Source organism: Oryctolagus cuniculus, chromosome 1 (assembly GCF_964237555.1).
Source record: "Oryctolagus cuniculus chromosome 1, mOryCun1.1, whole genome shotgun sequence".
NCBI lineage: Eukaryota > Metazoa > Chordata > Mammalia > Lagomorpha > Leporidae > Oryctolagus > Oryctolagus cuniculus.
Window position 1 is genome coordinate 30,959,332 of NC_091432.1, and position 288,358 is coordinate 31,247,689.

General features: G+C 42.4%; 2 protein-coding genes, 1 non-coding gene and 2 pseudogenes across 5 annotated transcripts; 2 read left to right on the forward strand and 3 right to left on the reverse strand.

Annotated features, from left to right (window-relative positions):
* Positions 1 to 38,449: 38,449 nt before the first annotated feature.
* PDHX (pyruvate dehydrogenase complex component X) lies at positions 38,450 to 136,470 on the reverse strand. 2 transcript variants are annotated; one of them, XM_051825977.2, is made up of 11 exons: positions 136,342 to 136,470; positions 115,903 to 115,983; positions 103,525 to 103,625; positions 94,988 to 95,187; positions 80,661 to 80,759; positions 70,645 to 70,819; positions 68,331 to 68,478; positions 53,638 to 53,696; positions 50,530 to 50,688; positions 42,297 to 42,361; positions 38,450 to 39,593 (listed from the first exon to the last, which is right to left on the reverse strand). In XM_051825977.2, the coding sequence occupies exons 1-11, from the start codon at positions 136,346 to 136,348 to the stop codon at positions 39,335 to 39,337; spliced, it is 1,353 nt and encodes a 450-aa protein (XP_051681937.2). In that variant the 5' UTR covers positions 136,349 to 136,470; the 3' UTR covers positions 38,450 to 39,334. The 2 variants fall into 2 exon arrangements, with proteins under 2 accessions (XP_051681937.2, XP_008267900.2); XM_008269678.4 differs by having other exon boundaries at positions 136,109 to 136,352.
* Positions 55,590 to 56,349, reverse strand: LOC138849176 (cofilin-1 pseudogene; annotated as a pseudogene).
* MIR1343 (microRNA mir-1343) lies at positions 109,050 to 109,108 on the reverse strand. The gene has a single exon (NR_162718.1). It is a non-coding gene; the product is annotated as a microRNA mir-1343 (primary transcript).
* APIP (APAF1 interacting protein) lies at positions 136,441 to 157,524 on the forward strand. Of its 2 annotated transcripts, none has more exons than XM_008269664.4 (7): positions 136,441 to 136,687; positions 146,953 to 147,053; positions 152,053 to 152,101; positions 153,286 to 153,403; positions 153,736 to 153,871; positions 156,502 to 156,669; positions 157,204 to 157,524. In XM_008269664.4, exons 1-7 carry the CDS (start codon positions 136,631 to 136,633, stop codon positions 157,301 to 157,303), a joined length of 729 nt encoding a protein of 242 aa, XP_008267886.1. In that variant the 5' UTR covers positions 136,441 to 136,630; the 3' UTR covers positions 157,304 to 157,524. The 2 variants fall into 2 exon arrangements, with proteins under 2 accessions (XP_008267886.1, XP_069927645.1); XM_070071544.1 differs by having other exon boundaries at positions 136,555 to 136,687; positions 153,799 to 153,871.
* A 4,633-nt stretch (positions 157,525 to 162,157) lies between these two features.
* On the forward strand, positions 162,158 to 179,428 carry LOC127492425 (Golgi resident protein GCP60 pseudogene; annotated as a pseudogene).
* The last annotated feature ends 108,930 nt before the right edge of the window (positions 179,429 to 288,358 follow it).

Consider the following 288,358-nt stretch of genomic DNA (forward strand, 5'->3'; position numbering starts at 1 on the left):
ATACTGTTAAGTTTTGCTTTAAATACTCTGGTATTTAGGTGTTATCTAAAAACAGAGAAGTCATCCAATTAACCCCAAGTTTGCTCTGGTCCTTTAAATCTGACCGTCATCCTTACATAGTGAGGACACTCCAAAGCAGTTCATGGCTGGTGCCCAAGGTGAGAGAGTATTGTCACGGAAGCTACCATTTACTGAGTGCCAACAATGTCCCAGGCATTGTTCTAGACACTGCTCCCACCTGATTGCATCTGATGTTCACAAAAACTGTATGGGCCTTCATCCCATTTCAGAAATTGAGAAAGGGGGATTTTGGAGACCTAAGTGACATTGCCATGGTCACCAGCAAGAAGATGAGACCATCTATAGAGTGTGCACTTTAAATAACCATTGAGCCATACTGCCATATGAGAAAAATACCCAATAGGTGCACACTGACTCTCCCTGACCCAGGGCAGACACAGCAGGTGGATCAGAACAGGTGGCATTAGTTATCTGTTGTTCACCATTGATTGGAGGGCTGAAAGGTGGTGAGTTCTAAACAGCTGTATATGCTGGGAAATCACGGAGCAGCAGGCCAATGACTGGTTGAGCTTTGGCTGGTGCACCTGTGTTTTAGAAGCTCTGGTTCTCCCCTGCTTGACATGTAGCAGTCACCACAGGTGCTCCACTTACCCTGTAAGAATTCTACCAGTTCCGGCAGCTTATTTACAGCTTGTCTTTTCATCCCTTCTCTGGCTTTACCCCTTCTTTTGCTCGCTGCTATTGCCTGTGGGGTCCCCCAGGTAGCTGGTTCTGTGGAGTTTAAATCACCCAGAGCCACCACCACAGGCATGGGGCGCTGATGTCCTCATGGTGCCAGCATTCTTACAGGAATTGTATGCTCCAGCGGTGAAGCCTGAAGCAGAACTGCCACGCTCTGCCAACGTGATCCGGACCTAAGACCACTCGCTAAGAGGCTTCAGTTGCTGTGAAAACTTTCAGAGGCACCACTCAATTTCTTGAGAGCAAGTCGGTCTTTGTTTCCACAAGGAACAACACAGGCTGGCTCACTACCCAAGACCCACTAAGTATAGGACGGATCTAATCCCTCATTGGAGCCATTGAGACGAGCTCATGATGGGAGCAGCAAGGACAAGTTATAATTGGAAGCCCATTGAGTCACAGCTCATGAGAGTCAGTGCAGAATGACATCCACCACCACCACCCCCCGCCACCCATAAAAATGGCTTGATATCTGCGGAGGCCCAGGCCCAGGTGTCAGAGGACATCCTTGAACCAGGGTGGAGGGGATCTCTCAGGGGAGAAGGAAGAGTCCCAGAGCACAGGGAAATCACGATGGGCCAAGCCTCATTCACAGTGAAGACACAGCATCGGACAGGAAGTCCAAACCAAATGATAAAAATTTTTACCCAGAAAAAAAATTCCCTTCACCACAAATAATTTCTCTCTAATTTTTCTTAGGATAGCATTGTTTCTAATTTAAGCCCTTCACATACTTTCCCAGCTGCGACTTGAATCAATTATTTCATTGCACATCCTCCCCAGGCCTGGCAGATTCAAAAAGTGTTAGTCCCAGATCCACCTTCTGCTGACTCCATAACCGTGAACAAGCCTGTCAAACTGTGTAAACCTTAGCCCCTCTATTGTAAAATGGAGTTTTTGTGAAGATGAAAAAAATTAATGATGTGCAGATGTCTTAACACAGTGGTGAAGATTCAGCTTAAGATGCCTGCAAACCTGCACCGGGTGTCAGGATTCAAGCTCCAGCTCCACTCCCAATTCCAGCTTCCCTCTAATGTGCACTTTATGTACCACTAGTGCACACTGATGTACCACAAGCAGGTGGTAGCTCAAGTACTTAAGGTCTCTGCCACCCATGGGGGAGACCTGGCCTGGGATCCAGGGTCCTAACTCTGGCATGACCCAGCCCCAGCTGTTGCAGGCATTTGGAAAGGGAACTAGCAGATAGGAGATCTCTCCAAACTGACCCCCTACCATTTTTAAATCAATAACAACTTTAAAAAGTAATAAGGTATGCAAAGGGCCTGGCACAGGACCCCACACATGACTGGTGACCTTGCTTCCTACTAGAAGTCATCAAGGGGCTGATGCTATGGCGCAGTAGGTTAATCCTCTGCCTGTGGTGATAGCATCCCATATGGGCGCCGGTTCTAGTTCCAGCTGCTCTTCTTCCAATCCAGCTCTCTGCTATGGCCTGGGAAAGCAGTGGAGGATGGCCCAAGTCCTTGGGCCCCTGCACCTATGTGGGAGACCAGGAAGAAGCTCCTGGCTCCTGGTTCCTGGCTTCGGATTGGCTCAGTTCCAGTCATGGCAGCCATTTGAAGGAGTGAACCAGCTGATGGAAGACCTTCCTCTCTGTCTATCCCTTTCACTGTCTGTAACTCTACCTCTCAAATAAATAAATAAATAAATAAAATCTTTAAAAAAGAAGTCATCAGATGCTGCTAACTCCAGGTTTTCTATCAGACCCAGCACACATCCTTGAAAGCGCCAGTGCTGGTTCAGCTCTGCAGACACCTTGTCTCAGAAAAGCCATTAGAAACCCCCAAAGTACTATATTTTCCTCCTGGTAAGTACAGTAGCGCACTTCCCACAACTTCCCACCACTTTGCATTAAGTGAGCAGGCCAAATGAGTCATTGTACTTACTGAAGCAGATTCGGGTGCCACACCCCAAGCAGAGGCTTCTTGACTTCGCAAGAAATTGTCGGTACCACCAGCAAGAGGGCTCAAGGACCACAGCTGGCAAACCCCACACTCTCAAGCCTCCTCAGAATTCATACGCAAACTCGAACGTCTCTGCGTGGCGTTCAACAACAGCTGAGTCACTATTTGACCGCTGGGAAGGTGATTATTTATTTTTTGGAAATGTCTACCGTGACATTTAAATTGTGATCATGATTTTCATGAAAAGAGTCAAGAATGTATCCATGCTATAAATATAGCTGCAGCTTTATTTAGCTCAGTCCTTTCCGGCCTGCAGGCAGCACAGTAAAGCAGAGAGGGCATGGGTAGTCCGGAGACCAGGAGTTAAGTGCTGGTTTCACCACTTACTGTATGATTTGGGCAGGTTTCTGAGCCTCACAGGTTTATTTATAAAGTGGGAAGAATACTTTCCCTACATATCTCCCAGAGTTCCAAAATCATGAAGTATATGAAAGCACATGGAAAAATGCAATGCTGTATAAAAATGGTCAATTGCTTTTTTAAAAGAAGTCCTATTCCTTTAAATTCTCCCAGTAGTCCTGGGACTAATTTCTTGAATAAATTTTCTTAGTCTATCTTCACCTCTCTCTCTCTCTCTTTCTCTTTAAATTTAAAGTGATACCTTTTCAAAATGAATAGAAAACCCTAGATTCATGATTGGCTGGAAGAAAGACTGCTACATGGAATCTGTTGATCATATAAAATTTAGTTTTGTTAGGTGAGGTCCACCGTTGGCAATAATGGCCACATTGTCCCCCTCCCTGGTACCTCACTCTTTGCAGCACTATTGTGTAACTCCTCCCTTCAGAAGGTGACATCTATTTCCCACTAGAATGGTGCAAAAGTGAGTGTGTCTGCATGAGGTCTTGGTTTCAAGAACTGTGCAGCTTCCCATCTCCTTCCTCTGCCTTAGACTCCTTAGACTCCTTCCTCTGCCATGTGGACTGGTCTGCTGGTTGATGACAAACACGAGCCCAGCACACCTGACCTCCAAACCAGTCAGGGCAGTGCAGATCAGGCAGCACCAGTCGACCTATCAGTTGAACACAGATACGCGATTGAGACCAGCCAAGGACAACAGGGCCAAACCCAGAGGAAGTTGAACCACTCCCTCATTTCTTGAGTTATGAGAAATGATAAATAATTATTGTTTTATACTACTAATTTGGGGTGTGGTTTGTTATACAGAAAAAGAAAACTGATACGTGAAATTTTTATAGCATTTTTAAAGACGGCTCCTCATCACATGACAGTCTAAGGTAATAAAGCTGGGGTCCCTCCCTGTATAAATCTACAGAAATGCTGTTTGAAATATATGCCCAAGTTCAAGAGGAATTAAGGGAATCTCCAAGGGCAAGATGAGAACTCAAAGACATAGCAGCAAGCAAGAGCTGATATTGTAACAACTTTAGACAGAGTTATAGGCATTAGTGATTGGGGCCAGGAGATTTACTTAACCCACAAGAAGTGGAGACTAGAACTGAAAACCCTGTTATATTAAACCGGGAGCCTTGAAGAGCCACCCTTTCCACAAAAAGCCTAGAAAACATTTGTCTGCTAACTCAGAATAAAAGACGGGAAGCCTGCCAAGGTCATAGGTGAAGAACAATACTTGCTGTTGAGGTTGCCTATACTCCAAGACTGTAGAAACAAAAAGTGGTGACCGAATTCATTCCAGTATTATGTGAAAATCTCACCCAAAGAACTAACTAATGCTGATCTAGGACCGTTGGAAGCCCCAGAAACAGAAAAGAAAACAATACATTTCAGTACAGACACTTGGAAAATCTGGGTACAATGGCATTTTATCAATAGCAGCAAAATTTGAGAAAATGAGCACCCTAAGAGAGAACCATCAGGGACAATAAACAAGAGGGTTAGATCCCAGGAGCTGGAATTGGTAGGACAAACTAATTGAGATATCAATTGATTAAAGGAATTTTAAGGGGGGGGGGTACATAAAGTCCATAGTGAGTATGAGGATAGTATCAAGAAATAAAAAACCAATTCTCAAAAGAAGAACACAGGAGCTGGTGCTGTGGTGCAATGGGTGAAGCCACCACTTGGGATGCCTAAATCCTACATGGGCATCAATTTGGGTCCCAACTGTTCCACTTCTGATCTAGCTTCCTGCAAATGCGCCTGGGAGAGCAGTAGATGCTGGCTCAAGTACTTGGGCCCCTGCCACCCACATGGGAGTCCTGGACAGAGTTCCAGACTCCTGATGTCATTCTCTCTCTCTCTCTCCCTCCCTCTCTCCTTCTGTCACTCTATCTTTTGAGTAAATAATTTTTTAAAATAGATGAATATAGTCAATAAAGAACTAAGAAGATACAAGACACAGTTGCTGAGAAAATTACTGAACTGGAAGATAATAACTTTGGAAATTATTTAAAATATTTCACAGAAAACAGATAGCAAAAAAAAAAAAAGGGTTAGAAAATATGGAAGTTAGACTGTGAAAATCCAACAGGTTTGAATATAGGACTGCCGTGCTGCAGAATTCTAAAGGCTACCTTCACAAGGAATCCAATGTAGGTGGTGTTTCATGGATTTTTGTAACCTATCAGTCTTTATTTCATAAGAATTCCAGAGATGAGGTTAGAGGAAATGAGCTAAAATGATACTAAGAAAGAAAATAGCTAAGAAATTTCCAGAATTGAAGAAAAACACACATTCTCACCCTGAAAAACTGTACCACACACTTGTCAAGATAAAAATAAATTCAGACTAATCAATTTGGGAAAGAAAAGCAAAAGATCAAATACTGAAAAAATATGAAAAGAAACGAAAAATAAAAAATAGATATCTAGAGGCTAATGCTGTGGCATAGTAGGTTAAGCCTCCACCTTCAGCGCCAGCATACCATAGGGGCACCAGTTTGAGTTCTGGCTATACCATTTCCAATCCAGCTCCCTGCTAATGGCCTGGGAAAACAGTGGAAGATGGTATAAGTGCTTGGGCTACTGCACTCACATGGGAGGCTCGCAAGAAGCTCCTGGCTCCTGGCTTCAGATCAGCTCAACTCTGGCCATTGTGGCCATTTGGAGAGTGAACCAGTGGATGGAAGACCTTTCTTTCTCTCTCTCTCTCTCTCTCTGTAACTCTGCCTCTCAAATAAATAATCTTTTTTAAAAAAACTAGATATCTAAAAAGTAATGAGAAATCAAAATAACTGAAAAATTTTAATCAGCACTAATGGACACCAGAAAGTAATGAAATAATATCTTGGCCGGCGCCGCGGCTCACTAGGCTAATCCTCCGCCTAGTGGCGCCGGCACACCGGGTTCTAGTCCCGGTCAGGGCGCCGGATTCTGTCCTGGTTGCCCCTCTTCCAGGCCAGTTCTCTGCTGTGGCCAGGGAGTGCAGTGGAGGATGGTCCAAGTGCTTGGGCCCTGCACTCCATGGGAGACCAGGAGGAAGCACCTGGTGCCTGGCTTCGGATCGGTGCGGTGCGCCGGCCACAGCGCGCCGGCCGCGGCGGCCATTGGAGGGTGAACCAACGGCAAAGGAAGACCTTTCTCTCTGTCTCTCTCTCTCACTGTCCACTCTGCCTGTCAAAAAAAAAAAAATATATATATATATATATATATAATATCTTAAAACTGCTGAGGCAATAGTTCTGCCACCTGAAAAGTGTGAACCCAGATAAATTGTCATTCAGTCATACAGTATAGTGTATTGCCCATCCACACAATGAACAGACTATTATGGTTCATTGTTAAGTGAAAAGACAAGGTACTTTTGTTTTTGAGAATGAGGGAAAGTAAATGTGTGTGTGCACGTGTGTGTGTGTGTGAATGCGTCACTGAACAACAGAAACCCTTCCTGAGAAATGCGTTGCCAAGTGATTTTGTCATTGTGCAAACATCATCTAGTGTGCTTAAATAAACTAAGGCCACCATGACATCACTAGGCAATATAATTCTATGGGACCAACTACGTGAGTATGGTCTGGTGTTGACCAAAAGTCATTATGCAGCATGTGACTGTTCGTGAATTAGGGCACTTCAAAAAGATCATGGAAAATGGAATTAAAGGATACATCTATTTCAGTGCCAAAAAAGAAAAATTAAATACATGCATTTGCCATGAATTTTTGAATACCTTTCATATGCATGAATTTCAATTTTTGCACCCAAATAAGCTTTTCTTATAATTCTAGTTCCCATGAACTTTTGGAAATACCCTTCATATTATATACTTCTGGGTATATAAAAGAATTTAAAATAGAGATTCAAAGAGATACCTATACACCCATATTCCTAACTGCAACATTCACAACAGTCAAAAGGTGGACATATCCATTGGCAGAGGAATGTTTTAAAAAATGTGGAAATACATACAGTGGAATACTATCCAACCTTGAAAAGGAAGGAAATTCTGACACATTCTACAACACAGAGGAGCCTTGAGTACGTTATGCTAAGAGAAATAAGCCAGTCACAAAAGGGCAAATATTGTGATTGCACTTACATGTGCCATGTAGGGCAGTCATATTCTCAGCAACAAAAGTTAAAGTTGTGGTTTCCAGAGGATGGAGGGAGGGGAGAAAGGGACTTTCCTTTCAATGGGTACCAAGTTTCAGTTTTGCAGGATGGAAGAGTTCTGGGGATGCATGGAGGTGATGTCAGTGCAAGGGGATAAATCAATGCCTCTGTTCTGTACCTTTAAAAGTGGTTAAGATGGTCAACTTTACCTTATGTGTATTTTATTATTAGTTTAAAAAGTTACCCAAGTAATGCTTCACAGAGAAATGATTCAAGAGGTGACCAAAAGGTCAAAATAAGGCATTTCTATCTAAATGGGCAAAAATTAATTTTAATTAAAAAGAATTTAACAAGGAACAGCTTTTGAAAAATTAAAAATGAATAGTATAATAAATATTTATTGTAAAAATTAAAATATACTCCCAAATACAAGTAATAAAATTTTTAAAAAAATTACTGATGTTATTTCCCTTTAGCGATAATAATAGCTAACTTTTGGTGTATATCCTTTAAATGAATTTTATGTTTGAATTTATATATAGTCCATAACTGCATTGCAGATACACCTGTGTGAGTATGTGTGCATATGATATACACACATATAAATATTTACACACATATGGAAACGATTTGATTTATAAAAGAAATCCGTTTACAAAATGAAAGGCATTACAGATTCCTATCTGCCCGGCCAGGTCTGTCGTCACAGTAAAGGGATCTCACATTTACACTGATGCTGTACACAAATTCAAGGATCATATTACCAAGCAGGGTTATTTGCAGGAACAGAAAGACTGAAAGACAAAGGTGCTGCTTTCTATCCTGAACATCTGAAAGTGGTTTTAGCTCCTCAGTATTTTATTGTAATTATTTTCAAACAGCAAATGCGTCTACACTGCATTTACCACCACCCAGTTTCTACCTTTAAAGTCTTACTGTGCTTGTTTTAGCACACATGAATCTAGTCTTCTCTCCATCCTGGAACCCACCTGACCTTTTGAATGCATTTCTAAGTAGAATGCCGATATTACCATCTTTGACTCCAAGTACTTTCAGCAGGCATATTGTTAACTTCTGTTAATGTTCAAGTTTTTTTCCTTTGAGATAAAATTCAGGAACAATGAGATGCACAAATGCACAAATGTGCATTTACTGATATGCGAGACATGCATACGGCTGTTTTTCTCAAGCCCTATCAAGCTATAGTACATGACCATCCCCCCAAAATCCCTCGCATGCCTCTTCCCAAGCATTCTTGCCCTCAGATAGCAAATGTTCTGAAAATGTCATCCATAGGTTAGTTTTGCCTTCTGTAGCATTTCGTGTAAACTGAATCATGCTTCCACTCTGTGTAATACTAACAGGACCCCAGGAGTCCCTGGAAAGGAAACAAAAAAAATATGGTGTAACCCTTCAGGGGACCCCAGGGAGGGTGAGACTGGACAAGGGAGAAACATATACAATGTATCTTCAGATGTAATGAAGTCTGCAGAATGGACCCCATTGAGTACTCTGCACACATCCGTGCAAAACAGGCTACTCAATGTCAGTTCCTTGATTGGTTCACATAGCATATCTCATTAGCATGTACTTTTAATTCCCTGATGGGTTGTAATTCTGACCTCCTGATTGGTTGTTATCCCTACCTTCTGACTGGTTGCTATTCTGCCCTTCCTCTTGATTGGTTAAATCAGTACTCACTTTTCAGAAAGGGGCCAATCAGAGAGAGCCACCTTTTGTATAAAAGAGCTAGCACTGGCAAGCTCCTTTGGCAATTCCTCCCTCAGAGTCAACCTCCTGACTGCTGCAGCAGGAGGTTTCTCACTTTCAATAACTCGCTTTGCTCAATGTCCCTATCCATGTGGAAATTCTTCTTTGATGTGAGACAAGAACTGAGACCACCCTTATCATCCTGCAAATATACTTTACTCATGAGCTTAGATAGAATAGTTCAGGGACAATGCAGTCCCTTCTGGTCTCCAGTGACAGTGGGACATCCATCTGATACTATTATATCCCCTGTTAGCCACTTGATGCATCAACTGGTTGCATGTGGTCCTTTGATGAAAATACAAGGCCACCATGCCCTGGACTCAGAGGGGAGAGGAAATTACACATTAAGTGTTTTTGAAACATATGCAGAAATTAGAGGCTGACCAATCCTACACCTGCTCATACCATGGTACGTGAGCATACAGGGAATTGTGGGACCAGTTCTACACATTAATTGTATGATATAAATCTATAACTACTGTATATTTTATTACTTGATAACACTTTATATTTTCCATAAATCCTTTAGGCAACAACGAACCAAAATTTTTAGCTAAACTAAACGTGCATGTTTAGTGAAAAGTTAAACATGAAACATTTGTGTCTCAAGACAGTGGGTGGTGAAAGTATGTCAAAGTGAAAGTGTGTCATTGAACCATCATCAGCCATTTGAAAACGCAAAGGTGCAATCTGCTATTGAAGAAGGCTCTGCCTCTCCTTAAAAGTTAGAGAATACTTAAAGAAGAATGTGTTGGGGCAGACATTTGACCTAACAGGCAAGCTGCCTGCATCCTATGTTGGAGTGCCTGGGTTCAAATCCCAACTCCACTCCTGATTCCAGCTTTCTGCTAACGTGCACTCTGAGAAGCAGCAGATGATGGATGACTCAAGTACTTGGGTTCTTGCCACCCAGATAAGAGACCTGGATTGAGTTTCTGGTTCCTGGCTTTGGCCTGGCCCAGTTCTGGCCATTGTGAGCATTTGGGGAGTGATGGAATGGACTCCAGAGGTTGGGAGCTCTGTCTGTCTTTTTCTGTCTCTGCCTCACAAATGAATAAATGCTCAGAGTGCCTGGAATGGAGTCCTGCTTCCACTGCTGACCCAGCTTGCTGCTAATGTAACTGGAAGGCATCAGATGAGATTCAAGTACCTGAGTCTCAGCCACCCATGTGGGAGACCTGAATGGAGCTCTTGACCCTGGCTTTGGCCTGGCCTGGCCCTGCCTGTTGCAGTTATTTGGGGAGGGAACCAGCGGATGGAAGGTATCTCTCACTTTCCCTCTGTCTCTCTCTGTAACTCCACCTTTCAAATAAATAAATAAATGTTTGGGGGAAAAAATGAAGAAGGATGTGTCCACAGACAATGGATGTGAATTTATACATCACTTCATGAAGCAGAATTTTTACTTCATATTCTCCTAAGTCAATTTCCATTGCTTTTGATTCCAAGTTTGTCATACATATTCAAAAAGGGATATGTGCTCACCCTGCGTGTGTCAGCCCCAGCCAGTGTTTCCCGTGTACCAGCCTCCAGCAAGACATGCTGTGTATCAACAGAGTTGACAAGAGCAGAGAGGCAGTGGCCAGGCTTGGGCTGGAACTGCCATGTCTGGCACTGCAGTCCTCATGCTCTAACATCTGCTCAACATTTCAAGTAACACTTCCCAGAGTCCCTGGGCAGCCAGCAAAGCCACCATAGCAGGTGGCAGTGCCCTGTAGTCAACAGCTAGTTTCTGCACTTCCTTCTTTTTGTTCTTCCTTTTGCATTTCTACTGTTAAAAGACCAGGGCCACAAAACTTTGATGCTTTCCCAATATTCCAAACTCAACCCAAGTGGCATCTAGAAGTCCATGGTGCATGGAAAAATCAGATCTCTATCAAGTCAAGTCTACTAATTCCATGCCTTGTTTACGGATACAGAAAATGCTGAGAATTCTTCATGTGTGTGATTTAAAGAACATGGGGAGGGTTTGACCAGATGATGATAAATGGTAACATTAACTCTGCTGGAGTTTCATGTACAGGGTGAAGAGATAACATCCAACATCATATAAGCGATAGATTCCTTAAATGTGACTTTCAGATGAACATTTAGAACTCTTCTGTGAAACTAACAATAGCTTTTTATATTTTCTAGTGATAATGGATGGGCTGTGGAATGCAGATTCAGTCTTGTTTCATTAAAACTCTAGAATGGTTTGTGACTCCATTCGCAAGCATCAGAAGGAACTTCCACGTGTGGCTGGGCGTCCTCACTGCACTGTTTCACCTGTGCTAATTCAATGCTGATACGGACTAGATAAAGTTCCACATTGTTAAGTCATCACTGTTCTCTTGGGAGCTGGATGCTTTTTCTCTGAAATTTGGATTCGATACATGCTAGACTTCTTTGATAACTGACTTGTGCTAGGGCAATGATGGATTGGAATGTCCCCCAAGTCCATCAGGAGAAACTCTTGCACATGCAGTTGTGTGGGCAGATTCTAAACATTTCCCATCACCTCTACCCATTCAACTACAGCACTGCTTTCATTCAACTAAACTGATTTCAAAAAGTAGAATCACCCTGAGGTCAACTCTTTTCAAAATGCTACTTTTTAATTCTGCCTACATTGAATAGTTTTTACAATTTAAAAACTGATCTGCTTGAAGCTAACATTGATAAATCCTAAAATCAAAAATGCTAATAATATGTGAAGGATCCCAAACTATAAATCAAGTATTTGAGAAGGAAAGACTGAGAGCTAACTTGCATTAAATTTACAAAAGCTTTTGCATTCTTTCTATGACCAGTCTTTCATAAAAGCCAAGTGAATCAGAATAGTCATATTTGGAATCCCTTCTGTTAACAGCCAATATTTTTAGATAGAACCTGGTCCGAAGCCTAACATTGGCTTGAGTCCAGAAAATAATTCTTTTGCAACTGCCACTATACATGGAAAAATCTCTTGCAACTGCCTTTATGCATGGAAACCTTTTCAAAGATCAACATTCCCTGAGTTTTTTGTTCCCATGATCACACTGATGCTTAGATGTTCCAGAACCTCGTCTGGCCTGGATAGTCCTGATAATCAAAGTATTTTTTTTCCCACTTTAAAAGCCTGCATTGTAACCACTAGATTCAGCTCACCTGAAGCTCTGGATGTGTGAGTAAACACCCCGTTTTTGCTTCATTCATGAATGTTCTGTGTCTATTTTGCACGATTTATTCTGTTTGGCTATTTATGCTTTGATACATAGTAACTTTTCATGTTACCAAATTGATTACAATGAATATAAACTATAAATAAAAAGAAGTGACTGATAGAGCAAAAAAGAAGGAGGTTTATTAATAGAAGAACTTTGTAAATAGCTAAATTATGACAATTTTACATATCACAGTCACTCCATACTTAAAAAAGAAAATAAGTTTATTTATTTTCTGATATTGCACTGTTTCATCTCAAGTCATGGATCCAAGGAGATCTTTGGAAATTCATCATGTCTAAAATAAAACGACCTCATTTTAAATGTTTAACAATGATGATGAACTTACTTGTTCTTCCATTCTTAAGACAAATATGAATTTTGGATTAGCAGAGTGAAAATTTTGTTCTTTCTGGACAAAAACATTATGTGTAGCAAAATTGTACTTAGAATTGGTTTGTACACATAAAACTACCATTTTGTACAAACAAGTCAAGATATTCTACCAGTAGAAATAAACATTCCAGTTGTCAAAATGTACAGACCTGGGAGCAGGCACTTAGTATAGCAGTTAAAGATGCAGGTTAGGATGCCTGAGTGCCTTGAGGTCCATCCCCAACTCTGGCTCCTGACTCCAGCTCCCCTGGCAGGAAGTGGTGGTGGGTTCCTGCCACCCGTGTAGGGGACCTGGATTGAATTTCTGGCTCCTGGCTTCAGCCTGGCTCAATCCTGGCCATTGTGGGCATGTGAGGAGTGGAAACTAGTGCTCTCTCTTGCTATCTCTCTCTCTCTCAAAATAAGTAAATTTTAAGAAGATTTATTTATTTATTTGAAAGTCAAAGAGAGAGAGAGAGAGAAAGAGAGAAGAGACAGAAAGATCTTCATAGTCTGGTTCACTCCTGAGACAGTAGCAATAGCCAGGGCTGGGCCGGGCTAAAGCCAGGAGCCAGGAGCCAGGCACTTCATCCAGCAGGGATCCAAACACTTGGACCAGTGTCTGTTGCTTTTCCCAGGCCATTAGCGGGGAGCTGGATTGGAAGTGGAGCAGCCAGGACATGGACAAGCACCCATATGAGATGCCAGTGGTGGCTTTAGCTATTACACCAATGCTGACCCACAAAGCTATTTTGAATTAAAATGAAATGTGGGCCAGCGCTGTGGTGTAGTGGGTGAAGTCAACACCTGTGGTGCCAGAATTCCATACGGGTGCTGGTTCGAGTCCCAGCTGCTCCACTTCTGATCCAGCTCTTTGCTATGGCCTTGGAAAACAGTAGAAGATGGCCCAAGTGTTTCGGCCCCTGCACCCATGTGGGAGACACGGAAGAAGCTCCTGGCTCCTGGCTTCGGATCGGCTCAGCTCCGGCTGTTGCGGCCATTTGGGGAGTGAACCAGCGGATGGAAGATCTCTCTTCCTCTCTCTCTGCATCTCTGTAACTCTGACTTTCAAATAAGAAATAAATCTTTAAAAAAAAATAATAAAATCAAATGAAATGTTTGCCATGGTCATATGAGATCTAGCTCTGTTGCCTACCAATCAGATTTCAGACATTAAAATTCTTTTGAGAGAGAGAGAGGGAGCTCTTCTATCCACAGATTCATTCTTCAAATGCCCCAAGGGCCAAGCTGGGGCCTAAGGCAGGAGCCCTGGGAACACAACCCAGGACTCCCTTGCGGGCGGCAGGAACCCAATCAGCTGAGCCTCCTGCCGCTCACACTGTGTGATAAGAGATGTTTCTCTAGACTTCCTGTAGCTGCCTCCCTGTTCCTACTGAACTTTCCACTCATCCAGATCTTCCTTGGGGAGGAAAACCTGTCCAGGCTGGTCCCACCGTAGGAGAGGGAGAACCGGACAGTCTTCCCTTAGAGCCTGCTCTCGGGCAGTGCTGTGGGGAACGAAGCGAGGCAGTTCCATCCGTACAAGCGCCCTGTGTGTAGCATGTGGGTCTACATTCCTTTCTTTTTCCCCTCTAACTATACATTTATTGTATTTTGTCTTGTTAAACAGTCCCACACTGGCATGATGCAGAGACAATTAAAAACACAAGAATAAATTTTAAAAATGTAAATTAAAATTATCTAAAATATTGCCTTTGAGGGAAATTTAACAATTATGAGCCTTTTGGTTTGTATATTCTTGTAGTCTTACTTAATTGCACTTAGATACTTAACTAAAAGAAACAAAAGTGTCACTGTATACTCATAAATGGGTTTGATGTCTTAAAAATTAATACTGTGACTATTACAAGGAGGGTTTCTTAAACTGCTCCTTCGATTGTCATTTTAGAGCAGATTAAAGTCTTGTAGCTTTTAACGTAGCAGAAAGGGGTTGAGAAAGCTCATTAAAACTTGGCTTAGCTCCTTCTGTCAAAGCGTATTTATATAAGCAGCTTTCCTAAAATCAACAGCTCACAGAAGTCATGGACAGTAATGCTCCACAGCCAAACAGCAACTCCTTCCTTCTGTAATGCGCACACAGCAAATGTTGGCTGTAATATGTCAGTTCTTCGGAAGTGCAAGATGAGAACATCAAATTGCACTTATTCGTGACCATAAACCAAAAGTCAAAATCACAAGACAGCCTTTTGTGTCACCTTGAACTTTGGATAAATGTGTAAATACAATATATCCTGCTTTGAACCAAAGCCACTGAGAGCTGGAAAAATCTTCTAGCCATGTACTGCCTTTAAGTGCACCCCAGAAATGCAGCTACCACTGGGGACTTCTGAGTGTCTAAGATGCAGCAACTGGGGTGAGCATTTGGTGCTGTGATTAAGAGTCCACTGGGGACAGCAGCACTCCATATTGGAGTGCCTGTGTTCAAGTACCACCTGCTTTTCAGCTTCTAGTTTCCCGCTGATGCAGAATCTGGGAAACAGCAGGTGATGGCTCAAGTGCTTGTGTCCTGGCTATCATGTGTGAGACCCAGACTGGGGTCCCGGCATTGCCTGGCTTCAGCCTGGCCCAGCCCTGGCTGTTTCAGTCATTTGGGAGTGAACCCAGTGGACAGAAGATCTCTGTCTATCTGTCTGTGTCTCTGTCTCTCAGCTTTTCAAATAAAATGGAAACAAATACATTTTTAAAATAAACTTTAAAATACAGCAGCTCCAGCTCACTTGTAGTCATCCAATTTTTGAGTAAGATAACCTCTATCACCACATCACACACAAAACTCACACAATCTTTTTGACAGGAGTGTGTTCTTGGCTAATGGCTCTCATTCATTAAACCGGAGGAGACACCCTGGGGGGAATGCTCTGGAGCAGTGCCTAGCAGAGAGCATAGAAACCCAGGTGATTCATTGACTTTGCACCCTTCTCTTTCCATTGTAGTTAACTTAGCAAACGTTCCTTCCTCCACCTTCTGCCTTTATTGAGGTCATATCAGCAATTACCTGCCCTCCATCTGCATAATTCATACTGCGGAAGACCTTATCAACTTGCCCGTTGCCCAAGAATGGTTAGTCATGAAATATTTCAAACACACAGAAAACTAGAGAAGTGAACAAAACCACCCAGATCTCACAGAGGTTAGCCCCTGACCATACAGGCTTCATATGAGAGCCTCTTCAACATGAAGCTCTTCATCATCGCTTCCAAATTTACAAGAACACTTGGGCTTTTACTGCAACCTGTCCTCCGAACACACAGTTAGATGTAAATCTTGACACACTTCTCGGGATTGGCTGCCTATCTGCCAGCTCCATGATTGTTGTTTCTCGCGCGTGGCCCACTGGAGGGCAGGGTGGGAGACAGTGTGTACACGCTGTACCACAGCTTTGAAGCCACATGGATCTGAGTCCTGTTCCCCACCTACTGAGCAAGTGTGGACAAGTGTCAATCTCGTTTCTCACTTATAAAACAGGATCGTAACCATGCTCGCTGTCTCATTGTGATGTTGTAAGGAGGAGGGAGCAAAGCGTTAGACGGTACCTAGGAAGCTTTCATCATCAGCTGGGTGTCTGCTCTGTGTGCCGAACAAAAAGCATGGGCCCATCTCCAGCTGAGGCCGCACTCACCCAGGGCCCCTCAGCCTCCCTCCAGATAACCAGCAACTCCTTAACTTCTGGCCCACGAAGAGATACCACTCTCACAGAGAGGCTGGATTTAGCCACTGAAATGGCAGTGTTGTTTTCTCTGAACACCTGGCAGTGACTTCTTCCCGTGCCTCTGACTTCAAAAACATGATGCTGGGTGCATTTGGAGTAGCGGCTAAGACGCTTAGGATGCTCACATCCCACACTGCTTGCCTAGGTTCCAGTCCCCGCCCTGCTCTGGCTTCCAGCTGCCTGCTGAGGTGTGTCAGGGAAGGAAGCAGATGATGGTTCAAGGGCTTGGACCCCTGCCACCTACTGGGAGACCCAGACTGAGTTCCCAGCTCCTGGCTTTGGCCTGGCCCTGCTCCAGTTGTTGTATGCATTTAGGGAGTAAACCAGCAGATGGAAGATCTCTCTCTCTCTCTCTCATTCAAATTTTTTTTTTTTTTTTTTTTTTTTTGACAGGCAGAGTGGACAGTGAGAGAGAGAGACAGAGAGAAAGGTCTTCCTTTTGCCGTTGGTTCACCCTCCAATGGCCGCCACTGCAGCCGGCGCACCGCGCTGATCCTGGCAGGAGCCAGGAGCCAGGTGCTTTTCCTGGTCTCCCATGGGGTGCAGGGCCCAAGCACCTGGGCCATCCTCCACTGCACTCCCTGGCCATAGCAGAGAGCTGGCCTGGAAGAGGGGCAACCGGGACAGAATCCGGCGCCCCAACCGGGACTAGAACCCGGTGTGCCGGCGCCGCAAGGTGGAGGATTAGCCTATTGAGCCACGGCGCCGGCTCTCATTCAAATTTTTTAAATGGCATTTTGTCGCCTTTTATAGCACTTACCTTTATGTAAAGTCAGATGGCCCAGGAGATAAGGGAGCAGTTAGTTCTAACCTCAAAACTTGTCTCTTTGTGAACATGGGTTTTGCTTGGCCCTTTATTTCTGTCAGTTCTGCTTCTCTTCCTGTCTTTAGGAAAGACATTGTTTGTCATTAAAGCAAATTGCTTCTAGAAGATCACATTGTCTAACTCAGTGGCTCCCAACATTAGCTGAGCTGAGCATCCAACTCACTTGTGTGTATATGGTTGTACATACACACACACATATACGCACACATTTTTATATTTATGTTTAAACATATATATGTATACCTATGCATACTTAAGACATACGTTCATGCGTGTGTGTAAAGATACAAATACACACACACACACGCACAAACACACACAGCCCCACTCAAGGCCTAGTGAGAGTCTCTGGCAGTGATGGGAGAAGATAGGATGGGGCAGATGGGACTATTATTCCACGTGAGTGTGGCTATTATGGATCCAGGGCGAGGCTGAGATGGAGTTAATTTCTGGAATGGTACCTAACTGAAGCAGAGGTTAAGATTCTGGAATGTACCAGAACGTCTTTTTTGTTTGTTTGTTTTGGAAATAGTTTGTAGGCAAGATGCTGTTCTTCCAAGTCTTCTGTTGCAAATTATATCTTCCATAGGCATGGAGCATTCACACAGTCTAGCCACACATGACGTAAATCAAAACACATGTTCTCAGCTGGAACAAAAGCATTAGGACCATCTAACTGGATTCCGCTGGGATGAGTGTGTGCAACACCACACCAAACTAATTGTTAAACAACCATGCTGAAGAAACCTACAGGAAGAACAACCAAAACCACTAGATTTAACTCAATGTTCTGAGAAACAAATAGCATAACGGATACACCACTCACCACCAATGTCAGAAACAGGCATGACCCCCTGACATAAAGCTCAGCCTTTTTATTGAACAGCGCTTCCCACGGGCTCCTTCCCTCACCCTCCTCGTGATTCCCAGTCCCTGCAGGCTCTCAGGTAAAGCTCTGGAGAGTGCAACAACGTATCTCAAGTTGGAGAGCTTTCAAAACCCATGCTTTCCTTTGTTTACAGCAGTCTCCATGGCAAGAGGGAAATAAACGGTCACCGCATTTAAAAGTAATAGCAATAAAAGAAGCAACATCTCTTTCAAGTAGGCAAACCTTAGAGAGTAAAAGTGAGACTGCCAGAGGGTTGTCTAAGCTAACGTACTTTGGCCCCAAGCAAAGGGGTTGAGTTCCATGGCTCTGGCTGTGTGCGGACACAGACTCAAGGCCAAGCAGCCACTCTGGGAAGGTGCTCCCTTGTACATTTCCTTTTAGGTTTCTGCTGCTAAGTTTCTCTTTCAATCGACTTCAAAAAAATTGAATGGTGAAATCTTTGGGGCTTTCCAAGCCACCTACTTTGAAGTAATGGGGAACAGAGCAGGGTCAGGATCCTGGGTGGCTTCTTCCAGCTAATAGGATCTGGAATCTGGGCACCTGAGAGAGTGAGCCAGCGCTAGCCTCCGGGACAGAGCCCACAGATACAACTGCCGGAGACAGCTGGGTCTTCTAGTGGTAGCAGGTAACTTCAAACCCAGATTCCTCTTGCACGGAAAAATCAGGGTCACCACCTTGAATTCCTGGCATGGTAGGGTTCTTCCCCCACTACAGCCTCAGTCCTTATTTTGCCTTCTCTGCCTTGCATTCAAGTACTTTGTCCCATGTCAACTGCTTTCCTTCTCTGCGAGGGCTCCGAGTACTAAGCCTCTAGCCTCTGCCCCCGATGACAGAGCTCTCCTGGACAATTCTCCAATGACGCAGCTTCTCAGAAGAACAGAGAATTGGGCATAGGAAGAAAGAGAAAATCAGTACTGTCTAATCATTTGTTCTCATTTTTTTTTTTTTTAAGGAGGGAATCCCCTCAGTGGATTTACTTAGACCAAAAATAATATGTTGGCCTTGGACTTGCCCTTGCATTGATTCATGTGGGTAGCTTTTAGTTAATTTTTTATAGTAAGGTCTCTACCTAAAAATCAAAGGGAAAAAGTCCAATTCTTGAATTTGCTCACATCCTGTCATGCTTTCTCTTCTGTTCATTTTCTTTTTTATAAAGACTTATGTACTTATTTGAAAGGCATAGTTACAGATAGAGAGAAGGAAAGACAGAGAGAGAGAGAGAGAGAGAGAGCGAGCTCTTCCATCTGTTGATTCACTGTTTCAGTGCCTCAATGGCCAGGGCAGAGATAGAATGAAGCCAGGAGTCAGGAGTTTCATCTGGGTCTCCCACATGGGTGCAGGGGTCCAAGGACTTGGACCATCCTCTGTTGCTTTCCCAGGCTCATTAGTAGGGAGCTGGATCAGAAGGGGAAAAGTCGGGACTTGAACCAGTACTATGTGCTGGGATGCCAGCATCACAGGCAGTGGCTTAAAACCCACTGCAACACAACACTGGCCCCTGTTCATTTTCATACCAAGCCACATCTTCAGTTGCAACATCCTGATTTAGAAACAAGGAGTAAGGTCAACTGAGAGTTGTCCTGACCTCAAAGGGAGAGACCTCCTAGCCACCTCTTTCCTGTAGCTTCAGACTATTTCAAAATGTCAGCAGGTCCAAGCCTAGAAGAAAATACCATTTATTTCTCAACCCTCCCGAGCTCAGTAGGGGTATAAAGAGTTATTGGGTTGAGAAAATCTGATATCTGCCAATTTCTAGAACCCAAGAGATACACAGGGGGATGAAGAGACTGTCTGAATGCAACAAGAATAAAGAGGTGGCACACTCTGCAGATCTGGAGAGGAACTCTCCTGCTGTCTTGGAGGTGCCCCTCTTTCCCAGACTCTGCAAGACCACCTAAGCGCTAAGGCAGACAGTTCCCTCCAGAAGAGTATAACCCTTGCTCCATGCACAATGTGGGCCTGTGGATTGCCTTTACTCCAACGGTGATTTTTCCACTTCTATTCCTCCACACTGTGCTCTGTTCCCAGTCTATGTTGAGGTTAACCACACTTAGAAGAACTTTGAGGGTCGTCAAGATGAAGCCACAGATGGAGAAGGAAGGCGGAGAAGGAGAGAAGGGCCACCAGGCCTACTTGATAAGGACAGTCATGACCTTCTGGGAAGGACGGTGGGCATTGTGTGCAGGTGTGTGAGACATTGCTGTAAAATCAAGGCATCCATCTCACTGCCGGGCTGGCAAAGCCAGTTGCATTCCTGTGCCGCCATACTCAGTCCGGGAACCACGGTCTTCTATCTTTTCAGCCTTGGTTGGTGAATCCACTTTTGCTCCTTCTAGGAAGCCTCCCTAAGTCACTCTTCGGCCACCAGTTACTGACATAGCAAAGTTCCATGGTCCTCAAATATTGGACCTCTGGCACTGGTTTTCATTTTGCCCCCCAGAAATCCTGGTATTTCCTTTTCAATTCACATACTTAGATTTTGGCATTAGATTCCTAAACTACAAAGTCCATTAGCGAGCACCCATTCAGAAGACTGGTTAATCCAGGACACGGCCAGTTTGCTCGATGGGAATCTGGTCCTCTCCTTGGCCCCTGAAAAGATGCATCAGATCACTGGGCAGGAAGCCCAGTGGCTACTTCTTACTCCATTCCTGTTGGTTATTTGACTTTGTGAAGACACTTCTGTCTGGACTATAGTTTTCTCCATTTTAAAAATGAGAAGCTGGCTAGATGCTCAGCCATGTCTCTTTCAGCTATCAGTTCTATGCTTTGCAAAGTTGAAGGGCTAATGAATTGTGCATACCAAAGGAGCTTACAAATGAAAGAACCTAACATTTAGGCACTTTATGTGTACTACTAGCACATCTAACACTCTCCATAACCGAGTTATGCATTATAATTATGAGTCCTGTATTTCAGTTGTGGTCAAAGCATGGAGAGGCTGAGTAACTTCACCTAGGGACAGCAGTTCTAGAGCTGGGATATGTGCTCCTAACCCCAACATGGACAGGATGAAAGGCAGCTCTGAGGATGGAGCTTCCTGGATATTTATATGCTTAGGTGAGACAGGGAGTGACGAGTCAGTGAATGTGACTCACAGAGAGCCAAGACTAGAGCTACACAGCACCTGCTCTACTGCATGCTGGGTTCTCTTGCATTATTTAGTGCACGATATTACCACAGAAAAATATATGCACATCTAGAATCACTCAAAGATAAAACAATTAGCTTGGGATCCACCATCCACTGACCTGGGGGAAAATACTTCAGTGATACTCAGTGAGGGAATCCGAGAGGTGAGATGGACAGAGTCTCAAACCAGAGAAGTAAGTTGTCTCTAGGGCTCCTCAAAGCATGGCCACATGAGGTCCTGTTGGCCCTGCTGTGTTCTCCAGCAGAAGCCTCCTTGGAAGCCAGTGACTTTGAGCATGGCCAGAGCCGAGTGGGATCTTTACAGAGGAAAGGACAACAGGCTCACTCATCTCAAGAAACAGGTTCATTAACAGCCCCCCAAAGCAAACAAGACTGTCGACCAGGAAAGTGCTTGCCAGTCCACTACCGAAGGGCGACGGTGTGAACCTGTACGGCTATCTTGATTCTAAGCACATGGCACTAGGTCCCACGGTCCTGAATGCAGCCTCTTTTCAATGCTAATTTACCAAAGAAAAATGTCATAGAAACGTTACTGAGTGTCATTTAGTTCTGTGCCCTTTGGGGTTTTTCCATCATTAATCCTCTTGGAGCAGGGTGGGGCTGAGCTGGAACAACACCATAAAACTCTGCTTGCAGGTGTCCTTACGCAACCCAGCATAACCACAGGTTAACGCCACCTTTTGGGGGAAATCAACACAACAGTACCATTTGAGACCGTGTCTGGCAGTGGTCACCACTACGTCCTATTGGCTACCTGGAAAGAATTCTATACATTGATACTTTCGTTGATCAACCAAATGGGTACGTGGCTCACACTATTATACTGATTGAACCCTCACTTTTCCCTGAGCTAAAAGCACACCATAGGAAGGAGCTCTAGATGCTGTTTGCTACTATGTCACTGATTTATCTACTGTACTGTGTAACCCAGGAGGGATATGAGTCATCTTACCTACCTTTTCAGCTTAGCAAAACAGGTTGCTTTTGACACAATCTCCTCTTTATCTAGATTTATTTGTTCTAAAACCTGATGCATTCTTAGGGCATTATTTCTTACTGAAGATAACACTGCTTCAATGTTTGTTTAATGATAATTTTTCTTTCAAGCTCTTCTTGTGTGTTTCCTCCCTTTCAAGGCCTTATATTCCTTTTTTTTTTTTTTAATTTATTTGACAGGTAGAGTTATAGACAGTGAGAGAGAGACAGAAAGGAAGGTCTTCCTTTCCTTTGGTTCACCCCACAAATGGCTGCCACGGCCAGCGCTGCGCTGATCCGAAGCCAGGAGCCAGGGCTTCTTCCTGGTCTCCCATGCGGGTGAAGGTTCCCAAGCACCTGGACCATCCTTCACTGCTCTCCTGGGCCACAGCAGAGAGCTGGACTGGAAGAGGGGCAACCGGGACTAGAACCCGGTACCCATATGGGATGCCGGCACCACAGGTGGAGGATTAGCCAAGTGAGTCACGGTGCCGGCCTCATCAAGGTATTCCTAGGAATACCTGAGTCACAGGCAGGCAGATTCCCAGCATTCAACAATCATAGACAGGGAGCATTTTATCTTACCTTTTGTCTCTTTCATGGACCGCGGTTTTAACCTGCCTGTTAAAGACCATTTCTTTAGGAGTGAAGCTGACACTCTCTTACCACCTCCCCTTCTCATTCGTTAATTTCCAGTGAGTACTGCAGATGCCCTTCAAACCTAACTCGGGAACTCCCATGTGTCAGGTACTTCAATGCGCTGGGAATACTGAGATAAAGCATCATCATCTGTTCTCAGGAGCCCAGACTCGGTGAATGAGATAAGAAAGGTCAAGATCAAACAAAGCTGGGAACGCTCTGAGGAAAGGCAAACAAGACACTTATAGGCGTGCAGAGGAGTGCCTGACTCAACCAGGGAGACCCCGGAAAAACCCAAGAGCTGAGGAGAGCTTAGGCTTGGCCTGACCCTACTTGATAAGTAGCAGTCACTAGGGTGCGTCCAAACAAGCAGTCACTAAGGTGCGTCCTTCCTGGATGCAGGAAGTGCGCATGACTAGAGAGGCTAGACGGAGTCCTGGCCAGATCATGAAAGCAGTGAGCGATCACTGATATCTACTATTGGCTACTTCTTGGGTGAAGAAATTTGACTTTTCGCTACAACAGAGAGTAGCCACTGAAGGGGACAGACTCCAGAATTATAACACAGCATGGTGTCAGGTCTGAAAGCAGGAAACTCCTGCTGAGCTCAGTAAAGCGAGGATTCTGTGTCCCCACGTGCTTCATCTGACACTGTTTCTTGGCCCCAGGGGCAGCCTACCAGCACAGCGAGCACATGGGAGACCAGTTTAGGTGTAGGGTCAGTTCATGGAGCCATCTGCCTCTCCTGGGGACATCCTGCAATGCCTGTCCTGTATTCTGCTCTGCAGAGGTCAAAGGATAGTGATCCTGGAATAGGATCTCTTGCCTCAAGGTCATGAAATGAATGGTGTGGATAATGGGGAGCAGTATTAATGGCACTTGTAGATGGGAAGACATTGTGGGGCAGGGAGGCAAGTCAGCAAGCCCCACTTGTGAACGTCAGATACAGAGTGGCAGAAGAGGGGCGGGAGACTTGGTGGCAGGGATCATGCACTTGTGAGGCTGGTGTCGTGGCACAGCGGGTTAAGGTGCTACCTTCAACACCAACATCCCACATCGGCGTGCAGATTCCAGCCCTGGCTGCTCTGCTTTCCATCCAGCTAGTGTGTGTTCCAGAAAGCAGTAGCAGATGACCTAAGTGTTTGGGCCTCCACCACCCACCTGAAAGATCCAGGTGAGGTTCCAGGCCCCTAGCTTCCCCCTGGTCCAGCCCTGGCCGTTGTGGCCATTTGGGGAGTGAATCGGTGGATGGACAATCTCTCTTTCTCTCTATCTAACCCCTTCTGCTTTTCTAATAAAAGAACAAAAATCAAATCTTTTAAAAAAAGAGAAGATGCACTGGTTCTGTTGCCGCACAGAACATTTCACATTTCTAAGCCGGAGACCTTAAACTACAAAGAGCAAAGAGCCAGGATAAATTGTCTAAGCTTGAATGGGAGGCAGTGGCAAGTGAATGAAACCAACCATGTGCTTTTGTTTTCAATCTCCACTCCAGGCCCAGAAGCAGCCTGTCACCTCAGCTCCAACAAGGGACAAGGAAGTTTTCAAATGGAAATGTCATGACTTGAACAATGAACTCCCAAGTAATGCCCTAATTATCTCCTGTTGTTGCTCCTATCTGTAGTGTAGCCCAAATGCACCAAAGCACTGAGGCTCCTCCTGACATCCGTGAAACACTCATTTTATTTTTGCCTTGGGTCATTGGCCTCCTTATTTTCCCTTGAGAAACTTTAGGGTCAAATTAGTAAGTCATAACTGAATTTTGCATGCATATTTTTGGTTGATTGGATTTCATGGGACACTGGCCTCCCAAGTTTACAACCCATAATCTTTCCTGTCATATATATATTTCATGATGAAATTTTTTTAGGCATTTAAAAGCAGTTTAAAACTTTCACTGAAGCTAAGGTGTTCAATCTTCTTTAGTGACTTCTCTGCCTGGCATGTGTGACAGGGGCTACACAAGTAGTCTCAAAACTACCGGCTCTGTCTTGTTGTCCAAGTGATTCAGTTGGGCAGAGAAAAATGGTTTTTGTATGGTACTGAATGATCACGCTATGCCCCCTAAATATGTAGTTTTTATATGTCAGCAATTTGGATACTGCAGGAAGTCTTTCTGTTGTTACTGTTCTCAACACATCCTTATGGTAGTATGTAAGCTCCAGGGGTTCCCAATTTGCGTCACATTTCTTGTTTTACAGTTAGGAGAAAGGCTCTTAATACTGTACAATGAATGTAAGTTGAATGTAATGGGAACATTTCTGGTAATATAGGAGGGTATTTCAGTAAACTCACGGGAGAGTTAAGAGATAAAGTGCATTTTCCATGAATTTTTGAAGACCTCCTCATATATCTTAATGAGAATTTTTATAAGCACCATTTAAAACTATTTGCAGGGTATTTTCTAAGTAGCTTTTTCTGTGAATGAATGAATTTATTAATCTTTTCATAAAGTAAAAGGCTTTTGAAAAAAATAACATTGTTTCCTAACTCATGTGTTCTAATTTTAGGTTTTCATGTGTGGATTTCAAACAACTCTGGGAGCCACCATTCTCTCCCACTGGTTGGGCAAGCTCCACATCAACACAAGGGCCAACCACGTTTTGCCTTTTCACTTTATTAAACAATGACTTTGACAATGTGGGCTACTGGGACAGACAACTTCTTCTATGAGTCAGTAGCCAACCCCAGCAAAAGACCTCATGGTTCTTGCTAACAAGTCTGCAGCATTTCATATTCACTTCTGCTTTCCAAGTGCTCTCAGTCTAATGTCTGGCTAGCAACCCAGAACTTGGGTTATGTCCACATCTGGGCAACAGCAGTAATGTCAGCCAAGGCATCTCATGTCAAATTAACAGTGGTAGAAAGTGGCCAAGGTCTAGGATCTGGAACAGAGGAACTCCTCATCTCGGCTCCCACCCGCCACCCAGTGAGGTCCCAAAGGGATGTTACATACGGGCAGCAAACAAGATCAGACCACGGGGCCGGTGCTGCGGCTCAATAGGCTAATCGCCTTGCGGCGCCGGCACACCAGGTTCTAGTCCCGGTTGGGGCGCCGGATTCTGTCCCGGTTGCCCCTCTTCCAGGCCAGCTCTCTGCTGTGGCCAGGGAGTGCAGTGGAGGATGGCCCAAGTGCTTGGGCCCTGCACCCCATGGGAGACCAGGAGAAGCACCTGGCTCCTGCCATCGGATCAGTGCAGTGCGCCGGCTTGGCGGCCATTGGAGGGTGAACCAACGGCAAAGGAAGACCTTTCTCTCTGTCTCTCTCTCTCTCTCTCTCTCACTGTCCACTCTGCCTGTCAAAAAAAAAAAAAAACAAAAACAAAAAACAAAAAAAAAAAAACAAAAAAAACAACCAGACCACGAAGAGCAACCCTAACAGGGCTCCTCTCTGAAATCCTGGTGAGGTGGGCCCTGGTAAGCCGGCCCGGACGACCAGCCCTCCATTTGCCAGAGGAGTGGTGCCTGAAGCTGGCTGCAATGCCCCAGGAAGACTGGTGTTTTATTTTGAGCCGTAGTCCAGGACTCACCCGAGACTTATCTCCAGGGATGGGTTCCTGGATTCCATGTTAAAAAGCACGGCCTATTGACATGTGTCTCCTCCCACCCCTCCGCCCCGCTAATAGGCAGTGAGGAAGCACGGATCCAGGTTGGAAGGGATAGGGCTAGTGGTGTGCTACAGCTGGTCTGGTACCTGCTTGTGAGAGCTGGTTACTAAATTTTCAGAAGTTTTGCAAGGCAGTTGTCAAACACAGTCATTTCTAAAAGTTAAACGATTCAAGCTTATGGTTAAATAAATGAAATCAAAGCAGACACCATAAATCTGTTCTTCACTTCCTAATCATGTGCTAGTTATCTACATTCTTGAGGCTTTTTTACATTTATTGCCTATTTTTTAACTTAATCTTTTATTTAGTTTTTGAGATAACATATTTTTAACTTACATTATAGTCAAAGGCTCAATAGCTCTACTAAATAAATAGAGTCCAACATATAAAAAGTAGAAAGATCATATTCCAGAGGGTAATAGGCAAGGACATCTATCTTTAGTGGCAATGGTATAGTCGGTGCACCTTCCCCAACTCTCTACTCTGTGGCAGCACACTTGTAGCTTGAAATCAGTGTTTCCATTTCACGTCAGCAAACACTACAATTCAGGCTTGTTGACTGTCTCTAGGCTAAGGAAAGGGATGGAGAAGATGTAGGCAATGCAGATTAAAGGGAAAATAAGTCTTGTCTGTTGCTAGCACATTGTGAGTAACAGCGAAGTTGAGGAAATACACTCCTTGGATTCAAAAGTGGACTGATACAGTAAAGAAAGTACTTTCTTTTCTTTTTTTTTTTTTTTTTTTTTTTTTTTTTTACTTTTATCTAATGAATATAAATTTCCAAAGTACAGCTTATGGATTACAATAGCTTCCCCCCATAACTTCCCTCCCACTCGCAACCCTCCCCTTTCTCGCTCCTTCTCCCCTTCCATTAACATCGAGATTCATTTTCAATTCTCTTATATACAGAAGATCAGTTTAGTATATATTTAGTAAAGAATTCAACAGTTTGCACCCACATAGAAACACAAAGTGAAAAATACTGTTTGGGTACTAGTTACAGCATTAAATCACAATGTACGGCATATTAAGGACTGAGATCCTACATGAGGAGTAAGTGCACAGTGACTCCTGTTGTTGACTTAACAACTTGACACTCTTGTTTATGGCATCAGTAATCACCCTAGGCTCTTGTCATGAGCTGCCAAGGCTATGGAAGCCCCCTGAGTTCGCTGACTCTGATCATATTTAGACAAGGTCATAGTCAAAGTGGAAGTTCTCTCCTCCCTTCAGAGAAAGGTACCTCCTTCTTTGATGACCTGTTCAAGAAAGTACTTTCTTCATTGCTAAATGAGTGACTTTTCAATCCAAGTGTCTCTCTTAACTCTCATCTTACTCTTATCTATCAAGCAGCGTTCATGTCGAGAGCCACACTTATTCATCCACTGCAACCACAGTTTGGCTGGAGACAAAAGTTGTGTGCAATCAGGGAAGGCCTTCTGTAAGAGTCAGTTAGCTAAATACAGAGTACTGTCTGTCCTATGAGCACCTGTAAATTGTGCACTTTATCGTTTGTGACTTTCACAGTAGCCTTGTCTTTGGTTACATGTGCACACACATTTCTTCCCTGCAGAGCTGACTTTTAAGCATTTAGCAACACGCCGCTGCTGCCACTAAAGCCAAGACCAAAAACAGGTTGGACAACGTCCTTGGCTTCTATCCAATAGGTCCAACACCCTGCCTCAGCCCTTAGTCTACCATCCCTTGTCAAGAAAAGCAGAGGATTGCAGAATGAAATCCAAAGGAAGAGAACTTTTCCTTAAGCCCCAGCGCAGAGAACTGAATTGGCCTAATCTAGCCCTTCCTGGGAGGGCCCATGCTCAAGCAGGGACAGCTCCTGACTGCCATGTGGGAACAGTGAGTGAGGCCTCCCAGATGGCAGTCGTGGCGCGGTAGCCTCATCTACAAGGCCACATCAGATGGCTCCCGGGGGCAGCAGGGGGCTGGAGGGGAGGAAGGGAGAAACTACAGGAGTTGGCGGCCAGTCAGCTCGGTATCCCACCTAAGACCAGCGAGCATTTCCACCTTCCCCAACTCAACGATACGTGAACATCACGGCGCTTATACCACTGCTTCCGGTCTGAGAAGGGCTTGGCAAAGGTGAAATAAAACCCAGTTACCAGAAAAAGAAGCACAGAAATTAAACAATTCTGCTCCTTGATGGTCTTGTTGTTTGGCAATTTAAGGCCACTGCCAACAACCAATACCAAGAAGTTTCCTTCAGTGCAGGGGTCAAAAATGCAGTGAAAATGTCCAGCTCTTGCTTTGATTAAAGGCCAGTCTGGCCTCTAAGCAAATCAGATTCTGGCTGTTATTTTCCAGTCCTTGTCCGTGCACCTATTCAGTATCTCACGTACTTATTCTAAGACCAAATCATATGTTCCATGTTTTTCACTATACATAAAATGAATATTTTTCCATTTTGTTAATCTTACTTCCCTTTCATTTTCTTTTTTTTCCTTAAAAGAAAAATAAAACCAAAGTCCACAAAATATCTACTGTTATTATCCAAGCACCATGAGGTTGAAACATTTGCTAAGGAGTCATTCTCTAAAGGGAGTGCAATTTTTTTTTTTTTTTTTGACAGGCAGAGTGGACAGTGAGAGAGAGAGAGAGAAAGGTCTTCCTTTGCCGTTGGTTCACCCTCCAATGGCCGCCGCGCCTGGTGCACCGCAGCCGGCGCACTGTGCTGATCCGATGGCAAGAGCCAGGTACTTATCCTGGTCTCCCATGGGGTTCAGGGCCCAAGCACTTGGGCCATCCTCCACTGCACTCCTGGACCACAGCAGAGAATTTTTAAAAAAAGATTTATTTATTTATTGGAAAGGTAGAGCTACAGAGAGGTAGAGGCAGAGAGACAGAGAGAGGTCTTCCATTCACTGGTTCACTCCCAAGATGGCCACAACGGATAGAGCTAGGCTGATCTGAAGCCAGGACCCAGGAGCTTCTTCCGGGTCTCCCACACAGGTGTGGGGGTCCAAAGATTTGGGCTGTTTTCCACTGCTTTCCCAGGCTATAGCAGAGAGCTGGATCAGAAGTGGAGCAGCCAGGATTCTAAACTGGCCTCCATATGGGATGCGGGCACTGCAGGTAGCAGCTTTATCTGCTATGCTACAGCACTAGCCCTGCAATTTTTTTTATTTATGAAAAAATAAAAACATAGCTGGTGCAGATAAGGAAGAACTGTACACATATGAAAAGAGCTCCCTTGCCTCCAAAAAAAGAGGAGTCAATGTTATCACCATAAAATGTTCACATCGTCCACCCAGCATAAAAGCAAAGTGGTCTCAGGACATCTTACAGAAAGCATGATGTTATGGGCTGGTCTTGACAAACGATAGTGCTTTTACTTATCAGTATGCTCTTGAAAGCCAGGCACAGCACTGCTCCATGACTCTCCAGTCCATTAGCAAAGCATGAAGACCAGACTGACTTCAGCCCTGGGAGGGATTTGGGAGAAGAGAGGCAGAGACAGATCAGCCTGGGCTCCTGCAAGGTATGGGCCTGTGTCACTATTTTATGAATAACTGTGTTCATGATAATAAGGATGAGGGGGTGAGAGGTGACACTTTAAACAAAAATAAATCCATGAAACTTGCAGAACAATTTGGGCAAAATCAAGGAGATATTTCTAACCACCAATCTGCACAGAAAGAACACGTTCCTTCAACCACTTAACTATGTGTGTGTGTGTGTGTGTGTTTTAAAATAAAAATTTATGAGACTTTTCCAGTAATTTGTTATCCTAGAGGGAAACTTAAAAATTTTACATAACTTCAAAGCAGTATTTTCCTATTTGACCCTTAATTATTAATCTACCAGCTATTGCCCTTTCATGAATCAGGAAGTTAAAAGAATACATCATTAATAGTAAACTCGACAGGGAACCGAATGCCAGCTGACTGTAGCTTTAGCCAGACTTCAATACATGTGATTCCTGCAGGAAAAGCTGTTTCCACTAGGTCAACAGAGTGGTGCCTCCCCCCCCCCGCCCGCCCAACTCATAAAAACCTTTTTAACGTGCTCAATTCCAGAGTGTCCTAATAAATGGGGAGGCTTTGGGGTCAAACTGCCTGCCTTGAATTCTGCCACTGCTACTTATGAGCTATAAAGTTACTTAGAGTCTGTGAAATACGGGCAGTACTAACACCTCTCTTACTGGTTGTGGCGAGGACTTCATGAGTTCGTGATATGTACAAAGCACTCGGAAGAAATGCCTGGAACGCAGTTAAGTTAGCTACTAGTAGCATGCTTTTATATTGCTGTGGTCAGCATATGCAGTTTGAAGAACTAAAGGAGAAACAAGTAATCAGATAGCTGGGAAAATTACACTGAAACATCTACCTAGAAAAGTTCTATCTCTCAAATAAAATGAATTTTTGTTTCTTATTAATGTATATTTGTTTTGCTAGTTTTTCTACTTTTAAGACTTCTTCAACACTCTGGTCTCAGAATCAGCCCTTAAGGTATTTGGATCTGGCTAAAAAGCCCATGCGAGCATTTCAGGCATGGAAAGCCAAGACACTGTGGCAAAAAATGACCTAAATGAAAGATCTCTGTGAGATCCTGGTGGAAATAACAGGCCATCAAAGAAGGAGGTACCTTTCTCTGAAGGGAGGAGAGAACTTCGACTTTGATTACAGCCCTGTCTAAATACTGGTGGAGTTTATGGACTCAAGAGACTTCCACAGTCTTGGCAGCTCATGACAAGAGCCTTGGGTGATCACTGATGCCATAAACAAGAGTGTCAATTGTTAAATCAACAACAGGAGTCACTGTGTACTTACTCCTCTGTCCTTAATGTGTTGTACTATGCAAATTAACGGTAAAACTAGTATTCAAACAGTACTTTACACTTTGTGTGTTTGTGTGGGTACAAACTGTTTAACTCTTTACTCAGAATAGAGTTGATCTTCTGTACATAAAAATAATTAAAAATGAATCTTAATGAAGAATAGGATGGGAGGAAGAACCACTATAATCCAAAAGCCGTACACCTATGAAACTTATATTTATTAAATAAAAGCTTTCTAAAAAAGACTTCTTATGAAGTTATTCCCCTCATTATTTTTCAAAGTCAAATCATTTGTGAAACAAGAAAGCAACATTTGAATACTGAGTTTTCATTTTGCCTAATTCATGTTTGTTACACCCTCAGCTTACAGGAATAATGCCTTCAAGTATTCTCTGAAAAACAAATGTTTAAAACTGAAAAGTTTAAAAGGAAGGCTGAAGTTTGCTGTCAGAAATAGGTGTATCTATATAACTCAGCATCTATTCTCATTTCTGAAGATGTATTAGACCATTAAAAGAATAGAGAATATCTAGAGTTCATTATATTTTGATTAGTATTTAATTAACAGGTTCAGACAGAATACATTATTACTTTATCAGTAATTAACAGATGATTCTGTGTGAAAATGAAATGTCCATAAATAGCATAATGTACTTTAGTAAGTAATGAAGTGTCAACTGGAGGTGCTTGAGAACACACGGAGAGCTACGTGGGACCAGCAGGTGCATCAAAGGGGGCCTCCACGTCTCAAATGTTCCTTCTGAACCAACACATTTAATAAACAAACTTGACCTGTAGCATGATCTTTTGTATGTAAAGATAATTAAAAATGAATCTTGATGAAGAATGGGATGGGAGAAGGAGAGGCAGATGGGCTGGTTTGCAGGTGGGAGGGTGGTTATGGGGGGGAAAACTGCTATAATCCAAAAGTTGTACTTTCGACATTTATATTCATTAAATAAAAGTTTTTTTAAAAATATATTAGATGTGAAAACTAAAACTTGACTTTTCACTCGTTCCTATAATTTTGTTCAGTTAGTTGGAGAGCCCAGCTAACAGGTGATTCTCTGAGGATTGTGATTATGATTCTTTGGAAATAAACTTAACAGATGGTTCCTTGAGAACAAAACAATGGGACCTACACATCCTTTGCACACACAAAACATCTTAAAAAAAAATAGGAGTTGGAGAAGAGGTTGGAGGGTGGAGGAATTAAAACACAGTCAATAAAGAACAAGTGTTTCTTCCTAAATTAATGTTTTTTAGGCTTAGTGACGTGGCAAAGAACATTTTCATTCCAAGTAGCAAGTCCGAAGCTCTCTCTCGGCTCCAGTCATTTTCTTTTTTAACTAAAATTTCCTAAGCTTTTTTAGAAATAAAGTTAATTTTAGTGGGCAGGCATGCAGGGGCAGCTTGGCATATCTGTACCCCATATTGGGGAGTCCCTGTCACCCCATCTCCAATCCACCTTCCTGCTAACACAGCCCTCGGAGGCAGCAGGTGATGGCCCAAGTATGTGGGTTTCTGTTAACTCACGTGGGAGACCCAGATGTAGTAGAGCAAGATGCCTCCTAGCTTTGGCCTGGCCCAGCCCTGGCTGTTGTGCGCATTCAGGGAGTAAACAAGTGGACGAGCCCAGCTGTTTGTCTTTTAAATATAATGAAAATTGAGAAAAAAATTGAAAAAAATCAGAAAGTTATTTTAGTGATATGTACAAGTACTGAATCAAGGTTGTGGAAAATGACCTGGGAGCTTATCTATTTGGGTTTTCCATATATGGCTAATGAAATCAGGTAAAACAGAAAAGAGATTTGGTTACTGTAACAGGTCATATAAAAAGTTGGTTCAAACACCACCTCCCCTTGGAAGTCTCCCTCTCCACTCACAACTTATGCACATTTTGGATTATAAAACTTGCTGAGCTGTATTTGGGCCCTTAAATACCACTTCTCTACGATTTATGCTGACAGAGGGTATGGGAAGCTAGCTAAGAATTCTCAGGGCAAATGCACAGATGGTCACTCTGGTTGTAGGAGTCATCTATTTCAAGATTTCACTTCTGTTCCACACTTTACTAAATCTGTCACCCAGCAAATTGGACATTTATTTGAAATAAGGTATCAGTATTTCCTAAACAGTATGTCTAGCCCAGGTAGGTTTCTACCCTCAAAGCAGGTTTCATATACACTGTTCTTTCTTCAAAGCTGTCTTATTAGCATTTGGCCTTACTCCAAGTCACAAGTAGATTACACTTTAGTTCCTGGCCACTCTGGTTGGGCTCTTGTCCCAGTTCTTAATTTACTGTCACTCATCTTCTAATTTATCTCAATGATGAATGCGATCCTTTTAAGCATTGCAGCTCTACAGCAATCCTGATATTAGGTTAGGCTTTCTCAGGAGAAGGTGCCTGAGAGAGGTTCCTGGCTCCAGCCCTTGTGTGGCTGGTCAGTGGATGTAGGATCTCCCCCTGGTGCTCTGGCCATGCTGTGTGCCCCGAGTGGCCTGAAGGCCACCTTCCTGGGGTGTTGACAACACGGACACTTTGTACTTGGGGCCTGCTGTCCCTAGCACCCCAGATATCCTCAGCACGCCAGCCCACTGGCCGAGGCTCATCTGTGCCCTGGAGTTGCTTCCTACTTGAGATCTGTGGACAAATCTGGCCTGGGCAACCCAGTGAATGCTACCCTGATACACTTATCAGTGCAGAAGCCTGGACATGAACCCTAAGGTAGCTACTTTTGGATCAGACTCAAAGCTATTTATTAAAGGTAAGATGTCTTTATCCCCCCAGAGGACTAAGCCTCTAGTTTTAAGCTTCTGTTTTTCTAAGTCTTCCATTCAGAGGTGCAAGTGGTAACATTTAACATTTTGAGTTATAGTATAGCCCATAATGAAAACAAAACAAAAATCTCTCAGTACCTTCTGCATTCGTTACCACAAAGGCACAAGGAGAACCACTATAAAGAAAGTACAAATTCATCTAAGAGTGGTTAGGTAGGAAATGTGTCCGTGTCAGAACGGATGCTCAGTCATTGCAGGTGGAAAATACCCCCTTCACACTACCTTGTCGCAGCTCTAGTGTCCCAACTGAGGAGGCCACACCGCAACGCTGTGACCTTGAGCCTGGCACACCGCTTCAGACTCCAGCTGTGCCCTCCTGAGCCCAGGCTCATTTAAGTACGCTTGGAGTTTCTATGCAGGAGGTATGTCCTCCTTTGCAAACAGCCTCCCACAGAGAATTGAGGAAATTAAATAAGCAACCAGAACAATGGTTCATTTTCCACCATTTCCTTATATTCCATATAAGAATATTCAGGCAGGAACCAGCACTATGGCGTAGCGGGTAAAGCTGCCACCTGTGGTGCTGGCAGCCCATATGGGAACTAGTTCGAGTCCCGGCTGCTCCACTTAAAATCCAGCTCTCTGCCTGGGAAAGCAGTGGAAGATGGCCCAATTTCTTGGACCTCTGCACTCGCGTGGGAGACCCGGAAGAAACTTTGGTCTGGCCCAGCTGTAGCTGTTGTGGCCATTTGGGGAGTGAACTAGAGGATGGAAGACCTCTTTTTCTCTCTCTCTCTGCCTCTTCTCTCTGTAACTCTGCCTTGCAGATAAATAATTTTTTAAAAAGAATATTCCGGCACAGAAATGAGGTTTTAGCCAGGAGTATAGTAATTTTATAGACAAAGCTGAAATCAGATTTAAAACACTATTGATTTTAATAACTTGGGAAATAAGTATGTACCAACAACCAGTAGTTCTGTTGGAAGAACAGTTATTAAGTATCATCCTACAGCTTCTTGATAAATACCCTTCCTTATCAGACAGACTCATGATGAGTCATTGGTAAGTGTTCAGTGTCTTATGCAATTAAAACCGTATCTCTTCCACTTACATAACGCCTTCTGCTCTCTAAAGTGCTGTGATTGCTGTTAATTTATTTGATCACAGCAGTCTTATCGTTTAAAAACCCATCTCTTAATGACAGGAGTAAGAAAAATTTCATATAACTAAGAAATTTTAAAAAACATCATTTTAAGTAGAAAAAAGAGAAATCATAATCAAGTAATAATTCTCAACTTTTGACAAAAGCCCAAATTTCCCTGAATGGTACAGTATCATATACAGCAGAGGCAGAATTTACTTTCCCAGGCAACACTGCCTGAACTGCATAAAATAGAGAAGTGGTGAAAATGTAAAGATGAACTTTATATGCTCAAAGATACAAAAAATTGCTACAAAGGCAGGTTAATAATTTTTCAAAGTCCATCCATATAGTATTTTATGATTTTAATGAAATGGTGTCTTCAATATGACAAGTCCAGATAAATAAAATCAATTTAGAACTAGAAAAAAATTTCATAAAACTATTTAAAATGATTTTACTGGAAGAATACTGCTCTTTCCATTTAGAAAACCTTTAAAATGCTTTCTGCAATATACCATCTGCTATTTACGATGGGTCCGAATCACTCCTTGTGACACTGGTGAGTGTGAGTCAGGTGGGACGGTGCTGGATGGGAAATGGTAACACCGTCTGAGGGAACAGCCCAGAACCCCCTGTGCTCCCAACACAGCACAGATGCCACACTTGATGAATATTCCTCATTGTCTCCCTTCTTTTTAAAGACACTGACCTAGTGCATATCCTAATCAACTCAATCTACAGCACAGCTTCCCAGCTGTTTCCTACTCACTGGCTTCCTCTCTCTGTTGGGCCTCTCTTGCACATTACAGTCAGACTAACTGTAAAAGCATTCTGCACTCTTATGTCATTTAAAAAAAAAAAAAACAGCAAGGGCTCCCCGTTAACAACAACATCCTATCTAAATTAATGGTTAATTCTTCCCAGCAAGACATCAGGTTCTTTTAAATGTTTACTTCATCTAGACAAAGTCCATCAAGACACACGTGAGGACAAAACCGAGATTTAAAGGATATCTTAAATTTCCTCCCACAGGCTCTCTATACTTTATTAACTCATAGCACCACCTATCTTTCAATGAAAGATTACAAAATGAGATAAACTTCTGGCATGAGGCCCATGTGCCTGGCTTAAACAATTCATTACGAAATTAAGCCCAAAGTGGAAAAAAGAAAATGCCCTAAAAATAGACATGCCATTTAGTGCTACATACAATACCTGTAAGACCATCTAGATTTTTTTTTTTAAGATTTATATATTTATTTGAAGAGTTAGAGAGAGAGAGAGGGAGGGAGGGAGATCTTCCTTCTACTGGTCCGCTCCCCAGATGGCTGCAACAGCTGGGGCTGGGCCAATCCAGAGCCAGGACCAGGAGCTGAGTCCAGGTCTCCCAACTGGGTACAGGGACCCAAGCACTAGGCAATCCTCTGCCTCATACCCAGGTGCACCAGCAGGGAGCTGGATGGGAAGTGGAGCAGCTGGGAGTCCAATTGGCGCTCACATGGGATCCTGGCACTGCAGGGAACAGCTTTATCTGCTATGCCATGGTGCTGGCCCCAGGCATATAGGTTTCTTAGTAATGTTTCAAACAAAGGAGTCTGGCCAGCAGTGTGCTGATGGTTTTTATCTGCTGGCTCTGTAAATGTGAATTAGAAAGTACCATTAGGGAAAGGCGGAGCCATTTGACTTACAAATTCCAATAGTCATTGATATTTTCATGCTCAAGGGCTCACTGGAAAGTGTGCTGCCTTTTCCTTCTAAGTCTTCCCACTATTTTAGTTATGTCCTCTATTTAAATGAGAAAAGAGGTGAGGAGGTACAAACTTTCATTTTCTACCATCTCAGTATGATACTTGCTACTACAAAAAGGTTAGTAATATGGAAGGAGCTGGCAGACTACGCAGCATCCAGCTCAAACCAAGGATGCCCTACGTGCTTCTCAAATCAGTGTTAACCTTTGATCTCATGATCTCATGCTGCAAGAGATGGACAGAATTCTTTATTTATTTTAAAAGCAGACTGACAGAGAGGGAGAAACATACACACACACACACACACACACACACACGGACAGTGAGATCTTCCATCTACTGGTTCACTTTCCAAATGGCTGCAAGAGCCAGGATTGGGCCAGGCTAAAGCCAGCAGGAGCCAGAACTTCTCCCATGTGGGTTTCTGTGTCCAAGGACTTGGGTCATCCTCTGCTGTTTTTCCAGGTACATTAGGAGGAAGCTGGATCAGAAGTGCAGCTGCCAGGACTTGAACTCTGATATGGCACTCTGATATGGGAGTAGGAATTCCAAGCGGCGGCTTAACCCACTGCATTACAGGGCCGACTCCAATTGGGCTCTTTTTAGAAATGACAAATTTTCTTATATAATTCTCATTAGTATTGAAATATTAGAGAAGATATTTTTTGCCTAAATGAATAAGCACTGTACCAAAATCTAAGAAGGCAAACCACAAGAAGCAACTAATTGTATGAGACTGGTTATGTCTATAAAGAATCAAAATGTCATAAATTTATATCGCATTTTGGCTGCACAGTTCACAGTTTTGTAAGGCAGGCAGGGATGGGTCTTAGTGCCCATTTCATTTCCAGGGAAAGTGAGGCACTACTACTGCACAACCAAGTCCACACAACACAAAACTCCAAATCAAGGCCTGTTTATGGCTTTCTCTTGCTCTTCTTCAGATACAAAATTAGAAAAACAGTCAAATAACTCCAGTTAAAACTGATCTTGAAAACAGTATAACTTAGAAAAGTTATTTTGAAAACCGCATTTAGTTACAATTTCCAGCATAATTGCTAATATGACAAAAGTGTTGAAGACTATTTCTAAAAAGTGGCTTATTAAAACTGAGTATCTGGATTCAGCATTTCTTAACAGCATCATTTTAGAAGGTTCTCTGGTTAGGGCCTATAGTTCAGCGAGTCACACCTAACTAACTTGCATCACAGTCTTTCTTCTGGTGATTCACATGAACCAACATGTACGTGAACCTTTCTAGACTGGTTAATTAAATTATCATTCATTATCATCCAATTTAAATAAAGTTATCTTGCCAGTTAGAGCAGAGTTGTAAACGAGAAAGAAGCTCTTTCAACCTGCTTAACAATTAGAAAAAATTCAATATTACCAATGGAATCAAAGGGTATTCCTTATATGTTTTGCTGATTTCTAAGTCTTCTCTCTGCTCTTCCCAAAATTTGTACCTTTCTTATTAGTTTTGTAATGTCATATTAATTTTAAACTCCTTTTTCTTCTGTAGAGTCTCTTTTAAGCCACTTCTGAGAAATCAATAATCTTCTTTAAGGTTTCACTAAACATCTGAGTCCTAATATTGAACATACAATAGAAATTTTTTGATTTTCTCACACTTTATTGCACAGTACAAATTTGATTAAAATGCACTGAGTACAACATTTTGTGCTGAAACCAACACTAACGTCAAGCGTTTGGTAGGAGATACCACCGTTTACTTAAATATAGTTCAACTCGGCATAAAGGTGAGTTTTCTTCTGAAGGCTTAGATATGTCAGCTGTAGCTTTTTATTGACCCAACCAACTTTGTTGGTGTCTTTCCTTCTTCATTTTGCTTCTTTTGTTCTTCTTCTTCAGAAGTTCACAGTGTAACAGAGTGGAAATTATGACTAATAGAAACTACTTTAAAACATATGGCTTTACATACACAAAAAATTCAGTAATGTTGCCACAACCCCTCATATAATTTGATCCTTATTTACTATTATCCAGAATAAATTTCTGTACATACTAAATTGTTCAAGTATATCTATAGCAGTGTTTGTAAGAGAGAGGTCCCACTGCTCGATGAACGGGCCTCTCTTTGAAGATCACTTCAAACTTTAATACAATTAAGGTACAGTTTTAACAATGTTTTGATTTTACAATGTATCATACATTCTCAAATATCCTAAAATGCTCAAAGGAGCTAAACATAATTTGATTTACAGCTAGTTTAATATCCCTTTTGTACAGCACCAGAAGTTAAAAATGGATCTAACCAAATGGTCTCCTTTATTACAGTTTCTCACCACTTATTTCTATAACAATAAATCCAAATTGAGAATGAAGACAACTCGGGTCAAATGCCTTCACCTTAAATAAATAAACATCTCATCCACTTCACACTTCAGATACGTAACTGCTTTCCTACAGAGTTTGGTTCTTAGTAACAACTGTTCCATTAGCTAAGCCAAAGCCCCAGTGCGCCTATCTGTGAGGACTAAGCAAGTCGGATAGGATTCTCTAGGTTTGCTTTAAAGCTTTCAAGAAACCTGGTAGCCAGCTCGTCGTCGACCACTCGACTGTCGCTGGACATGGTGACCGTGATGAGCTGGTGCTGCTGCAGTCTGGCGTTCCCCTCTTCATCCTCTGCGAGCTTCAGCACAGGCCGGAATCGCCCAACAGCCAAGATGCAGGCCTGGGGCGGGTTGATCACTGCGGAGAACTCATCGATGCCAAACATCCCCAAGTTGGAAATACTGGAGAGAGAAGGGAAAAAAACCCTGAAGATGCCATGTCCTTGATCAAGGTAACCTGTTCCCAGCCTATTTCAAAGATCAAGAATACAAATCAGCACACACACAAACACTGTATCTACAATCAGACATGTATTCGGCATTGAACTGGCGGTCCCAGGCAATGGTACATGGCAAGAAAAAGAAAAATGTGATTCCATAAGTACTAGAAAAAAGAAATAGGATTGTTATCCACTGATGAACTGATCGAGCATATAGAGAATCCAGAGCACCACAAATAAGTCAGTGAGGATTCATAAGCTACCAGATACATGGTCAATATAAAAATTCATTTTGTGTCTATTTACAAATTGCTGTAACTAGAAAAATGGAATTTAAAAATAATAATGGTGATTTGATTCTAAGATTTATCTGGAAATACAAACAGCTATGAAAAACAATCTTCGGCTGGCGCCACGGCTCACACTAGGCTAATCCTCCACCTAGCGGTGCTGGCACACCGGGTTCTAGTCCCGGTCGGGGCGCTGGATTCTGTCCTGGCTGCCCCTCTTCCAGGCCAGCTCTCTGCTGTGGCCCGGGAAGGCAGTGGAGGATGGCCCAAGTGTTGGGCCCTGCACCCCATGGGAGACCAGAAGTACCTGGCTCCTGCCTTCGGATCAGCGCGGTGCACCGGCCGCAGCATGCCAGCCGTGGCAGCCATTGGAGGGTGAACCAACGGCAAAGGAAGACCTTTCTCTCTGTCTCTCTCTCTCACTGTCCACTCTGCCTGTCAAAAAATAAAAAAAATTACCAATAAAATTTATTAAAACTCACAATTTTTTTTTGACAGGCAGAGTTAGACAGTGAGAGAGAGAGAGAAGGTCTTCCTTCCGTTGGTTCACCCCCCAAATGGCCACTATGGCTGGTGTGCTGCACTGATCCTATGGCAGGAGCCAGGTGCTTCCTCCTGGTCTCCCACGTGGGTGCAGGGCCCAAGCACTTGGGCCATCCTCCACTGCCTTCCTGGGCCACAGCAGAGAGCTGGCCTGGAAGAGGAGCAACCGGGACAGAACCGGTGCCCCAACCGGGACTAGAACCTGGAGTGCTGGTGCCGCAGGCGGAGGATTAGCCTAGTGAGCTGCGGCGCTGGCCGAAAACTCACAACTTCTGTTCATTTAAAAACAGCACTAAAAAAGTCTAAAGACAAGACACAGAGTGGGAAAAGCTATCTGAAATACTACATGTCTTACAAGGTCTATGTTACCTGGAAATAATAAACCCTACAAGTCATTTAAAAATGGACACATGTTGGGGCCGGCACTGTGGCGCAGCGGGTTAACACCCTGGCCTGAAGCGCCGGCATCCCATATGGGTGCCAGTTCTAGTCCCGGCTGCTCCTCTTCTGAACAAGCTCTCTGCTATGGCCTGGGATAGCAGTAGTAGACCAAGTGCTTGGGTACCTGCACCCGTGTGGGAGGCCTGGAAGAAGCTCCTGGCTCTGGATTGGCGCAGCTCCGGCCGTTGTGGCCAACTGGAGGGTGAACCAGCAGATGGAAGACCTCTCTCTCTGTCTCTATCTCTCTTTGTAACTCTGTCTTTCAAATAAATAAAATAAATCTTAAAAAAAAAAATGGACACACGCCTTTATCAGACACCCAAATGGTAGATAAATAAAGTTTTCAAATATAATTAATTTGTACTTCTCAGACCAGAGAGTAACATACCTCAAAAGTGGTGAAAACTTACAACCAAACACTACTAGTGTTGGCAAGAATATGAGGCAGTGGGAATTCTCATGCACTGTTACTGGAAGTATAAATCTAAGTAAACATTTTTGAAAATTACTTGGTAGTGTTAAGGGTTTTAACTCCAGAAATTCTAGTTTTAGATTCACACAACAAAAACCTGTACACATGTTCACCATAAGACATTGATAAGGATGTTCACAGCAGCATTATTATTTGCAATATCACCAATCTGGAAACAAGACAAGTTTCCATTCAGAGTAAATGCAGGTGTGCACATTTACACAACAGTGTATTACAGAGTGTGACGATGAACCCACAGCTGCTTCACCCAGCAACACGGTGACTCTCACAGACACAGACGCGGAGTGGAAGAAGCCACTATAGGAAGCAGTGAATATAAAGATCAAAACAAATTTACAATGCTCCTTTCCAGAATGGTGGCTACCTGTGGGGAGGGGCCCAGGAAGGCGCTGGGATGCAGGACAAGTTTTGCATCTCACTCTGAGTGATCAGTTTCTTTGCTCTATAAAAACTAAGCCACACTCAGTGCACTCTGCTGTCTGAGCAGTCTCCAAAACGTTCATGGAAAATGCATACCATGAAAAAACCATGCATGAATTTCATTTTTTTTGCACCCAGATAAACTTATCTTTTAATTCTATTTTTCACAAACTTTCCGAAGTACTCTCATATCTAAGATACACTAAAAATGAACTGGTAATAAGTAACTTGAACAGAGATCACACGGAGGACATTACTGAAGAGGTAAAACCTTAGTAACCTGCGTGTCATTCCAAGAAGAATGTGTGCTTCAGCACTAATGACTTCCCTCTGGTTCTGTGTGAAACCACGGCTAGTCTGAAGCACACTTTCACACATTCTATTGTTTAAATTAAGGGTGAGACATTTAACTTAAATTTTAAAAATGTTTCCGATAAATAAATTAAACAGGCTGAAATAATTAAAAATTTAAATTTACCTAAAAGATCCTCCTTGGTATTCTTCAGGCAACAATTTTCCATCTCTCGCCTTCTTCGAGAGAGCCTGAGAAAAAGACAGAGAAACCAACAACATGTTACACAGTCGATCTTATCACCGGAGTTACATGTACAGCATACACTCTCATCTCTGATATGCCTTGATTGGACTATATAATTAAGCTGCTACACATAATTTTCTCTAATACAACTAATGAAAAAAAACTCAAGAAGCTAAAGATGCTAATCAAAACTCTACAAAAAATTTTTCTGTAAAACATTTTCAAATACTGGAATTACATTGTGCACCACTACTCTGTAGAATGTTTCAGTGTTTCCTATATACAAAATATAATTTTCATTTTGCCTGTAAAATTTCTTCTTGTAAGAGAAAATATTAGAAGTCATTCATGTCAATCTTGCAGATTTTAAAGAAATTATACAATGGCAGGGCCATTGGCGTAACGGGTAAAGCCACCGCCTGCAATGCCAGCATCCTATGTGGGTGAGGATTTGAGTCCCCGTTGCTCCACTTCCAATCCAGCTCATGGCTAATGTGCCTGGAAGGGCAGTGGAGGAAGGCCCAGGTGCTTGGGTCTCTGCACCTATGTGGGAGACCTGGATGTAGCTCCTGGCTCCTGGTTTTGGCGTAGCTCGGCACTAGCCATTGTGGCCACTTGGGGAGTGAACCAGCAGACGGAAGATTGCTCAATGGCAACCTAAGTAGCATACACACAAGCCCACCACCAACAGATCAGTTTTCATTTTTCCATGTTTATCTAATCTTTATTCACAAAATAACCTCAGAAAATGATCAAAAAATAGAATTTTATATTTCATTCAATATTCAGTGTATCTTTTGTGTTGTTATTCTTCATAAAATGATTTTTTATGTCTGCTTAACATTCTAAAGAATGCATCTGCCATAATATGCAGTCATTATTCCAGTGTCACAAATTGGTTTACTGGTTTCTTCTGAATTACAGAATTCATTGGAATTATAGTGCCCTAGAGATTGGGTTTTTTTTGGTTCTGGATCTTACGGCTGAAACATTACCTGTCTGAGTTAGTCTGATTTATACTCCACAAGGAATACAAAAATGCACTTTCCCATCACTCTTGAGAGCACCAGTGATGAAAAGCGAAATGAAGTTGACAGTGGCATTGAGTAACAGAGTTAAATTTTCTTCCCACCTCTTGCACTTGGAATTAACCATACTTCAGTTAATCTTTATTTTTCAGTATGTCAAGAACAAACAAACAGAAGTTGAGCCATTAAATACAAACAATAATGAATTAGTTTATGAGGACAGAAGAAAAGGATGTTGTTGTCATTTGGATGGATGAAATACATGTAGACCATACTTAATATTTTGTATCACATAGCCAACGTAAGTACAATTACAGTCAAAGTTGGTTATTTAATTATGAGCCATAGCTCATTTAAATTTTCTTAAGATTCTATTTATTTATTTGAGAAGTAGAGTTTACAGACAGTGAGAGGGAAAGACAGAGAGAAAGGTCTTCCATCCACTGGTTTACTCCTCAAATGGCTGCAACGGCCAGAGCTGGCCCAATCTGAAGCCAGAAGCCAGGAGCTTCCTCTGGGTCTCCCATGTAGGTACAGGAGCCCAAGCACTTGGGCCATCTTCTACTGCTTTCCCAGGCCATAGCAGAGAGCTGGATTGGAAGAGGAAAAGCCAGGACTAGAACCAGCGCCCATATGGATGCCAGTGCTTCAGGTGGAGGATTAACCTATTACGCCACAGCACCAGTTTCTGGTTTAATTTTGAAAAACTAAATTATTCTTTTTTTTTCTTTAAAAATCTCCAAAATTTACAAATGACCATAACAGATTACTATGACTACTAGCAACTGAAACAATTATAGATTTATACTATTTGAATATAGATACTTAGGAAAGTATTTGGATTTAAATTGAAAAATGAAGAGATAAACTTTGTATGCAGGATTTTCAGAAAGTTCATGGACAATGGGTATTATAAAAATACTATGCATGGATATCAAAGTTTTTTGCACCAAAGTAAGTTTATTTTTTCTCCCACTTTCCATGAACTTTTTGAAGTCCTTGGAATATCACAGAGGGAACAGGAGTCAGTTTTAGTCTAGTAGATAAAATGGCTACACCTTCTTCAAAGAAGTATCTGGGTTTGATATTCTGCTTTAGCTCCAGTTCCTAAATCCAGGTTCCTGCTAATACAAAGCCTGGAAGGCAGCAGAGGTGGCCCCAGTAATTGGGTTCCTGCCATCTACATGAGAGACCTGTATTACCGGCTCCTGGCCCTGCCCTGGCCACTGTGAGCATTTCAAAAATGAACGAGCAGATGGGAACTCTCAAAAAAAAAAAAAAAAGAGTAAACAGTCTACAAATGTATTTGTATTTTCCTGCCTTAATCAATATAATTTTCACATGATTTAAACAGACACGTGAATGTGGAAAAACATTTTTTAAGGCAGATGACCACAAAATATGCTGATTACTAGACTGGAACAAATAAAAAACAAAACTCATTTTATGAAATGGATTGCAAGTACACATCTGTAACTTTTAAAAAACAACCCTCTCTAGATAGACCCTAAATACATTAGCAGGATATTTTTGTCAATGAACTCCAATAAAAAGAGTGGAATCAGCAAGAATTTGAGTAGGATGTTGATTCTGAAAATCTGTAATTCTCATTGGACTCTCCTGGAAATGTGAACTTAAAGTGCATGGTACCTGAGTGCTCTAGCTAGAGATATAAGAAAAGCAGCAAATACTTCTGTAATAGATATCTCTTCCCTTTCTCATTCATTCTAAAAAATTTATTTGGTATTTATGAGGCACACTTCACCTCTGCCTTTTAAAGCTATTATAATTAATGAAAAGTTAAGAATAGCATAGGATCAAAGATTTGAATCCCCAAGGAATACAAAACTTGAACTTGGCTGGGGCATGCCTTTAACCCAAACACTGACAGCTCTGGGGTTACTGAGTGTCAAGAAATACATGTGTACTGCAGGTCTTTTAAACCTGGGCTCCACAGATAGATTATCAGGGAGTCAAAAACCCTGAAAAATTACCTGAATGAAATATTTTTATTAAATTTTTTTTGACAGGCAGAGTTAGAGAGACAGAGAGAAAGGTCTTCCTTTACCGTTAGTTCACCCCCCAAATGGCTGCTACGGCACGCTGTGCCAATCCGAAGCCAGGAGCCAGGTGCTTCTCCTGGTCTCCCATGGGGTGCAGGGCCCAAGCACTTGGGCCATCCTCCACTGCACTCCCGGGCCACAGCAGAGAGCTGGCCTGGAAGAGGAGCAAGAGGGACAGAACCGGTGCCCTGACCGGGACTAGAACTTGGAGTGCCGGCACCGCAGGTGGAGGATTAGCCTAGTGAGCCGCGGCACCAGCCTTAAAAAATTTTAAAACAATAAATTGAGCAACTACTATCTTCTAAGCACTCTCCTAGAAGTAGATATATGGCAATGAACAAGACAGTCACCATCAGACAGTCAACACAGAAGGGTCAACAAATAAAGAATGCAATTTCAAGAACTGAGAAGCCATATGAAGACAGCACGACAGGGTAACAGTACAGACTGCTAGGAGCTACTGAAGCCATGGCCGCTACAGAAGGCCTGAGGAAGTGGCAGTCGAAGGGAGGAATGAAGAGTGAAGAGGAGCCAGCCAGGTGAAGATGAGAGAGAAGTATGGACTGGATGGGGTGCTTTGCGAGCCAGAGTTCAGAGCTCAACCTGATCACGACCCCCACGGTTCCCTCCAAAGGGGAACAAGCTCTCTCACCAGGTGGACAGCTTCAGTTTCTGGGGCAGGTTCTCGCGCCCTCTGCCTGTCTGCTAAGGTACTACCTTCACACTCTGTCTCTCTAACTCTGCCTGTGTGCTCGAATCTTCACAGCTTCTTTGGCAGACTATGCTGACACAAGGCTCTTCTTGACTCTGTCTGCCCGAGTCAACTATCTCAAATTCTGAACCCAAAGACTGGTCTTGCAGATACAGCATATCATTGTATTCCTGTCCTGTGTAGTCAACCCATCACAGTGCATGTGGTATCACTCTTGGGTCTTCGGCAATTCTCAACTTTGTTTCTTCAAGTCCAGGAACTGCTTCTCAAATAATTTTAGGGGGAGCCCACTACTGTTTGTAGAACAGTATCTGCTCACCACAGTCACAGGACAGTTTCATTACTAAGAAGCTGCGAAGCTTAATGGTTCGGAGCACAGGCTCTGGTCTGGTCTATAGTTCTGACAGGATGATTCTGAAGAGGCTTAAAAATTAAAGTGCACAAAAGGCTCTTTTTTTAAGAAGTATTTTATGAAAGGCAACAACCAAGGTACACAATATGCCAGTTGCTATATTGTTATAGCTATCATTTAAATTGTACACATACTTCCATAATTCTTTTAAACAAGATTACAGGCATTACACATGAATTATCACCATTATTCTATCTGAAGCAGATCTTGCTCTCAGAATTGAAATCATTCCGAATTTTATGTGTTCAAATACATAAACATTACACTTTTTAATAAGCTATTATAGTACAATGCTTGATGTAGACATATAGACAAGATTCAAATTGTATAAAAATCGCACTCTTCCACAAACAGAACATTTCTGTCTCACTTTTTGCAGGAGTAGGGGTTTAAAATATAGCAACATGACAGCATAGAAGGCCAAAAGGGAAGGCCCCTAACGGTGTAAGAAACTCAGGGCAGCTGCTGGGGGTTGCTCACTGTAGAGAAGACTGCAATACAATCTTGCACCCAGTGTTTCAAATTGGTGCATGAGTCGTTTCTTAATGTCTGCTAGCTTACAAGGTTAAATGAACATTATTTTATCTTCTGTGAAGAATTATCTAAAATACATAGTTTCTAAGCTATCATTAGTAACATCTGTGATTTCGGTTTCTTAAAAAAAAATCATGCTTCCATTTCTAAATCATTTCAGCAAGAGACAAATTTTTTAAGAGGGCAGAGGTATCCCTGTCTCTCACACACACATATACTCTTGTACTCTAGAGAGCTACTGTGCTGAATAGGCCACACTCGGCACCTGACTCTCTGAGAAGCCTCCCCATCCTCTGTTTCCTTCTGAACAGAAGCACAGGTGGTCACACCCATCAATGCTGTTAGGTTCTGTGCCCTTCGAGCCTGAGGCCTAGTATGAGACCTGTCCAGCTAAGACTTCCTACAAGAATCTCCATGGTGGGGGAGGGGTATGCAAACCAAATCTTCCTTCTGGGGCCAGCGCTGTGGTATAGTGGGATAAGCCTTCACCTGTGGTGCCAGCATCCCATATGAGCACCAATTCAAGTCCCAGCTGCTCCACTTCCAATCCAGCTCTCTGCTATGGCCTGGGAAAACAGTGGAAGATGGCCCAAGTCCTTGGGCCCCTGCACCTGGATGGGAGACTTGGAAGAAGCTCCTGGCTCCTGGCTTCGGATCTGACCAGTCTGGCCGTTGCGGCCATTTGGAGAGTGAACCAGTGGATGGAAGACTTTTCTGTCTCTCCCTCTCTCTGTAACTCTATCTCTTTCAAATAAATAAATTAATTAATAAATCTTATAAAAAAAAATCTTCATAGGAGGCCAAATCAAATCCTCTTGCCTGGTAACCAAAGACAGTACAAAGACAAAGGGCTGGCAAAGAAGCAGATGACCAGGGCGGGGTGGGGTGGGGGTTAGGAGGGTGGGGATGGAAATGGTAAAAGGAAGGAGAGAGGTGCAAGTGTGCAGAGGTGATTTAAGTACAGGCTTTAGAACCAAACTGCTGGTTTAAGGAAATCCTCACTTCCACAGCTTTTTGGTTCTACTATGCTGGGCAAATTTCTTGAAGTTACTAAAACTCAGAGTCCTCAATTTATAAATGGGGTAGCAAAGGTTCCAACTACAGTAGAGGGATAATAGGATGCAATGAAGTACTTAGCCCAGTGCCTGGCATATCCTCAGTCTAAGAATAGAGGGTGGATCATAAACAGCAGGGTGGGTGGGAGGAGCAGGCAGACAAGCAGCCAGAGCTCAGCACACCCTGGGGGCCAGAATACAATCTGCTCAGGGGCTGACAGAGACCAGCATTCCAGGGGGTCTGCATGCCCTCCCTACCTGAGGCTGTGAGACCTGCGAAGGAGCTTTCCTATAATGGTTAATTTGTAAAAATTAATAACATACAGTACTTCATACTTACAGGTTATTTCCACACTTAGACTCATTGGACCTCCACAAAAACACTCATATACACATATTCCCATTCGTGCTGAAAATTCCGGATGAACAAAAAGCACGTACCATATCCCAGTAAATCAATCTCTATTACTCTATTACTTTCACTTCGGAATGGCACAAATTAATGCCACTTTTCAATTAAGAATAACCATTGCATTTTTATCTATACATACTGTGCAAATCATTTCAAAAAGGAGATAAGACCACAAAATGTCAATTCTACAATTAAGGCTCACCCTTAATTACAGCTAACTCTAAAAGTCCAAGTACACTCAACATGTATGGGAACGCTTTTCAAAGCGGACTCACTTGCACTCATGATTTCATTCTGGGCAGGGAAGTCTAGACACTCATACACTAGAAGCTCCCCTAAAGAAGTCTTGTTTTCTACTCTTTATTCCCCTCAGCACTTGCTCTACACCCTACATATGAGAGGATCTCGGTAAAGGGGAAAAAGCAAAGACTCTTCTATCCAAATGAACCTAAATTTTCAACGCAAGTCCTTCAAGACCTGTGATACTGCGGCCAAAAAACACTCCTGAAGATTATCAGACCTGCCCGACTGACCTACTGCCTGTGTTTCTCAGTGAGATATTTTTGGCAAAATTGGACTTGCTCACATTACCTTGGTAATACCAAGTACTTTGTGTGCTTTCAATTTTAGAGAGGAAATTAGTAAAATAAACTTTCTTTTAAGAACCTAATCTTCAGCCGGCGCTGCGGCTCACTAGGCTAATCCTTCGCCTTGCGGCGCCGCACACCGGGTTCTAGTCCCGGTCGGGGCGCCAGATTCTGTCCTGGTTGCCCCTCTTCCAGGCCAGCTCTCTGCTGTGGCCAGGGAGTGCAGTGGAGGACGGCCCAAGTGCTTGGGCCCTGCACCCCATGGGAGACCAGGATAAGTACCTGGCTCCTGCCATCGGATCAGCGCAGTGCGCCGGCCGCAGCGCGCCAGCCATGGCGGCCATTGGAGGGTGAACCAACGGCAAAGGAAGACCTTTCTCTCTGTCTCTCTCTCTCACTGTCCACTCTGCCTGTCAAAACAAAAAACAAAAAACCTAATCTTAACACAAGCCTATCCACTAGCGTCTTCACAGCACCAGCTTCAGTTTTCCTTCAACCTTAGCATCTATCTGAAACAGCACCTTTGGGTTGAATTCTAGACATCGGGAAATTATGTTTTTGTCTGTGAATAAAGTTGGTCCCTAATTTAGCTATACGTTATTTTTGAATTTTTAAAAATTAAATTTTCTTAAAACAGTCCATGCTTGGAAAATAACTTAATTAGGTTCAATTCCTGGCTCCTATCTTGATTCCAGCTTACTGTTAATACAGAGCCTAGGATGGCCGGTGCTGTGGCATAACATGTAAAGCCACTGCCTGCAGTGCCGGCATCCCATATGGGTGCCGTTTCTGATCCAGCTCTCTGCTATGGCCTGAGAAAGCAGTAGAAGATGGCCCAAGTCCTTGGGCCCCTGTACCCACGTGGGAGACCCGGAAGAAGCTCCTGGCTCTTGGCTTTGGATTGGCATAGCTCCAGCCATTGCAGCCGTTTGGGGAGTGAACCAGCAGAGGAACCAGAGGGAAGACCTCTCTCTCTGTCTTTGCCTCTCTGTAACTCTGCCTTTCAAATAAATAAATAAATCTTTAAAAAAAAATACAGACCTTAGAATGCAGGAGGTGATAGCTCAAGTAATTGGGTTTCTGTCACTCACACGGGGGGCCTGGTCCTAGCTCCTGGCTCCCAGCTTCAGCCTTAGCCCAGCCCTGGACACTGCAGACATTTGGGGATAGAAGTTCATTTGCATACATGCTCTCTTTCTCTGTCTGCCCCTCTGTCAATGAAATAATTTTTTACTCTCATATACACAGGTGATAATCTTGACATAAACTACTCCCCCACAAATCAATGTGATTATATCAAGATTGATCAGAAAGTAATTATCTGAAAGTATATTCTAACATTCTGAAACACAGTATTTCTTAAGACACACCTTTACAGAACTGGCAATTTCCTGTATGCCCTTAGCAGCAGCGTCTTTTATGATTGGCGTAATTAAACCTTTATCTGTTGCCACAGCCACGGAAATGTCAATAGATGGCAGTTGCTTTGGGCCTTCTCCATCCCAGCTTACGTTAACACCTGGCATTTGCTAGAAAGAGGGAAAAACGTGTTACCAAAGAATCAGCTTCACACCAACGGGATTACAGAAAAATAATAACCCTATCATTCATTTTCCAAAGTGAATGTAGCCAGACAGAAGGAAATGGATAAAAATACGGCTTTAAAAAAATGGTTTGCATCTCTGTGTTAATTACTGTTTATGTTTTGGATGGAGAGTTAAACATATCATCTTTTTCGAAGCAAGTCTGAGGAAATCCTGAGGATCACAGCTGAGAAGCCGCTGTTAAATGTAATTGCTATACTTTCAGCCTCAGATGATGCCAAACGTGACCTCTGACTGAAGAGGGACCTGCCTCACTAGTGCAGATCTGGCGTGTCTATTGGCAGGCCCTTGATAAATGACTTCCCTATTTAAAAGTGATTTCCTAAGCTTCATAAACAAACGACATAGATTATATAGAGATATGAGTATTTACCCATTAAACACACAAACAAGTATAATGAGGAAAACAGGGTGAACTGACAATGCTGCCAAATATCACAGGAGAAAATGATGCTGCAAAACAGACATCAAAAACAAAAGTTCTCTTCTCAAAAAGTTGGCTTTGCACAGAGCAAGATGCTGGCATGCCCCCAGCGTGCTGTTGAAGCGTGGCAGTCCACACTTTGACTCCACTTTGCTTGAGCTGCCCACCAGCATGCTACACTCATTTCCACTGCACAATGACCTTCACCACACGCTTCAATGGCTCCTTCCATTTTTCCATCCTTCAAGGCTGGCTTCAAACATTCATTAAACAGGCCAAGAAGAAAGCCTGAAGTCCCAGTCCCTCAGAAGACTTGAAATTTTTCATAGACAACATTAAGTAAACGAGAAAAAAAGGAAGACTCACAAATGAAGCCTATCTGGAAATTAGATTTCATTAGAAAATTAAGTAACAAAGATCTACAGGACATCATCTAAGTTGTAGTTAAAGGCAATTAAATGACTCTAGGCTAATAATTTCAGGAATCTAGAAGAAATGAATGATTTTCTGAGAAAACTGCTCCCAAAATTGATTCAAGAGAAAGTTGAAAATTAAACAGATTAGTAATTATAGGAGAAAGAAATGGGAAAGCTGCCAAGATCTCCTCCTCAAAATTGATATATACCAATATGTCTACTGGGGAATTCTATAAAACTTCAAGAAATACTATCTTCATAATTAATTGAAATGAGCACAGAGAAAGGAAAAGAATCCAAATTTGTTTTATAAAGTCAATGATTTTAAAAGAAAAAACAATCTGATTGAGTTAGCATGAAATTTTATTTACAATTACTTATGGCACCTAATACAAAATTATATAATCAAACATTAACAAATAGCTAATAATCACTAGTGATTTATTTAAACAGTGTAAGAGTAATTCACAACTAGATCTATAAAATACTTCAAAACAGTTGGTTAAGAGAAAAACCATATAAACAATTGAAGTTAAAGTTCTCTGTTTTTGTAGTTCTTGAGAAAAATAATTTCATGATTAAGAATACCTTGACTACAGTACTTAACAAGCTGTGAGACTAGAAAATCTCATCAGAGAAAGAAGGCAGGAATCCTGGGTTCTAAATTCCCATCTCCTGCCACGCTCTTATGTTCCGTTGTCTTCCTGCTACCTCTCTGGGACACTGCTGGACTCCACAAACAACACCAAGTTCTGGATACCCTACTCACACCTGCTCCTATCTCAGTCTCCCCAATCTTAGTACACAGAAAACACTCATTCCATTGCTTGGGCCTAAAACCTTGTTCTTTCTTTCACAGCCTACATCCAACCCATCAGCAATCCTGTTGGCTCTTTTTTTAGCTTAACCAGCCACTGTCCTATCCTCTAGCCTTCTAAGAAAGCATAATGTTTTTACCCTGACCTCGCCACTGGTGCCACACAGAGACCAGAGCAGTGCTTTCTTCTTTTGAAAGCATAAGTGAGAGCAAAACCCTCCACAGGCTGGTGTTGTGACACAACAGGGTTGGGCTGCAGCTCGGATGCCCGCATTCCGTACAGGAGGGCCTGGTTCAAGTCCTGGCTACTCTGCACTTCTTACACTAATGTGCCTGGGAGGCAGGGCATGATGACCCAAGGACTTGGGCCCTTGTCAAACACCATGGAAGACATGGTTCCTGGCTTCAGCCTGGCCCACCCCAGCTGTTGTGGGCCATCTGTGGAGTGAACCAGTGGATGGAAGATCTCTGTCACTCTGCCTTACAAATAAATAAATAAATCTTAAAAACAAACAAACAAAAAACCTTCAAAAGCCTTTCTTCTCATTCATAAGAAAATCCCTAGTATGCATCATGGTCAACAAGGCCTAAGAAACTTCGGTCCCTGCTTCCACCCCTCCTTCTTTTTAAAAACGTTAACCTCACCTCCATCATCCCCGCCTTCACTGCCCCCGTCTAGGCACACTGTGTCTATGGATGACACAGTCCACTCACACAAAGCCTTGTGTGGAAGGCTCTTCTTTCACTTCCTGTGTTTTTTTTTTTTTTGTCTGTGTCTCATATGCTGGGTTGCCAGAGAGGCTGTCCTTGGTGTTTGAAAGCAGCAGCCCCATTATGACGCCCCCTCCACCTGCTGTCTGTCTCCTCGGCACTTTCATCACCTGACAATGGCTGTTGCCTGCCCTACCTAGAACAGAAGTCCCATGAATATAGGCTTTTGTCACTGCTGTGTCGCTAATGCTTACAATGTATACAGCACAAGACAGCAGATCAAGTATCTGCCAGACAAATGGTCTTCATTCTGCTATAATTAGTTTGTGAGTCTGTTTGATTCTCAGTTCCTCCTTTTGTAAAATGAGTGAGATTAAATCATAGGATATTTTTTACCAAAAAACAATTTTGAAATTTTTGTGGCTCCAAAGTAGAGAGTCCTATTTATTACTCTAACAATCCCAAAACATGAGACTATTTTAAAAGCTACGGGTTTCACTACTTACTTTAAGAGTAACAGCTGCTGCCTTGATGATAAAATCATTTACTGACACTTTAATGTCATCTGGAAGGAAAAGAAGCATGTTAAAATTAGTATCCATAAAACTTTAACATTGACTATTCAATTCAAATGAGTAAATTATGAATTGCACTGGCAAATGATAAAAAAATTACAATTTTTTGTCTGCTTACTCACTAATATTCCTTTGATTAGAAAAATTTGTATTAAATAAGGTTCTCAATAAATAACATTAGCCAGGAATGTAAAAGCCTGCTTCTGGCCTTGATCCAATATTTTTAATAGTGCAGACATCATACACAAGAACTTGAAGGAAGTATCACAACCATAACCAGAGAAAAAAGGACCAACTCCTACATCTCCACAAAGACAAAGGCTCTCTGTGGTATGTGTATCCAGGAAGCTTTACAAGGTGAATCATTTGTCTTTCTCTATCTTCCTTTTAAAATGTCCTTATCTGTGTATGTTTTATAGTACATGAATTACATTAGAAGAGTAATACATATAAGCACTTTAAATAAACACTTGTGTGTGTGAGTGGGGTGCTCAAATTGCTTTTACTGATAGACTGCACAACAAAAAAAAAAACCTTAAACAATTGCATTAAACACGAGCTGCTTTTTAACTTAACACAACAGGATGCAGCAAATGCCAAAGATGAAGCAATTCTGGCAGGTGGCCGAATGCCGTGCATAAAATGAGGTTCTCTGTCTAGATGGATGAAGAATTCATCAGAACCAATTTCTTTCCAGTATACATAATGATTTTTTGTTTAAAGATTTATTTATTACTTTGAAAGGCAGAGTTACAGAGAGGCAGAGAGGCAGAGAGAGAGAGAGGGAGAGAGAGAGAGAAACTTCCATCCATTGTTCACTCCCCCGTTGGCCGCAACAGCCAGAGCTGCGCCGATCCAAAGCCAGGAGCCAGATTGTTCCAGGTCTCCCACGTGAGTTCAGAGACCCAAGAACTTGGGCCATCTTCCATTGCTTTCCCAGGCCATAGCGGGATGGGAAGTGAAGTCGGTTGCCAGCATTGCAGGTGGTGGCTTTACCCGCTACGCCACAGCACTGGCCCCCATGATGATTTTTTATTTATTTATTTATTTATTTTTGAAGTCATGTATTTTTATTGTGGTAAAAAAAACTTACCTAACCAATCTTTAATAATGGGATATTTTTGGTTGCTCATGACCTTATTTGTAAAGTGAAATATAAATATAAATAATTTAGTGATCACTTCATTTACCTTCAATTCAACATATAGGATGTTCTCTAAGCTATTTAAAATTCAACAGAAAAAAATCATAACAATATCTGTGGTAGACACTGAAAACTAGTGTGTAACAAATTTGTACAGCAAGGCAATCATCATGTTAATTTAAATTTTTTATAGCCAGAAAGATTAGTTGGGCTTTTATCAACACTGAGAACCTGTATTGATCCACTGTATAATGTCTGTTTCTCTACACATCACTGACGTGCCGGTCATGCCAGCTGTTCCTTCACAGGGGCCATGAGGATTTTTAAGATAAAGCTGTCGTCCCCTCCCTTCCCACAGAGCTGACCATAACTAATGCATTTGTATTACATCTTTACTTTGGCCAATGGGTATGAAAGTGTTGGAAAAGGTAAATCTCATTTGATTCTCTGAAGAGCTTCTAGAAAAAGACTGAATGGTTGAGTTGGGGGAGGGGGAGGGGTCATCTGTACAACATTCCATTTATACACTGAACTAAACAGAGGAGCACAGAGTCACTAATGTGGTTAGAAGTTGGCAGCACGGAAAGGGAACGGAATAGGTGGGGGTAGGGCTGTCGTTAAAGAAAATACAGGATTCCCCTCAAACTGGGGTGCGGGGGGGGGGGGGCTTGGTCTGTTTCAACCCAAGAGGAATCAGAAGATCAAAAGCAGTTTGGGGTGGCCAGAACCTTCAGGAATGGAAGGATGAGGAGGGTCCAGGGGGAGGGGGGCTGTTTGGCAACTGGGGCGAAGGAATTGCTCTGCCCCCTCCGGCCTGGCAGGGAGGGGGCAGCCTGCAACCCCCAAAGGCAGGTCTGGGGCTGTCAGTCCGGGCAGAGGGCTGGAGGGGGCTCACAAGGGCTTGCCCTCCAGGGAGATGACGGCGCTGCCCCCAGCTTCTCTGCCAGAGTGCAGCGGTCCTTGACCTCCTCGTAGCAGTTGCCTTGCAATTCATGCTTGATTCTTCTCAGCTTCTTCTTGATGGCGTCCTTGGAACTGGCATAGATCATTTTGCTCTCGAGGGGTGCAGACTTGGGGGCCCAGAAATGAACACCAGGTCTTCCTTCTTGCTCTCCTTGTCTTGTAGGTGGCGTCGTAGAGGGCGTAGCAGCAGTCCTTGTAGGGTCCTCCACGGTCTGGCCCACATCGCCCACCAGGATCTCCTTGCCCTCCTCCAGCACAAGGTTCTTCCTGTTCTCGCTCAGGCAGAACAGCACGGCCTTCTTATGCTTCTTCACCTCCTCTGGTGTTGATGACTTGCGCACCTTCATGTCGTTGAACACCTTGATGACACAGTCAGAGCCAGCCATGCTGGAGGCCATGTTTCCAGAAGTGAGAGGAAGATGGCAAGGGGGCAGAAGGTGGAGGAGATGAGAGCCACTGCAGCTGCTGCCTGGACCCGACTCTTTTTTTTCCCCTTAAAAGATGTACTTTTTTCCATAAAAGCATAATTGTAAAGTAGAAAGTCAAACCAAATTAAGTTTAAACAGAATGACAACATGGCTCCATACACATTCTTTTTTTTTTTGATGTACTTTTTTTCCATAAAAGCATAATTTTAAAGTAGAAAGTCAAACCAAATTAAGTTTAAACAGAATAACAGAATGACAACATGGCTCCATACACTTTCCTTTTTTTTTTTTTTTTTTTTTTTTTTTTGACAGGCAGAGTTACAGAGAGAGATACAGAGAGAGAGGTCTTCCTTTTTCTGTTGGTTTACCCCCCAAGTGACCGCTATGGCCAGCGCGCTGCGCCGATCCAAAGCCAGGAGCCAGGTGCTTCTCCTGGTCTCCCAGGTGGGTGCAGGGCCCAAGCACTTGGGCCATCTTCCACTGCACTCCCTGGCCACAGCAGAGCTGGAATGGAAGAGGAGTAACCGGGACAGAATCCGGCGCCCCGACCGGGACTAGAACCTGGGGTGCCGGCGCCTCAGGCAGAGGATTAGCCAAGTGAGCCGCGGCACCCGCCCTCCATACACTTTCAAAAGGCACCAGAAAACAAAACTTCTTGAGTTGGGTAAATTAGGTCATCTTTTTTCCCAAAATAATGTCTTCATTCTCTTGCCATACTAACTGCCCATTTAACAGCTCCCTAGAAAAAGTGGTTAAAAGCTTTTGTTTAACATTTTAGAGTTTTCATGTTTTTCCTCTTTGAAGATGGTACTTTGGGAGTCTAGCATCCAACAGGTACTAAAAAATGGAAGCTGACACAGTACTGATGGTGAGAGAACCATCTATAATCTGTTATGTGAATATTCTAAAAATCAGCTATGCCAACACTCGCTGCTAATTCATGTGAGCCCCCAATCAGGAGCCTCATTTTTGAGGCCCACGTTGAAGGGTTCCCATGGCTAGAGTGCATAGGTTCCCACGTGAGGTGACAGAAGAGCAATGGCGTTAAGGGTGTGATTTTCCAGCTTAATAACACCCATTAAATCATAGAGAATTAAAAAGGCACCTGAAGTTGGAGCTACAGAATAACAGTTTTATAAACTACGTTGAAAATAAAAAAAAATTAAAAAAAAGAAAAAGCCTAACTTCCTACAACTGTAGTCTAAAAGTTGCAGTGTTTATTAATACAAAAGGGGTAACCACAGAAGTAAGGCTAAGTATCTAAGTCCAAGTCACTTGAGTGTGTTTTACCAAAGGTTACACTAAGAACTGCCACCCATCAAAGTGCAAAGCAAGATTAACGCATGTAAAAAATCAGAGTTCTTGCAACATTGGCCAAAAGCAGCAAACACAGCTGAACGAGGCCATGCATGTACTGTCACTGGCTATAAAGCAGTACTTACGACAGATTATGCCGGATTATTTCTTCACTGTGAGACCCTTTCCCTCACTGGCTCCTCTGTCCCCACACTCCCTTGGTTTTTTGCCACCCTATGCTGACTCGCTCATTTTCAGTCCCTTTTCTCAACGATGGCATCTCCCCAGGCAGAACTTCCAGTGCCATGGTTCTCACGCCACTGACAGAATGACACCGCCTCCAGATTCCAATTCTAGTGCATTTGGAGCTTCACACTTGCACATCCAACTTCTCATATATGATGTCTCTACCTATATGGCTAACAGGCATCTCAGATCTAACATGTCCAAGTTTTTTTTAGGCTGGCATTGTGGCCATTGTGTAGAAAATAAAGCCACCCGCGCTACCTGCAATGCCGGAATCTCATATGGGTGCCAGTTCAAGTCCGGACTGCTCTACTTTGGATCCAGCTCCCTGTTAATGGGTCTGGGTAAAGCAGTGGAAGATGGCTCAAGTCTTTGGGCTCCTGCCACCCATATGGAAGACTGAGATGAAGCTTATGGCTTCTGGCTTTGGCCTGGCTCAGCCCTGGCCATTGTGGCTATCTGGGGAGTGAACCACTGGATGGAAGATTTCTCCTTCTCTCTGTCTCTCCTGCTCTCTCCGTAGCTTCTTTTTTTCTCTGTAGCTTCTTCTTTTTTTTTTTTTTTTTTTTTAAAGAATTATTTATTTGAAAATCAGAGTTACAGAGAAGGAGAGGCAAAGGCAGAGAAAGAGAGATCAATCTTCAATCCACTGGTTCACTCCCCAAATGGCCACAATGGTCAGGACTAGATCAGGCTGAAGCCAGGAGCCAGGAGCTTCTTCTGGGTCTCCCACATAGGAGCAGGGCCTAAGGATTTAGGGCATTTTCCACTACTCTTCCAGGCATATTAGCAGGGAGCTGGATCAGAAGTGAAGAAGCCAGGTCTTGAACAAGCGCACATATCACTGCAGGCAGCAGCTTTACCCACTATACCACAATGCCAGCCCCATGTAATTCTGACTGTCAAATAAATAAATAAATTTTTAAAACAAAGATTTCTTTTCAAGTTTTTTTAACTCCTTATTATAGAAATTTCAAACATACTGAAAGGAGGCATTGGTGACATCTGAGAGGAAATGGTTTGTTAAAGGAATATCAAACATTTCCATCTGCATATTGTTTCAAAACTGAGTGTGGAACATGCTTATGGACTGTCAGATATTATAACGCTGCAAAAGAAAGAGGCGTGGAGGAGCAGGCACGAGACACAGGCAGTTAGGATGACTCTTAGGACTCCTATATTCCACAGAAGAGTATCAGTTTGAGTCCTGGCTGCTACACTTTTGATCCAGCTTTGTGTTAATGCATCCTGGGAAACAACAGATGATGGCTTGGGTGTTCAGGACCCTGCCACCCACATGGAAGACCAGGATGGAGTTCTGAGCCTATGGCTTTGGACTGGCCCAGCCCTCCTAGCTGTTGCAGGTATTTGGAGAGTGAATGGATAGAAGTAAGTAAGATACCTTTCTCTTTCTCTCTCTCAGTTGTTCTCCCTTTCAAGGAGATGAAAACAAATAAGCAAAAATGAAAAAAAAAAAAAAAAAGAGAAAGAAATAAAGAAAAGAAAAGGAAAGAAAAGAGAGGGAAGGATGGAGACAGATAAAATGTGCTCTCTCTGAACATTCAGAAGAAAGTTGCTAATTGTGAGGACAGACCAAACCTGGACCATGCCAGACGCTAAGCTAATCTACATCCCTACTAAAGACTTACTCCTGCCTCATGAGAAGAAGGCATGAGGAACTTACCCTCTTCTAACTTCTATCACCATGACTAAGAAAGTATGATTTGGGGCCGGCGCTGTGGTGTAGCAGGTGAAGCCGTCGTCTGCAGTGCCAGCATCCCACATAGGCACCGGTTTGAGACCTGGCTGCTCTACTTCTGATTCAGCTCTCTGCTATGGCCTGGGAAAGCAATGGAAGATGGCCAAGTCTTGGGCCTCTGCACCCACATGGGAGACCTGGAAGAAGCTCCTGGCTTTGGAATGCCACGGCTCTGGCTGTTGCGGCCATTTGGGGAGTGCAGCAGATGGAAGACCTCTCTCTCTGTAACTCCACCTTTCGAATAAATACATAAATCTTAAAAAAAAAAAGTATGATTGAAGACCTATAACGAGTGTTTTCATTGTTAATTTTTTTCTTCATAAATTACTACTCTTCTGTAGAATAGCTTTCCATTTGGTTCCTTGAACTTTTAAAAGCTGCTGAGTATTTTCACGTGGAATGTTGGATGTCTGTATATAGATGGATTTATCAGCTCTGCTTTCTCTTAGGATGTAGAAAGCTGTTCCCACCTTAACAGAGTGGGAGAAAAAGCAGGATAAATGATCAAACTATAACTTTTCTTGACCCAGTTACAGCGCTGAGATTACAAGGCAAGCAGGTGAACTGAATGCCAAAAAGGAGATGACCTGCTCTGAGGAGAGACAAACCAGTGACTACTGATGTCAGAGTGTGGGAGCTGCAGAGAACAGAGTGCGGAACAAGGTGCACACACAGATGGGAATATACACAGAGGGGTGGGAGCTATAAAAATCATTCAAGCGGAAATGCAGGAGGGAAAAACCTGTTATCAAAGAAAAAGAATATTTCTGTCAAGCTTCGCAGACTAAACACAGCAGAGAAAAGAGTCTGAACTTGAAGCTAGGTCAACTAAATCATCCAAACTGAAACACAGAGAAAAAAAGAGGTAAAAGGGAAAGAACAGAGCATCTAACAGCTTGGGACAATTCAAACAGCCTAACATTATCACTGAAATCCCAAGAAGAAAACACATGAAGCCGAAGATACACTTCATAATGCTGGAAATTTTCCAAAACAAATGAAAGACAATAAACTACAAATTTAAGAAGCCAAGAGAAACTCAAACAGGATAAACACAATAGGAAAAAAAAATAAAAGTCAACCTTTGACCTTGGGCATGCAACAGTTAAACTGTTAATAGAGCTTTTCTCATCTTGAAGGTGGGGAGGGGAAGACATCATACACAGAGAACCAAAGACAAAGTGCTAATGCGTTGGGAAGGAAGAAATGGCCTAAATGCTTGGGTCCTTCCATTCACGTGGGAGACCAGGATAGAGCACCTGGCTTCAATCTGGTCTAGCCCTGGATGCTGTGGGCATTTGGGTAGTGAACCAGCTGATGGAAGAGCGCGCTCTGTTTCCTTCTCTCTATTAATGTTATCTTCCAAGTAGATAAAAAATAAACATTAAGGAAAATAAAAAAGAAAAAAAAAAACACTGTGGAAGCCAGAAGATAATAGCACGGTGTCTCTTTATTTCAAGTACTGGAACAAAACAACTGTTAATTTAAAATTCTACAATCAGCAGAAATATCTTTCAAAAATGAAGAAGATATGCTACGAATAGTTATCAAAAAAGGAGAACAACTTGGTGAGAAAGCAGAAAAATCAGAAGCTATATGCACTGATTTTATGTCTAATGTAGCAGTCATTGTTGGGGGGGGGAATCCTCAAAAATTATACAGTTAACAGATTCTCCAGCAATTCTATTTCTGGGAATGTACCCAAAAGATCTGAAAACAGGAATACAAAGAGATATTTGCACATCCACGTTCAGAGCACCATGATGCTCAATGGCAAAAAGATGTAAGCAACCCTAACGTCCGCCAACAGATGAGTACGTGAACACAATGTTGTACAAATACGTACATCAGGTTAATGCTCAGCCTTAAAGAGGGAATTGGGAAATGCTATGACATGATTGAAACCCGAAGATGTGCTAACTGAAATAAGTGACAGTTCCATGCACATGAGCTACTCATTGTAGTCTAATTCAAATGCAGGGTGCAGGGTGGTGGTTTCAGGGGTTGGAATGGAGGGAGAAGTTAAAGAGCTAGCATTTAAGGTGCCAGAGTTAAGTTTTTGTAACATGAAAAAAAGGCTGTCTGGATGCATGGAGATGATGGTTGCAAAAGAATGAGAGATGTTTTTAAAGTCACTGAACTAATTACACTTAAATGTAGTTAAAATGGTAAATTCTATGTTATATGCACTTTATCACAATTACATTTAAGATTTTCAATTATCTGAAAGAAAAGTTATACAAAGAGAAGGAGAAAAAGCGAAAGAGAGATCTTCCATTTGCTGATTCATTCCCTAGATGGGTGCAATGGCCAGGGCTAGGCCAGGCCAGAATCAGGAGCCAGGAGATTTATCTGGGTCTCCCACATGGGTGCATGGTCCCAAGCGCGTGGGCCATCTTCTGCTGCTTTTCCCAGGCCATCAGCAGGGAGCTGAGTCAGAAGGGGAGCAGCCGGGACACAAACCGGCGCCCAAATGGGATGCTGGCATCACAGGTGGTGGCTTAACCTGCTAGCCACAACGCTGGCCCACAATTAAAAAGGACAGAAAATGAAGCAGAATTTTGTAGATGAAATCATAATTCATTGCCAACCCACCTACAAGAAACATTAAGGTTGCCCTGCAGCTCTGGGGGTGCAGCCTTCTGACCACAGCCTCTGTGTTTTCCTGCTAGGCTACCTGTGGCAGTTCCTAACCACATGCTTTGTTCCACGTGGCCGTGGTCAGACCTCTGCCTGGTATGGACCGAGCTTACACTTCTAGACTTCTATCTCCCCTGGATAAAGCCCTCACTTTCCTGTGTATCTCTTTCACTGAATAAATGCAAAAACTTACCATGTTGTCTGGTTTATTAGAGCTGATATTCAGAATTCTTATCTGAATAGACACCAAGGACACTCAGGATATTAATATTAAAATTAAAATTAATACAGCTAGCAGATAACAGATTGGCGACCACAAAGGGACTATTGATGAAGGGACCATTTATTAACTGCTAATTTATGAATCGTTTAATTGGTTTAAAAAACAAACAAACCGGCAATGTGGTGAGAACTGGCTCCCCATGGCTGACCGTTATGCACCACAGCCCCCGCCTCTCAGCATCCGCAGCTTCCCTCAGAATTAGGGAACAGGTGGTCAGGCTGCTAGGCGCTACCATGGCTGGGAGGGCGAGGCTGCAGCTGGCGGGAGGTGGTTTTTGACGTGTGAGGCGGCCCAGGCTGGGGTGCTGCTGCCCCTGTGCCCGCTGCTGCCTGGGGCACGTGCTCCATACTCCCTACTCCAGCGGCACTGGTTTGCGCTTGGCCGCTCTGGCAGCTACTGGTGACAACCTGTACTCGCTGCCACCATTGCCACTGTCACGGCAGCAGGGCAGCAGCCCGTCAGCCACACTGCCTTCAGGAACGCTTAGCCCCTCCTGCTGTGGGTGCACACATAGGGGAGGGGCGGGGGTTGACGCAGATGAGAGGATCGGGAATTACCGTTGCCGGTGTCCCTCTTGTGTCCCGAGTTGCTGTGGCAGCTCCAGCTGCACTGCAGCTGTGCCAACAGCACTGGCGCACTGGTGCTGGCTGCACACCCCAGCACAGTGACGAGGCCTGCAGCAGAGGCACGGTTCTCGTCTAGTTTTGCCATCTACCACTTAACGGCTGCCTGAGTGGCGCCATCACCCACGGCTCCTGCCCACCCGTCCTGCCCCACCTGCCTAAGCAGTGGCAGCAGCTCATGCTGTAGCCACCACAGCTCTGCAGCTGCTCTTATTTAAAATGACACAAAATTTAGCCCTTTCACAAATGCGTGGAATCTTTACTTCAGGTGGCTTCAGTTTTACCAATGACCCAGCTCAGGCGAATTCCTGGTTTTGCCTGGTGCTTGTGTTTTTTGGGAAATGCAAAGATTAATTTTTTCTTTCACTGTTTCTCACTTTGATAACTTAGGAAGAATGTGATGTAGGCACTAGTTGAATTTGTGCAGAGAGATGAAAGATTTTCACAGCGGGCCAGTTTGTGAGAGCTTGCAACAGTTTATCAATATATAAATGTTTCCAGTCTGAGATATCGCTAAGGTTAAAACTTAAACCTTTTTTTTTTTCTTTTTTGACAGGCAGAGTTAGACTGTGAGAGAGAGAGAGAGAGAGAGAGAGAGAGAGAGAGAGAGAGAGAGAGAGAGAAAGGTCTTCCTTCCTTTGGTTCACCTCCCCAATGGCTGCTGTGGCCAGCGCCGTGCCGATCCGAAGCCAGGAGCCAGGAGCTTCCTCCTGGTCTCCCATGGGGTGCAGGGCCCAAGCACTTGGGGCATCCTCCACTGCCTTCCCGGGTCACAGCAGAGAGCTGGACTGAAGAGGAGCAACCGGGATAGAACCGGCACCCCAACTGGGACTAGAATCCGCAGTGCCGGTGCTGCAGGCAGAGGATTAGCCTAGTGAGCCACAGCGCCGGCCTTAAACTTTTTTTTGTTACATGTATGTGTTTAAGCTGTACCTAAAATTCTGGTTTGCCTCAGGGTCTTTGGTTTTCAAATCAGGAATGCTTTCAATGGGCAATTTCTAGCTGGGGAACTGGTCTGGTTGTCTGGTAACCTGATAACATCAGGTAGCTGGAGCATTAAACATGGCAGAGGCGCACTTCCCAATGCAGAGGGTAGAGCTTTCCATGCCAAGATGACACCTCCATCAAAAACATGTGGTTGCCAAGATGCCTCGGCCCCCATGAAGGACATGAGGTCTCCAAGAAGGTGGCCCCCATGGGAACTTCCGCCCTTATTGGAACATGGGCAAGAGACTCTACCCCAAGATGGTGCCCTCTCCATGGCATGCATGTCACATGTCTGATTAAGAATGACTTTTTATTATGGTTTTTAAAGTTGTAGTTTGTTATTTTGGCTTTAATCCTGGTTATTCCTGTTTTAGCTTTATGATGAAGGCTTTAACACTGTTTTTTATTGTTTTAGCTGTATGTGGATCACAGCTCTAATGTTGTTTTTATTACTTTGTTATTTTGTTTTACGCTGACTCTCTGAGCCTCCTGTGGTTTGGTATCTCAGGAACGGCTGGCTTACCGAGATTTCATCTCAGACCTGCCAGCATTCTCTTGGCCTCCTGAGAGGAGTGACATGGCAGTCTGGAATAATGTTTTGCAGACTAAGTGGTGTTTTAAAAACAATTATAAAAAAAGGAGAAAAATAATTTAAAACCAACTCGCTGGGCTTGGTAAAATAATGGACCCCATCTGGTATATAAATGGCAACTCTAAGGTGTCAGAATTGTAGTTAAGGCAATGTATCCAACTCACACACTTAAGGAATTACAACTAATGCAATGTATCCATGTCATATGCTTAAAGATAATTAAAGCTTCTGAAGAGCTGTGTTTGTTTTTATCTTCTCAGGTCCTACAAAGAGACTGTAAAGCTGTATAGTTCTGCATACATTCCTATGGACTTATTTCTAAGGATACAGTTTAAAAACTTGCCATGAGATCCCAAATCCCCTCGAGTTGAATGGCAAAACAGCATTTTTTCAGTGTTAAAGTGATCACATGGATAGGATTAAGTGTTAATGTGATCATATAGATAGGGTAAAGTATTAAAGTGATCATATAAATAGGATTAGGTGTTTAGTAATAATAGCAAATACTCCAACATGGGAAGCAGCCCATACAGTTGACTCATAGAATGGCAATAGCTTTAAGTAGCACTCTGACTTCAGAGTCAGCCCTAAAGGCATTATGGTCTAGCTGAAAAGCCCAAAAAAGCATTTCAGGCATGGAAACCCAGGGCATCAGAATAAAAACTGCCCCTACATAAAGGATCTCTGTGGGTGAGGCACCAGTGGAAAGAAGTGGTCATCAAGGAAATATGTTCTTTTCTATGAAGGGAGGAGAGAACATCCACTTTGCTTATGGCCTTGTCTAAATACTGATGGAGCGTGTAGATTCAAAAGGCTTCTATAGCCTTTGCAGCTCATGTCAAGAGCCTCAGGTAATCACTGACATCATACATAAGAGTGTTAATTATTAAATTAACAACAGGAGTTACTGTGCACTAACTCCCCATGCAGGACCTCTGTCCTCAAGGAGTTATAGTATTAAAATTAATGGTAAGGGGCCAGCACTGTGGCTTAGTAGGTTAAGCCGCTGCCTGCAGTGCTGGCATCCAATATGGGCACTGGTTCAAGTCCTGGCTGCTCCACTTCCAATCCATCTTGCTGCTATGGCATGGGAAAACAGTAGAGGATGGCCCAAGTCCTTGGGCTCCTGCACCTGTGTGGGAGACCTGGAAAACATTCTTGGCTCCTGGCTTCAGATTGGTGCACCTCTGGCTGCTGTGGCTATACGGGGAGTAAACCAGCAGATAGAAGACCTCTCTCTCTCTGCCTTTCAAATAAAATAAATAAATCTTTAAAAAAAATTAATGGTAAAACATATTCTCAAAGATTTATTTTGTTTTAATTCATTAAGTAGAAGATACTCTTAGGTCTATTAAATTTTAATTATGTCTAAGTGTCCAACTCATTGCTTGTGAGAGTTGTTATTATTCTTAGGTGCTTCTTTAATGTTAATTAAATTTCTCAAACATAGATTCTTGGATCCATGTCTACGTATGATACTCCTATCTTGTCTGTTTTAAAGTCAAATGGACAGTACAGAATGGTTAAAGGTCTCAGGGCCATTAAGGCAGCTGTTCTAATACATATTATTGCATGCTACACCTTTGCCTAAGGGATAATTTCTTCTGCATTCTATTAAACCCAGAATCTGGGAACATGAGGATAAAGAATTTCCCCAACAAAAGCTCAGGTTTTTAAACAAGAGGTAGATTACCTGGGTTATGTTCTAACCCCAGGAGAACATGCTCTTTAAGTCAAGAGAAAGGAAGCTATTCAATGTATAGGGTTACCACAGACTAAAAAGCAGCTAAGGACATTCCTGGGAATGGCAGGATTCTGTGGAATATGGATTCCAAGCCTTTGTATGAAGCTTTAAAAGGCCCTGACACAGACATACTGTGCTGGCAAGGGAGCTAAAATAGGTGTTCCAAATAATTAAAGAGCTTTGAACAGAAACTCCAACATCAGGAATCCCTGAGTAAGCCATTCACCTTATTTATATAGACAGCCCCTTCAAATCATTTGCAGCTTAAATGGAAGGGACCTTACCAAGTGCTACTGAGTATGAATACCTCACTGAAATTAGGATTAAGTTTCTAACTCTTGAGTCTTCACAAGTGAACTCAAAAGACTTGTATTATTCCTGTAAGCCAATCAAAGCTCTTAAATATCTATCCCAAAACCAAAAAGGTAAGTAAAGCTTTTGCTTTCGTGACATCAAGACTGCTGCACCTTAAGGCAGACACACTATATTTCTTTTTGATTTTCTCTGGAAACTGTTATCGGCAGAAAATTCCTTAATGAGTTCTTCAATTATAATTCTCCATGCTCAGACTAAATGGCTTTATAATCTGCATAATGGTAGCCTACCACCACTTACTATCTGGGAGTCTGTTAGATATGTTCTTTCCAAGCTAAGGGGCACTTCACTTGCAACTGGTTTTGTTCCAGTACTGTTTATATTGACTGATAAACTTACATGTTTCAGAACTCAACAACTTCTGAGAATAACTGTCCATGCAAGGGACACAGCCATTGGCAGTGACTGAGAGTACTCTGACTCATGAAACAAACTCCTTAGAAGAGATAGCAAAAGACTGGCAGACCTAGGACAGTTGGGGCCTATGACCCTGATAAGCAGGAAGGAGCTATAGAAGATATGGTGATACTACACCCTTCAGCATCCCTAAAGATTGAGGTCTGGAATCTCTGAAGGGGGAATGATATAAGCAGGCAGATAGGATTAAATTGATTAGATTTATAAGCTATGGAGACCACACCTTGGCCCTGCCCCCTTTTGTGAACTCACACCCCTACCTGACCTCACCTGTTCGCCCACTTGCCAATCAGACTATGTAACCACTCCCCTTTGGAAGTGAAGAAAAGGTCTGGAGCATGGTGGGCCCTTCCTTCCCTTGTCCTGCGCCTCTGGTTTCCTGCTGGTGCTACGCTACCTGTGGCTGCTCCTAGCTGCATGCTTTGCTCCGCGTGACTCCTGGTTTGTTCTCTGCCTGGTATGGACCCAGCTTATGCTTCTCGACTTCTTTCTTCACTAAATAAAGAAATCCCTTACTTTCCTGTGTATTTCTTTCTCTGAATAAATGCTAAAAACTTTAAAAAAAAAAAAGAAACATCAAAGGACATTTTGGGGAAGAATAAATACAGTAGCACACAGCACTTTAGGTTTATACAAAAACATGCATAATGAAGAGAATGGCAAAAATATGGAAACAAAATCTATTCTTTTTCCCTGATTTTGAAACTCTTTAAAAAAAGGCAGTTAATTTGCTAAAACAGAAAATATTAAACAAGTATTCTGGGGATTATATCACATAATAATACTTGTAAAACATGACAGGAATAGTACAATATATGGGTGTGATGGTGCTTGAGTCCTGCACCCACGTGGGAGAGCTGAATGAAGCTCCTGGCTTTGGGCTGGCTCAGCCCTGGCTGTTACAACCATCTGGGGAGCGAATCAGTGGATGGAAGATACTGCTCTCTCTTTCTCTCTGATAAACAAATCTTAAAAAAAAATAAGTAAACTAAAATACAACCAGAGTAAAGTGCAAGCTCATTATGAAACAAAATTAAAAGCTACACAACACGCATTTCATACATAGGGGATATTTTGATAGCTAAGTTTGTGTAAGCACTACATTAAGTAAATTCAATTTTACCAACCTTTGACAAGAGCTTGTCGAACTTTTAAAACAGCTCCAAGGTCACAGTCGGCAGTAGCATATGCATGAGGCACAGTACTTTTAGATTCAGTTAACCTCTTGGCAATAACTCTTCGAATATTGCTTGCAGGGATTTCAGTGAATGTGCCCTGCAAATAAACAGCAATTGGTTTGTAGCGGGAATCTCAGAGACCTGGGACATGGAGGTTCTTACAGGAAAACAGCTTTTAATCTTGCTGGTAGATGCAGAGGAGAGTTTTGTCTCCAAAATTCTGGGCCCTGAACAAAGTTGGATGTTGTCTTACATACCCTAGCACATACAACTTGAATGTATTTGGTTATACATATTTGATTGGCTAGTTAACAGCTGTAGCACTGCTTATACAACCATCACACGAAGTTACACTTGCAAGCATTCGATTTGCTTTAGTTGACCTAGTTCCAATTGCAGTATTTCTCAGAAAGCTGCCCCCAACGGCTGGTCTCAGAAAGCCCCTGCTTAAAAGCATTTACTGTTTTTTTGTTTAGTTTTTTACTTCCTTAATAGCAGGGGTCCCTGCCACAGGTTCATTAAACCAAAAGCAGAATGGGGAATAAAAAATCCTCCCTAAATAAAATCTGGTCACATTGATTTAACTTATGATGGCAATCAAAAATGAAAATAGGAAAAATACTACTAAATATTCTTAGTATAAAGGAAAATATAAGAAATCTGAAGTTTTTGGCTTTATGGTATACAACTGTAGAAAAAAATAGTAAAATTCGCGTTTTAGTTGTGAATGTGTTAATATATTCAATATGACTAAACACAATTCTATCAATTCTCCCATGGGTATATATGACTACCTGTGTGTACATATATTTATACATAGTCTGTACACACACAATCACACACATTCACATAGAGAAAGCAAAAGAGAAACAAAGAATTGCTGCCTAACAGCAGCTTTCATTACAAACATCATTTAATAAAATTCAAAACAGTCACTAAGTCAACAAACGAACTACAGGTAATTCTGATGAAAATTACATCAGCAAAAAAGATAACCCAACATAATAGATGGAATGCCAAATTATTCCTATTTTGGTTTTCAATTTATAAAAAAATCGCATGAATATCCTATCTCCTAAGAATACAAAATATAAAGCATGAATGAGATAATAAAATCTTCCTGTAACTCTAGTGTAGCTTTTCATTCTGGTCCTTTATTCATAAAAGCAGGAACTTCCTGTTACATCTAATTATATCATTCTATTCCAGGACAAGATTACAATTATTTTAACATAATATAAAGCAGCCAAAAGCACAACAGATTTCTTCTGTACCAATGCTCTCCTAAGCAATTCAACATTTTATGTCAACAAGGGACTGGAATCAAATAGAATAAATGCTTTCTATATACCATAAGAATTTGAAAGCAAAGCTTACAGGCTAGAATGGAATAACCTACTTTTTAAAAAAATGAGATTTGACCACCCATAAAGATTTGGTGTATGCAGTCATGAATCACTATATATTTAAAAATCCATTTCCAGGGGCCAGCGCCGTGGCTCACTTGGCTAAGCCTCTGCCAGCGGTGGCGGCATCCCATATGGGCACCGGGTTCTAGTCCCAGCTGCTCCTCTTCCAGTCCAGCTCTCTGCTGTGGCCCAGGAAGGCAGTGGAGGATGGCCCAAGTGCTTGGGCACCTGCACGCACGTGGGAGACCAGGAGGAAGCACTTGGCTCCTGGCTTCAGATCGGCGCAGTGCGCGGGCCATAGCGGCCATTTGGGGAGTGAACCAACGGAAGGAAGACCTTTCTCTCTGTCTCTCTCTCTCACTGTCTAACTCTACCTGTCAAATAAGTAAAAAAAAAAAAAAATTAAAAAAATTTAAAAAATTAAAAAAGAAATCTGTTTCCCATGAAATTAGTACCATTTTCATATCATCTTGGTCAATGGAATACAGCAGTACAGATTTATTTGCTTTTCTTTTCTTCCTAACTGCCTGTTCAATTTTAAATAAACATTCCCTCTGATGGGAAGAATATCACAATGGAAGTACCAGTAACGGGAGATAGGAAAAAATTGGGAGTAATCTGAAAACAGAAAATGCTGCTATTCTGCATGTATCAGAGGGGAAGGATAATCTGCTTTATGGTATAGTCTACATAGCTCTCCATAGTGAGACTATCAGTTCCCTAATGAAAACAATAAAACACAGCCACACAAAGGGGCTGACATCAGCAGCCAACCACTAGTATCAGACCCAGGAAAAGTATCACGATTATACAGCACATACATGGTACTGAAGTTATGAAATGTCTGACATTACCGCTGCATTGGGCTGTCCAGGAGTCGACACTGCTGGGATCATTGGCCGAGGACACGAGGGTGCTGCTGCGGGCTGCGGGGGCAAAGGTGCTGTTGGAGTGACTGCAGGAGCTGCGGCTGGTCTCGAGTCAGGGATCTTGCCCGTCTGTTTCAACTGCACCAGTCTCAGAGCATCTCTGGAGAGGTCAGAATCAGAAAATTCAACACAGAATATCAGGAATCTTTTAGGAAACTCAGGTGAGAGGTACAGGGAAGATATGAAAACTGATCTGAAACCTATGATGGAAAATCAATTACTTAAACTAGAAAAGTAAATTCCTTCACATAATCCACTGACTCTAATACTTTTGTTCAATGGCTATATATCTGGACACTCCCAAAAATCCAACAGTTATTAATTTTATCACGGTAGCAGGCATAAATAGTAATTTTTAAAAAGGAAACTGGTTGTTTTACTGGAAGACAGGAGTATCATTTGGTAGATGAGCAAATCATCAATTAAAACATACCTTCATTCTGGGCATTTGTAAAAGAATTCTCACATGACATTCAGACCTTTCACTATGGTATTCACTACATGATGGTTCACTCAGTACAAGCGAGCTTGTTTATGTCCAGGAAATCACACCATTTTTAGTTTGTTCACTATGCTAGCAGCACTACATATTACAAATCTAACCCACAGCTCCTGTGAGAGTGAATAACAATAGTTACACTCCTGCCTTTGTACTGCTCTGTAAAACATAGGGATCTTTATTTTTACAAGACTAGTACACATGCCAAGCCCTCAGTTCACTAGGGTAGGTTACAGTGGGTAAAAAGTAATATGTTTTCTTAAATAAGTAGCTTGTCAAGAATACTTAATATCTGGTAATTAGGAAATACTTTTCCCAATTTAAATAAAAAGTATTTTACATAATATAAAAACTTACAGATAACGAAAACAAATTATATCTTAAATATTTCTCAGGGTGGGTGTTTGGCATAGCTGTTAAAATGCTGCTTAGGATGTGGGCATCCCATATTATAGTGCCTGGGTTTCAATCCTGACTTTGCTCCCAATTCCAACTTCTGGTTAGTATATACCCTGAGGTAGCAGGTGATGGCTCAAGAGTCTCTGCCACCCAACACGGGAGACTTGGATTAAGTTTGTAGCTCATGGCTTTGGCCTGACCCAGCCCTAGTTCTGTGGGCGTTTGGGCAGAGCCAGCATATGGCAGATCTCTGTCTGTCTGCTTCTCTGTCTGCTTCTATGTCGTTCAAATACAATAAAATAAAGATTTCAAATAAAAGTCTCCGTTAATATGTTGGTATTACTTGATTTTGATTTCACTTGAATTGACAGAGAAAAACCTGCTGAGCATACTAAGCTGACAATCATTCTCTCTGAAAAGAAATCTTGCATTAATATCCATAGCAGCACAGTAAGCAGAATTTGAGATGTCCCCAGTACTCCTGTTGCTGGAGTACACACCCAATAATAATCCCTCTAGAGTATGGGTGGGTCTGTGAATGTGATGGATGACATTCATATGATTAACTTACAATATGGGACAGAGTCGATGGGGCTTGGTAGATATACTTAAGATTCCAAAATCAATCATCTTTGAATTAAAAGGAAAATTATCCTAGAAAGGTGGGATGTATCAGGCTAAGTTGTTAGAGGCACTGGGGCCTTTCAGTAAGAACAGCTTTGAATTGAGAGATTCAATGCTGGCCTTGAAGAAAGCAGGCACGTTGTGTCCTGTCTATGGAGACAACCACGTGGCGAGGAGCTGACAGTGGTTGTCTAGGAACCGGCAGTGACTCCTAGCTGACAGCCAGCAAGGAAACAGGAGCTGAAGTCCTACAACCTCAAGAAACTAAATTCTGTCAACAATCATGTGTGCTCAGAAGAGGACCCCAAGCTTCACATGAGACCCCAGTCTTAGCCAACACCTGATTTCCACATTTTGGGACTATGAGCTGAGAAGCTGGCTGAGTCCAGATTGCTGACCTTGAGAACTGTTAAGATTATAAACAGGTACTGTTGAAGCTGCTAAGGTTTGCTTTATCTTGGTATGCAGCAGTAGACAACTGGTGCAGGCAGGAATGCTCTAACCTAGGGTGCACCTCTGAAGGGACACCCCAATGTGTACCAGTACATTCATGCTTTTTATCAGATCCAGCAAGAGGTACATGAACTTGATATGCAATTCACTTGCTATTTCCAAAAGTGAAGAACTGACATTTGTAGGAGGTCACAGTGACAAGGCAATCTACAATGCTGTGTCATCTTGGATCCCTAGGTACTGAGAGGGGTAAATGTAGGAAAAGGAGCCTATCACATGTCCACTAAGTGCCTACACCAGCCATGTGGGAGGGTCTCATCCCTCCTAATTTATAGTTAAGTGGGCCTGAAGGGGTTAACTTCTACTTCTATTTCCCAGGCATTTCTTAAGAATCTACTGCATTCTAGATATTGGCAGACACAATAGATACTTCCCACTAAGGAGCCCTGTTCCACATGAGGGGCAATACAGTAATCAAGTAAATAAACCAGAGGGGTGATGTGCTCCGAAGAACACAGAGTAATACAAGTGCATGCGAACTTCTGCGTGCACTTGTGTGTGCGTGCATGCGTGCGTCTGTTTTAGAGAACGAGAGGAAGAGAGAGAGAATAAAGGAGGGTTTTTTATTTTATTTGATAGATAGAGTTAGACAATGAGAGAGAGATGGAGAGAAAGGTCTTCCTTCCATTGGTTCACCCCACAATGGCTGCTACGGCTGGAGCTACGCCGATCCGAAGCCAGGAGTCAGGTGCTTCCTCCCGGTCTCCCATGTGGGTGCAGGGGCCCAAGCACTTGGGACATCAGGAGGGGTTATTTTAAAACAGGACAATCAGGGATGACAGTATGCCATAAAAGTGCAGGCCTCAAGAAGAGCTGGGCAAGGCTAGTTTCCAGGTTTCTAGGTGGAGGGAACATCAGGAGTAAAGGCAGGGAAAACAGAAAGCAGAGGCCAGTGAGGAGAGTGCTGTGAACAAAGTTGTGGGGAGCAACTCGGACTAGACTAAGTTACTGGAATTAAGACTTATTCTATGCATCTGCTCTCCCACAATATGGCGCTGAGAAGGGAGAAGCAGCTTCTACACAGCTGCCTCCAGTTCAACCAATAAACTGTAGGACCTGCTCCTGATTGGAGGAGAGCAGCGTACTCGGCGTGTGGGCAGCCGAGTTGGGATTGGCGGAGGAGGACCATAAAGGAGGAGAGAGACAACATGCACCAGGAACATCTAAGAGGAACATCTGAGGGAACACCTGTGCAGCCCCCGAGAGAGCCGGCCGGCGGTGTGCCGCTCCCCCGCGGAAGTGGGGAATGTGGCAGGGGGAACCGCCCTTCCATGGAGGTGGAAGGGTCGGTAGCCAACCTGGGAAGAACCAGCAGCAAACCTGGGGATGGCCGAGCAGACGAAAGAACAGCGCAGGGTCCTGTGTCGTTCCTCCATGAAGACGGGGAGCGACAAAAGTGGAGAGGATTAAAAGCTGAAGTCACAAAGGCAAGCGGAATGGCTCAGCAGGTTAGGCCACAGCGTGCAGTGCCACCATTCCATATAGGCACTGGATCAAGTCCTAGGTGTACTTCTGATCCAGCCCTCTGCTAACATGCCTGAGAAAGCAGTGGAAGACGGCCCAAGTGCTTGGGCCCTTGCCACCCACATGGGAGACCCTGACGAGCTCCTGGCGTCGGACTGACCCAGCCCTGGCCAATGTGGCCTTTTGGAAGACTGCTCCGTCCTTCTCTCTCTCTGTAACTCTGTCTTTCAAGTAAAAACAAATAAATCTTTAAAAGTAAAAATAGCTAAAACCACAGAGGTGTTAACCAGCAGCTGCCAAGGCTGGGAATCAAACTGAATCCATGGCCAAATCCAAAGCTGGGCATTTTCTATTGCTTTTCTAATACCTGGGGATATACTATGAAAATTAAACAAAGATGAAGGTTTCTCATAAAGATAGACTAGCACAGAATTCATCAAGTATATCTAAGATTAACAGAAATTCTGGTATTGAACAAAGGAGTACAATCTCTCTAATATAAACCTAAAAGTACAAAAGGCTTTTACCCATCAAATACAAAGGAACACAAGTGTAACTGGAGGCAGTGCTGGTTCTCAGAGGTTGAGTCACAGGATGGTGATGGGGACTGCAACCCAGGGGGTGCAGGAAGCATGTACCCTAGCAATGAGCTCAGGTACTGCACATGCTCTCGACAAGCTTCTGTTAGGAAATTCATTTTTAATTTAATTATGATATCTATAAACCAAAGTACCATTTTCCAATTATTTGTGATTACATATGTGTATAAATAAAGTGATTGCCAATACAATCCCTGGGGCCTTTATCATCAGCCAAAATCCTGATCAGATTGAAAAGTCTCAGCACTGATGCGAAAACAAGGCCATATGTTGATTGAGAAAAATACCTTCAACAAAAGAAATTCAGCTTCTAAGAGCTCCTAAAAATCACAGCATATCATTATTACTCTTTCAATTTTATGTAGGGTAATTAAATACCTCTCTAATAAAATTCATTATCTGGGTTTTGAAGCAATTCCAAACACATTGATTTCCTTTTATATGGGACCCTTAGTCATTAATTAAAAACAAACAAACAAAAATGAACATGGGGAGAACTCCAAAACTCTACATTGCCAATACCTGAATATTTTTATTCTCAAAAAGGTTGATGAAGCTAGATATACTTTTATCTCACTATCAGGCCATTACTATTTTACCAAGAAAAAGGCAGTTTAGTTTTATCCTTGTGGTAATTAAGAAGTTACTAGAGGAAAACATACAGGAAACATTCTATGACACTGATATAGGCAATGACATTTTGGATAAGACCTCAAAAGGCAATAAAAGCAAAAGTACACCAATTGGATTCTATAAAACTAAGAAGCTTCTGCATAGCAAAGGCAACAATCAACAGAGTGAACTGACAACTAACAAAATGAGAGAAAATATTTGAAAACCATGCATCTGGTAAAGGATATCTAAAATATATAGAATATATTTAATAAGCACAAGAGATTCAGCCACAAAATAATCCAGTTAAGAAATGAGCAAAGATCTAAATAAGTACTTTTTAAATGAAGAAATAAAAATGGCCAAGAAATACATGAAAGAAAATAAAAGATCAGTATCACCAACCATCCAGAAACTGCAAATAAAAATGACAATGAGGTGGGGGCCTGCATTGTGGTTCAAAGGGTTAAAGCCCCAGCATGCAGCACCAGCATCCCATATGGGTGCCAGTTTGAGTCCAAGTTGCTCCACTTCCAATACAGCTCTCTGCTATGGCCTGGGAAAGCAGTGGAAGATGGCCCAAATCCTTGGGCCCCGGCACCCATGTGAGAGACCTGGAAGAAGTTCCTGGCTTCCTATCAGCCCAGCTCTGGCCATTGCATTCATCTGGGGAGTGAACCAGCAGATGGAAGACCTCTCTCTCTCTCTCTCTCTGGCTCTACCTCTCTCTGTAACTCTTTCAAATAAATAAAATAAATCTTAAAAAAAAAAAAGTATCTAATGAGGTATCATTTCACTCCAGTTAGAATGGCTATTATCCAAAAGTCAAAAAACAACAAATACTGGTGAGGATGTGGAGAATAGGAGACCTAATACACTGCTGATGGGAATACAAATTAGTCCAACCATTATGGAAAGCAGTACAGAGATCCCTCTAAAAACTAAAAATAGGTCTACCGTATGACCCAGCTATCCTACTTCTGGGAATATAGCCAAAGAAAATAAAGTTGGGATATGAAAAAGAAATCTGTGTTCCATGTTTACTGCAGCCCTATTCACAATATTTGCAATAGTAAAGATACAGAACCAATGCAGATGTCTAACAGTGGATGAATGAAGTAGAAAATGTGGTGTGTATATTATATTATCTATATTATATAACATACACACACACTAGAATATTACTCAGCCATAAAGAAGAATGAAATACTGATATCTGCACCAAAATGGGTGGAACTGTAAAATAAATGAAATGAAATAACCCAGACACAAAGAGAAATCCCACATTTTCTCTCAGAAGTGGAAATTAATATATAGACAGGATATTTTAAAAAATGTAGATGCCATATTATCATCATACCAAATTATAATATTTGTGATTATATTTACTGAATTATATGCTTTACATAGTAATATGTCCTTCTTTCCTTACTTTTTGATTGAATCCCACTTTATGTAATGTTAATGTAACTATCCCTGCTTTCAAGAAAAGTAGTGTATAAATATATAATATTTACATATAAAGTATACACAGCAACATGTTTGAAACTGTTAAATTTATGTGTGCTCATTGAACTCTTCTTTATACTTTTCTATATTATTTGAGATATTTTAAAGTAGTAATTAAAAAGGCAAAAAAGAAGATTTTTGGATAAAACACTTCATGAAGAATAAAAGAAAACTGGAGTCATTGATTATAAACAATCAAGGAAAAACCAACTGGTTCACTTTTATACAAAATTACTTTTATAACTGATTTTATACTCACATACCTCATGAAATATATATATATATAAATCATACACAACAACTTAATGTTTCTGTAATGCAGGGCATAATTTTAACATTTCTGTACATGAAATAACTAATTAGACTGAACTTGAAGAGTGAGGAGGACAGTAAAAGCTGTTAGAACAAAACAGGAGACAAACACATGACACACATCTGCAGAAAGGCAGTGCATACGCTCTGGAAATTCACTCAGGGTAAACTTTCTCTTCCATAATCTCTCAAAGAGCGATTTGTTTAGGCCATGACGCAAACTGGAAAGGAGTATCATAAAAACAAAGTAGACACTTGTCTGTCATGCTTACCAGACTTTGGATACTATGATATAAATATAAACATTAGCTACTATTTACAATTTTTGACTTAGATATCCCAAGGACATTGAGCCTGCAGGCAAAAACCTTAATGTGTCCTGCTCTAACTGTGGCTCTGGCCCTTTCCTGAAACAGTCGCATATTAGAACATGTATCCTGAGCAGTATGTTGTAATGCTAAATTTACAAAGCAATCCCGACAGTAGTGATTTTCTTCACAAATACAATGAACTGGAGGAACTTCCTTAGCACTGGAACTTACCATTCTACTGCACTTCAACTTTCAATTGGCAAGGGAGAAGGACATCTCTCACCATTTTTTTAAGGATTTATTTATTTATTTGAAAGGCAGAGATACAATGGGGGAGGGGGGGAGGAGAGAGGGAGAGAGAGGGAGAGGGAGAGAGGGAGAGAGGGAGAGAGGGAGAGAGGGGGAGAGGGAGAGAGGGGGAGAGGGAGAGAGGGGGAGAGGGGGGAGAGAGAGAGAGAGAGAGAGAGGGAGAGGGAGAGAGGGAGAGAGGGAGAGAGGGAGAGAGGGGGAGAGGGAGAGAGGGAGAGAGGGAGAGAGGGAGAGAGGGGGAGAGGGAGAGAGGGGGGAGAGAGAGAGAGAGAGAGAGAGAGAGAGAGAGAGAGAGAGAGAGAATCTTCCATCTGCTTTATTCCCCAAAGGCCATAACAGCCAGGGTTGGGCCAGGCCAAAGCGAGAAGATAGGCGTTTCTTCTGGGTCTCCCACGTGGGTGCAGGGGCCAAAGCAGTTTAACATCTTCCACTGCTTTCCAAGGCACATTACCAGGAAGTTGGATCAGAAGTGCAGCAGCTGGGACCTAGGTGGGAGATCCCACAGAAGCTCCCAGCTCCTGCTTTGGACACGCCCAGCTCTGGCAGTTGCAGCGAGTTGGTGAAGGAAATAGCGGATGAAAGATCTCTCTCTTTCTCTCTCTCTATAACCCTGCCTATCAAATAAATAAATACATCTTTTTTTTTTAAAAAAAGTCCACAGTCTGGGGTGTTGGCTTCAATCAGCCTTCAGGACAGCTGATTTCCTACTCATGTAGTATGGCATGAGCTCCACGGTATGTGTGTAAAAGAACCACACACAAAAATCTGGTCAACAAATCAATAAAGATATTTAAGAAGTTGCTATGCTGCTTTCAATACAAGAAACACCCAACAGTAAATCAGTGTTTTCATGAAGGGTACAATACCACAGCAGGGGAAAAAGTCACCTGGTTTAGAATTGTCACTTAATAATTTCATCTATCTCAATTTATAAAATTATGGCCAGTGACATTTCTTATAAATGTTAACTAAAAATAGAATAGTACATTGTTTTAAAACATTTACTCAATTTGAAAGATTTACTACTTACTGCCAATGGAAATATAGAACAAAATACTGTGATTCTACGTTAGTTTACAAGCCTATCACTTAATCTTTGTCTTCTCAACACAATATGGCACATCTGTTTTAGTATACTCTAGAAAGATCCAATAATTTAAACAAATGGAAAGACATACCAGTGTTTCCTGAATACAAATGCTCATCATAAAGATGTCAATTCTCATTGGGTTTGTTAAAATGTGACAAAATCCCATAAAAATACCACGGTTTATATCTGCAACTCATTCATAGAGCTAGAATAGCTTAAAATCCACTTGGAAGAATAATTTTAAAAGAATAAACCAAAAAAAAGCTGGTTTATTAAAAACAAAGAGCAAGGAAAAGAAATTTGCAGTACTAAAAAAATATAATGCTAACTCATAGACAGATGGACATGTGAAATAGGAAAGGAAATCCAAAGAACACCCAACTGACTATAGAAAATGCTTGGTAACATTACCACTGAATAAAATCCAAATGGGTAAGGATAAAATTATTTTAAAAATATATTTCTGGGGGCTGGCACTGTGGCATAGTGGATAAGGCTGCCACCTGCAATGCTGGCATCCCATATGGGGGCTGGTTACAGTCCCAGCAGCTCCTCTTCCTATCCAGCTCTCTGCTATAGATGGGAAAGCAGTGAAGATGGCTCAAGTCCTTCAGCCCCTGCACCTGCATGGGAGACCTGGAGGAAGCTTCAGGCAGCTCTTACCTTTACAGCCATCTGGGTAGTAAACCAGCGGATATATCTGCCTTTGCCTCTCAAATACATAAATCTTAAAACAAAAACAACAAAAATTCTGGGGCGAGCAGTGTGGCACAGCAGGTTAAACAGTGGCCTATAGTGCTGGCATCCCGCATGGGCACCAATTTGAGTCCTGGCTGCTCCACTTCTGATCTAGCTCCCTGCTAAAATGTCTGGGAAAGCAACCATGCACCCATGTGGCAGACCAGGAAGAACCTCTTGGCTCCTGGTCTCAGCCTAGGTCATTGTGGCCATTTGGAGAGTTCACCAGCAGATGGAAGATCTCTCTAATATATCTTTCCTTCTCTCTTTGTAACTCTGCTTTTCAGACAAATAAGTAAATCTTTAAAACATTTATATTTACATATATATATTTCAATATCTAAAAAATTCTTTTTAAAGGTTCATTTATTATCATCTAATTGAAAGGTATAGTGTGATACGAATGGGAGAAACAGATGATAGATATATAGATACATAGATAAGATGGATGGATATTTCATCTGTCCATGAGTTAGTAGTATACATTTTTAGAGGCCTAACCACTTGAGCCATCACCTGTTGCCTTCCTAGGCACATAAGTAGGAAGCCTGATTGGACGTGGAGCAGCCAGACCTTGAATCAGAACTCAGATAGGGGATGCTGGTGTCTCAAGTGGTGCTATGACGCTTGCTCCTATGGTTTAGAAATTTAAATGCAATTCTGTGATTTCACACAACCTTAAAACAATATAAAATTTCACTGTTCTGCACTTTAGTTTTCTGCATTTATTACTATTTCTAAGGATCTGGCCTTGTTAGCAAATTAGAACTGTTCTTCAATAATGGGGCAATTACTCAGAAAAAAAATACATATAATTTACAGAGACAAAGGCAATTAAAATTACAAAAGAACAGCAAACCTTTTTAAATGTTAACACTGAATAAGCTCTTTTGAAATTCTTCCAGAAAAAAGATGATCATGACAAATAATGGAATTGGCTATTACAAAAAGCATATACCTACTCTTTAGTGAATATTCCCCGAGGCCCAGTGGCTGTGCCCTGGCCAGCATCCAGTGCATGTTTTTCCAGAATATTGCGGGCAGCTGGACTTAAACGTAACCTAGGAAGAAAATATAAAGTTTAATGGAATCAACACTTATATTTAATTCAGAGATGTAAATGTCAACAGTTCTGTTGATAATTAGAAAAAAGAATCATATAAAAAAGATAAAATGACTCCCATTGATATGTCACAGTCCAAATAATCTCCACTAATCTCGTTTCTTTTATTCTCAAAACATTTTCTTAAAAATCTATTTAGCATTTCAAAACATCTTTTCAGTAAGAATAAATATTAAAAGAACTTTTATTTTGATTAGTTACTTTTTACAAGGCTCCTCATCCCACACATAGAACTAACTAGTACCGCTCTTTTATGCATTTTTATTGTGGTAACTATACCCATGGGTTACCATTTGGTGCATTTTAGGTACACAGTTGAGTGGCATTAATTACAACCATACTGCTTTGCAACCATCACCATAACTTTTTCATCTTCCCAAAATGAAACTCTGAATCTACCAAGGAATAAAAATTTCCATTCCTTCCTTCCCCAGCCTCTGGCAACTTCTGTTCTCTACCAATTTGACTGCTCTAGGTACTTCACATAAGTATTTGTCTTTTTTCTGACTGGCTTATTTTATCCAGCATTAAGTTTTTCAAGGCTCATCCCTGATGTAGCATATATAAGAAGTCCTTACTTGTATGGCTGATTAACATCCCACTGGTTGTGTATAGCATTTTGCTGATGAGAATAATGCTGCTGTGAACACAGATGTATAAATGTTTCTTCAGGTCTCTGCTTTCAACACTTTTGAGTACAGAACCAGAAACTGAATTCTTGGATGGTATGATAAACTGATTTTTTATTTTCTGAGTGTCGCTCCCCCTCTTCGTGGAGGAACGACACAGGACCCTGCGCTGTTCTTTCGTCTGCTCAGCCCTCCCCGGGTTTGCTGCTGGTTCTTCCCGGGTTGGCTACCGTCCCTTCCACCTCCGTGGAAGGGCGGTTCCCCCTGCCACTTTCCCCACTTCTGCGGGGGAGCGGCACACCGCCGGCCGGCTCTCTCGGGGGCTGCACAGGTGTTCCTTCAGATAGATGTTCCCCTTAGATGTTCCTGGTGCATGTTGTCTCTCTCCTCCTTTATAGTCCTTTTCCACCAATCCCAACTCTGCTACCCACAACGCCGAGTACGCTGCTCTCCTCCAATCAGGAGCAGGTCCTGCAGCTGTGTAGAAGCTGTTTTCTCCTCTCCCAGCGCCATATTGTGGGGGAGCAGATGCATAGAATAAGTCTTAATTCCAGTAACTTAGTCTAGTCCGAGTTGCTCCCCACACTGAGGAAGTGGTACACTCTTTGCCATAGTGGCTGCATCATTTTCCACCAGCAATGTACAATGATTCCAATTTCTCCACGTCCTCACCAAGGCTGGTTATTCTGGGGTTTTTTTTGGATGAGAAGTATAACAGCAGGTGTGGAGGGGTGTCTCACTGTGGTTCTGATTTGCATTTTTCTAGTGACTGGTGATACTGGGCAGCTTTTCTAGTGTGGGGCAGCCATTGGTTTATCATCCTGTGAGAAATGTCTATTGAACTTCTTTTGCTCAGCTTTAAAGTGTGTTGTTTGTTTCTTGTTGTTAAACTGTATTCCTTACATTCTTTACAGACCCTAGTATTTACATGAAAGTACATTTACTTAACATGTACACCAGAAGAAAGAATGGCAATAACAATAATACTACCTTTAAAGACAAGGACACTGGGGCATGCCCAAAGATGCATGACTAGTAAGTATCTATTCTTCCATTAAGTCCTGTAAGCAAAGCAGCAAACACCAAGGACTACAAAGTCAGGTAGAGAAAATAAACACAAATTAGGTCCAGAGGTTTAAAATGAAGAAACTAAGAGGAACAACTGTGGCACTTGCTGGGAATCAGGAATGTAGCTCTAGCTGAGATGGACCCAAAGTTACTAAATTTTCAGGTTTTTCAAGAGAACTGAAATTTTAGACTGTGAAATTAACTTGTAATAGTTAGTGAAACCGGCGCCATCTTATCTGAGGCCATCTTAAGCCTCAGGCACCATTGTAGGCTCTGGTCCAGTCACCATTTTGTACAATAAGTTTCAGTTTCCAAAATCCAGCCTGGTTTACCAGAAATCAAGTGACCACAAGGCCCAATCATATGCATTGCTTTTGCCCAGCCAGTGGAATCTGCTATTCTTACTCCCTTACCTCTGCTAAACTATGTAAGACTTGCTCTTCTAGTGCAGGCTGCTGCCGTCTCTTGTGTACAGAGAGACAGCCTTGCTGGCTGACAATAAATCCTTACTCTGGGATTTGGTATGTTTTGTGGCTTTTCGTTGGTGTCATGAATTGGATCCTTGCTCTCCCCTCAGGAATCTGAGGTACTTCAGGATTCTGGATTCCTGCCAAACACAAAACCACCCCCTGGACCTCCTTCTTCAACACTGAACTCTCTGATTTCCATCCACTAGCCCTTCAAAAGTTCTGAGGTAAGACGGGGTGGGCGGAGGATTCTCTCATTCTGACATTCTGTGGGTTGTGGTTCTACGTGACTTTGCCTCGAAGTCCTGGTACCAGGTACCGCAACTCCTACAGCCTCCTGCCTCTCTACAGAATTTGCATCCCAGGCAACAGTGGGTGTGGATGACAGCTCAACCCTCTGCCTCCCTTCTATGGGTTTTACGCCTGGGCTCCAGAACATGCAGGTGACAACCCCAATCCTTTGCTCCCTTACTCTCCTTGTACAACTGCCTTGATCTCAGGGACGCTCACTATCTGCCAATCCGACCACTCAGTTTGCTACGAGAGCTTCCACATCTCATGTTCTGTCTGACTCTCCCTTCAGCTGTCTCCTAAATAATCTTGTTCCTCTCAAACTGGCACTGGATTTCAAAAGCCATCAACTCATCTTTCTTTGTAATCAGGCACAGCCCAGGTATGACCTTTCAACAACTAGTCCAAATGGCCGCTTAACAGCATGTTTGACCCAACATTCTTAGGGCTCTCTACCACTTCTGTGAGTGTTCAGGGAAGTGGAAGGGGATTCTCTACATTCAAGCTTTCTTCTATCTCACGTCTAAACCTTCTCTCTGAACTTCATGTTCCCTGACTCAGGTACTCTTGGTCACTAAGGCTACTACTAAAGACCCAGGGCCAGATCCAAAACACCTTTTGTTCTTTTTTTTTTTTTTTTTTTTTTTTTTAATAGATTTATTTGAAAGGCAGAGTTACAGAGAGAAAGAGAGAGAGAGAGAGTCTTCCATCTGCTGGTTCACTCCCCAGGTGGCCACAACAACCAGAGCTGCACCATTCTGAAGCCAGGAGAGCCAGGAGCTTCTTTTAGGTCTCCCATGCGGGTGCAGGGGCCCAAGGACTTGGGCCATCTTCTACTGCTTTCCCAGGCCATAGCAGAGAGCTGGATTGGAAGCGGAGCAGCTGGGACTCAAACCAGCACCCTTATGGGATGCCGGCACTGCAGGCGGCAGCTTTACCCACTAAGCCACAGCACTGGCCAAAACCCCTTTGTTCTACATTCGATCCTGTGGATGAACCCCCACCTTGCATCCCTGACCGCAGACACCAGCTCAGCCCTTTTTCGCTCAGGCCCGAAACAATTAGCTCCCACTCAACAATCTCAAAGCCCACTGTCTGCTCTGGTTCTCACTGTCTCGTTGGCACCTCCCCCTCTTGCCCAGGAATTTCAGGAGGTGACATCTGTATCTGCTCTGGTTCTCACTATAGCTCTCTGTCCCACCCAGAAATTCCAGGAGGCAGCATGTTTCTACTCCCTGTCTTCTGCTTGCCCTTATCTCAAAAACAGTCCTTGTTCATTTCTATTCCCCCTGCTCCTCCTCCTCCTTCCTTATCTCAAACCCAGTCCTTGCTCCAACTTTCCCTCCCCCATTCTGCTAATTCAACATGGTATACCCGCTCTGCCACCACCGCTTCAAGCCCTTGACCCTCCCTTTCCTGTGCCCAGTCCCCAAGTCATTCACTCCTGCACAGCAGCTAGGGAACCTGCCTCCATGTTGCCCTTTCCAGAGGTGGTGGGAATGGAGCGCACAGTCAGGGTTCATGTTCCTTCCTCACTTGCTGATCTCTCTCACAAATCAAACAACAACTGAGTTCCTTCAACTCTAACCCAGTGTCATATATTAAAGAGTTTCAATATCTAACCAGTCCTATGATGTAACTTTTCACAATGTCTTTATGATTCTCTCGAATCCCCTCCTTCCAGAGAAGCGAAGGTGAGTTTGGGATCAGGCCCATCTCCGTGCTGATGAAACCCATCAAACTGACCCTGCTCATCCCGTAAGTGCAGATGCAGTTCAAGAACAGGACCCCAACTGGAACTACAACTCTCCAAATGGCATAACGGCCAGAAATTGTTTCATTACACTCAATTAACCTGCACTGTTCTCCTCCAGGGATTCAGAGACAATCCCCATTTGTTTGTTCAAGCCCTAGCCAATGATCTAGGCACTCTTGATTTAAACCCCTCCTTCCTTCTCCAGTATGCTGATGACCTCCTCCTTTGCAGTCCTTCAAACATGGAACAACAGAAGTCTACTCTTTTTTTTTTTTTTTTTTTTTTTTGACAGGCAGAGTGGATAGTGAGAGAGAGAGACAGAGAGAGAAAGGTCTTCCTTTTGCCGTTGGTTCACCCTCCAATGGCTGCCACGGCTGGCGTGCTGATCCAAAGGTAGGAGCCAGGTGCTTCTCCTAGTTTCCCATGGGGTGCAGGGCCCAAGCACTTGGGCCATCCTCCACTGCAGAAGGCTACTTTTAATGTCCCAGAAGCCAAGGGTTACCAAGTATCCTTCACCAAGGCAAAGCTTTTCTTGTTTGAGGTAACACATCTTGGTGTACACCTCACTCCCACTTACAAGGCTATCACCATAGACAGAAGGCACCTAATAACTAACCTCCCACCTCCTTTTTTTTTTTTTTTAATTTTGTATTTGACAGGTAGAGTTATAGATAGTGAGAGAGAGAGACAGAGAGAAAGGTCTTCCTTCTGTTGGTTCACCCCCAAATGGCCACTACGGCAAGCGAAGCGCCAATCTAAAGCTAGGAGCCAGGTGTTTCTTCCTAGTCTCCCATGTAGGTACAGGGGCCCAAGCACTTGGGCCATCCTCCACTGCCCTCCCAGGCCACAGCAGAGAGCTGGACTGGAAGAGGAGCAACTGGGACTAGAACCTGGCACCCATATGGGATGCTGGCACCACAGGCGGAGGATTAACCAAGTGAGCCATAGCGCCGGCCCCCCCTACCTCCTTCTACCAAAGAAGAAATTCTTTTTAGGTCTGACAGGAGTCCTATGCTCATGGATTTTAAATTTCTCCCTTCTAGCCTGACCATTCTACAAAGCCACAAAGGGATCCCTCCAAGAGCCTCTCATTACCCCAGTCACCTCCCAATAACACAAGCGCCAACAGGCTATTCTACAGGCCCCCTGCCTTATACTTACCCGATCTCACATGGCCCTTCCTCATTTATGTCACTGAAAACCAAGGAGCAGCCTTGGGGCTTTTCAGCCATCAACTTGGTCCCTCTTTTGCTCCAGTAGCCTATCTCTCAAAAACACTAGATCCCACAGTCAAAGGCTTTACGGGTGCTAGCCTCAGCAGAAGTTCTCATATAGGAGCCAAAGAAATTGACTCTTGGGTCACCACTTACTTACTATCCTCTCCTCTTATCACCTGTAGAGCTTTTACTCTATAAAGGCCTCCAGTCCTCCAGTCTCTTCCACTATCCCACCTTCTGGCCCTCCAGATGGCACTAATTGAAGACCCTACCCTCACCTTTAAACCCTGTCCTCCCCTCAATCCAGCTATTCTTCTTCCCCCTTCCTCAATGTCACTAGATCACAAAGCTCTGTCTTATTCCTGCATTGAGACCAATGAACAACTATCACCCCATTCCCCAAATATTCAGGAAAGTCCTCTCATTAACCTCACCCTGGTAAGGTTTCAAAGGAAGCTCTGTCTACCATCAAGGAATCAAAAGAGCAGGATATGCAGTAGTGTCAACCATGACATAATCGAAGCTGGACCATTCCCTCCCAACACTGCTAATCAACAGGCTGAACTTTATGCTCTAACCCATGCCTTCATACTGGCAAAAATAAATCTGTCACAGTTTATACTGACTCCAAATATGCCTTTCACATTCTCCTGTCCCGCTTGGCAATTTGGAAAGAAAGGGACCTTTTCACCACAAAGTGAACAGCCATCTCTAATGCAACTTAAATAACTTTTCTCTTAGAGGTGGCTCATCTTCGAAAACTAATTGTCCACTGCAAAGCTCATCAAACTGGTAACTCTGTTGTGATGACTGTAACAAAAAAGCCAATCAGGAGGTCCGTCAGGCGGCCCGTCAGGCGGCACTGTCTCCCTTCCCTTCCCTCTCATCTGTTGCCACAACCACTATACAGGCAAATCACTCTCAAGACCAACAACCCCAGCAGACTTCCACCCAGGCCATTCTATTTTATCTGCATCATTTGTTTCTTCCCAACCTTCCCTCCTTACCACTGTTTGTCAAACGATCCCTTCCTCTCCTGCCACAAGATAACAAGTATCTTCAGCAACTCACCTCTTCATGTTCTATATGTCAACAAGCCCTAATTCTAATCTCTGTCCTCCACCCTTCCCTTCCCATCAAGCAGGGGACATCTACCAGCCTCTGACTGGCAAACTGACTTCACCCATATGCCCCGAGTATGACACGTTCAGCATCTCCTGGTACTGGTGGACACCTTCTCTGGATGGGTAGAAACCTTCCCAACCACTAACAAATGAACACTTATGGTATCCAATATCTTACTTCAGGAGATCATCCCTTGACTGAGGGTCCCCGCCTCCCTCCAATCAGATAATGGTTCTGAACTTACATCACAAGAAAGTCAACTACTGAGTAAAGCACTCAACATCCCCTGGCATTTCCATATCCGCTATCAGCCCCAGTCCTCAAGAAGGGTACACTAAAAAATACCCTAACCAAACTCGCCCTTGAGCTTCACCTAGACGGGGCTAAACTACTTCTACTAGCTCTGCTCCATATAAGGGCCCTTCCAAAAAGGGCTCTCAACCTTTAACCTTTTGAACTAATGTATATGGACATCCCCTAGTTCCTCCAGCCATACACCTGCAATCCCCACTCTTGCTGCCCCATCTACACTCACCACAACTCAGATATATCCAAGCAGAGTTACAAATACCAACTGCCATGCTCCAAGTTCAACTACTTCAGACAGGTTCCCTCCTATTACAGTGAGAGACAATGTCTTACTGTCTTCTTCACACCCTTCTTTGCCCCCTACTCCCACCAAGCTACAGGCCAAATGGACTGGCTCTTACTGGGTTATTCTCACTACTCCTACTGCAGCAAAGCTACAAGGGAGGCCTTATTGGGTCCACTTTTCTTAACTTAAGCACCCTCCCTCCCCGTTGCCATTATACAGTTACTCCCACAGGGCCACTCACAGCCAAGCTTACTTCTGCCCTTGATGAACCCACCTCCGAGAAACGGTGACCAAGCAGCCATTTGCCATTTCTAACACCAGATAAGTACTGATCCTCTCTCTTTTTTTTTTTTTTTTTTTTTTATCTTTTATTTAATGAATATAAATTTCCAAAGTACGTCTCATGGGTTACAATGGCTTTCCCCCCCATACCGTCCCTCCCACCCACCACCCTCCCCTTTCCCACTCCCTCTCCCCTTCCATTCACATCAAGATTCATTTTCGATTATCTTAGTATACAGAAGATCAGCTTAGTATACCTTAAGTAAGGATTTCAACAGTTTGTTCCCACACAGAAACATAAAGTGAAAAATAATAGATGATTTTTTTTTAAATGATGATGAAATCAGATCAGACCTATTGTCATGTTTAATCCCAGTGAGAGTCAAGTTGGGAATTGATAGTTTCTTTTCTTTTTTTTTTTTTTTTAACAGAAGATCAGTTTAGTGTACATTAAGTAAAGATTTCAATCGTTTGCACCCCCATAGAAACACAAAGTGAAATATACTGTTTGAGTACTCGTTATAGCATTAAGCCTCAGTGTACAGCACATTAAGGACAGAGATCCTACATGAGGAGTAAGTGCACAGTGACTCCTGTTGTTGACTTTACAAATTGACACTCCTGTTTATGGCATCAGTAATCTCCCTATGCACCAGTCATGAGTTTCCAAGGCTATGGAAGCCCCTTGAGTTCTCCGACTCTTATCTTGTTTAGACAAGGTCATAGTCAAAGTGGAGGTTCTCTCCTCCCTTCAGAGAAAGGCACCTCCCTCTTTGAAGACCTGTTCTTTCCACTGGGATCTCACTCACAGAGATCTTTTTGCCAGAGTGTCTTGGCTTTCCATGCCTGAAATACTCTCATGGGCTTTTCAGCCAGATCCGAGTGCCTTTAGGGCTGATTCTGAGGCCAGAGTGCTATTTAGGACATCCGCCATTCTATGAGTCTGCTGAGTATCTCACTTCCCATGTTGGATCACTCTCCCCTTTATTTATTCTATCGGTTAGTGTTAGCAGATACTAGACTTGTTTATGTGCTCCCTTTGACTCTTAGTCCTTTCATTATGATCAATTGTGAACTGAAATTGATCACTTGGAATAGTGAGATGGCATTGGCACATGCCACCTTGATGAGATTGAATTGGAATCCCCTAGTATGTTTCCAACTCTACCAATTGGGGCAAGTCAGCCCGAGCATGCCCCAAATTATACATCTCTTCCCTCTCTTATTCCCACTTTTATGTTTAACAGGGATCACATTTCAGTTAATTTTCAACACTTAAGAATAACTGTGTGATAATTACAGAATTAAACCAGTCATATTAAGTAGAACAGACAAAAAAAAATACTATGAGGGATAATGTATTAAGTTGTCCATTAGCAGTCAGGGCTATGCTGATCAAGTCACCATTTCTCATAGTGTCCATTTCACTTCAGGAGGTTTCCTTTTTGGTGTTCAGTCAGTTGTCACCGATCAGGGAGAACATATGGTATTTGTCCCTTTGGGACTGGCTTACTTCACTCAGCATGATGTGTTCCAGATTCCTCCATTTTGTTGCAAATGACTGGATTTCGTTGTTTCTTACTGCGGTATAGTATTCTAAAGAATACATATCCCATAATTTCTTTATCCAGTCTACCATTGATGGGCATTTAGGTTGGTTCCAGGTCTTGGCTATTGTGAATTGTGCTGCAATAAACATTAGGGTGCAGACCGCTTTTTTCTTTATCAATTTAAACTCCTTTGGGTAAATTCCAAGGAGTGGGATGGCTGGGTCGGACGGTAGGGTTATATTCAGGTTTCTGAGGAATCTCCAGACTGATTTCCATAGTGGCTTGACCAGTTTGCATTCCCACCAACAGTGGGTTAGTGTCCCTTTTTCCCCACATCCTCGCCAGCATCTGTTGTTGGTAGATTTCTGTATGTGAGCCATTCTAACCGGGGTGAGGTGAAACCTCATTGTGCTTTTGATTTGCATTTCCCTGATTGCTAGTGACCTTGAACATTTTTTCATGTGCCTGTTGGCCATTTGGATTTCCTCTTTTGAAAAATGTCTATTGAAGTCCTTGGCCCATCTCTTAAGTGGGTTGTTGGTTTTGTTTTTGTGGAGTTTCTTGATCTCTTTGTAGATTCTGGTTATTAACCCTTTATCTGTTGCATAGTTTGCAAATATTTTTTCCCATTCTGTTGGTTGTCTCTTCACTCTCCTGACTGTTTCTTTTGCAGTACAGAAACTTCTCAATTTGATGCAATCCCAATAGTTGATTTTGGCTTTGACTGTCTGTGCCTCCCGGGTCTTTTCCAGAAATTCTTTGCCTGTGCCAATATCTTGAAGGGTTTCTCCAATGTTCTCTAATAACTTAATGGTGTCAGGACGTAGATTTAGGTCTTTAATCCACGTTGAGTGGATTTTTGTGTAAGGTGTAAGGTAGGGGTCTTGCTTCATGCTTCTGCACGTGGAAATCCAGTTTTCCCAGCACCATTTATTGAATAGACTGTCCTTGATCCTCTCTTATAGCACTACAACTTCTGTGGGAAGAATATCAAACACACTCCTTGCCCATCTACCCCTCTTGGCTCCATTTGGATACTGAAGATTTACACCTCCAAAGAACCTTCTCAGACTTCATTCTCACTGAGATCCACACTTTTCCATATCTGCTCCTACTGCCTCACTCCCTCTTAAATAACCACATTGAATTCCTTGATAATCTCCTCTCTTCTGCTCTTTGTGTCTGTTCTGCATCCACACTGGCACCAGGAACACATTATGTATGGCAATTTTAGATTTACACCGCTTCCACTCCTGCTAAATTACTTAACACTACCTTCTGCCTCATCATGGGCTGTGCAGGCCCTATCACTCTGTATTATGATTTCGCTCAGACCTGCTCACATAATTGTTTTGACTGAACTAGATATACTTTATCTCAACTGGAAACACAACCATACTATCTCTGCCTAACCAAAGATAACACAGGATCATGTAATGATGCTTACTGGAAAGGTTGCTCATCATGGTTCTGTAAGTACTATCATACCAACCACAGTATGGCCTCCTGGGAAAACAACTCTCTAAGGTCTTGACCCCAGCTGAGGCACAAAGATCACAGGAACCAACTCTTTTTGACTTTCACTACAACTAACCCCTACATTCAGGTTTGGAAAAATGGAGTTGAGGGATCTATTACTTTATATATGGACTCCAACACACAAGATCCCCATGAACCATAAAAATTATCAGGGCTTACACTCAGCTCCCAACGGCTCTTATGAACATGGTGGTTGATATAGTAAGGGAGTCCTCTAAATACCTGTCCCAACTAATTAACCTGGTCAACCTCCCTTAACATGGTTATAACTCATCAATCTCTCACCCTACTTTATCAACTACCCAATTCTACTTTACCGTCTGCCCTTTACCAACAACTATGCTTTATATACCTCCTATTGCGGCCGGCTCAGGTTGGTGCTCAGACTCAAGCTGGCATAAACACGTGGACTGGGCGGCCCTTCTCATCTTCCTGCTGTGGCCTGGGGAGGGGAGGGCCTGCTATTTTCTGCAGGGCACAGATCTCGGGGTGGAGAGGACAGACGGAGGGAAAACCAGCCTTAAGGTGTTAGTGTAGCCTGGTGAAATACTGCTGGCGTCTCTGAGGGACTGCCCCGTGCGTCTGGGCACAGACACTGGAATTCCTTGGAGCATGGGGAAAGCTCTGGGGCTCCATGACTGCAGCCAGATCCAGGCCTGAGGCCGCTGACACTTGACACTGGGGCCATTGGTTAGTGAGGAGCAGACTTTGTATCTTGAGCCAAGAAGCAAGACCTGGGGTGGGGGGAGGGGGCAGGGGTGGGAGCCAATACTGAGTGCCTGCAGCATCTACGACTATCTTCACAGCTCAGAACTTGTAACTAAAACATTTAAAGAATCGGATTTTGAATGAAAATTAAAGGGCAAATGTTCTCAAACAAACAAAAAAATATCTCTACAAACTGCTGTATTCACAATCCTCAGAAAGTCGTCCGTCATCTTTCTCTACATTCTGGAGGACAACATGCAACATGCTGGATTACCAACGTAGCAGAGCAACCCAACAAGATTATGCCACATAACATTCCCTATATTATCAATATGACTGCCACTTCTACTGCTTCCTTCTCTAACCCACCTGGAGCCTCATTTCTTTGTAATTACACCATACATACCTGTATTAACAGTTCTATGCCTGGTCCATATGTGTTGGTGATCCTTTCCTCGCACTTAACATTATATGACTACTCAGAGTTCCTTTTACAGACTAATCCCACAACCTGCAAGAGACGAGCAATCTTTCTCCCAGTCTTGGTTGGAATCAGCTTTGCAGCTTCCCTCTTTTCAGTGGTGATCTCGGGAACTGCTCTAGGCCACAGTGTTATCTCTATTAACTGGCTCCCAGAACAATTCCAACAACTACAAGAGAAGGTCACCAGACCCACTGAGACTCCAGCAGATGCCATTTGGGGCCTTCAAAATCAGGATCACCTCACTAGCAAGGGTAGTGCTACAAAACAGGCTAGCTCTGGACCTCATAACAGCTGAAAAACGGGGAACTTGTATCTTTCTGGGAGAACAATGTTGCTATTACATTAATGTTAAAATGCTCCAACAAATTGCCACATCTATTAAGCAATCTGCCTAAGGTCCATTCAAAGAATCCCACCTCTCTCCCTCCCTATGAAGCTCTCTCATCACTTGGTTAATGCTACTACTAGGACCACTGGCTGCTATTCTCACCTTGGCTTTAAACTACCTTGTCTGTTGAAGTGTATATAGGAGTTGATCATGGAACAAACCAAAGCCTTCACCAATCAGGTGGTCAACCAAATGTTACTGCAAGGATAAACTCAACTCCCTACCCCAGAGATCACGGCTTGAGATGCCACCCCATGCCAGCAAGTAGCTTCAGAAGATAGATCATGGTCCCTCCATCCCTCGCAGGCTTTGGGGGCTGGTGTAATCCTATATCATGTTTGCTTTATAGAAAATAAAAGGGGGGACTATTAGTAAAACAAGCGCCATCTTATCTGAGGCACCATCTTAAGTCTTGGGTACCATCTTAGGCTCTGGCCCAGTTGCCATTTCGTACAATAAGTTTTGGTTTCCTAAGTCCAGCCTGATTTACCAGAAATCAGGTGACCTAATGGCCCAACCATATGTGGTGCTTTCGCCCCACCCAATGGGATTTGCTGTTCTTACTTCCTTATCTCTGCTAAACTATATAAGACTTGCCCTCCTAGTGTAGGCTGCTGTTTTCTCCTGTGCACAGAGGCAGCCTTGTCAGCGACAATAAACCATTCCTTTACTCCAGGATTTGGTGTGTTTTGTTGTGGCTTTTCAGTAATCAACCAATTAAAAAATTTGATATCATGCTGGGGGCCAATACTGTGCAGATTCACTGGTCAGTCAGTTTCTTACCTACACAGAAGGGCCTGATTCATGTGAATCTCTAGAAGATGGAGCTCCAGAGAGCTGGAACATATACTATTATCTCTGCCTGGGGAGATGGTGGATCATTAAGTACAAAACATCAGTGAGACTGACTTTGATTTTCATGATCAATGAAACAGGAGAAAAGAGTGACCAGGCATCAGCGTCATAAATACTCTGTGTGGTTAAGGGAATTTAAAAACCAGTATTTCAAAGACTACTCTTAATTTTTTTTTTTTCTGACAATAACAGTGGTAAAGGGAAAAACACTGAAAAATGAAAGAATCTGAATTTTTAAGTTCAAAAGCAGTTCTTCATAGAACCTTTTCTCTGTGAAGGATTTTTTCTTTACAATTTTATATAATTACAAGGAATATTAAAATAAATAAATGAAACATGAAATCTGGCAGAATTTATAGAACCTATCATTTGAAACTATGAAAAGCTCAAGTAAACAAAGTTTACTGTCAGTGTTGTTACAGAACAATGAGACAAAACTGAGCTCTAATGTGTCAGAACTCAAATATACAGGAGCTTGAAAAGAAACCCATGTTGAGGCTGGCATTGTGGCACAGCAACTAAAGGTACACCTTACAGTGCTGGCATCCCACATCATAGTGCCAGTTCAGGACCCTGTTGCCTTGCTTCTGATTCAGCTTCCCGATGATACACCTGAGAAGGCAATGGACAAAGGCCCAAGTGCTTGGGGTCTTGCCACTCACAATGAAGACCACGATGGAGTTCTAGGCTCCTGACTTTTACTTGGCCTAGCCCTAGCTACTGCAGGCATTTGGGAGGTTAATTAGTAGATGAAAAATCTCTAACTTTGTCTCTCAAATAAATAAATAAAACTTTAAAAAAGAGATGCATGTTAAAAGGCTAGTTCCATTTTATATCAGTCATACATTTGAAACCAGAATTCACATTACACTAATTAGAATCCCATGAATGGAACATGATGTGAAGTGCGGTATACTGCCTTCTGTTCAGGAATTCTAAAATCTCATTCAAGCACACTGTAGCACTGACTATGCTGTTCCTTGCTGGGCAAGCTACCTGGAACATAGCGGGTCTTCAGTAATTTACTTGTTTACTGAATGCACAGGGATAGTAAGATAATCATTTCTAATCTCACTGTCTTAAGATAAAAAAGGAAGACCAGTAATTTCCTACTTAATGTAAAAAGACGTTTTGAGTATAATAATGATTAAAATACACTAATAACTACTATAATAATTTTTAAAACATTATCATTCAAATAAACACACTCACTGCAGGGTTCCTGGGGTGTGTTCTCTCTTGACAGGCGTGGAAATTTGTGGTTCTGGTGAGGGAGGAGGCACTGATGGTTTTGCAGCTGGTGGTGGAGGACCTACATCTTTGGGAATTTCAACATTTTTCCAATCTGCTCCTTCTTCAACAATCAAACCAATTAGTGAACCCAGCTTTATGTTTTTAGTTCCTTCTTCAACCTGTATTTCAGAAAGAAAATAGAGGTGGAAAGGCCCCTGACCACATGAAGTAGTTTCTTTCTTTGTTGGGTAATTCTGCACCACTTAGAAAGACCTCTTAATGTGAGCTAAAAGCTGCTTCCAACAAGACTTGCCTTTGCCTTCAACTCACCACCTCCTCCCATTTAAACCTTCCTTCACCAGTCTCCCTCTTCCAGTTACTAGCGTTATCCCTAAGAAAGGAACAAAGCCAATACCTCTCCTCTTTCTGACAACCTTCAAATATTTTAGCTATCAGTACCACCTTCTTTTGGATGTCAATTATTATGTATCCAAAACAGGAGGCTATGGATACATGTCTCAGCCATTTGTCTTCCCTGGACAGTTCCCAAACAATGGCTTCAAAACTCCAGAGCTCAAAGGATGTATCTGCTCCAAATCAGTCTGATCTACTAAAATTAATGTAAAGCAAAATCTTCTCAGTAAATTTAGCTTTTGGAAACAACATTCCATCATACAGATAGAATCAGTAAATTATTCCGGTTAATGTTCAGTATAGTTTCCCACTTTCTCTGCATGTAATTCTTTCCCCAACGATCTAATCGTAAAATCTGAAATATGGTGGTGGCTCAGCTACTCAAACATTTTTTCACAGACAATGCCAATTAAAAATCTAAATAGAATAAAATGACTTTTTAAGTTAAATGTATTGAAGCATTTCAGCAGCATTAATTCATAAAGAAAGAGCTTAATTTACTTATTAAAATCAGTCCCTACAAAATCTTTATATAAAGATATTTTTAAGTTCAAGACTGGAACAAAATGTTATTCTATAAAATCACTATTATTGTATTTCAATTACTTTAGTCAGGCTCATTACAGATGCATTTAATGAATAATAGACTAATAGGCAATTGGATATTCACTAATATGGTAATTATAAGGAAAAAGCGTAACTAGAATGAGTCTGACATTTCAAAGTAACATTAATTTTGACCTTATTAGTGGGTACACTATTCTTATAATAATTAGGCATAAGTTCTTGGGGTTAGGAACCTTTACTAATTACTGATAGAGGACAGGAACAATGCTGTGATGAAGTAAAATATATTCAAGAATTGGGCTCATACAATTAAATAAGGATGTTTAATGTTAATTACAAACTGTGGAAAAATACTACACAATCCAAGAAAATTTTAGCTGCTTAGTTATTTGTCAGATTCTGAAAAGTTCTACTTCTACTGACCTTTTTTCTTTAACCATTTCAAGAAAATGAATTATATTACTGGGCTAACAGATTTTCTTCTTCTAAAAGTGTTTTATTACCCACTTAAGATTTGCTAATTTGGGGCCAGCGCTGTAGTGCAGTAGGTTAATCCTCCACCTGCAGTGCTGGCATCCCATATGGGCACCAGTTCTAGTCCTGGCTGCTCTACTTCCCATCCAGCTCTCTGCTATGGCCTGGGAAAGCAGTAGATGGCCCAGGTCCTTGGCCCCTGCACCCACATGGGAGACCTGGAGGAGGCTCCTGGCTTCAGATCGGTGTAGCTCCAGCTGTTGCGGCCATTTGGGGAGTGAAACAGCAGACAGAGACATTTATTTCTGTCTCTCCCTCTCACTGTCTGTAACTCTACCTCTCAAATAAATAATACATAAAATCTTAAAAAAAGAAATGCTAATTCAAAATTAAACTAAAATGATTAATCTTCTTTAAAAGAAATAGAAAAATGAAACATTAAGTGATATAACGTCTCTGATATTAAACTTCTTTAAAATTGAAGCAGAAATAGGATTAATGTCCAAGTACAAATGACCATCATTCAAATTAAAAATATTCTTTTTAAAAAAGCAAAGTTTTAGTTTTTGAAATATCAATATATTTCTGAAATCTGAGTCAGATACCACAATGAATCTGAAACAGATTCTTCAGCTCATCTCTCTCCTTTTTTTTTTTTTTTTTTTTTACAGGCAGAGTTAGAGAGAGAGAGAGAGAGAGAGAGAGACAGACAAGACAGACAGACAGAGAGAAAGGTCTTCCTTTTTCCGTTGGTTCACCCCTCAAGTGGCCGCTATGGACAGTGCGCTGCACTGATCCGAAGCCAGGAGCCAGGTGCTTCCTCCTGGTCGCCCATGTGGGTGTAGGGCCCAAGGAACTGGGCCATCCACCACTGCACTCCCGGGCCACAGCAGAGAGCTAGACTGGAAGGGGAGCAACCGGGAAAGAATCCAGTGCCCCAACTGGGACTAGAACCCGGGGTGCCGGCGCCGCAGGCGGAGGATTAGCCTAGTGAGCCACGGTGCCGACCTCAGCTCATCTCTTTTATTATAAACATTAAAAATACTTCCGCACGTATTCTGCCAACATGACACTGACCTTTTAAAAAAAAGATTTATTTTATTTTATTTTATTTGAAAGGCAGTGTTACGGGGTAGGGGCGGAAAGGGAGAGAGAGAAGAGATCTTCCATCTGCTGCTTTGTTCCCCTAAAGGTCGAACAGCAAGGGCTGGGCCAGGCCAAAGCCAGGAGCCTGGAGCTTCTTCTGGGTTTCCCAGATGGGTATCATGGGCCAAGCACTTGGGCCATCTTCTGCTGCTTTCCCAGGCACATTAGCAGAGAGCTGGACTGGAAGTGCAGCAGCCGGCATAAGAACCAGTGCCCATATGGAATGCCAGCATCACAAGTGGCAGATTTACCTGCAACACTACAACACCACAACACCAGCCCTGACACTGACACTTTCCGAAAAGTAGGTGACAATAAATATTTACTATTTTAATTTTTACCATATCCAAATATCAAATGAAAGTTATTTTTAATTACTCCCATTTTTTCCATTTAAAAGTGACACTATGAAGTATGAAATCCAAATACAATGGATAATTTCTAGTAATAAATTGCTATACAACTTTTATAACAGAAGTTAAAGAAAATAGTGTTGATTACAATTACATTTAAAATCATCAAAATCTATATGAACTTCAAATAATTTAACATTTTCTATAGAACTGAGAGTATTATCTAGTCAGAATTTGCTCTGGGCTTTAAGATAACATTTTCTCAATTAAAGATATCAAGATCTCCAAAGAAGAATCAATTGAAAGTTATACAACTTCAAATTTCAACAATAAGCATTCAAGCCATAAAATGCGACTCTGAAGATGAATGTGGTGATTTAATGAAAAATAAGGGTAGGGGCAAGGAAATCTAACAAATAAAACTAATGAGAAAAAATACATACTTTAGAAAAATACCAGTAACACAGAGATACAGCTAAAACACTTAAAAATATGATTAGTACCAAGAAGGGATATTCTTGTTGTTTTTGATTCAGATGATCAATAAAAGGAGTTTTTTTTTTTTTTTTGAAACCGCTTTAATACCCATGGATGTTATCTTATGGAAATATTTGTTTTTTGAAAACTGCTTTAAATAAAGATCTATCAATATAGGGGCCGGCGCTGTGGCGCAGTGGGTTAATGCCCTTGGCCTGAAGCGCCAGCATCCCATAAGGGTGCCGGTTCTAGTCCTGGCTGCGCCACTTCCAATGCAGCTCTCTGTTGTTGCCTGGGAAAGCAGTAGAAGATGGCTCAAGTCCTTGGGCCCCTACACCCGCGTGGGTGATCCGGAGGAGGCTCCTGGCTCCTGGCTTCAGATGGGTGCCTCTCTGGCTGTTGCAGCCAATTGGGGAGTGAACCATCAGATGGAATACCTCTATCTCTATCTCTATCTGCCTCTCCTCTATTTGCGTAACTCTTTCAAATAAATAAAATCTTTAAAAAATATATCAATATAAGAAAAAAAACCAATCAATACATTACATTTCAAAAAATTGTATGTTTGGCCGGCACCATGGCTCACTAAGCTAATCCTCCGTCTGCGGCGCCGGCACCCTGGGTTCTAGTTCTGGTTGGGGTGCCAGATTCTGTCCCAGTTGCTCCTCTTCCAGTCCAGCTCTCTGCTGTGGCCCGGGAGTGCAGTGGAGGATGGCCCAAGTGCTTGGACCCTGCACCCACATGGGAGACCAGGAGGAAGCACCTGGCTCCTGGCTTTTTTTTTTTTTTTTTTTTTTTTGACAGGCAGAGTAGACAGTAAGAGAGACAGAGAGAAAGGTCTTCCCTTTGCCATTGGTTCACCCTCCAATGGCCACCGCGGCCGGCGCACCACGCTGATCCGATGGCAGGAGCCGGGTGCTTCTCCTGGTCTCCCATGGGGTGCAGGGCCCAAGCACTTGGGCCATCCTCCACTGTACTCCCGGGCCACAGCAGAGAGCTGGCCTGGAAGAGGGGCAACCGGGACAGAATCTGGTGCCCCGACCGGGACTAGAACCTGGTGTGCCGGCGCCGCAAGGCGGAGGATTAGCCTAGTGAGCTTCGGCGCCGGCCCTGGCTCCTGGCTTTGAATTGGCACTGCACGACGGCCGCAATGCACCAGCTGTGGCAGCCACGTGGGGGGTGAACCAACGGAAAAGGAAGATCTTTCTTTCTCTCTCTCTCTCACTGTCTAACTCTGTCAGTGCAAAAAAAATTGTATGTTTAAATAATATTAACATTCTACACCTTTTTCAACCCCAATGGTATCCTACTTTGTTTGACAAATTAGATAGCAACTCTAGAAAGGATGGAAGCCAGATCAGAGAAGCTCTATTACAACTCTGCATTTCATCTTAAGATTCTACTTCTTAATTTATCAACTTAAACACCTGCTGTTCAATTTAAGTACTAAATTTAAGTCCAAGTTAATGAATTGATCTCTATTTGTGTAATAATTGAAGGTTTTCTGCATGGTAATTTGCAAGGGATTAAAAGGGAGTTTGAAAACTCCCACTAACTGAAATACATTAGAAATAAATCATAAAATTATTTAGATTGACAGCAATTATTCCTTATTAATAGTGTTAGCAGCATCAAAGCTTTTTATGGTTCTAATAAAATGTAATAAGTATTTTATTTTTAGAATCAAATACAAGATGTAAAAAATATGAAACAGCAAACAAAGAAAATAATGAGATTATGTGGAAAAAATACAAAAATCTTTCAAAGGCTATGGAATTAAATTCCAAAGAGTAAAATAGTCTGTAATTTCGAATACTTTAAAAGATGTGGGCTAAAGCTAAACACTCGAGTTTTTTTTATAGAAAACATTTATTTAATAAATATGAATTTTGAAAGAACACTAGAGTTTTGTGGTGATAGTTTTAGCGTTTACTTTTGGTGTTTAGGTTTATACCATCCCTTGCCTTTTAGTAAGCTCAATTATACATCTCTGTAATTTTTTTAAAGATTTATTTTACTTATTTGTAAGGCAGGGTTAGAGAGAGGGAGAGAAAGAGAGACCAATCTTCCATTCATTGGTTCACTCCCAAAATGACTACAACAGCCATGCCTGGGGCAGGCTGAAGCCAGGAGCCAGAAGCTTCATCCGGGTCTCCCACATGGATGCAGGGGCTACAGGACTTGGGCCATCTTCTTCTGCCTTCCCAGGTGCATTAGCTGGGAGCTGGGTTGGAAGCAGAGAAGTTGGGACTTTATCTGGCGCCCATTTATGAGACACCGACATTGCAGGCAGCAGCGGCAGTGGCTTAATCCATTATGTCACAACGCTGGCCCCCATGATTTTTAAAGTAAAAATACCTTCCAAGCACTCCAATAAAAGTCATTGTATTATGTCTGCTAATACAAGAATTATTTCACAATGAAAGATAAAGGGAAAGGAATAACTCTTGTTAGCTGGGTGGAGGGAGGGTTGAAATGAGGTAGAAAGCCAAATTAAAAAGGCACTTGGGACAGACATTTGGCCTGGTGGTTAAGACGTGGATTGGAACATCCACAGCCCACATCAGAGTACCTGTGTTTCAGTCCTGGCTCCACTCCAAATTCCAGTTTCTTGCTAATGCAAACCCTGTGAGACAGCAGATGATGGCTCACGTACGAGTCCCTGCCATGAACATGGGCGACCTGAATTGAGTTCCTGGCTCACCCCTAGCTGTTGCAGGAACTTGGGGAGGGAACCAATGGATGGGAGATATCTCTTTCACTGTCTTTCAAATAAATAAAATTTTTCTAAATAAGAAAAAAGCTCCTAAAAACAGGCATTAATAATACAATTTTAATATTTCTACTTTCTCCTTGAAAAATTGCAGATGTGGCATTAATATGTTAATATATAATTAATATATTAATATATTATTCCTATTTTCCAAAAAGCATGTGAAATACTAATATAGTCATAAACTCATAAAATATACATAGGCTGGTGCCATGGCTCACTTGGCTAATCCTCCGCCTGTGGCGCCGGCACCCTGTTCTAGTTCTGGTTGGGGCGCCAGAGTCTGTCTCGGTTGCTTCTCTTCCAGTCCAGCTCTCTGCTGTGGCCCAGGAAGGCAGTGGAGGATGGCCCAAGTGCTTGGGCCCTGCACCCGCATGGGAGACCAGGAGGAAGCACCTGGCTCCTGGCTTCAGATCAGCACAGCACGCTGGCCGTAGCAGCCATTTGGGGGGTGAACCAACCAAAAAGGAAGACCTTTCTCTCTCTCTCTCTCTCACTGTCTAACTTTGCCTATATATATATATATATATATATGAAACTCTGCCTATATATATACATATAATTTTGACCAGGAAATAGCTGTGCCACCATAGCTGTTATCTACTATGTCCACCCTTTTTCTGAGCATTGGGAACCAGCTGAATGGGCACTGCAAACCCACTGACATGGCTAGCCATTTAAAATGCATTACGAAGCAACCAAGTGGAAAATGCCATCAATTCTGGAAGATTTTCACAGCTAAACAATCCAGAACAAGGACCAGGAACACAGTCAGCCAATAACAAATGTTGCTCAGTTTTCTATATGTTGTAATTGAAGCAATTTAATTTTGTTTAGAAATGTTGCATAAATTAGTCAGATAGAATATTCTTGGCATGAATATCTACATTTTCCAAGTTATAAAGGTACAGAAATATGATTCCCATTTTCTCCAAGAAAGTATATTTATGACAGTGTGTTTGAACCTGGATACTGATATCACAGATAACAAGTAAAGGAAGTCAGAATGTCAAAAATAAAACATAAGTGGCATTAGAAAGGTAAGAGAAAGATTTTCTATGGGCCAGCATCATGATGTAGTGGGTTAAGCCGCTGCCTGCCATGCCAGTTTGTGACCCGGCTGCTTTACTTTAGATCCTGCTGCCTGCTAAAGAGCCTGGGAAAACAGTGGAAAATGCCCCAAGTGCTTGGGCCCCTGCATCCATATGGGAGATCCGGAAGAAGTTTCTGGCTACTGGCTTTGGCCTGGCCAAACCTCAGCCATTATGGCCATTTGGGGAATGAACTAGTAGATGGAAGATCGAAATTTCCATCTCTCTCTCTCTCTCCCTCCCTCCCTCCTTCCCTCCTTCTCTTTCTGTAACTCTGCCTTTCAAAAAAATAAAGAAATCTCAAAAAAAAATTTCTAGTAAGAAATACAAAATAAAAAAGTGTTATCAGATCTACATCTAAACAGAGTATAACATTCCAAGTGGTCTTTGGATAAAATATAAAAAGGAAGGCATTCTATATACAGGCACAGGAGAGCTGAGATTGTGACTCAGAATTAAATGCACTCCAGCAAGGGACTATTAACACATGTAGAGCTCACCTGTCCAAATTAAACTATACAAGCACACATGAATACTTAACATCCAGAACAACAAACTAACATCAATTATCAGACTACAGACTGACATGGGGGCTAATGGTGACAAAGTAGCTCAGTAACAAGCTAGTAATGGGAATATCAACCTTTACTGGGCCTTGCTGGGTAACAGGTCTTGGGATACACATACATATATTCTCTCACTTACTGTTTCCTACTACCTCATGGCATAGGTATTGTTATCATCATCTTCAATTAATTATGCAAAATGGTCACAGAGGTTAAAGAATTTGCTACTCATAGCACAGCAAAAGTGGTCACATTTTAGCTGCATGAGTCAGACAGCACTGTGAGTCCAGATGCACAGTCTTAGCTGCTACTCTACAGTATCTAACAAATGTTCTACAAGCTAAGAAACAGACATGCTGATTGACTCCTTCAGAAATATACCACATGACTCTACATAGTCCTGCTGTTATCATAAGCAGTTTTAACCTTTTTATTTTATTTTATTTACTTTCCACATAAGCTCTAATATTCCATTACTAATGAGAAACACATTATAGAAAATTTAGAAAATATAGAATAAGAAGCCATTTATTGGACTTCAACAAATTTTTAGTTGAATTTAAAATGTATTATGTAGTAGATAAACAGTAACTTTATTTCATGGATCATTAAGAAACTCATCATCCTGTCAAAGGTAATTAAAACAAAAACTTACCACTATTTTGGCTAAGATGCCATCATCACTTGCATCTAAGGTAACCACAGCTTTGTCAGTTTCAATTTCACATAATGCATCTCCGGCACTCACAGCTTCACCTACAAAACAAGACTGCATTGGTTTCTGGCTTTCTTTAAAATATCAATATTAAAACATGTGAATGTGTAAAACATGACTAAATATCAAAATATTCTATAGTTGCACAAGTAATTCTCATTACATGTGTGTGTTTATATTTGTGCATATACACAGGCTTTGTTGTATTTTCCCAAAGCTCTACAATAGACATAAATCATATTTGTTACAATTAAAAAGCTATTACAAAGATTATTGAGCAAATATTAAAGTGAAATCAAACTTTACAGACAATAGCAACAAATGCACATCCTCCTGAAACAAATCAGTTGCAGATCCCACATTGCCCGCCTTCATTAATACTCTTTGATTATTCTCCCATGAAAAGTAGTATAACAATTCATAGCACTTCTGGGCTAACACCTTAGGGCAAGTTCAGAAATCCTCACACAGCATTAATGAATAAAGCATGTGAAGCATAAAAAGAAAAAAAAATCAAAGACACAGTAAAATCAAATAAGGACTAGTTCTATGCAACAGAAAAAACATGGAAATTCAAAAATAATGAGCAAAACCTGAAGCTACAGACCTACTGCTTTCTGGATCTAGAAACACATTTGTAAAGAGGGTGAGAAAACATACAGTGGTTTCCCTTAGGCAGCGAGGAAAAACAACTGAAAGCAACCTGCTGGAGGCAAGGTTGACACAAATCAAATTCACTACTAGAAGGTAGGGCAAAGTCAGAATTCTTCCACTCACACTATAGCCTGCTAAAATGGGTACCCAAAAGCTGCTGACTAGGGCTGGCACTGTGGCGTCACGGGTAAAGCTGCCTGCCACCTGCAATGCCGGCATCCCATGTGGGCGTCAGTGCAAGTCCCAGCTGCTCCACTTCCGTCAGGCTATCTGCTATGGCCTGGGAAAGCAGTAGAAGATGACCCAAGTCCTTGGGCCCCTAAACCCATCAGGGAGACCCAGAGGAAGCTTCTGGCTCCTGGCTTTCGAATTGTGCAGCTCTGGTTGTTGTGGCCACATGGGGAGTGAACCAGCAGATGGAAGACTCTTTCTCTCTCTGTAACTCTTTCAAATAAATAAATAAATCTTAAAAAAAAAAAAAAAAAAAAAAAAAAAGAACCTGCTGACTGAGACTGGGGTTTTAATCAGAAACTGTAGGTATGGGAAAGTGGAGACAAAAATACTTTTTCAATACCAGGAACAGAGCCAAGCCACCCTTTGGCTCTAAGAATGTACCTGTATTAATAGCAAAATCTTGGGTAGGTTGGGACGGGTAGGAGGGAAGACAGTGAAACAAAAAACAAAACCTTCCATTCAAAAGTAAATTGCAAAACAAAATCCTGAAATCGAATGCTAAGAAATCAAACCACAAAATCCATAATTGGGACAGAAATTGATTTTAAAAGCAATTCATTTGGTGTAATCTGCTAAGGATTGTAAAATGCCTTGAGGATGTTCAAAAATATAAATTAAGGTAAAAGAGTCATTATAAGAACAAGAAAATTTTAAAAATGGAAAGAAACGAAATAAAATAGTATTAGGTAGAAAGAAAAACACTAATTGGAAAACTTGAAAATGATAAATTAAGTCTCTGAAATAAAATGCAACAACCAATGGGATATACCCTAGATTGGACACAGCGAAAGAGGGAATTAGTAAGTGAAAGGTAGCACCAAGAACTACCCAAAGCTTACCACAGACAGACAAAAAGATAAAAAATGGGAAAAAGCAGTAGTAAGTGACACAGATTGAGACTACAGTGTTTGTTTCATGGATTTCCAGGAGAAGAGACTGGAGGGATTAGTGGAGAAACAATACCTGAAGAGATAATTGCTGAGCACTTCCCAGAATTGGACATAAATACTTTTCTAGTGAAAGAGTTCTGAATGAGTCCACAACAGGAGAACTAACTAGGAGAAGGCAGAAGGGAGCCTGTGGCTTGCTAAATCTTCATCTAAGTGGTGGCAGCACACCCATATACGTATGTACATAAAAACTGAGCTTACACTTTGTGCAAGTCATACTTTGACAAAAAATTAAGCAGGGAAAAAAAAGAGTATTAGATTGCAGAAACATGAATCCACGTTAGAGACAGTATAGAGGAACTGTATACTATCAACCATAAAAACACAATTTTAAAAGCTATCATAGGAAAAAAACAGATTACCTCAATGGAATGAGACTGAGAGCACACTTCTCAGCAGCTGCAATAGAGGTCAGAAGATAATGAAGCAACATCTTCAAACAGCTGAGGAAAAATAACTGCTACAATTTTAAATGCAGCCAAACCATCACTTAGGAATCAAAGTATTTTTTAGACACATAAAGGTTATGAAATTTACCTACTGACAGACACATAAAAGAGCTCTTATAGGAGACAAGTTCATCAAGAAAACTGGACACAGAGCGGGATACAAGAAACCAGTTTTACATAAATTGCTAAACTGCCATCCATTAACCATTTAAAAGGCATTGTTTGAGGGTTTAAAAAAGTATAAATTTCAAAGTCTAAAAAGTAGTAAGCTAGATAAAGGAAATGTTTAGGTGATAAGTAAAGCAAGCTAGCAACTTTGATATAATTTGAAGAAAATTTCTGAATAGACTTTATTTGCAAAATTTGATTTAAAATTTTAAAAACAGAAATATTCATATAACCTACAGCAGTTGAAAAAAAAAAAGCAGAGGAAAAATAAAATGAGCATCTAACTGAAAGCAGACCCAAAAAGAAAAAATGCAGAAAGTAGAAAGAGAAATGCACAAAAGCCCCAGCAGAAATAAGTCCAAATGTATCAATCACAGTAAATATAAATATAAACTCATCCAATTAAAGCAGAGGTATCAGCACGAATACAAAAAGAGAATCTGGGCAGATATAGTTTAAATGATATAGACCTAAAACAAAAGCAGAATAAAAATAAAGGAGTAGAAAAATGGGTAACATTATAGATACACCTCCTTATACACACTCCTAAAATGGCTTATATTAACAAGTGAACACAGTAAGAGAATATGAAGGAAAATCTGAAACACTAAGACAGTTAACAGGCGCTCCAAGTTCACTGTACAGAAATGTCATCGGACACCACCATTACATACTATATGCTGTTAAAATAGTTCAGAGCCACCAATGTAAGTGAGAATAGAATTTCTCTGATATTTATTGCTTATCTAACAGGTACCACGTGTAACCCCACAGATATGTCCCTAATCAATAAACAGTTATTGAAACTGTCTTGGAGGCACTGAAGATACAGAAGTGGAAAACAACAAATGCAACAATCAAAGATTTCTGACCTCAAGAAACTTTTACATCCAGTGACAAATAACCTGGAAATTATAACAGAATGAGGTGAAGGCAGGATGCTGTGGTAGCATTCTTAAGGGTCCCTCTGATTCAGATTTGTGGAGGTGAGGGAAGGCTTTCCAGAATGAAATGGCATCTAATCTGAGCCCGGAAAGATGAGGATGAGACAATCAAATAAAAGGGCAGAGATCCAGGGAGAAGGTAACACTCATAGCCCTGGTGGCAACGAGGACATAAAGCTGGCAGTTGTCCAAGAGAGATGTGAGAGAGATTAGGCTGGTGAGATAAGCAGGAACGTGTTGTACAGAGAAAGCCACATTACATAATCTTACATACTTCTTTGTATGACAGATGTTTCAGTAATTAAAACAGACTGCATTCAAAAGGAAGAAAAGTCCACCTTTTTTTTTAATCCTGTTTTAACCCTGGGAGAAACACTTGCGGTAGAGAATCTACCGGTTAAATACTTCTTAGTTACCTAGAAAATAAATTTTGGCCACAAACAGAATAAAAAAAATTTTTTTTTGTCATTTGTGCTAACCCACATTCAAATTCCAACCAGTTTAAGAACCACCTACAAATTCTATTTCAGCCACATCAACTTCTGCTGAGCAACTCAGCCTGCACGATTACCCCCAAATTCCTACAGTACTCATAATTATTCTGGAAAGAACTATAAAACATTACTCTGATATTGTTAATTATTTCTTCAAGGCTGGGTTTTCCGCTGTTTAGTGGACTGGCTTCTTCACAAAGGGCACACCTGAAACATCTCATAACCCACTCCCACTAGCTGCAGCTCAGGTCAGTGCCCCACACTTCATGATTTTTAGGTCAAAATGCCTTGGGAACAAATTGCAGTAGTTTCACAGCCCCTTATTTCCTCATAGGATATATATCAAACTGACCTGTATATTTCTTTTGGTCCAACATTTAATTTGTAGCATACTTCTAATATTTAAAAAGATAGGCAGCCATTTTCCCTTAATTTTAAAAACTACAGCTTTATCTCTTCACATTATAGACATATACATTAGCTAAAAAAGAATGCAGAGAGTGAAGCAACACAGAGAAACATCTTGTCATGTGGTAATCTTTACCCATGAACTACAATCAAATTTAAAACATAGTATTATTATATATGGAAGCATAATACCTAATTTATCACAAAGCTAAGGTTCCATCAATAAACAGGCAGTGGGTAGCTGGCCTAGCGGTTACAACACTCATGTCCTAGGCTGGAGTGCCAAGGTCAACTGCTGGCCTCTCTCTCTGGCTTCCTGTTAATGCAAGACCCCAAGAGGTAGCAGCGATGGTTCAATTAGCTGGGTCCCTGTCGTCTACCTGGGAGACTCGGACTGAGTCCCTGGTTCCTGCCTTTGGGCACACCCCAGCCCAGGCTGCTGTGAGCAGGAGAGTGGATAGGTGCTCTCTGTTTCTACCTCTCTACCTCTCAAATAAATAAAAATAAAATCAAAGACAATGAAGATGGAAACAAGAAACTTAATACTAAATAATCTACTTGGTTTCAGCTGGGATCAACAATTTAGCATTGTAAATTAGAAGGGCTGCCTGACACAAAGATTACAAGGAATCATTCCCAACTCAGACATGAGTTTGATTCCAAACTCTGACACTTACTAGTGATCGTGAACAACTAATTACTTAGTCTCTCAGGAAGAACTTAAATGTGTATATAAAAGAATATCACGGAACTGGGAGTGTTAGGTTTAACACTTCACGTACATCCTCAGATGGCACTTTACAATCTCTTCAGGCAAAAATAAAAATAAAACATTGGGTATGGAATTAACAACCATGAAGAATCAAAACTCATTCTGCATTCTATCATTTCAAGTGGCTCATTCAACAAACACTCATGTGTAAGGCACTGTTCGAATTCTGGGTATAAAATCAACAGCAAGACATGTTCTGTCTTTGAAGAGTTTATAGTGGAGTAGAATAGATTGAGCAGTTAGGACAGAGGCTCACGGATGGTGTGAGGAGATGGGTGGCTTCTCGGCTGTCATGTTGATGGTTGGCTGGCTGCAGGAGATGGCAGCCCTGGAGTGTTCCGGTGCCATCTCCTCGTGGTCTGTGTCAGAGATGGAGGTGGAGCGGGCCCGGAACGAGAGTGCGGGCCCCAGGAGGGGCCAGAGCAGAGGCCCGCCCGGGGGCCGCTCCCCAGCACCGATGCCAGCATCATCGTCCTGTTCCTTTGTCCGGATGGGCAGCTGCCAGGGCTGAGGACTGGAGCACACAGAGGCTTCCCTTTCTCTTTATAAATTCTCAGTATGAAGTATAGTCTTTATCAAACACAGTCAATGGTGACAGTTTTATTAACTAAACACATCCTGCAGCCTTCTAAAAATAGTTCTGTTCTGCCAAAAATTAAGAACAAAAGTTTTAAAAAGGTGTGTGTGGTGGTAGTGGTGGTGGAGAACTAATTTTTACCTGTAAGTTCAAGTAAATGAGAACTATATGCACATTTCAGAAAAACAACTCTTAGTGCTACAGAGAACTACATGACAGTCTTGATTAGACACACAAAGCATTCAATTTCTTATTCAACAAATACTTATTAGCTGTCCCTACGTGAAGGGCACTGTGGGAGACACCATGGTAAAGATAATGACAAAATCACACAAGACAGATCTGCTTCAGGAAGTGCCTACCTACTGTGGCTGCAGCCAGTGCCAATCCTATCCACTCAGGGCCTAGAGCAGAATGGGAATGCAGAGGAGGGATGTCATGTCTGTCATCCCCTTTCACTTCATCGCCGAACAGGGCAGCACCTGTATGGCCCAACACCTAAGGCAGCCTGGCTGCTGGACCATGGAGGTCCTACCCTAAAGGTGTTAGACATGAGTAGCCGTTTGAGAGGAGTCAGATTAACCTCCTCACCATTCCTCTAGCTCTTGCATTACCTACCTAGTGGTTTCAATGCCAGAGAATCCAACATGGAACATTTCTATAACTACAGAAAGTTCTGAATACTATAATCTTCAGCTGCACTCACCAACTTTAAGGTACTGATAAAATAGAAATATTAACAATACAAGTGAAAAGGATAATGACAGGATACAATGCAGTATACAAGGAATGAGTGAACTGTTGACAGCTGCTACGGCACAGGTGAACATCAATGAGGCTAAATGAGAGAAGCCAGGCACCAAAGACCAAAGATCTGATTCATTTTGTAAGACAATACCCAGAAAAGACAAACTTCTTGAGCAAAAGAAGCAATAGGGGTTGCCTAGGGTGGGATGAGAGAAGGCAGCAGAGATCTTTTCAGGGTGACAGGAATGTCCTAAAATTGGAGTGTGGCAATCTATGATCACACAACTTTACACGTGTACAGTCATTGAACTGTGCACCTACAATAGGAGAAAGTTATGGCACATAAATAAAACTGTTTAAATAAACTGCTGGTAAAATAGTAGTGTAGTGAGCAAATGTTAAGGCCATGTGGAAATGTCCTTTTCAAGTCTTCTACCATAGCACCACACACACAACAATTCCCACCAACAATGCAAACCAATCTTGGCGAAAGCTTTCATTTAGAGTTGCCCTTGTGAATTTTATACAATAACATAGCACCAATTAGGTATAATCTAACACTTACACAAAAACTATTTGAAATATTCGAATGCCCTGCCACATGAAATAAGAAATGCCCACGACAAGTGACAGGAGCTGAGGGTTAACCCCAAGGCAAGCAGCACAGGCCGGGTATGTTCCCAATGAGCCGAGGTGAAGGACCTACCTCAGCCTGCTCCTCACCACAGTGCTTCGTGGCCCAGGAGGAAAGGGCAGCTATTGCAAGAAAAAAATGTTCCTCAGATGCTCAAACATTCTCTCACAAAAGGGGAACAAGAAAATTTCTTTCTTTTTGCTGTTTTAACAGATTTGATCTTCCGAAAGTTCATGAAAAAATAAACTATCCACTTTAATAAAACTGAAAACATCCAAAGCCATCCAATAAAGATGTAGAAAAGCTCAACTCACCTTTCCAGAATTAATGGAATTATGGGTGTTAACCAGCCCTTCCAAAGTGTTTTCTTTACTAATTTTATGATGTACATTTTAAAAATAATCCTCAGACTGAAATTATAAACTCATTGTAAAGTTACATGTTAAAGATGTATTACTTCAACAAAGCTGGAAATAATTTTAAATTCAAAACTTACTGTAACCAGACATTAACATAGATCAAACAAAAGACATAGTTAATAAAGACATAGTTAATAAAAGAAGACATATTAAAAAGTACTGCTTGTTAGAATATAAATTTGTTTTCAATCCAAAATGACTGAAGCAAGGTATCATAAATATGCCAACTACCAGCATCGTTACAGTCACAGCCACGTGTACAGTACAAAGACGCTAATGGAAAGAGCAAACCACACCGAATACAATTAAGTAAAACAGGTGATGTGCTTAAAAACTACGTTTGCAATTTACTAGGAACCAAGGGCCGCTCTCAATTATTTCATGTATTGGCAAACAAAAGCTCTTCCTCCGCTGACAGAACACAGACCCTATGTGTAACCTTCAGGGAAACATGTTCCAGGGGCTTAGAACACATCCTGACTGGTCCCACACGAAAACAGGACATCAGAGGTAAAAGAAGAGAATGATGAGATCGCATGCTTCCGGGCTCTTGATCATACTGTCCACATTCTAATGGGTGTGAATGACTCATCAGACTGCCAGGGAGCTGCAAGTCTGAAAGATAAATGTGGTTCAAGGAACACTCCTATCTGCTTACCTACCAATGTGCAAAGTGTGAAGATATCTATAAAATAATCCCTAAAAGGCTGTTCTGTTCCTGACTCATCATTCAATGACACTAACACCCTGTCAAATTGAATACGGAAACAGCCAAAGCTCTGTAATTCATCAGGGAAAGGAAATCTAAAAATGATCCCAATCAATTACAATATTTATGAAAGTGAAACTTCTTTTAGGTACTGATAATTATTTTAAAGGACAGCAGAAGTCATCCAAAGCCCATCACTCAAAGTGCTTCCTAATAAAGTACTAGCTCTTTCATTTATATGGCTCTTTAAATTCTAGAAAATTCCCTGACATTTTTTCTTTGAATATTACCTCTTCCTCATTCCCTGTTTTCTCCTTCGGGAATTATCCCTATTCGATTAGCAGATAATTCTTATTTTGTTCTTCATGTCTTAACTTCTCTTTCCTGTTTTCCACGGTTTTCTCTCTGCTACACAAGCTAATTTCTTTTTTTTCTAAATTTATTTATTTACTCGAAAGTCAGAATTATAAAGAAGAGAGGAAGAGACAGAGTGAGAGAGATCTTCCATCTACTGGCTCACTCCCCAGATAACTGCAAAGCCTGGTGCTGGGTTGGGCTGAAGGCAAGAGCTAGGAGCTTCTTCTGGGTCTCCCACATGCTTGGGCCATCTTTGGCTGCTCTTCCCAGGCCATTAGCAGGAAGCTGAATGGGAAGTGGAGCAGCCAGGATATGAACCGGCACCTATATGAGATACCAGAATTGCAGGTGGTGAATTTACCAGCTAAGCTACAACACCGGCCCTCAAGCTAATTTCTTCAGCTCTTTGTCCAATTGTGTTCAATTGTGTCTAATAATATCTTAATCCAACCTTGGGTTCTTTGTTTTTTTAAATTTAGATTTGTTTTTCATTAATAGATTTTTTTTGGCTTTCTCAAGTCTGTCTGGACTTTTTGAATAGTGTATATCTTTTCTCAGATTTTCAATTCCTTCTCTCACACGTTTAATCATGTCAAACAATTTTATGTATCTAGTAATTCCAATTAACTCAGGTTCCCAGAAGTCTTGTCCTGCTGTTTAATATGCCTACTGACTTTTGCACTAAAAAGACTGCTTCCATGTGTGTTACTTGGTACTGTGATCTCTCAGTAAGCAGGACTATACATGGGAATCCTGTATGGCTTAGATTAGCAGCTGTGTCCTTCCAGAATAATGGCTTCTGTCAGTAACACAGAGAAATTATTAGGCCAGGACCACTTTACATCCATCTGTGGGGTTCCCACAAAATGCAAATATGTACTATAAGTCTGAACCTCAAAGCCTTATGAAGACAAGATGTATGAGAGCAAATTTCCAAGGGAGAAGGCACTCTTGTTCCACACAGACCTAAAGTCAAACTAAATTCATTCCACATGCTGATGACTCCCAAATTCCTATCTCTAAGCTGGACTTCACTCTTGAACTTCAACTCCTATAACCAACTGCCTACTGAGTATCTTCCTTTGAATGTCTAATAAGTATCTTAAATTTTACCACATTCAAACCTGAACCTAACTTCTGACTTCTTTTCCTCTTTCTCTACTACCTCCTCTCCCACCCCAAACTATAATAAACTGTAGTAATTATCTTTACTGATCCTCAAACTGCCCCACCTTTGGCCCCAGGGTCCTTTAATAAGCCTTCAGGAGGTTTCTTGTTTTCTTTTTGCTTTAAGATTGATTTATTTATCTGAAAGGCAGAGTTACAGAAAGAGAGAGGAAAAGACAAAGAGAGAGCTCTTCTAACCACTGGTTCACTTCCCAAATGGTTGCGATGGTAGGGGCTGGGCCAAAGTCAAGGGCCTAGAACACCATCTGGATCTCCTAATGCTTGGCAGTAGCCAAGCAATTGGGCCAACCCCCACTGCTTTCCCAGGTGCATTAGCAAGGAGCTGGATCGGAAGTAGAGTAGCTGGAACTCAAACTGGCACTCTGATATGGGATGCAGGCATCGCAGGCATGGGTTAAATGCCTGTATCATAACGCCAGCGCATCTCATGAATTTTTAATAGTGTCCCTGTTTTTGGAACTGACAAGAAATTCTAGGCTTATGTGTACATTTTCTGCCCCCGACCTGGAAATAGCTATTATCCAGGAGGCCCTCATTTACTTTAGTAGGAATTAGTACTTAGAGACGCAGTCTGGATTCTAGGGGTGCTCACTGCTTCTAGGTTGTGCCTTATTTCCAGGCATTACCAGAAGAAAGAGTTACAAAATTTACCCTCACAGTGTCTTTCCTTAACCTTAGCCATCTTGTATCTGTTTCTCCTTTAAACCATACCAAATGTCTGAATTTTCAATGATCTCCTAACTATTAATTTGCTTTATCTTAAAAATATACAAAAAACCCTCAGAACGACAATATCAACATAAACATGATACTGTGATTACTCCGACAGCTTAAGATTTCTTTTTGGAGAAGCTTTGTCCTTCAGTTATAACCTGTTAGGGACATGGTCAAATCTACTAACACTTGAGATAGTCCCTCTCTGTATGGTTTTGCCAGCAACTCAATATACAGTGAGGGTTACCTGTCTCAATTTTTAAAGCTCTTCCATAGTATAATTGTTTTTAAATTATGAAAAATACATAGTCAAAGAGGCAAAACAAGATGTTATCAGAAAACTCTAGCATCCACTCTCCTCTCCATCTCATGGCTCCATTACTCTATAGATAACCATTTGTATGTATGTAAGTTTTTGTTTATCTTTCAAAATTTTTAAATATTAGCACTTACTCTGATGACTACTACATATTGTACTCACTTTTCCCTACCCTGCTTTTTTCACTGAAGATCACTACATAGCAATATATACACACTTTATTCTTTAACACTGTTGTGAATGTAGTAAAAGTACTCAACAAATCATGTACTGGCCAATGTTTGGGTTGTATTACAAACACAGCCAGCACTAACAGCCTTGTGTGTACATTCTTTCTTATTTTCTCCAGTGTAACACTGACATAGATCCCCAGAAATAGACTTGCTGGGCCAAAGGGCAAATAGAAATGTAACTTCTCTAGATATTGCCAAATTCTCTTCTCTAAGGCTTATATTATTTTGCATTTCCTCTAGCAATGTCTGAGAGCGCCTGCTTCCCCCCGTAGCCTCATCAACACAATAGTTTGTCAAGTTTTCATTATGCCAATATGATCAGTAAGAAATATATTATCCTAGTGTGTATCTGTGTATTTCTTTCCAATAGAAAGGTTAAGAATTTTTTTCTGTTTAAGAACTACGAGCAAGTCTTTCTCTATAAACTATCTGTTCATATTTTTTGATAGTCTTGTTCTCTGTATTTTTTAGGTATTAATTCTTTGTGAGATAAACTGCAAATCACATAAATTTGCCATCCTTGACATCATGTTTTTAGCTATACAAAAGTCACTACTTTTATCATCAAACTTAACCATATTTCTGTCACTATATCTGGATTTTGAGTTATAGTTAGGGTGTTTAGTCCACTTTCAGGTTCAGAAGAATTCACATTTTCCCCTTAGTACTGACATGATTTCATTTTTGTACATTAAGTGTCTGATTCATTTGTAATTTATCCTTGGCATAACATAAAGAATAAGTCTAATATTGTCTTCTTTCATTATACACTAAATACCCACATGCAACTGCATCTACGTTCTCGTTTTCTGTTCCGTTCAATTAGTCTGTCTTTTTAGACATGCACCCCACAGCTTTAATTACAGAGGCTTAATAATATGTTTCAGTAACTAATATGGCTACCCATCTTCTTTTGCAGGTTTTCCTTATTCTTCTTATGCAAGTTTTCCTTATTCGTCTTACTTGTATCTTCTTTCCAATGAAATTTACAATCAATTTGTTTTGTTCCAGGAAAACACACAAATGCAAAAAATCTTGATAAAGTTATAAATTAAGGGGGCTGACAAATCTATGTGTGTTAAAACTAAAAGCCAGGCATAAGGACTAAAATCTGGGAGAAAAGCCTTAAAAATTTTGCCATTCTGTGCTTATGAAGATTCTAGACTAAACCCACAAACCCTCCACTGCATTACTGTGGGAAACTGATTTTCTAAACAAGCTTACATTAACTAACAAAGGAATAGCACTTCTTTCTTTTATATCATTTATCACACAATACAACCAAGGAAAGCAATCAAATGGTCAAGTAAAATGCATCATTCCCAACACCGGTGGTGTACTTGCTCACCTTCCTTTTTCAGCCATTTCACGATGTTCCCTTCTTCCATTGTAGGAGACAGTGATGGCATTAGTATCTTAATAGGATCAACTGAAATAAAAAATGGGAAAGGTTAACCAAACCCAAAAATGCACCTTGCAAGGCATCAATACATGTCCAAGTAAAATAAAATAAAATTCTATTACAGAAAGAAGATACTCCAAAGTCTAAAAGATTCCCAACTAGCAAACTCAGTGTCTAGTAAACAGGATGGAAACATAAAATCTTAAACTTTGTTTCTAATACAATTCTTTTTTGGAATATATTCAACTCTTCTTTCATAGTTCCCCTGTTCTCTAGGCAATTATCAAGCAAGGTGCTTACAAAAGACAGAAAGACAGACAAGACAAGACAAGACAAGACAAGAAAGAGAAAGAAAGAAAGAAAGAAAGAAAGAAAGAAAGAAAGAAAGAAAGAAAGAAAGAAAGAAATTATATTTTAAAAGAAAAATGTGGTTTAAGGGGACACCTATGATGCTGGCACCCCATATGGGTACAAGTTCAAGTCCTGATTGCTCCAGTTCCAATCCATCTCCCTGCTAATGCACTTGAGAAGAACCCGCACTTTGCTCTCAGCTCTTGTGTGTAAGGCAGGAATGGACCTGCATTTCAAAAGCAGATCCATGGGGCCACCTCTCTCTGCTCCCACTGCCAAGGCTCACTGTGTGTATTTGCTTTGCATAAGAACTCTCCATGTCTGCTTAAAAAGCCAAAAGCTGAACCATGGGGCTGCTCTGGAAAACTCAACTGTGGAAGGTCAAGGGTCTCCGCTACATTCTCCAGGCCGAGGTTACCATCGGCATTAAGATTGTTAGTCATCTCCATCTATCTCTTGCTATTTCAATTGGCCCCAAATTCTGCGAAGGCTAGAAAAATAGAACTACGCCCCAACTCCTGTAGCTCTGATGATGATAGATCCTAAACCACATCCCAAATCAGGAAGCCTGTTTCATCTACAGGAAGATTCTAGTTTTATTGATGAGGTCTGCCTGTCACGGTAGTACTCTACTTCCCTGTTGCTTTGCTTCTCCATGTTCCTTACAAATATGCACTATCAATTAATCACCAGTTATTTACAGCTTGTTCTCTCAGAAATTCAAACACAGCAAAGCATATCAACTTACACAGCTAACCAAAAGCCCTAAAAGAACTTTCCCTACCTTGTGCATACAGAACCCTTGTATTAATAAACCACTTCTACCACTGACAATAAAGATTCCACAAATGTGGACGAGAATAGGTAATCTTTATATGTATTTGATTAAGAAATATTATTTTGCATAATGCCAGGCTTGAACTTGTTTGACAGAATAACAGATAAACATTATACATATATAACAATATACATGATATATTGGAAATACAGAAGGAGAGACAGACACCATATATTGCCTAAAACTGGAGAACACAGATCATGCAAATCATATCCACTACAACTCTAGCACAACAGTTTAATTTAATTCCCAAGCTACCTCCAGGTGAAAGGCAAATTTAACTAGGACATAGCTTCGAAAAGCCTTTGTATTTTTTTTTTTTTAGTATGTAAGTCCTCATGGATAAAAATAGCCGCATTAAGAAATTAGAACAGTAGGAAATAATGTAAACTACTATGCACTACTTCAACTGTTGTTTCTAAAACACTAGAACACCAAATTCTTCAGTGAACTAGGAATTAAGGAAGTAGAGCAAACACACACACACAAAACATATCACAAGATCAGTGATGTGCCTCCAAATACAAGCCACAGCAATACTACACATAATTGCAGAAATTCTTAAAATATGCTGAAAGCTACATAGATAATTTCATCATAAATTGGAAATTATAAAATGAGCATTCTAATCCCCTACATTATGTTGTGCTTCTTTTCAATTTTTACATGACTTGATAAAGAAAATAAAATTACCTAAAGAGTGTACAGTTCAAGTCTCAGTATTTATTGTTCTACGTTCGTGGTGGCAAATCGGATTTTTATTATAAAAACAAAGCTATCTTCCAAGTAGTACCATTTTAAGAGGCCAGTCCCTTGAAAAGCATTGCTTAATAAAAACTTCCAATCTGTTATTCTATCAAAAAGTTCAAGCCTGGCATTATGCAAAATAATATTTCTTATATGCCAAACTACATTCCAGGTACATGTAGCAAAATAAAAGGACCTCAACGAGTCTACATCCAGATTCTAATTTACAACAAACACTACCATTTTTTCAACACAGTCTCTCTTTTTCCATATTTTTATACTTTCGTTCTGGTTGCCATGATACAATTTATATTTATGATTCTATCGCCTATTATAACCTTTCACCTAAGAGATCTTCACATTTCCATTATTCCTCACATTAAGTGCTACATAATGAAACGTCTGCATTATTTCCCAAAAATACCACATCAAGAAGCTCAAATTTTTTCCTATTTTAAATATAAAAAGAATATAACCATTCTTCATAAAGTCACCCTTCTGGATGAACTGAAATTGCTTCTCTGAATAATGATAGTGAAATATAAAAATTCTGTAATAGATCACTGTCCTCACTCAGAAACAAAAGTGACAAAAACCAAAAATATTTTGGACATGCCATCATTTGGGACTATTTCTTGATTGATTATACTGGCTTATAATGAAGAATAAAATGTGCAATATATTTTCTGATTGCTCTAACCAATATATCCTCAGACTTACATGTCAGAGAAACCATTTCAAAACATGAGAATTTAGTTATACTGTTATTAATGTAATGACAGTAGAAACATTTCACTCTAGTATATCCTCCCTGGATTGGAACAGTATTTACATCTTATCCAAATGTGTTTTTCCAATGGAGAAGTAATTACAGAATCATTCTATCAGCTCTGAGTGACAGGGCTGTACATAGTTAATGCCTGCCTTTTATGGCTGTGTCAAATCCTAAGATAGTGTGGACCTTTCTAGACTCCCAGGAATGACATTCTGACCTAGACCTAACACAATTTAATTGTCATCAGACATTAATCACAGCCTCCCTCTTCTCTGTGGTAAGCAGTACATTCTACCATTCTCCTGTCAAATCGAGAAGGCTTAAAAATGTGCAGCAACTCTATCTCCTACTTACTGGGCACAACGATGGATAAGAAATAAAGGAAGTGTGGTTTTTGCTTAACTGCTTATTCTACGGTATTTTAATTAGGACTCAAAAATACTCAAATTTAGTTAGAACTGAACCCTTTTGTAGTCATTTTAGTGTTCTCCTTTTTTTATAGCTAGCAAATTAGACCTAACTGGCTTGTAGAAATGTTTCAAACTATAAGGGTAGTATAGATTTCAAGTAGTTTTTATTTAAACATACTAATTTTTAAAGTAAGGTCTAACAAATCACTTAGGACTGTATTCATCTTTTTTTGCCTAAAAAGAGACTGACACAATCAACTGCTTTGCCAAGCACACTGCCGTTTTGCCTGCTCTATCGGCCACACGGGCACACCTTCGTCACTGCATCCGTGGCAGCTTCAAATCTGCTCTGCAATTCTTCCGTGGCACACTTCTGACTTTAATTTCAAACACAGTACACGAGCCGAATTCTAACCTCTTGTTTTCTAAAGTATTTCCTTTATCTTAAGAACAAAACTCTCTGAAAGCTTTAAACTGATGATCTTCACATGAATTCTAAAAAGCCTCTGGATTAAAAATAAAATTAACACAAGCAAATCTTAAAATGCAAATGCAGAACAAACTGCTTTGTGGTTAATATGAAGCAGATCTAAGCTCCATTACTCTGACTAAAGTAATTAAGGAAATTCAGCAATTTCCATATGGTACAGCTTGAGTGTCATGCTCTAGCCCGTTTATAAGCCCATAATGCTAGCACACAGAATCAAGAAATGAAGACAGACCAAATGAAGTACTAAATTTCCCATTACTTTCTTAGTGTGGCTCCCTAAACCTACATTAATTTGTTTCTTCTCTAATAGGGAGAGAGATTGCTCATTTGATCACTTCTCATTCCAACGCAGAACTCATCAAATAAATTGGACCTTTCCAACTGCTGTTCAGATAAAACAATTCTGCCACCTGCAGGCTGAATGCAACAAATGAAACACAGGTCTTCTGAAACCAGCACCAGGGCACAGAACATTAACACAGGAGCTTCCAATAAAGGTAGCTACAGCAGTTTTATTTTTTTAAGGAGTGGTTATTACATGCCTTCTTTGTTCAAATAATTGTTTTGGTGTGGTATTGTATAAAAATAGATTGAAAATGCCAATAGACCACAATAGGAAATGAATGCACAACATTCATTAGAGAATTCATTTGTGAAATAGCATTTTGCTAACAAAGCACTATCTATGGCATAATCCAATTTCTAGCTGCCCAGTTTGTACACAAAGATTGAAAGGACATATGCCAAAATGATATCGGTAGTTAGCTCCAGTGATATTATTATACATGCTCCTAATTTCTTTTGTTTCATATAAGCTACATTTTAATAATTTTCTATGAGTTCACTCATTCTCACTTCCTCTCCCCAAAACCTACCTAATACTAAGTTGAAAAAGAGTATTTTTTACTTTTGTTATTTTTAAACATAAATCAACAAGGACACAGAGAAAAGAAAGACCAAAGGCATAGAATGTGGAAGAAGAAAAGAAAATGAATGACTAACAATTGACAAAAGAGATCCTGGAAAGCCAAATATTTCTAAGCCAGGGAGGATCTGGCTGAATACCCTGTGAGAAGCAGGTGGATACTTGGATGCTCTCCCTGAGTCGCGGGGCTAGATAGCCATCCCATCCTCACTCAACAGAAAGACTGTACTCTGGTGAGGGCACAAAGAGGACCCCTACAATGGGGGTTCAACCAACACAGCTGGGAATACACAAAAATGGCAAAAATAAAGTTAACAGAAATCATCTGATGTAACTGACATTACAGAAAACGGGGTGGCGAAGCTATTAGATGGTGTGGTGAATTACTAATAGCAGAGAAAATTACACAAAAAGTTTAACAGGAAATAATAAAAAGGAAAGTCTTAACAATCAAAATATGTAATACATGATACTCCTCAGTTATATATGAAATTTGTTAAGTGAATATGGATTTAATTAAGAATTATGAAATAATTACACTGGGGAGAGAAAATACAGAAGATGGCACTGACCAGAAGTCATCCACACTGAATGTCCGCAATAGAAACAGGGACTTGGGTAAATGGCAGAAGAAAGTTGAGAAACAAATCTTACTGCTTCTAAGGAAGAAGACTGGAAAGTGGGGAGAAATGAGGTAGATTTGGTCGGTTCTAAGCCTTTGTTAGTGCTACTTGACTACTTAGATTATATGGATTTATTACTGTGCTAAATAAAGTAATTTTTATTCACAATATTTAATATTAAACAAAATATTCTATTAGTTACAAAAAGAAAAAAAAGAAACTTAAGGAGAAGCAGGATACCACAGTTATTTAGAGAGCAGGCGCTGGAGCCAAACTGCCTACATTCAAATTACACTTACAAGTTACATCATCACTCTTGCCTCACTTTGTTCTTCAGTAATATGGTGATAGATTTCTGTAAAGAAATTAGGTAACACATTCCAAGTCATCACAGTAAGGCCTGGCAAAGAGTAAGTCTCAAAAATGCTAGTAGCTATTTATTATTATAGGCAGCACCGAAATGATTCAGAGGCTAGGCTGTAGAGGCATTCAAACAGCTGGCTAAATGTACACAGACCATGGGATCATTTAATAGAGTAGGAATCCAACTCCTTGAGTAATGAGAGTCACACTCCAAAGTTTCTTTCACTTCCCCAGTCTACACTGAAGTTTCCTTTTTATTCTCTCTTGCATCTAATTAAGCCTTGTGTACAGTTTAAGTGTCTCGATCTCTATTGGTTCTTTACATTTTATTTATTCAAATTTTAACTTTTAATGTTTTTAATAGATTCAACATAGTTTGTACACATAATTCTAAGAACATAATGATATTCCTGCCTCCCTCTTGCCCTCCTTCCTTCTCTTTTTCCTGACCTCTATTATAACTGTAAATCACATGGAGAATCAAATTCTCATTAAAATCACTGGCAAATGTCTTAACCTGAAGTGCTATCACATTATTCACTACCAAAGCTAAAAGCCAAATCAGGCATTCAACAAATGCCTCCTCAGTGCCTATTATCCTAGCCCCAGGCCAGAATCTTGATCTCAAAAGGATTATAATTGAGATGGGCAAGATAAATACTTATGTACTAGAGAGCAGCAGACATAGTGCCAGGAGACCATCAAAGAATTAGAAAAGCCGAAATTTTCGCTTATCAAGATAGAAACAGGGGTCGGCACTGTGGCATAGCAGGTAAAGGTAAAGCTAAAGCCACCGCCTACAGTGCCGGCATCCCATAATAGGCACTGGTTCGAATCCAGGCTGCTCCACTTCCGATCCAGCTCCCTGTTGATGTGCCTGGGAAAGCAGCTGAAGATAGCCCATCGATCCAGCTCCCTGCTGTTGTGCCTGGGACAGCAGCTGAAGACAGCCCAAGTCCTTGGTCCCCTATACCCACATGGGAGACCAGGAAGAAGCTCCCTACTCCTGGCGTCAGATAGGCCCAGCTCTGGCCATTGCAGCCATTTGGGGAGTAAACCAATGGATCAAAGACCTTTCTTTCTGCCTCTGCCTCTCTGTAACTTTTTCAAATAAATAAATCTTAAAAAAAAGAAAATATTAAGAAACAGAAATCTGTGCTGGTACTACTTGTTCGATAGCTATTACCCAAAGGGCAGCAAACAAGTGTTGGTGCATCATTGCTGGGAATATAAAAGGGTGTCACCACTGGTGGAAAATAATATGGAAGTTCCTCAAAACATAACACAAAGAACACCACAGGATACAGCGATTCCACTTTTGAATATACGCCCAAAGGGACTCAAACACATACTTCTCATGTACCAGTGATATTCACAACAGCCAAAAGTGAAAACAACCCAAAAGATCTATCAACAAGATAGACACACACATATATGTATACATTCAATGAAATCAGACTCAGCATTAAAAAGGAATGAAATTCAAACAGCTGTAACAGCATAGATGAAACTTGATTAAGCTAAGTGAAATCAGCCAGACACAAAATAATAAGTACTGTATGATTCCACTTTATTAAGGCATCCAGAATATGCAGATTCCTAGAGACAAGTAGAATGCTGGTTATTTAGGACTGGAAGGAAAGGGGAACAGAGCTAATTAGTGGGCAGAACTTCAGCACGGGATAATGAAAGAGTTCTGGAGATTAATGGTGGTGATGGTAGTACAATGTCACATAACAATATACTTAAAAGTGGCTAAAATGATAAATTTATGCTACATGTTTTACAATATTTTTGAACTGAAAAACACTTGGCTGCATAGATAGAACAAGAAGAGGGAAAAAACAGAGACAATCCACATAAGGGAAATATTACAAAGAAACAGTTAGGAATTATAGAATAGAATACAACACAAAGTGGGCCATGCATTTTATAAAAAGTACACTGGGAGTATCTTACTTCACAGTACTGTAACCTAACAACGCTTTCTGTGATACACAGTACTACTGTGCTGAGGCAAGGATGGTGGTAGGTGTATCTCCCGGGACGCTCCCACGGCAGTGGTGAGACTATGCTGAAAAAGTCAAGCCAACAGGAGTCTGTACAAATGTAGAATATGAAAGTGCAGACTAAAGGAAGACTAAGTAGAAGTATAAGTGAAAGGGGAAAAAAAGCAAAATTTGAAACCATAGCTCCAAAAAAATTATCCAAGGAGTCACAGAAGCTGCAGACTTAGTTCCTATTCAGCTATTCAACTGTAAAACAGAAAAATCCCATTAGGAACTGGGTCAGTTAAAAAGACCCCATGCTTACTCTTGTGCAAGTCCCTGGCCTGCAGATATGTCAGTGGAGAAATCCTATTGGATGTATTCTCTCTCAGTATGAGAACTACCACATACATATATAATGCAACGTTTGCCAGTCTCAGTGCTACAACTGAGGTCGAAACAAAGTGCAATGACTGATGGGGCTGAGTTGGGTGGGCTTGAGGTTCTCTGCCATCTGCCCTTCCTCACACAACTGGCACTCTTCTGCTTTGACCTCCAACTGGGTCCAATCAATGGCAGCACAGACAGAAGACAGAAGGGAGAGAGAGGCAGGGGCAGGGTCTTCGTTTCCCCAGCTCCTCCCCAGAGGATTCACTGGGGGTTGGCTGTGACCTTTACTGAAGGGCTCCGGTTCCATCTCGGCATGTCCCTCTTCCTAATCCGGTAACTGCTCCCTTGCACAAGCCTCCGGGTGGTGGTGACAGCACGCAGTTTTAAACAGCCCCGTGCAGCAGCACCATCTCTACATCTGAATTTATAAAAACAGTCCTTTATTACGCTCTCCTCAAACCACTCCTTTAGAAGAGTGGCCTCTTCCTGCCTGGGCTCTAAATATGAGGGTACTTTAGAAGGTTTGCAGAAAATGGAATTCAAAGTTTTGCAGCAAACAAAAATCTGAAATCCATGAATAGCTTTTTCATAACACACATTTTCCATAACCTTTTTGAAGACCCCTCACATACTGAAAGATTTGGAAGGGTAGCTCTTACATAATGAGAGAAATTTCAAACTGTAAGTAAAGTCACTCCATTTGAAGGTTCAGTAAGAGCCAACGAGAGAGATGTACAGATGTTCAAGGAAAGGTGAATGGTCTGATGAGCCTAAATGTACAAATAAATTTAACCCACATCCATAGCTGAGTCAAGATCTCCAAACCACTGGCTTTGTTGTGGTTTCTTTTGTAAATGTATCCACTAGTCATTTACTTCGAGATGAAATCCCTTCATTAAGACACATCTTTCTCATTTTCAGAATTCTCAAATATCCTTGCAAAGCAGTTCCACTGTTTTCTGTATCACAATCTGCAGACTGGGTGGTATTCATGAGTAAACCAGATTATCTGAGTCCCTTGGAATCAACCCACAAAATCTTGATATACGCACTTTTCTGTGGAAGTGGTATAGCTTTTTTATCTCTTAATAGACTTCTGCCCTTCTAAAAAACAGAACTAGCAGATTTCCGAGCAAACACTCAGAATGATACTGTTGCCAACCCCAGTTCTTCCCTAGGTATGTTCTATGTAAGAGCAGAAAGTTCTTCATTTAAACAATTGCAGAGGTGTAACAAGTAAATACTAGCTACAGTCAATGTATTATCTACAAAAAACAAGATACACAAACCCTAAAACATATACTCCATTTTGTTTAGGGAACCTGCTGATTGCGTCATACACTTACATTTAATATAACATAGCACATTTTTAAAAAAGATTTATTTAGGAGAGACACCAACATGGCAGAATAGGGAGGGAGCTCACTGCTCTAGTCTAGGGGAAGGTAGTTAAAAAAAAATTACATGGAGAGGGTCCAATCTCAGGGAAGAGTTAAGGAGAAAATGGCAGAGGAAATGCCATGCAAATCAGATGGACACTGTGGACTTATGTGAAGGGTGTAGACCCACACAACTCAGGACCCCAGCACCTGAGAACCTCTGTATCAGCTTTGAAGAGTGAGGTGAGACCAGACTGCAGCAGCCCAAGCCACTGGCGATAAAGCTGAGGGAACAGTCTGGCTTGGAGCCCTGCTGGGCGACAGCATACTGGCCAACCTAGAAGAAAAAAGGGAGGGGGGTGCATGTTTCTCTCTCCCCGACTACCTGGCACTAGCATCCTGTAACTAGCCAAGAGAGAGTGAGTGCCATTTTGGACATATATAACAGCTGTGCCAGCTAGTATCTGTGCGCCAAGTAACCAGCCGAAAGGAGATGCCCGAGTCTGGCTGGGAGAATTAACAAGGGCCTGGGTGCTCGTGACTGTGGGAGCCTTGTGTTTTGGGACTGTGAAAACACTGTGGCTGCAAGGGAGGGTATGGCTGGGTCTTTGGGTAGTCACTGTAGGCGGCTCCACACACTCAGGGCTCCCTGATTCCCTGGTGAGGGTCATTGCTGCAGGATCTGTGCTCACACCAAGGACTGCATGGATCCTTTGTATGGTTCTTGTGGCAGTGAGGATGAATATTGTATCCACTGGGATACAATGCTCAGGCATTAGTCTCTTTGAAGGAGAGGAGGTAAGCATGAGATTACATCAATAGAACTGATTAAACCTCTTGGGTATCACCTTGGACACGCACCTCACACTGCAGCACTGAACAAAGTTGCCTGGTCATACCCAGCACATGCCTCTGGGTATTCACTGAAAGAGCAGACACTCCCCTAAGCCAAAGAGGCAAAATCCGAAGATAGAAGCCATACAGGGGGAAAAAAACTAACAAATATTTCCACAAATGCCTAAAAATAAACACAGCAATTCAAGAAACAAGAATAAGAAAAACAACATGATGCCCCCAAAGCAACATAACTACACTTCTATTCTAGAATGTGAAGATGAAGAGATTGAAGAAATGCTGAAACAGAATTCAAAAGGTTGATTTTAGGATTACTTAGAAGTAATCAGAAGCAAATCCACAAACCAAAGAAATCCATACATGACATGAATGAAAATTTTTCCAGTGAAATCGAGATTTTAAAGAGAAATCAAAATGACACACTGGAATCGAAGAATTCAATAGAGCAAATAAAAAATGCGGTGGAAAGCCTTAACAACAGACTTGGTGAGGCAGAAGAAAGAATATCCAAGTTAGAAGACAAATCTCTGAAAATTTTACAGTCAGACCAAAACAAAGAAGAAGAAATTAGAAACTAAAAAACAGTATTGGAGAATTATGGGATACTATCAAATGACCTAACATATGGGTCTTTAAGGAGTTCCTGAGGTGTGCAAAGAGAATGGAGAAGGCCTGTTTAGTAAAATAATTGGAGAAAACGTCCCTAATTTGGAGAAATAGATATCCAAGTACAGGAAGCACATACAATTTCTAATAAACATGACCAAAAAAGATCTCCACCGTGACACACTGTTGTCAAATTCTCCTCAGTAAAACACAAAGAAAAGATTCTAAAACATGCATGAGAAAAACGTCAGATCACTTTCAGAGGATCTCCAATTAGACTCACAGCTGCCTTCTCATCAGAAACCTTACAAGCTGCGAGAGAAAGGCAATAAATAGTCCAAGTCTTAAGAGAAAAAAAAAACTGTCAACCCAGAATACTGTACCCTGTGAAGCTCTCATTTTTTGACTGAAGATGAAATAAAGACCTTCCACAACAAACAGAAATTGAGTTTGTCACCACTTGTCCAGTGTTCAAAAGATGCTTAAGGATGTGCTACACACAGAAACATGCCATCACCATGAAAGATGAAGGCAGAAAATCTCCCAGTGAAAGTACAAAGGAAATCCAAAGTAAACAACAGGAACATTTATGGAGCAATGGCAGGGAAATCAAACTTACTCTGCTTTTTCTTCTGTAGCTCCTTAGATTTCAGAATATCCTGTTACTGGGAATCTAGGCACACATTAAGGCATCTGTTTTTAAATCTTTTGAAAAAGAAGACGTTGATTATATTGGACCATTTTTCCCCCCTTTTCTTATTACATATAACTTGAGTGGTTACGGTGTTAAGTCTTAATTCTTATGTTTTTGGGCAGAGAATGTATCAGTTATTTTAAATGAACTTTTCCATCTTTAAAGCTCAGTCCGTAAGTGTGTTTTTGTCATGAAAGAAAATACTTGAAAACTGAAATTAATAAGAAACATTATGTAATGAATTAGGTTCTCATTTTTGGATAAAATTAGAAATGAAATAAAGATTTGAACTATTTAAAGGGAGAAAATATTGTTAGTGCTTATAAGCACTGTGAACACTTTTGTAAGATTTTTCTCCTGAAATCCCGCTCCTCTTTTCTGTGCTTCATGCATTTACTCTTATTATCGATGTTGTGAAACAGCAGGGTTAAAGTGTCATTATGTCTGCTGTCATTACGAATCCCGCAGCTTTTCTAGTTAGGAAAAACATGGTCTCAAAAATACTCTCAGTGTCATTTTTTTCTTTTGGTTAATATTTTACCCATTAATGGTATTTTAGATACATTTAATTATTTTAATAAGGTGTCTATAAAAAACTAGCTTATTGAAGCTATAGATGATCCATTAGTTAAATTTCAAAATTTTTAATAAAGGAACTTTCAGAGATAGGTTGAGACCCAATGGTATCCATTAAACCAACTATTGTGAGGTGGAAAGGAACCAAGAAGCAGTGGAGGACATGTGAGGGCATTTGCTTGCCATGGTTGTGGTTGTGGTCTGCTCGTACTTAAATACAGAGAGTGATACCTTGACATTTTTGTTGCCCAATAATCTGGAGTAGTGTCCTGCATTTATCTGTACTAAAATAACTATAAATTAATGGAATCTACAAAGAAGAAACTTTATGACTGTACTGTATTTGGGAGCTTTTGTAAAGCCAGGTAAAATTTCCTTGATACAAAGTATCTGGATATTAAAATTTATTATTAAAAGGAATAAGATGTGGCATTACTCCATGAACTTAAATGATAACTTGCTTATGGAATTTCTGAAGAAAAAATATGAAATGAGTAACTATTACTGCATTAGTTATAATGTTAAGTTGGCAAGTTGTAGCATAAAGCTTAAATCTGAGTTTCTCAAATGTGAACCACAGTCCTCTAATGTTACTTTGCATATACTCTAAGTGCTACAAATAGTCTCAGCACTGAACAGGTATTGACACCTCTCAAATGAATGCAACCTTTCATCTAGGTGTTCTGATATGCCTCAGAAAGTATCTGAGTGTCTGTGGATTTGTTATTCTGTCTGGTAATGAAAATACTTCCTGCTCTTTTTTTGTTTTTGTTCCACATTTTCATGTCTAAATTTGAATTTTTACTACTGTTAATGTAAGTACAATTTGTTCAATGGTTAAAATGGAGTTGTCAGTGAAGAAACTTAAAATCAGCCTCATTCATGAAACTGCTTAGGTAAAAACTACAGTTTGTGTCCTATGTTAAAAAAACATATTTCACTTACTCAAAAGGCAGAGTGTCAGAGACAGAAGACAGATCTTCCACTGATTAGTTCATTCCCCAATGGCCACAACATCTGGGGCTGGGCCAGACCAAAGCCAGGAGGCCAGGAAATCCATCTAGGTTTTCCACGTGGCCCATGTTACTTAGGACATCTTCCACAGCTTTCTCCACTGCATTAACAGGGAGCTGGACCAGAAGCAGAGCAGGTGGGACTTGAACAGGGGCTCTGATAGGGGATGCTAGCATCACAAGCAGCGGCTTAACCAGCTCCACCACAATGCTAGACCCAGGGGCAAATTTGAAAGGATGATGCCTGGAACTTTTACATGGAGGATGGCTGTAAAATGCGTCTCCCCGAGTGGAATCAAACACTTGGGAGGGTTCAGCTTGCTAGACTGCCCTTGTGGAATGGTATTAAACCGTAGATATTAAATGGTATTTAGAAATTAAATGGTATTAAACCGAGATTCTACATGAATCTCAATTTCTTTTGTAATCTTGAACAAAGACATACAGAAATTAACTACTCCATTCACAGCCTAGCAAAAGAATAAATACATACATGGTCCAACTTCCTTCTTGCTGACTCAGGCCCACTTGTGTGCAGCTGAAGATTTTTCTTCTGGGCATGTAGTTAAGGTTAGTGACACCATCACCGAGCCCCTGGATCAGTTAAAGTCAATCTATTTGTCATAATAGTAAAGTCAAGCCAGTCACAGGCTTAGGAAAAGGTGCATGAACTGAGTGAATCTGGGTCAACAAAATGTAAGAGCATTCTGTTATGGTAACCCAAGATGTTTCTTCACCTGGGCAAAAGAGACATCTGAGAGGACATCCACTGGACATCATCATGTGCCTAGTTCCAAAGTAATCATTCACTAACCTACTGAGCTTGTGCAAATTGCTAACCCTCTCTTAGTCTTTATTTCCTATCTTGTATAACATGACTAGCCTCTGCAGGGTTCTAGTGATGACAAAGGCAATGCACTTTTGTGCTCACAAAAACTAACAATGAAACCTGGCAGAGTGAGTACTCAAGATCTGATGACTACTACTAATGTCCCACTTTCACACTGAGAATGAAATGCTTTAAAGCAAAGCAAACATTTAGTAATTACTTAATCTGGAAATAATTAAAGAATTTCCATAGGGCCAGTGTGTGGCACAGTAGGTTAAGTGGCCAGCTGCAATGTCAGTAACCCATATCAGAACATCTGTTCAAGTCCGGGCTGCTCCACTTCTGATCCAGCTTCCTGCTAATGCACATAAAAAAGCAGTGAAAATTGACCAAATACATGGGTGCCTGCCACTCACAGGGGAGATCTCGATAGTTTTGGGCTTCTGGCTGTAGCCTGGCCCATCCCTGGCAGTTTCGGCCATTTGGAAAGTGAATCAGCAAATACAAGATCTCTTTCTCTCTCTGTGTCTCCCCCATCTCTGTCACTATGCCTTTCAAAAAATAAGTCTTTTTAAAAAAGGATTACTAGGGCTAGTGCTATGGTGTAACAAGTAAATCCACTGCCTGCAGTGCCGGCATCCCATATGGGTGGTGGTTCAAGCCCTGCCTGCTCCACTTCCAATCCAGCTCTCTGTTATGGCGTGGGAAGGCAGTGGAAGATGGTCCAGTCTTTGGACCCCGGCATCCACATAGGAGTCCCGGAAGAAGCTCCTGGTTCTTGGCTTTGGATTGGCCCAGCTCCAGCCATTGCGGCCATTTGGGGAGTCAACCAGCAGATGGCAGACCTCTCTCTCTCTCTCTCTGTCTCTCCCTCTGTAACTCTGCCTTTCAAATAAAATAAATAATAATTAAAAAAAAGATTACTACACTACTGTCCTAATTTGATCAGTCATAGCAACAGACATGTCAATCATGGGTTCCCAACTCATAGTTTTTTTTTAAGATTTTTATTTATTTATTTGAGAGACAAAGTTACAGAGAGAAGGAGAGACAGAGAGAAACGTCTTCTATCCACTAGAACACTCCCAAGATGGCCACAATGGCCGGAGCTGCACTGATCCGAAGCCAGGAGCTCCTTTCGGGTCTCCCACATGGGTGCAGGGGCCCAAGGACTTGAGCCATCTTCTACTGCTTTCCCAGGCCATGGCAGAGAGCTGGATTGGAAGTGGAGCAGCCAGCACTTGAACCAGCACCAATAAGGGATTCTGGTGCTGCAGGCAGAGGCTTAGCCTACCATGCCACAGCACCAGCCCCATACTTCTTTCTTAAAAATGTCCAGATCACAGGTAGTGAAAGAATCAGGCCTGTGTGAGCTATACCACAAAACACCTATGTTAGCTCAGTCAGTCTATACATGGAATTTGGAAGTACATTACAGAAATGATAATGGGTACTCAAACTAAAGTGGAAAAGTATGGAACAGGGGCCAGCGTTGTGCATGATGGGTTAAACCACAACTTGGAATGCCAGCATCCCATGTGGGCACCAGTTCAAGCCCAGGCTGCTCCACTTCCAATCCAGCTCCCTGTTTATGCACTTGGAAAGCAGTAGAAGACAGCCCAAGTACTTAGGCCCCTGCACCTACACAGGAAACCCAATGAAGTTTCTGGCTTTTGGCTTCAGCCTGGCCCAACTCTGACCATTGCAGCCTTTTGAGGAGTAAACCAGTGGATGGAAGATCTCTCCCTCTGTCTTTCAGATAGATAAAATAAATCTTACAAAAACAAACAAAAAACCATGGAACAAAAAGGCCTGAATCAGCATTAAGACATGCTGGTGTTATAGAGAAAGAGAAATTATGAATAAGCAGATTGGCAAGCCCGAAGAGAAAAAGAAAGAGAGAAGACAGGTGCAGGTGTTTATGCTGCAGCCAGTAAGCCACTTCTGAGGGCGCCTGCATCCCATATCAGTGTGCAGATTCAACTCCTGGCTACTCCGGTTCCAATCCAGCTTTCCTACTAACGCACCTGGAGGCAGAAGAAAATGGCTCAAATACGTGTATTCCTGTCATCCACATGGAGATCTGGATGGAGTTCAAGGCTTCTGGCTTCAGCCTAGCCTCTCCAGCTGTTGTGGCCATTTGGGGAGTGAACCAAGGGATGGAAGATCTCTCTGTCTCTGTGCCTTTCTGTCGCTCCCCCTCTTCGCGGAGGAACGACACAGGATCCTGCACTGTTCTTTTGTCTGCTCGGCCCTCCCCGGGTTTGCTGCTGGTTCTTCCCGGGTTGGCTACCGTCCCTTCCACCTCCGTGGAAGGGCGGTTCCCCCTGCCACTTTCCCCACTTCCGCGGGGGAGCGGCACACCACCGGCCGGCTCTCTCGGGGGCTGCACAGGTGTTCCTTCAGATAGATGTTCCCGGTGCATGTTGTCTCTCTCCTCCTTTATAGTCCTCTTCCACCAATCCCAACTCTGCTACCCACACGCCGAGTACGCTGCTCTCCTCCAATCAGGAGCAGGTCCTACAGTTTATTGGTTGAACTGGAGGCAGCTGTATAGAAGCTGTTTCTTCCTCTCCCAGTGCCATATTGTGGGAGAGCAGATGCATAGAGTAAGTCTTAATTCGAGTAACAGTCTAGTCCGAGTTGCTCCCCACACCTTTCAAATAAATAAATGAGTGAATCTTAAGAAAGAGAAAGACCAACCTCAGATGCCTGCATAAAACAGGCAGGTAAGAGAAGGAAGCAGGCATCGTAAGGTATCTTTCTTCAGAGTCAGACATGCCTCACGTTCACATGAAATAGGAATTTTCCTTTCACGTGCACATTCTGTTTCCCTTTCTTGGTATATATTTTGTTTTCTGTTGTGCACAGAGGTCAGAGTAGCAGAATGACAACTTGAGGGGATGGCAAATACCAAGGGACACTGCACCTTTCTGAGCACTGGGGACAGAAATAAAGCAGGAAGTTACCTCCTAACTTAAAGAGCAATCATTACTTAGTTTCAGGCAGTGGTCACCACAGTCTAAACTTTCAGAAGAGAAACTCTAGATTTTTACGTGAAGTGTCCTTGCTTGTAAACGCTGCCAGTAACTTTAATTTTCTTCTTAAAAGACATGTGTCAGTTAACTGGCTCCCAACTTGGCAACCCTACTACAGACCTTAGAGTGCTTTTTTTAAAAAGTTTTTCTTATTATTTATTTTATTTGACAGGTAGAATTACAGACAGTGAGAGAGACAGAAAGAAAGGTCTTCCTTCCGTTGGTTCACTCCCCAAATGGCCGCAACGGCCAGAGCTGCGCTGATCCGAAGCCAGGAGCCAGGAGCTTCCTCCTGGTCTCCCATGTGGGTGCAGGGCCCAAGCATCTGGGCCATCCTCCACTGCACTCCCAGGCCACAGCAGAGAGCTGGACTGGAAGAGGAGCAACCGGGACTAGAACCGGCACCCATATGGGATGCTGGCGCCACAGGTGGAGGATTAACCCAGTGCGCCATGGCGCCGGCCCCCATACAACTTCCTAGATATATTCATTTAACATCAGTAACAAACAGCATGACTGCATTCTATGAACCTCATTTACTTTTCTATGCATGTTATTTTCAATTCAACATATTATTACTCAGAGAGAATTTAAAATTAGTAATAACTAATATCTTAATATTTAATAATATCTTAATAACATTCCATATCATACCACCTACTCTGAAATGACAGCAATATAAACTCTTCAAAGTTAACTGCTTAGGATAGGTTGAAAAACTGTTACAACAGCACATCTGGCCAAGGACAGCCCCTCTTCCCCCACAAAGCCTTCACATACACTGCCTTCTTTGTCAACCGAAACTCACCCTTCAGAGTTCCCTGCACACTGCTGGAATCACGTCTTTACTATTATCTCCTCCAGCAGACTCTCAACACCTTAAGGATAGGGCCTACAAAGGATCTAGGGTTGTATGCCCTGAAGCCAAATATGACTAAACCGGCCCTGTGGCAGAATCCTGAAAACCAGTCCTGTTCTGTACGTCAACCACTTTCCAAGTAGGCTATCATATGCCTGCCGCTTAGTGGATGCTAAATAACACCAGCCAAGTGGTGAATACAGTCTCTGCCTTCTCAATTAACATTTTAGTTCAACAAATGTACCAGATTAGGGATTTGTCAGGCATAAACACAAATACATATACTCTCAGCTCACTGATATCACAGCTATGTGGCTTTGGGAGACTGAGCCTTAGTATTTCTGTCCAATTAAACGCGGATGATGCCAACTTTACTAGGTTGTTATGAGAAGTGAATAAAAAATTCTGGGAAGTGGTAAGCACATGGCGCATGTCACAGCTCACAGAAATGCTGCCAACAAGCACCTTTTAATGAAGCCAATATTCCAAGAATACTTCTGACAGATTCCTGGAGAGGAAACAGGTCAATAAATATACTTAATTCTCACCATCTACAGTAATGCAAATGATTTCTTAGCTTTAGTACCCTCTACCGGAGGTCCACATCCTAATACCCAGGACCTGTGACTATGTTGTTCCATGGCAAGAGGGAATTAGGACGGAGAATGAAATTAAGGTGTTAATGAACTGCCCTCGAGATGGGGAGAAATCTGGATCCTTCAGGTGGTCCACTGGAATCACACAGGCCTCTGTAAGTGGAAGAAAGAAGGTAGGAGGGGGTGTCATGAGATGTGATGTGCAAAGACTGGACCAGCCATGGCTGACTCTAAGATGGAGAAGAGCCAGGGAATGTGAGATACCTTTAGAAGCTGGAAAAGGCAAACAGATTCTCCCCTCAGAACCAGGAAAGAATGAAGCCCCTGCCAGCGCTGTGATTTTAGCCAAGGAAATCCACTTTGGACTTCTGAACTCCAGAACTGTAAGACAACGAATGTGTGTTGATTTGAGCCACTGACTTCTGATAGCAGCACTAAGAAACTAGCTCAGCTTATCTTGGGATGTGGTCCAGTCTCCTTTCCAGGTGATGTTCAAACAGACAAGTTGTTCACAGTGTTTGTCCAGGGGGAGGGGATGAGGACCGGAGAAAATGTCACAGCCCCTCAAATAAAGGCTGAGCGAGTGAGTTTCTCAGGGCAGAAGGAAGTCATCAGAGTAGGTCTAAGAAAAACCTCTGAAACCCCATGACATTTTTGTGTGGAACCTCATAGGCCCTTTCTGTGTATTGAGGATCTAGAGCATTCAAAAATTCTCCGAAGCATCTTTAATAGGTAAAATTATGAACATTCTTCCCGGACTATTTCCATTATGACTATTTGCTAAGGTAGTGAGCCTCAAGGTATACTCTATCAAAAGTCACCTAAGGTTGGTTGTAAAATGCAGATCCCTGTGCTCCATCTGAGACAATCTCTGGAAGCTATAGAAAAATTCTATACACACACACTGCCGAAGAACCACTGCTCCAGGGGGTATTTTATGAAAATCAGCCTGAAGAAACTGAAATAAAATATTCCCATCCCCCAATCTTTAGCAACTGCAAAGCACTCATCTTACCCGTGGGGCTTTGCAAAGCTCTTTTTCCCAGCCACAAGCAGCTCACAATGTGCACCCAATGTCCATTCTAATTTTTTAAGTAAAAATTCATTCTGTGGAGTGCCAGGAATGATGACTGGTGGGTAAAAATGTTAATCCCATTCTTCGCCCCACTCTTACCCTCTACCCCGGCCCCGTGCATGGAAGAATTATGCCGGGCAAGCCTTTTCACACAGTGCACGGTTAAATACTAGAACTGTATGTCAATTGCTGTCAATCAACATCACTACCAAACGGCGATTTTCTATAGCACATTTAGCCCCTGCCAAGTTCCACCCTTTCGAGCTAATGTTCTGCTTGAAATATTTTCTGGAACTTATGTCTGTAATGCCTCATGTACAAATTATGATTTTTACGGGTCATCGCGTGGGGAGACCCGAGTGGCCTCGAAGAGCTTACATCTCCCAAACGAGACGAGCCTAGCGAATGAATAACGGCCAGCCATGGCTGTGAATCTCAACCTTGGGCAGCTTCTCGCGTGCCGAGATGCCTGACCACACAGATAGGCCTTACAAATAACCCAAATTCCAAGGCAAGGTCGAATCAGGGGACAGAGTCAAAATCTCCCAGCTCCCAAGAAAGCCCTTTGCGGCATACATCAGGCCAAGTCAGCGGACCCACCCACGAGAAAAGAGGAAAGCAAGAAGGGAGCCGGGCACCTCCACACCCAGACACAAGACCTCTGTCCATCACGTCCCTGACCCCGGGCCCACTGCTCTGCTACAGAGAAACTGAGGGCACCCCTGCACTCACCCCGCAGCCACTGCGTGCTGTGCAGCCATCTCCAACTAGCCCCGCGGCCGACAGAGCACCTAGCAGCCCCCTTAACCAGACCCAAGCTTCGCTGGCCACCGAAGCCCAGAAGGTATCGCAGCAGCGCCGGGTCACAGCCCAGCCTCCAGGAGGCCGCCATCTTTCCCGGCCTTCTCCCGGGCTGCCCACAGCACAGCCTGATCGCCCAGTCCCAAGGCCCTCCCTGGCCCCACCTTCCATCTGGCAGGCCACGCCCCTAAGACGCCAGCCGGACCTATAGGGCTCGGACACTGCAGAGACTTCCGGGAACCGCCTCCAACCTCGTTGGCCACGCCTCCCTGTCGGGCAGCGGCTTCGCAGGATTCCCCCAGCCAGCGAGGCCCTTCCAGGCCCCGCCCCACCGGGTTGCCCTCAGCGCCGCCTGATTGCACTTGCAGCCTCGCCGCACTAGCCCAAGCGGGGCGCCGAGAGAACGCAAAGTCCTGCGAAGACGAGAGGCCGAGGATCATCCTAGTCCAAGTCATGTCTGGTCGCCTTGCTCCGGAGGGAGACTGTTGCTCCCGGCGCTGTGGCGCGCAGGTAGGGGCGGGGCCGCGGCTGTCCGGCTCTTGGGAGGAGGCGAGGCGCTGCGGGGCGCGGGCCCGGCGCGGGGGCGCGGGCGGGCGCGGGCGGGCGCGGGCGGGGCTTCTGTCATTGCCAGTCGCGCGGCCGGCGGCGGGAGCTGGGGGCTGAACCCTGAAGAAGGGCGGGTAACGGAGTGAGGAGAGTGTTTGGGCGACTGGAAGATAGTCACACACGGGTGTAGGCAGGCCCCCAAAGTAAACCTCGTTGAAATACCAGCATCGAAGTGACCCTTCATGAAGGGACCCACGGATAAAGTAGGAGTCTCAACCCAGTCGTAAGCCTGACAGTTTGACAGACGTGTTTTGGTTCCACGCGTGTTCATGAAAGATTTGAACCAACAGTTGGAAATCGGGACCAATTTCAGCCTCGCTTAGAACTTGGCCAGTCATGGCGGTGCTGGGCCTTGGCCATTGTGGGATCTGGATGGAGCTGAGTGGCGAGCACCACCTTTCCTGGCCGCTGCTTCCACTACTCAGAGACTTGCATGTGCGCTGAGGTGCACTGGGCCCCCGACCTCTGTGTCCGCTTGGTTTACACAAGTACATTTAATCGAATCGGAGCAGCAATTAGAGAAGTGTTAACACCCTGTCAGTGTAGTGTTAGGGTATCTGGAGACGATTGAGAGAGACGGTCTCATTGGCCTTAAGGGAAGTCTTCAATTGTAAGTACTGAACTTAGTACGCACGTTCAGTGTTTCCTATGAACCTAGCATTGTAGGTTTTACACAGTGCAAGCCACATCTGGTTCCTTCCCTCACAGGGCATTCTGTGTAGTGGGGGATAGAAAATAGGAACAGAGATAAGGACAGTATGACTGGGACATACTGTGATGAGAAAGTTTAGGATACTGTATGGGGCACAGACTTGAGATGAAAGAACGCCTCTGGAGAAAATGAGGCCTCAACTAAGGCCTAAAGGAAGACATAGTCCCATGAAATGCAAAGGAAGGGTTCCAAGTAGAGAAATGGCATGTATAATTCTTAGTGACAGGGATAGACTAAGTCTTCATTGTCAAGAGAACTTTTTTTTTTTTGACAGGCAGAGTGGACAGTGAGAGAGAGAGACAGAAAGGTCTTCCTTTGCCGTTGGTTCACCCTCCAATGGCCGCTGCGGCCAGCGCGCTGCGGCCGGCGCACCACGCTGATCCGATGGCAGGAGCCAGGAGCCAGGCGCTTTTCCTGGTCTCCCATGGGGTGCAGGGCCCAAGCACCTGGGCCATCCTCCACTGCACTCCTTGGCCACAGCAGAGGGCTGGCCTGGAAGAGGGGCAACTGGGACAGAATCCGGCGCCCCAACCGGGACTAGAACCCGGTGTGCCGGCGCCGCTAGGCGGAGGATTAGCCTAGTGAGCCGCGGCGCCGGCTGTCAAGAGAACTTTGATGTTCCTCTCAAGAGAATGTAAAGTAGGGAGAAAGGACTTGGGAAGAGATAGGCCGAAGAGGAACACCAGAACCAGACGTGTGTGGCCTGATAAGCCAATCTGAGAACACAGGCTTGTATGCTAAGGGCAGTGGGATGCTCCAGAAGATGGCTAAAGAAAGCACAAAATGCTGACTCGAGGTGAAGCTGAAGGGATGGGAGACAAGATGGGAGACAAAAGAGAAAGCTTGGCAAGGGATGGCAGTTTCGGGAGTGTGGGAGGTAGGCAGTGAAATCAAGACAGTGTAGTTTGTTGATTAGATGTATTATATTTGAGGAAAGCAGGAACCAAGAGTGATTTCTAGGTTTCTAGTGGAGTAACTGGGGCTTGGTGATCCCCAAGAAAGAACACAGGAGGGAGAAGTGGTTTGTGATGAGCCTTGCCTTTTGAGGTCCATGGCTCGGTGTGTGGTCTTATAAACTGGGCAGTTGCATTTATGATTCTCAAGCTCAGAAGAGAGAGCGTCATTAAAGAGTTGCAAGGTGGAGCAGGCAGTTGACACAACGGGTAAGATGCTGCTTGGGATGTCTGGGTTGGACACCCAGCTCCACTCCCAATCCCAGCTTCCTGCTAAGGTGTACTGTGAGAAGCAAGCAGGTGATGGCTCAAGGGGTTGGGTCCCTGCTACCCATGTAGACAACCTGGCTTGGTGTCTGGCCAGGTCTCAGCTGTTGTGGGCATTTGGGAAGTGGACCAACAGGTAGTATACACCTATGTGTGTGTGTCCGTGGGTGTGCACATGCACCTGCCATTCAAATAAATTTAAAAAAGGAAAACATACTTGGAAGCCTTCACCAAAACCTTCCTTCTAAAAACTTGTGTGTTTATTGTTTTTCCTTTGATAAACATTCTCCTCTTAAACCGTATTTAATTACTTTCCTTCTTCTGTAGTCCTTTCAGTAATGTTATTTTATCATCCTGTGCTCTAATTTCCCCGAGTGATTTGTGTTTCAGCAACTTTCTTCTGGTACTCTACAAAGATTCTTCAGGCACTGGTGTATTATTTTCAGGTCAAACTGAACTCATAACAGTAATCTGTACACAGATTTCATGGTTCTGAAATTAAATCCCCAGTGATTTACTTCAGGCTCTTGAACTGAACTTTCTAACATCAACAAAAATCAAGAAGTGCTTCCCTATAAGCGAACATATTTACCCAGAAGCTGTATATAACAAAATTTAGAGGCTGACAGCTGCAGGCCGGAGGAAGTCAGTGTTCCTGCCCTGAAGAAACATGGCGGCTGTTATGGCAAATGAGTAGCTGAAATCCAGTAGGCCAGCAATGGGCAGAACGGGCTGTGGGGATGTGGGCAGGAGAAGATTAATTTTCTTAAGAGGACAAAGTACTGGCTACTTCAAAGAGTTTGTGGGAAAATGGAATGAAAAGTTTATCTTGGTGTAAAAGAATTTTGAAATTGTACTTGTAAGTAGTTTACAAGTAGAAGGGGAGAAGGCAGTTTCAGACAGGGATTTGTAGGTGGTTTTATGGAGAACTTGGCATTTTAGATGAGCCCCATTTTTGACATGGAGACCAAAATGAAGATACTAGGCCCTGTCTTGAGAAGTTGCACTATGCAACTCTGGACTCTTTTTGCTAGATGGGAATATGGGCTCATTGTCTAGTTCTGCTTAATTATTTCTTTAAAGATTTATTTAGTTTGAAGGAGAGAGAGAGAGAGAGAGAGAGAGAGATCTTCCATATGCTGATTCACTCCCCAGATGGCCGCAAAGGCCAGTACTGGGCCAGGCCAGAGCCAGGAGCTTCATCTGTGTCTTCCATGTGGGTGGCAGGGGCCCAAACACTTGGGCCATCTTCTGCTGCTTTCCTAGGCCATTAGCAAGGAGCTGGATTGGATGCAAAGCAGACAGGAATTGAACCCGTGCCCCTATGGGATGCTGGCATTGCAGGTAGCGGCTTTACCTGCTGCCCCACAACACCAGCCACTGTTCTGCTTTTTTAAGGGAAACTGAAAATTAGGGTTCTCTATGAAATCTCATGGTCTTAGAATCTCAGATTCTTTCTAAGCATTGTGACTTCCTGTGAGTCTGATTCAGTGCCTAAGATAGCAGTTTGGAACCTCTAATGTAGGACCTGTTTTCTGTAAAAGATCTGCTCATGTTTATGAGCAAAGCATTGTGACAGGTGTATCTATATTAAGAACCTATTTCCCAACCTTTAAGGAAGAAAAACTAGATAGGCTCTGTTTCTTTTTCTAACCTGACCTTTCACAGTATCCTGTTTTTTTAAATTTTTTTATTTTTAAAGCAGAGTTACAGAGAGAGAGGGAGAGTGGAGGGTGAGAAAGAAATCTTTAATCTGCTGGCTCACTCCCCAAATGGCTGCAATGGCCAGAGCTGAATGAGGCTAAAGCTAGGTGCTTCTTCAGGTCTCCCACATGAGTGGCAAGGGCCCAAGCACTTGGGCCATCTCCCCCCATTTTCCCAGGCACATTAGCAGGGAACTGGATCAGAAATGGAGCAGCCAGGAATCGAACCCGTGCCCTTATGGAATAGCGACACTGCAGGCAGCAGATTAACCCACTACACCACCAGCCCCAGTGTCCTATATGTTTTGACCCTGAATAAATGTGTTCTTTGCTATTCTGACAACAGCGACCATCCAGTACATTGTCCTCTGTTTCCCTAGACTTCATCAGTTCCAATCATCTTGACCCCTGGCCCCCTCACTCTTGGAATTCATTCCCATGGTCATTTCCCTCCCAGTGCAACCCCTGCCATTCACCACACACTTTCTAGAGCACGGGACTTTTCTTTTTAGCTCCTGTGTTCCCTCGGTGTGCCTTCCACCAGAGGATCCTCCACACTGTGTTGTGAATAATTGCCTTTCCTTGAATGCCTCTCACTGAGGCTGCTGAGAATTGTCCCACTGAACACAAGGACCACTCAACTATATTAGTTAGTGTCTTCACTAATAATGTTACTGCCACGCTAGTCCCTAAGTGACTATTCCAAAACATCACCAACTCACCTCACCTACTTCACCAGGTCTGTTTCACCAGGATGGCAAAGAACGTGAAAGGTATTAGGGGTGAACTGGAATACTTTTCCCACCAACAGTATATTGAAAGGTTAAGGACTAAGGGTCTAGAATCAGACTGGATTCAAACCCTGACTCTGCCATTTAATACCTGCATAGCCTTGGATAGGTTACTTAATCTTTCTTGGTATAATAGAGTTGCTTTAAGGATGAAATCTGTATAAACCCCTTAGAATAGTGACTGGCACAAAGTAGGCATGCGATAAATGCTAGCAGTTCTTACTGTCTTGTTATTACATATTTGATTCATCTTTACTCTTCCTGCTGTCTAAGTAAACACTTCTCTGATATAATGCCAACTTCTGTGCCTCCAATAAACTGTGAGGCCTTTTCAATGTTGGCTCACATTCTCCTATAACCTTAATCTCTCCCTGTCCCCAATTTTTCCCTCCTAGCATATAACAGGAAACTCCTGTTGTCAAGTAGATTTCTCTTTCCCAGTCCAGTCCTTCCAGCAACACTATTGAAAGGGTTGCTAGAGTTCTCGGCCTCCCAAGTTTCATTCACTTCTAAATGAGAGTGCCTGAAGCCCGTGGCAATTCAGCCTTTACACCCCATCTTTTGAAACAGTTGTTATGTAAGGTCCTGGTTGACCTCATTTGCAAATATACTTGGCCTAGCAAAACCCTTAGCCAGGATGAACCCTGCGACCCCCCACCTGCTTTGTCCCTGCGCTGAGCAGCTGAATGTTGCTGGAGAATATTACACAGCTGTGCCCCTGGCCTCACTTCATGTGCGTGATTTCAACCCCAGCTGGCACTAGACACTTCCGAACAGTGCTCCTGTGGTTCCCTAGTAGCTTGCCATCCTCCTCCCCAGGATGACTGTTCCTTTTATCCTCCTGTGGCGCTCCTATCCTGGCCCCACACTCTTACTCAGCTGATAGAAGCCATCAGATAAAGGAACTTCCTCACCTTCCTACCACAGAACCTACCACAGAGCTGGCGGACCAGGAGCCCAGCTGCTTCTAATGTCATCAAATGGAAGAAGTTCTGTTCCTCCACTTGTGCTCGCGATCTCCTGCCCTCTCACCTTCTCAAGTTATTGTTCTCCCTCTCCCAGGTTCTCGTACCATAAATCGGTAGCTTTCTGGGAATCCTGTTCTCACCAGCGTGCCTTTCAAGGCTCTACAAGTTCATCTCCACGTGCTCACGGCACTGCCCGGTGCTACCTCACCAGCTGTTCCTCTACCCATCAAGTACTTTCTCACTGCACTTGCTGTTCCCTCTACCTGGAGTGCTTGCCTCCTCCAGTACCACCTTGCATGTACACACACCCTTCCTCACCAACGCAGGGAGTTCGCACATTAAATGCCATCTGCTCCGAGAGGCCTTCTTGATCACCATAATCAAAGTAGATGGCCCCTGCCATTTTTTTCAGAGTCCCTGGTTTGTTTCCTTCTTACTGCTCATTAGAATGTATGAATCTGTTCTCCTCTTTACCTTTTAAATCCCGCCCTGCCCAGAATATACATTTATTTAGTGCAGGAACTTCATCTTGTTCCTGGCAGAATTCCCAGCGCCTAGAACAGTGCTCTGCACACCATAAGCCTGCAGTGTTTGTGACAGCTTCCCAATGAAAGGCACCGCTCTGTGCTCAACTGCTCAGCCAGGCTTAGACACTTTCTTGTGTCTCCTTCAGTTCCCTCACCCCACATCATTTCTCTTGAAATCTCTTCCAAACCCATCCCTATCATCACTCCCCAACTATGTCGTTTTTAAACTTGCAGTAGCCTTCCTACTCATCATCCAGTCTTTCACTTTCTTTTTCACTACCATTCAGCCTCTGCTCTCTATTGCCATTATAGAAATATTTGAATAATAAATGGGATCATGTCATCTCATATTTAAAACTCCTCCATGGCCTTCAGCCTGCTAGGAAATACAGCCCGAACCCTGTGCATGTAGCCTGAAAGATCCTTGGACTCTACCTCCCTCCCACCCATCAAAACCTAATTTATGGCCACTTGCAGCTGCTGAGAATTCTGACAGAAATGCTTTCTCCTCTGCACCTCCCCAGCTTCTTCCCAGCATCCTTTGTTAAGACTTAGCTCAGGGGCAGGTGCTTGGCACAGCCCGGAAGACATTACTTGGGATGCCTGTATCCCATTTGGAATGCCTGGGTTGAGTCCTGGCTGTGCTTCCAGTTCAGTTTCCTGCTAATCCGCACCATGGGAACCAGCAGGTGATGGCTTAAAGTGCCTGGATCCTGCCACACCCATGGATGACCCAGTTCCAGGCTTCCAGATTTGAGGCCTGCTGCAGCTGTTGAGGGCATTTTGGGCATGGAGCCATTCAGTAAAAGAACTCTGTTTCTCTGCCTTTGAAATAAAATGAAAATAAGTAATGAATAAAAATGTATTGAACAAGAAGAGCTCAGTCATCCTAGGAAGCTTTTCCCTAATTCCTGTTCTTTCCCATAATACCCTGGGCCGTCTTGTATCATGGTATTTTGTTTTGTCATTTTATAACCGCTAATTTCTTTATTAGCTTGTGAGCTCTTCCAGGATAAAGATTTTATCTCATGCATAATTGTTCCTTCAGGACTTATCACAGTGTTTAGCACTATTTTCTAGCTCTAAGTAGGTATCTTAGTGATAATCAAGGCTGATTTCCTTGAAATAACTAGAGTGAAAAATTGGAAAAATAAGAATAGAATCAAAAGCTTCTTAGATCTTAATGTTTCTGATAAATACAAAATGCTTTTATATGTTTGTCCCTCACTGTGAGATCTCTACTATGACTAATTGATAATAAATCTTTACATATATATTTCAAAGTTGTGATTCTATTTTTCAGTTTTATTTCATTTGTTTGAAAGGCAGAGTTCCAGTGAGGGAGTGGGGGAGGGGGAGGGAGGGAGAGAGAGAGAGAGAATCTTCTACCTGCTAGTTCACTCCCCAAATGGCCTCAATGGCCAGGACTGGACCAGGCCAAAGTTAGGAGCCAGGAGCTTCATCCTGGTCTCCCACCTGGATGCAGGGGCCCAAGCATTTGTGCCATTTTCTGCTGCTTTCCCAGGCTCATTAGCAGGGAGCTGAATTGCAAATGGAGCAGCTGGGACACAAACTAGTGCCCTTGTGGGATGCTGCATTGCAAGCGGTGGCTTAACCCACTAGGCTACGATGCCAGCCGCTAAAATTATTATTATTATTGAAAACCAGATCTTTCAATAATAAACAAGTCTTAGTACTGACCTTCGGGGAGAACTATATACTAACTAAACTTTTCCTTCTTAAAATCCTTGTTAAAATATATACTTCTGGGTTTTACTGTCTTATTCTGGACAGTTTAAGAGTCTGCATTTTCACCAAATATATTTCTCTCAGTGCCTGCAATTGTGATTTTGTGGGTCTGCACGATTGAATGAAAATTATTAGCAGCAGCTGCCTTATCATTGTTATCCTGCATCATGAAACTGGCTAATTGCTATAATACCTCGTGGTGGAAAAGACAGAAGGGAAAGGGGAGGCCCTGATAACAGACCATTTCCCGTAATGTTTGCAATTTGCTGTGCAAATTGATGGTTTTAAGGATTGGAAAACTGCAGGAGTCTTCCCATTAGCACTATTTTAGTACATAATTGAAGCATCATTTATATCTCAAAAAAAAAAAAGGAAATGACAAATTATATAGGGCTTTGATAATTTTGGCTAGATTCTCTAAGGACAGATGTAAGAAGTATCAATATGGTTTTATTGTTATTAGTTTAATTCAAGAATTTTTAACCCTTTAAAATGGAAAAGAAAGTAAAATTGACTGTGTCACACCTTATGTTGGGTGCTTTGCATCCTCTGTTCCTAATTTTATATTTTGAAGGCCAGTCTATCAGTCATCTTTCAGAATACTTAACCTAAAATAAAATATAAATGGAGAGCACTAGCAGTGTATTTGGGAAAACCCCTTAATTGCAAGTATCCAGTTAAGTAGCTGAGAACTCATTCTGTTCTCATCCATCCGTACCTGAAGGGTGTAGCACCTTGGGGTCCTAAGTGTATGTGGAATTTTCTATTAGGTGCGGCCACTTTGAGCAGCCCCTCGGTTTTATCTGTGTTTCTAGTGGCTTGCATGGCTATACAGAATGAAGCTCCAGGTTCCCAGAGGCTTGCAGATACCTTTGGGAAAATTCTGGCTTTGGTGCTCACTTCCCTCCCAGGTGATCTTACTCATTTTTCAATGGCTCCTGGGAAGCTTTACTTTCTTGCCAGTTCGGCGATCTATTTGGAAGTATTTTACAAAATGATGTATTGAACATTTTTACTTGTTTTCTAGATAAGACTCACTGTAACCTACTATCCAAAATGAAAATCATTATATTCTTTACTTTTTTTGTTTTATTTTCATTAATTTAGACTGTAAAAAAAAAAAAAGGCCAGGGAAAGTGTTGATGTGTGTGTGTTTTTTTGTTTTGTTTTGTTTTGTTTTGTTTTGTTTTTTGACAGAATTAGACAGTGAGAGAGAAAGGTCTGTCTTCCGTTGGTTCACCCCCCAAATGGCCACTACGGCCGGAGCTATGCTGATTCGAAGCTAGGAGCCAGATGTTTGTTTCTTCCTGGTCTCCCATGCGGGTGCAGGGGCCCAAGCATCTGGGCCATCCTCCACTGCCCCTCCCAGGCCATAGCAGAGAGCTGGACTGGAAGAGGAGCAACCGGGACTAGAACCCAGCGCCCATATGGGATGCCAGCGCCACAGGTGGAGGATTAACCAAGTGAGCCATGGCGCCGGCCCTGATGTGTTCTTTTTCTTAAGAGGTCATTGAACTTCTATAAAAAGAAGGCTTGATGTTTACCTCAGTGTATATACATGTGCTCCTCTAGACACACGTCTTCTTAGAAATGGGTCCAGCAAATAATTATGATTGCTTGAGTGTTTTTATTTCCCTGATCAGTATATGTGGCAAAAAAATCACTGTGGGAAAAAGTCAGGACATTTTTGGAATAAAATTAAAATTGAATCAACACACAGAGGATGTATCTATCGTAGTATCTCATGTCTATTGTGTCTTAATTAAGTAAGGTGTTATACATAAAAGAATTTTCTGGGTAGACCAAAGCTTTTACCTTTTAGCTTTTGATTTTATTTTCTTTGAGCCATCCCTGTATACACTTCCATGATGCAGAGTCTGCCCTCCTCAACCCTGGGTCCCTCACTGCAGATCCAACCACCTGTGAACCAAAAGTATTTAGGGAAATAAAATGTGTCTGTACTGAATAACTATATACTTTTTTTTTTCTTATCACTATCCCCTAAACAGTTAGGTAGAACAACTTCTACGTAACAGTAACACTTTGTTAGGTATAAATAATCCAGAGATGATCTAAATCTGTGGGGTTTCATCCCAAATACCGCATCATTTCATACAAGGGCCCTTAGCATCCAGAGCTTTTGGTGTCCACCAAGAGTCTTGGGACCAATCTTCCTCAGATCCCGAGGGAAACCATAATGGATGTTTCCCCACCTTGTCCTGAAGCTGATTCCGTCATGTTTTGTTGGATGAGTGGCTGTGCACTGAATCACTCCAGCTTGCCAAATAATGCAGTGGGTCCACCTTCCAAACATTAAAGCAAAATGTGGTTGTGCTGGGTTTCTTCCTCCCTGTACCTTTTCTGTGGGAGACTCCCTTAACCTTCCTTTAGCTGACTTTGGCTAAGATCAAGTGTAGTATCTGACTTCCTATTAGAAACGCCAGCTGGAATACTTGACAAAATAGTGTCTATTTTAAATATCATTCTCTTCTTTTTAAGGACAAGGAACATCCAAGATACCTGATCCCAGAGCTCTGCAAACAGTTTTACCATTTGGGCTGGGTCACTGGGACTGGAGGAGGAATTAGCCTGAAGCATGGGTAAGTTTCTGGCTGACATCATTTCTGGGGATTCTCAACATGAGCAGAATACAGGGAGCCTCACGCGTTCTGTGCTGAGAACAGCAGGTTGTCAGTCTTACATGATACTAAATGTTTCAGAATAGACAAGCGTGTATTTGCAGACTGAATGGAACCTGTACATAAAAGTTGCAGATACAATGAATAACTGTGCATTTAAGAACCATACTCTCTAACCAGAATAATTTGTTCCCATCTTTGGAGTACCAAAGTTAAATTATGTGCTGCCACATTTGTTTATATGTGTGAAGTTATAAAAGGTTCTCTCAGTAGACAGGACTTGTTTGTAAGGTTCAGATGCATATCTTAAAGTCACTTAAATACAAATTACTAACCATTATGAATCCCAACAGTTATGTTGTATTGAGTCACAAGGAAGGCAATGTGCCTTTCTAAGCACATGCATTGTAATTGATGGCCATGGGACATGTTGGTCGGTATTCATCAGAGGGTAAGAGGAAACAAAAAGTTAATGGTATTTGATTGTTCATTAGATTTATCCATCTTTCCTCTAAGAGAGTGAAGAAATAAGTAACTTACTAGTAATGAAAGTAGACACCATGGAATCTCATTTGCTCAAGGATTTCTGAAATAAGATTCATGTTTTTCCTTCTGAAATGTCTAAGGAATATTATTTGCTAGAGGTTGGACATTAAACTGAGTGATGTTGATTTATTTCTTTTTCCTGATTCACTTTCTTTAATAAAATGGGATTACTAAAATATTTATATGCTATTGACCATATAAGAGTCTAAGAATGCTGCCAGGGAAGATGCATTTAAGGTGTAGAAGATAAAATATAATCAGAGTATTTTCAACAAAAAGGTTTTTGTTAACACAAAATGATACCATTGCAATTTCATCTGCCTCAAATTACCAGATAACTCATGAAACACATATTAATTGGACAGTGGGTAATAGTAGGAGGAGCCTTAGTCAACTATTAGCACAATTGTGGAGGTAAGGATTCACTTAAGTCTATTAAGATGGTGTTCCAAGTGGTGGACCCATCCATCCATCTGAGCCTCCTCTCTCACCATCACCCCGGTCGCTGGTGTGTCAGTTCAGCGTTGTGCCAAAATCTTTCATATGGGCCTGTTCATAGTAAACCCTATGATAACACTTATTGTTGTTTCACTTAATCCATTTATAAGTGGAATCACAGTAGTTGGGTTTCCTAATGGCATAGTTTATTTAAAAAAATCATATTCTAAATAATGCCTTTAGTTAACCACTTTCATTTACATGTGCAAAAATAATTTGTATATGTACAAAATGGAGATTTCTACCAACCAGAACTAAAACATTTTAAATTGGCTCTTTTAAAAACAGAAAAGTTAAATATAGGAGAATGTAGAAGTCGAGGGACTTTTATTATGAAAAGACATAGAGGACCATGTTCTTTTTTAGCAGAACTTTACCAACCCATGCACTGTGATTGTGTATGCGCATTTGCACATAATTTAAGGTGGCTCTTGTAGCGGTGAAACCAATTTATAGGGAAGTTGCCTTACTTGTGGAAAGGCCACCTCCTCAGTTAGATTCTTAATGGGCGAGGAGCTCCTCCTAGAGGTCAGAGATAGAAAGAGCCTGTTTTGTGTCTACTTGTCTTTGGCATATTGTTAAATTCCTGCCTTATACAGTGAAATGGGCATTTTGTAGTAAAATATTGACTCTTATCCCTAACATTTAAATGATTTCAGACACCCACATCATTAACTTTGTCATTCTCATGTTGCTAGTGAAAGTTTGCTTTTGGCCGGCACCGCGGCTCACTAGGCTAATCCTCTGCCTAGTGGCGCCGGCACACCGGGTTCTAGTCCTGGTAGGGCCACCGGATTCTGTCCCAGTTGCCCCTCTTCCAGGCCAGCTCTCTGCTGTGGCCAGGGAGTGCAGTGGAGGATGGCCCAAGTGCTTGGGCCCTGCACCCCATAGGAGACCAGGATAAGTACCTGGCTCCTGCCATTGGATCAGTGCGGTGCACCGGCCACAGCAGCCATTGGAGGGTGAATCAATGGCAAAGGAAGACCTTTCTCTCTGTCTCTCTCTCTCTCACTGTCCACTCTGCCTGTCAAAAAAAAAAAAAAAAAAAAAAAAAAGAAAGAAAGTTTGCTTTTGTCTGATGAATGAGGTAAGTAAGTTTGGAATGAAGTGCAAGCCTAATAGATAATGACTGACAGTAAGCTGTTTGGGAATACAAATGTATTTATTGATTCCAAGGTTTGACTGATACCATTCCATCTCAGGCTACTGGTGTATGGTTCCAGAAGATGTATAATCAAAAAAACAACTACAGATACTCATAAGAGTTAAGCCAAAGGACCAAGAAAATATAGTACTGAAGGCAGTTCTAGGATCCTCAGCAGCTGGTGTGTTTAGTTGGATCCTACCACTCATATGCAGCATTTCCTGTGTTCACAGTATAATAATGATATGTGTCAGAGACACTATTCTTGTTGTACTGTTACAGTTATAAACCCACGGTATAGACTAGGTAAATGGAACAAAGTAAGATTTAAACATTTTTTCAATGTTTACTTACTTTCATTAGTGGAAAAGCAGAGCAACAGGGGTAGGGCTGGGAGGGGAGGGTAACGGTGGGGACAGAAACAGGAAGATCCTGTACTCACTGGTTCCTTTCCTACATGCCCACAACAGGCAGTGTGGGGCCAGGCCAAAACCAGGAGTCCCGAACTCCATCTGGATCTCCCACGTGGGTGGAGGATACTAAGCACGTGAGCCATTATCTGCTGCTTCCCAGGATACATTAGCAGGAAGCTGGATTAGAAGTATAGCACAGCTGAGGCTCAACCCTGCACTCCAGTATGGGATGCAGGTGTCTCAAGCAGTGGCTTAACCCACAGCAGGGCGATTTTCCCAGGAAGTTAATAAAAACAGAGGCAACTGGACATAGACTTATTATGAACTTCGTTGCTCCCACACTGTGAAAGAACAAGGAGGGAAGAGAAATAAGTTTCAAAACTCAATACCTTGAAATTTAAACTGCTTTTTGTTTGTGGCTTATGGCACCAAGTAAATGGTTCGCTTTAGTCTTTGGCATCATTCCCTCCTGAAATAAAAGCTATTATGTCATCTTTGAGTTTTTATCCAGGCATTTCTGTCTTTGTAGGTGTATACGTGTTTTTTCTAAGAACTATTGAGTTAATCTCTTAATTACCCAAAGCTGATCAAAGTCTAAATTGATTTCCATCTTACAGGGCAGTAATAAAAAACAGACTTAACATACCAGATCACTTAAATAAGCAGAATACCCTTGGCTTGGCCACTTTGTAGCTGGGTTTTATTTACCAGTCGTTTTGCACTGTGTTGGTTCACTTTCCAGGACAGCATCAATTTCTCCCCACACAAGAAGACCCACCTGTGGATGTGAGTGGACCATGCACCACTCATGATGCTAGGGTTTCTTCCCTGTTACCCGGGACACAAGATCTGCATCACTGGTGTTTATGAAAGGCCCTTTAGAGCAGTGTGCCCCGTCCCTGTTCCCGTGGCTCCAGAAGAGTGTCCCTCTGTGCTGTCTTCCACAGCAGACTCTGAAACAACAGCCACGGCGTGGACAGCCAGTGCTGGCCTGCAGCTCTCATGCGCTGGGTTTCACTCACATTGGCAGGCATTTGTTTTCTAGACTTTTCCAGTGCAGCCTTAAAGTTTCATTTCACCTGATATTTTTTGTCAGTTCCAAGGCTGATGGCCACCGCCCACCTTTGACAGCTTAATCTGGGCCATCGTCCTTTTCACTATGAAACATTTGATAATTTGCTCGGTGCCCCTTGTGCTTCAGTGCAGAAGCCAGAGCATGCAGATGCAGGCGTTTCTTAGGAAAGTGTGTGAGTGCGGGGCAGCTCGTTCACACTCCCTGGCAGCAGCCGGACTCAGAAGGAAGCCAAAGCAACATTACTGAGGGTGGGGAGAATTTACAGAAAATTTCGAAATTAGCTTCAAATAAAATTGGAGAATGCCTTGTGGTAAGTGATAGGGTGTGGCATCTCTCTCAGCACCACATCCAGTAATGAGATGTTTGCACATAGCCATTCTTCTATTTTCAACTTTCTGCCATCGTTTTAGCTTTATTACTAACTATTCTCCCAGATACACGTGCTTTTGAAATAAGGAAGATATGGTTCTGTTCCAAAAGTTGCCCAACGTTAATGCTGTGATTTAACAAACCGTCCAGCAGAGGTCCCTGAACTTCAGGGTTTGTAATGAGCACTTCAAATAATAGAATGAAACCTGCTTGTTTGCCTGATAGAAATCTACTCCTGTTGAACTTGTTTTCCCCTGGTTGGGTTTTAGAACGATTGTATTTCACATATAGCAGTATAAACCCTGCTTATTCGCACCTTAAGGTACAAAAGAAATTTTCAGATTTTTGTTTCCCCTAGCTAGACAAAAGCCTAGTTACCACTGATTTTTGCACCATGGAAAGATATAAATAGGGGTGGGGCTTGTGGCACAGTGGGTTAAGCCACCCCTTGGGACACCCACATCTTATATTAGTGTACCAGTTCAAGTCCTGGCTACTCTGCTACCAGTTCAGCTCCATGATAATGCATCTAGGAAGGCAGCTGATGATGGCCCAAGTACCTGGGTCCCTGCCACCCACATGGGAAATCCAGATAGTTTTCCAGGCTGTTGTAAGCATTCAGAGAGTGAACCAATGGGTAGAAGATAGCTCTCTTTGTTTGTCTCCCTCTCTGTCACTCTGCCTTTCAAGTAAATAGATAAAGTCTTTTTTAAAGAAGAGATAAATAGATGTGAAAATACAGAAAAGTAACTCCCACCAGCCTTGTAAAGGTGTTGCAGTAGCTGGTGTTCTTTTTATTTGTTTGACTTGCTTTATAAAGAATGTTAGTTTTTGATCTACAAGGAAATACTTTTCTTTATGCAAAAGTAGAAAATGAGTTCAATGAATCCCAATTCCTGTATTTTGTGTTTCCAGCAATGAGATCTACATCGCTCCTTCAGGAGTGCAAAAGGAACGAATCCAGGTATGGCAAAGGGAGCCTTCCTAAACCCAATGCCTCTTCTTTTTTTTGTTTTTCTTGTTTTTTTGTTTTTTGGTTATTGTTTTGTGAAATGGAATTACTTTTAAAATAAAATGATGTTTTAAAGGGTGATTATGTTGTGATAATTCAAATAACTTATCAGCAAGCATTTCTTGAGCAGCGATTAAATGGTCTTTTAAAGTGGTGCATATCCTCCATGCCACGAGTGCGGGTTTTGGAATCTCACTCAGCCTGTAGGGGGCGAAAGAGGGTAGCACAATCTCACGTGGACAGGGATCCTTACATCGCAGGTAGAAGACCTATCAGGCTAGTGAGAGAATCATTTCAGTGGTCTCAGACCAAATGAATGCAATTTCCATATCAGCAAAGCTATTCCAATTTGAAGTGATGAAACTTTACTTCAAAATTTTGGGAAATCCCATTTTGTATTAATACTGGGATATTAGTCAAAACTTAATTAAAATGAGCACATATGTAGTTCCTAAATTTATAGCAAGAAAAAATCTGCTTCATTGATCAAATGTTTATATTTTAATTTGTAATAAGCCCTGGCAAATGGAAACTGTAAGTCAGAGATACACACATATTACTGTAATTCCTTAAACGTGAAAGATAATATGCCTTATTGAGATAAACCTTTCAGAGTGCCAGTTAAGAAGATAAGAAAATTTTACTCTAAAGTCTTGCTCTAATTTTATGAAAGGTACTTCAGATAGTTGCAAAATTGCAGGACAGAGTTGAGAAGCTAAACTAGTGAAACGATGGCAACATCACTGCATATTTATTAATTTTCCATGTCAATGGAAATAACCATTCTAAAGGAATATGGTTTTTTAAGCCATGAATGCTTTTGTTAGTAGAGAAGATTTTTTATTTCTAAAACTTTTGAGAGAAAAACTATAATTATGTAACTATTTAAAATGTGAGATACATATATACAAATATTAGCACTCAAGTTCTTTAAAAAGTTCATGGAAAATGTGTAATATAAAAAAAAGCTGTGCATGATTTCAAAGTTTTTTGCACCAAAAATAAATGTATCCTTTAATTCTATTTTTCCATGAAATTTTTTAAGTGTGTGTGTGTGTGTGTGCTTTAGAAAAGGGGTATTTCTGAGTGATACTGTATAAACCTTCTTTTTCCCTCCCCCTCCCCCTCATGAATAGCCTGAAGACATGTTTGTTTGTGACCTAAATGAACAGGACATCAGTGGCCCTCCACCATCTAAGAAACTAAAGAAAAGCCAGTGTACACCTCTTTTCATGAACGCTTACACAATGAGAGGTATGCAGAAAACACCTTCAACAGAAGGAATGTTTGCAGAGTAGGCCCCCTCAATAACAGTAATTACAACTTAAATTAATAGCTCTTGAATACTTGCCCTGTAGAACTTGAAATGTGTTAACTCATTCAGTTCTCACATCAGCCTGTGAGGAAGTCCATTTTTATTCCATTTTATTTGCTACTGACTGCCAATTTACTCCATGCCACAGAAGATCAGCCCATGACCATATGTGAATATATATATTTAACGTATACATCTATGTGTATATGTATTGTTGCTTAAGGTTCAGCTTTGTCTCTGTTGAGCACATGACCTTTTCTTCCTCCTTCAGGGGCAGGTGCGGTGATTCATACCCACTCTAAAGCTGCTGTCATGGCCACCCTTCTCTTTCCAGGACGGGAATTTAAAATTACACATCAAGAGATGATAAAAGGAATAAAGAAATGCACCTCAGGAGGGTATTATAGGTATTGTGTGTGTGTCTTAAATAATTTGAGGGGTGGGCATTTAGCCTAGTAGTTGACACTAGTTAGGTCGCCCATGTCTTAGGTCTGAGTACCTGAGTTTGATGACTGGCTCCAGCTCCTCACTCTAGCTTCCTGCTTTTGTGGGTCCTGAGAGGCAGCAGATGAGGGCTCAAATAATTGGATCTCTGCTACCCATCTAGGAGTTCTGGATTGAGTTCCTGGCTCCCAGCTTCAGGCAGCCCAGCCCAGCCCGGCCCAACTATTATATGCATTAAGGATTCAGGGAGTGAACCAACAGATGGGTGTTTCCCTCTCTCTCTCTCTCTCTCTCTCTCTCTCTGTGTGTGTGTGTGTGTGTATTTCTGCCTCTCAAATAAATGGTTTGAAAAGCATTTTCCCTTCGTTTTCACAAATAGGATTCCCATCTTTTTAAGCATATATAATGAAATGTAGGGTGTGTTAAGTAGTATCCCACTTAATGTTATACTTCCAGATCTATTTTTAGTCACACATGCCAGATTCTTCCTTCCTCCCCCACCTCTGCCCCAGCCATGGCAACTTCTTAACGACACGAATAATGTGTTGTTTATTAAAGTAAAACAGAAACAACTGAGCTATTTCTGTACAGACAGGGAGATTATACCCCTATACAGAGGCACCCAAGGAGCAAGGTATCCCACCCTCCACAGCGTCCTAGGAGGTTTGGGCCATGAGGAAAGTTGGTACTTCATTTTGATTTAATTTAGTGTTTGTGGAATATTTCCATATTGGTAAATGTTTTCTAATCATTTTAATTAAGCAGATTTCTGTGCTTTTAGAATTTGGGGGTTGGAAGGTGGCATGGATAGTAAATGTTGAACAGTGACCTTCTAGATAAGTTTAAAGCTACCAGCCCACAAAAAAGTAGGAGTCATTCACAAATCTAGAATATAATGGCATGAAAAAACATGTTGCTTGTGCTCAGGTACAAGCTAAGCCCTGCCTTGGACTTCTATTAGCGTTCTTCTCTGAGAGCCTTCACCCTTCTTAATTTCCTAAAGGACCTGATTCTGCCTTGCCTTGTTTAGGAGAAAACAGTGCCAGTTTTACTAAAGTGTTCTTAACAGCAATATCAAGTTCTTACTGCCTGTAGCAAAATGTACATGTTTAAACTAGTGTGCTGAGAAATAATTTGATTTGACTTCAGTTAATATTTATTGTGTGCCTAAAGCATTCCTCAACACTGTGAAACAACAAAAATTAAATATTTAAATGATAAAACATGTACACACTGAGCAAAGTACAGCCCACATTGCCTTTTCCAGATCCAGGTCTTGAAGGACAGACATTATGAGTGGTATCAGTTTCATAAGCATCTGATTGCCTTGGTGAAGAAGTAAAAATCAGGTGGAAGAATGTTTTAAGTCCATCTTTTAAAAAATTAATTAATTAAAGGACTCCTTTAAAATACTCAGTTCTTAGCAGGGAAGGTAAGCGTGTATAAATGTAGCTGTCCTCCCTTTGGGGAGAACACGCTTGTTCCAGGGTAAAAGACCAACGTTTGATGGTCAAGGGACTGCCTTGACTCTGTTTCTCATGTGACTTGTTCAGGATCAGTGTTCTGTCTGTAAAATGGCAGGATTGACTTCAGTTGAATTTTCACGTCTTATTTGCTGTGAAATTATTGAGTACCTGGAAATATTTCAGTATATAATAGAGAAAAAATGATAAGTTTGAGGTTCCCCTGTCCAGTATTAAGAAATATGGGAGGCTAGCGATCTATTTCTTCCATATTTAAGGATAATTTATAATTACATATGTTTTCCTTGGGTTGAAATACTGGGCAAGTCCACACTGTTTAATGATAGTAGTTGCCGTGTTATTTATTGCATGACAACTACTTATTCTACACGTGCTGTGAAGTAATAAGTTCTGATGCTTGTTCACGTACAGCTTGTTATTGTTGTTAGGTTTAAGCACTATAGAGATAGTGAAAAAGTAAATATTATATTTAATAAGGCCAGAGAAATTCATATAAAAAAGAAAACTCTGAGTTTTTATTGGTTATAAATGACCTTCATGGAAATGAAAGAAGTGCTAATGCTACAGATTTGAGAATATATTATATTACTTCTACTAGTTATCTCTAGAAAGTTCTTGCTGTCCTAGTGCCACACACCACACCTGTAGTATTGATTTGCCTATCTGAGACACCTTGAGGTCCTGCAGAGATGAAATACAATAACTTTGAATTGTTGGGAAATTCCTACTTAATCAGTTGTTCAATTTTTAATCCTTTCTATGCTTCTGATTCTGAGATTTATCATCTCTCCTGCTTAAAAAATAGTTTGATTATCTCTGCTTCAAGGAGATACTTGTATGATCTTGACAGTTTCTTTGTTAAGTTTTGGTACACTGTACAGATTTCTCCTTATACTTGAGATTAGAACAATGCCTGTCAACTTCTCAAGGTCTCTTTGATAGAAATGTTTATGCAAGATGAAAGGAGTAACATGCAACATCTTGTTTATAATTTGGAATGGCTCTCTAGATGCAGTGTCTGACTAGGTACCTGAAACAGTTACAAACTGTATACATGAGAATACCTTTATTTGTTTTAAAGAGAAAAAATGACTTGTTTTGTCCTACAGATATGATGATATGTTAGTGGTACCCATTATTGAAAATACACCTGAGGAGAAAGACCTTAAAGAACGAATGGCTCAAGCAATGAATGAATACCCAGACTCCTGTGCAGTGCTGGTCCGACGCCATGGAGTGTATGTGTGGGGAGAAACGTGGGAGAAGGCTAAAACCATGTAAGTGTCAATCAGAATGCTTGGGACAAGTCACTACACTCTCAGTGTGAAGGGAATGAAATACATTTTATGCTTTTTAAATGAAGCATCATTTTTGTGTGTATGTAATTGGTTCAAATGGTTATTATTATTATTTTTAGATGCTTGATTTTTATTGTGTATTCACTCAGTACAAAGTGTTTATTGGATGAGCTATTCTTCGGCAAGACTTGGTGTGTTTTAATACAAAGAGAAAGGAGACATGGATACCAAGTCTTACTTGACAGAGCGGCACATAGTGAAAATTATACATTTATATAAGTAGTATATTTTAAACCCTCTTTTATTTTATGAGAAATACATATAATGTGATTGTGTGATTCTTTCCTGTGTTGTAAAAATGTTAAGGGAAAAAATAAGAAAAATTTGGCCTGGAATTGAGAGAAAAAATGTACAGGTACTAGAAACAAAGCAGGGTTAACTGGTGAGAGAGGCAAAGTCTGGTTGTTTTAGATTGGACACCTGTATTTCAGTAAACACCTTTTTCCTTTACAGGTGTGAGTGTTATGACTATTTGTTTGATATTGCCGTATCAATGAAGAAAGTGGGACTTGATCCTACACAGCTCCCAGCTGGTGAAAATGGAATTGTATAAGCCAAATGGAAGCTTCATCATACACAGAGATAAGATTACACTTAATTATTACTTAATGAAATGACTATTTTTTTAAAGAATTGAAAATTTCTGTAATGTTATTATTTTTGTCACTGAATCATGCACTTGTCATCCTGAATTTCTTCTGACATTGAATGGTGTTTGTTTATATACCTGTATTTTTAAGTGACAGAGTAATGGAATAAAAATTTTATACTCAATGTTGTTTATGTTTATTTTTAAATCCTTAATCCTTAATGATGAAATAGTTGCATTTAAACTACTTTTTTATATATACATCCTCTGAGAACGCTTCTCAAACTTTTTTTTTTTTGCTTAATCCAGGTTTTAATTTATACATGACTCATTGTTCTTACTATGGTATCTTCATGTTATTAAAGTCTATATAGGTATAATTAAACATAACCTTATTTTTTCCTCATTCTTTTTCTCTTTTAGAAGTATGTTCAAAATCAGATACAGAAGTGGAGAATGGGTTTATGTCTGAATCTGGTTTTATATATGCCTTAAACAGAAAAACAGAATATAGGTGTAAGCCAGGATATGTAAGCACAGGTGGTGAAACATCAGGATCAATTACATGCCTGCAGAGTGATGGTCCCATCAACCCACATACATTAGTGAGTAATGTATACATTCGTATCGCATTATCCTGGGGATGTACAAAAAGTTACTTTATTTTAAAATTTTTTAAAACTTTTTAAAAATGATTTTATCTATTTATCTGAGAGGCAGAGACCAAGACAAAGGTCTTCTATCTGCTGATTCGCTCCCCAAATGGCCAGGATGGCCAGAGCTGAGCTGATCTGAAACCTCGAACCAGGAGCTTCTTTAAGGTCTAGCCATTTAGGTGCGTGGGCTCAAGCACTTGGGCCATCTTCCACTGCTTTCCCAGATCATAGGCATTGTGCTGAATACGAAGAGCAGCCAGGACATGAACTGGTGTCCATATGAGTTGCTGACATCACATGCAGAGGCTTAGCCTACTATACCACAGTGCTGGCCCAAGCCATTTGCTTTTTTTTTTTCTTTCTTTCTTTTTTTTTTTAAGACACCTTTTATTCAATGAATACAAATTTCACAAATACAACTTTAGAAATATAGAGATTCTTCCCACCATACCCACCCTCCCTCCCCTACTTCCTCCTCACTCTCCCATTCCCAGTCCCTTTCTCCATTAAGATTGGCTTTCAGTTAACTTTATACACAGAAGACCAACTCTATACTAAGTAAAGATTTCAACAATTTGCACACATACACACACACAAAATATAAAAAACCGAGAACAAGTTTTACAGTTAATTCTCATAGTATAACTCATTGAAGACAGAGGTCCTATGTGAGGAGTAAGTGCACAGTGACTCCTGCTATTAATTTAATAGTCAACACTTTTATGTATGATGTCAGTGACTACCACCCAAGGCTCTTGACATGAGCTGCCTAGGCCATGGAAGCCTTTTGAGTCCACAGTCTCTGTCAGTATTTAGACAAGGCCTAAGCAAAGTGGAAGTTCTCCTCCCTTCAGAGAAAAGTACATCCCCTGGGGTCTCAGTCACAGAGACCCTTCTTGTAGGACTTTTTTTTTCTACTGTGTCTTGGTTTTCCATGCCTAAAATGCTCTCATGGGCTTTTCAGCCAGAATAGAATGCCGTAAGGACTGATTCTGAGGTCAGAGTGCTATTTAGAGTGATTGTCATTCTATGAGCCTGCTGTGTGAACTGCTTCCCTTGTTGGGATATTTTCTCCTTTCTAATTCTATCTATTGTTATTACCAGAAATTCAATCTTATTTATTTGTTCCCTTTAACACTTAATCCTATCTATGTGATCAGTTTAACATGTAATATGATTACTTTAACACTTAAGGTGGCATTATTAGCACCCAGCTTAATGAGGTTTGGGGGTCCCATGGCAAGCTTTTAGCTGTAACTGTAGAAGTAAGTCCTTATGGATGTATGCAGAACCATACAGTTTTACAGGTACAAAATTTCTCCTCCCTCTCTTAATTCCACTCTTATTTTTTACTGAGTTCTATTTTCAGTTGACTTTATACACATATGATGAATTCTGTGTTAGGTAAAGAGTTCAGCCAATGGCATTAAGAAGGAAAAGAAAAAGAAAAAGAAAGCTGTTCCTCAACAATCAAGACAAGGGCTGTTCAAGTCATTGCTTTTCTTTTTCTTTTTTTTTTTTTTTTGTTTGTTATATAGTTTTTTTTTTTATTTAATAAATGTGAATTTACAAAGTGCAACTTTTGTATTGTTGTGGCTTCCCACCCCCAACCTCCCTCCCTCCCGTGGCCCTCCCCTCTCCCACTCCCTCTCCCATCCCGCCCTTCATTGAGTTTCATTTTCAATTACCTTCATATACTGAAGATCAACTTAGTATATACTAAGCAAGGATTTCAACAGGCTGCACTCACACAACCGCACAAGGTATAGGGTATTGTTCTGCTAGTAATGTTGTTTTTAAGTTTCATAGTAGAACACATTAAGGACAGAGATCCTATGTGGGGAGCATGTACCCAGTGACTCCCGTTGTTGATTTAACAATTGGCACTCTTATTTATGATGTCAGCAATCACCCAAGACTCTTGCTATGAGCTGTCTAGGCTATGGAAGCCCCTTGAGTTCACCGACTCTGAACTTGTTTAGTCAAGGCCGTATCACAGTGGAGGTTCCTTCCTCCCTTCAGAGAAAGGCGCCTTTCTCCTTGATGGCCTGTTCCTTCTGCTGGGGTCTTGTTCACCAGGATCTTTCATTTAGATTGTTTTTTGCCACGGTGTCATAGTCATTGCTTTTCGAAGTGTCAGTTTCACTTACAGGTTTCCTTTAGGTACTCTGTTATTGCAGATCAGGGAGAATACATGGTATTTGTCCCTTTAAGACTGGCTTATTTCACTAAGTATGATGTTTTCCAAATTCATCCATTTTGTTGCAAATGACTGGATTTCAATGTTTTTTTTATCTCTGTGTAGTATTCCATGGAGTACATATCTCATACTTTCTTTATCCAGTCTTCAGTTGGTGGACATTTTTTATTTTTTTAATTTTTAATTTTTTAATTTTTTGACAGGCAGAGTTAGACAGTGAAAGAGAGAGAGTCAGAGAGAAAGGTCCTCCCTTCTCCATTGGTTCACCTTGACTCCATATCTTAGCTATTGTGAATTGAACTGCAGTAAATGTGGGGGTACAATTAACTCTTATTTGCTGATTTCATTTCCCTTAGGTAAATTCCCAGGACTGGGATGGCTAGAACATATGGTAGGACTATATTCAGATTTCTGATGTATCTCCAAACTGTTTCCATAGTGGTTTTACCAGTTTACATTCCTACCAGCATTGGATTAGGGTACCTTTTCTCCCACATCCTCGCCAGCATTTTTTGATTTCTGTATGAAAGCCATTCTAACTGAGGTGAGGTGAAACCTCACTGTGGTTTTGATTTGCCTTTCCCTGACAGCTAGTGGTCCTGAACATTTTTTCTTGGTGTCTGTTGGCCATTTGGATTTCCTCTTTTGAAAAATGTCTATTTAAGTCCTTTTCCCATTTCTTAACTGGGTTCTTTGTTTTGTTGTTGTGGATTCTCCATCTCTTTTGTATGTTCTGGTCATTAATCCTTTGTCCATTGCATAGCTTGTAAATGATTTCTCTCATTCTGTAGGTTGCCTCTTTATTTTCTGAGTGTTTCTTTTGCAGTACAGAAGCTTCTCAATTTGATGTATTCCCTTTTGTGAATTTTGGCTTTGATTCCTTGTGACTCTGTGGTCTTTCCCAAGAAGGCTTTGCCTATGCCAATATCTTACAGGGTCTCCCCAATGCTTTCTAATAATTTGATGATATCGAGTCATAGATTTAGGTATTTAGTCCATTTTGAGTGGATTTTTGTGTAAGCTGTAACGTAGGGGTCCTGCTTCATACTTCTGCATGTGGAGACCCAGTTTTCCCAGCACCATTTGTTGAAGAGACTGTCCTTGCTCCAGGGATTGGTTTTAGCTCCTTGGTTGTAGATATTTGGATTGATTTCTTCCATTTCTATTCTGTTCCTTTGGTCTATCCATCTGTTTTTGTACCAGTTACCAGGCTATTTTGATTATAACTGCCTGGTAGTATGTCTTGAAATCTGGTATTGTGATGCCTCCAGTTTGTTTTTGTGGTATAAGATTGTTTTAGCTATTTGAGGTCTCCTTCATTTCCAAATGATTTCAGCATCATTTTTTTCTAGATCTAAGAAGAATATCTTTGGTATTTTGATTGGTATTGCATTGATCTGTAAATTGGTCTCAGAAGAATGGACTTTTTGATGGTATTAATTCTTCCAATCCATGAATATGGAAGTTTTTTCCATTTTTTTATCTTCTTCTATTTCTTTCTTTAATGTTTTATAATTCTCATCATAGAGATCTTTTGACTTTCTTGGTTAAATTTATTCCAGGTTTATTTATTCCAAGTTTATTTTTTTTGTAGCTATTGTGAATGGGATTGATCTTAGAAGTTCTTTCTCAGCTGTGACATTGTCTGTATATACAAAGGCTGTTTTATTTTGTGTATTGATTTTGTATCTTGCTACTTTACCAAACTCTTCTATGAGTTCTAATAGTCTCTTGGTGGAGTCTTTTGGATCCCCTATATATATAGTCATCTGCAAGTACATATATATAAGATATATGCTTATATATATTGTATATATATTTTATATATGATATATATAATTATTTTATATATAATATAATATGTATTATATATTTATACATATAAATATATGATATTTATTTTTTATTAATATATATAAATATATATTTGAAAATATATAAATAGTCATCTGTAGATAGGAATAGTTTGAGTTCCTCTTTCCCAGTTTGAATCCCTTTGATTTCTTTTTCTTGATGGCTCTGGCTAAAACTTCCAGGACTGTATTGAATAACAGTGGTTAGATTGGGCATCCTTTTCTGGTGCTGGATCTCAGTGGGAATGTTTCCAACTTTTCCCCATTCAATAGGATGCTGGCTGTGGGTTTGTCATAAACTGCCTTGATTATGTTGAGGAGTGTTCCTTCCATATCCAGTTTGCTTACAGTTTTCATCATGAAAGGGTAATATTATATTTTGACAAATGCTTTATCTGCATCTATTGAGATAATCATATGGTTTTTGTTTTTCAGTTTGTTGATGTGATGTATCACATTGATTGATTTGCACATGTTGAACCATCCCTGCATACTGGGGATAAATTTCATTTGTTGTGGGTGGATTATCTTTCTGATAATTGGATTCGATTGGCCAGAATTTTGTTGAGAATTTTTATGTCTGTGTTCAACAGGGAAATTGGTCTGTAGTTCTCCTTCTCTGTTGCATCTTTTCTGGATTTAGGAATTAAGGTGATGCTGGCTGCATAGAAAGAATTTGGGAGGATTTCTTTTAACTGGTGAGTTGAGACCATTTACATTCAGGGTGACTATTATTAAGTACCAACTTTGTTTTGCCATGTTTCTGTTAATAGTCTTAATTTCATATTTTGTGTTTCCTTTTTGCTTTTATTGGGTCATCTTCTGTGTTCATCTTCTTTCATAGTGACATTCCTGTTTCTGTGGGTAGCACATCCTTGAGCACCTTTTGTAAGGCTAGATGAGTAGTTAAAAATTCTTTCAGCTTCTGTTTGTTGTGGAAGATCTTTATTTCTCCTGCAGTCATAAATGAGAGCTTTTCAGGGTGCAATATTCTGGGTCGACAATTTTTTTTCTCTTGAGACTTGGAATATATCTATCTAGTCATTCTCTCCTTGCCTATGGGGTCTCTTATGAAAAGTCTGGAGTGAGTCTAATTGGTTTCTTTCTGGTTGTGATTTGGCATTTCTCTTGTGCAGATTTTAAGATCTTCTCTTTATGTTTTACTGTGGGGAGTTTTACTACAATGTGTAATGGTGAAGACCTTTTCTGGTCATGTCCATTGGGAGTTCTGTGTACTTCCTGTACTTGGATGTCTCTTTCTTTCTCTAGATTGGGGACATTTTCTGTTATTATTTCATTAATAAGGCCTTCTAATCCTTTCTCTCTTTCATCGCATTCTGGGACTCCTAGGATCTGTACGTTGGGTCATTTGATAGTATTTTGTAGATCTCCAACCGTGTTTGTTAGTTTTCTAATTTCTTCTTTTTTTGGTCTGACTGTAATATTTCCAGAAATTTGTCTTCTAGTTCTGATATTCTTATTTCCATCTCACCTATTCTGTTATTAAGGTTTTCCATTTCATTTTTTATTTGATCTATTGAATTCTTCATTTCTAGTATTTCATTCTGACTTTTTTTTTTTTTAAACAGGCAGAGTGGACAGTGAAAGAGAGAGACAGAGAGAAAGGTCTTCCTTTTCTGTTGGTTCACCCTCCAATTGCCTCTGCGGCCAGCACACCATGCTGATCTGATGGCAGGAGCCAGGTGCTTATCCTGGTCTCCTATGAGGTACAGGGCCCAAGCACTTGGGCCATCCTCCACTGCACTGCTGGGCCATAGCAGAGAGCTGGCCTGGAAGAGGGGCAACCGGGACAGAATCTGGTGCCCTGACCGGAGCTAGAACCTGGTGTGCCGGCGCCGCTAGGCGGAGGATTAGCCTATTGAGCCGCAGCGCCGGCCTCTGACTTCTCTTTAATATCTCAATTTCTTGGGGGCACTTTTCAATTAGATCATGAATTTGCTTCTGATTACTTCTAAGTAATCTGACAATTAATTTTCTGAATTCCGTTCTGGCATATCCTCAATCTCTTCATCTTCACCTTCTATTATTGAAGACTTGTTGTGCTCCTTTGGAGGGGCTCATAGTATCTTCCTTATTCTTATTTATAGTTTTTCCTTTGTTTTTTGGCATTTGTGTAAATTTTTTGTCTGTGAGGATTCTCTTGTAAGATTTCTCGCTGTTACGAGCTGCTATGTTTTTGTGCATTGCAAGTGGGAGCACAGGGCGCTGTCTACTGGAGCCCTACTCAATCGTGGTGGAAGCAATATTAGCTCCGGTGCACTTAACCCTGCCTACTGGGACGTGGCTTACTTCTCAGTGGTTGAGGGAATGGGCTTGAGCTTTCATTGTTCAGGACTTCTCCTTGTTGTGTGGTTTGCATGGTGGAGAAGAAATTCTTCTGAAATGTGTGGACCTCCTTCCTGGGTGGGCTTGTGGTTGGGTAGCCCCCTCAATTGATGGGCCTGTGCTTGGGAGGCTAACTGTAAACAATCAAGATGGCTTCTCTCGGCCGGCTGCAGGTCAGGGGACAGTGAGGGGAAAGCGATGGAGATGGGCCAGGGAGTGCCTGACCTCTCTGTTTGCTTTTCTATACTTTCTCTTTTTTTCCTGCTTGAAACTTCAAAAGCAGTTCATCAAGTTCCCCCTTCTGCTGCTATTCACTGCTCCGTGGTCTCGCTGTTTCCTGACTAACTTGGTATGTTGTGGGCTGGTGCCAGCCACCCCAGTCCATGCCTCCTCTGAGCCTCCTCCACACCTCCGCTGCTTCGCATTAGTTGCTCTTTCAGTGCGGACCTGCCCAGTCTGTGGTGGCCTCCTGGGCTTCCCTTCATGAATTTCCCACAGCTCTGTCTCCAGCGTGTATCTTCTCCTTCTTAACTATCTATTTTGCCCCAAGTGACTCCAATTGGCCACAATGGCTGGAGCTGTGCCAATCCAAAGCCAGGAGCCAGGAGCTTCCTCCAGGTCTCCCACGCAGGTATAAGGGCTCAAGGACCTGGGCCATCTTCCACTGCTTTCCCAGGCCATAGCAGAGAGCTGGATCGGAAGTGGAACAGCTGGGACTCGAACTGGTGCCCACATGGGATGCTGGCACTGAAGATGGCAGCTTTACCCATTACTCCACAGTGCCAGCCCAAAAATTTCCTTTTTTTTTTAATATTGGAACATAAAATTTATGTGTAACATTTCAGCCAAATGTATCCCTCAGTGTTGAAGTCAAAACAGTTTTCAACATTTCCACTATAAACTTAGTGTTTTCCTTGAGCATCCACAATCTAAAAATCTCAAACCCAAAGTTCTCAAAAATTCAAAATGTTTTGAGCTGGGGACAGCATCTTTGTGGTACAGTGAGTTAAGCTTACTGTCTGTGACTCCAGCATCCCATGTGAGCACCAGTTCAAGTCCCAACCACTTTACTTCCAATCCAGCTGTCTGCTAATGTGCCTGGGAAAGCAGCAGAAGACAGTTCAAGTGGTTGGGCCCCTGCAGCCCATGTGTGAGACTCAGATGCGAGTTCCAGGCTCCTGGTTTCAGTCTGGCCCAGCAGAGTGAACCAGTTGATGGAAGATCTCTCTCTTTCTCTGTAACTCTATCTTTCAAATAAATAAAAATAAATCTTTTAAAAGAAGAAAAAAATGTTTTGAGCACCAACATAACACCGTAGGTAGAAAATACTATTAAACATCATGTGGAGGGTAGTACTCAAAATGCACTAAATGTGTTAATGTGTTAAAAATATTGTATAGTATTACCTTCAGGCTAAAGTATATATCAAACATAAATGAATTATTTATTTATTTATTTGCATGCGTTTCATAAATACAACATTAGGAACATAGTAATTCTTTACACCATATCCATCTTCCCACCCACTCTCCCACCCCTCTTCTTTCTCCTGTTCCTTGTCCTGTTTTTTACTAAGATCTATTTTCATTTGACTTTATATACAGAGGATTAACTCTATTCTGGGTAAAGAGTTTGATGCTTAGTATGAGAAAGAAAAATAAAAAGAAAGAAAAACAAAACAAAAACAGAAACAACAACAAAAAAACTATAACGAGGTTTTACCTCACCTCAGTTAGAATGGTTATCATCCAAAAATCAAAAAATAAAACATTCTGGTGAGGATGCAGAGAAAATGGTACCCTAACACACTGTTGGTGGACATGTAAACTAGTATAATCTTATGGAAGACAGTATGGAGATTCCTCACAAATCTGAAAACAGATCCACCATATGACCCATCCATCTCACTCCTGGAAATTTACCCAAATGAAGTGAAATCAGGGTATGAGAGAGAGCTGTTTATAGCAGCTCAGTTCAGAATAGCTAAGATACAGAATCAACCCAGATGTCCATCAACTGATGACGGGATAAAGAAAATGTGGCATATGTATACAAAATGGAATACTATTCAAACATAAGGAAGAATTTCTTTTGCAACAAAAATGGATACAAAGCAGAGACCATTATGCTTAGTGAAATAAACCGGTCCCCAAAAGATAAAAAAAATGAATTTCTTATTTTAGAAATGGGTGCCATCCCCAAGATATGTCATTATATAAATTATGTACAAATATTATACATTATATGTCATTATGCATTATATGCAAATATCCTAAAATCTGAAATCCCAAAACACTTCTGTTCCCAAGCATTTTTCTTTTTCCCCCCAGAAACATTTTATTTAAAATATACAAATTTCATGCATTTCAAAAATACAAATTTAGGAACATAGTGTCTTCCCACTGCACTCCCACCCTTCTCCCTCCTCATTCCCATTCTTATTTTTTACTAAGATCTGTTTTCAATTAACTTTATACACAAGCATTTCAGATAAGGGATACTCAACCTATAATACGATATAGGGCCCTCATTTTATATTGGGGTCAATTGTGCAGTTCAAGTCAGATGATATTAACTTACTTTCACTATCTAAACAAATCCTACCCAAGGCAGTGATGTAATCAGGAAGTGCTTTTTTGATGTAACCAAAGGAAACATCAACTTGATCATTAAGGTTTATTTGGTGAATGCATTTTTTCAGTTGGGACAAAAAAATCAATCATGCACCATTTCAAAATATTAATCTCATATTCCCACCTCTCACATTGTCATCTTCTATCTTTTGATCCCCTGTTCCCCATATCCACTGTAACAGTTCTCTAACCTCTTCCAGTCTTTGAGTCCCTTGATCTTACTACTTTTCATTATCCATTATGCCTCTTGTGTCCATGCATCCTCACATACAAAGCATAGATTGCATGGGGCTGTATTTACACCATGCCATTGCCAGCATTCTAACCCCCTTATGTCTTGCTTCCTCAGTCATGCTCATCTGGCAAAAACCTCAGTCCTTGTTATTGCCACTTACTTGGCATCTGTATGGTGAAAAAACATTACACAGCCAAATTGACTCATCCCATGTGAGATTTAGGTGGGCACTTGATGCTGTCAAACAAACCTTTCATAGTTCCCTATAGATTCATTTTCCCAACCTCATCGCTATTGCCCTCACCCTTTTTTCTCTATGATCAATCTCCAGCATTTTCCCTCCACCAATTCCCAGTTGATCATCTCACTTCCTGTTCAAAGATATACATAGATTCCTTCCAAGGAGAATGAATTTACTCCTCCACCAATTCTTCTTGTGCAGCTCCCTTTGCCAGATACTTCCCTTAGTGTTGGATCTAAGGTCAGTTTTTCCAATGACGCCTTGGCTCCATCATCCTCCAACCTTTTCAAGGGTCTTGCTTCTGCAAGGATCCCCATACTTATCCTGATTCTCTTGTGGTTGATACCACAAGATAATTTTTAGTCTCTTAAGTGGATCTTATCCACTGGTACAAAAAATACTGTAATATCTTCCTTTTTTTTTTTTTTTTTTTTTTTTTGACAGGCAGAGTGGATAGTGAGAGAGAGAGACAGAGAGAAAGGTCTTCTTTTTTGCTGTTGGTTCACCCTCCAATGGCCACCACGGCTGGCGCGCTGCAACCGGCGCACTGCGCTGATCCTCCGAAGGCAGGAGCCAGGTACTTCTCCTGGTCTCCCATGGGGTGCAGGGCCCAAGCACTTGGGCCATCCTCCACTGCCTTCCCGGGCCACAGCAGAGAGCTGGCCTGGAAGAGGGGCAACCAGGAAAGAATGCGGTGCCCCGACCAGGACTAGAACCTGGTGTGCCGGTGCCGCTAGGTGGAGGATTAGCCTAGTGAGCCACAGCGCCGGCCATTATCTTCCATCTTAAAAGACACACACTTTGCCTTCCACCCTCTCCTAACTCCAGCACCTTTAGAGCAAAGTTTGCACTTACTTATTTTAAAAAAATCTATTTGTCAGAAAGAGAGCTTCTATCTGCTGGTTCACTACCCAAATGGCTGAAAGAGCTGGGGTTATGTTGAGGCCAAAGCTGAGAGCCTGGGACTCAATCCAGGTCTCCCACATAGATGTCAGGGACACAATTGCTTAAGCCACCACCTGCTGCCTCCTAGGGTCTGCATTAACTGGAAGCTGAAATCAGTCTGGAGCTGGGTATCAAACCCAGGTACTGAATATGAGACATAGCCATCTTAACTGAAATCTTAACTGCTAGGCCAAATGCCTGTCCCAAAGCAAAATGTTTAAAGAGTTGTTTTCTGCCGATTTTTTTTTTCCAACTTGCTCCTGATCCTGCATTCACCACTCCACCAGCACAGCTCTTCCCAAGGGTAACCAAATTCCCTGTATCCTCAGCTTCTTTGATGCTTTTGCTTTCTTGCTTTGATGCCTGAAGACACACGTTCCCCTGACATGGAAGTGCTTTTCATTTCCTCTCTTTCCTCTGGGGCTAGGGATGCAGTGAGTGAATTCCTTGAACCTGACACATCTTTTCCCTTCTCTTATTCTGTTGCACTCAGCCAACGTTCAGTCATAATCAATTCTAGCTCCCTTCTGACTCTGAGCCTTGGCGTGGCAGGAGAAAAACACAACTATGTTAGCATCAACAGGGCCTTTAATGCTGCCTGGAAACTTTATACCTCTCGGCCATTCATTCTCCCACCCTCCTGGAAACTGTCTCTTCTCCCACTTCAAATACCTCCCTGCGTACTCATTCTTGGCTGATGACCTTGATTGCTATTCACTGGGAAAAAAAAAAAAAAAAAAAAAAAGGGCAAAAAATCCAGAAGCCATCCAGAGCGCTTCACAGGCTTCACTGCTGTGCAGTACAGAGGAATCGTCCACGCTGGCCCGTGAGGCTGTACTCTACTTCTGCACTGGGTCTTCGCTCTGTAAGACATCATCGCAGCAGTTTCTTCCCCCTCTCACATCACCAGTTTCCTTCCCTCCACTAGATGTTTCCCTGCAGCACATACACATGGGCTGTTCTATCTCCCACCTTAAAAGTCTCAAACCCACTTTCTTGCTGGAGACTGCCTTATTTCTCTGCCTTCATCTTCAGTGTTTGCCAGAAGAGCTGCTGTGTTTTCTCTGATTCCTCTTTTCCCATATTCTGGAATTACCTCCCAACAGGTTTTCATCCACACCATGCACACTACTCGACCGGAACTGGATCATAGCCGCTAGAGAAGACCACATGCTGACTACAGGGATGAGTCCTCGGTGGCCACCTCGGTCTCAGCACATCCTCTGGGGCACTGCACTTTGACTTTCCACACCCTGACCACTCGTGCCCAGTCCTTTGCTGTCCCTCGCCAGCTCTGTAAAGTCTGCGGTATCCCCAGGCATCAGCCCTCAATTTCTTCTCTCTGCTCACGTTCTGGGTGCTCTCTAATTTCATGGATTAAACACCAGTTGCACTCTGGCATCTCATAGACTAACACCTGCAGCTGAAATATGTTTCCTGGTCTCCAAACACTCATGTCTGGCTTTTTGCTAGCTCTGCAGGAAGGCCTAGTAAACATATTAAGCTTAATATGTCCAACGTGGAATTTCCAGTTTCCTAAAATCTTTCTCAACTCAGTTGATGGGAATTCCATCTTTCCAGTCACACAGACTGATAATCTTGGCGTCATGCTTGATGGTGGCTGGCAACATCACAACCAACCAACTACTCAGCAAATCCTACGAGTCCCAATAGCCTGCATCTTGTTAAGGTGAAGTCAGCCAGTATCACTCCTCTGCTCAAAACCTGGCTTCCTGTCTCAGCATAAGAGCTCCACATCGTCTGCCCCACCACTCCCCTAGTGCTGCGCTGGGTTACCCGCTTCACTCCCTCTGCTGTAACCCCCCTCGAGAGTCTCTAGTTTGTCCAGGCAGTTTGCATGTCGTCTTCCCTCTTTAAATGCTGTCCTCCAGCTCCCTGCTAATGTGCCTGGGAAAGCAACGGGGAGGGAGGCCTAAGTCCTTGGGCCCCTGTACCCATGTGGGAGACTCAGAGGAAGCTCCTGGCTTCCGTCTGGCCCAGCTCTGGCCCTGTGGCCATTTGCCGGGTGAATAAGCAGATGGATGATCTCCTCAATCTCTCTCTCTCTCTCTCTCTGTAACTCTGTTTTTCAAACAAAATAAAAAAATCTTTTTTTAAAAAAAAGAAAAACATATCTCTTAACACAGTATTTATCATATAGTAGGTATGCACTAGAAACATGAACTTCCTTTCTTAAGAACCTCTCAATTAGCTACCCCCAAGCTAAATGTCTTTCAGTTAAATCATTTAGGTTATCCTGCTGCTACTACTACTGTTGCACATCTCTAACTGTGGGATTCTCCATCCCTGGGAATGCAGGAAGGAATACGAAAGCTGGTTTAGAGGTGGGGAAACAGCTAGCGAAGTCTGTGTGCCCTAGCTAATATTCTACTAAGAATATGACCTCTCCTGTGTGATTGCTAGAAGCTGAGGTCCAAAGGTGAACCCAGAGACAGCCTGGGAGGGTTAATTCTCAGGGCCTAGTACTTGGGGGTTCGTGAATGTGAAAGGGGCAACGGGCATTCTTCGAGTGCCCTTGTGACTATTGTTCTCTTAATTATTCCCACTTTTTTAAGTAAGAGGGAAAGGCAGGTTATGAATGAAGGATTAAACTGGTAAGAGATCTAGATCCAGCAGAGCTCACTTTTTATTTCATTAAGTGTAGGACATGCCATTCACTCTCAGGTTGGATAAGGGATTAACATAATTTTATTTTGAGATTTATTTGTTTATTTGAAAGTGAGAGTTACACAGACAGAAGGCAGGGCAGAGAGAGAGAGAAGAGAGAGGTCTTCCATCTCCTGGTTCACTCCCCAGATGGCTGCAACAGCTGGAGCTGTGCCAATCCAAAGCCAGGAGCCAGGAGCTTCTTCCTGGTCTCTCATGCAGGTGCAGGGGTTCAAGGACTTGGGCCATCGTCTACTGCTTTCCCAGGCCATAGCAGAGAGCTGGATCCAAAGTGGAGCAGCTGAGACTCGAACCAGTGCACATATGGGATGCCAGCACCGCAGGTGGTAGCTTTACCTACTACACCGTAGCGCCCTGATTAACATAATATTTTCAAGAGATCGCCATTTGTTTCTGAAAAGTCCTTGGGTACAAGCTGTCCTCTGAGACGCTTCAAAAATAATAGTTCCCCCCAATACCCAGAAATGTCCCAAATAGGCAGAAAGGTAAAATCAGAATCTTAAGGAGTGTTTGACTTTGTATTTCAATGTATTCACATTTGTCTCTTTTAAAGAAGAAAATTTTGTCTCATCAGCAGTTTTGGTTCAGGTGGTCAGAAAGGGGATTAATAATATCGATGCCACTTTTCAAGAGGCAGTTAGAATCCTTCCACTAAGGTTCTTTAAGACAGGACTACAAGAGACAGATTTGGGTTTCCATTTCACTGATCTGCAATCTGGAAGCACTGAATCATCAAGTTTTGGATGATGATCACCAAAACAGTATTCTTTTATGGTTGCAATATATAGATATAAGTATGCTCTTAATAGCATATTTGGCTTCTGACTATAAGTATTAGGGACTTAGGACTAACAGAATTTCCTCGTAAATTATTGATTTGAAGGGCAGAGAGACAGATTGGGGGACAGAAATAGACAAAAAGGTCCCATCAGCTGGTTTTTTCTCCAGTGCCCATATGGCTGGAGCTGAGCCAAGGCCAGAGACAGGAACTAGAGTACAATCTAGGTCTCCTCTGTGGGTGGGGGAACCCAATTACTTCAGCCATCATCACTGCCACCGGGGTCTGCATTAGCAGGAAGGTGGAATCAGGAGCCAGAGCTGAGAACTGTACCCAGGTACTCTGATGTGGTGTGTAAATGCCTTAGCTGCTAGGCTAACTACCGGCTCTCAGAATTTGTAGTGTGCTCACAAAGAAGCTTCTTGACCTTATAGCCCTAACATTTCCCAACATGCCTTAGGGGACCAATTGTTGAAGATGCTTTGGGTTTTCATTTATTATTCAACTGTATGATTAATTTTTATCCTTTTAGTAAGTACCTTTTTGTTTATGTACTTATTAAGTATTATTGTGATAAGGGTAACATCTTTGCCAATGAAATCAAAGAATTGTTTCATGTGAAGTAGAGCTGCACCTTAGGTTTGAAAGTTGAGGAAAGTGGAAATCTCCAAAGTCAAAATTCTGTAAAAAAAAAAAATCCTTTAAGTCACACATAAAGTATGGTACTGTACATATGAGTTGCGGATTTAATTCAGATTCAGTCAGTGAGCCATGTTTTCTATGGTCCTCAAGGGGTCATACTTTGTTTTCTTTCTTGAGGGTATTCATCAAGACATCACCAGCCATCATGAGCTGCTTGAACAATGTCTCCTAAATCATTCACAGATCTTTCCATTGGTTTCACAAATGTTCATTGCTGGATTCGGATTTAATTGCATCCATTGCTCTTCAATATAAGTAAAGAAAAGGGGATATAGCCCTAGGTGTGTAGTCCCTTCTGGCAGACTTTAAGATTTCCTGTAATGGAAACTCGCTAGATAGTAAGATCTGTTCTCTCTTAGTGGGTGGTTTCATGTTTCTGTTAGGAAACACTGCTTTCCCATATTCAAAATACGAAAAGAATGTATATGTATATGCGATCTTATGCTCATTTAGGCTTGCATCACTTTGTAAAAATTGAGAGAAAAGCAAAATAACCCTAGACAAAGGAAATACAATGTATTAGAATGAGAAATACATACCTACCCCTGAAATGATAGTGTAAATCTTACAAGTCAATATCGCCTTTCCCAAGAATCAGATTAGTCATAGATGTTGATAAATGTTGAATGAACGGCCCTTGGCTTTTCAGCATTACTAAAGTAGATGGAAATGAGGAGTAAAATAAAGTCTCTACTTCGCCTCCTTCTCCCAGTTCCATTGTGAGAGAATGGAGCCTGAGCAGAAGGAATGTCGTATTCACATTTATATTATGAGACATAATTGGTCTTTGTGGTTAATGGAATAGTCTTCAGAAATTCTTATCCTTGTTTCAGATAGAATTGGGAGGAGGGTTATAACTGAACAAATCAGTAATATATTGTATCTCAAAAAAGGCATTTAGAGGAATGGGATTATAAAGTCTTGCTGAGCCAATAAAGCTTATCTGGTATTTCTTTACTGAATGTCTTTAACTTTTAATGAGTTTCCCCATTAGCCAACTGTGAATCACTTTACATTAACTGTATTTAATAACGATTGCATACAATCTTAGAGTTTAGCAAGCACTTTCACTCTTTAGTCATCTTCTCAACAATCCTGTGATTTTAGTGCCACCCCCATTTGCAAAAGCATATAAGCTTCCGGTGAGCAAGGGCCATGTCCTAATCTATTTCTGCACTGCCTTGCTCACTCATGGCTCAGAAAGGCTAACTTGCTTGGAACCTGTGAGCAGTAGAGCTGGACATTTGGCCTAGGCCTTTGGCTCTAAATTCTGTGGCATTTGCCCAGCCTGGATAAACAAATCTCTCTCAGCAAATGTACAGCTGATTTGTGCATTTTTCAGTCGTTCAAGATAATATTCACAAGGGTACTTCCAGGTCAATTTATCTGGTTTTATTCATTAAACAAATTTAAGGCAGAATCTCTGATATTTTAATAAAATTGCATACAAATTTTAATAATAGTCATAGAGGTGATTAACATCACCATGTTAGACTATTGTCAAAGAAGCAGCTCTTCCCTTTCTTCAACAATTTTTAAAAAAGAACTTAAGCTGAGAAGGCTGCACATTTCTGCTGTTGCCATTTTGCCCTAGTAGCTCTTCATGGGTGTGAGGATCCTGATAAGCTCTGTCTCAGAAATGTATTGACTGTTTTCAACTCAAAAAGGCTTGCACCTAAATGGCATTTCCAAAGGCATTTAAAAGCCTTTTATAGGATATCAGATATAACCCTGCCCTTTAAATCTCCTTTGCTTTTTAGCCATTATTGCGTTAAGTTAATTTAAGGCATCTCTAACTGGTGATTTTATCACACAATAGAATGAATTAGCTCATTCTGATGAACCAATGTCATATCAGCAATGCATGTGTGTCTTTTATAAAAATACTCAAGAAGATTTCTTTCCTCTGTTTCCCTGAATTTCAGAACTTAATGTGATTTTTACTTTCCTTTTTTTTTCTAATCCAGAAAGCAAAGTTGAACTCTTTCTTCACGTTGTTGGTGTCTCTTCCAAGTCAAGAATGACTTTGCTCAAAAAAACAAAAACAAAAACAAAGAATAGATCACCTTGCTGTGTTGTGAGAGCTGGTATTTTGAAGTATATCATTCTTGCCCAGGGTAACTTCATAGGAATTCCCATTCAGCATTTATGATGATTCTGACTCATCAACCTTACAAATAAGTGTGATTTTAAGTAGAAGTCTTTATTACTTCTAGCTGTTAATCTTCAATCCTTCAATGCTATTCACATATTCTTCAGAAGTTTTTCCCGTTTATGCATTATCACTCACAATCTTTCTCAATGTGTTCACACCCTGGGACCGAGGTTTTCCTGATAGTTTTTCTGTTCTTTCATTTCTTCTGCTTACTCATTCTTAATTTAGGAAGTTTTATTCATTATCTTATTACCTTGTTTTGTCTCTTTTAAAAATTTCTCTTTTTGTTCTTTAATCAGACATTATCTGTTTTATTTAATTTTCTGGCTTGATGTGTACTTTCTCTTTTGACATTCATGTTTTCTTAGAATGTTTTATCATTTTTTTTTTTTTTTGATAGGCAGAGTTAGTGAGAGAGAGAGAGAGAAAGGTCTTCCTTTACCGTTGGTTCACCCCCCAAGTGGCTGCTATGGCCAGCATGTTGCGGCCAGTACACTGCACCGATCCGAAGCCAGGAGCCAGGTGCTTCCTCCTGGTCTCCCGTGCAGGTGCAGGGCCCAAGCACTTGGGCCATCCTCCACTGCACTCCGGGGCCACAGCAGAGAGCTGGACTGGAAGAGGAGCAGCCAGGACAGAATCTGGCACCTCAACCAGGACTATAACCTGGTGTGCCTGCGCCGCAGGCTGAGGATTAGCCTAGTGAGCCGTGGCACCGGCCAAGATGTTACCATTTTAAAAATATTTTTACACTGACAATGAGCAGAATCATTTAACTTTCATTTTGTGGTTGGCATTTCCAAAGGATCCTCTCTCTCCTAATTTCAGCTATTTTTTTTTATAATCAATACTTCTTCAGTACTCAGGTATTGGTTTGCATATCATGAGAACACCTTATTGGTTTCAACTCAGTTTCATCCATTCATTGGACTTCTTCTGACCCAGCCCATACCCCCTGAGGCTGTGGAATGACTGTTAGTCACTGTGTCCTGTCCACTCCCTGGCCACAGGCATAAGCATGTGACTCTGGGCCAGCCAATCATGGCACATCATTCCCCCACCCACCAAGACTGTTCCAAGTACTGGGCTCCTCACTCCAGGAGAGCTGCCAGGGCCATCTTCCCTGAGAGAGCCTACCAGTGGTTGAAGAGAATGAAACCAACACAGAGAGGCTTCCTGAAGTAAAGCCAGGCTACAGAAATAAAGAGTTCTAGCTACATCATTTCAGCACTTGGATGCAGCAGCCTTTGCGTAAACATTTAGTCTTTTGAGTCAGAGGGGATAAACAAATTTGCTCTTTTTTAAAATCTTATTTTGAGGTGATTTCTTTTATAAGAGAGTTGTAACAAACACAATACCTAATGGTCAAATGCTATGCAATTGCGTGCACTGGAAGATTAACTCACATTAATATTAATGAGACTACAGTCTTTTATGCACATTACTTCAACACAGAATTGGTAAATAGGGAAGTGAGGTTGGTACACTGGCATATTGTGGAAGTTGTATAGGTACATTCGTAATGTTTCTCAGTACAGTGTTTTAAAGCGAAAAGCACAAAATTTCTTGTAATTAATGAGAAAATTGTAGAAACACGAAAAGGCTGAAAATCTGCTGAAGCTCATTGTTTATTGCAAGAAAAAAAGACTGATTTTATAGCTTCATTTTCACTCTGTTAAGATGTCTAGGATGTGTGTGAGTAAAGACATTAAGAAGACATTTCCACTCCTATCAAACAATGGGTAATTAAGAAAGCCATGGCCTGGATCGTATTTAAAAAAATTAAACATTTGTTTAGTTATTTGAAAGAGAAAGAAAGGGAGAAATCTTCCATCTACTGGTTCACTCTCCAAATGACCACAAGGATCCAGACAGGACCAAAACAAAGCTAGGAGCCCTGAACTGCATCTGGGCCTCCCACATGGGTGACAGGGACCCAAGCACTTGGGCCATCTTAGGCAGCTTTCTCAGGTGCATTAGCAGGAAGCTGGATCAGAAGCAGAGCAGCTGGATCTCAAACCGGCACTCAAGGGATACCAGTGTCACAGGCAGCGGCTTAACCTGCTGTGCCACAACGCCAGCCTCTGGATCATATTTTCAAATATGATGACAATAGACTCTTGCAGAAGCAAATATCCTCTAATACCTACCTAAAGTAGGAAGCACAACCTCGAAAATTATAAAGAAGCAAATGATTAAGAATAATGATGCAGCAGCCAGAGATGGCAGCGGTGCTGAACGCCCAGCGACTTGAGGCGTCTATCGATGGCCTCACACTAAGCCCAGACTTGGAGGAGGGCCTCGTGCGGAGGGGCTCTGCTGCTGCCGCCTCCCTCACCTCCTGAGTCCAGCCCGGTCCCAGGCACCACAAGAGAGCAGCAGGACCCAGGGGAGGCGGTGGCTCTGGGCACAGTGGCTGGAGCAGCGCTGGGGCTTCATCCTGGAAGCGCTGTGTGGCTTGGCACTGTGCTTCTTCAAAGAAAAAGATGGCAAAGCTTTTCATCCAACTTATGAAGAGAAACAAGCTCGTAGCACTGCATAAGCAGGTTCTTATGGGTCCATATAATCCAGACACTTGTCCCAAGGTTGGATTCTTTGATGTGTTATGGAATGACCGGAGGAGAGAATGGGCAGCCCTAGGAAACATATCTAAAGAAGATGCCATGGTAGAGTTTGTCAAGCTCCCAAATAGATGTTGCCATCTCATTTCAACACATTCCACAAAATTGGACACAGGAATTCACCACCTGAATCCCATTTCATGGAAGGTCTTGTCCCATCTCCTAGGAATGCTGCCATCAGACAGCCTTTAACTTTCATCCCCATTCAGAGAAATTCTTGGCTGCAAAGTTGCCTGCTCAAGGCAATGACCTTTGCTGGGCAGCTCAGGTCCAGTAACTGACACATCAGTGAGAGAAAGGTAAAAACACTTTAAGCAGATGCTGGATGTGTCTGACAGGCCATGTAGTTCGAGTTTTCCATGGGTGGGTTAGCTAAGGCCATCTGGCTTTCATTACAGCTTGACTTCTCCCTCTGTTCAATCTGAAAATCTGTTCTCTCATTCCACAGATAGGATTACCAACTGTCCCTCTTTTCCTAGGCCTGAGGGAATCCCCAGAATACTGGAATTGCTGTGTTAAAATTAAGACTGTGTCTGGAAAACTGGGACAAGTTGGTTACCTTATCCACACATGTCAATTCCAAGGACACCACCTAATAAATACCCTACAAAATAAACCCAGTCTGCTTCCTGGGGAATTCAGCACAGCGTGTGAGAGCAGCAAGACTGGTCTAAGTTAAGCAATAAAGAGTTGTGGAATCTCCTACCAAGTTGGTATTGTGGACCCCGTCTAGTAATAGGTTGGATAAATAGCCCCAAGTGCAAATTGATGGTCCAATTGTCCAAAGTTTCATGGTGGGGGGTATTTGCCAGAGGGGTTAAGACACTGACGGCTTGGGGTCACTGCATCCCATATCGGAGTACCTGGTTTTAGCTATGGTTACTGTCCTTCTGACTCAGCTTCCTGCTAATGCACAACCCTGGGAGGCAGCAGATGGTGGCCCAAGTATTTGGGTCCCTGTCGTCCTTGTGGGAGACTTGGACTGAGTTCCATTCTCCTGACTTCAGCCTGGCCCAGATCTAGCTGTAGCAGGCATTTGGGAAGTGAACCAGCTGATGGAAGATCTCTTTCCATTTGTTACCCTTCAAAAACAAAACAAAACAAAACAAAACAAAAAACCCAGAACAAAAACGAGCAAACAAAAAAACCAAAGCCAAAACAAACAAAGAAAACCTTTACACTGTTGGTGAGGTGGAATAGTGCACCACGGAAGGGAACACACTAGTAGCCCACACAATAAATCAGGCCTTGGAAAATTAGCAAGGAACTTGTTACTCTAATGACAGTGGGATTGGATGCTACTGTGATTGTTGCTCTGTTAAAGATAACAAAAGGCTGAGAGTGATTAGTAGGCAATTAAAAGCCAGGAGTGAAAGCCAGAAGGCTTCCTTATGAGCCAAGAGACTCTTATCTCCTTCAGTTGGAGAGCAGGAAAAGCTGAAGAACAGGCTTAGGTTTCAATCATCAAAATACCTGAGCATCAAAGAATGCTGAACTTCCTCTAACGCAAGTCTGTTATGACAAGATCAAAGTCCTTGCTGGGAAAGAATAAGACCCTGACACATTCGATGGAGAAATCAGCATCAGTGGTCCTGACAATCTTTAATTCCCAGGCTCTCTGAATTTTCTGAGTCTACAGAAGTGAATTCCCCTCCCTATTAATTGTCAGCACTTCTCTTTCACCTCTGCCATCAAGAAAACACAAAATAGGATTAGGTCAAAATAACCCAGCCTGTGCTGTGCTAGGCTCATAGGAGAGGAAAGGAACCCCACTACCACCACCAAAAAGCTGCAATACCTAGTATGTGCCAGGGTTAATTACCAGGGGAAACTCCATGGGAATTAATTCCTAGGGGGCTTGATCAATAAAGCTGGAACATAAGGCTAGTTATGGGAGAGTTTATTTATTCTGGTAAGGTATAGGATTTAACACTCTGGTTAGGATCCAGCAGATGGAGGCCAGCGCCGGGGCTCACTAGGCTAATCCTCCGTCTTGTGGCGCCGGCACACCAGGTTCTAGTCCTGGTTGGGGTGCCGGATTCTTTCCCGGTTGCCCCTCTTCCAGGCCAGCTCTCTGCTGTGGCCAGGGAGTGCAATGGAGGATGGCCCAAGTGCTTGGGCCCTACTCCCCATGGGAGACCAGGAGAAGCAGCTGGCTCCTGGTTTCGGATCAGTGTGGTGCGCCGGCCGCGGCGGCCATTGGAGGGTGAACCAATGGCAAAGGAAGACCTTTCTCTCTGTCTCTCTCTCTCGCTGTCCACTCTGCCTGTCAAAAAATAAAAATAAAAAATAAAAAAAAGGATCCAGCAGATGGAACCAACTTGCTACATGGGTGGTAGCTCCTAGAAACATGAAAAAAGCAATGGGCCATCAGGGTGGCATGTACCAATGCCATCTCACTATTCCAAGTGATCAATTTCAGTTCACAATTGATCATAATGAAAGGACTAAGAGTCAAAGGGAGCACATAAACAAGTCTAGTACCTGCTAACACTAACCGATGGAATAAATAAAGGGGAGAGTGATCCAACATGGGAAGTGAGATACTCAGCAGACTCATAGAATGGCAGATGTCCTAAATAGCACTCTGGCCTCAGAATCAGCCCTAAAGGCACTCGGATCTGGCTGAAAAGCCCATGAGAGTATTTCAGGCATGGAAAGCCAAGACACTCTGGCAAAAGATCTCTGCGAGTGAGATCCCAGTGGAAAGAACAGGTCTTCAAAGAAGGAGGTACCTTTCTCTGAAGGGAGGAGAGAACCTCCACTTTGACTATGACCTTGTCTAAACAAGATAAGAATCGGAGAACTCAGAGGGCTTCCATAGCCTTGGAAACTCATGACTGGAGCATAGGGAGACTACTGATGCCATAGACAGGAGTGTCAATTGGTAAAGTCAACAACAGGAGTCACTGTGCACTTACTCCTCATGTAGGATCTCTGTCCTTAATGTGCTGTGTATTGAGATTTAATGCTATAACGAGTACTCAAACAATATATTTCACTTTGTGTTTCTATGGGGGTGCAAACTGTTGAAATCTTTACTTAATGTATACTAAACTGATCCTCTGTAAACAAAAAAAAAAAAAAAAAAGAAATTATCAACTCCCAACTTGACTCTCACTGGGATTAAACATGACAATAGGTCTGATCTGATTTCATCATCATTTAAAAAAAATCATCTATTATTTTTCACTTTATGTTTCTGTGTGGGAGCAAACTGTTGAAATCCTTACTTAATGTATACTAAGCTGATCTTCCGTATATTAAGATAATCGAAAATGAATCTTCATGTGAATGGAAGGGGAGAGGGAGTGGGAAAGGGGAGGGTAGTGGGTGGGAGGGACGGTATGTGGGGGAAGCCATTGTAATCCATAAATCGTACTTTGGAAATTTATATTCATTAAATAAAAGTTAAAAAAAAAAGCAATGGGCCATGCCTACTGAAGTTGAGCTATAAGAATATCCATAGTAAATGGTGGAGGAAAGGATTAAAAAATTTAGGGAGGTAGACAGACTGGTGTGTATATACAGTGTAAGGAGGAATAGCACATCTGATGTTTGCATTTCATGGGAAGACTTGGATATACTATTTATCAAGGCTATAGGAAAACACTGGTAAGCAGGGCCTTGGCTTTGCTAAGAACCGTGGCAGAGGGTAAGGGGGTTAGGAAAGACTATTATGGAACTCAGCTCACAGCAATTATGATAAAATCCTGTAACTATAGAGATCAGGTAGCAGTTCTTTGTCATCAAAAGCCAGGAGATGCAATTATCTCCTAATTAGTAGAAAAGTCAAAATGGCAGCCAATGAGCCCTCATCTGCAGATTTACATAGATGGTTAACATCACAGCATCCCTAGTAGTGAAATAGATGGGCAACCAACAAAGACACCCAAAGATAAACCCACAAAGATTCAGAGGATTGCCACTTAATGTATACCATCAGAAGAGACCAAGGATGGATAAGAGGAGGCTTAGGCTAGTTACCCAGATAAAAGGCCACTATATTTTCATCAGTTTCTTGACCTCAACTGTTATCTATACTAAAACCCATTGAAGAAGAAGACAGTCTCCAGATATCAAGGGATATTGACTCTTCCAGTCCTCATCCAAAGGGACCTATGACCATTCACTTGGGTAACTCTACACTGGGAGGAGAAATACTCAAACATTGGCAACTGTTGGACCAAGGACCTGAGATGACATCAACAGTTGAAGACCAAAAGTGTCATTATAGTCCTCCTTTTTAGGAATTGTATGGGACTGGATTACAATGGAAATTGTTGAGCAATCTATGGATCCCATTGGGCCCACCTATTAGTTATTTCCAAATTCATAGCTGGAATAGATATACTCAGTAGATGATGTAACCCCCATATTGAACCTTAGCCCATAGGGCAAAAGCTATCTATCACAACAGAGAAGTCCAAGTAGAAGTCTTTGAAACTGCTACATACTCCTTCCACACCCAGAGCAGATCATAAATAGAAAACAAATTCATATCCTTGGAGGGATGACAGAGATATGCCACCCTTAATGATCTAAAGTTGGGGTAGAGATCCCCCACTTTATCGCCACTTAATCGACTTGTCTGGGCCTCTGCAGAGATGGATGTCTCTGCTGCAGCATGAGAGTATTCTGCCACAAGCCCAGCTACAACTACATGCCAGAGTGGGTTAACATGGCCTCAGATTTATGACATTACCCATTGATTTCTATTGGAGAAGATCAGAAACAGTTGGCCTTTGTATGAAATAGGCAACAGTTATAGTTTTCTGCAGGGCTGTGCTAGCTCTCACTCTTTTAAGACAGGCGGAGAAGATCTAGACTCTGCATATCTCACAGAACATCATATTGATCTGCTACATGGATGCATTATGCTGAACAGACAGAATGTTCAAGAAGTGCTGCCATCTACTATGGTAAATGAGAGAGAAATCCCATGAAGATTCAGGGGCTTGATACATAAGGTAAAATTTTAAAGTTCTGATGATCAGGGTCATGCTAAGCTATCCCATCCAAAGAGAAAGACAAATGATTATTTCTTACACTTCTTGTTAGGAAGAAGGGAGTACAACACCTTGTAGGATTCTTTGGTCCTGAAGTCAGCACAGTCCACACTCGGGAATATAGCTCCAGTCCATATACTGAGTATCTTGAAAAGCTCCCAGCTTTGAGTAGAACCCAGAGCTCTATAGCAATTCTTGGGCTGGATGACCCAGAGGACCCTATGATATTTGAGAGTCTATGGGTAGGAAAAATGGCAGGTATTACCTATGTTAATAGCAGTGGGAGAATTACTATGAATATCCCAAGCTTCTAGAGTAAGACCATGCTATATGCAATGGAGAATTCTTAGCCTTTTGAAAAACTCTAATGTACTACCTGGCCCTGGTAAAGATAAAATTTTCCCATGAGACACCAACTGTGATGGTTAACTTCATGTGCTATCTTGGCCATTCTGTGATGCCTAGATGTTTGGTCAAACACCAGTCTATATGTAGCTCTGAAGGTATATTTTGGATATGATCAACATTTAAATCATTAAGCCTTGAATAAAGCAGATGATCTCCATAGAATAGGTACAACTTATCTCATCAGTTGAAGGCCTTAAAGAAATAGCCAGCGCCGCGGCTCAATAGGCTAATCCTTCTAGTCCCGGTTGGGGCGCCGGATTCTGTCCCAGTTGCCCCTCTTCCAGGCCTTAAAGAAATAAACCCAAGTCCTCTGAGGAGAAAGAAATTCAGCCTCCAGACTTTCTTCAAACTCAAGATTGCAACATCACCTTTCCTTGTGTCTCCAGCCTGCCAGCCAATACCCACAGTTGCATTAGTCAATTCCTTGAGTGCTCTGCCTCTCTCTTTCTCCCCCCATCCATCCATTTATGTATGGGTATATTCATGGAGATTTCATGGAAAATGTAATTAATGAAATCCATGCATAGAATTTTTTTGTAATACACATTTCCATGAACTTTTTGAAGATCCTCATATATGTTTGTGTGTATACATATACATATATAAATACATTATATATATATATATATATATATATGCTCCTCAATTTGCATTGGGGGTATGTCTGTTAAATCCATTGTCTGAGCTGAAAATATTATGTCAAAAATGCTTCTAATATACCTAACCTGCCAAGCATTATGATAGCCTAACCTACCTTAGCCTAACCTACCTTAAATGTGCTCATTTATATTAGGATACGGATGGGTAAAATCATCAACACAAAGCGAAATTTATAACAAAGTGTTGGCTATCTCATGTAACATATTGGAGTAGAGTACCAGTTATTTACCCTCATGATCACATGGCTGACTGGAAGCCACCTAGGATCATGAGAAGGTATTGTCAACTCATAAAAAAATTGAAAATTCAAAATATCAGAAGTTCTGCTGCATTTGTATCACTTTTAGACCATTCTACATTAAAAAAAAAAAAACTGTAAGCCAAACCATCAGAAGTCAGGGGTTATCTGTATATGGATATAGATACATACATTCTATGAGTTCTGTTTCTCTGGAGAATCCTGACTAATACAGCACATGGGCACACATTTTTTTAAAGATTTGTTTGTTTATTTGTTTATTGTCAACTTTGGCATTGACAGCCGTGATTTGTGGGAACATTTGAGGACCCCCAGCAGAAAGAGGCAACCACGAGACAGATCTGGAGGCCCTGAGAGTATTGTGACTCTTTAAGCCTACAGACTCATTGCCCTTCCATGCCTACACTTAACCTGGAATGAAGTCTCCTCTAGGCCCTTAGCACTAGGATTCATTTACCCAAATGAATGTGGTGAAGTTGTCACCCTCAAATATGTTACCAGCCTGTGGCCACATTAGGACCCTACCAAAGGAGTGCAATCCATGTCACAGGAAGAAATCAAACTACTATTCTCCTCCATGGAAGCTCTGTAACCCCCCATGGTAATAACTGCCTCTGATGGGAATACAGGAGAGAGTTCCCACTGGTGTGGCAGCCCAGAAAATTGTTGAAATCCTCCATGTTTCCACTAAGCTCTTTTTAATTTTTTAAATTAAAAAAAGTATTCATTTATTTGTAAGTCAGAGTTAGAGAGAGAAGGGAAGGCATAGATAAATAATAGATAGATAGATAGATAGATAGATAGATAGATAATAGATAGATAGATCTTCCATCTGCTGGTTCACTCACCAGATGGCCACAATGGCCAGGGTTAGGCCAGACTGAAGCCAGGAGCCAGGAGCTTCATCTGGTCTCACACGTGGGTGAGAGGGGCTACACCACAATGCCAGACCCCACTAAACTCTTACTACAGCAATGGCAGGCCACTAAGGTGAATATATCCGGTAAATAAAAGAATAGGTTAGACCTTGGGCAAAACAGTATCTGGGGTTTTTAGCAGGTAAATACATTACCCATCCATTCATCTATTTGTTTATTCCATACTATGTATTGAACACCAGCTATGTATCTGGGACTCTGCAAGATGCTAGGTATTTGCCTGTTAGTCTGTTATGTTGGCCTGGAGTTTAGAGTTTTGTGGGGTCATGGCAGTGCCAGCTGAAACCATGTGTAAAGATGATCTTTCTAGGGGAAGCAGTAAGCTCTGAGACACATTCTGGAGAGTGACAGAGAGAAGAGGAACCAGCAAAGGAAATGGAAAAGAGGAAAGATGTGGCAAACTAGGAGAGTGGAGCATTTAAAGATGAGGCAGTCTCAAAAGAAAGAGAGAATGTAAAAATACCATCTGCTTCTGAATAGTCAAGAACAAAACAGAGAGGGAAAAGTGTACTAGAGTAGTGTTGGGAGCATGGTCTCCAGTTTCGTCCTGCCTCCACCCTGTATTGGTAATGTGACCTCGGACAAGCCTCCTAGGGGTTAAAGTGTCTCCCTTGGGGAGGGCACTGAACCCAGTGGTTAAGGCATCCACATCCCATATCAGAATGCCTGGGGCTGAGTCCCTGCTCCAGCTCTTACTCCTGACCCTAGCTTCCTGCTAATGCAAATCCTAGGAGACTACAGAAATCAGATTCCTCTCACCCGCATGGGAGAACTGAATGATACACGTGGACTGAATTTCTGCTCCTAGCCATTGTAGGTATGCGGGGAGTGAACCAGTGAATGGAAGCATACTCTCTCTCTTTCTCTTTTTCCCACAAAACATCATGTGTCTATAGTATCCACCCTCCAGTGTCTATACACAAAAGGCCTTTTAAAAGCTGATGGAAAAAACATATTATCAAAAAAATGCACGAGGGGTTGGCACTGTGGAGTAGCAAGTAAAGCCGCAGCCTGCAGTGCTGGCATCCCATATGGGAATTGGTTAGAGTCCTGGCTGCTCCACTTCCAATGCAGCTATCTGCTATGGCCTGGGAAAGCAGTAGAAGATGGCCCAAGTGCGTAGGCCCTTGAACTTGTGTGGGAGACCTGGAAGAAGCTCCTGGCTCCTGGCTTCAGATCTGCCCAGTTCTGGCCAGTTGCAGCCATTTGGGGAGTGAACCAGCAGATGGAGACTCTTTCTCCTCCCCCACCCCCGACTCTCTGTAACTCTGCTTTCAAATAAATAAATAAATCTTCAAAAAATGCATGAATTTAAAGTAAACTTCTCTTTAATATTTTAAAAATTTACTTAAAAGGCAGACAGAGTGGACAGAGACAAACAGAGATCTTTCATCCACTGGTTCACTCCCCAAATGCCTACAATAGCTAGGGCTGGGCTAGGCTCACACCAGGAGCCCAGAACTCAAATGGGATCTAACACATGAGTGGGAGGGACCAAGTATTTCAACCATCACCTGCTGCCTCCCAGGATGCTCCCTAGTAGGAAGCAGAATTGGAAGCAGATCTGGGACCCAAACCCAGGTACTCTGATACGAGATATAGGCATATCAAATGCATCTGAACTCTGTTCTGAACACCGACTCTACAGGTACCTTTTAATTCTACGTTTCCATTACCTTTTTGGAATATCCTCATATCTTAGACCTAACTTTTTTTTTTTTTTTGATAGGCAGAGTGGACAGTGAGAGAGAGAGAGAGATACAGAGAGAAAGGTCTTCCTTTGCCATTGGTTCACCCTCCAATGGCCGCCGTGGCCGGCGCACCGCACTGATCTGAAGGCAGGAGCCAGGTGCTTCTCCTGGTCTCCCATGGGGTGCAGGGCCCAAGCACTTGGGCCATCCTCCACTGCACTCCTGGGCCACAACAGAGAGCTGGCCTGGAAGAGGGGCAACTGGGACAGAATCCGGCACCCCAACCGGGACTAGAACCCGGTGTGCCGGCGCCGCAAGGCGGAGGATTAGCCTAGTGAGTCGCAGCGCCGGCCAGACCTAACATTTTCTAAGTGACCCTTTATTAAAATGTAGGAAGATGGGTAATAAAATGGAAATTTTGTGATAATTTTGAGCCACCATTTAATGTTCAGATGCCTCAAACTTTAAACTTTATCTTAGAGGATGCAGTCAGTCCCACAGTTGGAAATTTAAGCAAATATGTTTCCTGGTTCTCATAACTCTCAGAATTGAGATTGAATTGGACTCTTTCTCTCACAGTCAGTGTAGCATATGTATAAATCAAGCATCAGATTCCTCCCAAGTTAGAAGGCCACAAAATATTTTCCTCTTATCTTTGGATCCAAGGACAATAGCAAGGAACCACTAAGAGGAACAGCAGGGACAATTGTAGAAAGCACCAGCAAGCTCATATCCAGTAGGGGATGTAATCCAGCTACTTCCCAGTTTGCTTGAAAAAATGAAAGCCAGATGTCAGAAAGCCAGGGGGAAGACTTTGAGGACCATGCACATCCCAATCCTTGCAGAGGTTTGCCAGTGAAAAGGCAGAGACACAGGGGAAGCCTAGCTCTCCCACCACGATCTCCAACTCAAGCAATTACTTGAATGAAGTCTTGTTTGCTTAGTTCGTTTCTTAAGCAAGCAATATCTGTGAGCTATTTCCCATGGCCTGGCTTTCTTAGGTTCCATAAACAGAGAGGATCTTAATCCCTGCTGAGATGTCAGTGAGGCAGGCTCCACTTTTGAGCACACCCAGTCTGCAGATAGCGATCTTGAATAGAAGATTGCAAGACAGTTAACAGCAGCTTAAGGCACCGGGTCACCCTGTCCTTATTTCAGCTGGGGAAAGATCACTCTTTCTATGTATTCACTTAGACAAATAAAGCCACACCAGAATTCCCATTCTCTGCAGGAACATCAAGTGTGATGTCAGGGCCCGTTCAGGATGCTGGTAGGGCAGCATCTAGGTTAATCTGTGAGGATTTGGCCTTCCAAAGTCATTGGCCGTCTATGGGTTAGTTCTAAGATCAGGTCATTTTCTCCAAAGAAGAACTGGTCAGTGACAGGTGGTGAAGGCTGACCCCTCCCAGTCACAGATCTGTTTCAGAGTACCTTCGACTACGCCCAATTAGTCCTAAATCTTCTGCAACCTTCCCAGACACCCCCGGTGCTTGAATTGAAGAGGACTGGAACTTCTATAGCCTTCTGCTCCTCTCACTCCCAACCTCTCCCTTTCTGCTGATGTGGCTCTACCAGCTGGTGTCCATGTGGCTGAATTTACCACAGTGCCTTTCCCTGGCCTGCTCCATGTGCACATGGGCCAGCTTGGGGGGTGAGAAGAACTACCAACGTTCATCACAATTCTCAGAAAGTATGATGAGCCAAAATTTATGGTGGCATCTAACTGATAGAGTTTGAAGACCTCTAAATCTTGAGATCCAATTCTTAAGTTAGTCCACATTCTAGCCTCATGGTCACACTGGAAAATCTCAAGGGAAGATGCTACGGCTGTCTCCTGAGCACATTGATACCTGGTGTAAGGCACTGACTGATATGGGACAGACAAGATTCTCACAGTGTTAAGATAGGCTTTTTCTACATATGTCCATTGTTGTATTTAAATTTAAATAAAACATTTTGTCATTACTTCACTGAATGAGGTGGGTAGGGATGAATCTTTTTTTGTTCATTGATTCGTTGAGTAGCTACTATATTGTGGATATTGGGCCAAGTGCTCAAGCTACAGAATGAACAAAATCATCCAGGTTCCTGCCCTCAAGAAACTGGAAGATTTTGGTCAAATAATCTTGCAATTGAAAAGTACAACTGCCACAAAAGAGAACTGAGGAGTCCAACAAGATAGCATGTTAAAGAAGTTGGATCTGGTCTTGATGGTGGAAATGGTGGAGTTAGAGAAGGAATCTAGAACGTTTAATTGACAGGAGCACCAAGAACGTTAACAAGCCTGCATTTTGGTAGCCTTGGGAAAACCTTACTGATGGGAGAGCTACTCTGGTCTTACAGACTTGTTCCATGTTTACCTTTGCAGGCAAAGAGAAGCAGAAAGACTCTGTATAGGTTTAGGGGGCAAGGTCTGGATACAGAAATAATCCAATAGGCAGGCTATGCTGATCACTACATCCTAAGTGAAAAACTATTAGCGAGAACCATAAGAAATTTATTATATATTATTTTTTTCACTGATACAAATGGTAATTTCATCTGGTGCAGGCTAACAATATACAGACTTCTAATAAAGAACTTTTTTTCTTAAAGATTTGTTTATTTATTTGAAAGGCAGATATACAGAGAGAGGAGAGAGAGAGAGAGAAAGATTTTCTATCCACTGGTTCTCTCCTCAAATGGCCACAATGGCCAGGGTTGGGCCATGCCAAAGCCAGGAGCCAGGAACCAGGAGTTTCCTCTGCCCATGTCGGTATGGGAACCCAAGGACCTGGACCACCCTCCTCTGCTTCCCAAGGCACATTAACAGGGAACTTGATCAGAAGTGGAGCAGCTGAGACTCGAACCAGCACCCATATGGGATTCTGGCACTGCAGGCAGTGGTTCAATCTTCTATGCCACAGTGCCAGTCCCTAAAGAACTTTTTAAAAACTGTTTATTTCTTTTCATCTACCTGAAAGGCAGAGCAACATGGAGAGAGAGAAAGAGGAATCTTCCATCTGTTTCTTACTCCCCAAACACTTGCAAAAGTCAGAGCTAGGCCAGTCCAAAGCCAGGATCCCAGAGCTCCATCCAGGTCTCCTAAATGGATAGCAGGGGTGCAAGCACTCGAGCCATCATCTGCTGCCTCCCAGGATATCTTGGCAGAAAGCTGGAATGGAAACAGAGTAGCTGCGACTTACTGTCATGTGGACGTGGGCACCCCCAAACGGCAGCCTAATCCGCTGTGCCACAACACCCACTCCTGAAAGAGAGCTTTAAAGTGTTCACATTGAAGAACATGACTGACCTGAAAATCATAGAACAAACAACCAGGCTAAAACAGATATATGTGTGTTCCTTTTTTTAATTAATTTACTTATTTTTCCCAGTGCATGGGTCAATAAAACTGGAAATGAAAGGTGAAACAGAAGCACCACTAGACTGGGTGTCAAGAAACTTCAGCTGTCACGTCAGCAAGGCCAGCAGCATTTTCTCCATGACTTTGTTCAAGTGGCTTCCTGTCTCTGAAAGCCATAGTTCTTCAGCTTTGAAATTAGGGGGCTTGACAGATGATATTTGAGGTTCCACTGCTCCCAAGACTCTCCTGCTGTTCCTTGCTACTCTCACGGTATGGACAGGTGCAGCCAAATGGTGATACAGCCCATATCTGTTTGTCAATCACATATGCTAGGCTCCATTTAGACTAAGAAAGCAACAGGTAAGATGATTTGTGACTTCAGGGCTCAAATTTGGCTCTGAGCTTATATTAGTCACTGACTACTTGGGTAACCTAGGTAACTTATTCCAACTCTCTGAGACACTAATGGTCCATCTTTGAAACCGTGATGACGATCATCACTTCTCAGAGCTGCTATCTGTCTGATAGATAATAAATGGCACAATGACTACATATTTACATAGCAAGATGCAGTATCAGACTCATAGCTTCACATCTCATCACATCTCCCACTTACCAACCCAGTGCTCTTGGTCAGGTTATTTAACTTCCCTTGCACTTTCCAATCTGTACAATGGACATGACAATTACAATGTGTATTAAGTGAAATAACACATGGAAACACATGGAATACTATATGACTCTTGACTAGGACTTCTAAGAGTTAGTCATCCTTATTAATAAATAGTAACTAGTACTTTTTATACAAAGGTGCTTCAAATTTTCATAGAAATGGAGTTAAAAGATAACTTCAGTGCAAAATTTTCAAAATTCATGTGTAGTAATAAACATTTTTGAAGACCTTCTTAAATGCATGGATAGTCAAGTTTTCTTGCACCAAAACATATTTACCTTTTATATTATTTTTCACATTCTTGAAGCACTTTTGTACTAGAGTACATATTATAATTAAAAATACAAACATTTGAAAGGAAGACATTATGCAAAACATCAGAAAATGATCTAACTAGTAAATGCAAATTCATTACTAAAAATTTTGGGTTTTTTTTTTTTAACCCTTCCTGAAAATACAAGTGATACTGCTCAACGCTTAGAAGCCGAGTCCAAAGGAATCAGAAAGGCATTCCTTTGGAAGCCCAGCATCTCTGGGCTCTGCTGCCTGCGAGCCAGCAGCCACATCTTTGCGTCTCTCAGCAGAGAGGCCATCAGTAACCACAGGGGCTCGAGGTGCGGTCACAATTCAGGGGGTTGACTGTCAAGCAGTGCTGACAAGGACGCACTGTTTTCCCTGATGGTACAGAATCGTATTACTGCACATGCAAGTGTCTCACACCTGGGAAAGATGAAATTACACTGTGCTTAATCCTCAGAAACCAGCTCAACAAGAAGTCGGTTAGACGTTTAGGGTAGGAGTTGTCTCCTGGCAGAGAAAATACTGCAGAACAACTGGGCACTTTTCACTAATTAGAAGGGCCTGGCCTTGACAGTTGACATACTCTTTGATCCTTGATTCCCTTTATTAATTGTACCCTGAGAGGTCTAAACGTGGTTCTTTTCCATGGCCTCTTGTGACTTTTGCACTTGTCCTTATTAACCGAGGAAAGCAGCCCAACAGGGAGGTTACATAAGCAAAGCCAACCAAAGCAGACTGATACCAGATACTTCACTAAAAATAGATAAATTAATAAATGCATCCCTTTCAGCAAAACTGAGCTTTGCTCTAATTAGGATCAGTGAAGATTACCTACATGCCAGAATATGTCAGTAAACCCCAGGGTTGTAACCAAAACTGAAGCCAGACAGGAGTTTCACAACCTTTACCTCTGAGTGAAGTAACCAGAAAGCCAGCGCTGGGAAAGCTGTGCAAACAAAAGTCTTCCTAGGAGTTCTGCTGTGCATGCTTCCCTAGAACGTGTCTAGGGAACACGTGTTCCCTCTCACCCGCGGTCCCTGCAGGGGGCCTGCTGACCTGGCTTCACCTTGGCATCTGGACAAAAGCAGCAACCCCCTTGCCGTCTGCCACCTACAGCTCTCGCATGTTGTGGCCAAGTTCTTCTCTCTTCTTCCTCTCCCAAAAGGCAAACATAGTTTGCAAATTTATGGAAACTAGAGTCCATGAAGCATATACCAACTGACCCTCCTACCCAATGCTGAAAAATGCGACAGGAGGCACAGCCAACATTTCAATTTTTGTGTTTTTATTTTTAAAATATTTTATGTATTTATTTGAAATGAAGAGTTACAGAGGACTGGGGTGGGGAGAGAGGGAGAGAATGTCCATCTTCTATCCCCTGGTTCACTCCCTAAATGGTCACAACAGCAGGGCTGGGCCAGGCCAAATCCAGGAGCCAGGAGCTTCCTCCAGATCTCCTATGTGGATGCAGGGGCCCAAGCACTTGATCTCTCACTGCTTTCCTAGGCACATCAGCAGGGAGCTGGGTTGGAAGTGGAGCACCAAGGACTTGAACCAGTGCCCATACAGGATGCTGGCATTGCAGGTGGCTTCTTTGCAGCCAGGACACCAACCTGCGCCCATGTGGGATGCGAGCTTTGTAGGTGGTGACTTTACCTACTATACCACAATGCGGCCCCCTCAACAAACTTTTTGATCTTTGCCAAACCTACAGTGATAATGATATTTTACTCTCTTCTTAAGCAGGCAGAGCACAATTGCAAACACATAAGTGCCTCTTCTTGGAACTGTGTGTTCTCTTTGTTGCTCTGTTGGCGTGTTTTTTGTTTTTTTTTTTTCCCTTTTATTGATCTGTAGATACATTAAGAAAAACTTGACTGTGCTGTGCAGGGCCAAATATTTTATCTCATTTGTTGCTGAATTTATCAAGAGTTTCTTCCATATTTTAAAGGGGGTGGAACTGAGAAGAGGTAATTAGTACTTCACTGATCAAAGTCATCACTGACAAAGGCAAGCTCTTCACAGTGATAGATAAGAGTAGATTTCCCTCGGTTCTCTTCCAAGCCCCATCTTTTTCCGTCTTCCCAGAGCAAACTAAGTCCCAGTCACATAAATGAATTGCATCCTTGGAGTAAGTCATCCTATTTGTTTTATCCATATAGACTGTGGCACAGGCTCTTCTTTCTACTTGAAATTCCAGTCTCCCTCATGTGTTCCAAATGCATCTGCTGGACAAATTTCTCAACTATCACCTCTTCGTGAAGACTGCCTGCTATCTCATCTTACCTGTGCCTAATGAGTGATGAGCATTGTCTCTGAGCCCCACTGGCACTGATCATATGGGTCATTTCCTACCTAGGAGCCAGCAGCACGGACTGTGGAGCCAGACTGTCTGATTTCATATCCTGCTCTGTTACTTATTTGTTGTGAGACTGGTTTTGAGCAAATTACTTAACTTCTTTGTGCCTCAATGTACTCATCTGTAAAAGCACCATGACAAAAACACCCATAGGACTGCTCTGAGAATGAAATAACTTAATATTAGCAAAAGTGTTCAAAGACTTGTGTTGAGAATCATACCTGATACACAGGAAATGCTTGTTAAATAATAATAATGATAAAAAACCCATGTTGAGTCCAATGCCAGTCAGCAATACAGAGTAAACCTCTAGGAGGCAGTTCTGTTACAATTTGCCTACTTTCCTGTTTACCTTGTTTTCCAGAACTTGAATGTCTTTCAAGGAAGGGGCCAAATACTGTGCTTACCTCACTTTGTAACCCAAACACCCAACACACAGTAGTTTTGTTCAATAAATAAAGGTTTTCCGCTTTTTTTGGGGGGGGGTTATAAAATCCTAGTGTTTGTTTTTGTTTTTTAACTTTTATTTAATAAATATAAATTTCCAAAGTACAGTTTTCGGATTACAGTGGCTCCCCTCCCCCCCGATAACTTCCCTCCCACCTGCAATCCTCCCATCTCCTGCTCCCTCTCCCATTCCATTCAAATCAAGATTCGTTTTCAATTATCTTTATATACAGAAGATCAATTTAGTGTATATTAAGTAAAGATTTCAACAGTTTGCACCCACACAGAAACATAAAGTGTAAAGTACTGTTTGAGTACTAGTTATAGCATTAAATCACATTGTACAACACGTTAAGGACAGAGATCCTACATGGGGAGTAAGTGCACAGTGACTGCTGTTGTTGACTTAACAATTGACACTGTTGTTTATGGTGTCAGTAAGCACCCTAGGCTCTTGTCATGAATTGCCAAGGCTATGGAAGCCTTTTGAGTTTGCCAACTCCGATCATATTTAGACAAGGTCATAGTCAAAGTGGAAGTTCTCTCCTCCCTTCAGAGAAAGGTACCTCCTTCTTTGATGGCCCATTCTTTCCACTGGAATCTCACTCGCAGAGATCTTTTATTTAGGTTTGTTGTTTTGTTTTGTTTTGTTTTGTTTTGCCAGAGTGTCTTGGCTTTCCATGCCTAAAATACTCTCATGGGATCTCTTTCAAGACCCTTGCTCCAGATGAGATATGCTAAGAAAGGCCTTAACATAAAGATACAGGTATGTAACACACGCAAATACAACATCTAGGTTTGATTGTTAAAGAAATAGTCAAGGAACCCAGTGTAGTAGAACAAAGGAAGTTCTTATGGGAGTTTCCTTTAAAGATTTTTAAATCAGAGGAAGAGCATGTATCGTAGAGGTGAGGAGTATCACAGGGAAGAGGGTGAGTCCCATATAGGACCAGGGGATCCCTAGTCCTACACAGCTCCACCCTAGCTTATCAAAGCCATTCAAGATCTACATCGAACATAATTTGGGGGCCTAAAAGCAAGTATTTTCTAATTTTGCTTTTGAAATGATTTTTGTATTAGTTACTCCTTTGATTCACAACTGGTTATGATTTTTCAGCAAGCCTGAGGTTAACCAATGAGAAATTTTAAAAAAATCTAATTCACAAATTGTTTTTAACTGTGCTGAAGTATTTATCAATATTGAATTTATTATTTATTTATTTGAAAAGAGTTACAGAGAGAAAAGGAGAGAGAGAAAGAGAGAGATCTTCTATCTGCTGTTTCACTCCCCAGACGGCCACAACAGCCAGCACTGGGCCAGGCCAAAGCCAGGAGCCAGGAGATTCATTTAGATCTACCACATGGCTGCAGGGCCCTAAACACTTGGGCCATCTTCTGCTGCTTTTCCCAGGCACATTGGTAGGGAGCTGGCTTTGAAGGGGAGCAGCCAGGACATAAACCAGTGTCCATATAGGATGTTGGCGATGTAGGCAGTAGCTTTACCCACTGCACTACAACGCTGAGCCCAAGATTGAATTTAATGATTGATAAAGTTAATATGCAATTTTTAAAAGATTTATTTATGTATTTGAAAGTCAGAGTTACAGAGAGGCAGAGGCAGAGAGAGAGCGAGCGAGATCTTCCATCTGCTGGTTCACTCCCCAAATGGCTGCAACAGCCAGAGCTGAGCTGATGTGAAGCCAGGAACCAGGAACTTCCTCTGGGTCTCCCACGCAGGTACAGGGGCCCAAGCACTTGGGCCATCTTCTACTGCTTTCCCAGGCCGTATCAGAGAGCTGGATCACAAGTGGAACAGCCAGACTCAAACTGGTGCCCACATGGGATGCCGGCACTGCAAGCAGCGCTTCCTGCTATGCCACAGCATCGGCCCTGACGTGTAATTTTTAAAAAAGATTTATTTACTTATTTTAAAAAGTTAGAAAGGGAGAGGTAGAGTTAGAGGTAGTGAGAGAGAGAGAGAGAGAGAGAGAGATCTTCCATCTACTAGTTCACTCCCCAGATGGCCCAGGCCAAAGCCAGGAGCCAGGAATTTTTACCGAGTCTCCTATTTGGATGCAGGGGCCCCAGCATTTGGGCCATATTCCACTGTTTTCCCAGGCCATTAGCAGGGAGCTGGATCTAAAGTAGAGCAGCAGGGACACAAACCAGTGCCCATACGGGATGTCGGCAACACTGGCCCTTATTTGACATATAATTTACAGTGATGTCATTCCACATTTGAAAGTTCTGATATGATGTTTAAAGAAGCTAAAACATTCCTTTCTCCCCCCAAAACTCTCAGGTACTTTCACGAGCTCTTCAAATGTCCCTCAGCTCTACCCTAGGCCCCCTGCCTACAGTGCCTGGGGGGTACAGCAGCACTGAGAGCTCAGAGGCCCAAGTCCAAGTGCAGGCATGGGCAAGCTTCTTTTTGGAAGCCAAGTATCTCTGTGAAGGATTGCATGGATGAATGCTTCTTAAGGGAACCAGCTGTTTTGTCAGTAAAAGCCCACGGCAAGAGGAACCAAAATCTCACTTAGAGGGGAGCAGGGCAGGGGGACAGATGACCTTTTCCCGTTACCTGCCACATAATGAGAATGCCTTCATTTCGTCTCAACACTAGACACAGATCTGGGATCCAAAAATTGGTGTTCCAATACAGAGCCAGTACTTATACCTTTTCCAGAACAAAGGTCCCACACTCTTTGGAGAGGTTTAGAAATTTTTCTTTTTCACTCTGCAGTTGCCCTCTTGATGAATGTTGCATATGAAGAATAGGAAAAAAAAAATAGACTGAGGCTAAAAGGATCTTTAAACCTGAACCAGGGGGTGGAAACATAATGCTGGAATGGAATTTCAAAATGGACACGGACATCGTTTTTGATAGGCAGTTATAAGAATGGCCCCATTTGTCAAGGAATCATAGGGGGCAACATCCAGTCGTAGTCTACGGTCAAGGTGCTCCCTGGAGTTCTATAACTGCATAGTCCTGAAGGCAATGGTCCCATGTCTCTCATTTCTAGGGAAATGAGCAAGCTATTCCAGGAGAGAGAACAGAGCATCCTGCTGAGTTGTACGTGAGCTTCCAGACAGTCCAACACTGCTGTTGACTTCATGCCCAACTCTTGCTACACCTAAGATTTGCATAATCCAGGACTGGGGAGGTTTGGGGGGAAAACCAGAATTCCAGTCCTGAAGCCAAGCCAATCCTTTAATGACCAGGTGACTGGAAAAGCTGCCTTTTTCAAATGTAATCTAGTTTCTCTTTCCCAATAGCATTTAAAGGAGAAACGTGTTCTGTTCTGCAGCTCTGGAACTCTGAATTCATTGTTAAGTCATTACCTGTGAGGACTTTATAAGGGTTATTGGAAGTTTGGCTTACAGTAAATAGAGTGTAATTTACACAATAAAATGCAGTCCCATGCTTAATTACTTACCCACCAACTGGGAGTTTTTCCTCAGTTCTTGGGTCAAAGTTTTTACTTAGGGCAATAAGTACAGGGTTGACACTGCAGTGAAAAACTTCTGAGCCCCTCAGAATGCAGGCTTCTTGACTACACCTAAAGAGCAAGTCGCCGAAACCAGTGGATGGTGTTTCACAATCTGAGTGGGTGCCTCCTTCTTACCAAGATGTAAATCAAGGAGTGGTGAGTTAGCAGCTCCGTCCTGAGGGGGCCTCTCAAGAACACTCAGCTTTCCGAAAGGAAGGGCAACTACCTGCAACCCGGCGACACAGGGGCATTCAGCCCTGGGATGCTGGGGAGTGGGACTTCAAACAGATTCTGAGCCCTCCCATGTGGATGGTAATCCAAGCACACACGAACACTCCCTCACCTCGGCCCAATCAACCCCTCTGTTTAAAATCACCAGAGACTTACAGAGACGAAAAGATTGGAGAACTACAGAGGAGGAAAGACCAGGAATTACAGAGGAGAAAAAGACCAGTGTTGCACCTCATCTTGGCTCACACCGGGATAAAGCCAAATAGACCAGAATGATGACAGAGCAGAAGCACCCAGACTCAACCAGACAGCAGAAAACAGGGACCTTGAAACAGGGCAAAGAATATTTGTGGGTACTAATGGGATCCTTGCAACAATAATTCAAATGTCAGAAGCCAGTACTTGCCTACACTTAACCTAAACACATGAACTGAGACCCTGGTAAATTCTTCCCTCCTTCCAAGGCTTCTTGGGAGTCCCCAGCTGATGTTTCATGGGCTTTTTCCTGCAGCCCTATTATTTTCCACTTAATCCTACGTGTTGATGTGAGATGTCTAAGTTGCATCTATGCCCTTTATAACAATTATGTTGTCTTGGCCTATGCTGTGTCTCACGGTGCTGCCAGAGCTGCCGGCCCATGAGGAACCAGACTGGCATTGCTTTCCAATGGTTTCAAAGCATCCCAGGTCTCAAGGAAGCGTTGTGGAAATAGGTCCTTTTGTTTCTCCTGCATCCCCATATCTCTGAGACAGTTCATTCAGGAATGCTCAAGGGATCTCTGAGAAGTGATGCCCAAGACAAAGGGGATTCTTTTCTCCACCTCATTCCTTTCTCCGGGCTTTACTCTCCCCCAGGCCTCATTCCACAAATTTTGCTTCAATGAACTCAAATATCTGCATTTTAATGAGCCCCCAGAGGGTCAGATACCAATTTCTGAAATGCTATACCATACTGATTAAGTCTTTCTGTCCTGGTGCCTAAAGCTGGCAAGCCAGCCCTGGATCTGAATACAGGCTCTACCACTTCCTGCTAGGTTCTAGGGCAAGTAACTTAACCTCTTTGTGGCCTGGTCTCCTCAGTTGCCAAGTGAAGATAATAAAAGGACTTAGGACATAGGGCTGTGGCTAGAATTCCACGAGATCACTCACTCATTTTGTTCTTGGTATAATTACTTTATTGAGGACCTATAAGGTTCCAAGTATTGTTCTAGATGTTAAGGACTCCACATAGAACAAAGCACATGAAACTTCTGTCCCTATGGAACTTAACTTCTAGTTGAGGAGACAGATAATAAACAGGAAAATAATACAGGGACTCTTCATACAGTTCATGAAAAATAAGGATTATGAACTATGCATTGTCTTTTAATCCCGTTTTCCTTCAAATTAAAAAAAAATTTATTCTTTTTATCAACTTGAAGGGTAGAGAGACAGACATGGAGACAGAGACACTCAAAGATCAACTCTTCTCTGGTTCACTCCCTAAATGCCTGCAATAACCGGGGCTGGGCCATCCTCAAGTCAGGAGCCCAGACTCAAATCAGGTCTTCACTGTGGGTGGCAGGGACTCAAGTACTTGAGCCATCACCTGCTGCCTCCCAGCGTGTGCAGTGGCAGGAAGGTGGAATCAGAGGGGAGCCAGGACTTGAACCTGGGCACTCCCATTTGGGATTCAGACATCCCAAGCAGTGCCAAATGCCCATCCCCCATTTATCCAAAACTTTTTGACATCCGCTCATATAATGTTGGCAGTGATACATTCTACGAAGCATAAAGCCTGGTTAGGGAGTAGAGAGTGACAGGGAGGTTATTCGAGATAGAATGGTTAGAAAAGGCCTCTTTGAAATGGCATTTGAACAAAGATCTGAATGTAAGATACTTAACAGTTCAGGCATAGAATGTTTAATGCACAAGGTCATTATTATTACTTTCTTGGGGGGCTGGCACTGTGGCTCACTTAGTTAATTCTCTGCCTGAGGCGCCGGCAACCCATATGGGTGCCAGTTCTAGTCCTGGTTGCTCCTCTTCCAGTCCAGCTCTCTGCTGTGGCCCAGGAAGGCAGTGGAGGATGGCCCAAGTGCTTGGGCCCCTGCACCTACATGGGAGACCAGGAAGAAGCACCCAGTTCCTGGCTTCGGATCTGCTTAGCTTCAGCCATAGTGGCCATTTTGGGGGTGAACCAACAGAGGGAGGACTTTCTCTGTCTCATTCTCACTGTCTATAACTCTACCTGTCAAATAAAAAAAAATTACTTTCTTGGGGTGAGCATTGTGGCACAGTGTGTTAAAGACTGCTTGGTTTGCTCACATTAGCAGGAAGCTGGATCAGAAGCAGAGAAGCCCAGACTCAAACTGGCACTCTGATATGAAACGTGGGCATCCCAGGTGACAGCTTAACCTGTTGTGACACACCATCTGCCCCATCCCTGGTCACCTTACCACTGAGTTCCAGAACTGAGTGTTTTGACGCTGATCCATGACCCCACAGGAGCCTATCAGTATCAGAGGGGCAGCAACAAGCTTTCTAGGGTGGGATTGCTCTTTGCTTTTGTGGAGTCTGAATCCCACAGATGGGGAAGCAAGCAATGGGGAATGGAGCTGGGCACATTCAGAAGAAGATCACGTCAGAGCACAATGCTCTTGGTGGTGGGCAGGCCAGCGTGGATGGGATAGCTGCAGAATTCTCTGAAACTACTCAGGAAGCATAAACTCAGACAGGTATTGCTTCAGGACTAATTTTTGCTTGGTATGTTCCTCTGACTCTGTGTTCAAAATGTTGGGGAAACATTGTAGACTGAAATTTTCTCCACTGGAGATCCTCAAGCTATATTAGCAGATCAGATTGTAGGGTTTGGGAAGTTCTGCACCAAAGAAGTCTGATTCAGCTGAATTGATCCCGACTTCATTGACAATACAGAATCTCCCTCTTGACACTTATTGGCCTGAGCTTCTGAAATGGAACAGTATAGACTCTAAGTTTTAATCTACTGAAAACATTAGAATTCTAGAATCTTAGTAATAGCACAAGAATATGCAGTCAATACATATGAGGTGAATGAGCAAACTGAAACTCTTATCAGAGACACATTCAGCTTATATTAAAACTTATGTGTATTAAAAGGAGTGCTTCGGGCTGGTACTGTGGTTCAGCAGGTTAAGCACCACCTGTGTCACCAGATCCCCTATCAGAGCACTGGTTCAAATCCCAGCTTCTCCACTTCCAGTCTAGCTCCTTGGTAATGCACCTGTGTACGTAGTGAAAGATGGCCCAAGAGCTTGGACCCCTGGAACCAAATAGGAGAGCCAGATGGAGTTTCTGGCTCCTGGCTTCAGCCTGGCCCAGTCTCAACTGTTGCAGCCACTTGGAGAGGGAATCAAAGGACTGAAGATCTCTCTGTCTCAGCCTCTCTGTGTCACGCTGCCTTTCAAATAAATGAACTGTTTTTTTTTTTTCTAAAGGAGTGTTTCTTGCTTCAAGTATCACAGAAACCCTGACTTACACAAATATTTTAACTCTTTTTCAGGGACCTACATTCACAATCTCAAACTTTGGAAGCAGGAAGTAATCATAAAATGTATTTTTAACTATTGGTCCTCAATCACGTTGACATGACTCACCCAATGGTAAGATTTGTCGAAAGTAATTTTTAAAAATGCAGATTGTGAATGACGTTTTAAAAACTAAATTAAAATGGAATCTAAGTTGTCGCTGCCGTAAGATCCCACTTTTAACCCCCTTGCGTTCAATATCCTTTCTTGAGTAGGAGGGAGGGGTGGGGTTACAGGCACCCTGCTGGGAATTGCTCATAACTTGCAGACTCGCTTATGAGAGCCGAGGGCACACCCTTGGGAGTGTGTCGTGTATGTAAATCTTATCTGTCATGTCTGTTATCTGATGCAAGAGGGTTAAGAAATTCTGAACAACCCAAACCCACATTTTACAGATGAGAGCGTGGAGGCTTGGTCACGCACAGTAACGTAGCCAGGAGGTCAGTAGAGCTAAGATCCAGGCGTTCCGTCTTCTGGCTCTGAACAACCGGGGCTTTGACAAAGCACCTCTCTCAGGACAGGTTCCCTAGAAGCAGAGGCTGAGCTGGGAATTCCAGTTCAAGAGATTCACAGGCGGACTGTTTTAGGCCTCAAATCTAGGGCCCTTCCATCTCGCACCATAAAAGGATTGGTGTTCCAGCATGGAATATGCTACCTTCTAAACGCAAAGACTGTGCTTCGTTCTCAGTTGTACAAGGTACAAAATACAAAAAGTTCTTATATAGGATGACCCAGCCCGCCCAAGATCCCGAACCACTGAAAGCTTCACCAATGTGGCAAGCATTTATCTCCCATCCCTGCAGGCCAAGGCATCCAGGGAATTTGCCACTTCATATCTGGTCTGAGTGACATGATGTCTCAATGCCATAGACCATGTGACATCCTGCACAACTGCAGATGACCAAAGTCTCTTCGGGCTGTACTGTGACATAGAAGGGTGAAAATGAGCATGGCCTTGAAGCAACATTCTGAGTGTATTCCTCATTGCATATTCATTCAGATGGGCATTTAGAGTATTTTCCAGGTAATAGCTAAATATCATACAGCTTGGGATGTGTTAATGTGTTCTAATGAAACATGGCTGCAGTTGGGAGCACTACTTGGTTAAATTTGCAGCAGTTCATTTTCTGCCCTGATGATCCAATTTTTCAGTGACCCAGATTCTAAATGAGGTTATTATGGGAACTATCACCTCTATATACCTTATGTCTTAGAGTTGCACCAATTTGCCATTCACTCTAGGAGACAGATCCTTTTGAAATACTATCTTGATCAAAGATGGCAGTTTTGGGGATTTCTTCATAGACTTTCCTGCTACGATTGCATTTACACTATAGGTCAAAGAACCAAAATAAGTGTTCTGTTGATGGCTCAGAATGACTGTTCCATGCACATATTTGGGAGCTGGAGAGAGACCATCAGGTAGATAATGGATACTCAGATCATCAGTGTGAGAGGCCTGTGCTAGGTCTCTGTTTATTACCTGACTTGTGTGTGCTCCTGCTCTGAAAGGGTCATGGTGGCACTTTGAATTCTCATGTCTCAGGATCACCTCCAATCTTGTATCCCACAGCACTTGAAAGACCTGGTGTTCCCCTTCCCCAGTGTATAGTCACCTCCATAAATGGCCAAAGGTCCCTTTGGTGGAGGACTGGGTGAATCACTAGTGTATTATTGTTATGATGCTGCAGCATCTTCTCACATGAGGATTAAACCTCTTGTGCCGTCAGTGGGTTCTGGATCTGAGAATTGACTCCAACCTGAAAACCAGGTAAGAGATTTGGATTTTCTGTTGGATGGCTGACCTCAGCCTTCTGTTCATTCATTCTTCACCTCATTTTGAATTTGTATGTAAGCAAACATTCTTTTTTTAAAATTTGTATTTTATTTATTTGAAAGACAGAGTTGCAAAGAGAGGCAGAGAGAGAGAGAGAGAGAGAGAGAGAGAGAAAGTCTTCCATCTGCTGGTTTACTTCCCAGATGGCCACAATGGCTGGAGCTGCACCGATCCGAAGCCAGGAGCTTCTTCTGGGTCTCCCATGTAGGTGCAGGGGCCCAAGGACTCGGGCCATCTTCTGTTGCTTTCCCAGGCCATAGCAGAGAGCTGGATAAGAAGAGGAGCAGCCAGGACTTACGAACAGGCACCCATATGGGATGCTGGCGCTTCAGGCCAGGCCTTTAACCTGCTGCACGACAGCACCGGCCCGAAGCAAACATTCTTGCTGGCTACAGACTCCCTTGCCCCTAGGAACAGCAGGGCCGATGAGTCGCTACGTGGATACCTGTAGACCAGAGCTCCCTGGGTGCCGTTCCAATGTTGCTGCCCAGTACGGTAACTGCATCCATCTTGCTTCTGATAGTGTAGTGCAGGGCTGTCGCCTGGTCCTGCTGCTCTGGAATCCTATTATTCTCATTGAACCCCCACTTCCGGTGTCAGCCTCAGCCTGCAGAGAACAGCCCCTAGAGAAGCCCTCAGTCGTTCTGGCTCCTTCCTTCAGCCGCTGCTATGCAGTTCCTTAGCTTGGTAAGTGGATGAAGCTAGTCAGCTGAGGAATTCCAGTGTGCTCTGTTCCGTGAGACTTCTAATGCCTTCGTCCTTAGCGATAACCCCACAGTCTGCCAGGAAGTCCAGCACGGCTGTCTCATTTAGTGCAACCCAGTTCTTTTTTGAAGCTACTGACAACTACCCCAGCATTATATTGCACGTGTCTCCTAAGGCCCTCAACCCTGCTTTGATAAGTGGTCCCTGATCCGCCCAGCCTCATACTGCATGCTCGTGATGCAGTCCCCCTGTCCCTGTTAGGGCGTACTAGTCACTTCCTGTGCCTTCTCTGCCCTACTCAGACACTCTTCTTGTCCTTTTGCAGACCCAGGCTTTTCCCACTACCAGGTGATATCTATCTGATCCTAATTATAAGTCTGGTGGCCAGAAGGGGATGCGATAATGGACCCGAAGGAGAGCAAGCATTCTTAGAAGGCACCTGCCTCATTTGAGACCTCAGAATTATCTTCAAGAAAGGGGAGGTGGGTTTATCTTCCAACAGGGGGCAGTGGTTCATGTCAAGAGGGTTCAGAGCTATCTGAAATCCCGGACACAAGGTTCTCAGGTGCATCTACCCAAATATCTGTGCCCCGAGTCTCAGGGTCCCACTCTTTGCTGGTCAGATCCTCTCCGAGCCAGATGTTCGCCTCTGCAGAGAGTTCAGTCTGCTCCAGAGCCCTTCAATCCGGCAGGGGTGCTCTGTGTTTGCCCGTCAGTTCTGTCCACAGACTTCGGCTGTGAGAGACGAGGGGCTCTCAGTGCAGCCGCAGGGACTCCCTGCTTTAGACGGCTGATTAATGGGCTCAAACATTGCATTTTTCTCTCCTCAGTAAATAAACGGCATTTACGACCATCCCCCGACTCCCTAGTCTTATGTCGACTCTTCCCTGTGCATCTCTGACATGCTGGAGACATTGCTCTAATTAGTGCCCCTCCCCCCTTCACCTGCAGCCAGCCCCAGTTCCTCACAGGTGAAGTTATTAACCGTGGTACTGCTACAGCCTGGCAGAGACTATAAATACTTTATCTGCGGCCAGGACGGTCCTCACCATCTTCCTGTTGGTGACTGAACCACCCCCAGGACGCCATCCTGAGAGTCCATTGCCTATGACCGCCCTTGGTACCAGCTGTCTTAAGCAGGGTTCCATAAAAGCAGAACCTGTGCTGGGTTGAAAAGTGCCCTGGGAGAAGGGATGCAAGAGATGCAGAATCGAGCCAGTGGAACAAAGCTAAGTAAGGTTGTGGTCTCTGCAGAAGACCAGCATCGTTGGCCCCGTGAAAACTCTGGAGCAGGATTACAGCCCATGGCCAACACCTCCTGGCCTAGGACATCAGCCTTTGGTCATCATTGGCTGCTGGCTGACTTCCAGGGAGTGCGTAGACTCTGGAGGGATCCTGTCTTGTTTAGCAAAGAATTCCCTGCAGCCTTGACTCCGAGCACAGGAGGCAGGTGAGGGCAGTCTAGGCAGGCTGCCCACAGCATGTACAACAGCTGACTTCTGCAAAGAGAACTCCAGTCCCTGAGAGAAGACTTGCTCTCAGCAGGAAAATGACTTGGATCCAGCCTACCAAATAAGGTTAGTGAGCAATATAGTGCTACAATTTTTTAAGCAAAAATTCAAATAATATTTTTTTATTTGACAGATAGATAGTGAGAGAGAGACAGAGAGAAAGGTCTTCCTGCTATTGGTTCACCCCCCAAATGGCAGCTACGGCTGGTGCTGTGCCAAGTGCTTCTTCCTGGTCTCCCGTGCAGGTGCAGGGGGCCCAAACACTTGGGCCAACCTCCACTGCCCTCCCGGGCCACAGCAGAGAGCCGGACTGGAAGAGGAGTAACCAGGACTAGAACCCGGTGCCCGTACGGGATGCTGGTGCCGAAAGGTGGAGGATTAACCAAGTGAGCCATGGCACTGGTTCAAAAAATTCAAATAATATTTTAAGGTAACACTGCTTTATAGAAAAATTTCCTCTTATGTGTTTTAAAAGCTACTTTGCATGCAAGACTCATAAAGGAGCTCCAACTGTATTTTATCAAATGGTTTTGTCATTAGATTCAATGTTGAGGCGATCACTCTTGTGCAGGCAATACTCACTCTGAGGCATGAGCTCAGAACTGTGTGAATAAAACTCAGTTGCTCTCTTTAGAGAATAATGGATCATTTTTGTGATAATTTACACTGGAAGAAATACAAACGGTCCAGGATGATTTTAAATGGTGTTTTACTTAACCTAGAGTTTAAAGAAATGCTAAGTAAATCAAGATGTCTTGCCCTTGGCCATCATGTTTGCAAAAGTATCTCTGAGGAGTAATTTACACAAGCACTCTCCAAGTGTTAGGGGTGGCGGTATGAATGGGTACAGACATGTTGGAAAATAATCAGGCAATGTATGTATTTTGAAAAGTTTGATATATATTCAACCCACTAATTTTATTTCTAAGAATTTTGTACAAGGAAGTAATTAGTGATCCCAACAAATGAATGTTCAAGGATGCTGAGACAGTGCTATTTCATATCAGTGAAAAATTAAAAACCAACATATCCAAAAGTTACAGAATGGGTCCATAAGTTCTGGGACATTCAGATGATGAAATACTGAAGTCTGATTTTCAACTGTTTATTTCCCAAGCTGTGTAAGCCTGGAAAGATAATTAACATTAGTTAATTTTTAAAAATGGAGATTAAAATAGTTCCTGCTGTGTGAAATACAATGGGCTTACCATGCTGTGCTGGTTTGGGTGGGCGGTGGGCGGTGGGCTCTGTGTAAGATCTGGCACAGTGGTGTTGGTGGTTGCGGGCCTGGGTGTCTGGGCCGGTTCTGGACCCCAGAGGGGAGGTTTGTAGGGACGCGCTGCCCTTTGTTGACGCCTCCATGTTTCACTCTGCATGGCACACCAACTGTGGCTTTGCAAAGTTGAGCTCAGGGTGTCACTGAGGCAGTGACAGTGCATTAGCAGTGTACTTGACGCAACTTAGGACGCCACCTAGTGCTGAAGCGGTGGAAGAAGCCACTCGCTCAGAGTGGACTGGCTAAAATGTCTGGAAGAACAACCAGGAATGAAGCCGAATTGCAAAGACCGGCACGAGAGACAGGAGAGGGTGGGCTAATCTGTCAATGCACAGATGACGTCACGCACCAACAAGCGTCAAGAACTCTCCGGGAATCACGACCTGACCGTGGATGAGATCCTGCTCCAGAAACCTACTGCGTCTGGTGGGGCGTTGTCAAACGCTCAGATGAAGTGTGTGAAACAGTGATTTTAAGGAAGCGCAACAGACTTCAAGAGGACACAGAGAAACAATTTAATAGTCTAACAGAGATCTGATAGAGAGATGAAAATAATTTGAAAACAAAAAACCACAGGAATCCTTCAGATTAAAATTACACTAAGCAAAATTTAAAATGTGATATAAGGGGGGTAGTGCTGTGGTATAGTGGGTTAAAGCCCTGGCCTGCAGTGCCTGCATCCCATTCGGACGCCAATTCAAGGCCTGGCTGCTCCACTTCCGATCCAGCTTTCTGCTATGGCCTGGGAAAGCAGTAGAGGATGGCCCAAGTCCTTGGGCCCCTGCTCCAATGTGGGAGACCTGGAAAAAGCTCCCAACTCCTGGCTTCAGATGGTGCAGCTTCAGCCATTGCAGCCATTTGGGGAATGAGCCAGTGGATGAAGGCCGCCTCTCACTCTATGTCTTTAGCTCTCTAATGCTTTCAAATAAATAAAATAAAGTTTTGGAAAAAGAATGTGATAGAACATATCAACAGCTGAATGGATCAAACATAAGAATCTGTGAATTTGGGGGCCAGCGCCATGGCTCACTTGGTTAATCCTCCACCTACAGCGCTGGCATCCCATATGGGCGCCAGGTTCTGTCCTGGTTGCTCCTCTTCCAGTCCAGCTCTCTGTTGTGGCCCGGGAAGGCAGTGGAGGATGCACCTGCAAGGGAGACCGGGAGGAAGCACCTGGCTCCTGGCTTCGGATCAGCATAGCTCCGGCCGTAGCGGCCATTTGGGGGGTGAACCAACAGCAGGAAGACGTTTCTCTCTGTCTCTCTCTCTCTCACTGTCTAACTATCTGTCAAATAAAAAAAAAGAATCTGTGAATTTGAAGACAGGCTATTTGAAAACACACAGAGGAGAAACAAAGAAGAATCAAGAGGAATGAAGAAAGTCTGTAGTGACTTTCGGCATCATGAAAAGAGAATTTCTAAGTTGTTGGGTTCAAGAGAGACTTGAGAATGCCTAAAAAGTAGGAAGCATATTCAAAGATGATAACAGGGGGCCAGCGCTGTGGTGCAGTGGGCCCTGGCCTGAAGTGCCGGCATCCCATATGGGCACTGGTTCTAGTCCCAGCTGCTCCTCTTCCAATCCACCTCTCTGCTATGGCCTTGGAAAGCAGAAGATGGCCCAAGTCCTTGGGCCCCTGCACCCACGTGGGAGACCCAGAGGAAGCTCTTGTCTCCTCGCTTTGGATCGGCACAGCTCTGGCCATCAGTGAACCAGCGGATGGAAGACCTCTCTTTCTGTCTCTACCTCTCTCTGTAACTCTGTCTTTCAAATAAAGAAACTAAATCTTTAAAAAAAATAAATAAAATAAAAGGCCGGCACCGTGGCTCACTAGGCTAATCCTCCGCCTGCGGCGCCGGCACCCCAGGGTTCTAGTCCTGGTTGGGATGCTGGTTCTGTCCCGGTTGCTCCTCTTCCAGTCCGGCTCTCTGCTGTGGCCCGGGAAGGCAGTGGAGGATGGCCCAAGTGCTTGGGCCCCTGCACCCACATGGGAGACCAGGAGGAAGCACCTGGCTCCTGGCTTCAGATCGGTGCAGCGCTGGCCTTAGCTGCCATTTGGGGGGTGAACCAATGGAAAAGGAAGACCTTTCTCTCTCTCTCTCTCTCTCTCACTGTCTAACTCTGCCTGTCAAAAACAAAAACAAAAACATTAAAAATTAAAAAAATAAAATAAAAAAAAACCAAAGATGATAACAGGAAACTTCCCAAATCTAGAGAAAGATACAACTCTTCATGTGTAGGAAGCTCAGGGCTCACCAGTCAGATTCAACCCAACCAAGGCATATACTCAAGCTCTCCAAGGTTAAAGATGACATGGGATTCTCAACGTTAGAACGGAAAAGAAACAAATAACAGACAAAGAGACCTCCCTTCACCTGAGAGTCCTGAGAGGCCAGGAGAAGAGTGGGCTGAGCTTTCCATAGCAGCAAATGAGAAAAAGTTGTCTATGATTCTCAGCACAGGGGTCCTTTAGAAAGGAAAGAGGGATAAAGGCATCCCCAGACAGACAAACGCTGAGGGAATTTATCACCAGCTGCCTGCTAGGAGAGTAGCGCTATAGACACATTCAGAAAGTTCTAAATATGTTGCGCAAACCATTCCCATCTTGAATACGAAGACTAAAAAGCGCAACGATTTAAAAGTAACTGCATTCATATGCTAAGAGATAGGCCTGCAGCAAATGTAAAATGATAGATCAAAAAACAACAGTGTGGAGGTGGGAGCCTAGCCTGGTTGCTCAGGTGCTGGCTAGGAAGTTCACATCCTGCATTGGGGTACCTGATTCATACCTGCCTCCGGCTCTGACTCAATCTTCCTGCCAATGCAGATTCTGAGAGGCAGCGGTGATGAGTCACGTGGTCAGGTCCCTGCCACCCAAGTGGAAGACCTGGAACAGAGTCCCTGGTTCCCAGCTTCAGCCCCCACTAGGGCCATTATGGGCATTTGGGGGAAGTGATCCAGCAGATAGGGGGATCCTCTCTCTCTCTCTCTCTCTCCCCTCCCCCACTCTCTCCCCTCCCCTCCCTCTCTCTCTCTGCCTCCCTGTCCCTCAAATAAATGCTTTTTGAGACCCAGAAATTGAAAATCTGAGAATAAATATACTATAAATGTAAAGTTATTTATTTGTATTTCTCTTTTTTCATATCTTTATAATCAGTGTCAAGTTGCTATCATTTCAAGATATGGTGCTGTAACTAAAATTGTTCTTTGTAAGCCTCCAGATAACCAGAAAGCAAAAATCTGTAATAGATTTACCAAAAGTAATAGCAAGCACACTACTACTTAACCGCAAAGGAAGAAGGTAAGAGAGGAAGAAGGAAAGCACTGTGCTAAAACTAGACACCAAGTACCAAGGTGGCAGCAGAAAAACCTAGCTTCTCAATAATTACCTTAAATGGAAGTGGATTAAAGCTTCCAAATGAAAGATACAGAGTGACTGAATAGTTTAAAGGAAACTAAAAAGCTCAACTATATACTGCTTACAAGAAACTCACTTCAGGCTGACATTGTGGCATAGTGAGTTATATTGTCGCCTGCAACCTGATGCAGGCATCCCAAATTCCCAAATATGAGAGTGTTCAAATCCCAGCTGCTCCACTTCCAATCCAGCTCCCTGCTAATGCGCCTGGGAAAGCTGCAGAGGATGGCCCAAGTGTTTGAGTCCCTGCACCCATGTGGCAGGCCTGGATGAATCTCCTGGCTTTGCCATGGCTCAGCCCTGGCTGTTGCAAGAATCTAGGAAGTTAATCAGCAGATGGGAGACCTCTCTCTCTCTCTCTCTCTCTCTCTCTTTCTTTAATGCTACTTTCAAAGAAATAAATCTTAAAAAAAAAAAAAGAAATTCACATCAACTCTAAGGATATGCATAGAGACAAAGTGAAAGGATATTTAAGATATTCTGTGAAAGTAGAACTCAAAACAAGAGTAGCCACACTTACATGAGGTAAAATAAATTTTAAGTAAAAAACAATAAAAAGACGGAAGTTTGTTATATAATGATAAAAGCAAGAAGAAACAACACTTATAAATATTAATGTGCCCTGTACTGGTGCTCCCAAGCACACAAGCACACAAAGGAAACTATTGAGAGACCTAAAGGGAGAGAAAGATTCCAATACATAATAGTAGGGGACTTTTCATACCGAAAATCATTTGTGAAAAACAGTGGCGTTAACTTGCAGCTTTGATCAATTAGACCTAACAGATATCTTGAGGACACTTTGCCCAATGCCTACCTGCAGAATGCAAATTCTTCTCAACAGCACAGGGAGCATTCTCCAGGACGGGCCATATGATGGATCACAACACAATTTCAACAAAATTTTAAAAGTAGAAATCATATCAAATACCTTTTCTGACCACAATGCAATCAGACTAGAAAACTGAACATTTTGCCCAAACAACCGAGGATCACGGAAGAACTTGAAATTTAAAAATTTCTTGAATGAACAAAAGTGAAAGTGCAACATACCAAAACCTATAGATACAGAAAAACAACACTAAGAGGAAAGCTTATAGTGATGAATGATTATATCGAAAACACAGATTTTTCTCAAACAGTTGGTCACTGCATCTTAAGGATTTAGAAAAACAAGGACAAGCCAAACGCAAAATTAGTAGAAGGAAAGAAATAATAAAATTCAGAGCAGAAATAATTGAAATAGAGACTAAAAAATCTATTTAAAAATCCATGAAATGAAGAGCTGATTCTTACAAAAGTTAAACAAAATTGACGTCGTTATCTAGAGCAAGAAAAAAGAGAAAAGATTCAAATATAGAGATGAAAGGAAGCCATTACAACTGACACCACAGAGGAAGTATAAATACAAGAAACAAGAAGGATTATTATGAATAATTATACAACAACATGTTTGATAACTTGAAAGAAATGGACAAATTGCTGGACACATACACCTTGCCAATATTGGATTGCAAAGTAATAGATTACCTAAAGGACCAATGGTAAATAGTGAGATTGAGTCAGTTATAAAAAAATCTCCCATCCATGAGGACCACATGACTTTGCTGCTGAATTTACTGAATTATATCAAGCATTTAACAAGAATTAAAAACAATGCTTCTTAAATTGTTCCAAAAAAATAAAAGAGGAGAGAATTCTTCCAGACTCATTCTATGTGAACAATAATACCTTGTACCAATGGAACAAGCACAACCGATACAGAAAGTTACAGGCCAGTACCCTTGATGAACATAGATGCAAAAATCCTCAACAAAATACTAACAAACCAAATTAAGCCCATTAAAGGGATTATCCACCATGATCAAGTAAGATTCATCTAGAGATACAAGGATGGTTCAACATACACAAAACAATAAATGTGATACAGCATATCAACACAATGAAGGAAAAAAATCACATGATCATATCTCAATTGATGCAGAGAAGACTTTTTTTTTTTCTTATTTGACAGGCAGAGTTAGACAATGAGAGAGACAGAGAGAAAGGTCTTCCTTCTGTTGGTTCACCCCCCAAATGGCTGCCACGGCCAGTGTGCTGCGCTGATGATGCAGAGAGAAGACTTTTGATAAAATCCAACTTCCCTTTATGATAAAAATCTAAGAATACATTTAAGTAAAGACATGAAAAATTTCTGTAATGAAAACCATAAAATGCTTTTGAAAGGAATTGAAGAGGACACAAAGTAGTGGTAAGACAGCCCATGTTCATAGATTGAAAGAATTAATATCATTAAAATATCCATACCTCCCACAGTGATTTACAGATTCAATGCAATCACTATCAAAATACCAAAGACATTTTTCACAGAAGTAGATAAAAAAGCACTACTAAAATTTGTGTGGAACCAGTAAAGACTCAAAGAGCCAAAGAAATCTTGAGCAAAAAGAACAAGGAGGAGCCAGCATTGTAGTATAGCAGGTGAAGCTGCTGCCTGCAGTGCCTGCATCCCATACGGGTGCCAGTTCTTGTCCCACCTGCTCCACTTCCAATCCAGATCCCTGCCAATGGCCTAGGAAAAGTAGCGGAGGATGGCCCAAGTGTGTCGGCCCCACCTCCCACGTGGGAGACCCAAAGGAAGCTTCTGGCTTCTACCAGGCCCAGCCCTGGCCAATGCGGCCATCTGTGGATATAAACCAGCAGATAGAAGATCTCCATCTCTATCTCTCCCTCTGTCTCTGTAACTGTGATTTCAATGTACATAAATAAGTATTTTTTAAAAAGAGCAAAAGAGAAGATATTACATAGCCAAGGAAGCCATCAACAAATATGGCAATCTACAGAATGGGGGAAACTATTTGCAAGCTATACATCTGCATGGGATTAATAACTGGAATACAGAAAGAGCTCAATACCTCAACAGCAAAAAAAAAAAAAAAAAAAAAAAAAGATCTGATGGAAGTGAGCAGTAGACTTACAGACATTTCTCAAAGGAGAAACATACAGACAGCCAACAGGTGCAGGAAAATGTGCTCAACATCACCAATTGTCAGAGAAACGCAAGTGAAAACCATGAGATATCACCTCACTGCAGTTAGATTGGCTATCACAGAAGAAAAACAAAAGATAACAAGTGTGGGTGAGGATGGAGAGAAAGGGGGGCCCTTGCACACTGTGTATGGTAATGTGCATTGGTACGGCCATGGTGGAAAACAGTATGGAGTTTCCAAAAAAACTAAAAATAGATCTGTCAGAGGATTCAGTACTCCCCTTCCTGGGAGGCATGTATCCAAGGAAAAGCTGTGCCTTCAAGAGACATCTGCATTCATGGGTTAATTGTGACCCTATTCACCATAGCCAAGAACTGCAACTAACTTAGCCATGCATCTGTTGATGGATGGATAAAGAAAATGGCGTCTGGAATCTGGTTCAGCAATTAACAAAGGACAACACCTTGTCAGTTACAACCCCATGGGTGGTTTTGAGTTCATTGTGTTAAGTGAAATAATTCAAGGACAGAAAAAAAGTGCTGTCTGATTTCACTGTTTTGTAGAACTTAAAAATGCTGGCATCGTGGGCCAGTAGGTTAAGCCTCTGCCTGTGATGCCAGTATCCCATATGGGGTGCTCTTCTTCCAGTCCAGCTCTCTGCTTGTGGCCTGGGAAAGCACTGGGGGATGGCCCCAGTGCTTAGGACCCTGCATCCATGTGGGAGATGCAGGAGAAGCTCCTGGCTTCAGATAGGCTCAGCTTGGGCTGTTGAGGCCATTTTGGGAGTGAACCAGCAGGTGGAAAACCTTCCTCTTTGTCTCTCCCTCTCTGTCAGTAACTCAACCTCTCCAATAAATAAGTGCAGTCTTAAAAAATCTAAAAATGTTTGTCTCATGTAAATTAAAAATATACTGGTGGCTCCCAGAGATTGGGACAGATGGAGAACCATTAGCTGGTACTAAGTTAAGGTTAGACAGGAGTAAGTTCTGGTGTTCCGTTACATGGTAGGGTAGCTACAGAAAATGATAATATACCAAATATTTCTCTTTAAAAACTTGAAAAAAGGATTTTGGAAGTTCTCGCCATAACAAAATGCTATGTATTTGAATAGATAGACAGCACACCATTTTTAATGTCAGTTAATATTAAATTAAGTTGAAAAAGAAGACCCAGCTCAGAGATTGCTTCCTCCACGAAGCCTCCTATGATTCCTCCCAGCCAAATCCTCTAAATTCCTGGTCAGTTATGGATTATGCTGCTTGGTCTCCATAACATCCTTTGTTCTGTATCTTTGTCTTTAATAAACTGGCCTGAAATGATTGATGTCCAAGACTGTCTCCCTGGTTAAAGCAATGTTCCTTGAGGGAGCATGTCTTACTCACCTTTGTATTCCCAACGCCTGGTATTTGGTAGAAGCTCAGTACGCATTCGTTGCCTTAATTTTTATTCTCCACATCCCCAGTCCCCACACCACTGGCTAATGAGAGGCATTTAATGAAAGGCAACTCTTATCGGACACAGATAAAGATCATAGTCTGGGACTGGGATCTGAGTCTAGTCCTGGTCCCACCCCTGTGTGTGTCTATTGTCTTAGATAAGTTACTAGACCTCTTGGAGCTTTAGTTTCCTCCTCTGTAAAGCAGAGCTGAGGTCTCCCCTCTCCCAGGGTTGCCGCATGGATTTAATGGAGCAAAGTACGTCCCTGGCACACAGTGGGTGCCCAGTTCCCTTTCCTTCAGCAATCAATGCTTGTAAAAGGTCACAGAAGGGTTGGCAAGGGTAGGCAGTTGACCTAATAAGGAGCCAAGTCTACTGCCCTCTGGGGGCTGATGAGTAAGTTGGGCCTCCTGAGTGTCATATGCTCAACTCCCAGCAGGAGTCATCCGTGGTCCCTGGAGGGGACAGACAGAAACCTGTCCTAGGCTTCCCCACCACCCGCTTCGGGGGCAGGCAGGCACACTCCACACCAGGCTAAGGAGAGGGGGCTTTTGGTGGAGCTGGCCTTGCCCAGCAGAGTGGTTGTCTGAAGCAGCCCCTGGGGGCTGAGTACATGTGCACTTGTCTCTTCGCCGTCCGGCTGGGTTGATGGTCAGGTCTCATCCTCTCCTGAAACACAGTTGACTGAAGGCTCCTCCACTTCAAGCCATGAACTGATGCAAAGGAATGACTGAAGCCATCGTAAAGGCCATGGCAGGGCAAAGATCAAGCAAGGAAGAAACCCTAGAAGAACTTAGGGCGTCCAGGGGCTCACAGGGTCTGTGTGATGATAGAGCCCCCTAGGAAGGGGCCAGGAGGAGAGAAGCCGCGTAACTGGTGGGTGAATCAGACCGACTCCAGATTCCATGGCAACAGGGAGCTGGGAGCTAGCACCGTGATCAGCTCCAGACCAAAAGACAGAGCAGCTTGCTAAGTCCTTCCAGATTCAGCGTCAGTCGCCAGCAACGCTGGTCACGGGCTGAACCTTCCTGCCCTTCTGGTGTTGAGAGCAAAGTCAGGACATTTGGCAGTGGTTGCTAATGGTTCTCTGATATCCCCTCTGTTCTCATTCCTAAGTCATGACCTCCCTCCGTATTTTAGCTAAACATGGGCATACCCAGGGTCACCCTATCAGCTGGCAACTCGTTTAGGTTTTTTGCCATTCACGGTCAGTCCTGGTCTTAAGGGGCTCCAAAAATAGTTTCAGAAACTTAAACCCTCCATTTCCCTGGGGAAAAGCAGGTAGGTGAATGGTGTTGAGTAATAGCTATTGGGTGCTGTGGCTCAGTCTCTGACCTAAGTACCTAACATGCATTAGTTCATTTAATCCTCACCATAATCCCGTGAAGTAAGCGCTATGTTATCGTTGTTTTATAGATGAGGAAACAGGCATGAGGCAAATGAACCAGCTTACTCAAGTGCACTCAGTGAGTAGTAGGACTGGTATCTAATGCAGATTGCCAGGCTCCAGTCCCACACGCCTAACCACGGTCTTAGCTATAAGGCAACACAGCAGAAGCCTGGATCAGGTTACTTCTACTTGCCCTCCCCCCATCACCCAGAGTTGTTTTTGTCTTTCATTCATTTAAAAATTGGAAAATAAATGCATTACTTAATATGGCAGCTTGGGAGGATCTTTTCTGAGACATGGGGCTCCTGATAGAAATGGATATGGTGGGTAAACTGGTAAAAATGCCCTTTTATCAAATTGGGTACCCCTATCCTATACTGGGATTCAGTTCAGTAACACTTTTGAATGGCATGCTCCTTTGTCATAATGTTTTGGGTCACCCAGTCTTCTTAGTGTGAGTGTAAGGATATGTGTGTGTGTGTATGTGTGTGTGTGTGTGTGTGCGTGTGTATGAGAGAGAGAGAGATTCATATCTACAGGAACAGGTGCTCGTCATGAACATCATGGTGCTGCGCCCAGACCCCTTTGGAGCTGATACCTTCCATCTCCAAGTAGCTGGGACCACCAGGTGCTGAAGGGTCCTAGTATTTCTGATTGGAAACAGCCTCACCCAAGGTCACGCTCTCCCAGAGGAGGGTGGCTTGAGGCAAGTGTCTGACTGTTGGGGTTATAAAGTCCTGGCTCCTTTGCTTGAATTCAGGATGACTCCAAAGTACTATCACAGCCCCACTCCTTCCTGTAGGATCAGCTGTGTCCTCTGTTGTACATGCATTCAGGTCGGTTTGCTTTTCCACCCAGTCCTGCCTCCCTCACTTCTCTGCAGGTGAAAACCACTTCCCAATAAACCTGCCTGCAACTCTAAGTTTCTTAGTCTGCTTCCAGGGAGCCCAGTATTTCTATCTGCTTGGAGTTGATTCCCAAGGACTTACAGTTTAGCACAGAATTCCCGTTCATCCCAGCCCTGGGATAGGAGGCTGAGGCTGAGAAGTGGACCATAAGGAGATGAATCACAAGGAGGATGAGGAAGAAAAAGAGTCTCTCCTTTGACCCCAAGCAGATGAACTAGGGTCCCCTGGCGTGGGTGTCCATAGACCCATTTCCTTCCCTTTTGGGACGTTTGTCATCCTTGTGACAACGTGTTCAGTGACTGTCTTCTCAGGATACTGAAGATCATTGAAGGGAGGTTCTGTGACCGTCTTGTGGGTCTGGTACCTAAAGGTTCCTGGCACACACTGGGTTCTTCATAAATATCTGTGGAGCATGTGTGAGGGAGCTAATTGAGTCTCTTCATCCCTCATTCTCTGTTCCCAGTGGTAGACACAGGCTGTCCCTTGCTCCTGCTACTTCAGTCCAACAGGGCACGGAGGGGACCTTCAACCTTCCACAGAGGGTAGAGCAGGAGGAAGTAGCTACTGAGTTCTTTGTTGAGAACCTACCATGTATCAAGCCATCTGCCCTGCTTGGGGGATCCAACAGTGATCACAGACAGACACTGGAGAAAATCAAGGTCCTTGACTTCATGTAGCTTCCTGCATGGGCTTAGACATTAGGCAGACAGCACAGAGATGGAGTAACAACCCCTGATAATGGTATAATCTGGGGCACATTTGGTGTGATGCTTGCGTTGGGGGATGAGGATGGCAAGAAAGTGCAGTCAGCGCCAGGCTCCCTGTGGGAGAACGTGATAGGTGAGCTTCAGTGGACGGATCTACTCAGCTGGAGCAATTTCTCAGCCTTGGTCTTGGTGACACTCTGGCCTGGATAATTCTTTGTTCTGGGGGGTAGGGAAGGAGTGCAGTGTAGACTCCTTAGCAGTGGTCTTGACCGTCTATGTATTGGATGCCAATAGCACCACCTGCAAGGCCCAGCTGTGACAATCACATTATCTGTAGACATTGATGAATGTTCCTTGAGAGGTAAAATCACCCCCTTGGGACTCACTTGGGGAAGGAGTTTCGGGGGTGGAGAAAGGGCGGAGAAAGGTAGGAAGAAGAGAAAGCGACTAGAGAAGACTTTCAGAGGCTGCGGAGTGTGGTGCTGGGCGCCAGAGTGGGTGAGGGTGAGGGGCTGCCCAGGGACTCTGAGAGGCAGACCTTGCAGCCTGAGAAAGAAGGGAATGAGTTGGCTGCTCCCTGGTGAAGAAAAGAGAGGGTGGGAGCCTGCAGAGCTAATGAGAGGCTCTCATGGCTCTCATCACTGGGATCCAAAAATGAAGAAGTAAGCCTTCATAAATCTGAAGGCTAAGACAATACAAATGGAACTCGGTTGGCACAGGTAGCCATCCACCCTGGCTCCCAGGGCTTGACGAGGGGATGACAGATGACCCGGAGTGGGGCGTGAGGACGTGCCAAAGGCTCCATTAATAAATCAGCTGGCACTCCCCTGCATTTGCATTGGTAATGGCAGTGCTGCAGAAACTTGTCCCACTGCTGCTTCCCATCTGCAACTGCCCGGGTGAGTCGGCACAGGGCAGCATGGTGCTGGGGGGTTGGGTCTGAAACATGTGTTACAATCAGCCTGCAAGGCAATGTCCGGAAGACAGGTGGGCAGCTGCGCAGGTGTGCTGTATCAATGGGCACCTGGCACCTGGGGACCCAAGGCCCCTGTAGCCCATCTGCTCTGGATTGGGGCTCCAGGGTTTCCAGCCCTCAAGTGCATACTTCTCTGACGATTGAGCCCCTGAATATTCCAGCACTGATTTGCTGACTCATCCCTGGTGACTTCCGAGGTTAACCTCTTTGGATTTTAGTTTCCTCCAATACTCAGTGTATGTTGAAATAATGCTTTTCTTTGGCAGACCGGGGTCAGGGAGGGTTGTGGTGAACCCTGAATAACAGAATCATCCAGGAAGCTTTTTCACTGTGTACCCCCAGCCTTCTCCTCTGGGCTCCCCAGGGGTTGCGTCCTTGAGGATCAAGGTGGCCAGTTTTTTTCTCCTCTTGTCTCAGGCTCCAGGAGGGTTTGACATTACACTGCCATCGATCTGATCCTGTCCTTATTTAAAATGTTGGAATTTTTTTCATCGTGGATCATTTGGCATTATTTTTGATTTTTTAAAATAGTGCTTGAAATTATCGTGGAGCCTGGGTTTTTAAATGTCCCTTAAATTTATTTTGTTGTAAATTGTGGTAAAAGACACATAACAAAATTTTCCATCTTACTTATCTTTTAAAAGATTTATTTATTTATTTAAAGGAAGAGAGAGACAGAGACAGAGAGCTATCACTCTTTCTTCCATTGGTTCACTCTCCAAATGCTTGCCACATTCAGGTCTGGACCAGGCCAAAGCTGGGAGTCAGGAACTCCATCTGGGTCTCCCACATGGGTGGCAGGGACCCAGGTACTTGGGTCATCAGGTGATCCTTCTCAGGTTCATTAGCAGCAGGCTGGATCAGAAGCGGAGGAGCTGGGACTGAAACTGGCATGCCAGTAGGAGCTTAACCTACTCTGGCACGAAGCCCACCCTCGTCTTATTCTTTTTTCAGAGTGCAGTGCAGTGGTGTTAACTGTATTCACATTGCTTTATAATCATCATCACGATCCATCTTCAGAATTCTTCATCTCTCCAGGCTGAAACTCTGTATCCTTTAAACAATACCCTTCACATCCCCCTTCTCTGAGTTCCATTCTATCTCCTGTCTCTTTGAATCTGACTGCACTAGGTACTTCTTAAAAATGGAGTCCAGTGGTTTTTTTGGACTGGTTTATTTCATTGCTGCATGTGCCAGAATTTTCTTTCTTTTTTAAAGCTGAATAATATTGCATTATATGTATATACATTTTGCTTCTTCTTTTGGCTGTGGATTGATTCTTGGATTGCTTCCACCTTCTGGGTACTATGAATAATGTTGCCATAAACATGGGCTTAAAAATACTTGTTTGTACACTGATGTTTAGTCTGTCAGTGAAGATGCCTGTGTCCCGCATCAGAGGATATAGGTTCAGTTCCTGGTTCTAGCTTCTGACTGCAAATTCCTACCAATGTAGACCCTGGGAGGCAAAAATGATGGCTCAGGTATTTGGGTTCCTGCCACCATGGGAGAGACCTGGATTGAGTTCTAGTTACTGACTCCAGCTTCAGCTGTTGTGGGTGTTTAGGGAGTGAACCAGCAGATAGGATCCCATCTTTCTGTCTCTAAAATAAATAATAATTTTTAAAAATCCACTTGAGATCCTGCTTTTACTTCTTTTTTATTGCATATATAGAAGTAGAAGTGCTTGATTATCTAGTAATTCTATTTTTAATTTCTTGAGGAACTGCCATACTGTTTATCATGATAATGGCACCATTTTATATTCCAACAAGAGGGTGCAAAGGTTCCAATTTCTCCACATCTTTGCCACCCCTTCTTTTATTCTTTTTCTTAATGACAGCTCTGCTAACGGGGTTAGTGCCCCCTTATATTTGCAGCTGATGAGGGTGATCTTTCATGCTTCACTCCCATCCTGGCCCTGTCCCCTAGACACAATCTTCTCCCAGTGACCTCCTATCCTGACAGCCCCATTTCTACATCTCTCACTTAGGCTGCTGAAGGAAGAAACACTGTGCATTTGGATTAGAAGCCTGGCTTCATCACTTAGTAGCTGTGTGGCCTTGGACAAGATATTTAACTTGCCTATGCCTTCTGTTTCTTCAGTAATAAAAAAAAGATGACAAGTTGATGCGCCTGATAGGATTGTCATGAGGAGTACATGGATTTGTGTATATATAGCTTTTTATACATAGTTGGCCCCATATCTGTGCAGGTGATAGTTGCTATAATCAGAGATCTTGCCTGCAGATATAATTGTTTTTCTTTTCTTAACAAATTTACTATTTTGGAAAAAATTTAGATTAACAAAAAAAATTGCAAAGGTAGCATAATAAGTTCCCATATGCCTTTAACTCCCCCCCCCCCCATATTAGCATCTTTTAAAAAAGATTTATTTGAGAGGCAGAGTAACAGAGAGAGGGAGGGAGGGAGGGAGGGGGAGAGAGAGAGAGAGAGAGAGAGAGAGAGAGGTCCTTTGTCTACTGGTTCATGTCCCAAGTGGCCTCAACAGCCTATGTTGGGTCAGGCTGAGGCCAGGGGCCAGAAACTCCATCCTGGTCTCTCATGTGGGTAGCAGAGGCCCAAATACTTGGGCCATCATCCTCTACTTTCCCAAGTGTATTAGCAGGAAGCTAGAATGGAAGCAGAGCAGCTGGAACTTGAACTGGCACTCTGAAATGAGATACAAACCTTGTAAGCAGCCACTCAACCTGTTGTGTCAGAAGGCCAACCTCCTAATATTGCACCTTACACAAGCATGTGGTACATTTGTCAAAACTGGGAAGTTAACATGGGCATGTGGTTATGATCCTACCTACAGCCTTTATTTGCATTTCCATGGTTGCTCCAGTTATGTCACTTTCCTTCATAGGGTCCAAGCCATGATACTACATATACATGTGTTTATTTGTTTGTTTTACTTTGCACCATTTTTCCTGGAGAGTGTTTTCAGGAGATGGAATTTGAATGCTATTACCCAGAGCCTGGTTCTCCATTCCACCACGATCTTCCACCACTCCTTATTGTCATGAGCTTCCTTCTCATGTCTCCATTCATGTACCTGCCCCTGGAGACATGTGAATCTGCAACCCCTGAATTGGCTGATAGATCAATCCCTCCCCTCTTTGAGAGACTCTAATTTGGTGATTAATTCTGAGTCCATAAAAGTCCTGTATTAAAATTGAAATACTGTCAGATACTTTGACCATGTAAGCCAACGGACAACTCAACATCTTAGCAAAAAAGAGTTGATTGTGAGGAAGGCCCCATGGGAATGGTTATTGAAGGAGTGCCTGGAGGTAAGAAGCCACTGGGAGGATGGGGAGGCCCCTCCAGCAGAAGACAACCAGGTGCTGATGCTAGGTTTATCCACTTTTTTTGTCTTGAGTGGGCCTTGCCTGGGTTAGACCCTGAGTCTTACAGCTCAGCTCTGTGAACCCACACCCAAGAGTGCTCCCAGGCACCATGCATCCAGGATTACAGTTGAGCCCATCGTGCTATTGTTACTGAGTTATTCCCCTGACCTCACCTCCTTCCTTCCCAGAATGTGGGTAATTCAGATCTTTGGCGGTAGGTAGGAAAAGAAAGGCTAAACAACAACAACACAGCTACCCTAAAGAATGCATTAAGGATATCCTGTCTGCCCAGGGCAATGCAAACTGCTAAGCATGGATAAGGATTTGAAAGTGCAGCTCTGCCAGCTGAATGGCAGCCATCTTGTTTTTGACTTAGAAGTAGACCGCAGCCATCAACTATCTTATTCTCTGCTCAGTATCTTCACCTATCCTCATGTACACATCCAAAATTACATGCAAGAGTTGCATTTCTTGTATCTGGATATTTAGAGAAGTTCACTCTAGACCAATAGCACAAACGACCAGAAAAAGATGAGAGAGTTGATTTTAAAAATGAGTGAGAATATTTCCCTAACTTAGATTCTTACTCTTGCTTATGGGTAGAGCTTCCAAGTTACCTCCAACTTCAGCCATACCACTTCTCCCCACCCCCACCCAGTGTCTTTCTTGGTGCTATAGCACAGTTGGGTAATAGATCAGGTCAGAAGGACCTCATTTTGAGTACTGGCTCCACCACTAACTGGCTGTGTGGCTTGGGCAAGTTACTCAATCTCTTTGTGTCTCACCTTCACCTGTCAAACAGGGATAATTGTAGCACCTGCCTCCCAGGGTTGTAGTGAGGTTAAATGAAAGGCTGATGAGCACAGCACGCAAAGCACTTGGTGCAGTTCCTGGCCAATGATAAGTCCTCTAAAATTTAGTTCTTATTCTTTACCGAAGTTCAAGCCAAGGTAGCATCATCCCTATCAAGATGGCAGCCAACAGGGAAGAAGAGGAAGAGAACAGGTGAGAATGGAGAAGGAGGAAGGAGTGTTCTTATGGAGGACTGACATTCATTTGGCCAGAGAACCAGAGTAGCTCATCAGTCCTGGACAGAAGCATACAATGGTCTCCATTTACTCAGTGAGAGAAGTTACATTCAAAGAGCCCATGTCATGTGCTGGTGATGGATCACACAGCCCCAAATCGTGTGTGACTGGCCATAAACTAGTAGTGGAGAGCCATTGGGAGTGTGATCCCTGGTGTCAGAATGCTGCCTGCCTGCCACCCTCACTAGCTACCTAAGGTGGCAGAGCCTGTTCTGTGCCTCAGCAACCTCATAGGTAACTGCACCCACGTTGTGGTCCTCTGTTATGGCAGCCCTGGGGAACAAATACAAAGAGTAGGGAAAAGCATAGTGCTCCATAGTTATTGTGAAGACTGAGTGTGTGTGTGTGTGTGAGAGAGAGAGAGAGGAGAGAGAGAAAGAGAGAGAGAGACAGAAAGAGAGAGAAAGTCTGTAATAGTCTGTGAATATAGGGAGAAAGAGAAGTAGCAAGTTCTAGTGTTGCACAGCACAGCAGTGCAGGTATTGTTCACTGTAACACATTATATCTTGTTTAAAGAACTAGAGGAGAGGAACCGGTGGGCTCCAAAAGTAAGAAAAGATAAGAAGATGGAAAGGCCAACTACTTAGTTTGATTGGCTTATATTGTGTATAGGTATTGAAATATTATACTGTACAATGGAGTTCAGGCTCCTGGCTTTGGCATGTAGGGAGTGAACCAGCAGATGGAAGGTCTCTCTCCCTCTCTCCTTCTCTTTATTGCTCTGCCTTTCAAATAAATAATAATAAACTTTTTTTTTAATAATAATAAACTTTTAAAAAGGACCTGAAAGCCCCCTGAGCTTGCCAACTTTGATCTTATTTCGACAAGGCCATAGTCAAAGTGGAAGTTCTCTCCTCCCTTCAGAGAAAGGTACCTCCTTCTTTGATGGCCCATTCTTTCCACTGGGATCTCACTTGCAGAGATCTTTCATTTAGGTTTTGTTTGTTGTTGTTGTGTGTTTTTTTTTTTCCAGAATGTCTTGGCTTTCCATGCCTAAAATACTCTCATGGGCTCTTCAGCCAGATCTGAATGCCTTAAGGGCTGATTCCAAGGCCAGAGTGCTGTTTAGGACATCTACCATTCTATGATTCTGCTGTGTACCTGGCTTCCCATGTTGGATCGTTCTCTCCCTTTTTTATTCTATCAGTTAGTATTAGAAGACACTAGTCTTGTTTATGTGATCCCTTTGACTATTAGACCTATCATTATGATCAAAAAAGCCTTGGCAACTCATGACTAGAGCCTGGGGAGATAGCTGACACCTTAAACAAGAGTGTCAATTTGTTATGTCAACAACGGGAGTCACTGTGCACCTACTCCTCATGTAGGATCTCTGTCCTTAATGTGTAGTTCAACGTGAATTAATGATATGACTAGTGCTCAAACAGTATTTTGCACTTTGTGTTCTGTGTGGGGCAAACTGATGAAATCTTTACTTAATATATACTAAATTGATCTTCTGTATATAAAGATAATTGAAAATGAATCTTGATGTGAATGGAATTGGAGAGGGAGTGGGAGATGGGAAGGTTGCAGGTGGGAGGGAAGTTATGGGGGGAAAAAGCCATTGTAATCCATAAACTGTACTTTGGAAATTTATATCTACTAAATAAAAATTTTAAAAAAAGTAATAAGGGAATAAAAAATAAAAAAGACTTGAAAAGCAAGTATTTAAATAAACATTTAAAAAATGAATGTAGGAGGGCAGAGCTTTTGAATCTATATTTCTTGTTCTTTGGACACAGAAATGACACACCTTCCTTTGGTCCCACTTAACAGATGAGAAAAGTAAGGCCATAGAAATAGAAGGATCCAGGAAACTGGATTAGGGGGAGGATTTGTTTTTTAAGGCCTGAAATAAACAAAACAAAACAAAACAAAAAAACAAAGAGAACAAGAAGAGCCAGACAGAATAGAAAGCCAGATAGAATGTCCACGAAAATGAGAAGGCTGACAAGGTTAACCAAACAGTGATGTCATTTTTGACAGATAACCGGAAAGAACCAAGCCAGGCTTTGCAACGCCTCAGAGACCGGCCTGGCAGCCTGCAGCGCGCCGACAGTCATCTCACCCCCACGCTGTCCTGTGGCTCCACCAATCCTTTCAACCCAGTCCAGCCACATGTTGGGGATGTTCCATCCAAGCCCCTTGAGATTAGCTCTGCACCCCCATCTCTCCAGCTGGCTCCCCGCTCAGCTCCCCTGTGTGGATTGGCACAGTCCAGGTGTTCCGAAGGAGCTTCTGCAGAGAGCACACCTCCCTGAGGGCTGGGGACCAGGGAATCAGCGTGCACTGTTGCACCCTTGGATCGTTGTTTCTGCTGGCATTGCTGGTCAAGCGATTCTGTCAGGCCTGAGCAGGTGCACAGCCAGTGACCTGTGCAATGGCTACAAGGCTGATGGTGGCAGGATAAGACAGATGAGAACACACAGGGGCAGGAGCAGCTGCCAGGGATGGGGGAGGTGGGGAGAGCACCAAGGTTTGCTATCTTTGGCCCTTTGGACCACTTTTCCTCCGTGAAATGTCTACCCCACACCTCCCCCCAACAAGCAGTGGGTGGGGCAAGTTCACCCACCTGCTCCCCTCCCAAGCAGATGAGGTCATCTCTGGGTTCTTTCCTATGTATCTGAGTGCAGCTGGCAGGCTGTTTGATCTCCTGTCTCTCTCTCCTGCAGCTGACCTCCGAGTGGCCTCAGGTGCAGGCTGAGGCTACAGAGGCTCATGGGCAAAAGGTGCAGCTTCTCCCTGCTTGCAGGGAGGGGAGCCCAGCTCCAGCTCACCTGGGTAGGGCCTGAACCAGATTTTCCCAGCTTTTTCTCACTTTGTATTACTTCAGCACTCAAGAGAGGCAGTTCGTCCAGTGAGCTGTTCAATGAGACGGAATCTTTATGCTTGGGTGAAATGCTGCTTGGAGGTCCATTCGTAGAGCAGAAAGTCTTTGCTGTGACACTCTGATCTACTTAGAGCTCTGACCTGCAGCTCCTGCTCCTCATGGGTGCCTAGAAAACTCAGTATCCCCAGGACCATGCAATTTTTCAGAAAGAATAATAATCTCTAGATGAAATATGTGAGAAACCTGATTTATTTTTTAGAGTTTTTTTTCAATGTTACCGTAATTATAAAGCCTTTAATAATAAAAAAGACTGCAAAACTTCATTAACACATTTAAATTAAAACAGAATCTAAGAGTTTTAAAAATTGTTAAGTTCGGTGTTGTGATGCAACAGGTTTAACCTGCCTCAGGCAACGTTGGCATCCCATATTGGAGGACTGGTTTGAGTCCCAGCTGCTCCACTTCCAATCCAGCTCCCTGCTAAAGTGCCTAGGGAAAACAGTGGAAGATGGTTCAAGCGCTTGGGCCCTTGCACCCATATGGGAGACACAGATGGAGCTCTGAGATCCTGTCATCAGCCTGGCCCAGCCCTGGCACTTCATGTGGGAACCTGGGAAACACACCAGAACCTTTATATTCAATGGCCTCCCGCTTCCCAGCCCCCTGCCGTGGCTGATCTGATTGTTGTCCCTATTGTTTGGCTCTCCCCCACAATGTGCAGTGCGAGGAATGACAGGCACACTGCAGTAGCCCTTTGAGCCCCGCTTCCTTCTCTCAGTATGATGCTTTTGAGGGCCATCCAGGTTCCTTTCCCCCTTGCTGTTGATTGCTGAGTAGTATTCCCCTGCGTAGGTGCACAATTTGTTCCACACTCCGGCAGCTGAAGGCCGCTTGGGCTAGTGCCAGGTTTTGGTTATTGTAACTAAAGCTCTGTAAATGCTCACATAGGCGATTTCTGGGTGTGAACATGTTTTGATTTCTCTTGGGTAAATACCAAGGGGTAGGATTCCTGGGTTATATGGTAGGTGCATGCTTAAATGCGTAAGAAGCTCTCGAACCATTTCCAGACCGGCTGTCCCCTTTTCCTTTACCAGTGGTGTGTGAAGATTTAGGCGTTCCACATCAGCACTGGACTTCTTTATCTGCTTTTTGCCAACATGCTAAGTATGTAGAGATATCGCATTTTGGTTTCAATTTAAATTTTCTTCACCACTTTACACGTGGCCATTGGCCATCCATATAACTTCTTTTGCTAAGTATCTGTTCACATCTCCCCCCTGCCCCCATCTTAACCTGGTTGTTTGTTTTCCCATATTGACTTTTGAGAAGATAAAATCCTTGATCAAATATATGTTTTACAAATAGTTTCTGCCAATCTGTGACTTCTCTTTTTATTTTCTTAACAGTATCTTTTAAAGAGCAAATTTTTCATTTTTAGATGGACCAACTTATCAAAAATTTTTTTCTTTTATGGCTCATGCTTTTGGTATCTTATCTAAGAAATCTTCGCCTAAACCCAGGTCACAACGATTTTAAGAACATCTAATTTTTACCCTGACAGAACGGCTGGTTCTGATACCAAGCAAGTCATTTACCCTTTTCCAGCCTTGGCTTACCCCACGTGAAATGGGCAGACTGAGGTAGATAAGTTTCTTCAAACTTCCTGAAATCAAGGGACCACGCTCATAACTGAGATCATGCATGCATCTTAAACAGATAGGAATGTACCCGGAACTTCCTTTCTTGTGCAGAGAAACCACCCGTGACCCTTGTGAAAATACAAGGGCTGATGTGTAGTTCTGGGTTAAGGCTGAAATTCCACACTTCTCTCACGTTCCCGCGGATGTCCACTGCTGGGCCAGGGACTCACTTTGAGCGGCCGAGCTCTGGAACCCTCTCAAAGCTAAGGCGGGAAGTCTGCCTTTGTTCTCGTAAGATTCTGGGTTTCTACAGTGTGTTCCTTCCAAAAGGAGCAACGTTCTCCCACGTCAGCAGGTCTCTTTTTTTCCCTCCTAGCAGTCCCAGTGTCATCCTCAGTAACTGGTAGGTACACGGGAACCTGGCAGGGTCAGATGGAGAAGAACACTCCTGGCAGCGGATGCCCTGGCACCGCTGTGAACTGTCGGACAAAGTCATTGACTACCAAGTACTTGTTCTGATGCTTCAGAAACCCACACTGGCGAAGAGAAAAACAGGGAGGGAGTTTTGGGTCCATGGAACTGAAAAGTCTGAGGTTAGCTCGGCTTCAGGTGTCCTGTTGGAGGTGTTTGTTTTTTTTTTTTTTTTTTTTTTTTTTGTTGTTGTTTTTGTTTTTGTTTTTTTTTTTTTTTTTTTTGACAGGCAGAGTGGACAGTGAGAGAGAGAGACAGAGAGAAAGGTCTTCCTTTGCCGTTGGTTCACCCTCCAATGGCCGCCGCGGCCGGCGCGCTGCGGCCGGCGCACCGCACTGATCCGATGGCAGGAGCCAGGAGCCAGGTGCTTTTCCTGGTCTCCCATGGGGTGCAGGGCCCAAGCACCTGGGCCATCCTCCACTGCACTCCCTGGCCACAGCAGAGGGCTGGCCTGGAAGAGGGGCAACCGGGACAGAATCCGGCGCCCCGACCGGGACTAGAACCCGGTGTGCCGGCGCCGCTAGGCGGAGGATTAGCCTAGTGAGCCGCGGCGCCGGCCTTTTTTTTTTTTTTTTTTGACAGGCAGAGTGGACAGTGCTGTTGGAGGTGTTTGAATGATTCCCCCCATGCAGGTACTTTGTGCGTCACGGTAAGGAGCTGGCTCAGGCTTGTGTTGCATCAGCTTAGCACCACCAGCGGAAAGACAGCTCCCTGCTCACAACAGTTCCCCAAAAGCTCCACCTTTGAGCTTGGTTGGCTTAGCCAAGGCAACGTAGCAATTTAGGTAACAGCGCCTTCTGTGTGGTGCCGTGGCTGGACGGACCTGGGAGTGAAGTCTGCTTTCCCACAACCACACACTCTTAGAGAGTGGAGAGGAGAAGCTCCCCCAGAGACAGGCATGCCACTTGCTCAGTGGGCAAACCCCCAGTGCTCACCACAGACACAGGGCATTCATGTGGATGGAAGGATTTTCATTGATATATTTATTTTTTTTAAAGAAAGAGGAACCAGGAATCCGTCCCCCAGGCCAGCCAGGCAAACACACTCCTGGTGCCTCTGATGCCAGGGTTTCTCCTTAGCACTCAGACTTCTTTCCTCTCTCCTTGGATGCCCTTCCCCCCTTCTCAGTGCAGTTCCTTCACCTCCAACCTCCAGGATTTCCATGCCGCCTTTCTCCACCAGATAAATCCATCCACATTTCAGTGCTCAAAACTTGAATCGCTGCGCACCCTAAAGATTTCTGGACTTTCAGTGACAGCTACCACAAAGGGCAATACTTGATGCAAAGTAACTGTGCAGTAACAAGGAACTTTCTGGCATCGGGGGCTTTTGTTTCTCTTAGAAGAAGAGGGTCTCCCTGGTGCTGTCAACTCACCCACCTGGTTTGACTGGCCCAAAGACATGACCAAGGTCCTAGCCTTCCAGCCCTAGGCAATCCCCTCGGTCTGGAGGCGGCCATGGAAACAGGTGGAGTTGCAGCTGCGCTGATTAAAGGCGGATGTCTTGGGAGGCAGCTCTGCCGAGGAGCGCAGGTGGCAAACCTTGCCTAATTATCCAGGTGATTGCCTGTAAACTGAGACCTCAGGAGGGGAGCATTCCTGCTTTGTCTCCAGCAGACAGAAGAGGCTGGTTCAGGCCTGATAGCCATCAACCCCAGTCATTCAGGCACTTAGAAACCCACCCCTCCAGCCTCCAGCTGTCAGGCTCTGGCAGGCCCCCAGGACTCCCCCACTCCGGAGCAGGAGGAGGAAGGCTCCCCTGGCTATGAAAGGACCGGTTCTGGCCAGGGGTGGGAACTTTTCTGGTGGGATCTGGTTGATGTTCTACAATGAAAGGTTAGGTGGATAGGGTATTTTATGAAATGACACAAATTCCAGCTTTGGGTGACAGTTCCCTGGGGCCAATAGTGAAGGTAAATAGATTGTCTTATAAAATGAGAACATATGCGCAGCATGGCCCAACCTTCCCCCTCCAGAGCATATGAGCTGTGAGAGAACACTTGGCACCTGTGGGTGCCTCCCGCTCTTTCCCCCCGTGGACACAATGGCCCCCTTTATGTGCTGCCTGCCAGCATTCCTGGGAAGGGCACTCGGTGTGTGCAGTTTGACTACAGTAGTACTGTACGCGGTAATCATTAACCCCAAGTGGCATTTACGATGACGAGATGGTGGTGTGTGCTGCTCCCCCCTCATCCCTCCAGCAAACACAATGTCCTGACTCCCAAACAGGTAGCGCCAGTTGCTGCCAAGCCCTCAGAGACACAGTGTTCTGCTGTGGAATTCGCCAGGTATAATGGGCCCATTGAGCTGGCCAGCAGGCACTTTACTCTCTGATTGCACAAATCCAGGAGCTGGGACTGGACCCCGGGAAACGGTGGGTAGGCTTGGGTTTCTAAGTGGGCTTTGTTCAGTCCCTGGAAGAGCACAAAGCCCTGGGAATCGAGCTGACAGCTTCAGATAGGTTCCCTCTGTAGGAGTCAAGGACTGAATAATAAATGGCTTTGGCGGCTTTGTCACAAGACAATGTTTTTATCAGCCTAGGGCCTTTGCGCGTAAGCACTGGGTAAGGTAGGGGCAAGATGGGCTTTCAGAGCCGCTGGGATTGAGGGAAGGGGAAAAGCGAGGAGGCGCCAGGAGGTTGACTCAAAACCACACAGCCAGCCTGGCCCAGGGCTAGAAGCCATAGCTGTCCCTTGAGTCTTCTGGGCTCTTTGGAGGCAGAAGGAGCACGTGCCTTTGTAGAAATGGTTCCATTCCAAGCAAAGCTCCCCATACTGGGAGTCCAAGTGCCACTCTCTCTTTGTGCACCTGTTACTCACTTGAGTGGAAGAGAAGCTGGCTGTGGCAAACTCAGAGCAAGAGAAGTGCATTCCGGTCCCGACTCAGGGACCTCTTGATGCATGATGACGGATGGGTCCCTTGCTATCCCTGAACCTTGGTTTCCCCTCCTCTGCACAGAGAGAGCCAGGAGGGATGATCTGCAGCGTGTGGGCGATGCACCCACACTCAGTGGGTGGCTCTGCTGTGAACAGGATGCCTCCTCCTCCCAGAAGCCCCAGGGGAATCACTGGGGGACGGATGGGGTGGGAGTGAAGATGCTGAAAGAGAAAAGGAAAGGAAACCCTGAGAAGCACACTGCTAATTCAGAGCTTTCCCCGCCCACCCAGTGACTAACTGGAACCTTCCTAAAAACCAATAACCTTCCTAAAAACCAGCACCCACTTCATTTAACTCTTTCATTTCTCACACCTTGGATTTCCAGACCCAGTGACTTGTGTAAGGCCACAGGGAGACCTGGTGGCGGGTGTGCTCCTGACCATAGCTCACTCCAGAGATCCCTTGGCCAGTTCTGTTCAGTAGCTGGTGACTTCACCATTCTTCAGCAGTAGCAGTAGCAAGAGAGCACATTAATTTCTGTGGATGTTAGGCATGATGGACCCTCGTGATTGAGCCCGGATTCTGTGCTAGGCGCAATACCTACATCAGATCATTGCTTTCTTTTGTCTTTTTTTGCTTTTGTTACAAACCTGTACAGGTGTGTGCACTTTTCAGTTTCGAGTGAAGATGTGAGAAGTAAAGGGAAGGGGGTGATATGCCTGAAGTCACAGGATTTAAATTTTGAAACCAAGCTCTCACTGTAGAATCTTTTCACCTAACCATTGTACCACGCTGCCTCACTATGAGGAAGGCTGTGGGGCCACAGACACCAACCCACAGCCACAGAAGTATTCCATAGTGGCAGGTGCTATGGCTTGGTGGGTTAAGCCAGCATCCCATGCCGGTTTGAGCCCCCGCTTTTCTGCTTCCTATCCAGCTCCCTACTAATGCACCAGGGAAGGTAGTGAAGGTAGTGATGATGGCCCATGTACTTGAGCCACCCATAAGGGAGATCTGGGTAGAGCTCTAGGCTCCTGGCTTCAGGCTGACCCAGCCCCAGCCATTGCAGCCATTTGCAATGGGGTAGGGAGCCATTTGCAATGGGGCAGGGGGGAGTGCATTGGAAGGGTGAACAAGCACATAGAAACTTTTTGTTACTCTGCCTTTCTTTCTTTTCTTCTTCTTCTTCTTCTTCTTCTTCTTCTTCTTCTTCTTCTTCTTCTCCTTCTCCTTCTCCTTCTCCTTCTCCTTCTCCTTCTCCTTCTCCTTCTCCTTCTCCTCCTCCTCCTCCTCCTCCTCCTCCTCCTCCTCCTCCTTCTCCTTCTCCTTCTCCTTCTCCTTCTTCTTCACAGGCAGAGTGGACAGTGAGAGAGAAAGACAGAGAGAAAGGTCTTCCTTTTCCGTTGGTTCACCCTCCAATGGCCGCTGCAGCCAGCGCGATGCAGCTGGCGCACCGAGCTGATCCGATACCAGGAGCCAGGTGCTTCTCCTGGTCTCCCATGCGGGTGCAGGGCCCAAGCACTTGGGCCATCCTCCACTGCACTCCCTGGCCACAGCAGAGAGCTGGACTGGAAGAGGAGCAACCGGGACAGAATCCAGCGCCCTGACCAGGACTAGAACCCAGTGGGCCGGTGCCACAGGCAGAGGATTAGCCTAGTGAGCCACAGCGCCGGCCTTTTCTGCCTTTCAGATAAATAAAATAAATCTTTATAAAGAGCAACATTCCAGAAAGTTAATTTTAAAAATGATCTTAGCATTCCTGATTGGAAGACCATTGGCCAACAGGGCATTGTCCCCATGGGCTCGGACCATCCTGGTGCTCTAGGGCAGGGCCCTGGAGACAGAGCCAGGTGTCCTCCTGCAGCCTGCCAAGGGAGCTTCTCCTTCTGCATGGTTGTCACACAGACCAGCTCCTGGGTCCGGGAGAGTTTGTCTAGAAATTTCCAAAGAGGAAGAAAACAGAAGTGATCGCTCTGGCACCTGCTGCTAAGGCAGGAAAGCTATCAACCCCAAGATCCTGAGAACCCTTGCCCAGTGCGTTTCTGTTCCAGTGTCTGTACATAACAGCTGAAGATGGGGGAAGTGGAGGAGGTGGAAACACGAGAGTGATTACTGCTTGAAATTATTATCTGGGTCAGGTTTCAAAATGATCAGAGCAACTCCAAGCACTTGTTACTGTCTTGTGTAGAAGAGATGCATTCCTGACATAATCCTCAAAACGGGTAAGTGGAGAGTGTGCTTATTTTCCAAGTGGATAGGCCAAGTCTGCCCTAGGAAACTGAACAATTGGCCTTCTGTCCTGGAACCCTGGGGTGGAAGCAGAGAAAGAGATGGAACTGCCTGCTGTGTTGCCAAGTGCCTCCTTCTCTCTGGGGTGTCATGATTTCAGGTCATAGATGCACCTCCCTCTGACATACAGTTCTAGGAAAAATGGCTTGGCTCTGTCAGAGACAGCCTGCCCGCCTCGGGAGAGAATGTACCCAGAATCACGAGGCCCTTCGTGGCAGACCTGAGTCACTCCAGCCTCACAAGCCACTGACTCCAAAAGTGGAGCTTCTGGAGCCAAAGTTCACAAAACACAGACTAGGAAGTTAATGATTTATCTGAAAACATGTTTTATGAAAAACGTGACATACAGAAATTAGACATATTGTGAGGAGACTGATGGGTTAATAGGTAATCAGGGGATCCCAATGGAATTTGGGGGTATAAAATATTTGCTTTCTTCCCCAAAACCTTATCTTTAGCAAGAACAAACAGGCTGCCCTCCTCCCACAGGAATCTCCACATTTACCATGAGAACAGCAAGGGAGCTCTTCCTGAGCTCACAGCTTGTTGTGAAAACAAGTTACCTCTCCCACCCTTAGCAGGCTAGACAGGATGGAGAATTGTAAACCAGGTTTTTTGTTGAGTTTATCTCCACCTTGTTGATTGACAGTTTGGTTCCCAAAGATTGTATTTAAAACCAAAATGCTATGGGGCCTTTTGGGGTTCTTTCCTCCCTTGGAAGCCGCCCCTCCATGCTGCTCCAGGTGGTGGTCTTTGACTCTAATAAGTACTTTTAAATCTCTTTGCCGTCTGCTTGGAAATTCTTCTTCCATGTGAGACAAAAAACAGAGGTAACAATAATTTCTCCACCACTGTTTTCTCTGTAACAATATTTCTACATATATACATAATTGATACATATACACATTGTCTTGATGCCCAACTTGGGTAGATACATCATCTCCTCAAACATTTAACATTTCTTTATGGTGAAAATAGCCAAAATTCTAATTTTTGTAGCAGAGAAATATACAATACATTAATATTACCTCTGATCACTCTGCTATGCAAGAGAACCCTGGAACTTCTTGCTCCTATCTGGCTATAACTTAGCTCCCATGAATCCTCTTTCTCCATCTCTCTCTTCCCACGTCTCTCCTCATTCTCTAGTAACTGCCAATATATTTTAGCTACTATGAGATCACCTTTAAAACTTTATTTATCGGGGCCGGCACTGTGGCATAGTGGGTAAAGCTGCCACCTGCAGCTCCGGCATCCCATATGGGTGCTGATTCGAGTCCTGGCTGTTGCACTTCCAATCCAGCTCTCTGCTATGGCCTGGGAAAGCAGTGGAAGATGGCCCAAGTCCTTGGGCGCCTGCACCTGCATGGGAGCCCCGGAAGAAGCTCCTGGATCCTGGCTTCGGATCATCCCAGATCTGGCTGTTATAGCCATTTGGGGAGTGAACCAGTGGATCGAAGACATCTCTCTCTCTTTCTTTCTCTCTCTCTCTCTCTCGACTTATCTCTCTTTCTCTCTCACTCTCTCTGCCTCTCTGTAACTTTGCCTTACAAATAAATAAATATTTTTTAAAAAACCCTTTATTTATTTATTTATTTATTTATTTTTTGAAAGGCAGAGAGAGAGACATAAACAGACAAAAAGAGATCTTCTATTTGCTAGTGTGTTTCCCCAAATTGCCACAATAACTGAGGCTGGGTCAGTTGGAAATTCAATCTGTATCTCCTATGTGGCTGACAGGGATCCAGGTAATTGAGCCATCCCCTGCTGCCTCCCAGGGTGTGCATTAGCAGGAAACTGTAACTGGAAGCAGAGCTAGGATTTGAATTCAGGGACTCTGAAATGAAATGTGGGCAACCAAGTGGCATCTTCACCATGACACCAAACACCCTCCCTACGACGACTTCCTTTACACACCACATTTGAGTCAGATCATGTAATATTTGTCTTAAGTGGGCTGTGTGTGCAGCCAAGCTTCGCAGCTAGAGTCTCTTCCTGAGAAGCCTTCCCCAACCTAGCATTGGGAACAGTTCCCCTTTCATTGTACTCCTGAGGTTCTCACTGGTTGCTTATCCAGTATCAGTCACTTCTTGCAAATTGTCCTTAACACAGAGGAAGTTTGGTGTCAGCTGTTTCATCAGGACCTGAGACAATGCTGGCACTTAGTAGGCATTCAGTAAACAGTTGTTGAGGGGCTGCCATTGTGATGCCATACAAGACCTTCATGTGTAGAGTAAGCCCTTCCCTGCTTCCACCTCAATGGCCAGGTCTGGGCCAGACCAAAGCCAGGATCCAGGAGCTTTATCCAGGTCTCTCACATGGGTGCAAGGACCTAACTACTTGGACCATCTTCAGCTGCTTTCCCAGGCACATGAGCAGGACTGGATCAGAAGTGGAGCAGCCAGGACTTGAATTGGCACCCATATGGGATGCCAACACTGCAAGCTGCAGCTTAACTCACTGCCCTATCATACTTTTCTATTTTGCTGAGTTCATAGGCACACATCACTCTAACATCGAGTAACATATCTTTCAAATCATACGCTAATGTGAGTGCCATGAAAATTGGGACTTGTAAGGCACTGTGTGTCCATCACCAAACCAGTCCCTCACATGTATTTATTGCTTTGTTCAATAAATCAGAGGTTGCAAATACATCTGTGTAATTGAAAGTCCTACGATTATTAGTTCCTGACAGTGGTGTCAAGGAGTTAATGCACATAAAAATCCTGGAATATGTGCTTGGCAAAGGAGATCACTCAGATGAGGTCAGCCATTCTCCAAATCGGCTTGCATCAGAATCATCAGGAGAGATGGTAAAAATAGAGCTTCCTGGGAAGCTGTTGGATCGGAACACCCAGGGCTGAGGCAGGAAGTTGCTGGCTACTGACAGAACGTCCGCCAGTTTGGAAAGCCACTAAGTGATAGGATCCAGAGCCAAGTACATGTTCTTGCCTTTGACCTCCTATCTGCACTTCAGGGAAACAATCTTAACAACAGAAAAGACTTTGTGTATAACGATGTTTATCTCACCTTGTTTCTGAAAGTGAAAATTTCAAAATAGCATAAATGTCAAAAAGAAGTGATTAGGGGAACCATGATGTAGTTACTTGATGGAAATTGAAATTAGAACTTAGGAGTACGTGTCTACATGGAAAAGTATTTATGGCTTTATGCTAGATTATGAAGTTGTCCGTGATAGTGGTTAAAGGCACAACAAGTACTAGAAACAGACATCATGGGCTCAAACTCTGGCTTTGACCCTGGGCAAGTCAGTAAATCTGTCTGGTATTTTTATAAGGGTTGTGATGGACCTATAGATCAATTGAAGGAGTGTTGCCATCTAAACAATATTAAGTTTTAAAATCCATGGACACGGGATGTGTTTCCACCTTCATTCATTTCTATGGACACTATTTTGTAGTTTTCATCATACAATTTGTATGCCCTTTTTTGTTAAATTTCTTCCTAAGTATTTTATTTTTAAATTTGTTTTTGGTTATTATCAGAGATAGAATTTCTTTTTTAGTTTCATTTTTGGGTTGCTCATTGCTAGTATGTTAAAATTCAATTGGTGACTGTATATTGCCCCTGTATACCCTGTTACACTGCCAAATTCTACTAGCCTCTAGCAGATTTCTCAGGGTTTTCTACATAATTATGTTATCTGCAAAGAGAAACAATTCTACTTCTTCTTTTTCAATGTGGATGGATTTTATTTCTTTTTTTTTTTTTTTTTTTGACTAATTTTCCTGGCCAGAACCTCCAACACAATATCAGATAGAAATCACAAGAGAAGACATCCTATGCTTATTCTTGCTCTAGGGAAAAAATCATTCTTTCTCTATTGAGCATGATGGTAGTTGCGGGCTCTTCATAGATATTCTTTATTAGATGGAGGAAGATTCCTAGTTTGTTAAGTGCTGTCATTGTGAAAGGCTGTTGGATATTGTCAAATGCTTTTTCATTATCTAATGATAGAATAGTGTAGGTTCTCTCCTTTATTCTGTTAATCTGTTGATTGGCATTTGGATGTGAAACTAACCTGTAGTCCTGAGATGAGGACCATGTGGACGCAGTCTTGTCTTTATATGCGCTGGATGCTGTTTGCTAGTGTTTCTTTGAGGATTTTCGGTGCCTGTATTTAAAGGGCATATTAGCGTGCACTTTTTTCCAGAGAAGTTTTTGTCTGGTTTTAGTTTCTTAGTGACTGTTTCTTCTCACACTTCTATTGTTTTGGCAGAATTTAAATTTTTGGTAGAATTTATCTGCATACCAGGAAAATGGGCTTATTGAAATGATCTATCTCTTATTGAGACAGTGCTATAGTCTGTGTATTTCTAAGAATTGATGCATTTTATTAAAGTAATCAAATTTGTTGGCATACACCTATTGCTCACGATAGCCTGTTATAATTCTATTCATTCCTATAAGGCTAATTTCCCTTTTTCATTTCCAATTTTGTAATTTCCATCTTCTCTAATGTTTTCTTGGTAAATTGGGTCAATTTTTGATATTCTCAAAAATCATCCTTATATTTTGTTGATTGTCATTGTATTTCTATTTCTAATTTCATTATTTACACATTAGTATTATTATTTTCTTCCCTCTGTTTGAGTTTAGTTTTCTTGTTATCTAGTTTGCTTTTAAGGTGGAAAATTCATTAGTTGACTTGAGATTTTTCTTGTTGTAAAAAATATGGACATTTGTAGCTATAAATTTCCCTTCTTGGCACTGCTTTAGTTATATACCATAAGATTTTTTTATTCTGTGTTTCATTTTCATTAGCCTCAAAGTGTTTTCTGATTTCCTTCGTAATTTTTTCTTTGATCCATTGCTTATTTAGGACTGTGTTGTTTGATTTCCACACATTTCTGAATTTCCTAAATTTCTTTCCGCTGTCTAGTTCTAATTTAATGGCATTGTGGTCAGAGAACATCCACTTCATGAATTCAATTCTTTTCTGGTTATTAAGACATTTTGTGGCCTCAGATGTGGTGTGTCCTGTAGACTGTCCCATGTAAAACTTTGAGAAATATGCAGTTTTTCTATTGTTGGGCAGAATTAGCTGTAGATTTGTAGTTGGTTTTAGTGTTTTTCTGATTTTCCATCTTTATGTTGATCTTCTGTCCAGTTGTTCTATTTATTATTAAAATGAGACATTGGATTTTTCCAATTGCTGTTAAAATGCCTGTTTCTCATTTCAATTCGGTCAAAGCTTTTCTTCCTTGCTTTATTGAGGTATAATTGACAAAAATTGTGTATATTTAGGGCATACATTATAGCACTTTGGTATACATATATATCATAATATGTATGTATGTACATATATATATACACACACACCAATCACCACAGACTAATTAGTATATTAATGACTGCACAGATTTGATTGGATTTTGCTTTATGCCTTATTTTTATTAAGTGCATATGTGTTTATAATTGTTATATCTTCTTTATAGATTAACATTTTTATTGTTATATTCTTCTTTGTCTCTATTAACTGCTTTTGTCTTAGTGTCTACTTTAATAGTAGTATAACCAACTCAGCTCTTTTAATTATTGCATGAGTGATGTATCTCTTTGCATATTTTTACTTTCTTTTTATTTGTCTTTTAATTCAGAGTGAGTCTTTTTGCAGACATCATTTAAAGTCATACACATTTAAAAATGTATTCTGCAATATAGGCTTTTTTTAAAAAAAATTGTTATTTATTTGAAAGGCAGAGAGAGAGAGAGAGAGAGAGAAAGGGAGAGATATTCTTTTTGATGGTCCACTCCCCAAATGGCCACAATGCCCAGCACTGGGTCAGGCTGAAACCAGGTTCCTGGAACTCCATCCAGATGTCCCATGTAGATGACAGGCCATCATCTGCTGCTATCCCAGGCACATCAGTAGGGGGCTGGATTAGAAGTGGACCAGCCAGGACTTGAATGGGTGCTCATGTGGTATGCAGGCATTGCAGGCAGGGGTTTAATCCACTGCACCATAACACAGGCCCCAATATTTATTTTTGATTGGGGTATTTAATCCAATTATATTTAATATAACTACTAATAAGGTAGGATTTACATGTTCCCTTTAGCTTTTTCTTTTCGCATGTCATAAATCTGTGTTTCTCTTTTTAATTACTGTTTTCTCTTGAGTCAAATAAATATTTACTAGGGTACTATTAATTTCCTTGTAGTTTAATATATTTACTATGTAAATATATATTTGTCTTAGATAATCTTATTTAGAGTAATATTAATTTGTTATCAATACTATATAAAATTTTGCTCCTTATATATCAAATCAATGAAACCAAAATTTTGTTCTTCCAAAATATTAATAAAGGTCAATAAATAACTAGTCTGATGGAGAGAAAGAGAGAATAAGAATGAAATAGAGGATATCACACATCTCCTACAACTACTAATAGGATAGTAAGATAATATTATAAGTATCTTGATGCCAAGAAATTTGAGAAGATGAAATGGACAGAGTTCTTAAATTATATAAATAACCACAGGTCACTTAAGAAGAAATACACATAATTTGATTAAAAAGTTGAATTTCTTAGTAAAAAAAAAAAAAAACCTTTCCCAAAGAAAACTCTAAGGTCAGATAATTTTGCTGATAAAATCTCCTAAACCCTTAAAAATAAATTAAATTAATTCTTCATAAATGCTACCAGAAACTAGAGGCAAAAGAAATGTGTCTGAAATATTTTTTTGAGGTCAGCATTATCCTGTTAACAAATTCAGAAGAAAAAAATTAAAAGATAAATATAGACCAAAGGAACACAAAAAATCCTCAACTAAATTTTAGCAAATCAAATCAGAAAGATATTTCAAAAGATGATACATTGTGACCAAGGTGTGTTTATTGTATGAATGAAAATTTGGCTCAGTATTTTAAAAATCAGTTAATCAACCAATTAACCAACTGAAAGTAAAAAGTCATGTGACTGATCCAATAGATATACGGAAATCATTTATTTTTGAAAGGTTCAACACATGAAGAATAGAAGGAAAACAGAAGCAAACATCTTCAACTTCATAAAGGGCAGCTATTAAGTACCCACACTGCACTTTATCCCACCTAACATTAAATGAGGAAAATTTGTGTATAATTGATTTCATTTCTTCCTTACATGTTACATAGATGTCACCAGCAAAACGATTTGCACATGGAGTTATCTTTGTAGAAAGAAAAGGAGAGAGAGAGAGACAGACAGACAGACAAAGGGAGAGAGAGAAAGCTTTATTTGTAGAAAATATGATTGTGCACATAGAAAATCCCACAGGATCTACAAAATAAACCAATAGAACCAATAACTGAGTTTTACAACATTGTAGGGTGCGAGGTCAACATATAAAAATCAATTTATGTTTATGTAGAAGAAAAGAACAATTGTAAATTGAAATTAAATCCCAGTACCATTTACAGTAACATAAAAATGAAATATTTAGATCTGGACTGAACAGAGTAAGTGCAAGATTTGTATGCTGTAAAATATTAAATATTTCTGAAGGAAATTAAAGAAGATTCTAAATAATTGCAGAGCCGAACCATGTTTATAAAGTGTAAAACTCTTCGTTATTATAATATCAATTCTCTCTCATTTAATCTATAGATTCAATGAAATCTCATAAGAGTCCCAGCAGACTATTTTTATGAAAAAAAATGACAATCCAATTCCAAAATATGTCTTAAAGAGCAAAGGGCCTAGAATTACTGAAATAGTGTTCAAAAGAAAGAATAAACTTTGAGGATTTGTGTGACCTGATTTCAAGACTTACTGCAAAGCTGTAGTAATTATAGCAAGAACAGTGTAGTGATTACATAAACACATGGAAAATGGAACAGAATAAAATGTTCAGAACTACACTGATATGTCTATTGAAAATTGATTTTTAACAAAAGTGTCTAGATAATTTTGGGGGAAAGAATAGCCTTTCATCAGTCAGTACAAGAACTGTTGCAAGATTATGTGCAAAAACATTGAATTTGAATCACATAGAAAAATTTTATTTCTAGTGGATAATGGACATAAGTGTCAGGTGTAAAACTATACAACTTTTAACTGCTGTAAAGTATTCTATAGAGTACATGTCCCATAATTTCTTTATACAGTCTACTGTTGATGGACATTTGGGTTGGTTTCAGGTCTTAGCTATTGTGAATTGAGCTGCAATAAACATTAATGTGCAGACAGCATTTTTGTTTGCCAATTTAATCTCCTCTGGGTAAATTCCAAGGAGTGGGATGGCTGGGTTGAATGGTAGGGTTATATTCAGGTTTCTGAGGAATCTCCAGACTGACTTCCATAGTGGCTTAACCAGTTTGCATTCCCACCAACAGTGGGTTAGTGTCCCTTTTTCCCCACATCCTCTCCAGCATCTATTGTTGTAGATTTCTGAATGTGAGCCATTCTAACCGAGGTGAGGTGAAACCTCATTGTGGCTTTGATTTGCATTTCCCTGATTGCTAGTGATCTTGAACACTTTTTTCATGTGTCTGTTGGCCATTTGGATTTCCTCTTTTGAAAAATGTCTATTGAGGTCCTTGGCCCATCTCTTAAGTGGGTTGTTTGTTTTGATGTTGTGGAGTTTCTTGATTTCTTTGTAGATTCTGGTTATCAACCCTTTATCTGTTGCATAGTTTGCAAATATTTTTTCCCATTCTGTCGGTTGTCTCTTCACTTTCCTGACTGTATCTTTTGAAGTACAGAAACTTCTCAATTTGATGCAATCCCAAATGTTAATTTTGGCTTTGATTGCCTGTGCTTCTGGGGTCTTTTCCAAGATGTCTTTGCCAGTACCTATATCTTGCAGGGTTTCTCCAATGCTCTCTAATAATTTGATGGTGTCAGGTCATAGATTTAAGTCTTTAATCCATGTTGAGTGAATTTTTGTGTAAGGTGAAAGGTAGGGGTCTTGCTTCATGATTCTGCACGTGGAAATCCAATTTTCCCAGCACCATTTATTGAATAGACTGTCCTTACTCCAGGGATTGGTTTTGGATCCTTGATCAAATATGAGTTGGCTGTAGATGTTTGGATTGATTTCTGGTGTTTCAATTCTGTTCCATTGGTCTATCCATCTGTTTCTGTACCAGTACCATGCTGTTTTGATAACAACTGCCCTGTAGTATGTCCTGAAATCTGGTATTGTGATGCCTCCGGTTTTGTTTTTGTTGTACAAGATTGCTTTAGCTACTCGAGGTCTCCTGTGTCTCCATATGAATTTCAGCAGCATTTTTTCCAGATCTGAGAAGAAGGTCTTTGGTATCTTGATTGGTATTGCATTGAATCTATAAATTGCTTTTGGGAGAATGGACATTTTGATGATATTGATTCTTCCAATCCATGAGCATGGAAGATTTTTCCATTTTTTGGTATCCTCTTCTATTTCTTTCTTTAAGGTTTTTTAATTTTCATCGTAGACATCTTTAACATCCTTGGTTAAGTTTATTCCAAGGTATTTGATTGTTTTTGTAGCTATTGTGAATGGAGTTGATCTTAGCAGTTCTTCCTCAGCCATGGCATTGTCTGTGTATACAAAGGCTGTTGATTTTTGTGCATTGGTCTTATATCCTGCTACTTTGCCAAACTCTTCTACGAGTTCCAATAGTCTCAGTAGAGTTCTTTGGGTCCCCTAAATAAAGAATCATATCATCTGCAAAGAGGGATAGTTTGAGTTCTTCCTTCCCAATTTGTATCCCTTTAATTTCTTTTTCTTGCCTAATAGCTCTGGCTAAAACTTCCAGAACTATATTGAATAGCAGTGGTGAGAGTGGGCATCCCTGTCTGGTACCAGATCTCAGTGGAAATGCTTCCAACTTTTCCCATTCAACAGGATGTTGGCCGTGGTTTTTCATAAATTGCTTTGATTGTATTGAGGAATGTTCCTTCCTTACACAGTTTGCTTAGAGTTTTCATCATGAAAGGGTGTTGTATTTTATTGAATGCTTTCTCTGTATCTATTGAGATAATCATATGGTTTTTCTTCTGCAGTCTGTTAATGTGGTGTATCACGTTGATTGTTTTGCAAACATTGAACCATCCATGCATACCAGGGATAAATCCCACTTGGTCTGGGTGGATGATCTTTCTGATGTGTTGTTGCATTCTATACAGCAGTCAAAAACAATGAAACCCGGTCATTTGCAACAAGATGGAGGAATCTGGAAAACATTATGCTGAGTGAAAAAACCAGTCCCAAAGGGACAAATATAAAATGTTCTCCCTGATCGGCGACAACTAACTGAGCACCAAAGGGGCAACCTGTTGAAGTGAAATGGACACTATGAGAAACAGTGACTTGATCAGCTCTTGTCCTGACTGTTGATGTACAATGTAATACTTTATCCATTTTAGTATTTTTTTTGTTCTAGTACTATTGGTTGAACTCTGTAATTAACACACAATTATTCTTAGGTGTTTAAATTTTAACTGAAAAGTGATCCCTGTTAAATATAAGAGTGGGAATAAGAGAGGGAGGAGATGTACAATTTGGGACATACTCAATCAGACTTGCCCCAAATGGTGGAGTTAGAAACGTGCCAGGGGATTCCAGTACAATCCCATCAAGGTGGCATGTACCAATGCCATCTCACTAGTCCCAGTGATCAACTTCAGTTCACAATTGATCACACTGATAGGTCTAAGAGTCAAAGGGATCACACCAACAAGACTAGTGTCTGCTAATATTGACTGATAGAATCAAAAAGGGAGAGAAGGATCCAACATGGGAAGCCAGGTACACAGCAGACTCATAGAATGGCAGATGTCCTAAATAGCATTCTGGCCTCAGAATCAGCCCTTAAGGCATTCGCATCTGGCTGAAGAGCCCATGAGAGTATTTTAGGCATGGAAAGCCAAGACACTCTGGGAAAAAAAAGAAGACCTAAATGAAAGATCTCTGTGAGTTAGATCCCAGTGGAAAGAACGGGGCCATCAAAGAAGGAGGTACCTTTCTCTGAAGGGAGGAGAGAACTTCCACTTTGACTATGACCCTGTCTGAATAAGATTGAAGTCGGCGAACCCAAAAGGCTTCCATAGCCTTGGCAACTCATGACTAGAGCCTAGGGTGATTACTAACGCCATAAACAAGAGTGCCAAATTGTTCAGTCAACAACAGGAGTCACTGTGTACTTACTTCTCATGTGGGATCTGTCTTTAATGTGTTGTCCAATGTGAAGTAATGATATAACTAGTACTGAAACAGTATTTTACACTTTGTGTGTCTGTGTGGGTGCAAACTGATGAAATCTTTACTTAATATATACTGAATCGATCTGTATATAAAGATAATTGAAAATGAATCTTGATGTGAATGGAATGGGAGAGGGAGTGGGAGATGGGAGGGGCGTGAGTGGGAGGGAAATTATAGGGGGGGAAAGCCAATGTAATCCATAAACTGTACTTTGTAAATTTATATTTACTAAATAAAAAAAAAACTGATCAAGAAAATAAAAAAAAACTATACAACTTTTAGAAGAAAATAGGAGATTTTTGTGGCATTGAGTCACACAAAGCTATTTTAGATACAACACAAAAAACACGAATTATACAAAATTGACAAAGTGAGCATCATTAAACTCAAATTCATTCTCTTTGAGATACAGAGCTGGGAAAATAAAAATATAAGCTGTACTGGAAGGACTATTGGTAAAGAATTGCCTGAAAATGTCTGTGAAGGCATTATTCCTAATTTCAAAAATTAGGAACAACTGAAATATCTTTTAAGTAGTGAATAGACAAATTATGGCATATCCATACACTCTAATAACATTCAACCATATAAATAACGAACTATCGATGCATGACGCAACATGGGGGAATCTCAAAGTTTTTATGCTAAGAGAAAGACACAAAAGTTGTGAGCCTAAGGGAATGCATTTATATAACATTCTAGAAAAAGGCAAAAAATACAGGGATAAATATCAGATCAGTGATCTATAGGGGTGAGGAGGGGAAAGGATTGACTATGGAGAGACTCAAGGAAGATTTTCAGGTGGCAAGAATATTGTACATTTTTATTATGGTAGTGGCTACCTGACCAATGCATTAGTCAAATGTTATGGACACATATTCTTTAAAAGGGTGGATTTTACTGTATGAAATTTATTCCTGAGCAAAGAGAAAATTTTAAAAATGATAGATGAATTGTAGACAAAACAAAAAGTCAACTCTGTCAAGGATTTTGCTGAAAAGGAAAGCAATGAAATGGGACATTTATTCGCAGGAGAAGTCAAATCAAAGTGAAGCAAAGAACTTCAGAATTTCAGTTTGCATTTATTTTTCGATGATTGAAGCAAGAGTTGTGAGTTTGTTAGTTGGTAGAAATCATCCAAGGATGAGAGAAGAGAATTACTGGAATGATATGTCCCTAATTGGTGAGAAAGGGTGCGAATTGGAGTGAAGATATTGGCTTCAGACTGGAGCATCGACAATTCTCTAAATGTAACAGCAGAGGAAGGAACAATGCATGCATGTAGGTGCTAGCAATTGGCAGCTGAGGTGGGAATCTTCAAGTTCTTTTCGGATTGATTTCATTTTATCCATGAAGTAGAGAGCAAGGTCAACAGCCAAGAGATGGTTTTCATTCTAAAACTACTTAGCTTACCTGAACCCAACCACTTCTCTTGATCTCCCCTAGACTATAAGCAAGAATCAAAAGTGCCTTGTGTATGATTGTAACACCACAGGACATTTCAAGTGCAACCAGTGGACCAGGTAATTGGGTCACACAATATCAAGCAATTCCATTTTTTTTGGTTTATTTTTTATTATTATTACACTGACCAGTAACATTTATCTCCAGTTTATCTGTTTATCTCCAGCTTCCACTTATGAAGGTCTTCTCTTTGTTGTTTGTTCTTTATTCAAGTGTCCATTATTTCAACTAAATAAGACATGAGGCCTCTGACTTTTGAACATATACTGTGTCCTGTTTGTAGGTGGCTTTTATTGCATGAATATCCTTCTAAATACCTGGAATAAGCTGGATTCCCCTCTCCCCAATAGCATACTTTGCTATTTATCCAGTGTTACTGCAGTCTGCCTGCACTGATAACTTCATTGCTTGAGCTTGCAATGCTCTTTCTAACTCCAAGTATTTTTTCTCTCAGTGAATGCCACCATCGTTAACTCAGTTGCTTACCCCAATAAGTTAGTAAGTACCTTTGTGACCTCCCCATACCCTCCATTCTCTATTGTCTCCACATTCAGGCCATCAGCAGGTGATTTTTATCCTTTCTTCAAGACATCTCAAGGAACCTCTCTTCATCTCTACTTCTCATCACCTTATTCCAGACACCATGCCATGTTTTACCTGGACTACAGCCACACCACAAAAAGCCTTTATATTCTCTCTGCTTAAGTCCCCTGCTCCCAAGAAATCCGTTGTCCACCAAGACATGCAAAGTTTGTGTGATTTGATTCTTGACCACTTATCAAGCCTCATCTCATGCTCTCCCCTCACTCCCCTCTGCCTGCACTGATAACTTCATTGCTTGAGCTTGCAATGCTTTTTCTAACTCCAAGTATTTTTTCTGCCCCTTTGTCTGGAATGTTCTTTCCTCTGTTCTTCAGATGTCTGGCCTCTTCTCCTTTTTAAGATCTCTGCATAGTTGTTATCTCCTCAGAGAGCTCCTCTCAGATCGCTTTATCAAAAGTAGATTTTCCCACCCCAACTCTCATTGTCCCTATAATGATCTAATCTCTTTTGTCCTACCTCTGTATCCCACAATGTTCTTTTGTCTTTTCCCCTCCATTTCCAGACCACAAATAAAAACAGAACTCTGACCCACTAACTGCATCAATCTTCCCAGAAAACCAACCAAGCTTCTTATCAACAATAAACAATCCAGGAAGCCTGCCTGCAGGAAGCCAGATTGTTATCGCTACTGACAATCCAGGAACCCAAACTTGAGTAACAATGGTCTCCAAATAGCCAAGACTTGATTAGTATCTGACAGCTTTCTTAATTATTGTCTTGACTTTCAACTTAGGACCAATCAGAGAAAATCAAATATTCTCCTCTAGCCAATCACACAGGACACTCAGTTTCTCACTATTCTACCTACAGCTTCCTCATGCCAACAGCTTCATATCACAGTGTACCTAAAGCCTTTCTTTCTTTCCACTATAAAACTTTCTCACTCATCTGCACTGCCAGAGGGCAAGTGACATTGACCAATTCCCTTGCTGTAGGAAGCAGAGAACAAACAGCCTTGAACCAAAATAGTCACTCAGTAAAGACTTTTGGAATGAATGAGGGAAGGAATATAAAACCAAGACCATTAATGCAAAACCAAGTCAATCCCTCCCCACCATGGCTTCCAATTTCTCCCTCACCACATTCACTAAATCCTCCAAGTGCACCTTTTTCAATGAAATCTTGCTTGCGCTAATGGTGCATTGTTTTCTACATCACTGTGGAAGTCCTTTTTGATCACCGTAGCCCTCACTGGTTTTCTTCTCTCCAAATACATCCAGCACACACATCCTGATTTGCTATTTAATTTCATAGAGTACCTACTGTCTTGAAATGGGGGGCTGAATTTTTTTATGGTGCCCGTGCTGTGTAACACATGCTATAATAATAAAAATGGAAGTGTACCAACAGTATATTCTTAACAACCATTCTGAAGCACATATCTTGTTACTAATCTCATTCTATAGCTGAGGGAACTCTATAAAACTGAGGCATAGATTCTCTTGTCTAAAATCATGAATCAGTAAGAAACAGAACTGAAGTTTGAATTCAATTCTGCCCAACTTACAGTATATATGATCAAAGCTATAGACTACATAAACTACCTTTCATATGTTGTGCACATATTAGGTCACCAATAAATATTTCTGAAACTTATATGATAACAAAATTGCATAAACAAAAGAGAGAATGGAGCAGAACTCTTTAGGAGGGATATGGTGACTAGGTAAGTTAAGTCACTGACTCTCAAATCCTCCATTATAATCCTGATCCACTGCCTAGACTCTAGACCCAGCCATTTGTCTCATTCTCCTTTGGCTTCTTCATCCATCTCGTGCCACATTGGTTCTTTGACCTGCCTTGAGGCTGGTTTCTTAAGCAAAACCACTTAATTGCTGAGATACAAGGTAGCAGCCGTTTCGCTGTTTTTCTGGGTGACACATGTCTTCAGTATACATCAATTGAAACATCTTTTTAGAGGTGTGGTGCTGAGGGGGTTGCCAATACTAGCCATGCACAGAGTATGTCCTCTAGTAGTTTGCAATGAGGAATCATGGGACAGGAAGTCAGTAAAGATGTACATCTTCGCCACCCCTCCAGCATGAACACTAGGGTTAATCACTATTTCACGCAACATAGATTTCCATGTAATTTTCAACATATGTTGCGTAGAAGACTTAGAAAATTCTTTCTGATGGGCTAAACATGAGATGGTCTGATACCATAGTATCTGCAAATTTGTCAAGAGCTTAACTTAAAAAAGATCGGAAAACACTTGGAAAAGGAGTGTGAGATGAAACAAATATAAATGTAATCTTTGCTCAGAAACGGGTCTTTGAAGGGGTCTAGGTAGCATCATGTCTGTTCTGGAAGCGTGGAAAGTTTCATCCCTTTTACTGCTATGATGAAGTCCTTGGGATTGCCAGAGCACAAGGAAGTTCCCCAGGGTTGGCTACTTCTGAACTTTCCTCACCCACCTTCTCAACTCCACTGAGAACAACAAGCCTTACTTCGTGTAATATTCCAAAGGAGATGGATGGGACGCTTCATTATTGAATCCCTACGATCTATAACCCTGGTCTGATCTCAACTTTTTTTTTTTTTTTTTTTTGACAGGCAGAGTGGACAGTGAGAGAGAGAGACAGAGAGAAAGGTCTTCCTTTGCCGTTGGTTCACCCTCCAATGGCCGCCGCGGCTGGCGCACTGCGGCCGGCGCACCGCGCTGATCCGATGGCAAGAGCCAGGAGCCAGGTGCTTTTCCTGGTCTCCCATGGGGTGCAGGGCCCAAGCACCTGGGCCATCCTCCACTGCACTCCCTGGCCACAGCAGAGGGCTGGCCTGGAAGAGGGGCAACCGGGACAGAATCCGGCGCCCCAACCGGGACTAGAACCCGGTGTGCCGGCGCCGCTAGGCGGAGGATTAGCCTAGTGAGCCACGGCGCCGGCCCTGATCTCAACTTTAAAAAAAAAAAAAATAGGGGTGGGTAAGACCCTGCCCCCACCACATATTGGAGTGCCTGAGTTCAAGTTGTGCCTCTGCTCCCTATCCCAGTTTATTGCTAATGCAGCTCCTGGAAAACAGTTGAGTCTCTACCACCCACAGTGAGACCTTGAGTGGGTTCCTGGATCCTGACACCAGCCTGGCCCAGGCCCAGCTGTTTGTGGGTATTTGGGAGCAAACCAGCAAATAGGAATTCTCCTCTGCCTCTCTTTCTTTCAAATAAATGAAATACCTAGAAAAATTATTTTTAAATACATAAATATATAACATATACAATATATACACATATGTGCATATAGCTACATCAAATTGTTAATTAAGACAAACAGAATTCTGAGAACATGTAATTTAATTTTTTTCTTGATGATTTCCTGTATTTTAAAATTTTCTATAACATGCATAAATTATTCTTTAAAAATTATCCATTTCTTTGAAATGCAGACTTATATAGGGAGAGAAGGAGAGGCAGAGGCAGAAAGAGAATCTTCCATCTAGTGGTTCACTCCCCAATGTATGCAACAGGCCAAAGCCAGGAGCTGGGAGCTTCTTCCAGATCTCCCATGTGGGTGCAGAGGCCCAGACTCTTGGGCCTTGGTCTGCTGCTTTCCCAGGCACATTAACAGGGAGCTGGATGGGAAGTGGAGTATTCAGGACTGGAGTGGAGTCCATATGGGATGGCCGCACCACAGGTGGTGGCTTAAAAAATCTTTGTGTGGAGATAAAGCAAAGGAAAGCTCATGGCTATAATCTTAACTTCACATGGTTGATAGACATTCTCAGTGTAGATCAGAACATCCCATGGACAAGGTACCCAACTTCATCTGGAAGTAGCATATTCAATGCATCAAGCTCTGTTTATACTAACTGATAAATATCCCGCTGGAAATTCAAATTTGTAAACAGTTGTCATCATTCCACATGAGTTTGACAGTGGAGTCTAGAGCTTGGGGAAAAGAGTTCCTGTTTTATTTGGCATGAGATTAAGAAAGTTGGGGAGGAGAAATTTGTTGTTTCCTTTGGCAGAAATTAAGAGAGAGTGTCCTTTTCCAGAGTCCATTGGCAACCAATTAAATTAATTCATCAGAGGGAAATTCTAAGAGTTATCAGTAATTTTAGCTTGACCCTTGCTAAGATGAATACAGATCCGACTGTTCATTGAGCAAACTGGAGAAAAAGGTGGTGGCAGTAATGTATGTTGGGAGGGCTGGAGAGGAAGAAGGTAGCAGCTTCAGGTTTCCTGACTTCTCCTGTTGGTCCTGTCCTTTCTCTTTGGCATCACTGTGGTCACATGGAAAGTCAGGTTTGGCAATTTTTCTTTTATTCTTTTTATGGAGTGGGAACAGAAAAGTTATTTCCTGTTGGCTTAGCTCTGGAAACCTGAACAGTCCTCATAGAAAGCTGGTGCAGTTCTTGGAATCCTGAGTACCTGGTTACCTACTGAACACCCCTGCCATGGCCCTGTGGTCACTGATTAGATTTGGAAGAGCAAAAGGAGGTGAAAAAGAGAAACCTGATGGGAATAGGCTTGGCAGGCTGGCTGGCTAGTCTCCCACCTCCTGGTCACATGAAAGTGCACACCTGCTTTGGGCCCAAGTGGTGTGTTGGCTTCTGATGTCTAAAAATTATGCCCCATCCGTCTACTTGTTTGGACTCAAGGATAATCCTAGAACATCTTGTGATGAGTAAATTATAGTTATCAGATTAGTAAAAAAAATCTTGCTTACCAAACAACAAGTTATGGTTTCCCTACAACTTTCTCTCCATGTCTTCTTGGAGTTTCATTCTGTCTGTATCACACAAAGTCAAGCCCCTTGGGTGGGAGTTTCCAGGGAGCTCGGGCACTCATGGGAATGAAATCCAAGAGTCCTAAGACGTTAGTCTTAAAGGGAAACAAACAACTGATGGACTCTTATTAGGAAAGACCAAGCCCTGGGTGGTGGTGGCGGCAGCAAATGGTCAGTCCAATCATGGTCACATCACTTTTCAAGACAAGCCAAGAGTTTGAGTGGACTCTGAAAACTTTGGTTTTGGTGCTCTGAAGCCCACAGCAATCAATCTGGGGAGAATACTACCATTTATTTAAAACCTAGATGTTTTCCCAGCACTTCCAGGTTGACCGGAACCCTGTACTGCTGCCCTGACTCGCTTGTTAGTCAATAACCTTGAGGCATATTTGCAAATCAGGGCAACTCAGGTGAACCAGTTTAACCGAGACATGAAAAAGTCCTTCTGCAGAAGGAGAGAAAAGTCAAATGATTCAAGCTTATGCTACAAGTTCCAACAACTCATGCATATCTGTGTTTTCCCTTGTTGAAAACGTCCAATCTCCAATGACAGCCTACTTTTGGTTGGAGGGCTAGTCAGAGCCAGTTGGACCAAGTAGCTGTTAGGAAGAGCTCATGTGGACACAATCTTGGGGGCATATGACAGCAAGGGAATCATCTGACATTAGGGAAACCACTCCCAGCAGGCAGCTGAAGAGAGCATGATGCTAGGAGATGAATGTCCCGTGGGCAGCTGCTGTTCTGTTTGAGTCTTTTAATGAATGAATGCAGTCTAGGACAGGGAGCAGAACATCAACCATAGGGTCCACAGTAATTTGCATCACGAGCCCTCCATAAACACTTGTGAGGGAAAGGAATAAACCACCAGTTTCATTGCACTACACATGTAACAACAGTCAGGCAAAGAACAACAGAGTTAAGAGGAGAAACAAACTGGAAGGAAGATGATCTCTCTTGATCCAGAGTGGAGATCAACCAAACAAGGTTCTTTAAGGAATAATCATTAGTTTTAGACCCTTGTTTAGAGATTCAAGTGGGTTTTCTTCAAACTAATTCCTTAGACTTAATGAGTGGTCCCTCTGAGCCATGGTGTTCTCATCTGAAGGGAGATGTGTGTGGTATCGCTGTAAGGATTGAGTGAGGGAAGTTAGGCAATGCACCAAGAATGTCTCAGGTCTTCAGTAAACTAGCTAAATACTGTTATTGATACTTGCTGTCCTACCACACTTCACTGTAACATAAAGAACAGTTCCCACCACTTAGGTGCACAGGGAAGTCACAATGACAGAAGGTGACATTTGAGTACCTCCGACATTCAGGATACTCTTCTAGATGCTTTGCTTTTATTCTAATGTATTGTAACAACACAGTGAGTAGGGTACTGCTAGTCCTATTCTGCATATGAGAAAAGTGAGGATCAAATGGAATAAGTACCTGCTCAAAGTCGCACAGCTAGTAAGAGCAGAGCCAGGATTGGAAACCAAGCTATTAAATTCTGCAGAATTGCCTGTAGGGTATACTGCTTCTCCTGGATGCAGCTAAAGTTCTTAGCATGGTGTCTGAGATATATTTCCTGCTGATTTGGTATAATCAATATACATTACTCAACAGATGATTATGATAGAGCCATTTGTTTGCATTTACTTAGCCAAATAGATTGTCTACTTGCAGTTTTAATTGTGACTATAGTAGCTCTAGGAAATACTACACCAAAAGTCCCTTTAGCTACCAAAAGAGAAAAAGCAACTCTCATCATGATAATCACAGTACTGGTAAAGCCACTATGGAAGTCTGTCTGGAGATTCCTCAGAAACCTGAATATAACCCTACCATTCAACCCAGCCATCCCACTCCTTGGAATTTACCCAAAGGAAATTATATTGAGAAACAAAAATACGGTCTGCACCTTAATGTTTATTGCAGCTCAATTCACAATAGCTAAGACTTGGAATCAACCTAAATGCCCATCAAGAGTAGACTGGATAAAGAAATTATGGGATAAGTACTCTATAGAATACTATACAGGGCCGGTGCCGCGGCTCACTAGGCTAATCCTCCGCCTTGCAGCGCCGGCACACCGGGTTCTAGTCCCGGTCGGGGCTCCGGATTCTGTCCCGGTTGCCCCTCTTCCAGGCCAGCTCTCTGCTGTGGCCAGGGAGTGCAGTGGAGGATGGCCCAAGTCCTTGGGCCCTGCACCCCATGGGAGACCAGGAGAAGCCCCTGGCTCCTGACATCGGATCAGCACGGTGCGCTGGCCACAGTGTGCTGGCCGCGGTGGCCATTGGAGGGTGAACCAACAGCAAAGGAAGACCTTTCTCTCTGTCTCTCTCTCTCTCTCACTGTCCACTCTGCCTGTCAAAAATAAAAAATAAAAAAGAATACTATACAGCAGTAAAAAACAATGAAATCCGGTCATTTGCAACAAAATGGAGGAATCTGGAAAACATTATGCTGAGTGAAATAAGCCAGTCCAAAAGGGACAAATATCATATGTTCTCCCTGATCGGTGACAACTAACCAAGCACCAAAAAGGAAACCTGTTAAAGTGAAATGAACAATATGAGAAACGGTGACTTGATGAGCCCTTGCCCTGACTGTTGATGAACAACTTAATACATTATCCCTCTTAGTATCTTTTTTTGTTTGTACTACTTAAAACTTTTGGTTGAATTCTGTAATTAATACACAGTTATTCTAAAGTGTTGAAACTTAACTGAAAAGTGATCACTGTTAAATATAAGAGTGGGATAAGAGATGGAGGAGATGTTCAATTTGGGACATGCTCAAGCTGACTTGCCCCAAACAGTAGAGTTAGAAACATACCAGGGGATTCCAATTTAATCCCATCAAGGTGGCGTGTACCAATGCCATCTCACTAGTCCAAGTGATCAATTTCTGTTCACAATTGATCATAATGATAGGACTAAGAGCCAAAGGGATCACATAAACAAGACTAGTGTCTGCAAATACTAACCGATAGAATAAAAAAGGGAGAGAATGATCCAACATGGGAAGCGAGATACACAGCAGTCTCATAGAATGGCGGATGTCCTAAACAGCACTCTGGCCTCATAATCAGCCCTTAAGGCATTCGGATCCGGCTGAAAAGGCCGTGATAGTATTTCAGGCATGGAAAGCCAAGACACTGTGGCAAAAAAAAAAAAATGACCTAAATGAAAGATCTCTGTGAGTGAGATCCCAGTGGAAAGAACAGGTCATTAAAGAAGGAGGTACCTTTCTCTGAAGGGAGGAGAGAACTTCCACTTTGACTACGACCTTGTCTAAATACGATCAGAGTCAGTGAACTCAAAAGGCTTCCATAGCCTCATGACAAGAGCCTAGGGTGATTACTGATGCCATAAACAAGAGTGTCAATTTGTTAAGTCAACAACAGGAGTCACCGTGCACTTACTCCTCATGTAGGATCTCTGTCCTTAATGTGCTGTACATTGAGATTTAATGCTATAACTAGTACTCAAACAGTATTTTTCACTTTGTGTTTCTATGTGGGTGCAAACTGTTGAAATCTTTACTTAATATATGCTAAACTGATCTTCTGTATATAAAGAGAATTGAAAATGAATCTTTTTTATTTATTTATTTATTTGACAGGCAGAGTGGACAGTGAGAGAGAGAGACAGAGAGAAAGGTCTTCCTTTGCCATTGGTTCACCCTCCAATGGCTGCCATGGCTAGCGCACTGAGGCCGGCGCACCGCACTGATCCGATGGCAGGAGCCAGGTACTTATCCTGGTCTCCCATGGGGTGCAGGGCCCAAGCACTTGGGCCATCCTCCACTGCCTTCCCGCGCCACAGCAGAGAGCTGGCCTGGAAGAGGGGCAACCGGGACAGAATCCAGTTCCCCGACCTGGACTAGAACCCGGTGTGCCGGTGCTGCAAGGTGGAGGATTAGCCTAGTGAGCCGTGGCGCCGGCCTGAAAATGAATCTTGATGTGAATGGAAGGGAAGAGGGAGTGGGAAAGGGGAGGGTTGCGGGTGGGAGGGAAGTTATGGGGGGGGAGCCATTGTAATCCATAAGCTGTACTTTGGAAATTTATATTCATTGAATAAAAGTTAAAAAATACCCATGGAAATTTAACTACTTCTGCAAAATATCACATATTATGAAATGTTATAAAATGCAACTTTGCTTATATAATTTTTATTATGTGCTATTAACAAATAGCTGAATGCATTGTGCATTTATATATACATATTAATTATAGAGTTATAAGCCCAAAGTCAAGATATAGAATTTTAGTGGGATTGGAAAACATTTTATTTTCTTTGTTTTTAATATTTATTTTATTTAATTGAAAGATAGAGTTACAGAAGGAGAGGGAGAGATACAGAGAGATCTTTCATCTACTGGGTCACTCCCCAAATGGCTGCAATGGCCAGGGCTGGGCCAAGCCAAAGCCAGGAGCCATGAGTTTCTTCTGGGTCTCCCATGTGCATGCAGGTGCCCAAACACATGGGCCATCTTCTGATGCTTTCCCAGGCCCATTAGCAGGGAGCCGGACCAGGAGTGGAGCAGCTGGGACTCAAACCAGCATCCTTACGTGATGCCATTGTTCAGGCAGTGACTTTACCTGCTTTACCACAGGGCCTGCCCCTGAAAAGTATTTTCTTTTTATTTTTTTAAGTGTTCCTTTTTAAAAATTTTTATTTAATAAATTAAATTTCAAAAGTTCAACTTTTGGATTATAGTGGCTTTTCCCCCCATGACATCCCTCCTACCTGCAACCATCCCATCTCCCACTTCCTCTCCCATCTCATTCTTCATCAAGATTCATTTTCAATTATCTTTATATACAGAAGATCAACTTGGTATATACTAAGTAAAGATTTAACAGTTTGCACCCACACAGACACACAAAGTATAAAGTACTGTTTGAGTACTAGTTTTACCATTAATTCACATAGTACAACACATTAAGGACAGAGATCCTACATGGGGAGTAAGTGCCCAGTGGCTCCTGTTGTTGATTTAACAATTGACACTCTTATTCATGACGTCAGTAATCACCCGAGGCTCTTGTCATGAGCTGCCTCTTGAGTTCACAAACTCCGACCTTATTTAGACAAGGCCATAATCAAAGTGGAAGTTCTCTCCTGCCTTCAGAGAAAGGTACCTCCTTCTTTGATGGCTGTCGCTCCCCCTCTTCGCGGAGGAACGACACAGGACCCTGCGCTGTTCTTTTGTCTGCTCGTCCCTTCCCGGGTTTGCTGCTGGTTCTTCCCAGGTTGGCTGCCGTCCTTCCACCTCCGTGGAAGGGCGGTTCCCCCTGCCACTTTCCCCACTTCCGCGGGGGAGCGGCACACCGCCGGCCAGCTCTCTTGGGGGCTGCTCAGATGTTATCCAGATGTTCCCCTTAGATGTTCCTGGTGCATGGTGTCTCTCTCCTCCTTTATAGTCCTCTTCCACCAATCCCAACTCTGCTACCCACACGCCGAGTACGCTGCTCTCCTCCAATCAGGAGCAGGATCAGCTCCTGCAGGTCATTGGTTGAACTGGAGGCAGCTGTGTAAAAGTTGTTTACTCCTCTCCCAATGCCATATTGTGGGAGAGCAGATGCATAGAATAACATAGAATAAGTCTTAATTCCAGTAACAGTCTAGTCCAAGTTGCTCCCCACAGATGGCCTGTTTTTTCTACTGGGATCTCACTCCCAGAGAGCTTTCATTTAGGTTTAGGTTTTTTTTATTTTTTTTTATTTTTTTATTTTTTTTTTTTCCACAGTGTCTTGGCTTTCCATGCCTGAGATACTCTCATGGACTTTTTAGTCAGATCTGAATGCCTTAAGGGCTGATTCTGAGGCCAGAGTGCTGTTTAGGGCATCTGCCATTCTATGAGTCTGCTGTGTATCTCGCTTCCCATGTTGGATCATTCTCTCCCTTTTTTATTCTATCAATTATTATTAGCAGACACTAGTCTTGTTTATATGATCCCTTTGACTCTTAATCCTATCATTATGATCAATTATGAACTGAAACTGATCACTTTGACTAGTAAGATGGCATTGGTACTTGCCACCTTAATGGGATTGATTTGGAATCCCCGGCACGTTTCTAGCTCTACCATTAGGGCTAAGTCTGCGTGAACATGTGCCGAACTGTACATCTCCTCCCTCTCTTATTCCCACTCTTATATCTAACAAGGATCACTTTCCTGAAAAGTATTTTTAAAAGAATCTGAGTAACTGATTTTCACCTGTACACCCCCTTCGGATGCCTGTCCCAGAGCCAACCTCTGTACAAGTCTTTTTAATACGTATGTGTATAATATTGATCATGAGTGGAAGTGGATGGGAGAGTGAGGAGAGCCATCTCTTCCCTCTATTAATCATATCAATAGTAGATGGTGTTTCTTGAGTTTTGTCTGTGTGCCGGGAGCTGTGGTCAGCGTTGAGCATGGGTGATCTCTGTTAATACTCACAACGTCCTAGAAAGCAGATAGAGTGGAAATCATCTTTCTCTTGCAGACAAGAAGAGTGAGGTGTGGAGGACTCAGGTAGATTGTTCCAGGTCTCACCTTCAGGAAGTGGCAAAGCTGAGATTCAGATGCAGGTGGTATGGATTTCCTCTGGCCTGAGCTTCCGTCCCTTCTACCCTACTGCCTCTTTATGTGGGAAGCAATCCAGGGAAGGCCTCTTTACAGAGGAAACACACATTGATTTGATTTACTGCCTCTTCCCCCTCCCAAGTATATTATAAAAAAGCTTAACTATCCTCCAGAGAAGAATGTATGGCAAGGTAATGAGAGGCACCATTATTTAAAGCCTATTATGCATGTGTCTTATCTCTAATTTTCATCAGAGCCCTGCAAGGTAGGTAATTATTATCCTCATTTTACAGGTTGGAAAATGGAGGCTCACCGGGTTATCATGGGGTTAGGTAACTTGCCCAAGGTCATGGCTGAGGCAGGACTGGAGTGCAAAGCTTGTTTTTATTTTGCCATGAAGCCTTCTTGGTGGGAGGAATCGGCTGTGTATAAGAAGCATTCTCATCAGCTTTGAGTTATCCAGGGAGCACAGTGAGGCACTGGCTTTATCAGCCCTAGTGATGATAATCTGTGCTCCTTCTTTCTGTCTCCTTGTCTGTCTCTTTTGCTGGTGCCACATGGGGATTTTTATTAAAAACATCATAAAATTTATAAATGGCTTTGACCTCCTTGAAAACAAGACACAAGGTAAACTCCTGGCTGGCCGTGGTGTTGGCTCTGGGACAAGGCATCAATTATTTTCTGGAAAGCCTTGGAAGTTACTACACACAGAGCAGCTGGTTTCATTCACTCTGTTCCTCTGGATGGACTTGTTTCTGCTCAGAAAGTCCCATGGCAGGCAGAGCAGTGGGGAACAATCTTTTTCTTTCTCAATGGGAGTCGTTATTAATTGTTAGGGAAAGCCAAAACCTAGGAGCCCTCTTTTCTCTTTGCTTCTTTCAGATGGCCCTCCAAGTCATCAACCTCTAGGCTGTGCACATTCTTCCATTTAGTGTCATCCTAGCTCTATAATTCAGGACATCATCATGTCTTGCCTGGAGGATGACTAGCTTATCCTGGTTTGCCTGGGACTTTCCAGGTGTTAGCACTGCAAGTTCTGCCTTCAGGAAATCCTGCGGTTACGGGCAAGCCAGGAAGGTTGGTCACCTCACTGGCATGATAGTTCATAGTCGTCTTCCAGGAGGTCTCCTAGTTGCCAAGTTTGCTTGCCTCTACCCAGTAGCCCACAGTGCAACCCTTAACATCATAGATTCATGTATCATCCCCCCCCCACTCAAAATTCTGCCTTCTTGAGAAAATTCTAACTTGTTACCTTGGCTTACAAAGTGCTGCATGGTTTGGTCATGTGCTATTTCTCTAGTCTCCATTCACTCATGCTTCTCCTTCACCGTGCTGTCCATGTTAGTTCTTTAATTTTGCCAGGCTCCTCTCCTCCCCAGGAGCTTTGTCCTTGTGGTTCCCTTCTCCTGGAAGGTCCTTATCCCTTTGCATGTTCTCATTCATAATAGTGTAGATGTGTGGTTATTTGATTAATGTCTACCTCTGAGAATTAAGTTCCTTGACTCCCTAGTTTATCACTCAACTCCTAGTTCCTAACACTGGGACTAAGACCTAATGAATTCCATTGAAATACTTACTGTATATAGACTTTATAATGGATTTTCTATTGAGATTCTATGATCTGAAAGGCTAGGGTGGCAAGGATGTGAACAAGATTCCATGAGGCTGTTCAGGGGATCAGAGGCAAGAGAACTGATTCATAGGCCATGCCCACGAGTTGGGACATTGTCCAGATGATAATGGGAAGTGATGGAGAAAACCTGAGCCAGGGAGCTGCATAATCCGATTTGCATTTTTGAAAATCTGAGGATAGGTTGGAGAGGTAGAGGAGCTCACTTGGCAAGAAGATCCTTTAACGCTGGCCAGATGCAGGAATTAAGCTGTGAGTTTGCAATGGGTCTTGCAGAGCCAACAGTGTAGTGTTGCTCTCTTGGCTCATTTTCTAGAAACAATCAGCCAATTCTGAATCAAAGGCCTCCATAGCTCTGGTCCATAACTAATTGTATTTTTAAAACGTGTTCATCAATATTTAGAGATTATCTAAAGTGCCTATTTGATGTCAGTTGGCTTCTAATGGGAGCATGTCCCTGATGCCATTTGTCCAGGATTAGATTTCAGACTGTTTTGGACTAGGATTATACACAGGGAAGCAGCAACTTCTGTCCACTCTCAATGTTACCTTGTAGCCAGGGCTCACTACATCAAAAGGAGGTTGAAGGCAGATGTCGGGGTGAAAAAATGTGCAATAGTAAACATGGAAGAGTTGGAATGTTGCCATGGAAATATCCCCAGAGTGGAGATGAAGCCTAGATCAGGGTGTCAGAGTTGGGATAAAATTGCTCAGTATTCTCAGAAATCAATCAAAATTATTGGATAGCCATTCCATCTTGAACAGGTGACATGAATTCTCCGAAACTTGCTCTCCTTATCTGTTAAATGAATGGGCTGATTTATGATCTCTTCATTGTATATTATCTCTCCTTTCTTCGTGTTGTGTTTTCTTTATGTGTAATTTACCACTCTTGTCACTTATCACCTTCTGTGGTATATAACGATAAAGCTTTCTCTGTCTCTACTACTAGGTGGGAGCCTCTGAAAGACGCCGACTATATTTTTCCTCACTTTTGAAATCCTTCATAGTTCATAGTAGCATGTTTTTGACATACTTTGTGCCTAATAAATATTCCATGAATGTAATTCAGGCTTCGTTCCATCTTCAGACATCTCTGATTTTATTCATTCTCACCCAAATGATGAGTGAAGGCTCACAGCACATGTTTGCTAGACACCCAGAAAGTTCTCAACTCCAGAGGCACCACTGGCCAGGGTTTCTATCTGAACTCAGGGTTCTTCAAGCACAGCTGTGGCTTGGGTACCTCCTTTCTCTCTTAGCTTCACTGAGTCAGGAGTCCCTTCCTTTGGGCTTCTATAGTATGATTTGCATGTCTATCTTCACAATAAGCCTGTTATATCAAATTCACATTGACATACCTGTCTCTTCTGCTAGGCTGTATTTTTAGTAGAATACAGAGATTGACACATTATAAACACATACTGTAGACTCTCTGGGGCCTTCTGCCTCACCTGCTCCTTGTGGTTAGCTTAGTCCAAGCCTGGGGACGATGCACTACAGTGACGGAAGTTCCCTCTCCACCCTGCAGGACACTCAAGCCAGGATATCACTGCCCTCCTTCCTCTCTATCTTCTTGCTGTATATCTCCTCCTGTTCATCCCATCAGCATCTCAGAATCAGTATATCTTCACATTGAACATACCCATCACTCCCTCTGCACCCTGATTCTCATGTAGCTCTAGGCCTCATCTCTAAAACCTTACATCATTTTCAATATTCATCTTTCAAAACTGACCCCCTGCAGCCAAGTACTTGTCAGGACACTTCAAGTCCACCCCATGGCATCTTTTTTCCATCTTGGCTTCTCCCATCCCACTGCCCTAATCCAGGCCTACTGTTGATTTTTAACACTGGCTATGGAAAATTTCAGATATATACAAATAAACAGAATAGTAAAAGGGGCCTCCATGCACCTGTCCCTCAGGCTGTATGATTGTCAGAATTATGCCATTTCTATCCCCTGATCTATTATCCTTATTATTTCCAAGTTATTTTCTAAGTAAGGCAAAATTTACAGAGATTTAACACAGGACAAATCTTTGCTATGCAAATCTGACAAGTGGAGAAATGCATTTAATCCGTACTGTTGTGATCTGGAGCATATTTATCTCCCAGTTTCTTGGTGTTCCCGCCCATTCCCCAAGGGATGCTCTGTTTTAATTTTCCATCTTAGATTAGTTCGGCTCTTCATGTAAATGAAGCCATCCAGGGTGTACTTTTTGGTATCCATCACTTTCACTCACTGTGAAGTCTGTGAGCTTCCTCCATGCTGCTGTATTGTATGTACGCGAGTAGTTCATTTTCTAATATCGTTTATCCATCGACAGGTATTTATTTTGAGTCTGTTTCTGCTTGTGATTACTGTGAGTAAAAACTGCTATGAATATTGCTGTGAAGCCTTTTTGCAGATCTGCATTTTCATCTCTGTTTGATAAATCCTAGCAACAAACCTGCTGGAGCACTGCAGTAGTATTGTGTGGATGGCACTGGTAACATCCTAGCTGTCATTTCTGCTGCCCATTATTAGCCCACAAATAGAGGTACCACACCATGCTCCCTTTCCCAGAGAGGAACTCTACTGAGGAATCTCCAGTGGCCACCCATTGTCTCCATAGGATAGGCAAGTCTATATGGCATGGCCAGACACGGCCATGAGATCCCACAACCCAACCTGAAATTTCCTTTCCCAGGTTGGTTTCCTGCTTCTCTCCTGATGCTCTATAGGAACCTGTGACTTATTCTCTTTTTTCCTAGGCTCTTGCAGGACCATTGCCTAGGCAGAAGCATTGTCCTTGACTCAGAAATCTATGGTAGTTCTGGCTGATGGTAGGACTCGGAATCTCTGCTGAATGGGTGAGTCCTGTTTGGTGTGGGGCTCACCCTTCCAAATTTGGAAACAAAAATGCCTTGTGATGTCCCTGCTGCTCTCTCTTCACCTTCCTAGAAGGTGGAAGATTAAGCTAGGTGAGATCTCTCTGGATTCTAGGATTCTGTGGATTTTACCAGGTCCAGAAATTCCACGTGACCCATGCTGCAGGTCTTCCTGTGATAAGGGACTTAGTGGCATGATGGAACTAGCACAGAGAGAGGAGTTAATCATCCCAAGTTCCAGCCTTGCTCCTACCGTTTCCTTTGGAGCCTTGGGGAGGTTCAACCCCAACCTTGAGTCTCTGCTGTTTTTGTGGGGGACACTGGGAATACAAATGAGGGGAGATCTTGATGATTACTGAAGTCAAACCTAAAATCATTCTGTGAGATTGAATTTAATAGAATATTAAACTACGGCTGTTGTTTCCTTTTTTATTAGCAAGTCCTTTTAATCTCCTTATTCTCTCTCTGCATTCAGTGCTGCCCAAGTGCAACCCAACATTATTCTTTGCCCCCTCCTGGCCCTAAACCATCTATGCCAACAGCCAAAGTACAGTTCTGACACTGAGCCCCTGCCAGCAGAGCCTCACCTGCTGGTGGTAAGAGCTAATCTCCAGCAACATGTTTGCCTAAAGTAGAGACATCTACTTGAGAGTAAGCCACTGGGACAGGACATGCTAAAGACTGTAGAGTTGTTACAACACTGGCAAGAGTCAGACTGCATTTTTCCACAATGGAAATGCAAGCTCTGCCCCCATCTCAGAGACATTTAGTTTTTCTTTGTCTGTATTTGCTCATGTACAAAATGGGGATACTAAAAAACCCATCTCACAGGCTTTTCTGGAATGAATAAATGAAATGGCAGTTGTAGAATGCTTAGGATTATGCCATAGGAAAAGCTCAATAAATATCAGAGAATGCCATCGGAGTTGCGATTATCCATATCTTCAGGGAAGCAAAGTACCTGGCTGGATGTGAACTCCACACCGTATTCTACAAAATCCTAGGGTGCTTGATCCATTCACCAAAGAGTTCATTTTCTCATCTTTAAAACTTTAGAAATAGAAGCAGTGTCGCTAAGCGTGAGTAGCTCTGGTGCTCTGTTTTCTTGGAAATGGAATTTTTAAGCCAGAAAGCTCAACCCTTTGTCTCCCATCCCTTAAGTTCCATCTGTGGATGCCCTGTATGGGTGACAGAAGAAGTAAGCAGTGGACTCCTTGTGCCAGTTTGGGAACTGGAAAACTCTTGGGAGGACAGAGGCCTAATATTAGTGTGAGTGCCCTTCACAGTGAGTGAAGAAAGGAACTGAGAAAAGAGAGCAGCCCCAAACAAAAGCAGGAATTGTTCCACAGGTGGACCCTTTGCAGAAGCCTTCAAAGCCACCCTTTCAGAAAGCCTGGCAACGATTCAGTATCGGGCCTGGGTGAACGCCAAGCGTGGCCTTAATTTATTATTGCCAAACTGTTTGTTGTCTTTATTTGCCAAGACTTACTAATTGACCTTTTGTTGGTCTGGCTGCCCCTCTGGAGAATCAGAGCTATTGTTACCTGCCCTATGAGTCCTTCCATCGCATGTGCCAAAAGCTTGACCCAAGTCGTAGCTGCCTTCCCTTCCTCGTTCGAGCTGCTCTTTTTCTTCCCAGAGTATCTGTGTTTTTGTTTTTGTTTTCATTTCTTCTGTTACAACCTAGAGTACGCATGTATGCTGAACTCAAATAAAGCTCATAGGGAAAATTCCTGGTGGGAGCTCAAAGAGGCCCCCCAAAAATGCCTGCCTGGGGGCTCCCTTCCTTGGCCTTCCCTCATGCCCCGTGACAAAGGCCCACTCTCAGCTTCTGATCTGTGGGAAAGAGAAGCTCTAAGAGTTCTGGAAGACCAAGAGTTCTCAAACTGTGGTCCCAAGAGCAGCATTTGTAGCCTCTGGAAATTTGTTAGAAATGCAAATTTTGGGGACCTATTCTCCATCTACTAGCTTGTGTTTTAGCAAGCATTCTGTGTGATTCAAAGTACTCTTAATTCAAAGTTAGTGCTCAAAGCCAGGGCCTCCTCGTCTTGGAGCTGTAGACATCTTGAGCTGGATGACTGCGGTGGGTGCTATCCCTGGCATTGGGAGACGCTTGGCAGCTCACCTCTACCCACTAGACACCTGTAGCCGTCTCTTCCCACTCCAGTGTGACAACCAAAAATGCCTCAGTCATTGCAGATGTCCCAGCGTAAAAGAGGTCAAATCACCTGTGCTTGAGAAAGTCGACAAACTGCTCTTGCTACTCTGAACTCCGGGATTTTCTCACTTTCTGTGCCATCTTTACAAACACCATGGTGGTTTGTATCTCACAATAATGATAACACAAGCAGATGAAACCAGAAGGCAGCCTCCTAAAAAACCTACTGGATTTTCCCATCTTGATAAATCTTTACTTGGAATGTAGCCCCAGGCAAGTGCATATTACTTTAGGGTAATATGCTCTTGCTCTCTTGCTCAGATTAGTTGGTGTACTTAAAACAATGCTAAACTAAACTAAACAAACCTTGGGAGTTTGACTTCTTTCCATCCTGTTATTTGTTGCTGTCCCCAGGACAGAAGAGAAGCAGAGTTTCGAGGTTAAGAGCATCAACCTACAGTACAAAGGGATATGAATTCTGTGCGTCTTAATCTGCCCTCTTGCCACCAAAATAGAAGATTTCCTTGTGTAGTTGAGGCAAGTGTTTCCAGTTCTCCTGGTACAGTGACTCCACCACTGGGTTCTTAGTGTATTGCATTTGCATCTGGAGGTGCCAGATTGGAAAATTTGCTATTAAACTTTCCCCACAATGGTCATTTTAGGGTTTTGACAATGCTTTCATGTTGGAATGCTGGGCTTAGCAAAAATAAGCTTGGATGGAATCAGCCAAACCTCAACTCGGTTGGTTCTATGAGTGGAAATTAATGGTCACAATTCATTCGTTCATTTGGTTGGAATCCCTTGAGCACCCACTATGTTCAGCACTAGGCTAGATGCTCAGGATGTAGGGAGAAGCTCCTTTTCAGACAAAGAGAGATGTCATTTCAAATAGAAGACAGAGCTTTCCAAGTGAGGCAGAACCACAGAGCGTTATTGGAATACACTTCACAGTTGGGACCTCTGTGTCTGGCAGTTAGCAGGGGCTTAATAATTATTTGTTGGATGAATCTTAGAAGGGGAGCATCCTACACTGACTGGAAAAGATGAAAAAAAAAAAAAAAAGAGAGAGAGAAAAGCTAGCCAAAGAGGGTGCTTAGATTTTCAAGGAAAAAGCAAGATTTGGCTATGCAGAGGAAGAGTAGAAAGCTTGTTTCAGATAAAGTAGCAGGTGCAAGGACAGTGAAATAACAATATGCATGGTAGCTTTCAGCAGACTTTAAGAAGGTCTGGGGGCAGGTATTGGGCCCAGCAGCTCAAGTCCCCAGTCAGGATACCAGAATTCCATATGCAGGTGCCTGGTTTGAGTCTCCGCTGCTCTGCTTCCAATGCAGCTTCCTGCTAATGCGCATCCTTGGAGGCGGCCAACAACGGCTCGGGTACTTTCGTCCCTCATGGAAGAGCTGCATGGAGTTCCAGGCTGCTGGCTTCAGCCTGGCCCACCCCTGGCTGTTACAGGCATTTGGGGGATGAACTCATGGTTGGAAGACCTCTCTGTCTGTCTCTCTGCCTAACAAATAAAATGAAAATAAATCATTTGTTAAATAAAAGGGCAATGTCAGTTGATATTTGAAAAAAGGAAGGTCGGTCTGAATGATTGGGTGAAGCAGTGATTTCCTGGTTGTCCTTTGCTATATACAAGTTACCCCAACACTTATTGGCAAAGCCGTTTTGTTTGGTTATAATTTTGTGGGTAAGGAATGCAGCAGGGCTGGGCTGGATGCTTCATTTTTTTTTTCTCATTCTGTGGTGCCAGTTACCGCCACTGGACCTGGTGGTTCATTTACAAGATGCTTCTTCATTGACATTTCCAGTACCTTGGTCTTTCGTGGCTTCTCTCCTCCACGTGGTATCTCATGGTCTTCCCCGTAGCTCGGGTTTCTCATGACAGGGCAGTGCCGGAGTAGGTGGGTGGCAGCCAGCTTCTCCCAGAGCAAATATTCCACGAGGCCCAGATAGAAGCTAGGGAGTTTCTTATGCTCTGGCTTTGGAAGCTCCAGAACATACTTCTTGTTTGTTCTAATGAGCATTCAAGTCATTACAGCCAGCCCAAATCCAAGCGGAGAGGAGAAACAGCTCCTTCCTTGAGGAGGAGCCGGGAATGGTTTGCACGCAGAAGGAGGGAAGTTTAACACCCGCCATCTTGGAGAAAAAGCTTCCTCAAGCGGATTCTAGGGATTGAAGTTGGGCTCCGGGGGTCACGACTGCAGAACTGTGAGCAGGGGGCTAAGTCTCTTGACTTCTGTGAGAAGTCGTGGAGTGGTTCAAGCACAGGCGTGGTCTGGGGATTCGCTGTAGAGAAGGGGACCAGGGAGAGGAGACTCCAGGAGGAGGGTGAGCGGTGGGGAGCCGGCTGTCGGCAAAGCGATTGCACGGGGTGTGGCTGGAGGCTGTGGGGCGGAGAGTGTGAGAAGCACGTGTGAGTTATCCACGGGCTTCCAGCAGCTCGCCCAACGCAACCATCCGTTTTGCCTTCGAGGATGTGAGAGAAGAAAGGCGTCATTTTCCATTCCGGGAACTGAATGGGGGGTCAGTGGCAGCTGGCAACCAGGCTTGCCCTCGGCGGCTTAATGGCCACACTTTTCCAGGTTTGTTGGGAGCTGCCACTGAGGAAGACAAACAGGACTGGCCTGAAGACCATGAGCAAAGGGCCGCTGAACAAAGGTTCCATTTGGCAGCTGTTGCTCAGGGCTGAGGGACAGAAACAAAAGAGTTTGTTGAGCAAACACCAGAGCAGCCTAATTGAAGCAATTAAGGTGAAATTAAATAAAGGAAGGTTTTAGTCTGAAGTTCATGGAAACATTTTCACAGGGGTGTCACTGTGAAAATTTATTTGGGGCTTTTAAATAAAAGGAGGCACAGGATGTGGGAAATTGGCCAACAGAACTCTTCAAAGTGGGTCTAAACAGGTGGGGTGATGTGCACTGCCTGGCTGCTGATCTTGGGCGGGGAGTGGGCTGGGCTGGGGAGGTTGTGGCGTGGGCAGGGGGACAGGGCAGAGGCAGCCATAACTATAGCCAAGACTATGGTATCTGGTCATCATATCACTCCAGTTCACCTCCTGTGTACTACTGCTCTCTCAGAGTATCTTGTTCATTACAGGTTTACTTATTCACTCTCTGACCTCCCCACACCAACACATACATGTAGGCACACACATACATGTACACGCTAAGGAACTCTCAATCTCCCTGGAACATATGCTTATCTGGCTGGATTAAGACTCCCAAATCTGTATCTCACACATGTTTCCAAGCACTGCTCACACACCTGGGAGCTGTCCTATAGGACACAGATGCTGGAAACCAAACCAAACAATGACATTTATTTAACAAACAGTTACGGGCTATGGTCATCTCCTGGAATCCACAGGACCCCTGCTCAGATATCAAACTCTATGAGTGCTTCAGTCCCTTACATAAAACAGCTCAGTATCTGCATGCACCCTGTGCAATCCTCCTGCATACTTTAAATCAGCTCTAGATTACTTGTAACACCTAAGGCAAAGGAAATGCTATGTAAATAATTGTCAAATTGTGTTGCTCAGGGAATGACAAGAAAAAAATGTCTGTACATGTTCAATACAGATGCAATTTCTTTTCCAACGTTTTCCATCTGCAGTTGGTTGAATCTGTAGATGTAAAAACTGGATCTGGAGGGCTGACTGTACATACTCTTGGCAAGATACTCATCCAAGTGCTATACAGTTGCTGACTCATCTGGTCCTCCATGTTGTCTTATTAGGTAGAGGTTCTCTCGTTCACATTTTATAGGTGAGAGGCAGCAATCCAGGAGTCAAGGAATTTGTTTCAGCTACTACATGGCAGAGCCAGGGTTTGAACCCAGACATGCAGACTCCAGAGCCTAAACTGTTTTTATTAAATAGAAAATCATTCATTTTCATTTTATTTGGGGGCAGAGCAGCAGAGAAACACAGAGAGACAGATGAAAAGAGATCGTCTTTCCAGTGGTTCACTTCGCAAATGCCCACAAAGGCTAAGGCTGGGCCAGGCTGAAGCCAGGAGCCCTGAACTCAACCCAGGTCTCTCACGAGGATGGCAGAGATCTATCATCTGCTGACTCCAAGGGTGTACATTAGCAGAAAACAGGATTGGTAGTGGAGTGGCTGGGACTCAATCCGAGGAACTCCAATATGGTGACTTAACCATGGTGCAGGATGCCCACCCTCCAACCTTGAACTCGACTGCTATCCTGTGCCCTTTGAACTGAGGTCCTACGCATCTCCACTCCCATCAGGACAGGCTGCTGAGCACAAAGCTCACCCCTTCCCCTCATCGTGAATAAAAGGAGACATCTAGAAAGGCTGGAAGTACATCCTGATCATCTCATCTATGGACAACAATTAGAACATTTCTTGAGGAGGGAAGAATGTGTTTTTAAGAGGTCTCTAGCGTTTTACAAGCAAATGTGTAAAATTTTAAAAATCTGAGGGGGGCATATGGCAAAGCAGTTAAGATACTGTTTAAAGTGTCCGTGTTCCATCCTGGAGCACCTGGGTCTAGTTCCTGGGTGGGCTCCTATCCCAGCTTTTAGCTAGTATAGACCCTAGGAAACAGGGATGATGGTTCAAGTAGTTGGGTTCCTGCCACTCACATGGAGTACCTGGATTGAATTCCCAGCTCCTGGCTTTGGCCCCATTGTCATTGTCATTGTCATTGTGGGCATTTGGGTAGTGAACCAGCAGGTGGGAGCACTCACTCTCTCCCTGTTTCTCTCTTTCTCTCCCTCTCAAATAAACAAATTAAAAAAAAATCTTTTAGATCAGATTAGATGAAAATTAGGGATTTTTAAAAAGAAAAATATGAGATAAAATATGGAAAAACTAAAGTAATTTTAGAAATAATTCTCGATTAATTTCTTTATTTCACAGATGAGAGTAAAGCTTAGTTCAGTAGTTGCTCCATTTTTAATGTTAATCAAAAATGCCAAGAAACTTAGTAGAAATGAGACTCTGGTATTTATTGTTCCTAAACCTCCTCCAGAGACCCTGAATAGTGAATGTCTGACTTCTGAATCCTGGAGGGAGGCTCAGGAATCTGTTACTGACAGCTGTGAAGACAGGATCTGTCTGTAGGTGGTTCTGATTCAGATGGTCCCTGGGCCACCTTTTGAAATCCATCATGAGATGAAAGACTTTCTTAAAGCCTTGAAATTAGTCAGTGGCAGGTTCCTTAGAACTTTGGACCCCAATTTGTTTGTAGTATGGGTTATCTTTTAAATAGCCTTTACAGATCCAAAGTCACTATGATAGTTTAGGAATATAACCTATATTAGGTGTGTGTATGTGTGTGGATATCTGTATATACATATGTTTGTATATATGTATACATGTGTGTACATATATGTACATATGTGTATTCATGCATATGTGTGTATGCGTATGTATGTGTATGCATATATGTGTGTTTGCATACAGCCTGGATAGTTTAACATTGTCCTGTTTAACTCTCTTTTCTGTGTTTCACATTTTAAAGTAAGCTCTGTGGAGAGTGTTTGACCCAGCAGTAAAGGTGTTAGTGAAGACACCTGTGTCCCACCTCAGAGAGCCTGGGCTCAGTTCTAGGCTGACCAAACAATGAAAGTGGAACAAATTCCCTGCTCCAGGAGTGTCAGCATTGTTGCATGCAGATCATCTGCACTTGCAGAGTTTTCGGTGGAAATTTTAAAGGAGTGGGCTCAAGATCTTGAAATCTTTTTTCTAAGAATTGTAACAGGAAACAACACACAGCCTCATCGGCACAGCCCTGAACACAGAGCCATGGCTGCCAACGGGTGGACGTGGTCCAATCGTAGTGGAAGTGCACTGGTCAAGATCACGGGGGAAGGCAACAGTGTTTTGGGGATGCTCGAGGAATTTTGCTTATTCACTTTCAGGAGGGCCGAGGGATAACATCGGCTTATTAGGGGAATGTTTTGGAAAAGTTAGAGGAAGTGTCACCAGAGAAATGGCCAGGAAAGCTTCCCCAGAGGCCTGCTCATTCCTCTCATTCCACAAAGGACAGGGGTTTTTGAGAGTTTTAGTGAGAAACCATTAGTTCCCACCCTAGGGTCTTGATTTGATTCCTTTTGACATTTTGTTTCCTAACCTCAAAAAATCTTTAAGTAGCATACTTTTCTTTTCCAGTGTATAATGCATCAAAGACTGTACTGGCTGGATTAAATTTCCAGGACCCCCAGGGCCTTGGGGATGGAGGAAGTGGCTGGGTTCAACCCTTGCAAAAAATATTTTGAACTTGATAGAGTTTTTTGAGAAACAAAGTTTGTATTTTTGTCTTTTAATTTCATTTTCTAATAACTTTTGGAAATTCCCTAGTCATCTTATATTAGTAATTTGTACCTGTAATGTATCACAAGAATTATACACCACAAATAAGTAGTTTATCCCAGAATGAAAGAGAAGTTTTAACATTCAAAAATCAATGGGTGTAATATGCTCTGTTAATAAAAGTTTTTAAAAATCACATGATTTCAATACACCCAGAAAAACACTGGACAAAACTCAAAATGCATTTGTCATAAAAATTTAAGTAAGCTAGGAACAGAAGGAAACTTCCTGAGCCTGCTAATGGACAGTTACAAAAGTCTACTGGTAATATATGTAAGGAGGAAAATCTGAATTCTTTTCCTCTAAAATTGGGATTAAGGCCAAGATGTCCATCCTTACCAATTATTTTCAACATTGTATTGAAGTTTCTATTCAGTGCAATAAGCTAAGAAGCAGGAATTAAAATTATGTAAATTAGACTGGAAGGAGTAAAATGGCCTTTGTTTAAAGACACATGACTTTGTAGAAAATCCTAAGGAATCTATAACAAAAGTAACCATTAGAACTCATAAGCAGGGGCTGGCGTTGTGACGTGACTGGCTAAGCCAACACCTGCACCACCAGCATCCCATGTGGTGCCAGTCAGAGTCCTGGCTGCTCCACTTCCAATACAGCTCCTTCCTACTGTGCCTAGCAAAGCAGTGGAATGTGGTCCAAGTGCTTTGGCCCCTGCACCCATGTGGGAGACCTGGAGGAGGCTCCTGGCTCCTGGCTTCAACCTGGCCCAGCCCCAGCCAATGTGGTCATTCAAGGAATGAACCAACAGATGGAAGAGCTCTCTCTCTCTCTCTCTCTCTTTTTCTCTCACTGCACCTCTCTCCCTCTCTGTGACTCTACCTTTCAAATAAATGAAATAAATCTTTGTTTAAAAAGAACTTGTAAGCAAACTCAACAAGGTTAAAGATTCAAGATCAATACACAAGATCGATAGTATTTCTATTCATAATCCCCCAATAAGAATAAAAATAGCTAAATTCCCAAATAGTACCAAAAAGAATAAAATATATGGGAAAAATTTAACTTGAACAATGCAAGGTGCTTAGGTTAACAAAATATTGCCGAGAGAAATTAGAGACCAAAATAAATGGAAAGCTGTACACTCTCTATAAATTTGAAGATTGAGTTTTTTTGAAAAATAGGTCTCCTCAAATTTATTTATATTTAACACAAATCTTACAAAATTCCAGGAGGATTATTTGTACAATTTGATCAGCTTATTCATAATTTATTAATATGAAAAAATAAGGGACATAGAATAGCCAAGACTATTTTGAAAAAGAAATACTAAGCTAGGGGATTTATACTATTTCACAACTATACTATAAATCTACAGTAATCTAGACAGCATAGTATTGGCATAAGTATAGACATATAAATCAATGGAACAGAAAGCAGTCTGCATACAGACCCATAGATTTATGGTTCATTAATTTTCTGCAAATGTGCCAAGGTAACTCTTTAGGAAAAAGATAGACCTTCCAAATAATGAAGCTGGAATAATCGACTAACCACATATATCAAAACAAATTTAGACTCTACCTCATTCTACATTCAAACTATTAATTAAAAATGAATCAGACACCTAAAGGAAGGGCTAAAAGTAGAATATTTCTAAAACAAAACACAGGGAAAAAATATTTTTGACTTTGGTTTAGACGAACAGCTCTCAGATATGACATGAAAACCACAAACAAACAACAACAACAACAACAAAAAATCTTGGGGCCCGTGCTGTGGATTAGTAAGCTAAGCTTCCACATGTGGCGCCAGCATCCCATACAGGCACTGGTTCATGTCCCAGCTTTCTCCTTCCGATCCAGCTCTCTGCTATGGCCTAGGAAAGCAGTGGAAGATGGCCCAAATCCTTGGGCTCCTGTACTCAAATGGGAGACCTGGAAGAAGCTCCTGGCTCCTGGCTTCGGTTCAGCCCAGTTCCGGTCATTGTGGTCATTTGGGGAGTGAACCAACAGATGGAAGATCCCTTCTATCTATCCCTCTCTCTGTAGTTCTATCTTTCAAATAAGTAAATAAATAAAAATCTTTTTTAAAATTTTAAAAAAGAGGAAAAAACTCAGACTTTACTTAATCAAAATTAAAAACTCTTACCTTTCAGAAGGTACTATTAAAGGGCAAGGGAAAGGCACAGATGGAAAAAATTCAACAAATCATGTATCTTGTAACAAACACACATCTGGAAAATATGAAGAATTTTTACACCAATAGAAGAAAACCAACAACCCAATTGGAAATGGTCAATGTATTTGAAACAGATATTCCAAAAAAGATGTATGGACTACAGTTAGCATAAGAAAAGACACTTCCCATCATTAGTTATTAGGGATCTCTAACTTCACACCAAAATGAGACACCACTGTATACTAGCTAGAATGGCAAAATTTTTAAAAGCTAAACAACACCATGTGCTGATAAGGAAATACAGCAGCTGAAACTCCCATACATCCCCGGTGCAAAATGACATGGCCAGCAGTTCAGTGATCTCTTACAGTATGAATCCAACTTACCTAGAAATCAGTGATGCTACTCCATGGAATTTACTCAAGAGCAGTAGAAATGTATCTCCATGCAAAGACTCATACATGAATACTCATAGCAGGATTTTTTCATAGTAATAAAAGGCTAGAAACACGTCGATCCTCATTAACCGGTGAACTGATACACAAAATGCAGCAGATTCCTAGAGGATAACGCAACAATCACATACTTGATTCTCGCAGCACTGTGGACATAGTTCCAAAACATTATTCTAAGTGAAAGAACCCAGATTCCAAAGAGCATATATTGTATTATTGCTTTAATATAAGATTTCTAGAAAAGGAAAAGTTATAAAGGAAGGCTGATGGTTGTCTGCAGCCGGCAGTGACAATGGAGATTGAAGCTAAGAGACCATAAGAGAACTTCTAGGTGATTTAAGCATTTCAAACTAAGTTGTTGGACACACCTGTAGAAATTTACTAAAACCTCATTCAGATGGGGCACTTGATGCCACAGCTGAGTCTGAGTGGGACACTTGCATCCCATGTTGGGTGCCTGGGTTCCAGTCCCAGTTCCACTCCTGATTCCAGCCTCCTGCTAATGTGTGCTGTGAGTGGCAGCCCATGATGACTCAAGTACTTGGTCCCTGGCACCCACTGTGGGAGACCCACTGTGGGAGACCCAGATTGACTTCCCAGTTCCTGGCTTTGGCCTGGCCCAGCCCCAGAAGTTATGGGCATTTGGAAGTCAATCGCTTGCTCTCTCTCTGACTTTCAAATAAAAAAAATATTTTTAAAAACTCATTGAAGGGCCAGCGCCGCAGCTCCCTAGGCTAATCCTCCACCCGCGGCACCGGCACACCAGGTTCTAGTCCCAGTCGGGGCACCGGATTCTGTCCCGGTTGCCCCTCTTCCAGGCCAGCTCTCTGCTGTGGCCAGGGAGTGCAGTGGAGGATGGCCCAAGTGCTTGGGCCCTGCACCCCAGGGGAGACCAGGAGAAGCACCTGGCTCCTGCCATCAGATCAGCTCAGTGCGCCTGCCGCAGCGTGCCGGCCATGGCAGCCATTGGAGGGTGAACCAACGGCAAAAGGAAGACCTTTCTCTCTGTCTCTCTCTCTCACTGTCCACTCTGCCTGTCAAAAAAAAAAACAAAACAAAAAAAAAAAAAAACAAAAAAAAAAAACAACTCATTGAAGGCTGGCACTGCAGCTCACTAGGCTAATCCTCCACCTGTGGTGCCAGCACCCTAGGTTCTAGTCCCGGCGGGGCGCCGGGTACTAGTCCTGGTTGCCCCTCTTCCAGGCCAGCTCTCTGCTGTGGCCTGGGAGTGCAGTGGAGGATGGCCCAAGTGCTTGGGCCCTGCACCGGCATGGGAGACCAGGAGGAAGCACCTGGCTCCTGGCTTTGGATCAGCATAGCTCTGGCTGTAGCGGCCATTTTGGGGGTGAACCAATGGAAGGAAGACCTTTCTCTCTGTCTCTCTCTTTCACTGTCTAACTCTGCCTGTCAAATAAAAAAAATTAGAAAAAACAACTCATTGAAATGTCCCCTTTTAATAAATGCATTTAATGCTATACAAATCATACTCCAGGAAGGCTGATAAAAAATAAAAATGAAACCTGCAGTGCTAGCATCCCATATGGGTGCCAATTTGAGTCCTGGCTGCTCCACTTCTGATCCAGCTCCCTGCTAATATGCCTGGGAAAGCAGCAGAGGACAGCCCAAGTGCTTGGGTCCCTGCACCCATGTGGGAAACCCAGAAGAAACTCGTGCCTCCTGGCTTTGGCCTGGCACAGCCCTGCCTGTTGTGGCCATTTGCAGAGTGAACCAGTGGATGGAAGATCTCTCTCTCTCTCTCTCTTTCCCTCTCTCTATAACTCTGCCTTTCAAATAAGGAAATTTATGATTAAAAATAATTAAAAAGATTCAATAAAGGTTTTTTTTTTTTTTTTGACAGGCTTGACCAAGTCTTTTATCTCTAGCAGAGTGCATTTCACAATGTGGCCCAGGGGCTTCCTGAATCAGAACCACCTGCAGACAGATCCCTGTCTTCACAGCTGTCAGTAAAGACAGATCCCTGAGCCTCCCTCTAGGATTCAGAAGTCAGACATTCACTATTCAGGGTCTCTGGAGGAGGTTTAGGAGCAATACCAGGACACACTGTGACAAGTTAGTACAAGTTTAATTTATTTTGTTGCAAAAGTTGCAATCCATACATTGTTTTTCATAATGTGCATTTTTCATAAACTTTCTGGAGATCCCTTTGTGTGTTCATGAGAGATAATGTTTATCAAATTTTTTTGCTCCTATAATTTCTTTGTGACCTCAAAAAACACTGGCCCTATCGAATAAGCTAGTAAAGATTTTTAATTCCTTTACTTTCTGACAGTTTGTGTAGTATTGATACTACCTCTGCTTTAAATGCTGGATAGAATTCACCACAGAAGCCACCTCACAGGGTCCTGGATATTTTTTTTTTTTTGAAGGGAGGGAAGAGATTTTAAAGTAATAATTCAACTTCTTTACTTGACGTTGTCTCCCTAGATTTAGATTTAGTATTTTTTTCTTGAGTCAGTTTTGATAATTTATGTATGTTTAAGATTTTTCCACTTTTCTGTGTTGTCCAATTTATTGGCATAAAGTTCTTCATAATTTTCCTTAATTTCTGTAGTTTCTGTAGTAATTATGGTATAGTAATGTTCTATCTAACTTTAAGAATTTGTGTCTTCTTTTTCTTTTTAAAATTAAATTGTGTTTAAAGTTGATTAATTTTGTTGACTTTTACAAAAAATTTTCTTTTGGTGTGATTATTTTGCTCTTCTTATTTAACTGTTTTCCTTTCTGATCTTTATTTGTTCTTCCTTCTATTTTGAATTTTATCTCCTCTTCTTTGGTTTCTTGGGATACAAACTTATCTCATTGACATTTGAGCTTTTTATTTAGAATATAAGAATTAAAGCTACAAACATCCCTCTAGGCACTGCTTTGACTGCATGCCATTAATTTTCTTATGCTACGTTTTCATTTTCTTTCAGCTCAAGACAGTTCTTAGCTCCCTTTGTGATTTCTTCTTGTTCTCATGGGATATTTTTGAAATGTGCTAACTTCTCAATAGTTGGAGATTTCTAATTGCTTTCTGTTACTGGTTTTTCATTTAGTTCCAGAGTGATCAGAAGACACACATCTAATGATTTCAATTACTTTCCACTTAATGAGACTTTTTATGGCCTGGAATATGGTCTGTCCTGGAGAGTGTTTGGTAGGTACTTGGAAAGAATGTGTACTCTGCTGCTCTTGGGTGAAGAGTTCTATCAATGTGTACATTGAGTTGGAGGGTAGATGAATTAAATGATGAATAAAACACACTTCTTGCTCTCTAGGTGGTTTATTCTGATAGAGCAGAGGTTCTCAATGCAAAGCAGTTTTGTCCCTGAGCTGACATTTGTCAATGTCTAGAGACATTGTCACAACTAGGAGCATGTGCTCCTGGTATGTGGGAGATAGATTCTGCTGAAGATCCTATAATGCACAGGACAACTCCTCACAACAATGAGTTATCTGGCCCAAATTGTCTCTAGTGCCGAGATGTGGAAATCCTATTGTAGAGGATACAGGGGTACTTATAATTCAGAGCTTCAGACAGCAATGCCCATGCTCTCACAATTATACTGCAATGTGGCTAAAACTGATCAACCCTTTAGCAGTTACCATACCTCTCACACAATTCCTTGTCTGTCTTTCTCACTAGTTTCTAAACCTCCTGTGCACTGGACCCACCCAAATATTTATGGTGATTAAAAGAACAGGGTGTGTATGACTTTGGGCTAGTTACCTGACTTCTCCAAATCTCAATCCTCTCACTTTGTATAATATGAATAATGTACGCACCTAACAGCATCATTGTAAAAATTAAATAAACTCAAGGAAGGCACTTGACACAGTGCTGGTACATACAGTCATTATTTTATTACTCTCATTGTTATATCCAGGCCTTAGTTCAGGGCCCTGTAAATATGTACAAGTAAATGGTTGAGTAATCGAGTCACCTTCTCTCACCTTTCTTCTCTCCACGGTGGAAATGGGCTTTACAGAGTAATCCTGGCAGGAACGAAGCATGTCTCTTCTTATTCCTGACCCTGATGGTCGCCTTGAGTACAGAAGATGGACAGCAGCCCAACAGGACAAGCAAGCGTAAGACACTTCCACCCTTGGGACTCCCACTAGCCTGACATGAAGTGGTCACAGAGAAAGCAGCAAGGTGCTTCCCTGCAGGACCCCCACAGTGTTGCTCACTCAGCAGCACCCTGGGCTGGCTTCCCCAGTTCTGTTTCAGAGAAGCAGTTCTTGGTTCTTACTGGCCATGAAGCCTGCACTACACCCCTCCATCTGCTGCCTGAGCCTTGGGTCCTCTCTCCACACCATGGACCTCTCCCAGATATTCTGTGTGTCTGTTGGGTAATCTTTTTGATCAATATTAAGTCTTTGGACCCCTCCCTGTATACCTCATCACCTTTCCCTGTCTCCTCCTGAGTGACCCAGCAAAGATCGTATCTGTGACGCAGTTTGCTCACTTTCAAAGTGGTGAGGGAGGGAGGAGTTTGTCAGTCTGATGTCTTAACCATGTTTGCTTTTGAGGGAGGAGTCCTCGTGAGAGAAAAGACACCTCAAGACTTAACAGAGCCCCTTGGTGTATAAAGTAGGAAGACATGGAGTGAAGAAAGGGTTAAGTGCGTTTAGTGCAGAGCACATGACTCCATTTTACTATCTGGTTCTTTCTGTGCCCTGAAGTTGGCAAACATCTGAGAGCACAAACAAGATCTGGAGTCCTCCTCCTTATCAAAATGTATTTGTGGGTTATTGATGTCTCAATCCTCACAATCCAAAGAAGCCATTATGAGTTTATGGAGTTTCTCCATATATTTACCTAGAAACTTGCCTCCCCTGGTGACAGGATACAGCAGAGATCAAGGCCAAGAAAGAACAAAGTGATCTGAACCTACGGGAGATAGAGGCATATGCGTGAGACAGCATAAGGGGCAGAGTGTTTATCTTACTGTTTTTGAAATTAGGAAATGGTTATTCTATTTTCTATTGTTTTAGCTTTATGCCCTAGAACAAATATTTCTGCTTTTTTGAACTCCAATGTAATAATGAAAGCAGTGATAACTAACATTTTTGCTTGGTGCATATGCACTGGACACTTTACTCAACCTTTTATGTGTATAAATTCATTTCATTCATTCATTTCCTAAGTGTTTCCTGACCATAAATTAGAGGCTAGACACTGTTCTACATTCTGGGAATATGACAATGAACAAAGGCCTTAGACCCTTCATGGATATTCACTCTTAACCTTCCCTTGGGGAAGTTAGTAAACAATAAATAGGCAAATTGGATCACATACAAGAAGGCAGAAGTCATTGCTCTGGGGAAACAGAGTTGAGTATTGAGGTTGGGCTGTTGCTATTTTTCAATCACAACAGTGAATGCTTCATTGAGGAGCTACCACTTGACCAAAGACTTGGAGGAATTTTTATAAGGAATGAGAATGCATACAGACAATGTTGCTATTTGTTTTAATAAATGAATCTGGGACCTGTACCTCAAATCCCTAGTATATCTATACCAACACTTATATTTTGTAAAATAATTAAGCCAGAGCCAAGTACTAAGTGAGCCAAACAGGAAGCTGCTCATACAGTCACTAGTTCCACTGAGTGGTGGTGTAAGAGGGGTTGACTTTCCATGCTACTTAGAGGAACTGGGTATGCCTCTGAGGTGGTGCCTTGTGGCATTTGGAGGCATTTTTTCTAGACCCTTCTTCTCAAGATGGGTCATAGTCTATTCCTTCCATTCTTTTTTTAAAAAAATATTTTTGAAAGACAGAGGTAGAGATAGAGAAAGATTTTCCATCCACTAGTTTACTCCCCAAATGGCTACAACAGATGGAGCTAAGCCTATCTGAAGCCAGGATCCAGGAGCTTCTTCTGGGTCTCCCACGTGGGTGCAGGGGTATAAGGACTTGAGCCAGCCTCTGTTGCTTTCCCAGGCACATTAGCAGGGAGCTGGATCAGAAGTAGAACAACCAAGGCTTGAACCAGCGCCCATATGGGATGCCAGTTCTGCAGACCAGTGCTTTAATCCACTGTGCCACATTGCCGGCCCCCCTCCTCTCCTTATAAGTACCCTAGTCCTTAAAAATGGAGTTTCTTACCAATATAATGACATGGATAATGATACTCATAGCTTTCTTGTATGGGAAAAGCATGAAGGAACCAAACTTCCCCGGGACTCTGGAAAGGCAGGGAATCAGTCCCAATCCTGTGAACTGAACCTGTGACTTCTTCCACTTCATATGGCTGCAGCCCGGGCTCTTTTTTTCCGAGTTCTCTAATACTCGTATGCCAGATCCTGAGGTTTTCTCTCCAGCATTACCTCTTTGCTCTAACCCAAGTCAAACCAGCTTTGAAAGATGTGATGCCATGTCTTGCATACTATGGTTTTCAACCTAAGGGTCCACTTTCCCTTAAAAGTAGATCTCTGAGAGCTTATTTTTAATTCTGAGAGAGGAATTTCAAGGATCAAGCAGCCAGGGAGCAAGTGGAAAAGATATTTGGGGCAGATGGTCCTTGGGAAGCTTTAGAAATCTTTCCCTCTAGTAGGTCCCATACGCAACGTGTCTTCTAGGAACTGCATGGTGCAATGTCTTTCCTCTTGTCATACACAGGAGGACCTCCCCACCCCCACAAGTGCCCTGATCCTTTACATGTGAGTGGGACAGAGCAGAATTGTGGTGCTGGAAGGGTTCTTGTTTATAAAGGAACTGACTGGTGCTTTACGACCTCACTTCTAAGGTTCTTTACAGTTCTTGTGTCAGGATAAAGTTCAGCTCTTCTCAGCCTTTCCACCAATAAGCAATCTGTAAATAAATTTCCACCAGTCTTCATCATTTAAAAGATGGCCCCTTTAAGACGTTTGTTAAAAAAACACGGGGATACTTCAGAAAGTTTGTGAAAAATAGCATTAAAAATGGAATTATTTTGGTGAAATTTTTTTTGGAAATCCATGCATAGTTTTTCCATAATATGTGTTTGCCCACAAGCTTTTTGAAAGACCCTCAGTCATGAATTGCTTAACAACAGGGACATATTCTTAGAAATGCATCTTTAAGCCTGCGCCGTGGCTCAATAGGCTAATCTTCCACCTAGTGGCGCTGGCACACCAGGTTCTAGTCCCGTTTGGGGCGTTGGATTTTTTCCTGGTTGCCCCTCTTCCAGGCCAGCTCTCTGCTGTGGCCAAGGAAGGCAGTGGAGGATGGCCCAAGTGCTTGGGCCCTGCACCCCAGGGGAGACCAGGAGAAGCACCTGGCTCCTGCCATTGGATCAGCGCGGTGCGCCGGCAACGGCAGAAGGAAGACCTTTCTCTCCGTTTCTCTCTCACTATCCACTCTGCCTGTCAAAAAAAAAAATGCATCTTTAGGCAAGTGTGTCATTGTGTGGACATTATAGAATATAGCTACACAAACTGAGATTGCTATGATGTCACTAGGCAAAATAATCTTATGTTTTTATGAGATTCCAACATGTATGTGATCCATAATTGACTGGAACATTACTATGCAGCACAAGACTGTAATTGCATTGTAAATTCTTGGAATAATAATGTGAGATGCACTATTATAAGTAAATCCTCAATAAACAACTCAGTATTATTGGCACTTTTTTTTTTTTCCTTACCAGCTCCTTTCTTTCTTCCTTTGAATTACTGCCCTCTTACATGATACGTAGTCAATGACATGGATCATTTTCCCCACTGCAGGCTGGCCACATGACTACCTTATCTCTCTGGTCCAATAACTGATGTGGAAGAAATCGTTTAGCTGAAGGCTATAAAATGTTGTTAGAATTATCAGGCTATATGTACCCTTAACTTTCCGGGACTACTATTTGTAAGCATCAGGCAAATCTAGAGCTGCCAGTGGTCAATTTTTGCTATCATGTGGAGAGACCACTTGGGAAGAAAAGCTAGCAACCAACACTGACAGATAAACACAGGGGGGTGATGATCAACTGGCTCAATTTTCCCAGACTGAAGGCTTTCCCAAGATGAGCTAAAATCCATAACATCCTAGGTGAACCAGGATGGTTGGTTGCCCCAAGGTGAAGCCCTGATGATATCACTGGAGTACCTGGTTTTTAAGGGCTCAGAGACAGTCTGTCTTTGTACTGCTTGGCCGTGGGAACCAGTAAGTTAACTTTATTTAGCAATTTGAAAAAGATTTTTAACACTAGCACCCTTCCGTCCCTCAAATAAAAGCTGACATTTCTGCTAACCTGTGTTGTGTTATATAATTTCTATTAGATTATTAGAGAAAGTAACAATCGCTCAAAGACCATCATTCTTTTTTTTAACGATTTTTTTTCTTTTTATTTGTTTGACAGATAGAGTTAGACAGTGAGAGAGAGAGACAGAGAGAAAGGTCTTCCTTCCATTGGTTCACTCCCCAAATGGCCGCTACGGCTGGCGCTGCGCCGATCTGAAGCCAGGAGCCAGGTGCTTCTTCCTGGTCTCCCATGCAAGTACAGGGGCCCAAGTACTTGGGCCATCCTCCACTGCCTTCCAAGGCCACAGCAGAGAGCTGGACTGGAAGAAGAGCAACCGGGACTAGAACTGGCGCCCATATGGGATGCCGGCACTGCAGGTGGAGGATTCACCAAGTGAGCCATGGCGCCGGCCCCCCATCATTCTTTTTAGATTTATGAAATCCTAAAAGCTTAAAGTACCTGGGCTAGGAACCATTAAAGTTATTTCATCTCCTTTCTTACAAATACTGAATCTGAGTCCTATTTTACCACTGATTTTGATAGTTAAGCAACACTCTCACTTCTCTATTTAGAGAGAGAGAGAGAGAAAGAGAGAGAAGGAAGGAGGGAGGGAGGGAGAAAGAAATTGGTTAAGGTTATTACAATGATATCTAGGAATGGGAGCCCAAGGTAACATTTTGGAAGAAGGAATTTGAAAATGAAAATGGATTGGTGATATTTCAACCTTTCCTTCAGAAGAGATATTCATGAACTCTTCTTTCAAATATTTAATGAATGCAATTATGTGCAAGGTGCCTTGCCTAAGGCACATAGGCAAGTGGATGCCCAGCGTCCTAATGGGTCTAGTTCAAAGCAAATTAGTCAGGGAGGGATTTGAGGAATGCAGACTCCACCCCTGGGCGTCACCATCATTTTATTGCTCGTCTGCTCTTATTATTACTGTTGAGCACTTCTGCTAATTTAGCTATTTCCCTTGGTAGGGCAAATATTTCAACAGATGTGAGCTATGCCAACTGTCACCCATAGGGAGGGAGATTATAAAGGAAAGAACATCTGAGAGGAATTAGGAAGAAAACAAATACGATGGTACGTCAGAGAGTGGAGAATCATGGGGAGCTCATTTGCTTGTTGGAAATGGATCAACTGACATTCTCAAGATTGCAGAAGCCTTCCCCAGCACTGATGGCTCATTTTCTGGATGCAAAGCAGCATGGTAGGTGCTGCAGGGAAATCCAACAGGAAGAGAAAACGGTCACATTTCACCTGAGTGCATAAATCCATTGCAGCTCTAAGTGAGAGGAGAGTGTGGTGCCGTGGAAAGAGAGCAAATCAGCATAGGTTGAACCCCAGATCTGCAAGTGGACGGTCCCATTGCCTTGAAGAAATCAGCCATCTTCTCTGAGCATCATCAGTCTTATCCTCTTTAAACAGAGATAATCCTGTTTACCTTGTAAGATTATTTTAAGGACCATAGCAATTTATTTAAAACTCCAAGAATGGTAACATGGACAGAGTAACTGCTGTTGTCATAAGTAGGAAGACAAACTTGAAACACACTACTTTGTAGAACCAAATAAGAAGTTATGATGCAAAAAATCATTCAATATTTCCACAAGTACTTGTTAGACACTTGCTATGCTCCAAGTGTCACGAATGCCAGGAATACAAAGAGAAGCAGGAGAAACATCATCCCTTCTCATGTGCAAAGTATTGAGCAATGGCCATGAAGTGTGCATAGTGTGGTGAAGGCATGGGTAGCAGAGAAGGAAGGAAGAGCTTCTGAAAGGAGGCATGACGTTTGAGGACTCAAGTGTGTATCAGAGTTAGCCCGTGAGATGACAACGGCATGGATGGAGAAAAGTCCTCAAAGAGCCTGATTTAAAGATTTTGATGAGTTGGAGGAAGTGTTCCACCAAAGCCTTTCTGAGAAGTCGTGTCTAGAGGCTACTGTCATTTTTAAAAATTGTTCATTTATTTGAGAGGCAGAGAGACAGACAGAGAGAGTGCCCATTTGCTGATTCCCTCCTCAAATGCACACAATGAAGCCAGGAGCTGAGAACACAGTCCAGGTTCCCTATGTGAGTGGCAGGAACCCAGTTATTTGAGCCATAATTGCTCTTTTCCAGGGTCTGCATTAACAGGAAGCTGGAGTTAGGAGCTGGAGCCAGTATTCAACTTGGGTACTCTAATAAGGTACGTGAACATTTTAACCCAACTCTTAACCAGTAGGCTAAACATCCCTCTGTCATTTTTATCTTACAATCCCAAGCTACACTTCTTGTATAACATGCTGTTAAAGCTCTCCCAACTCCCTCAGACTTTACCCACTGCTGGTCTCTGTATCTGTACCTAAAGATTACTTTTCTAAAACTGCTGAAACGTGTGACTCGTATGCCAGCTATGCATGTGGCAGAGCTGAAGTGTCAAGAAATCAATACTCCGCCAACCATTGTGAACAGTGTTGTGAAATCTTTTGCAAGTTTTTCTTTGCAATATTAAACCATAGTAACTCCTTATGGAGATGACATACAAGAATTCCCTGTGTTAGCCTCCAGCCAATCGCTCTACCACCTCTGTACCTTTCTTCCTATGTTTCCTTCATTTCCCAAATAAACCACGCACTTGCATTCAAACCCTTATCTCAGTGTCTGTTTCTGGGAGAACCCACACTGAGACACTGAGTAAATGGTGCAGCTGGACTTGAACCCAGGTGTGAAACCCAGTTGCTCCACTTACCAGCTGTGCAATCTTGCGCAGACCATTTAACTCCTCTGAGTCACAGTTTCTTCCTCTACAAAGTAGGGATCCTAATAATAGCTGCTTATAAGATTGTATGCCCATTAAATACGAAATTATGAAATTAAGTATAGTACCTACTTGTTGTAGGGTAAATGTGTTATTATTATCAATTTTACCTCTACTAAAAATGAATGACAATAAGCAGATAATTGAGGAGCTGTGGATTCTGAGACCACCCCTGCCCAAAGGATCTCTGCTAAATGGCTGACAAAGAATTTGAAGACCCAGACTTCCTGTCTTGTTTATTTGAAGAAAATTTTTGTATGTGTACATGTGTGGTGTTGTCTCCATTGATCCAAAGCCAACGGGCTCACAGGATCTCTCACTCCCCACCCTGGGCTCACTGGAACAGTCACTGAGGCTGCCAGCCCCAGGCTCAACTCTCCAACCACGGCACAGAGACTCCCAACTGTGTGGATGCCAACCTTAATGATCCCCTCTACACCTGGGCAGCTGGTGTGTAATTGAGCAGGGTGGGGTGTGGATCAGACGTTGTGCCTTGCAGGTGTGCAGTACATCTCAGAGAAGCATTATTCTTATCTCTCATTGGAGATTTCCCTGAACTTTCTAGAAGGTACAAATGTGCCTCCCTGCGTCACATTCCACCTCCAGCAGGGTGGCCGCTGAACACCATAGTCTAGAGTACAGTAGGTGGTTTACAGTTGAGATTACATTTGAATATAATAAAAGATTTTGTCCTTAGATTATTTCTGCTACATATAGTTGAACCTCTGTTATTCAAGCATCAGTGATTCAGAAGTGATGAATTTACATATTAAAACTTAATCAATTGTTCAACAAGTATTCATTGGGCAGAGGCCGTTTACTGACCTAGCTTGATCCTCCCGGTCCTACCAAGGAAGGGGTTACTCAGGCAGAAGGTAGGCATGACCCTGAGCTCCTCCACAGATCCCTAAGCTCTCACTGGCCTCCTTGCTTCTCTTCCTTTGTCTACCAGCCTTCCAGGGCCACTCTGGACCCCTCCTTAAAGGGGGACCACCTTGTTCTCTTTTCAATCTATTTTGTAGGTAGTGTTGAGCACTTCCTTTCCTGGATTATTTTCTGAACTAGTTTCCATCTCAAAAATTATGCTTGCTGGTGTTCAATTAAACAATTTGCAACAGATCAGCTTTCCTACCAAAAAATAGTCAAAAAAATTAAGGAAAAGTAATAAATAAGCCGGCGCCGTGGCTCAATAGGCTAATCCTCCACCTTGCGGCGCCGGCACACCGGGTTCTAGTCCCGGTTGGGGCGCCGGATTCTGTCCCGGTTGCCCCTCTTCCAGGCCAGCTCTCTGCTATGGCCAGGGAGTGCAGTGGAGGATGGCCCAGGTGCTTGGGCCCTGCACCCCATGGGAGACCAGGAAAAGCACCTGGCTCCTGGCTCCTGCCAGGATCAGCGCGGTGCGCCGGCTGCAGCGGCGGCCATTGGAGGGTGAACCAGCGGCAAAGGAAGACCTTTCTCTCTCTGTCTCTCTCTCACTGTCCACTCTGCCTGTCAAAAAAAAAAAAAAAAAAAAAAAAAAAAAAAAAAAAAAAAAAAGAAAAGTAATAAATAGAAACATCTGTATCAATCCTTTCCTTAGCTATAATGGAGTACTTGAAGCTGGGTCTTTTATGTTCTTAAAACGGATAAATGAAATCTGTTATCTTTTTATAAATAAAATTTGAAATAAAAAAGAAAAGTGGCTTATTTGCATCAGAGCTGAAGGGCATGGCACTGGCACCAGCTGTGCTCTGGTCAAGGACAGACAATGAGTGGAATCATAATGGCAAGAGTGCCTGCAAGAGAAAGAGAGCACATGGCAAGACAGGAAGCCAGAATGAGGGTGGGGGGCATGTTCTTTTTATAACAAACTCTCTCAAGCATTAACCCAAGGTTCCACAAGACCTAAGTTAAACCCTTCCAAGAGCAGCTCCCTGAGTGAGTGCTCACTTGGGTCCACCTTATAAAGGTCTCACCGTTTCAACACCACTTTACCTAGGACTGAACCTTCAATGCAAGACCTCTTCATGGGTAAACCACATCCAAGCTATAGCAGTGTTCCATATGGAAAGGAAAGGAAATTGGCTCTTTTTACAAATATAATCTTATACATAGAAAACCCTTAAGATGTCACCCAAAACCTGTTAAAACTAGTAAATGCATTCAGTGATGTTTTAGGTACAAAATCAACAGATGACTGATATCAGTGTCATTTCTATATGCCATAAGCAAACTGTCTGGAAAGGAAATTTTGAGAATTTCACTCACAATAGTTACAGAAAAAACTACTTAGAAATCAAGCAGGAAAAAGATTTGTACACTGAAAACTACAAAATGATGACGAAAGGAATTGAAGTCACAAATAAATGGAAAGATATCCTATGTTTGTGGGTTGGAAAATTAATATTATAAATATACCCATACGATACAAAGCAATCTACAGATTCAATGTAATACCTATCAAAATTCCAATGATTTATTTTTATTTTTATTTGACAGAGTTATAGACAGTGAGAGAGAGAGAGAGAGACAGAGAGAAAGGTCTTCTTTCTGTTGGTTCACTCCCCAAATGACTGTTACAGCCGGCACTGCGCTGACCGGAAGCTAGGAGCAAGGTGCCTCTTCCTGGTCTCACACGAAGATACAAGGGCCTAAGCACTTGGGCCATCCTCCATTGCCCTCCCGGGCCACAGCAGAGAGCTAGACAGGAGGAGGAGCAACTGGGACTAGAACCCAGAGCCCATATGGGATGCCGGCACTGCAGGTGGAGGATTAACCAAGTGAGCCACGGAACTGGCCCCCCAATGATTTTTTAAGGACATAGAAGAAAACAGGGGTACGGTTCATATAGAACCACAAAAGATTCTGAATATCCAAAGAAAAATTTTGAACAAAAATAACAAAGCTGGAAGTATCGTACCTGATTTCAAAAATCAACCACAAAGTTCTTGAAACAGAACAGCATTAAACTGGCATGAAAACAGACATATAGCCGGCGCCGCGGCTCACTAGGCTAATCCTCCACTGCAGCGCCGGCACACCGGGTTCTAGTCCTGGTCGGGGCGCCAGATTCTGTCCCGGTTGCCCCTCTTCCAGGCCAGCTCTCTGCTATGGCCAGGGAGTGCAGTGGAGGATGGCCCAAGTACTTGGGCCCTGCACCTCATGGGAGACCAGGATAAGTACCTGGCTCCTGCCATCGGATCACCGCGGTGTGCCGGCCACAGCGCGCCGGCCGCGGTGGCCATTGGAGGGTGAACCAACAGCAAAGGAAGACCTTTCTCTCTGTCTCTCTCTCTCTGTCCACTCTGCCTGTCAAAAAAAAAAAAAAAAAAACCAGACATATAAATAAATGGAACAGAATAGACAGCCTAGACATAAACCCATGCATTTATTTTTTTATTGGTGTCTTTTTTTAACTTTTATTTAATGAATATAAATTTCCAAAGTACAGCTTATGGATTACAATGGCTTCCCCCCTATAACTTCCCTCCCACCCGCAACCCTCCCCTTTCCCACTCCCTCTTCACTTCCATTCACATCAAGATTCATTTTCAATTCTCTTTATATACAGAAGATCAGTTTAGCATATATTAAGTAAAGATTTCAACAGTTTGCACCCACATAGAAACACAAAGTGAAAAATACTGTTTGAGTACTAGTTATAGCATTAAATCACAATGTACAGCACATTAAGGACAGAGATCCTATATGAGGAGTAAGTGTACAGTGACTCCTGTTGTTGACGTAACAAATTGACACTCTTGTTTATGGTATCAGTAATCACCCTAGGCTCTTGTCATGAGTTGCCAAGGCTATGGAAGCCTTTTGAGTTCACCGACTCTGATCATATTTAGACAAGGTCGTAGTCAAAGTGGAAGGCATTTTGTAATCAAATATATGTAAATGCATGTTTATGTATCTTACCAAGACCATATCCAGAAAAATGACAGAATTCTACAAATCAATTTTTAAAGACCAAAAATCAGATAGGAGGCACATGGTTTGAACAGATGATTGTTAAAAGAAGATGTCAAAATAAATAGCAAGCATATTAAATGGTGTTCAGTTTCATTAGTCACCAAGGAAACCAAAACCACAGTGTGACACTACTACATATCTACCATCAAGGATGGATTCACAAGCACGAGACATGTGCAGCCACACAGAGCTCACATTTAAAAGGATCTTACACTTATTTTTTTCCCTCACTATCATCAAATTCTTAATAACCTTCAATAGTAATTCTACATTTTCAATGTGTACTATTTTTATAAGTTATATAGGTGATCCTGCCTCCATAATGGCTAAAGTGAAAAAAAAAAAAGCAATAGAAAATGTTGGTGATGATGTGGAGCAACTGGAATGCTCATGTGGTTCTGGGGGGTGAACAAAGTGGTTCAACTACTTTGGAAACCTGCTGGGCAACATTTATAATGTACACATAGGTATAACGTACAACCCATCACTTCTGTTCTTAGGTATACATACCAAAGACATGTGTATTGCTATTCACTGAAAAAATGTTGTAGAAATAGTATTAATTATAGCCCCAAATGGAAACAAATCGAATGCCAACCAATATTAAAATAGATACATGCTTTTTGGCATATGCATATAGAATACTGTACATCTGTGAAAGACAAAATGAATGGATCTCACCACACAAATCTGAGTGGAAAAGCCAGTCACAAAAAAAGTACATAGTATTTAATTTCTACTACAAGCATTTTGAAAAGAGGCAAACAT

Excerpts from the sequence above, each read along its gene's own strand:
- PDHX (XM_008269678.4), bottom strand. The coding sequence starts at position 136,268 with ATGGCGGCCTCCTGGAGGCTGGGCTGTGACCCGGCGCTGCTGCGATAC. Across the intron at positions 103,626-115,902 it reads GAAATGGCTGAAAAAGGAAG|GTGAAGCTGTGAGTGCCGGA; the intron begins GTGAGCAAGTAC and ends CTTGTTTTGTAG. Across the intron at positions 39,594-42,296 it reads TACCAAGGAGGATCTTTTAG|TATTTCCAACTTGGGGATGT; the intron begins GTAAATTTAAAT and ends TTCTCTCTCCAG.
- APIP (XM_008269664.4), top strand. The coding sequence starts at position 136,631 with ATGTCTGGTCGCCTTGCTCCGGAGGGAGACTGTTGCTCCCGGCGCTGT. Across the intron at positions 152,102-153,285 it reads TGCAAAAGGAACGAATCCAG|CCTGAAGACATGTTTGTTTG; the intron begins GTATGGCAAAGG and ends CCTCATGAATAG. Across the intron at positions 156,670-157,203 it reads TGGGAGAAGGCTAAAACCAT|GTGTGAGTGTTATGACTATT; the intron begins GTAAGTGTCAAT and ends TTTCCTTTACAG.